The 288,358-nt window shown below is 40.1% G+C and overlaps 1 protein-coding gene across 5 annotated transcripts; it reads left to right on the top strand.

Moving 5' to 3' along the window:
* The first annotated feature begins 33,236 nt into the window (after nt 1-33,236).
* On the top strand, nt 33,237-221,888 carry PLEKHG1 (pleckstrin homology and RhoGEF domain containing G1). 5 transcript variants are annotated; one of them, XM_075203613.1, is made up of 19 exons: nt 33,237-33,476; nt 97,264-97,338; nt 168,724-169,268; nt 189,353-189,453; nt 191,012-191,081; nt 194,111-194,157; nt 195,823-195,973; nt 197,961-198,092; nt 200,453-200,635; nt 204,022-204,117; nt 206,276-206,362; nt 208,367-208,400; nt 209,565-209,660; nt 210,614-210,652; nt 210,744-210,766; nt 211,261-211,473; nt 211,637-211,744; nt 214,759-216,415; nt 217,837-221,888. In XM_075203613.1, the coding sequence occupies exons 2-19, from the start codon at nt 97,290-97,292 to the stop codon at nt 218,925-218,927; spliced, it is 4,722 nt and encodes a 1,573-aa protein (XP_075059714.1). In that variant the 5' UTR covers nt 33,237-33,476; nt 97,264-97,289; the 3' UTR covers nt 218,928-221,888. The 5 variants fall into 5 exon arrangements, with proteins under 5 accessions (XP_075059714.1, XP_075059715.1, XP_075059717.1 ...); XM_075203614.1 differs by having other exon boundaries at nt 214,759-216,400; XM_075203616.1 differs by lacking the exon at nt 97,264-97,338.
* Nucleotides 221,889-288,358: the final 66,470 nt, after the last annotated feature.

The raw sequence follows: 288,358 nt of genomic DNA on the forward strand, positions 1-288,358 counted from the left end.
CTGTGATCAGTGAAGACTGAGGCCAGTGGGGGTGCAGCTATGATTATATATACAGTACAGTGTTACAGAGTGAACAATAGAGATGACGTAGCTTGTTTCTATAGGTCCAGACGTTGGGTGGGTCCAGGGTAAACAGGTCATAGGCTGATTCAATCTAAGGAATCCAAAGGTGGGGGGTCATCTCTCCAGGGGATGTGATCATTTCATAGCCAGCATCATACAAAGGTTTATTCCCTAATATCAAAAACTAAAGTATGCAATGTGCGATCTCTTCGCCGACTGCACCGGACAGCTGCTGATGAATCGGGTTTTAATATGATACTAGACATGCCACCTTTCCTATTATCTGAACCATATATATCACTGAAGTGCACATATAATCATATTATATAAAATAATAATCAACCAAATACTGTCAGCTCATAAATCACATTGGAATGGAATCTATAAATATATATGTGAAACTAAATGTTATAGTGCGTGTGCGTGCGTGCGCATTTTACCGTGCGATCGCATCATGCCACGTGTTACGTGGCATACGGATAGCAATCGCACGGCAAAACAATATTGACCAACATACTTTCGTTCATCCAATTATACGACTTCGACATTTTCAATAAAAAAAAGATTATATAAAAAACCTAATTTTCAGAATAGCAAAATTTGTTTTTATAGAGGATCAACAAGTATTTCACATACAGTAGTTGTGAATAATTATGCTTAAGGAACACCCCAATCCACTACTTACCACCCAGAGCAAAAAAATCTCTCCTTCACAAATTATGTTGTCCTGCTGCTCAAATATGTGCAAACCCATCAAAACTAGTAAAAGCAATTGTGTGAATTCACCAATTTAGTAAAATGGATTTTGTACTGATATACTTAAAGATATAGGTCAAACAACATAGAATTTAACAGCAAAAACACCCTACATGTCCATCTAGTTTGCACCCTTATATGTGTATATTTTGTTTTTATCTATATACTTTATTTGTTTCTTTTTGTTATTTTGTTTTGAAACATTTTAGATCTCAGCCATATGTTTGTCTTGCACATTATGTAATTATTTTACTTTATAGTCAAAACTGCTAGGAGACTTTCCCATGGATCTATCACCCTTTCTGTAAAAAAAAAAAAATTTAACAAATTATGTAACCTATAGTCAAGCAATAAATTAAAGTCAAGAAAACACTATTTGGATTTATTCCAAATTTCTTGTGTTGACTCAAAGACGTCTGAGGCACATTTATCTCTCATTAAAGGGGCTTGAACCATTCAGTTGCAAAATTTATCTCAATAGGTTGGGAGGCTCAGAAGCAGTAGAGCAAACTTGAACATATACAGCATCTAAGGGTGGATGCAAGCATCAGGAGACTGGCACACCATTCTACCCTGGTATGTCGTGTTTGATATGCCCTGCTGCTGCTATATCTCTTGATTAATACTGCAATGGGTTCTACAGGTTTCCACCTGCTTTGAGCCTGCCCCACATATGTAATAATCCATTAATTCAACTTTATTATGGATTATCAGATCTGTGTCCAATTTGCCTATATGTTCTTCGGCAGTCATGTTAATGTTTTACCACTTAATTTATTTTTTCTTAACAAGTGATAAGTGTATAAAGAATACAAATCAGCAGCTCCTACTTTGCCCTACCCATGTTGCTCAAACATTTCATTAAGAAACCTTTTGTGAATGCTTCTAGGTTTCTTCACTGAGATCATTGATCAATGAGCTTCCATCTTTCCTGTAATTCCCTTTCATCAAGTGCTGAATCACTGATGGAAAACAGACAATTCCAAATTGTCATGGGTACTTAAAGTGCGACTTTATTGAACATGAAAATTAAAGGACACTGACTAATTTTCCCTAACTAATTCTACTGGCTGACTAATTAATAGATTGAACTGTAATAAGTATAAAGAAGTGGATCAAGATGAAAGCTGTAAAGGGTATTAATGGATAAGTAAATTTTTCAAATATAACTCCTATCTGTAATTATTGGTTAGATACTTTCTAGATCGATATGCATGTCTTGGGCCCGATGTTAGTTGTTTGGAATGACTAGTGCTAAAAGTTATTTAGGCTATTTGCATGAATGAGTTTAAACTTGTTTATGACAGGTATATGATGAGGATAGATATATAAAGATGACCACATATTAGAGATACAATATTAGTAATAAAACTCTTTTGGTCTATTTTGCACATTTAACCATAAGAAAATACACGTATATGGACTATTTATTTAAGAATTATAGGTTTTCTTGAACTAAACACTGAAAGATTAAGAAGATTCTTACAGATCAAGAACAAGTATTACGTTTTGCTAGACAGCAATTGAATTGGTTACATTGCTGTACTTCAAGCTTTTCAATCAAAACAGACAAATTTTAATTGTATGGTTCTTTTTGCTGATAAAACTACTGATTTATTTTACTGTAGATGAATTTGTTTTGTTGCATCTGAGCAGTTTCCCAATTACCTCTCTTGAACAATCTGCCTGAAGTGACACCCAAATAAATTGAATTGAGGCAATGTAATGTATAAACAGACATCTGTCAGATATCAAAGTAAAGAAAAATACTCTATGTCGTACTGTTATCCTAATCACTCTAGAGGCAATACAATTTGTTGGAGAGAAACAGATTTTTTTACAGAATAACTTCAATCAAAACTAAAAATGCTAATATTTGTGGAGTACAGTTAAAATAATAAAAACTGAGTGCTTACTTTTCTTCTATACTCCATTTGCTGGATCCACCAGGTTTCCCAATGGATCGTACTCACACACTCTACTCTCTTTTTCCCATTTGGCATGTTTGAAATGCTACCAATGTACTTCCTACATGACCTTCCAATTCGAGTGGCGTTCAGTATTAAATCCACGGGGCAGAATCTGTGAATGGAGCGTAGCAGGTAAGTGCTTGAAAAGAAAAAAATAATGGACACCAATTAATGCTTTTCTTCCAAACTAATTTGTGTTCAATGACAGGCTCAGAGGATTTAGCTGTTCTACTTCACCTACTCCATTGGCTCCTTTCATTCAGGCTGTGGTCCTGTCAATGGTTGCACCTTCTTCCTCTTTGGCTGCACTCTTTCGCTTCTCTTTAACTAGTGCTAAACCTCTCACAAGTGGAGGACTCTGATGTCACTTCCTGTCTCTCTGCTCCTCAGGCATACTGGAATGTGTAGTTTTCAGCTCTCAAGTGTCACACTTCAATGCTGGAAGTTGGAAATAAAAGCTATGGAATCCAGGATATGATGAAAACATATAATATTTATTAGAACAAGTTTGAAGCAGAGAATGCAGGAATTGATCCAAATGGATTATAGCAGACAATAAACAGTGATTTCTGGGTGATGCTGAGAACTGGTAACAAGAAATACAACTTGTATTTGTGGACTGGTTGAATGGAGAGAAATCAGATACAAGGATCACAGCAGCAGCTAGCAGAAGTCCCAGAGAACAGGAGAGACAAGTAAGCACAACAATGAGGAACAGCAACATAATAACAATGGCCATCACAGGTAACTGGGAGAGGCAGGTATAAATAGGAGACAATCAGGTGGGGATGATTTGCTTAGTGCAACAAGTTAACCCCTGGCAGTGAAAAAGAGCCAAGTCACAATAGCAACACCTCTGGATTAGAGGTACTGCAGGAAACAATAGTAACCTATTGTCACTGGCACCAGGAGTCTTTACCCAGGGATCACCAGGTGATAAGCTTACCAGAGCAGTATAGATGGTAATATGGTACTCTGGTAGCGGGGTGATCACGGAACAGGAGACAGCAGATGATAGAGATGCTTGGGAAAGTCTATGACTAGCAGCACTGGTAATATATATGTAGTAATAAACGAGGAACTGAATGGACAAAGGACACGTGAGGGTAGTCAGTGGTCTGCGGTAGCAAGTTGTACCACTGCTATAGTGAGGAGGAATGTCCAACAGAAGCGAGGAGGTGATGAGAGTCAGCGGTCTGCGTTTAGCAAGTTGTACCGCTGTCTAGGTGAAGGAATGGAATCCAGGTGAAGGTATCCGGGGAGTCAGTGGTCTGCGTTAGCAAGTTGTACCACTGCTATGTGAGAGGACACTGGAACAGGTGACACAGGAAACAGGAATCAGTGGTCTGCCTCTAGCAAGTTGTACCACTGAATATATATGTGAGGAGGAGCACGGGGAGAGACTGCAATACAGAGGATACACGGGCACCTTGAACTTGATCCACAATGACATGCACAATATAGTAATGACGAACAGCACTGCAATAATACAAAGTCACAGAAACTATCCGGGCAAAAGCTAACACAGTCAATGATGGCAATAGTCTCAGCGGATAGTAAGCTCCAGAGGAGAACAACTCAGTCCAGCAAGATATGCAATACACCAGCACAGTCAATGAGAAGTATGCATACCGTGGTTCAGGAGCAGGCTGTCAGACAGGAGTACAGAGATACCTGAACGGCTGGAGGCCGGCAGGATGCGAAGTCCCTGGAGGGTGAAGCGGTAATCAAGTAGGTGCAGCGCACAGGTAGGTAGACCAGCAGGGAAACAAATACTCAGGAAGCAGTAGTATGTAGAACTGGACTCCTGGAGGACCCTGAAGAGTAGCGATGGTCTAGACGAGATGAAAGCAGTGAGGCGCAGATCCGATGCAGACTGGCGAGTAGACACCAGCAGGAACACTGAGAAGCACGGAGAGCGGATCAGCTGCTGTAGATATGAGCAGAACCGAGGAGTAGCAGCCAGCAGGACTCTGCAGGCACACGGAGGCAGCGGATAGAAACCAGCAGGTGCAGCCACGATGAAACACGGGAGAGTAGAGCTGAGCTGGTACTGTTGATCACGGAGAGCAGCGGATAGGAATCAGCTGGTGCAGTCTTGAGGAAACACAGGAGAGTTGAGGTGAGCTGAAGACTGTAGCGCACGGAGGCAGCGGATAGGAATCAGCTAAACAGTCACGATGAAACACAGGAGAGTTGAAGTGGTCTGAAGACTGTAGTGCACGGAGGCAGCGGATAGGAATCAGCTAAACAGTCACGATGAAACACAGGAGGGTTGAAGTGGTCTGAAGACTGTAGTGCACGGAGGCAGCAGATATGAATCAGCTAAACAGTCATGATGAAACACAGGAGAGTTGAAGTGGTCTGGAAACCACAGGAATCAGCAGCGCTGAATACACGAGGAAACACAGGAACACCTTCAGAGGCTCATGGGGAATGAGACTCCAAGATCAGGCCACGAGGTATGGAACTCAGGTGCTTTAAATAGGGAGTGTTGCCTGATCAGCCAATTAACTAAAGGGACAGGTACTGAAGGTTTGAAAGGGCTGCGCATGCGCAGACCCTCAGGATGGTGGACGGCCACGGTTCCTAAACACACGGGAAGAAGCACTCACAGTCTGGTGAGTGACACCTATATAGTCCAAAGACAGAAGTTGCCAAAAGAATCAGCATGCCGAGCAGCTGCAGTAGGAGTGCAGGAAGATCCTGATATTCCAGTATCGAATGACACTTGTCTCTGGTAGGATTAAATAATTATTTGTTTTTTGCTCAGCATGAAAATATAATGAGTTATACTGTAAATACAAATCTGCTTACTACTAAGGAAGAATGTATTAGAATATATGTCAATAATCCCATCTAAGAGTATTCATTGGGCATTAGTGGTATTTATGGGATTTTATACCTCTGTTCATTAAATTTCAATCATTGCTTTTGTGAGCTCTAGGGGATCATTTGAATTGCTTTATTCCGACGAAGGACAATGAAAGCACATTCTTGATTATAGTTGGTAAGTTAAATAACATTCTCTTCACATTGGTAAACATATATATTCTCAATCAACACCTACATAGACTTTTATTCAGCTTAGTATTTTAGGATTAAACTGTCCATAATCAGAAAAAAAGAGAGGTCATTTCACGGGCACTATGAGTTTTACCCAGAATTCACCAGGTGTAGCTACACTTACCAGAAGTGCGGACCTCTGGGTAGTGTGGTGAATCAGTGGAACCATACAGTAGAATACAGGAAAGGAATTTCTATAGTATAAATGCTGAGTCTTGGCACTGTGGAACTGTGATGGTACAGCAGTTTAGTAAACAGGATAAAATGAGGAAAGAGTCCAAGTGCCTTAGCACGCAGGTAGCATATAGCAGGCCAGTACTTGATAACTGGATAACGTTAGGCAAAGACCAATCAACAATATAGTAGAAGAGTCAGCGACTTGCAGCTACAATACAGAGACACTTGTAGACTTTAGTCCAGCTAATAGGTACCATACAGAGTAGTAGCTATATCACAAGGAAACATGAATGGTCTACAGCTAGTAAGTTTCATCACGGATATGTAGAGAAGACTTGTCCACCGCAGGTGTGTAACAGAATAACGTGAGTGGTCTGCAATAGGCAAGTTGTACCACTGATGTATACAGGAGACTTGTCCAGGAGCAGGCAGGTAACGGAGGTAGCGAGAGTAGTCTGCAGCGGGTAAGTTCTACTACCGATGTGGAGAGGAGACTTGTCCAGAAGCAGGCAGGTAACGGAGGTAGCGAGAGTAGTCTGCAGCAGGTAAGTTTTACTACCGATGTGGATAGGAGACTTGTCCAGAAGCAGGCAGGTAACGGAGGTAGCGAGAGTAGTCTGCAGCGGGTAAGTTCTACTACTGATGTGGAGAGGAGACTTGTCCAGAGCAAATGGATAACACGAGCAGAAACAGGAAACACCTCAGAGTCTCAAGGAATGAGAACCAAGAACAGGCAAAGGTAATAGGGCAACAGGTGCCTTAAGTACTGAGAGGTGATTAATTAACCAATGAAACTAGAGGCGAGGTATTAACAGTTCAGGGTTTCTGCACATGCGCAATCATAGTCAAGATGGCAGACGGCCGCGGCTCAGGAGAGGCGCCGGCAGGAGCGAGAGAGACCCATGTCCCAGCCTAGAGGCACTAACAGTCCGGTGAGTGACAGGTCATAGATTACATTTTAACACCAATTTTATTAGATCTGCACTGTGTTCATTTTAACCGCTAAAAGCAGACATCCAAAGATGTAAGGTATTACAAGATTTTTCTTACACTTCACCAGGACTCCTGAAGGATCACAAGACTTTTAACCATGGAGTATACATCTTAGTCAGCTGTTCACTTACTCCAGTATTGCCATGATCTTGCTCAGCCACGATTCCCGCTAAAGCTACTTCAAACTCAGTTTAAATTGTATTATCAGACAATGCCCCTCTTTCAGCTGATCTCTCAAATTTAGCTTTCTGTCTGCCCATTGACACTTGAAGTATTTATGAGTTTCTCCTACACAATGTTCTCGCTTAATAATTGCTAGAACTTCTCCAAGAATATTTTGAGTTCAAAAAGCTCTCTCATACCTCCTCTATTATTCTTTGAGAGGCCCATTAAGAGGTGTTGAGGGATCTTAGAACTTACTAGACAATGTCAATTACTAGAAGAAATGCACAAACATAATCCTGGCCCTAGAGTCCTCAGAAACCTCAGAGGAGTTACAGGGGAAGTAAACTTAATTATTTGTGATCAGACAACCAATACTCTTAAATAGCAAAGGTAAGATTTTTTTATGTAAAGGGACACAAAGAAAAAAAAATTGTAGCTACCATAACTCTCATTGTAACCTTCTCACTATTAAAACTTCTTTAGGTCATCTCATGTATGGCCAGAAATCTATTCAAGAGGAATTCCAGAAATATTAAAGCAAACTATACATCAGGCTGCCCATTATAAGTGCCTGAGGGATTCGATACAGAGGTCTGACAGGGGTATGGCACCTATGACAGTACCTCCCTGGAACAGAATTTCATCTCTGGCCTAAATATGACATGTTTCCTCCATATACATGACCACGAGGTGTCAGCAAAAATTCTTGACAATCCACTCTCCACCAGAAGGTTGTGGCACATATTATGACATAGAAAAAAACAAAATGCTTTTTTATCTGTTCACTACCCTCTACTTCAAAATGCTAGTTTTCAGGAAGGCATGGCTGCCTATCCCTTCACTCTTTGGATTCATGTGGATTTTGGGATGGTGGGGCATTTTTTAAATTCTTCCACTAAGATGCCCTTGACCTTCCAACAGGCAAGGGACTGACATGAAGTGATCAGGCCGTTCAGCTTAGCTTTCTTACAGGCTCAACATTAGAGTCATGGCCAGACCATTTTCCCAACATGATTGGGACAACCCTCTAGATTTTTTTGCTTCTTTGAAGAACCTCCCTCACATGGGGCTTTTTCCATTTATTATAATTTTTTTTCAGGCCACACTCAACTATGATACCTTGAAATTGGTATTGCATCCTGAGTTGACTACTAAGTTTTTACTCTATTGACTAGCAACCTCTAGTAGACTGATCCCAGTGACAACGTATGTGGAAATGTCTCTTAATATTTACCATATAGTCTACTTTTTACCATCCCTTTGCTTCAAAATAGGTTTGACAGCTGATCATGCATGTCTGAAATGTGACTCCACAATGGTGGATGTCGCCCATTGTTTATGGCACTGCCCTTTGGTGAAAGAGTTCTGGTCACCTCTGGAGATTCGCAATTGACTACCTTGTGTAACACAGGGAAATGTTTGCCACTGTCTTCTAAAAGAGGAGATAGGTATTTGGCTGACAATCTGAAAAAAAAGCTGCAGACAGAGTATCACATTTGTACAATAGTGCACCTAGTTTAAAGATAAAGAGGTGGAGGACATATGTGTGACAAAATATTAGTATAGAGTTTGATTTAACTTACATTATTGGTGGGTAGTTCACGAATGATCAGTTCAAAATGAACTAATCTTCAAAGTCAACTAACTCATTTAGCTCTCAGCTGGCAAAGAATAGTTCATCAAGAACTAAAACAAGTGGGAGGATTTAGACACAGATAAAGCGTAGCAGCTCCAGCAGGCTCACTGTCTCACTCACACTGGCTCATTTGTTCCTAACTGTAAAAGGAAAGTAGAAAGCACAATACAGTCCATCAATAGAAATCGAATTTAAAAAAAACATCTGTGTGTGTGTATGTTCACGCTACTCATATTTTTGTGATAAAATCACTGTCCTATTAGTCTTAATTCTGGCTTTGGTACTGGGTCCTGAAGTCCCCTCTCCCTTCACTTCCTATTTCTGCTAAATATGCTACTGGGTTTGTAGGTGCTACTACAGCAGTACTGCTATTCATCTCTTTCATGTAATACTCATGAGTCAGTACTTCTAAACTACCACAGGTGGCACTGCTATGCTCATATATTGTGTGGGACTCTGTGGAACTGATCACTGAACTATATTGTCATGAGTCATTCTCATGGCTCAGTAGTTCAATAGTTCATTTGGCTCTTTTGAATCATTTGACTCTTTTGGCTCATTAAATCATTTGGCTCTTTTAGCTCATTTGAATCATTTAGATCATGAACTAACTGAACTAACATGGCCCCTTCATTATTTCTGGAAAATCTCTTCCATGTGTTCCAAATGGATTGGGTGAAAGCCTCCATAAGGAAAGAACAATTTACCAAGGCATTTTTGATAGATGGGAAAGATTCATTGATACTCTCTGTGACCCAATTAAATAACGTGTTTTAGGGACACTGTTTGGTATGAAACCAGTGTATATGCAAACAACCCACCTATTTCTCTCTAACTCCTTTAATTATCATTCTCGCCTACAGGGGTGGCTCCCACGTACTATGTGCTAATCATTGTAAGATGTGGCTATCTGTGCAATTGCTGCTTGCTCTTTACCTATGTGATCTTGACTTTGTCTTTCTCATTACTGTTGACCATGCTCTGTGAACTCTGGTTATTGTCCACCTAGGACTTTGCCCATGTTCAATGCCATTCTCCAGGGAACACCCTTCCTGAAATTGATGCTTCAAGCTCACATTGTTGTAATACATAAAGTATTGAAAGACAATCACAACTGCGCCAGCTTCAGACCCATCTCACTACTAAACAATCACATTAAGCACTATGCTATTATTTTAGCTAGAAAACTGAACCACATAGAGCTGACTACTGACCCACTATGATCATATGGGATTCATCTCAGGGCATGAAGAGGAAGGTCATTGACTTAATCCAGACCTAGGCACTAGGATAGCACCAGCTATAATCCTATCTCTTGAAGCTTAAAAATATTTCATAGGATTTCCTGGCAGTTTATGAGTCTGGCACTGAAAGCCTTCAGCCTGATCAGAAATGTTTTAGAGGTATACAAGTCCTATACTCTTCTCTGTTATCAAGAGCATTGGAAATATTTTCAATCAACAATGGCTTTAAACTTTTAATCTTTTAATGCAAGTAAAAAAATAACAACATATGGACCATAATATAAATGGTACTCTGGATAAACTCAGTACAATATATATAATCACTTACCCCAATTACATAGTAACATAGTAACATAGTTGATGAGGTTGAAAAAAGACACCAGTCCATCAAGTTCAACCTATTTTGGATCTCCTGCGATCCTGCACTTATATTTGAAATTAATACAGTAAGCAAGCGCCAATCTGTTTCAATTGTGAAAATCCCCCAGACTCAATATTGCAGTTCTATTTTTCCCTATATCCACTACTATCCTTCATTTTAATTAACGGTCGTATTCCTGGATACACCTTTCCGCTAAAAATGTGTCTAACCCTTTCTTAAACATATCTATTGAATCTGCCATCACAACCTTCCCTGGCAATGAATTCCATATCTCGACTGCCCTTACTGTAAAGAACCCCTTCCTTTAATGGTTGTGAAATTTCCTCTCCTCTAACCTTAGGGGATGACCACGTGTCCTGTGTATGGTCCTTGGGGTAAAAAGTTCCCATGAAAGCTCTCTGTATTGACCCCTAATGTATTTGTACATAGTAATCATATCTCCGCTTAGACGCCTCTTTTCTAAAGTAAACATGCCTAAACTGGCTAACCTTTCCTCATAACTTAATGACTCCATACCCTTTATCAATTTTGTAGCCCTTCTCTGAACCCTTTCTAGTTCCAAATTATCTTTTTTATAGAGTGGTGCCCAGAACTGTACTGCATATTTAAGATGAGGTCTTACCAATGATTTATACAGTGGCAAAATTACACTGTCTTCCCTTGCATCTATGCCCCTTTTTATGCATGCCAGTACTTTGTTTGCCCTTGCAGCTGCTGCTTGACATTGAGCACTATTGCTAAGTCTACTGTCTACGAGCACTCCCAAATCCTTTTCCATTATAGATTCTCCTAAATTAATTCCATTTAATTTATAGATTGCGTTCTTGTTTTTGATCCCTGAATGCATAACCTTACATTTATCTGTGTTAAACCTCATATTCCATTTAGCCGCCCAACCCTCCAGTTTATTTAAGTCCCTCTGTAAAGAAACTACATTTTGCTCTGGTTTTATTACCTTACAGAGTTTAGTGTCATCTGCAAAAATAGAAACTTTACTCTCTAAACCATCACCAAGGTTATTAATAAATATATTAAAAAGGAGAGGCCCCAGCACGGAACCTTGAGGTACTCCACTTAAGACTTTTGACCAATTACAAAATGTTCCATTTATCACAACTCTCTGTTCCCCATTCTCTAACCAGTTTTCGATCCAAGTACAAATTTTGATTCCTAGACCCAGTTCCCTTATTTTGTAAACCAACCTCTTGTGTGGCACTGTATGAAAGGCCTTTGCAAAATCTAAGTAGACCACATCTACTGTCCTGCCCTGGTCTAAAATCCCACTAACTTCCTCGTAGAAACTAATTAGATTAGTTTGACATGACCTATCCCTCACAAATCCATGTTGATTCCCACTAATAATTGTATTGAGTACCAAGTAATCCTGAATACTGTCCCTTAAAATACCTTTCAGTAGTTTCCCCACTATTGATGTCAGGCTTACAGGTCTATAATTCTCTGGTTGTGATCTCGTCCCCTTTTTAAACAACGGCACCACATCTGCTATTCGCCAATCCCTTGGTACTGAGCCTGATGAGATTGAATCTCTGAAAATTAAGAATAGCGGTCTAGCTATTTCCGAGTTTAACTCCATAAAGACCCTTGGGTGTATGCTATCTGGACCTGGAGCTTTATTTATCTTAATATTCTTCAGTCGCCTTTGGACTTCTTCCTCTGACAACCAAGTATTAATTAATGGCATGGTTTCATTTCCATTTTTATGTATTACTCCTGCTATTTGTTCCTCTCTGGTAAATACTGAAGAAAAGAAAGTGTTTAATACCTCTGCTTTTTCCTTAGTATCATTTATCAATTCACCCATCTCACTTTCTAGGGGTCCTATATTATCTTTTTTAATCCTTTTGCCATTTATATACTTAAAAAACTTTTTGGGGTTTGTCTTACTTTCTTTTGCAACGTGCCTTTCATTTTCTAATTTAGCCAATCTAATTTCCTTTTTGCATGTTTTATTACATTCCTTGTACCCACGGAAGGACTCCTCTGACCCTTCAGACTTAAACAATTTAAATGCACGCTTCTTTCTTTGCATTTCTTCCCTTACCTTTTTATTTAGCCACATTGGTTTAGACTTAATTATTTTACATTTATTTCCCATAGGAATGAACTTATACGTGTATGTTTCCAACAACATTTTAAAGACAGCCCACTTTTCTTCCGTATTTTTTCCTTCAAAGGCTTTGTCCCAGTCTATGCTCTTTATAGACTCATTTAGCATATTAAAATTTGCTTTTCTAAAGTTTAAAGTCCTAGTTGATCCCTTATACCGTTGTTTCTGGAAACTAATTTCAAATGAGACCATATTATGATCACTGTTTCCCAAGTGCTCCTTTACTTGAATATTTGATATTACATCTACATTGTTTGTTATTACTAGGTCCAGTATAGTCTGGTTCCTAGTTGGTTCCTCTACTAATTGGGACTTGTAATGGTCTTTTAGCATGCTCAGAATCCTATTTCCCCTAGCTGTATCGCAGGTCTCAGTACTCCAATCAATGTCCGGATAATTAAAATCCCCCATAATTAAAATTTGACCTAATTGTGTAGCCTTTTCAATTTGCTGTAGAAGTTGGGCTTCCTCAATCGTACTAATATCTGGCGTTTTATAGCATATCCCTATCAGAAACTTCTCTAAACTTTTTTCTCCGCTGGATATTTCCACCCACAATGCCTCTATATTATCACCAATATTCTCGTATATAACTTCCTGAATACTTGGTTTTAATTCTGGCTTAATATAAAGACATACTCCTCCTCCCCTTTTATTTACCCTATCCCTCCTGAAGAGAGAATAGCCTTCCAAGTTGACTGCCCAGCAGGGCCGGACTGGCCATCTGGCACTTCTGGCAAATGCCAGAAGGGCCGATGGCTATATGGGCCGGCCCGACTCCCCCTGTCTTCTTGGTGGCTGGCAGAGGTGGCTGGTTCAGGAACCAGCCACCTCTGCTGCGCTCTCCCTAGCTCCCTCCCCCGTTATGCTGTGCAGCCAGTTACACTGGTGAGTTTCCTGTTTTTTTTTATTTTTTTAATTTTTTTACTGAAGAGGGGGGGGGTGTGCCGCGATTTCTGGGGGGTGCCGCGATTTTCGGGGGAACGCGGAGGTGCCGCGATTTCCGGGGGGTGCCCGTGATTTTCGGGGGGGGGGGTCGCGGGGGTGCCGTGATTTCCGGGGGGTGCCCGCGATTTTCGGGGGGGGAGGTCGCGGGGGTGAGAGCCAGGGGGTGCTGGGAAAGGGGATGAGAGAGCCGAAGGGGGTGCTGGGAAAGGGGATGAGAGCCAGGGGGTGCTGGGAGAGGGGGTGAGAGAGCCGATGGGGGTGCTGGGAAAGGGGGTGAGAGAGCGAAAGGGGGTGAGAGCCAGGGGGTGCTGGGAGAGGGGGTGAGAGAGCCGAAGGGGGTGCTGGGAAAGGGGATGAGAGCCAGGGGGTGCTGGGAGAGGGGGTGAGAGAGCCGAAGGGGGTGCTGGGAAAGGAGGTGAGAGAGCCGAAGGGGGTGCTGGGAAAGGGGGTGAGAGAGCTGAAGGGGGTGCTGAGAGAGGGGGTGAGAGCCAGGGGGTGCTGGGAGAGTGGGTGAGAGAGCCGAAGGGGGTGCTGGGAAAGTAGGTGAGAGAGCCGAAGGGGGTGCTGGGAAAGGGGGTGAGAGAGCTGAAGGGGGTGCTGGGAGAGGGGGTGAGAGCCAGGGGGTGCTGGGAGAGGGGGTGAGAGAGCCGAAGGGGGTGCTGGGAGAGGGGGTGAGAGAGCCGAAGGGGGTGCTGGGAGAGGGGTGAGAGCCAAAGGTGAAGGGGGCGCTGGGAGAGGGGGTGAGAGAGCCAGGGGGAAGGGGGCACTGGGAGAGGGGATGAGAGAGCCAGGGTGGTAGGGGGTGCAGGAAGAGGAGTGAGAGAGCCGGGGGTTAGAGGGTGCAGGAAGACGTGTGAGAGAGCCAGGGGAGTAGGTGGTACAGGAAGATGTGTGAGAGCCAGCGGAGAAGGTGGTGCAGGGGGTTAAGTGAGAGGGACAAAGTAGAAGATGGTGCAGGGGCATAGGTAAAAGAAAGTGTAAAGGGAGAGACATCTTAAGAATGGGAATGTCAGGGATGCAGCCAGCATAAAACACAAGTAGTAATGAAGAATGGAAATGCACAGAGGGGACAAGTGTTAAAAAAAATAAAAAATCAAGCCTTCATACTCCATTCACTTATATTTTCTATACCCCCACTCCTAAATTTCTGCTTCGACCACTGCCCTCTATTCCTGCTCCCGACTGCCTGTGTGAGCTGACAGCTGCTGATCCCTCCTCGCCCAGCGCGCCCAGTAGAAGAACAGAACAAAGGATGCCATAATCAGGTAAGTTCATATATTTTCTCGTGTGCAATATGTTTTTAACCATCCTTTCTTGAACTGGGGACACTACAGCGTATCCAATAATGTTTAACACTATGTATTGCTCATTATTGCGCTGTAATGTTTTTTGCATATTTATCTGTACAGAGATTTTTAATTAAGAGGAAAAAACATTGCTTGTCATAAATTTTATCTGTAATTGTGTCAATATATCTATTTTTGTTTGCATTGTAAATGATGTATTAAGCTGCTCTTGGGACTCACACTCAGTATCTGATATGCTGTACCAATTTTTATTTGTGAATGAGTTTTTATCTGAGCTTTACTAATGATTTGGGGGCACTACTATGGCATAATGTTATTTGGGGTCACTATTGTGCCATAATATGATTTGGAGGCACTGTTGTGACATAATATGATTTGTGGGCACTACTGTATGGTATATATTTTGGGGGCACTACTATGCCATAATATGATTTGTGGGCACTTCTGCATGACCAAATATGAATTGAGGGTAATACTATGTGGCATAATATGACCTTGGGGCACTACGATGTGGCATAATATGAACTGGGCACACTACGGTGTGGCATCATATGAACTTCTGCCAAAGGCAAGTCTTTCATTGTTGAATATGACGGGAGCCCAAAGAAGTTGCTGTATCGGGGCCCAAAATTTCTCTTGTCAGCCCTGCCTGTGAGTCAAGGGGGTAGACGCAGGTAAATAGGCAGGTAAATAATCTAAATGTTTCCTATCTAAGCAAACTGATGGATCACATCCAATTATATTCTCACCCACCTCCTCTATCCCCCTTAATTTATATACTGTGTTATTTAAAATGAATAGAAAAGATGCATATCCAATTACTGTAGTAAAACAAAAATATTTTTCTCTGACATTTTGCTGTAGATGGAAATACTTTTAATGCGGCCGTGTGGGGTCAACTGATCATTCGATAGTTATGTTTTTTTTAGATATATGTTAGTTTTATTTCATGTGGAATGATTCATGAAAATTCTGCCATTACTATTTAATTGAGGGAAAAGGGTACCTGTTATCTATATGTGTGTGTAAGTACTCTGTTCGTTGTTGCTATTTTGTGGGAGATTTGAAAAAAGCAAAACATTGTTTCCTACAGTGGCGTCTGTATAATTGGTGGTATTGCTGTAGTATGGGGTGGCGTGCTGGTGGCAATGTTGTAGTGTGTTTGGTGCTTAGTATTGCTAATAAGTAGGAGAGGGTATTGCTATAATGTGGGGGGTCATGCTGGACGCTGTAATGTGGGGGGTCATGCTGGACGCTGTAATGTGGGGGGTGATGCCGGACGCTGTAATGTAGGGGGTGATGCTGGATGCTGTAATGTGGGGGGTGATGCCGGTTGCTGTAATGTGGGGGGTGATTGATGTAGTATGAGTGTGTGTGGGGGGTTATTTATTGCTGTAATTTGGGTACTAATAATGTAATGTCATAGTGTTTATTGATGTAATTGGGATGCTAATAATTTAATATTGAGGGTCATTAGGAGAAATAAATACCCCCCCCACACACACACTCATACTACATCATGTTGTACTGCACCAGCATCAGTGTGCAACAATATAGTGCATGGAGCCCACAACACGTGGGCCTGTGTGCTTTAAATGCCAGGGCTGATTTTTAGTCCCAGTCCGGCCCTGCTGCCCAGTCATGTGTATCATCCCACCAGGTCTCCGTAATACCTATAATATCATACTGCTCATTCATTGCTACTAGTTCTAACTCCCCCATTTTACCTGTCAGGCTTCTTGCATTTGCAAGCATACACTTAATTCTTGGAGAAATTATGGCCACTGGGGGACTTTATAACATATGGTGCACCTGCTGAAAAATATCCTTTTGGAAAAAAGTTCCACAAAATTGAATGCTAGGAGCACCCATTTTCAAAGACCCCAGGTCTTCCCTCCTCTGATATCTACCACAAGGACAGTATCTCATATTCTGGCAGCAGCAAAATGCCTTATGGTCAGGTACTAGTAGCCATCTCCCGCCATGACATTCCCGGCAATCAGTACAAACATGATCTACACTCTATACTTGATCCAGGTCCTCATAGCTCCCTTTTCAGATCGATCTATAATAAAGTACCTACTAGTACTTCTGCCACTATTATTATCACAGTTATCATTAGAAACACTGCTAACCCATACCCTGCCCCCTTCTCTTAACACCCATGTCCACCTTCTAAAATATATCATCCTATTATTCCTATTATTACAGATTTTTTTTCCTATTACTGTATTCAGAATATATTACTGTATTTTAACAACAAATTCACTAAAATAGAACTATCTGCCTAAAATGGAATTGTCACACACTAAATAAGTTGGGATATTTGTTCATCTCTAATGAGAGAAAAAAAAAGTCACGGACTAGATGTGGGACATTACATCTAACGGAAGTTCAAGAAAATGCATGTAGAACTTTAATCAAAGTATAATGCATGCAGGACACAAACTTCCAGATGCAGAATGCCTAATAAATGGTAATGTACTGTCTATATCAACTGAGGAAAAAGACCCAGGAGATCTAATTTCACATGAGAACTGTAATAAAACACAGGAAAAAGTCAGAAGAATACTTAGTTGTATAAGAAAGGTATAAGAAGCCGGCAAGGGATGGTTATATTACAGCTTATAGGTCTCTAGTGAGACCTTACCTTGAGTGCCGTGTGCAGTTTTCTACATCCTATCTCCAAAAGCACATTAACAAATTAGAAATAATTCAGGTAACAATGCTAGTATCTTGGCTACATAAGAAAACTTGCCAGTTATTTTATTGAGTACAACATGTACAGTTTTGACAAGACCAGAAATGATATATTAAAAAATGACAATATATCAAAATGAGAAATAATATTCCAAATGTAATCTCCCCTTCCAAATAAAAGCAAACAGAACCAAGAGTGAAATAAAGACTATTTCTTGCTGTGAATGTTCTTATTCACAAATGCTGTACTTAAAGACACTTAATAAGTGGTCCAAACCGTACTCTTGGGGATCCCCCACAGTCTGGTAAATGGAACAATTTACAATATTGTGCCAATAGTTCTATTTTTGGAAAATCAATTTCCTCATATTTATTTAATTCTTAAAACACAAAAGATGCTTAAAAATGTTTAAGGGTATAACAAGTTATTTATAACTTATATTTGTTGAATGTTATTTTGAAACAGAATTTGTTATTTAAAAACAGAATTTTCAAAGGCATATTTTAATTGACATTTTGATAATATTGCACAAATTTTGAAACATTTTTAAACCTGACCTCGAAATCTGATTTTACATTAAGAAAACACTGATATTTTGAGAAAATTGTTGAAATGTTTCTCTACTTACCATTGGTAACAGCAGAGAAAGCAAATTGCAGAAAGAAATGTAAACTTGTAGGCTACTCTCTTTCTTAGGTGATATTAAAATGTTTGAATGTTGTTTTGGGGAAATGTTCACAATATTGTAGGTTACGTTTGCGAGAGTTTTTCATATTTAGAAACTGAGACTTGCAAAACAAATCCTATTGCTAAACCCATCTAATATGATGGTGTATACTCCAAAAAAAATAATCCTTGCTTTGGGGAATGTAAAGGGGAAGAGGAAAATCAGAGCTGTTAATTTAGCTCTTTATTTCAAGGTTCTGGTAGGTAAAGCTTCTACTTTAAGTTTACTTCTATAGTATAGGAATCATTCCGCTGCTGCATCTGGCAAACTGCATTACTTTTAAAGGATTTGCCACCCTCTTAATATCAAATACAGTCGGCCTGGGAGATTTGAAAGAGGGCTTCTTGTCCAGAATGCAATTGGCTAGCTTTGACTTCAGTCTAATCATGTATTGCCTGTTTCCAAGATGTCATACCAACCCTTCAAATCTTTCATGGTTCAAAAGGTGACATGAACCTTTAATCAAGCATGTCAGTGCTATTCAAGTATGTACATGAACCAGGGCCGCATCAATATTATGACTATGTGCCCACAGGCAAACACTATTTAAAAAATTATGTAGTACTGCAATGTATTGACGTTCGCAAAGAAGATGGGGACCACCATAAGACCTTGACCTTGGAGTGCAGCATCCAGTGAGCAGACATCCATTTGGTATGATTTGATCAAAGCCAGCATAAAGAATGATCCGGCTGAGCTGCCACTCAGGGGCAAAGCATGCTCGGAGTGCCGTAACACCTCTACTCAGTGTAACAGAGAGGTGGCCATTTTCTTGCAGTGCACCTCTTCCTAGTAAATACCTCAGTGTAATTTAAGGAATATCATGTATACAGTATAGATCTAGAGCTGAATCTCAATCTTATATTCTGCTTGCAGTTCTCACTAGCCAGTTATCTTTATGAAATACTTGGGAGAAGTATAAGCAAAACATACCTCCCAACATTTGAGCTTTCTAAATTAGTACAAAGCACGCCCCTCTGAAAAGAGTCGTGGTCATGTTACATTAATGGGTGGTTCTAGCACTTCCGAAACACTAGGCTGTCCCCAGCAGCTCTACATTCCTCTGGAGACCCCTCTCCATTGCTGCTGGCACCCATTCACCAGTGCTCTGTCTCAATAGATGTTGGAAGGTAATGGAGTATGTACCAATAATTAATATTGGGGCTGAATATTACTTTGAAATATTCTACAGAAAATAAAAAAGAACAAATTTAAATTGGTGGAATATCGCAAAACAGGAATAATGATAAAAACATAGGCACAGCCCAACTCTTGACACTCTTAATTTGTGATTGAAAACCACATGAAAAAATTTCCAAAGTAGATTCAGCTCACATGATAAATAATGAAATAGCAAATAGTGAATGTACCTAGGCTCTAACACCCAAATGGCACAGCTATGTGTGCATTGAATCTTCAAAAGAAAAAATCAGGGTGTAAATGAGAAACAATTTCCATACAATAAAGATTGTACTTATCCGTTTCTCCAGCCTACAGAGTAAGATGTGTTAAATAACTGTCTGTCGGTACGTCCAATGACATACAACTTGGACCACCTGGAGCTGTGCACTGAGTAAAAAGCCACGAGGTTTAATGACCACCTCACACCAAAAAAGTAGCAAACAGCCTGACACGTTTCTCGGCACAAAGCAAGCCGTTTCATCAGAAGCATCATTTTAATATATATGTATCACATACTTTTATTAATATGTATTTCGCTTGAGAGAGGTTATGTAGTGTATTATTAAGAAGCTTATTTTTTAAGATCTGTTATTTTATCTTATTTTTCAAGATTGACTTAGATTGGTTTGTAGAACATTATTGATTAGAACCACTCCCTGTTTCCTCATTTGTTAGTAGCAATTTTATTGTACACCACCTGTGGCGCAGTTGCGGTTATTATAGTGTGATATAAATTTGAGACTGTTTACTATGAACGCTTACAGGTTAAGCACATATAGATTTTAGTGGTAGGCTTTAAGATTTTTAAATCCGCAGCACTATTGATTTTATTACTTAGCATGTGATTGAATCTCTATTTTAGTAACATATGTGAAGTTAAGATCAATGATCATTTATGAATGGGGGGCGGGCCCATCTTCATCACGCTCCATTACCATGTCATTAAATAGAATGCTCTTGAAAAAGTTTGGTAAGGAATGAAACCCGTTGAGCCAACTATACAACCTCTTTCGGCATTTGCTGGACTGTCTTAGCCAAGATCACTGACTTCAACTTACATGTAAGTGTCTATTATTTATTATCTCAATAAAGTTTCTACTTTTCTGACACACCTGGTTTTTAATTACACATGCTCCATGACGTGATTGAGATAAGCGTAATAGAGAGCCTATAGTCTGGGGACAAATAGCGGAGTAAAGGTTTATACATCGGGAGATCACATACGTAGAGACGCCGAGCCAGGACTCCCATGGTGGCAACCGGAGCTTGCAGGAACAATAACATTGCAAACCAACCACACAGAGAAGGACCTGACCGTTGAAACTATACAGCATCCGGCGATGAGCTTATGGACATGTTTGTGTTACGAGCCACGGCGGCTCCGGGCACCGCTGTCATCATCACGACCGGGACGTCGCTTCCGGCGTGTCCCGGCCGTTGCAGCGGTCGGGACGCTCTTGCGGTGCAGCGCTGCGTCCCGGCATTCAGGGTAGCCGGGCGCGAGCGCTAGTTAAAGTTTAGCCAGGTGGCTAATTACAGGACCTGCCCTCAGTCACTTTTTCATTGGCCAGTGCACATTTATAAGGTAGGGAGGGGCAATCCTCCCCTGCCGGTTATAGTCCCTGCTACTTGCATGCTACCCTGCTGTATTCTATTTCATTGCTTGCTAATTCCTCGTTTGATTATCGTTGCTGACCCTTGCCTGGATATTGACTTTGTGGATTGCCTGTGACCCTTGACCTTTTTGCCTGGATTCTGACTCCTCGTATTTGCCTGTGACCCTGATCCCTTAGCCTGGACCTCAACACTGCAATATTGCCTGTGACCTTTAGACCTCTGGCCTGGACCTAGATGCTGTAGTTGCCGGCTACCTATATACCTTGCCGGGACTTTCACTCCACCTCTGTGTTACACCTGCGCTACGTTCCCAGGTATCAGCTCCTACTACTAGAGTACAAGACCTGGGGCATCAGAGTACCTGTGAGCGCATCTAGCTCTACAGGAAAAGCGGTTCCTAAAGGTGAAGACCTCTGAAGCAGTTCTAGGAGTTGATGCCTGGGGGCTTGAGCCGTAACAGTTTGACAGCTGCCGCAACTAGAGATGTGAACACTGCCAGAATACTGATTTTTCTTCAGTATCCACAGCATAAGGGGATATGTGAGTACCACACTACATTGCCCCACGCCATCCCACACCAGTCTGATTAGCCCTTTCATCTTGCACATTTAATTGACAATATTAAATGACATGCATCGGAAGTTCCATTAACTTATACAGGTCTAGATTGTATACATATTATCAATTGAGAAAAAGAGATAGCGATTTTAGATACAAACTTTTAAAACAAACAGTTGGATTTATCTATTTATTGCCTTGTATGTACATCATTTATACCATTGACACTATCCTGATTGAGCGCTGAAAGCTTTTTCTTTTGCTATTCATTTTATTGTGCAGCTTTGTGTCTAGTGTATGTTTGTCAACTCTGTTCGCAACTGTACAATTTATTTTAATATAATGGCCATAATAAATCAATTGAAAACTTGTGGTGCTTTGCTTTTCACTATGGCAAGGACACTGCAAAGACAGACCCGGAGGGACGAAGAACAAAAAATCGGACTTGTTGGGCCAAGGAGTGGTTCCAGAGGAGAGACTCTTTTTCACCCATGCCCCTGCTACATTAGATACAGGACAACAACCCAGATAACGTCAGGAATTTTCTGCAGATGAATAATCCCACATTTCAGGAACTGCTCCAGCGTTTGTCACCCCACTCATCCAGGAGGACACTCATTTAAGGAGACCCTATCTGCAGAGCAGAGACTAGGTGCTACCCTACGATTTTTGGCCATAGGAAGACCACTTACAAAACAATATTTGTATATGGTTTCTATGTTTCCAGGGCCCTGCAGTGTAAATAATATCCTCTGTAGGTACTAATTTTTTCCCTATAAGGGTCTTCTTTACTATTTGTAGCATTCCATTCCATTTAATAGCACCAAAGTTTGTCCCTTTGGGAAGTTAGTTGTTTTACATAGGAAGATCTCAAATACAGCACAGCAACTACACTGTAAACTCTGGATTTGATCATGTGTGAGACCTGTGAGTTTTGTGCAAAATTTCTGCATGGACAATATAAGAAGGTTAGTGAAAGAAATAGTCTGATTTTAAACAAATGTTTTTTTTTTACTAATATAGCAAGTGAACATATTAAAAACAACACAAACAATACATTGCAACAATATTTCTCTTACAGTTTCCTGTTACAATAGAGGAATGGCAACTCATTGCGCAAGATTTTGAAATACTTTGGAATTTCCCAAATTATGGCAGTGCCATAGATTGCAAATATGAAAATTATTCCACCTTCAAACAGTGGCTCCTATTACTACAACTATAAAGGATTCTTCAGCATTATTCTGATGGCAATAGTGGATGCCAACTATGAATTCCTATTCGTGGACATTGGTAAAAATGGAAAAGTGTCAGATGACGGGGCATTGGAGCAGACGCCTTTCCATGACACTTAAAAACAATGCACTGAATTTGCCCCCAAACTGCGAGACACAATTTGGACAAAATTTTGCTTTTGTAACTGATGAAGCCTTTGCTCTGCACACCAATGTATTAAAACCTTATCCTCAAAGAAATCTCACAAAAGATAGGACGATATTGAATTATAGATTGTTAAAAGCGAGACGAGTTGTGGAAAATGCTTTTGGTATATTGAGAAACAGATTTTGAATTTTCCATTGCCGCCATAAATCTGCGCCTAGACAAAGTAAACAAGGTGGTGATGACTTCTTGTGTCCTACACAACTTTCTTAGGTGTACACAGTGCACCTAGCAATATGGAGAGCACTTTAGAAGCTGTGGAAGTGGTAGGGTTGACACCACTGGAGTCTTCCCAGGAGAGAAATGCCAGCCACATGGCAAAGTTAAATAGGAAGGCTTTTTTAGAATATTTTACTGGTGATGGTGCTGTGTCGTGGCAGACTAACATTTTGTAATGTATGCACATTCATATTGTATGTTATATTGAATAACATTCATTGTCAACGACATGGAAAAATAAATAAATTACGAATTAACAATGCTGTAAGTTTACTTACTATGCCACTTGCCAGTATGTTGTCTATATCTAGAATGTCAGGTGAGGAACTACTCTCCGTCTCTATTTTGCAGGTAGACTGTATTGCTATTGCTATTTCGTCATCACAGACGAAACGCAGGAGGTCACAATACAACTTCTTGGGAACCTAAACATCTTCAGCCCCTGATCTTTTGGAGGCCTCCAACTTATCAAGTTCCTTTTTGAAGACAGTCCTTATGTTCAGAATCTTCCCCTTGAGCCACTCTCCAGTTGCCCCTGGATAATGGGGAAGGCTCACATTCACCATTTCATTTAAAGCCAAGCTCCTCTTCTACCTGTTGCAGTACTCTTTTGATTTTGTTTTCCACAAATAGGTATGGGACCTGTAGGCCTCAATTAAATCCTTCATGAGCTCTACAGTTTTGTCAGATGTCATCTTAAATGTTTTCCTAAGAAAAACAAAAACACATTTCTTGTCATATGTACATACACACCCAAAAGACTACACAAACGTTCACCAATAATGCTGCGCTCTGCAGCGACAGCTTCCATGATAGGTCCATACCGACTGTGAACGCCAATGTCTGCATATAAAATTGTAGAGGAGCCAGTCTATTGCCAGCGGTATGTAAAAAATGGCGGATGAACCGGTGAAAGAAAGAAGTGATGGAGGAGTGGAGGGATATGGAGAAGAAGAAGTAACGCATTTGGAGGAGGTTAAAAAAGCCAAGCCAATAAATCTAAGGGTTATGGAGATGATAGTGAGAGTGCTGGACCAGCACGACTATAAATGTCAGGAGAAGACATAGTGAAAGTCAATCACCAAAAGGAACCAATTATGCAGAAGCTCCTAAATCTGCTACTCGAAAAACTTGGTAAAAAAAAAAAAACAAAGCTCCAGATTCAGAAAAGGTGGTCAGAACTAAAGAACAAGGAGCAAAGAAAGTTGAAGAGAATCCGAACAAACATATAAATAAGTGAATATTAAAAGCGGTTATTAAAACTTTGTAAAACTAGTTAGCAAACAGTGTTAGCAATCAATGGTAACAATAACAATTAGCATAATTAGTAAAAATGTTACATCTGTTTACAGAAAGAAAAATGCACAATGAAGTGCGCTGCGTAGCTACACAGAAAATTAAAATGGAAGATGCTGTAGCAACTAGAAAAACAGAAACCACTGACATAGAAATTGCAGAAATAAAAGAGGAACCAAAATAAGGTAATAAAGCTTTGTTAAAAAGGTTTGGCATGGACGAGCACAGCAGCATGCCTGCCCAGACTCAGGAGGGACATCAGCAAATAGTGATTTCAAGCAGTGTCTAAGATGAGCAAATGGTAGTAGTCTCATTGTTAGAAATAATGTTGTGTTCCGTTTTTTCAATAAATATAACTAAAATAATTTTCCTTTCTTCATTTATATGCCATTGTCATTTCTGACAAACGTTCGGAAGGAAAGAATGACAGTGATTGGACTGCAAATGCAGTACCATTTGGGAACTATGCTGGTTGCAGTAATATAGATAAATAAGGGGATAAGAAATTCTATATCCCTTGAGTATACTTTGCATGCGTTCTGTAGAGTGGATATTTAGGGAAATCCTTAATATAATTAAGAGTAACTATTGACAGTTAATTTATATTTTTTAGGGTTGGGAGATAGCTGGAATATGCAAACATACTGTGGGTGTATGTATGAAAGAGTGACACCAACATATATACACAATTGAACATTTTATTAATACAATATAATTGTCAAAAGTGAATAATATTTACAAATCTTATCAGAGTTATACATGTGTTACGATCCTGACGCAACTCTCTCATATGAATCCCGGCCGTCACTATGACGTCCGGAACGTCACTTCCGGGTGTCGTCCTGGCCATTGCCTAGGCAACGGTCGGGACGCTGTTATAGGCAGCGCCGCGTCCGTGCGCAATTAGGCCAGGTGCCATCTATCATCAGCCACCTGTGGCTGCTTTCTAGTACCTGCTCCCATTGGCCAGCATCTGTTTATAAGGTAGGGAGGGCTTAGCCTCCCTGCTGGTTATAGTTCCAGTTTTCTGTGTTTCTAGCCTGCTACTGTGCCTGAAACTTGTATATCTATTGGACTACCCGTGTAAGACCTTTTGCCTGTTAGTTTGGATTTGGATTCTTGTCTGCTGCCAGCCCTGACCTCTTGCCTGACCTTGACCACGATACGTGCTTCGGACCTCGACTTCGGCTTGTTTCCTAACCTCGCTAAATCCAGCACCCCGCTACTCTGCACTATGGTACATTCATACACCTGTACTACTGTGAGTATAAGACCTGGGGGCATCCGAGTACCTGTGAGCATAACGAGCTCTACGGAAAAGGTGGCTGCTATAGGTGAAGAACTCCCCACTTGGTTCTACAGGTTGATGATAAGACCGTTAGTCGTAACATTATAACCGGCCAGTGAAGAGTGAAAACTGTTCCATGGATGAAAGCAGGATAAATCTTTCTCCAGAGCAAGTTTTGGCGGGCCAAATCCAAACGCTATCTCAGGTGGTACAAGGCCTGTCGCATCGGTTGTCTGCCAAGAGGAAACTGCCAGAGCTTCGCAAGCCCAGCAAGCTCCCTTGGCTGTTACTGCAGAACCTAAATTGAACCTGCCAGATCGGTTCTCCGGAGATAGAACCCTATTTCGCAACTTTGTGGAAAGTTGTAAACTGTACTTCTGCCTTTGGCCTCGCTCATCTGGATCATTATATCCCTTCTGCAGGGTGATCCGCAATCCTGGGCATTCAGCCTTGGTCCCACAAGTACTCCGCTACAGTCCGCTGATGCGTTAATTGATGCACTAGGACTGCTCTATGATGATCCGGACAGAGTTGCCTCAGCTGAATCACATCTCAGGGCCCTGAAACAGGGTCGTCGCTCTGCTGAGGAATATTGTGTGGAGTTCAGGCGCTGCTCCACAGACAGCGAGTGGAATGATCCTGCACTCCGGAGCTTCGTTTTGGGCCTTTCTGAACAGATAAAGGACTCCCTCGTGCAATACCCAATTCCAGCTACACTGGAGAGTCTAATGCAATGGGTCATTAAAATTGACCGCAGATACAAGGAGAGGAAAGCTGAGAGGGATATTACTGTTTCCCCGTGCTCTTTTCTGACTCCTCCTATTGCACCTTTTGAAGCCGCTGAGACCATGCAGCTAGGTGCTTATCGTCTCACTTCGGAGGAGAAAATCCGGAGACGTACTTTAGGCATTTGTCTATATTGTTGCAACAGAGGCTACCTCCTTGGAAGCTGTCCCAACAGTCCAGACAAGTCGGGAAAAGAACAGGCCTAGAGAACGTGGAAGAGTTTTGTCTAGGCCTGCAAATTATATCTTCTAAAAATGCACTCCTGGTTCCTGTGGTGATTTCCTTTGATGCACAATCTACTCCTGTCTCTGCCTTCTTAGACAGTGGCGCCGCTGGAAATTTTCTGGATCTGGACTTTGCCCATTCCTTGGGAATTCCTACAATTAAGCTTGAATCGCCTATCACTGTCTTGGCCTGGATGAAGATCATTTACCAGGCGGGAAAGTATGTTCACAGACACCACTGTTACAACTCACCGTGGGGGCGCTACATTCTGAAGCCTTGTCCTTTTATCTTAAGTGTTCTTCCATTCCGGTGATCCTGGGACATCCTTGGCTGCAGCTCCACAATCCTGTCATTGATTGGAATAAGGGAGACATCATTCACTGGAGTCTTTCTTGTTCCTCATCCTGCTTATCTGTGCCTGTTCATCTGCTCCAGGTCTCTCTGGATCAGCTTCCGCTACCCTACCATGAGTTTCGAGATGTATTCTCTAAACAGAAGACTGACACGTTACCTCCTCATCGTGACTATGATTGTGCTATTGACCTAGTTCCTGATTCTAAACTCCCAAAAGGGAGATTGTACTCCCTCTCGATTCCTGAAACTCAGGCCATGGAGGAGTATATTCAGGAGAATCTTAAAAATGGGTTTTTTATGCCTTCTAAATCCCCGGTAGGAGCCGGGGTCTTCTTTGTGTCTAAAAAGGACGATTCTCTTCGACCCTGTATTGACTTCCGTGGGTTAAATAAAATCACCATCAGAAATACGTACCCACTTCCACTCATATCGGTCTTTGTTGATCAACTCAGAAGTGCTTCAGTGTTCACCAAGATTGATCTTTGAGGAGCATACAACCTTATACGGATCAAGGACGGGGATGAATGGAAGACCGCATTCAATACCCACTCAGGCCACTATGAGTACCTGGTCATGCCTTTTGGTTTATGCAACACACCTGCTGTCTTCCAGGATCTAATTAACGATGTTCTACGAGAGTTCCGCCTTCATGTGAAACAAGTCCTTTCTAAACTTCGGCAACATCAACTCTTTGCCAAGCTAGAGAAGTGTGAATTTGAGGTCCAAAAGGTCTCATTTCTAGGATATATCATCTCCCCGGATGGCTTCTTCATGGATCCCAGCAAGGTCCAAGCAGTCTTAAATTGGGTACGCACAACCAATCTGAAGGCCATACAAAGATTCTTGGGTTTTGCAAATTATTACCGGAGATTTATTCATTCGTTCTCTGACATGGTAGCTCCTCTTACTGCCCTAACCCATAAAGGGGCTGATGCCGCTAATTGGACCTCTGATGCTATAGCCTCTTTTGAAGTCCTGAAGTCTGTCTTTGCCTCTGCTCCAGTCTTAAGACATCCCAATCCTAAATTGCCGTTCGTCATCGAAGTGAATGCCTCTGATAGAGGTGCTGGTGCTGTCCTGTCCCAGAAGGATCCTCGGGATCATAAATTGCACCCTTGTGCTTACTTCTCACAGAAATTCTCTGCTGCTGAAAGAAATTATGATGTGGTTAATCGAGAACTTTTAGCTATTAAGTGGGCGTTTGAGGAATGGCGACACTGGCTGGAGGGTGCTGTTCATGTTATCTCTGTGCTCACAGATCACAAAAATTTGTTGTTTATTGAATGTCTAAATTCCAGACAAGCACGCTGGGCCTTGTTTTTTACCTGCTTCAAGTTTATTATTTCTTACAGACCAGGTTCCAAGAATGTTAAAGCGGACACATTCTCCCGCAGCTTTGTGTCCTCTCATGCTCCTTCCGCTGTTCTGCTCCTTATTGTTCCCTCATCCTCTATTCATTCAGGATTGTCCCAGGATTTGGGTGCTGCTCTCCACCATTTCCAAAGAATCGCTCTTCCTGAGACTCCTTCGAATAAATTGTTTGCACCTGTCCATCTCAGGAAGGTTGTACTATCTGAGGCTCATGACAACAAGATTGCCGGACATCCTAGAGTTTTAAAAACCATTGAAGTCCTCCTGTGCACAGTTTGGTGGCCCTCTTTGACCGCTGATGTTAAAGAGTTTGTGCTCTCATGTAGAGATTCTGCTAGAACCAAGACTACCAGCAGCTCTCCGTCGGGTCAACTTATGCTGTTGTCTACTCCAAGTAAACCGTGGTCACATCTGTCTATGGACTTAATTGTAGATTTACCTTGGTCATCCGGTCACAATACAATCTGGGTGGTGGTAGATCACTTTAGCAAGATGGCCCACTTCATCACTTTGGCAGGTCTACCCAATGCCCAAACTCTGGCATCATTATTCATTCACCATATTTCCGTCTCCACGGTCTGCCTGAAGATATTGTTTCTGATCGTGGGTCTCAGTTCATCGCTCAGTTTTGGAGGTCTTTCTGCAACCACCTTGGCATCAAAATCAGTCTGTCTTCTGCCTACCACCCACAGTCAAATGGACAAACAGAAAGAAACAATCAGTCATTGGAACAATTCTTCCGATTATATATTTCCAAATTTCATGACAATTGGTCTTTTTTACTTCTGTGGGCCGAATTTGCCTATAATATTTAATAATTTAATAATTTTCCACCCGCACATCTCCATTCATTTGCAACTATGTCCTTCATCCCAGGTCTAATTCTCTTGCTTCCATCAACCCTTCTGGTTCTCCTGGGCTGCGCCAAACAGCCTCCCGTCTCAGAATTATTTGGAAGAAGGTCCATTCCGCCCTGCTTCAGGCCTCTGCTCGGTCAAAAGTTTTGCAGATCGTCATCGCAGGAACTGTTCTCTTAAGGTGGGAGACAAAGTCTGGTTGTCCACCCAGAATATTAGGCTCAAACAACCCTGCAAGAAATTGGGATCTAGGTTCATTGGACCTTTTTCTATTGTAAAAAAAAGTTAATCCTGTTGCCTTCAGGCTGAAGATTCCACCTTCTTTGAGAATTCCTAATACATTCCACTGTTCCCTCCTGAAACCTGTTGTCTCGTCCTCCAAGTTTGAGACGCCGGAACAATCCAAACCTCGACCACTGTCACTCACCGGACCGTGAGTGCCTCTGCGCTGGTGTGTCGTTCTCTAGCCTTCCTGCCGGCGTCTGTCCTGAGCCGCGGCCGTCCGCCATCTTGATGGACTGCGCATGCGCAGCATCCAAGAACTTATGACCTTTTGCTTTTAATCTTATTGGTGGATCAGGCACCTCTCCCTATTTAAGGCACCTGTGCTCATTACATCGTTGCCTGATCTTGTGTCTCATTCCCTGTGAGTCTCTGAAGGTGTCTCCTGTGTCGTGCTAGTGTCTTCAGCTTCCTGCTGATTACCTGCTCTACTCATCGGGGGTTCCCATACCCGCTACTGATTCCTGTATCCTGCTCGTGTCCTCAGCTGGCTTCTGGATTACCTGCTCTGCTCATCAGCGGTTCTCATACCCGCTACAGACTCCTGTCCTCAGCTGGCTTCTGGATTACCTGCTCTGCTCACCTGCGGTTCCCATACCCGCTACAGCTGTTCAGTGCTCCTGCTGTACCTGCATATCCTCGTTGGACAAGCTTCTCTACTCATCAGCGGTATGCTTACTTGTTATTGACTATCAGTTGTTACCTTGCATATCCGCTTAGGACAAGCTTCTCTACTCAGCAGCGGTATCCATACCCGTTACAGACTATTAGTAGTTACGCTGCATATCTGTTTGAAACAAGCTTCTCTACTTAGCAGCGATATGCATACCTGTGATTGACTATCAGTTATTATCCCGCATATCCTCTTTGTACAAGCCTCTCAACTGAGCAGCGGTATACATACCGTTTTAGACTATTTAGCAGTAACGCTGCATATCTGTTTGGAACAAGTTCCTCTGTGCTCTCATTGTCTTCATACAGTTATTGACTCTTTTCATGCCTCCACTTATCCACACCTGAACAAGTCCTCACTTACTAGCAGTGGTACAACTTGCTATACGCAGACCACTGACTTCCCCACTACCTACCTGCACCTGGACAAGTCTTCTCATCACAGCAGTGGTACAACTTGCTATACGCAGACCACTGACTTCCCCGCTACCTACCTGCACCTGGACAAGTCTTCTCATCACAGCAGTGGTACAACTTGCTATACGCAGACCACTGACTTCCCCGCTACCTACCTGAACCTGGACAAGTCTTCCCTTCACAGCAGTGGTACAACTTGCTATCCGCAGACCACTGACTCTCCCGTTACCTTCCTTCACCTGCTCACATCCACTCTGGTCTCCGTGGTTGAAACCTGCCTTTCCACTATAGCTGCAAGTCACTGACTCATCTACCAGTATAGCTGCAAGTCGCTGACTCATCTACCAGAATAGCTGAAAGTCATTGACTATCATCAATTCCATTGGCATCCTCTCTCCATCTGCTGTTATATACATTCCACTATTCACCCTACTTCTAGAGGACCGCTGTGCAAACTCCGCCCCTCTAGTAAGCATAGTCAACTGGTGAAATCCTGGGCAAAACTCCTAGTGCCCGTGACAACCAGTCAACTTACATGGTTCTCATGAATTTATTGTGGAGAAGATTCTCGAATCCAGGAGGGTTCAAGGACAAACCCGTTTTCTGGTGCATTGGAAGGGCTATGGCCCAGAAGAACGCTCTTGGGTCCCTCAGAGATGCCTGCATGCTGACAAACTCCTCAAGGAATTCTTTAAACAGTTCCCTGGAAAACCTGGATGTCGGGGTTCCTTGACCCCCTCCTCAAGGGCGGGGGTACTGTTACGAGCTGTGGCGGTGCTCAGCCGCCACAACACTCTCACATGCGTCCCAGCCGTCACTATGACGACCTGGACGTCACTTCCAGGTATCGTCCCGGCCGTTGCCTAGACGATGTTATAGGTAGTGCCGCGTCCCAGCATTAGGTGCAGCCAGGCGCGTGTGCAATTAGGCCAGTTGCCATCTATCATCAGCCCCCTGTGGCTGATTTTTAGTGCCTGCTCCCATTGGCCAGCATCTGTTTATAAGGCAGGGAGGGCTTAGCCTCCCTGTCGGTTATAGTTCCAGTTTTCTGTGTTCCTAGCCTGCTGCTGTGCCTGAAACCTGTATTTCTATTGGACTTCTCGTGTATGACCTTTTGCCTGTTTGTTTGGACTTGGATTCTTGCCTGTTACCCTGACTCTTGCTTTGTTCCTGGATTATCCCTGTCTGCTGCCAGCCCTGACCTCTTGCCTGACCTTGACCCGATACCTGCTTCGGACCCCGACTTCGGCTTGTTTCCTGACCTCGCTAAACCCAGCACCCCGCTACTCTGCGCTACGGTACGTTCATACACCTGTACTACTGTGAGCATAAGACCTGGAGGCATCCGAGTACCTGTGAGCATAACGAGCTCAACGGGAAAGGCGACTGCTATAGGTGAAGAACTCCCCACCTGGTTCTACAGGTTGATGATAAGACCGTTAGCCGTAACAACATGTGGCAAATAAATGACATGAATAAATGTTAATAAATGAAACTAATTTTGTCACAGTATAAAATCTTATTGTTATTGATTTCACCTACTGGCCTCACCTAGGGGTTGATCAATTTTATACACACTAGTTTCTTTCTAATCACACATTTCTCTCTATGTTATAATATTTCCCCTTTATGGACCAAGGTTTTAATTGTGTGCTCAGGGAATAAATTATGAATTGTTTTTAAGAATACAATTAATTAAGGTGTAAAACCGTGTATTTTATCATTTCTCTAATAGGATAGGAGTGCCTTCTTGTGTCCAATTCTTTTTCTTCTTTACAATGTTTGCTAGTGGGAAGCGCACCCCCTCACCTATACTAATAACGAAATAACAATATAGGGATGAGGATAGACCTGACCCTTGCGGATTTCTTTTTGTTTTTGTTAATGGGAGCAAGCAAACCCCTGGTTAAAAGTTTGCAATATGTAGATAATAAATTACTGACATACAAATAAAACCACTGTTGTGCAAAGGGAGCAGAGTATCACCCCTGCAACTATGCTACTCTAGGACCAGCTGTATGACCCTCACTGAGATCTAGACAAATGTATGTTTGCAGCGACCAGTGCAACAAGAATGATTTAGTTAAATATCCAGAAGAAATATCAGTCACTAACTGTGTAGCATAAAGCAGCATAAAGAATTTAAATGTAAAACTGTTCATCTACACACAAAAAAAATGTGCTTGAAAACAGTGGTTGACTTCTCAAGGACTGGAGAAATAATTTGACTGCTCCGAATTGGCAGTTCTCCAGAGACATATCCTACAGCCTCAACCCTTTGGCTGGGGAGTGGAAGGGAAGGAAAAGGAGGGGTAGGCTTCTTCTGTGGATCAGCTGCTGCAGCAGCAGCAGCAGAGGGTAGGGCTAGCTTTAGGGGAGGGACAGGAGTCAGTAGCAGAGGCTGCATGGTAGTGTGTGCTTTGGTGTTTAGACTGGGAAGCGTCAGTGCTGAAATCATAAGCCTGTTGTATACTGGCTATATGTGATTATATTGTTTCATTGAGGATTTAACAGACTCATTAAAGCAGATTGCTTTTTCTAAAGTGATGGACTGATAGTGTAAAGAAGTTTGTCTGATTTTCTACTCGTTTCTAATTGGGACTTCTCTGGAAGGGTGGATTATATGGATAAAGAGTTGGACATAAAAAGGTAAATCAGTTTTCTTTTAATGCATATTACCTAGCCATACTAAAAGTCATTTATCTTATCGCTCATAGAAAAATAAGACTGATTATGTTGTGAGATGAATGTTCTTGCTGATGAAGAGATAGTGGATCTTAAAGGTGGGGGGATTATTTGGTCTCTAAACTGACAGGTTCTGTCTTGCTCCACTGCAGTCTATATACAGTGCTATTGCTGGAGCTGTAAACTAAAGTGTTTCTTGGAACTGACAGGAAACTATATATAAAGGGAAATCCTAGCGAACACAATAGATGCTTTACAATTGCATTTTCTTTTAAACGAAGACTAATCTTTAGTTCATAGATTCAGTAGCTGCATATTAAACACCCATCACACCCAGTTTCTTGGCAGTAAATTGTTAACTTTCTAAAGGACAACAATTAATACAAATGAATGTAAAAATATTTTTATGTTTGTTTTATTGAAACAAGATTACTTTACAGGCAAGTCCTGCTATAAGTTATCTTGGGACAGGGAGCCCCCTGCACACAATACATGTAACTTGAGTTGTAATTTACTCAACCAGGTATAAAAATGACAATACTGCTGATGCATTAAATGAATAGATTCAGGGAGATTTAATTGCACATTATCTTGTGCATGACATAGTGTAAAGTTATCCATATTCTTTGTAACTAGATTTTCTTAACTCTTTTATAGTTTTAGAATAAACACATTCAGAACTTGCGCTGTGTTTGTGTTCTTCCTGTATTGATAAAACAGTGTAAATTGGTCCAGTTTCAGTCTGTTATCTTGCTGGCTTACAGTAACCCTGAGTCATGTAATCCAAATCTCCTTTGAAGGCAGAGGAGAGACAGGTAATAATTGCAATTGCACTTGAAGATTACGATTACTTCATTTTTATTGTCTATGGCGCTTGTGTGTGAAAGGCAGTTTTACTATGTAAAATGTATGTAAAATATATTAGGTATATAAGCCTACATTCACATTGTATTCTATGCTGAACTTGAATGTTTATCCATTACAAATTAAATTGAAATGAATACACTAGAAGCCCTTTCTAGAAGTTAACGATATGACTCTGGCATTTATCAGCATAAATTGTCTGGTGTCATATGGAGATTGCATGGTTGCGGCTACTGGTGCTAGTGGCATTTACTTTATAATTTCCATTTTAAATATTCAGGATGGAAGATGAAAATCTTGATCAATGATGCATGTTATTCCATGCTGACCTGAGATATGTGATGGATCAAGGTCGCAACATTCATCCTACACTATTCTGTTGATTAATGAATAGGCTTTTTAAGTAATGACTGTTATCAATTTGTATTCCACGTACCATATTTATAAGCAGAATATTTTTTCTGTTTATTTTGCTTATTTGGCTAAGTTACAGGTAGTGTTATCCAATGACACAGTTTCCAATAGTAGCTAAATAATTCAGATTTTTTTTTTAACATACCTACTTTGTTAATACAATGTATACCATGCAATGTTAGAAGGGGTAGCAGTTATGACATCACAAATTTGCAGTAGTGGGCATACGTCTATTAATATGTACAGATAAACCATTGTATTTTAAATCTAAATATGTAAAATATTGAAATGTAAGAATCCTCATTATCCTATTGCTTTTGTGGATGACAGATGAGCAATAACAGGCACAAGCAAACAGAAGTTTCAGAGAAATAGGGAATGTTTCAAATTTAAGAGGGAGGTTCAAATGTCAATGTAGCAGTACTGTAAAGTGACATTCATATTTTTGCTGACAATGCACATTTCAATCACAGAACACATTTCTCAAGTATTGTGCAAAGCATCTGCACAGATGAAATGATGATGAAATTGCTGAATGGGGGGTGCTCTTAATAAAAATAGGCACAGGTGTGCTAATATAGATGTAATGTAACCCTCAAGTTTTCATCTTTATGAATATCAAAATTCTCTTTACATATATAGAAATTGATAAATATATAAAATAATGGCATCTATATTTCACTTTAGTGCACAATCTACTAGCTCCTTGCAACTGACAGAACACAATTTTATTTCAAACACCTTGTATAAGTCAATATTTCCTCCAAACATATTTAAAGGTCCCATAGGAATTATATTTGGAACTATTGTTCTACCCAACGTTTAAAATAAGCATTTCTTTCATGTATTGTTTTATAAGGTTTTTAATATATTTTCTAGTATGTTGAGTCATAATCAACACTATGAAATTCCTATATCTATCGTGTAAAATAAATAATAGTTGTTTAATATGAAAGGTTCTCAAGAAATAATAGTTGTTTAATATGAAAGGTTCTCAAGAGTAATGGGAAACTGTAATGCTGCAATGCTGATTATGTGCATGTTTTATTTCAACTGTCATAAGCATTGCATTGATAGAAGATTTGTAGTCTATTTGCAGTCAGTTGATACAATGTAAGGTCATTTGTTTTAGTATGGTGGCAAAAGTATTTATCAAAACTGGTCTATAGATAAAATTGTCACACATTTGCCTTCAAGTACTGTGCCCCATGATGTTTATTTATAAAAACAGAGAAATGTTTTAGAATTTGCCTTGAACTAAAAAATATCTTACATCTCCACACAATAGCCATTTATATCATTTCCATTTGAACACAGTAGTGTGTGATTGAGTAATTGATAAGCCGGAACTGAGCCAGGGTGTTAAAGGCTGAAGACTGTATGATTTCTCCTTATTGCGCTTACATTCAAAATTCTCCAGGCTCTTGTGCCTGGAAAATACAGCAATCAAGGATCAATAGAGCAATAATTATCTCATTACCAATGGGTGGGATACCTGCTAATCTACTAGTTGTTCAAAGGGTATATAGTTAATTATTGATACCCTTACCACAATTACTGATTTTTGTGTGCAAGTCTGTAAGGCTGGGTACACACTACAGAAAATTTTCTCCTGATGTTATCTATGATGATTTTATCAACAACTGATAAAAAAAAAAAGTCCTGTAAGCATGCCGATTCATGTGTACACGCGTTTCACAAATTTTCTTTCAGATTTTTGCTCTTCATCTGTCATAACGATCTACTGAAAAGATCATGACTCTGTAAACTGTATGGAGATCCTGATCCTGAGTGCATACACACTGCAGAATTGGAACGACATAATTCCATCATTGAACAAGATTTTTAGTTCAGTTAAAAATCAAATGAAATGATATGATGAGCTTTGGAACGATAATCGCTCATCATTATGTTACACACTAATGCAATATCAGGTCGAACAGCCATTTATCGCACAACATCTAGGCTGTATGCACATATGCACAGTTTTGGTTTTCAGCAATGCTGCACGCCAAGCCTTGAGGGGTCTACACAGTCACACAGACATAGGGTGTGCGTGCAGCCTAGTGGTATCTCAATAAGTAGAAGCACCAAGGCCCAATATTTTACCAGTATGTTTTAGGACTGTGGTGTATCTTCCTTATATACTGCATGATTTCACAAAGCTGTAACATATAGTAACAAAGGACAGCATATTATATTACTTCCCAGTATGCAGTGTTACCAAATATGAAAGATCAAAATGGCAAATGGGTTGCATCGGTAGCACTATACCACATAATTTCCCTTCTCAAGCCTATGTCCTCCACCTTAGAAACATTGCCAGGATTAGATCCTCCCTCGCATATAACGCTTCCAAAACTCGTATCCACTCTCTCTTTATCTCCCACATCAACTACTGCAACCCTCTCTTGCCTGGGCTCCCTTTCCACAACCCACTTCAATCTAAACTCAATACTGATTTTCTTCTCTCTGCCTTCTGCTTTTGCTTCCCAGCTTTGTCGAACCCTACAATGGCTACTTATTCACTGTAGCATCCACCCCACCCTCACCTTCAAAGATCTCAGCCTCACCTCTAGCTCACATCCCCAGCCTCATCACACTCCACCCGTGCCTCTCAACACATATGGAACACCCTTTTATGTCCAATTGGGCTTTCCACTAGCCTCCAAAGCTTTAAACACTCTTTAAAAACCAATCAACAAAGCCTACTAGTCTTCTTCTTACCCCCACCATCATTGTACTCACATTCTCACTCACAGACTCTTGTCTCAGCCTCACCCCTTTCAATAGATTGTAATTTTTCAGGAGCAGGGCAATCCTTCCTTATGTCTTCTTGTCTGCTCCAACTATGTCCAATTGTGTGCCCTTGTGTTTTGCCTCCTGCATCTTCTTTACACCACTTGATATTTGCCCTGCCCATTATGTCTTATGCACAGTATTATCCTTCCTGCATGTCTAGTACTCTGTTGGCCCACTATGTCTTTGTTATATGCTTTATTTTCCCAGTGTACGGCACTCCAGATTTTTTTCGTATCTTATATATAAACTATAATAATAATAATAATAATAATAATAATAATAAATGTCAATTTCTTTATTATTATAAACCTTTATTTATATAGCACAAACCTATTACACAGTGTTTTACTGAGAATGGTTAGTTATTCACATCAGTCCCTATCCCAATGAATCTTACAATGTATACTCTGTACCACTAAGAGGAGGGTAGGTACAAGGTACCTGTGCCTAACTTAGGGGCCCAGCAGTGGCACATTGTGGTGGGGGTCGGTAGTGTTCCGGCCCTATCCACAAACAAAGCTAGGCCACATTAAAGGCTGGGCAAAGTGAATACGTGGACCTATACCTTCCTATTAATCCACATGGTCACACACATCCTAGGCTGCATGCACAGTTTTGGTTTTCACCAATGCTGCACACCAAGCCTAGAAAGGTCTACACTGTCACACAGACATAGGCTGTGCGTGTAGCCTGGTGGTAGCTCAATAAGTAGAAGCACCAAGGCCCAAGATCATGCCAGTATGTTTTTGGACTGTGGTAGAAACCCAGAGCACCCAGAGGAATACACTGCAGCATGAGAAGAACATACAAACGACACACAGTTAGTGCCTTGGATGAACTGGAACCAAGGCAAAGTGAAGCAACAGTGCCAACTATTGTGCTGCCTACATGTTATGTGACATATAATTAGTTCCAAGAACCAGACTGGCATTGATCATGATTTTGTTGCATCTCTATGTGTTTTAAACCATTGCCTAATTGTTTTGTTAAATCACACTGTCTGGATTCTAAAAATAAACCTGAAATTATTTACCTGCTATTACAGGTACTGACTGTAAATATGTCTTGAATTTGCTGAGAAGATGTAGTGTGGTTTTATATTGCTCCATTACACATGAGGAAAAGTATGTAAAAAACAATAAAATATTAGTATGTGAGCCAGAAACGAAAATAACCTGTTTCACATGCTTATAATATAATGTAATTATGCACGTTATTAAATAAGAGCATGTATCCACTGCCTGAAGAACCTTTATCATATTTACACAGAGGTTTTTATGTAAACCAAAAAATTTGAAGGGATTTTACGTACAGGTCACTGGGTAGGCATCAGGAAAGTAAGGAAAAAAATAAACCGATTGTCAAAAATATTAGATGTACACATCACACAGACATTTGAACAGACATAATATAAAAATATATCAAATGTAACTGTATGTTATAGACATATAGGGGCATATTCAATTGTCGCCGTTTTCCGCGGCATTAAAACAACTACCGCTAGTACGGTAATAGTTAGCTGGATTTCAGCTCGCGGCTCAGGGAGCTGCAAGCTGAAATCCAGCGAGAAAAATACCGTAATAACGGTAATAGTGCGCGTGGCGTGAGATTATCAGCGTTTCCACCGACAATTGAATATGCCCCATAGTTTTAATATCCACATAAATGCCAATTTTACACTAGCCATCTCCTGGGCAGCTATACTTATTTAGTCATTAAGGAGAGCAAAGCATAAAAAAGGAGTAACATTACACTCTGGCAAAACCATGTTGCATTGGAGGGGGAGGTGAATTTAAAATGTGGAGGCAGATTTATTGTTGGGGTAGGGCATGTCCTAGATCACCTTTAAATTCCAGTGTAAAAATAAAGCTATCAAGTATTGGTGTGCTACATGAAAAGTAAATACAACCTGTATTTAATTTATGTCCAAAATAATACACTAGTTTGCACCCCTTGCATTGTAACATGGTTCGTCCAGGAGCAAACTTACTCCTTTTATTTGCTTTGCTCTCCTTAATGACTCAGGCCCATTGATTTTATTTATGAGTTTGAACATCTCACGCAGTGGCAGAAACATGCTCACAGTGCTCCTGCGATACCATCAAACTGTATGAAGTCAGAACAGTGGAGATAGTTTATGAACCCTAAATTGTCCAATTCATGGTGCAAATTCAGCTTTGATCCTGCTGTAAACCTCAATTTCAACCAACACACATTGGGGCACATTTATCAATCATCGGCAGAAATGAGAAATAGTTATCAATCCTTATCGCATGGATAAGGATTGAACTATTTCTCAAATTTATTAAAAACGGATCACAGAAACAGCAGTTCCGAAAAACTGCTGTTTCAGTGATAGAAAAAATCATACTTACCCCCCTCTTCGGGACGCGTTGTCTCTAAGATCTCCTTCGTTCCTCTTCTTCCTTCAATTGCGCATGCGCACAAAGATCCCCGCTCTGTCTCTGCAATTCTGCGAGCGGTGAGTGACAGGGAGGGATCATGTGATCCCTCCACACATGCGCTGTCCAGCTCTGCTCTTCGGAGCAGAGCTGACAGCATTGGATTTTTTTCATTTCTGATAATGTATGCCAGCTTCAGCTGGCGTACATTATCAAGACAAGTTTCCGAAAAAAATGTTTTTGCAGAACTTGTTAGATTGCAGCCGGGAGCAGTCACCATACTGTTGAATGGTGACTGCTCCCAAAAACAAAGAGGAGTGCAAAGCAGCAGATATCCACGATATCTGCTGCGGTGCACCTTTCATAAATTTGCGGAGGACACGGAGGCACCTTAATTACCCGATAAGAGCACTATCGTGCTTTCTTAAATATGCCCCATTGGTTGGCAGAGCAAGATGGAAGCATTTGTAGAGGAACAGAAGTTTACAGAGGCAAAGGAGAGAAAAGTGGACAGACTGAGGGCCTGAGCTAGAGTTGAATGCAACTTGGGCATAATTTACAGCCTAAAAATGCGCACGCAAAAATATTCACTCCTTCAGCTTCTGCATCTGTGGCATATTCGCCAGGTTTACAGCAGGCGTACTTACACCTACATACAGAAAACTTCTCGTGCACCCATGAAAGTGGCAAAAAATTAATTTAACACACAAAATGCTATAGTATATGTATAATCGATAACAAATAAAAGCTCCGAGCAGCCTTAGAGGTGAATTTACAATAAACCAAACAGAAGCGGTGATCTAGTGTTGGCGATCATCATCATGATTTCACCAGGTGGTGGGGTTGGAGAAATTGCTTTATGTCCTAGGTTTATTGCCACTTCTCTTACTGCATTGATTGTAAAACTATTAAACTCTATCCACTTACATTTTCCTTAACACCACTTCTAAATTTCCATACCGACCAATGTTAACCATTATATTAAAGGGAAACGAGCAGTGAAATGGTAATTGTAGAAAGTTGCTCTAATAAATTGGGTGAGCTATAACACAAGGAAATATGGATTAGAGCAAGATGACTTTGAAGACTTTGCAACTACAAGTCACGGGTTGCATATATGAAAGCAGAGCCTGATTAAGGATTCTTGTCCTTAATTTCATACCTGGTTTCCTTTAAACCATCACCACCCCTTCATCAATGTTTATATTTTCTAAACTCAGCTCCACTTGGCTTCTTAAAAGGCTCATGGCAATCCTTGTCACTTGTTTAGTTTTAAGTAAAATCAGAACTGTATAGCAGAACGAAGGTGTGAACAACACTAAGGATTTGATGGGCAGGATGCTGATCTGAAGCCACTGGTCTATTATACATGACATTTGACATTGAAGACAATACTTTAAACTGTAAATACTGCTCAATATTGCTGGATCCACTGGCAATGGATTACAATTAGGGCATGGAATATTTCTACAAGACAGCAATAAAATGATCATGAGCACACATAAGGTGACTTTCATTTTGTATTGTTCCTGCAGCAGACATCCTGTCTCCTAGGATATATCACAGTGATTTGATATTTACTTCTAACGGTGACTACTCATCCCATACACATGTAAAACTTGTATCATTGCACGTACATGTGTAATAAGCCATGAAATTCTACATTTGGAAGCTGCTCACCAGCAGAAACCAGCAAAACTCACATTCACAGATATGCAGATCTTGTTTGCTGCAGCTGGGCTGTCATTTACATGAAATAGATTCACTCCACGATGCGGCTAAAGGAAGACCATATGTTCTTGCACTCTTTGGCTTTTATAACTCTACATAAAGTCTGATCTGATTACTTCTTTTTTCCCATTTGGATCCCCGTTCCCTCATTAAATCAAACTTTTTCTGATTTCTTCCAATACACTGCTCACATAACATTAAAGCATTCATTTATCCAGAAACACTTGGTGGAAACAGATCTGCCTTTATTTGAAGTTTCATACCTGTGTAGTTTGTAATAGTAACTACATTATAATCATTTATTTGCACCCAGTCAGGTGCATCTGGTGTACTTAGGATGTCTGAAAAGCCCCCCTTTGACAATAGTTGTTAATGCCACCTCTGAGTTAGCCTTAAAAAACATTGCCCTTTGGTCACTGCAAAAGCTTCAACTTTGCCCTAATTCCACCACTTGTAGATCATTTAAATATCTTTAACACAGAAACAAAGTCTTGTTTTTGAGCTACAGTGACACACGGTGCCACTAGATCATTATACACATGGAAACCTCCAATCCACCAAATAGCTAGATTTATCATTTGCACCGCTATGAAAAATACCATCTTGCCATGCATAAAAGCAGACATGAGACCAAAAATGAAAGGGGGAAGGTTGCCCGACATGCACTGCGAGCGCCGCACGGAGGATGAGACCATGGAGGGAGCCGGACCGCCAGCTGACCGCAAGGTAAGTATTGTCTTTTTTTGTTTCCAGGTTTTTTTTCTGTTTTTTTGCTGCCTCCGACTGGGCCCCCTGGGCTGCACCAGTGGGAAAGACGGCCCTGACTGCACCATTCAGTCAAAAATTAGACCCATTGTGTTCATTCTCTTTGACATTTTAAATATTTAAAGCTCATGCATTCTTCTGTATTGACAAATAAGAGGCCTGACAACAGCTAATCAATCTTTGCACATACTGGGCCTGATTTATTAAGGAATGTAAATGCCGATACTTGTATTTTGCATAAAATCGCTCTGTGCTTGCCCAGAACCGGACTATATGCCAGTGAACAGAACATCCAATTAATTTTCACTGCAACAGACCCTTACGATATTCTACAGTTTCATGGGTGGAACGGGGAGGGGACTGGGCGTATGCACGTAGTCAATGTACAGTAAGGGTGTGCCAAACTCATCATCATCATCACCATTTATTTATATAGCGTCACTGATTCTGCAGCGCTGTACAGAGAACTCATTCACATTAGTACCTGCCCCACTGGTGTAAGTGACCATTACTAGTGATGATGGCAGGGGTAGGCTGGGCTGGGGGGCATCTGCCCCTTCCCGGGCCTGTCCCCTAGTGGGCTACCTTGGGCTGGGTCACTGGGCCACCTGCATTTTATTTAATTTAAAATGGTCCTAATAGGCAGCTGAGTGATGTCTTGCCCCCCAGGCTAAAATGTGCCATCCCTCCCCTGGATGACAGCTGTGTATACATGCTAGAACATGTGTTGTCAATCAGGAGCAACTGTAAAAATGCATTTTATGTACTTTATTTTTTAACAATTTTGTCATTAAGGACTATATTATTAACATGTATCAATGGTTGAATTCTTTTATTTTTTTCTGTGCGTTCTTTTGGGACTTTATATTCCACTTATGTATTGGACGTATCCTATAATGTATTGTCTGCTAAGCCTGAGCGTACCTAGACCTGTATTCAACAAGAGATGTATCTTCTGATCCGCTCCTAGTTGTATGCCCTATTTACGTGCATTTTTAAAATAACACAATTTTCATTCACCTTGAGGGCCTTAGCAAATCAGGCCCACTGTCACAATTTTATAATACTGTTTCTTTTTGCTAGCTATGTTAGTTTAAGACAAAAATTAGCTTGAAGTCCTGTAAAAACAAACAGGACTGAAAAGTACTCAGTGTTTTCCATCTGCCATCCATGGGACTATTTCAAGAGTCATAGAGCTGAATCTGAGACTATTCAGTGGAGTTACATTTGGTGTAACATGAGCATAGTATTGGTTGTCTTGGCTCAATTCTCCTTTTGTTTACACCAGTAGTACATTTCCATTCTGTGGATTGGCTTCAGGCTTAGCCATGTCCTTAGTAATCCCTTACCTAATCAGCAGCAAATGTTTGATAAACCTTTCCTGAGTCTAAATCTGTTAGACATGTGTGCTTAGGGCTTTGCCACAAAAATAATTCTGTCCAATCAGTTAACTTTTGCATAAGATGAAATAATGAGTTATGTTGATCTCAGAGGTGTATATTCAAATGTCAATGTAGGATGTTTGTTTCTAGCGTGTATGGCACATTATGATTGCCTCAGGTTGCAGGCAGATTTTCAGCCTGTTAGTCATGCTTGGTGTATCAACAACAGGCGACTTGTTAGAATAGAAGTTCTAGGTTTATAACATAATAAATGAAACAATATAATTTGTGTTATACATCAACAAGTGAAGGTCTTTGAAACAAGAATGTAAAAAAATGTCCTTTGTAGTTTTAAATGAATTAATTGTGTTGCATGTTACTAAATTTCATTTGGCAGTCCTTCTAATCTCTTGCCACAATTTTTGTCTGGATTTCAATACAAACTATTCAAAGAGAGCGCGATGGATGGCATACCCTAAGAACCCCCCACTGCCACGGAGTATATCTTGTACAGATTTGCTCATGGATTATTTTATACTAGCGCAGATCCAAATGTTGAAATATTATTTTTCACAATTTAATAACTACAGAATTTGAATGTGATAAAGCTTCAATTACTTATATTAATATTTATGTCTATTCTTAGACTTTTTTTATTTTTTTCTGGTTAATGCCTTTCAAGAATGGGCACACGGTGGCTTAGTGGTTAGCACTGGGATCATGAGTTTGATTCCTGACCATGGGCCTGATTCATTAAGGATCTTAACATGAGAAACTTCTTATTTCAGTCTCCTGGACAAAACCATGTTACAATGCAAGGGGTGCAAATTAGCATTATAACATGGTTTTGTCCAGGAGACTGAAATAAGAAGTTTCTCAAGTTAAGATCCTTAATGATTCAGGCCCCATGGCCTTATCTGTGTGGAGTTTGTATGTTCTCCCTGTATTTGCGTGGGTTTCCTTCTACATGCCAAAAACATACTAGTAGGCTAATTGGCTGCTATCAATTTGACCCTAGTCTATGTGTGTGTGTGTTAGGGAATTTAGTCTGTAAGCTCTAATGGGACAGGGACTGATGTGAGTGACAAATTTTCTTTGTACAGCATTGTGGAATTAATGGCGCTATATAGATGAATGATATAATTTATGTAATGTGATGCTGAAACAGTATTGCCTATGTAACTTCTCTGTAGCTACTACTGAAAATTGAGAATTCCAACACAATATTTATTCTGTTACAGCCATCTCAGGATGGCAATAACATATTAATGGAATAAAGCCACTTTTAATGCTTGAAATGTTATGTTTTGGGTTTTTTTAAAAAAAATGTTTAATATATTTTTTTATCAGTGGAACTGAGTAAGTTAACCCTTATCGCTCCGGGCCCCTGCATCATTTTATTGCGTCGATAAATAATTTTTTTTTATTGCCAAGATATAAACAAAATCATCCTTATCACTGCATTCTGATTTGTGTCCAATTGTAATAACCTTGACTGAATGAAACAGTTCATCTTAAAAACTGATTGTTACATTATATTATGTTGTTTTGAAGCATCCCACCTTTCTCACACTAGGGGGTAAATGTATCAAGCTGAGAGTTTTCCGGCGGGTTTGAAAATTGGAGATGTTGCCTGTAGCAACCAATCAGATTCTAGCTGTCATTTTGTAGAATGTATTAAATAAATGATAGCTAGAATCTGATTGGTTTTTCAAACCCGCTGGAAAACTCTCAGCTTGATACATTTACCCGTAGAACGTCAATATAGGGTTTATTCCCCAACCATTTGTTCAGTTCAGCAGGGTGTCTTTACTTACTATTACTGGGAACCTTTGCTGGGCAGCCTCTGTGATGATTTCTGATCATTTCGGAGCAACAGAAGAAGGGATCCTATGGAGGTCTATATAAGATATATATTTTTGATTGTACAGTGGGACACTGTAGCTATGTTTACTGTTGATCATTACTGTTGATCACTGCATTCCCCAGTCCAACGCTGCTCTACACCGCTCTTCACTTCAGTCAGATGTATGTGTGTTCATTTAATAGCTATTTAACACATACATGTCAATGTTAATGAATCTCAATGGACTTTTTTAATATAGGTGGCCTTTACCTTCAACACATGTCCAGTTTAGTTTACGGTTAATCCGATGTAAAATATTTTTGGATAATTGTGCTGCTTTCTTCCCCGAAAAGTCTTTCATCATTGCAGCTACTTATTCAGTCCTTTGATTAGCTTACCTGACTGTGCCAAATTCTTTTTAAAGGTGTTGTATGGTTAGTGAGGTATTAAATTATCACCCTTACACTTTATGAATGCATCTACCCTGTACAATGGCACCATTGTTTTTTCTGGAATTTTTTTTGTAGGTTCAAAAGACATATTATTTCTCTAAAGGAGACTTTTCAAAACATATTTTACTTTGATTGTGTACGGGCACTTGAAGTATTGGCGGCACCCTTGATGTAATTATGGAGACTGATCACACCGACCACACAACCAAACTAAGCTCACATCACCAGTGGAAAAAGACATGATCCCAAATTCATGGCACTTCCCTCCACCTATTTCAAGTTGACCATCACTGCCTTAAAGGCTAGTAAATAAATATAAAAATATTAATATTTTACAATGGCCATAATGGGTGGAGCGGGGGAGGGGGGTATTTAATAACAAGGTGCACTGGTAACACAGAGCAAACAAATAGCAGTTAGCTTGATTCACCTAATATGAAAAATAAACATTAAAAAGGGATACCTAATGCCCTTTATAGGAATTCATAAGGTGATTTGTTTGACACCCTTTGTCAGTAATATTTATGATCCTCTAGTGCGGTGTGATTGCAACCTGGCGGTGTGTGTGTGTGTGTGTGTGTGTGTGTGTGTGTGTGTGTGTGTGTGTGTGTGTGTGTGTGTGTATATCAATGCAGTTATATGGGAAAAAAAACAGGGGATGTAATTTTTCCATATACACTTTACTTATCACATAGTATAAAAGGTTAACAGTCTTACAGTCAAAATAACAATCTGAATTTTTCAAATTGCTGTTATATACAATATGTTTCTTTGCAGATAGTATAGGGCCCTGTGTTCAGACCAGTAAGTCCTTATCCTAAGGCTTGATTTGTAATATTTCTCAAGTGATATCTAGTATAGATCAAAGTGTAGGTAATTGTCATAACCAATGGTACACTGATATATTTGCTGGGCAGCACAGTGTCCTAGTGGTTAGCACTTCTGCCTCACAGCACTGGGGTCATGAGTTCGATTCCCGACCATGGCCTTACCTGTGTGGAGTTTGTATGTTCTTCCTGTGTTTTTTCGTGGGTTTCCTCCGGGTGCTCCGGTTTCCTCCCACACTCCAAAAACATACTGGTAGGTTAATTGGCTGCTATCAAAATTGACCCTAGTCTCTCTGTGTCTGTGTGTGAGTGTGTGTCTATATTAGGGAATTTAGACGATAAGCTCCTTTGGGGCAGGGACTGATGTGAATGAGCTCACTGTACTTATAATATACTTGTATTAGTGGCGCTATATAAATAAATGATGATGATGATGATGATAAGGGTCTGCAGTCTCCGTTGAAATCCCAGTTGCTGTTAGGATTCCTGGATAGATTGATTGTGTTTTGTCCTATCTTCCCTCCACGAATGGAGGCCCTAGGCTGAGTGTGGTCATAAATATCAAGATTATTCTTATTTGGAGGTGTAGATTTCCCCTCATATTTTTCTCCCTTCTTCCACTGTGATGATTTTGTGATCTCGTCAGCAGGTATTGGTATTTGGCGGCTCTGCAGTAGCACTCCGGTTTGGCTAGAGTTATTCTGTTATTGCCATTTTTAGAGCAAAAGTACAAGTTGCGTGATTGTGTGTGCTATAAACCAACGCGTTTTCCCCCTAACATAGAGGGCTTCTTCAAGGATAAGTCAAGAAAATGTTCGAGAAACGTATGCCAGCGAAGTAGCAGTCCAGCAATAATGGAAAATCTCCAAAACCAGCAAAACCAGAGCGCTACTGCAGAACGCCCCAATTACAGATTAATGCATTTTGTATCTTTTTTTAATATTTGTATTCTATTGGCAGAGTATCACTCAGTTGCCCCAATGTATTTCTTTTGGTAAATTGTGGTGATAAGGGATTTTCTACCGCCTATCGAAGGATAAACATGCCTGTTAATGATTCAATCGATTCTCATCAAACTGTTATAGGGCATTTTGAGGACAGATGCCTATTCATACATATGTAGTCTAACATAGTTAATACTCAGCCAAATATGTACACCTTGTTTAGAGAATGCTTATTAGGATGCTAAATTTGTTTTTCATCTGCTAACTTAAAACGTTTGACGTTTCTTTATGCATACAGAATAACAGCTCTATCAATGTAACCCAGATGTGCTTTGAAATTTCTAAATATTGCAGCTTATCTTGTATAACCATTAGTTGCAAACATCAAAGCGTCTTAGAAAAATGTTTCAACAGTGTTTCCTCTGTTGAAGTCGACATGTAGAGTCCAAAGCTTTTATGAAAAATTGTCTTGAGTTTTTTTCTTTTTTATAAATATCACTGTGTTTGTGTTCATAAGGGGACAGTTTAGCGTAAAAGGTTGAAAGTGTGAACTGGCCTTATGTACCATGTGTATTATGTTTGTGCCAGACTGAGGGGGTCGTCTTAAAAAACATAGACTATTTTACATAAATGAGTTTGCGGCTCTAAGCAAAACATTGTGGAGTTTGGATCAGTGAAGGAATTCTGTTTTTTCTGGCAGAGGAACAAGCACCAGAAGCAACCTTCTAAGTCTTCACAGTAACTTGTAGGAGTCCGTAGCCAGATGAATAGTTGCTGTATTTTACTATACAGGAAATCAGTTGCAGGTGACTGGTGGCTCTTTCCACTTGCAACATAACATATATGACCGGTTCATTTGTCATCAGTATTTATATAATAAGTGAAATCTCCAAGGGGGTGACAAAGACAGTTTAAAGTTTTCTATGGTGCAGACGTTTGCAAATAATGGCAAGCTGCTCCTCTGTCATAAATAAAGCAAAGAAATGGATGAAAACTATTATGCGTTGTTTTTGTACAATATTTTTTTCCACACACTTTATATAGAGTTAGGCTAAATCCAACTCATATGTGTAATGTTGCACCTTGGCAAAATTAAAATGTGTACACAGATTTAGAGTTGAGAGGCAGAGGGCGTTTTCTAACTCAACTCTAAATTGCACTTTAAAAATGAAGATATCCAAGATGTTTTGGTGCTACATGCAGAAGGAGGCAGTATTAGGCCTACATGAAAGAAAATTCATTCATTGCATCGCAGCATGGTTTGTCCTGATGCAAATTTGCACCCTTAATATGGATTTGCTACTAACTCTAATTAGGCCCATTATCTCTATGTGGAGACCGATGGTAGTCATTATTCCGACAGACTCCATTCCGACAACAGTGAGAGGAGAATGAACATGCCGACTGCTGTAATTAGCGACATGGAGGAATTGAGACTTCTTCATAGAACAATTCCAACTGCTGTCATTACTGACAAGGCGCAAATCTGACTTGCAGGAAAACTGACATAAAAAAATTCCGATAAAGAAACATACAGGCACTGAGATTGACGTCACTTCAAATGGCCACAGTTACATTGCTGCTATTAACAGGGCTGCCAAGAGAAATTCAGGTCCCCGGTACAACAAATTCATGGGGCCCCCCTCATAGTCGAGTAAGCTAAAAAAAACATTTTTCGGGGGTTTGGTCATACAATTGGGGGCGTGGCAATTGGCCATTGGGGCGTGGCTAGCACATCAAAATCACTAGGTTCTGAATTCACCAGAGCGTGACATATGTCCAAGCACTCCTGACCTTCAAGACATCTAGCACCACAGTGTAGATAGAAAGAATGCAGTGTGTACAGAAAGAGTTCAGTCTTGGCCTGCACCTTACATTGGGCACAACACTCACCAAAAATTGTCATTTTCCCTATTAGAAACACAACATTTCACACACTCTGCTGCTCTCTCCTACCTGTTCTTCTCACTTTCACCACCTGTGGCTGCTGGTTTATTTAGTTGCAGCTTGTCTGGATCCTGGAATGTTGGAGGACCTATTTGGAAAAAAAAATGGCTACATTTAGAAAATTACAGCCAGACGCAGCGTTAAATCAATAGCACCCATGATTCATAATTAGGCATTCCTCCAGCTCCAACATTGAAATAATAGTATTCACATTTAATAAATAAACCTATTTCCCTTCCTGCAAACAGCCTAGCAATACCTATTTCCCGCAACCATCACTGCCATTAAATAATTCATAGTCACATTTAATAAAAAGACCTCATTCTCCTCAAACACACCCCCACATTCACTAGCCCCCAAACCACCCCATCTTAAATTAATAGTCCCCACTATTAAATTGCCTCACCATCACCCTACAAACAAAATAGCACCCATTAATTAGCCACCACCTACCTCACACACACTACATTGCAACAAACTCCCTATGCCATCACACACACATTACTGTGCCCCTTCATCACAACTACACTGTGCCCCCTTATGCTCACACTGCGCCCTCCATGCTGCTCTCCCCCTTTCTTTTTCACTCTGTGCCTCTCTCCCCCTTTTTTTCACCCTGTGCCTCTCTCCCCCTTCTTTTTCTCTCTGTGCCTCTCTTCCCCCTTCTTTTTCTCTCTGTGCCTCTCTTCCCCCTTCTTTTTCACTCTGTGCCTCTCTCCCCCTTCTTTTTCTCTCTGTGCCTCTCTTCCCCCTTCTTTTTCTCTCTGTGCCTCTCTCCCCCTTCTTTTTTTAATCTGTGCCTCACTCCCCCTTCTTTTTTTAATCTGTGCCTCTCCCCCCCTTCTTTTTTTAATCTGTGCCTCTCTCCCCCTTCTTTTTTTAATCTGTGCCTCTCTCCCCCTTCCTTTTTTAATCTGTGCCTCTCTCCCCCTTCTTTTTTTAATCTGTGGCTCTCTCCCCACTTCTTTTTTTAATCTGTGCCTCTCTCCCCCTTTTTTTAATCTGTGCCTCCCTCACCCTTCTTTTTTTAATTTGTGCCTGTCTCCCCACTTATTTATAGCACTGTCCCTTTCCTCCCCTTGCCTCTCCGTTTCTTTACTTACCTTTTGTTAGCTTCTTTCTTTTCTTTTTTTTTCTTCTGTCTTCTTATCTTGCCTGGTCCTGTGACTGTCTGCGGCGCCCCTCACTGACTGACTGTCGGGCGTGACTTGATAACGTCACACCCGACAGTCAGTGTGAATGGAGCAGAGAGGAGAGGAGGGACGCGGCTCCGCGATCACGTGGTGAGTATGTATTTTCTTCCTTTTTTTCCAGCTCCCCCCACCAACAAACGAAACGCCCCCCCCTCTCGGCGGCCCTGGCTATTAAGGGGGAAAGCAAGGACCCAGCACTTGTATAAGGTACAACCCTTCATAAAAAACATTATACAGGCGCCGGGTCCTCGCATTGCCCCCTTAATAGCAGCAATGTAACTGTGGCCATTTGAAGTGGCGTCAATCTCAGTGCTTGTATGACAGTTGGAATTGTTCTATGTCACTGTTTGAAGAAGTCTCAATTCCTCCATGTCGCTAATTACAGCAGTCGGCATGTTCATGTCCATCTCACTGTTGTTGCAATTGTGCTTGTCACACAATCGTACCCCACAGATAGAGACAGTGTATTTTGGCATTTCACTTACATTTCTTTGACTACAAAATTAAATCCACCATTCTTAAAAATGGGTTTTATTTCAAAAGAAAATAAAAAAACGTTGAAACAAGTGGCAAGATGACAAAATGATTTTTGTGTCCACAAAATATATGTTGCTGCTACAACATGTATAACATGTATCAGCCCAATAAAATCAATTATGTGGCACACAGTACATGTCTAGCCTGCAGCACAATAGCAGGGATAGTGTGCTACAAACTTCAGGTCCCATTCTATCTCAATATGCGTTCTGTCACAGATATCGTGTACAGTTCTTAAAATATAATATATATTCTTTGTCACAAAAGTGATATTATAAAGAGCAGATTGCAAAAATGTGCACAATGTAAATAACAGAGAACTGTTTTAAAGTGCTTTTTTCATGATGCTCTTGTAAAACGAAAAAACACTGCTAAAGTATTTCAGGCCAAGCCGGTGCTGTTCACACAGGTAGTAATTATATACACAGCTCCAGCAGAGGAATAAGCAAATCGAAAATGCAAAATCTTCTATAATATCTGCCAGCTCTGCATTGGTAATCAATGCTCATATGAACATGTTTTGCCTTAAAGGATAACTCCACCCTAAACTACATTTTTTAGTTTTGGATAGAGTTCAGAAGATAAATACAAAGATCTACTTGCTTTCGTTGTGGTGTTACACCCACCTGCAGTGGCGCACGCAGGGGGGGTTTCTTAGTCTCTAGAAGCCCCCCCCTGCGCTAACTAAGTGGCCACTGTCCTATACAGCAACCGCGGCGCTGTCAAAGAAGCGTCCGCGGCGATGCTGTATTGTATACAGCACCGCCGCGGACGCTTCTTAGACAGCGCCGCGGCTGCTGTATAGGACAGCGCTGGAGAAACGGAGCTGCTGCGCATGCGCAGCAGCTCTGTCTCGTTTGTTTTTTTTGGGACGGCGGGGGGAAACCCCCTCGACAATCCTCCGTGCGCCCCTGACCTGATGGGTCCATTAAAGGCTCCAATGGTCCAGTATTGCTCTCCTCTCTTCCACTGGGGATGTTTCAAACACATAGCAGTGTTGTAGATGTTTCTTCTTCATGAACTTCCCATTCCAAGGAACATCAACAACACTGCTGCCTGGTTGGCTAAAGAAAGCACCCGTATGAGAGAAGAGTGTAAAGGTGGACCATATCTGTTCTCATGTGATAAGAACTCAGCATGGAAGCGCTGAAGATCTGAAATACTCAGTAGCCAAACATCTGTGTGTCAACATTTAATTTCACCTCCATGCTTCTTAAATTAACTTTTTATTTTTTAAAATGTTAGTTTTTTAATTGCAAACAATAACATTTAGCTTGCACAAAATGCAACGTTGTGCAATCACAGTAATTTGGTATCCGTGTATCTGTGTGTGATAAACTCATAGAAGGTCATTTATCCTATGAACGGACATAAATTAAACTTTTGAGCATGCATACCGATTCTTCATAATTACTTCATGTTGTTTTCAGTCCTAAATGGCTACATAGTGTTATACTAAGAACTAATCCAGTTAAGCTGCCGCATCTGTAGGGAGCAGGTGAAAAAAGGAGAATTGTGCTGTCAGCTTTTTTGCTTTGCTTTGCTACAAATCCTCTTATCTTTTAAAATGACTAGTAGTGCATATTTTTAACTGCATCTTCAAAAATCATATGTAGAAAGTGGTTTAATTCTATGGCTACAAAACAAACCCCAGACTGAGCTAACTAACACTTAGAGCCAAAGGAACTGGCAAGTTGCAGCAAGATCATTTAAAAGGTTGCGATTACATTGGATCAGTCTTATATGCTGACACTTCTATTTTCCAAAAGTTTGTTTTTTTTGCTTGACTTAACATGTTAACATAAAGATTGAAAGTAATAATATATATTTACAGAAAATAATCACACATGTATATATATATATATATATATATATATATATATATATATATAGATATAGATAGATATACAGTAGATGTACCACCACATGGTGCCAGTTTCTAGAACCCCTGAATATTGCTACAATCCATTGGGACTGTGAGACTAATCTGAGCAAGCCCCCCCATGCACCCTACTACCTCCAATTGTTCCACTTATACTAAGCAATACTACCCAAACACTACACACTGCACAGACATGTACTTAGATTATCTTCCTTGTTTCATTAAAGAGGGGAGCACAGACAGTGCTGTGCCATCCTCCCAAGGCTCTTGCAGATATCATGGGGACCAACAATGATATATGTGCTGCTGGGCTAATAACTTACAGTTTTAGTCTTGAAGCCTCTATATAACATCATCTTGTGAAGCTTCCATGGATAACTATTGATCTTGGAACTACTTTGACAATAGAAATGGTCACTGTTAGCTCCACATGCTCAGGTTTCAACAGAGCCTGAGTATGAAGAAATTGCAGCCCAAGCTCCATCTGGGGTTTGGGGTCTGGTCTAATTGTGACTGCTGCAACAACTATTGCTATCCCATTGCACCAAATCTGTATGCAGTTATGCAGATTGGACACAGTGATAGGTCAGTTGATGTTTTAGATTTTTTGAATATTAGTTGTGAGGACAGCAGGAGGAGGAGTCACACTGGTGAGTGATCTTAACGCAGTAGATCCCACCAACTTTTTTTCATGTGTTTTGAGTGTGGTCAGGCTGGGTTGCTTCAGCTGTCTGCCGTCATGAATTGTGTTATGCTATGGTGCTTTTAACCAAAGGTTCATTCCCATTGAGAAGTGTCATTGGTGTTGCCCCTCAACCCCCCCTCCATTATTTTGGGGTTCTTGATGTAATTTATGTGCTCAATATGTAAGTTTTAAGTTGAATTGCAATTTACAGCCACAAGAATTGCAGTTTTGTATGGCTCAGTTAATTGCTCTATATATAGTTGATAAGAGTAAGGAATTGTGGGTAAGACTTTAAGTTGAAATGCTTCAGTCTAAGAAGAGTTTTTAGACATGTTTTGCATTTGCTTCTGTATCTCTATGTACACAGAAAATCAAGATGACTTTACCTAGTAATCAATGTTAAAAGAAACAGCCAACGCTTCAAATAATCCAGGCCTATTGCAATTCGTATCCAAAGAATGACACAAGCAGCAACTTAACCACAGAGCACATATAGATAATTAGTTAAGTGAATGTTTCAGATGGTGGTCACAACAAGTAACAATGTAATGAGCTAACTAAGAATTAAGGAATGCATGGGTTTGATCGGAATTCTTGCATTTTTGCACCTGGGGCTGCATTTTTTTTAAACTAGATTGTTCTTTACGTCTAGATATTAGCTTAATATCATTTTTCTAAATTCTTTAGGCTCATAAATCTGCACCTGTGAAAAGCTCAAATCATTATTAAATAAAAACACACCGATCTGTATTCTAAAGAATATATTATATCAATTGGCAAGTAAGCATGGCAAGGTACCGTATCAGAAGATCCCCCTTCATAAATACATCCTTCATTTAATATGTGAATAGCTGAAAAAAAGCTAAGAAAAACCACATATAAGCATACTTATGCTACTAGTAGGATTGTTTATAAGTACAAGGGCATTAGAGACACTATTATTCTCTTTAATTACTTGCATTTCTCTCTTCTACGTATGGATAAATTAGCGCCACACGGGATACTTAGCCATTTATACACAAAGTACTATTACTGGAATATAGTTGCCTTTAAGGGTGATTGCAGATGTCTGAGTATTTTAGGATACAACGAATGTAGAGAGTAAACTTAGTAATAAATGATATTCTCAAAAATATTGACAATTATAAAAGAGATTGAAACAATGACCTTGTAATAGTGATATCCTGTAAAGGCTGCCTGCCAAATGTCAGTGAGAAACATCATCAAATCCCACTTATTCCAATCTAATGAAGAACTTTATTTTGCAATATCATTTATAACATTCATTGTTAAAAATCATTTTATTATAGGGATGTGCACCGGCCACTTTTGGTGTCTCGTGTTTTGTGTTTTGGATTCGGATTTGCTTGAGGTTTTGGGTTCGGATTTGTTTCGCAAAACACCTGACAAAAGGTTTTGGTTCGGATTTAAGGTTTTGGATTCAGCACAGCACAGCACAGCACAGCACGAGATATAGCAGGACAGAGGACCACCTAACACAACCTCCCTCTACCCTGATCAATGCCCGAGTGAAGATGGCGGTGGCTAGCGGGGAATTTATAGAATACGAGTATCGCGAGATCCGACAGCGAGATTATGACTCAGAGCCTCGGTTTCAGTTTTGCAATTGGCGGGAATACCCGGATCTGTCTCGGATCCGGCTCGAAACGGCAACGTTCGGGTGGGCTCGGATTTCAGATATCCGAGCCCGCTCATCTCTATTTTATTGATATGCTGGAAACCACATTTACAAAGTCTTTATTTAAGTCCTCAATACTTTTCTCTTTCACATTATTTTTTACTTGCCAACAGATTTCTTTATTATGACATAAAGCTGACATTTTTAACCACACCCTAAGAAAAGATGAAAGATTCTGACATTCATGTCCATCCTAAAAGGTTGCTTCTTTTTTTGTTTTGCTTTTAAAGGAAAGAACAAAGGTACACAAACTGGCCTTTTTTGTCGTTTTATATTACTCTGAACGACAATTTTTCTGTGAGTATTGGCACTTATAAGTCTGTGCTTGTATTTTTGTTGGCATAGAGATATATATATATATATATATATATATATATATATATATATATATATATATATATTATATTTATTTACTATAACAGGTCCAAAATAATGTTGAACTTTTAATCTGACATAGTGAGTTGTATTTGAGCATTGACCTGTCAAATCAGCAAAGTCACAAATGTTCACATTTCTCTTAGGTCACCCTGCTCTGCTCAAGTATCAGTAATTTTCAGTTTCCACCCTTTCGAAAAAAGCAGCTTACATCTTTACCATGTATGCAAAACACTATATGCAAATGTAGGTCATTAAACCTATGCATAACATGTACACTGTGCATGATCATAATCTAATTATATAATATTCTACACAAAGACATCACATAGAACACTACCTCCACCCAACATGAAATGGCCATAAAGCATGATCATAACACAGTTCTGTTACACTCTGTACAGACAGAGATCACTACACCCAGTAAACAAGACAAGATTGCTGGATACAATTATAATACAATTTTATTACAGCCATATAAACATAGAGCAATACACTACCCAACATGATTATGGAAATCATAAAACCATTCTATTTTACTCCACACAGACATAGAACATTTAACTACCCAACATGACTTAACCATTGAGCATGATCATAAAATAATTATATAATTGCATTACATAATTGCATTACATTCTATACATACATAGTACATAGACCACAACACCTACCAAACGTTACTTCTATATATATATATACATAATCTCGTTCTATTACACACTAATCAACAGGACATTGTTACATTTTAAATATTCTTGTTTCTTAAAGTTGATTTTAAAAAACATACATGTTAAGAATTGATGCTTAGAACTGTGTGTGTATATATATATATATATATATATATATATATATATATATATATCAGCCAGAGTAAGGGATATATTTAGGGTCAAAATTTTTAAGATTAAATATCCAAAAACTGGAACTGTCCAATCAATCTGCTGCTCACCTTTTTCCTTTTGTATGTAGCAAGTAAATTGAAATTATACATATTTTTTAATTAATCCACCTTTGCTGAAATAAAAAATCCAACCCTGCAAACTAAAAAGTGCGTATTCCTAAAGCCTCTTGCAACAAGTCTGTACAATTATTGTAGTCTTGAGGAATATCAATTTAAGATCTACTTTGTATTACTGTTGACAAATAATTTTATAGACTCAACAGGACTTGCTACACATGATTTTGCTCAATCTGAAGTATTAGGGGCACTGTTTGGGTTAAAGTATCTTTCCATTATGTCATCTGCACCTGTGTTGTGTAGGAAATGCTCCTAAGTAAACCCCCTTCTTACTATTAACTAACGGAAAAAAAGTTAGGGATTGTTTCATTTCTGCACAGGATGCCGAGTACAAAACAACAGCTGGATCATAATCAAGGTTGCCCACTCATTTCCCTTATGTTAAAAAAAGAGGTCACCCAAGCAGACTTTTTATCTTGTGGCTAAAAGAGGAAGTGTATGTTGTTCCGCGATCACTTGCTTGTTACAATAGAAATGTCAGCAGGGAAAGTGATGTTGGTATCCTTGGAAGAGTACAAAAATACTTAGAGTGGCCAGATGGTTAAGTGTAAGGTGTGTCTGCTTACCATTCAGTACCAATTCTCACTGTGACTATGATCATTTCTCTGCAGTTGTTTGCTGTTGGAAGGATATTACACAGCATTGTCATTGTTATCTCTATAGGAAATTACTATATTAAAATAGGTACCACGTGAGTATATAAATCTGAAAAAATATCCATATCTCTTTGGATTTGCCCTCCATCTTTACTTATACATCAGTGGCGGGTGTACTTTGTGCTGTGTTGATGTTTATGAATCAGCTTAAGCATAAATCCCAATACCATAGCGTCAGACCTTGTCCTGGGATGCATATACACAGAAAACGGTGGAATTCAGTCAAAAAGGTGCCCTGATCACTCCAAGTTGGGGGCATAGTTATTCTACATGGGTACATGCCTAGTGATTCTGAAGCAATAGGCAGCCCCAACCTCTCCTAAAAAGAAAGGATAGCCCATTGACTTTCTGGGGAGACCAGTCTCAGATCTCCCCTGTTTTTTAGTAAGTGTTTGTAACTCGAATAAGGGGCATAACTAGAACATTGGGGGTTCCATAGCAAAATTTTGATGAGGTCCTAAGGTTTAATTAACTCTTCTTTTTCTTACTTGTTATTCAGACAGAAAGGGAGCATCCAAGTTTGAGCAGAATTTAATTTTAGAGTGCCAGAACACAAGCTTATGACATTCAACGGATTCAAATACTTTGTGCAATGTTGACTTTAACACAGCAGAGAGCTCATTATGCTGGAAAAAAAGGCCCTGGAAAGCACAGGTGGTAGCTATGCAGGGACCGGCAGCTGAGCAGTTTAGAGGCTGCCGAAGGGAAGAGGTGGTAATGAATAGAGTGAGGGGGGTGAAGAGTAGTGGTGGAGGAACTGATGAATTAGAGGAAATGGCTATGTAGAATATGAGTTAGAATGGGTTAAAGTGATATATACCAAATGTATGCCAAGTCAAAGAGATGGAAATAAATTAAAGAAGTACACATTTGCATACCTTGGTACACTCCCCAGCATACTGGCCACACTTCTATTGGCCTCATTGGCTCAAGGTGGCATGCAAGTTTTTGTACCAACAGGGATGGGGGTGAGTGTCTGAGCAGGTGCTCTCTCCACCATGATTCTTGATACACAACTCTACAACACAGAACAATAGCCTACATTTATTATTATTATTAACTCTACTTTTATATAAGGTATCCTGTATTTTGGATTTAGTGGCCCTATAATTTAACATTAAATAGTGTGGGTTGAATAAGGTACACATATATGGCCTGATTTATTAAGCAACGCAAAAGGAACGCAATTTTCATTTTTACTTGAAATTTCCCGCACGCTTGTATTCAAGTACAATCAGATCTGAATAAATGTTTCTAATTGAATAAGGGTCTAAGTATGTTCTGCCTATATGGCACTTGCCCCATGCAGATAGACACATACTATAGGATACATATAATGCATATGTATATAAAAAGTCCCATCAGAATGCACAGATTAAAAAAAAAAAAAAAAAATGACATGAACACTTGCTAATAATATAATCATTAATAAAAAATGCATGAAATACATTTATCAGGATGTTATTAATGTCTAATGTCCTAATGTACTTAAGATGCAATTTTATAATTGCTTTTAATTGCAAACACATGTTCTGCCATGCATTTACATCTTTCATTACTGTCAATCTGCACTTACACCCGCCTATAGAAAGTGATACGGCTAAAAAACACGTACCTGTGAGATGCCCAGAGCTTGAAGTGGAGGAATGTGCGTGCGATTGACCTAGGCACGCCGTTACTGTACATTGCCACCGTGCATATGCCCCTTCCCGCATTCCGCCCTTGAAATTATAGCATACTTGCCAACATTTTTTTTTTTGTTTCCGGGAGATGCCGGCTGGGACGTGGGCGTGCAGGGGGCGGGGCTGCGAAATCGCGTCATTTTGGCCCCGCCCCCGTGACGGAATGACGCAAATCGCGTCATTTTACAGTGGGGGCGGGGCTAAACGCCGCGATTCCGGGTGAATCGCGGCGTTTAAACTAAATTTTTCCCCCTTCCTATCAGGGAGATTGCCACACTCGTCCGGGAGACTCTCGCAAAATGCGGGAGTCTCCCGGACAATGCGGGAGAGTTGGCAAGTATGAATTATAGGCTGTCAGAAGTGTATTTGTATTCAAAGGTGAATTAGATGCACTTGCATTCATTGTGGTATGGTCCGTTTCTGAGCATGTGTAGAGCAATTTTACGCAAAATATGACAAGTATTAGTTATTATGTTCATTAATAAATCAGGCCCATAATATCAACAAATATGACGCTATCAAGTATACAGTATTTAAAGAGTGGAAGTTTTTTAAAAGTGTTATTAAAAATGGTTGGTGTTCAGTTACCTGTAAATTGGGATATAAGATAGGTATTACTACATATTTTATGGTATTTGTCATTTTTTGTAGACAGTAGGACCTTACAGGATATGCCTAACCATTTCATGGCTGGAACATTCCATTTAAATGAACTACAGGCCCTCTAGCTATACAACGGACAACATATAAATAGCTGTATTGTGTTCCATCTGCTAGGGTGATATGGGCCCTGCTTACCAGGTGTGCTTCAGATTACTCATGCATTGCTGACCCTATCCTGTACTGCTAGTTATTAAGCTGTTGAGACTGTCATCACCACAGTCATTTACTTTAGGCTATTGCATTATGTTTTTTGGCTCAATTTCTTGTCATGTTAGGACCTTATTTTGTAGATGATGTTTTACCTGCTTTCAAATGGTATTTCTTAACCCTTTCACTGACACTGTGTTCGTTTGCTGTTATATTTTATTTTAATCTTTTAGTTTTCATTATTAAACTTGTTATTGTCTAACCCACCTGTGAATTAGCTGTTTTGAATCCACCACACAGCCTCAAACCACCATATACAGGGGCAAACGCAGAAATTTTTAAGGGGGGTTTCCTCACCCCCCCAAAAAAATTGAGAGAGCTACTGCGCATGCCATTCTGTACTGTACAGCAGCCGCGGCGCTGTCAAAGAAGCGTAGTACAATACAGCACCGCCGTGGACGCTTCTTTAACTACGCCGTGGCTGCTGTACAGTACAGTGCTGCTGGTAGGGGCCCGTTCGTTTGCGGAGGGGAGGGGTTTCTGGAGAACCAGCAACCCCCCCTGCGTGCACCCCTGATATAGTAAATGCAGCTTTTTGAAGCACTAAACAGCTACTAAACTCAATTTTTAGTAAATCTACCCCTAAAAGGCTGTCAAAAAGTGAACAACCTCTTTAATTGGTGTGGCTGATCACTTTTCAATCATATCACATTAATCAGATTGTCAAAAATTGAGAAATTGGTACTTTTAATTTCGATTTGACGGAGCAGATATTTACAGTGTACAAACGATGGAAGACAGTGGTGGGGTCGATAGTCTTTAATCTCACAATTACAACACATATATAACTTCAATCCAGTCCATTTGGATGGAAATGTTTCACCTAATCATCATCATCATCATCACCATTTATATAGTGCCACTGGTTCCGCAGCGCTGTACAGAGAACTCATTCACATCAGTCGTGTGTTCTGGTGGGAAAAGACAATAGATAGATGTAGGTATGAAATAAGGGCATGAATAGGGAGAGAAAGGAAGATATGCTAAAACATTATAAACAGAGAAAGCTAGCAATTCTTCAACCAGCCCTTGGTGTATGTGGGTAGCTATGCACTGGTATGTATAGAGTAACTGCTGTTTCCCATCATGCCAGCCAAAACACTCTTTGTTAAATGCACTCTAATGCCATGTTGGCTCCATCCTCTGCTCATCAAAGACAAACTTATCTACACAGAAGAAAACAACAATAATAGGCACAAAGGAATGGCAGGAGTTTCCCATAACTTTTCTATATCCTCACGATTAGTGTTTGTAAAATCACTTAAAGGGAAAGTCCACATAGTGGGTCTGATTCATTAAGGATCTTAACTTGAGAAACTTCCTATTTCAGTCTCCTGGACAAAACCATGTTACAATGCAAGGGGTGCAAATTAGTGTTCTGTTTTGCACATAAGTTAAATACTGACTGTTTTTTCATGTAGCACACAAATACTTGATAGCTTATTTGTACACTAAAATTTAAAGATGATATTTGTGTGCTACATGAAAAAAACAGTCAGTATTTAACTTATGTGCAAAACAGAATACTAATTTGCACCCCTTGCATTGTAACGTGGTTTTGTCCAGGAGACTGAAATAAGAAGTTTCTCAAGTTAAGATCCTTAATGAATCAGGCCCAGTATCTGTAAAGCCAGGTTTATTGGTTGTTAATAACAGATTAATCAAAGCTGATATATGTATTATTTTTGCCCACAATTTATCTCCAATAATATTCCTTTTAAAGTATTTTTCTAGTGTTACTTATATATATATTGTTCTATTACAACATTGATATAAGCTACATAAAAAATAACAATCACATCCAATCCATTTAGACTCTAGGGCGCCACCATATAATAATACTCATTATGTATTATTAAATATATTGAATACAGACTTGTATGTTAACAATTTTTATACTTCTTAATTACTACACCGGTTGAGATATCAATTATTTGGCCAGCGCCCTATTAATTTCCTCTTTCGGGAAGTTTTGATTTGTCTTTACTAATATAAACTACTTACAGCTGCTTGCCTTTGCTCCAATCCATTAATGTCTTCTTCTGAACAGCTGGTTCTGTGATTCTGAGTCTTCAGATCCATAAAGGTGCAAAGGTTTGTTGGCTGGACTACATATATTAATGTTAGCATAGGTAATTGTTACTTATACAAACATCATCATCATCATCACCAGTTATTTATATAGCGCGTTAATTCCGCAGCGCTGTACAGAGAACTTATTCACATCAGTTCCTGCCTCATTAGAGGACATCACTGGAAAACCTCAACAGCGCTTCTTCCACTTATACGTCAATCCTGACTCCATCACCAAAGCTCAACCTCCACCATGTGAAGTTGGCACCCATATAATTGACAAGAACTATAGCGTGTGTAAGTATGTATGTGTGTGTGTATATATACACATATATATATACATATATTTTATATATATATATATATATATATATATATATATATGTGTGTGTATGTATACATATACTGTGTATATATATATATATATATATATATATATATATATATATTAATACACCCCATCATCAGTTGCCTCATAGCATTACTACAACCCCACCACATATAACATTACTACACCCATCCCAGATAATAATCACCGCAATGCGGATCACCACCTAGGTAATTGTGATGTGATTTCCTGCAAAAGTGTACAAATGTATAGGGATGACGTCTGGTTTCTGGCACCAAAGCATTTAAGGAGAATACACCTACAAGTAAAGTAGGAAACCCTAAATGTGCCATCTCTACCATTGTCAGCTCAATTAAACAAATCTCATCCCAAAAATGAAATCTCTTCTCTCCACATCAGTGCAAAACTAATACACTGATGCGCCTAACATGCGCCTAGCAAGGAACACCCTTGTCCACTCAATTCCTCTTACCATACGATGCAAACCTTTGCATTCCCACAGTCCTTACCATCTGGCCAAAATTGCATGTGTTTAACTATACAAAAGTAGGCACATGAAGTCACAAAAGTAATTTTACACTGCATAAATACACTTTTTACAGCAAGAATTTTCTGCAACATCTTCATTAAAAACATGGTATGGACACGTGCATTTTTTAGTATTACAGCATTTGCTTTTATGTAAAACCTAGAGCAATAAATTTCTTAATACTGACAATATCTCCACATAGTCATGACGTCCATTTCTAGGCATATTTTAAGAGCTTCAGTTATTGCCCAGAGCTGTTTTTTATATTCTTCATCTCGTATAACACACACACTATGTGGGATGTACCGTATATGTTTCTTAAGTGTGTGTGTGTATTAGAGATACTCAGGCTCGGTTCCCCGAGAACCGAACACACCCGAACTTAGCAGATCCGAGTACCGGTACTTTCGTGCGCCCTCTGAATTGAAAACAAGGCAAAACGTCATTGTTACATTGTCGAATCTCGCGACTTTTGGATTCTATAAGTACCGCCCTCCACGGTGATCCAGCGCCATTTCACAGAGGGACACAGAAGGGGTAGCACAGTTCTTGGCAGTCTCTAGTGCAGTTGGGCAGCGTCAAAGGAAGGATAGAAAGAGGAGAGGGTAGCAGTGCTCTTCAAAGTCTCCAGTGACATTTAGGAGAGCTCCATTGCTCCATTGCTATTTGTCATTGCTGAAATACAAATAATAGGGTTGGCAGGCTTGGTCTTCTAAATCTGCAGTCACATTGTTCTGTGTTATATAGGTAATACACAAAGAGGAGAGCTCCATTGCTTCATTGCTAATTGTCACTGCTGAAATAGAAATAATAAGGCTGGCATGCTTGGTCTTCTAAATCTGCAGTCACATTGTACTGTGTTATATAGGTAACACACAAAAAGGAGAGCTTCATTGCTCCATTGCTAATTGTCATAGCTGAAATAGAAATAATATAGCTGGCAGGCTTGGTCTTCTAAATCTGCAGTCACATTGTACTGTGTTATATAGGTAACACACAAAAAGGAGAGCTCCATTACTCCATTGCTAATTGTCATTGCTGAAATAGAAATAATATAGCTGGCAGGCTTGGTCTTCTAAATCTGCAGTCACATTGCACTGTGTTATCAAAATGGATTCACAGCAGTACACAGAAGACCGAAGCTTTATTGAGACAGACACAAATATAGGGAAGGGTGCATAAATTAAGGCAAGACATTCAACAAAACTTCAAACAGTGATGGGGGAATGGGTTGAAGAGGGTAAGGGAGGGGGAGTCACAAGCCCAAGGTTTTATTGAATAAACAGACACATAGAAGGAGACGGAGAAGAGGGAGACAAAATTAATCATCTTCCTCTTCCTCAGGACTGTCAATGGTGTTATATTCTCTTAGCAGGCTGTGGATCAGCCTGCGACAGACCTGGATGGTCATCTTCTCCCTTTTCAAGATGAGCCGATTCCTGGCAAGCCAAATAGCATTCTTAAAGCAGTTTACAAGACACCAGGCCTCCTGGATCGGCCCAATGGTGTGGGTCCCAGGAAACAATCCATTAAATACTGAATGATATGAAAGGCAAGTTCTGGGCATACTGTCCTTAAGTTCATGTTCCAAGGTATCCAACAGTGCCTGTACAGTGGGGCAGTCGCAAAAAATATGCTGTGCTGTTTCCCTTCTGGTGATGCCGAAGTGGCAGTGGACACATCGGCACAAGTTCCAGGAGTGCATGAATATCCTGAGAGGCAAACCCCCTTGATAGCCATCCATGCAATGTCTTTGTGTCTATTAGTCAGCCTCTTAGAGGCCATATTCTCCCACACGTGTTTTGTTGTTGCAACAGGGAGCCCTGGAACAGTAATGTCTTTAGCTCTGATGAGCTTGTGGACAGTTTTTGGCTTCCACAAGTCTGGTTTAAGTCTCTCCAGATGGTGCTCTCTCGCAAATTGTCCAACATCCAGGTAAAACCAAGGTGTAGTCCAGTTGTATGGGAAGGAACTGTCCCACTTGTCCCAACCAAGGGTCCTTACAAAGAGGCAGGAGGAAAAAGCGAGACATGGACCTCCCAGCAGAGCAAATGTTGTTTTCAATAAGAGTTCTGCGAATGCAGTTGCAGAAAAAGAAGGCTCGCACATGGTGGGGATATCTGGGATCCCTTTCCCACCTTTGAGGGGCTCCTTGTACATGACCACCCGCTTCACTCTTACCATGTATTAGCTATAGAATTACCACAGTTATCCAAGGAATGGGTGAAGCGATCAAATGAACCATAACTGAATTCATGATTCATTTTCAGTTTCACTGTACCAGTCATGTGCTCAGGGTGACGACGATCTCCTCATCATCATCTTCCAAAGCTTAGTCTGCAGGGGCCAGTGACACACCCATTTGTTTTCTCAGGTCTCTTAGCTGTTCTTTAAACTTGTAAAATGTATCGTCCTGCCTCAGGACTCTATATTATTCTTCTGAAGTGCAGTGTATCTCTCGTGTACAAGCTCTCTTAAATCCGGGATCTCATCCGGTGCGTCACGTTTTAACTTAAGTACGGCCTCCTCAACTGCCTCTATATATTGGTTTAAATCTCGTTCCAATGCAGCATATTCCAACATGACAGATTCCATGCTGCCCACATGTTCGGTGTCACAGTCTGTCTGAAGCAGATCTATTGCTACTCCAGTTGTAATATCCATTCCTGTGTCTACATAAGTTTGGCAGTTCTACAGGGATGAGAGGAGGTATCCACAGAGGAGAAGGAGATTAAAGATGCAGCACGATCAGACATGGTTTAATAATGTAGAGTTCATTGACAGCACTGTTCGCCTTAAGGCAGCTAAGCTATTATTATCTTGTTTTATGGTGGTCCAAACAAACCAAGCACTTCAAACACTTGTTGCTTCAGTGCTTGATTTGTTAAAGTGTACATGTCCTTTTCAATATCTTACATAAAGGTGGGTGGGAGACAATTCCATCTTGCACCACTTTTCTTTTCTGCCACTGCTATGTGCAATGTTTCCTAGATGTGCTATGAACTGCCGTGTGTTTGTGCCATTGCTCTGTCGCTTACTATCCAGCCAGGTCACTACAGTCTTTGTCCAAAAGTATATGAAAAAAATATTTTGACCTGTGAGATGGTCAAAATTGACTACAAATGAATTGAAATTAGTGTTACTGAGGTTAATAATAATGTAGGGGAAAAAAAGTGTAAAAATATGTTATTTTAGCAAACAAAAATAGGGATTTTAGAAAAAAAAAAGGGATCCACGACCATAACCAAAACCAAAACACGAAGTTAATCCAGATCCAAAACCAAAACCAGAACACGGGGTCAGTGAACATCTCCACTATATATAGATATATATTTTTCCCACATTTGGACTGAAGAATTACAAAACCTCTTCTCCAGGTGCAGAGCGGTTGATAAGCCAAGTGCAATGTTGTACAGCAAAGCTTGAAACTTGAATACATTGCCTAAGGTAATATTAATTTTGAAACTATGCATGGAAAAGCATTTGACTATTTGATAAGGTCATGAACAAATCCTACAGTATTACACTGCTGGGATAAAAATAACTAAGATTTTCTTTTGTTTCTTCCATATGTATGATTTTTTTTTTTTTAGTATTCATTTTAGTTTTCTTAGTACACTTTATATTCCAGGACCTGTTATGAGCTTTTGATAGAGGTTTCGTAAGTCTTCTAATCAAAAGCCTTCATCATGCAAATTTATAATGCTCTGCAAAATTACTAGAGGGCAGGAGGAAATACACACTGATGATGATGACAGTCGTCAACACTAGCTAGCTACTCCTGAAGCTGAAAGGTTCTTTCTTCATTCATTGCATATATATACTAGGATTTTGTGGGCACATTTTAAAACTAATTTCTCTGTTGCTTTCATGTGTACACGAGAAGGAACTTGCATTATTACAGGGTTTTAAAGTCAATGGGGTATATTTACTAAACTGCGGGTTTGAAAAAGTGGAGATGTTGCCTATAGCAACCAATCAGATTCTAGCTGTCATTTTGTAGAGTGTGCTAAATAAATAAAAGCTAGAATCTGATTGGTTGCTATAGACAACATCTCCACTTTTGCAAACCCGCGGTTTAGTAAATCTAGCCCAATGTGTCTTTTCATTATATAAATGTTAACATTTTTGTGCCTATTGCCTGGTTGTGCATATGTGATTGTGGGTATACATATGCCTGATATAAACCATACTTGCCTACTCTCCTGGATTTGAAAGGAGGCTCCTGAATTTCGAGTAGCCCTCCCGGACTCCCGGAAGAGTAGGTATTCTCACAGACGTGATGGAGGTGGGGCTTAACAGCGGGATCTTACATATACAAATGCCTGATATAAGCCATACTTGCCAACTCTCCTGGATTTTCAAGGAGGCTCCTGAATTTCGGGTAGCCCTTTCAAGCTCCCGGAAGAGTAGGCATTCTCCCAGACGTGATGAAAGTGGGGCTTAACAGCGGGATTTTACCGCATTAAGCCCCGGCCCCTGCTATAAAATGCCGTGAATTTTTGCATTTCCTAGCAGGGGGCGAGGCCACACCCTCCTAACCCCTGTCACATGACCTCTATTCCGGGATCTCCCAGAAGAGAGTTTTGAAAAGTCGGCAAGTATGATATAAACTGAGCACATATGCTATAAGTGCAAAGCTGGAGGCACCTTGAGATGACTAGCACTCAGTATATGGGCGTAAATATGGACATTTTTATGGACGGCCTTTTTGAGCATAATTTACAGCTTGATGTTCTGAGAAACTCTAATATTATATCCATGATAAATATACTCAAATCTATCTCTCTAGACTCCAGCTCACTTCTTCTAAGCTGTCTTGTATCACTGTTGCTACCTAAACTGAATTTATCCAAAACAGAATTGATACTATTTAAACCATTCCATCATCACATCAATCCTATACTATGTCAAATGTCTGCAGGTAGTAGAGGAACAGAACTATATTCTTCAATCCTCATATCTATTCACTAACCAATTCTTGCTTTTTTACTTCATTTTTTTCATTACTGCTAGTTAACAGAATGCATATGACTTCAGAAGGCTAATCTGCTATACACCATTCTTAGCAGGTTTCACCAAATATAGCGACTGATTTATCAATCGGAGAAAAGCATTTGTGCTTGTTTTCACTTTGTCTCATAGGTGAAAGCAGAGGCAGGCTGGGCTGGGGGGCAGGGGGGCATCTGCCCTCCAGGCAAGTCCCATAATGGCCTACTTTGGAATGGGTCATTGGCCCACCTTAATTCTTTTCCTTTAAAATAGGCTGCTTAGTCGAGTCTTACCCACGGGCTGAAATTTGCCAGCCCTCCCCTGGATGAAAGGATTATCGCCAGTGGTAAGATCTATTTATAATTATATCACAACAATATTATTTGCTGAGTTACTCAGTTGCCAATTCAGTACTGGCCCATTTACGTTTACTTACTACTTCCCTGGGCTACAGTCTACATAGTTGTAGAGATTTCAGTTCCATTTGTTTAAAAAAAATGTAAAATATATTTATTAATTAGAAAAATAAGGACAAATCTCTTACTTTATTTTCCATGCCAACATAAAGAACAATGAGCTGCAAATAATAAATTAGGTATAGAATACTGAAAAGTCTCCCTTTTCTAGGCATCCAGGACTTAGCCCTTCTTTTGGTTTTCTTCAGAAAGGTATGCAGCTCATCACCAAAGAGGGTTGCTAAATGATGACAGTTGTAAATTGAACCAGCCACACGCTACCGCTATTTCAGATCCAGCCAGGAGATCATTTGCAATGGACATAGCTGATAAGTGTTCCTATTATCCTTGTTTAAAACTTGGCAACCATTACTAGAACAGCTATGCAGTTACTTGCCAGCTGGTTAGGAAGCCTTGTCAGTGGATCTGGAATATGGGCTCTTGGCCTTGTGAAGTTGGAACATAATCAATATTCCTTCTCAGTCAATGAAAGATAAATGCAAGATGCTTTCTCTCATGAGGACGTGAACTTGGATTTATGCAACAATTGATTGACCTGTAAGACTAACTTAATGGCTGTCAATCACAGACGGTACAATGTTAACAAGACAAACTGAACAGATATTGGATTCTTCTGCTGGCTTTTTATATATATTATGGCAGTGATGGGCAAACTGATATACTTCTAGGAAGGCATGTGCTGCCCTCTAACCTTCAAATGGGCTGCACATTACCATACATTTCAAGAATGAAAAGCAGCCCCAAAAAAAAGCACACCCACATGACTAATTCTATAAATGTTCCCTCATACCCCCACTTGCTCTAAAATAGCCCTGCATTCCATCAGACACCTTATTAGCACAAAATGCCCCCCCCCCCCTCCACTGGCATGCAGACAGAGCCCCACTTGCCAATAAATGCTCACACATACACTCAGACTCCCACATGCCCTCAGAACCACACAAACACACACATCCCAAATGGACTCCCCCAAATGACACTCAGACCTCCCTAATGTACCCCAGAACAACCCCATATGCCACTCAGACCTCTGCACATGCCCCCCACATGATACAGCCCTCCACACTCATTTCCCCACACCTGCCACTCAGTCCTGCACAGCCGAAGCCTGCAGAGGAAGGAAGGAGGGAGAGGCTACTCTGATTGCTTGTGCTGCATGACCTCACTGCAGTGTGCTGCAGCAGTCATGTGACATTGCAGCTGGATACTCCTGTTTAGTGTTGTTCTCTGATTTATACCAAAGCAGAGAATAAGTCAGATTGGGAGCACAGAGCTTGGGGCCACAGGTGAATGCCTACTTCTGTATTATGGCCAGGGCTGCCAAGAGGAATTCAGGGCCCGGGTACAACAAACTCATGGGGCCCCCCCATAGTTGAGTAAGCCCTAAAAATTTTTTGCGCCGCCTAAAGGCGGCGCAAAAAACACGACGCGGGTTTGGTCATACATTCAGGGGCGTGTCAATGCGCCATTGGGGCGTGGCTAGCCTAACGACGGTGCAAAAATTTTCGGGAATGTGGTCATACATTTGGGGCCGTGGCAATGCACCGTTGGGCGCATAGCTAGCACATCAAAATCACTAGGTCCTGAATTCACCACAGCGTCACATATGTCCAAGCACTCCTGACTTTTAAGACATCCAGCACCACAGTGTAGTATACAAAGAATGCAGTGTGTACACAAACAGTTCAGTCTTGGCCTGCGCCCACTGGGCTCACCAAACATTGGCATTGTCCCTACTAGAATCACAACATTTCACACACTATGCTGCTCTGTCCTACCTGTTCTTCTCACTTTTTCCACCCGAGGCTGCTGGTTTCTTTAGTTGTGGCTTGCCTGGATCTTGGAATGTAGAAGGACCTATTTGGGAAAAAAATGGCTACATTTAGAAAATTTCAGTCAGACGCAGCGTTAAATCAATAGCACCCACGATTAATAATTAGGCCTTCCTCCAGCCCCAACATTAAAATAATAGAATTCACATGTAATAAATAAACCTATTTCCCGTCATGCAAACAGCCTAGCAATACCTATTTCCCGCAACCATCACTGCCATTAAATAATTCATAGTCACATTTAATAAATAGACCTCATCCTCCCCAAACTCACCTCCACATTCAATAGGCCCCAAATCACCCCATCTTAAATTAATAATCCCCACTATTAAATTGCCTCACCATCACCCTACAAACAAAATAGCGCCCATTAATTAGCCACCACCTACCGCACACACACTACATTGCAACAAGCCCCATCACAACTACACTGCGCCCTCCATGCTGCTTTCCCCCCTTTTTATTCACTCTGTGCCTCTTTGCCCCTTTTTTTTATAACTCTGTGCCTCTCTGCCGCTGTTTTCCTCCTCTGTGCCTCTCTGCCCCTGTTTTCCTCCTCTGTGCCTCTCTGCCCCTCTTTTCCTCCTCTGTGCCTCTCTGCCCCTCTTTTCCTCCTCTGTGCCTCTCTGCCCCTCTTTTCCTCCTCTGTGCCTCTCTGCCCCTCTTTTCCTCCTCTGTGCCTCTCTTTTCCTCCTCTGTGCCCCTCTTTTCCTCCTCTGTGCCCCTCTTTTCCTCCTCTGTGCCCCTCTTTTCCTCCTCTGTGCCCCTCTTTTCCTCCTCTGTGCCCCTCTTTTCCTCCTCTGTGCCTCTCTTTTCCTCCTCTGTGCCTCTCTTTTCCTCCTCTGTGCCTCTCTTTTCCTCCTCTGTGCCTCTCTTTTCCTCCTCTGTGCCTCTCTTTTCCTCCTCTGTGCCCCCTTTTCCTCCTCTGTGCCTCTCTTTTCCTCCTCTGTGCCCCTCTTTTCCTCCTCTGTGCCCCTCTTTTCCTCCTCTGTGCCCCTCTTTTCCTCCTCTGTGCCCCTCTTTTCCTCCTCTGTGCCTCTCTTTTCCTCCTCTGTGCCTCTCTTTTCCTCCCCTGTGCCTCTCTTTTCCTCCTCTGTGCCTCTCTTTTCCTCCTCTGTGCCTCTCTTTTCCTCCTCTGTGCCTCTCTTTTCCTCCTCTGTCCCTCTCTTTTCCTCCTCTGTGCCTCTCAGTTTCTTTCCTTACCTTTTGTCAGCTTCTTTCTTTTCTTCTCTTCTCTTCTGTCTTCTCTTCTTTCTTCTTCTTTGGTCTTGTCAGGCTGCGGCGCTCCTCACTGACTGACTGCCGGGCGTGACACAGTCAGTGTGAATGGAGAAGACAGGAGAGGAGGGACGCGGCGCCGCGGTCACGTGAGTATTGATTTTTTTTTTTTATTTTTTATTTCTTATAGCTCCCCCCACCAACGCCCCCCCCCCCCCTCCCCCTACCCCGCGGGAATTTTTTTTTAAAAAAAATAAAAATACGCAAAATACAAAAAAATAAAATAAAAAAAAAAAATGACAAAAAATAGCAGCAAGGGCCCGGCCCGGGCCCCCTGGCATGGCCGGGCCCGGGTAAAATGTACCCGCTCCCCCCCCCTCTCGGCGGCCCTGATTATGGCCTCCAGTCAGAAAATGTGGTATGGCTCTCTTCTAGGCAAGAAGAATTTTAAGGTTTAATTAGCTTAACTCTTTAAGGATTAGTTTGTCATCTGCGCTGGATTTGAAGGTAAAGTTAATAATTAAAATGTTTTAAATATGTTATAGTGTTCTTCAGGACTGCAATGTATTTATTGTTGAATTTATTAAAACACTTTTACTTGTATGTATTCTATAATAAACCAGTAAAAAAAATTATTATGTAACAATAAATGATTCTTTCCGCTGCAACCACTGCCTTGAAAAAAGCCCCTGAAAAAATTGTTGGCACACAACACTGGACACTTTTGTGAACTAAACCTGACCTTTAATTGAAGACCTGTGACTGCATTTCTTTACCTTTTCTTATTACAACTTCTTTGGATTCTATGCCCCAGGCTTGTGTCTCCTTCTGTTTTCTTACTACTGAAACACAGTCAGTTGTTTTATTGGACTGAGGGCAACATAAGCCTGACAAATCAATAAATGCAGAGGGCGGACCCTCCACCCTCAAGTCAGTAAGGGGAAGGGGGAGGGTTTGGCGAGCTACAGGGACAAATGAATAGCTCTACCCCTCAACCCCCCGTTTTTTTTCCCCTGCTGTACAGTGTAAATTTTCTTTATAGAAAAGATGGGAGAGGATAGGGGGCAGGATAAAAGAGAGAGGTAGGCCGACCTGGGATTACAATAAGAATTGCTTGCTCTAGGACAGTGGGCCGGCAATAGGGTCTATTTTGTAGAAAAGGAAACTAAAAGAGCTCAATCTATTGATGGATTTCAGCAATTTTGTTGTGTTGCAGACGAGTCACAGCTGAAGTGGAAAGGCACCATGGGTGGTGCAAATGGTGGCCAATGGTTATGGCTGGAGTTAGCATCACGCTGTGCTGTTTTTTGCCACCATTTTCAAAATTCTAAAAAAAAAATAATAAAAACTGTGGTCTTTTTCGCTACAAACCAGTCTCGTATCATATCTGTTTGCTTCTGTTATTTCTGGTATAAGTGTTTATAACTAAACAGACATCGACCGTTACGTGGCTTAAGGGTGACAAAACATTCCTTAGATACATTAGTGAAAGGAAAAAAAAACAAAGGAATAGTAATGCTAAAAAGGAATAGTAAGGCTAAAAATTGAAGGAGAGAAACAAATTGCAAACTGCCTAAATGACTATTTTTGATCTGTATTTACTATTGACAATTCAAAGTGCTCACTTTCACTAGTGGTAAAGATATATCTACTGTAATGAAGACACAATTGTACTACAGAAAAGTGTCACTTGAACTTTCAAAATTAAAAGTAGATCACTGAGTCCAGATGGTATACATCTAAGGGTATTAAAAAAACTAAGAGTAATCCTTTCAGCACCATTATCTAATATTTTTAACCAATCACTGCTGACATATATAATTCCAGGTGATTGGAGAATGGTAAATGCAGTTTAACTATACACTAAGGGACTTATTTATTAAGCCATAAATCATGCTGAAATGTCTTTTTCCGTATGGTTTAGGCATTTTTAAGTTAAATAGCTAAACCACACACACTGGATTTAGAGAGAGATGGACTAAATTGTGGAATCCTACAAGTTAGTCCCATTTTTGGTTTATCTGTAACTGATATGGTTTGTTTAAATTTGGCAAGGAGTTTGGCAACTGCACTGTGATTAATGGGTGGCCTATTAGGCTGATGTTGGTTGAAATCATTTGCTATAACATGTGTGCTTTGTTCTTCAGATGTCAAGACAATCTCAACATGTTCTGTTTGTGCTAGTGGCATTATCATTAATGTCACTACCGGCTAGACCAAGTTATAAACAGGTCCGAAAAATAGTTCTTTTGGTATTGACAACCGTTGGAGTTGGCTTTTTTTCTGCCTTAGTATTACCTCTATAAGGACCTATTTATTAAGTTCAGCATTGTCTGCCCAGTGATTATAATTTGTTATCGCCGCTTATCACAGCGGTAAGAAGTGATAATTATTGGGCAGACAATGCTGAATTTAATAAATAGGTCCCTATGCAATACTAAGACAAAAAAATAAACTCCAAGGGGCATATTTATTATATTTATTATATTCATCAGTACTTTTAAGTTATTTTCTTCAAATGACAACTGTTGGGGGTGAACCCCGGATTCCCGGCCCTTACATATCATTTTTTTAAAACGTCATTTTTGCTAAAGACAAAACCCGATGGGCTTTGTCTTTAATAAAAATGACGTTTTAAAAAAATGACCTGTAAGGACCGTGAATCCGGGGTTCGCCCCCAACAGTTGTCAATACCATAAGAGCTATTAGAGGCTGAAATCCAGTTTGCGAATCTTAGAAATAGTTTTAAACAGTAAAAAAGAAGCAAAACAATTAGACCTAAAAATTAGTGTGGAGTTATGCCTTAATAGTGATAACAATATGCCCGTTTGCCTTTATTATTTTGCAGCATTACAGTCAAGAGTTTATTTTAATATTTATTGCTATGCATTACTTTAATAACTACTATGTTTATATGTACAGTGTGACTATTTGTACTTTTATAGTAGATTTTTTTATTCCTGCTGTCTTAAAACAAGTTAAATGAATGGAGTATGAATATTACCCACATTAATACATATTCTTCTGTCTTCAGAATAATTCTAAATAGTTTTGGCTGCGATCCATGAATAGCTGATTGCAATTGATATGTTAGTTAATGTTTTCTTCTTAGCCCTCCGGATGCCATGCAGTGAAAACTTTCATTCAGATTCAGGAAATCACCATTTCTGCAGCACGTAGTTACTTTCCATATGGTCTGCCAGTGAATGAGGTTTCTGTTCCAGCAAAAGACAAGTAGATTGAAGAATTTGAATTTTTTTTCATTTTAATAGTGTATCCTGCTTATTTTGCTTTCTAATTGAAGCAAGACATAAACTGTGTCTGCATTTTTCTAGAATTAGGAAGAAACAAGAAAATGTACAAGGCCACAAATGTGACATAATGTAAATAATTTGTTCTTCCGACTCAAGTATCTAACACATTATGTTAAAGTTAGGTTTTTTTTTCATATTATGCTATTATACTTTTATATCATGAATTTGTGAGTATTCATTTCACTTTCCTAAATACTTTTTAACTAAACCCATTAATTCAGCACATCAGCCAAAAATCTTTGAGCACATCTTTAAGTTCATATGTGTGTAGAAGGGTAACTTAATTGGAAGGTCATATTATAAGCTGCAGAATACTTCAGTTACTATAAAAGCTGGCTACACAAAAAATATTCACTAACCAATATACTGTGTGTAGAATCTCCATATCCAATCAAAATCCTATCTAAGTGTGTTACGAGATATTAGGAAAAACATATATAGAGAATATTTTACTTTTTACTGGATTAGGTTATATTGTATGAATGTTCCATATATTTCTAGAATTTGGCGAAGCAAGATCAGGTTTAGGGTTTGAACTTTATTCAAGGTCATGGTTAATGTAGTTTCAGATTTAGGTGTTTTGCCAATGCAGGGCACTGAGAGGAGCGAGGAGCAGGTAGAGTACCGGAGCCCAGGCCTGCCTGTATTGAGATGAGCCATTAACCTGGTGTGGTCACACCCCCTTTGGCAGCTATGGAAGGGGCCCCAAGCAGTTGCTGTACTGGGCTCCTAAATTCCTCTTAGCAGCCCTGATTCTATGCAAGGCTTATGATTAGTTAGGCTATAGATGGGTTTTTCTTTTTCTACCATTTTTCTTTTCAATTTGGCCCAGGAGATTTTGGGATCACCTTGGTCAAACAGCTCATTTGGTTGAAGTCCCTTGTCTACCCAATGGGTCAAGGGGGCTGTAGTAATTAATGAAAGTATAATTATAATATGTGCTAGAGAATAGCGAATGTCCTGTGGTTTGATTTGTGGGGAGTTTTGTGATATTGAGATAGTAATTTTATTTTTTGGTGGATATATTCACAAATCCTTTATTAATGGTTCTAACAAAAGAGTTAGTTAAAAGATATGTTAAGTCATAAAAAGACAATATTATTAGTGCCAGATTATTATTCAGGCAATAACCTCTGCCCTAGTGAAACTTACAATGTTATTTACCTACCATGGGAATACAAATATACAAACAAATCAGAGTAGGTTTTTTTGTCAGAAATATCTTAAATATCATGATACCAATCAGAGCCGTAACTTAAAATTTTAGTGCCTGGGGCAAGAAACAAAAATGCGGCCCCCCTAGGCCCCAGTTTTGAACCGAAAATATTCATAAACTACGCACCCCTTCATTGTTGCACCCTGGGCGGTCTCCCCTATCGCACAGCCCTAATTACGGCTCTGAAACCAATAAACCACACCGTCCACCGATCCAGATTCTAGGGAGCCTTCCGGCTGTACCAACAGTCAGGACTTTTGTTCAGTCTGCTGGGACCATTGGGAGTTCTGTAAGCGCAGGTATTTTTAAGAAACATTTGGCGGGGTGGCCTAGTGCTCAGAAGCAATAGGTACATGCCAGCATGATCAGGGTTATCTTAACAGCATTATAGGCCCCCAGGCAAAGCAGTGCACTGGGGCCCTACCTACACAACCACCCACAAGAATAAAAATGTAAATTATCAATGAAATTAAGCTTATATTGATTCGTACCTCTTGCTTGCTTGTCTTGCCTATGTACAAGTAGTATGTGGACGTTGCTTTCGCAACAGCAAGATCGCATTTACAGATAACAGCTGATACTGAGGTATTTAGTCCACCTAAATGTTTTAATAAAGAGGGTTTGAAGGTTCTGAATAAATCTCCCAGAATAATATACTGAAAGGTTGGCAAGCCTATGGGGCCCCTTTGCTTGTGGGGCCCCTGGACAACTGCCCAGTATGTTCATGTGTTAAGATGGCTCTGAGCGTGATACAGCTGAAATATTTGACTCATTTCTAATATGAACTTTCTTTCATGTTGGTAGTTTTACCTTATTGATCAATGTAGGGATCACTTTGCAACAACTGGCACAAGTAAACCGCCAGAAACCACTAGAATTGCTGTAAATAGACTATACTCTTAACGTTTTCACTTTTTATCAATAGATTAGGAAAAGGCATATTTTGACTTGACAAAATATTTCTGGATTATTAAATTGCCCAAGTCTTATGAAAACTATGCACAAAAATTCCTTTCTGAAACTCTAATCATTTTCAGAATTCATACCTGTAATTGTCATATCATGAACTGGTGAAACTGTCAACCAGATTTCATTTTAAAAGGATCCATTGTAAATCTATTAATTTAACATGGAATTGAACAAAACCACATGTTTTAAGTAATGAACAAGGATAGTTAATAAAAGTCAACGAAAGCAAACAGAAGAGGTCTGTATAAATTATACCCTAGTTAGAAAATGTCTTGTTTGTTTTTTCTTAGAGGGTACAAGGATCAATGAGACATTGGTTTAACAACTATCCCATTCATTTACTTTCACTGAAAAAAATGTATCCAGCAAATACCTTAACAAAACTATAATGTGTGTGTTTGTGAGGGGGTGTATGCAAAGTTGCCTACTGGGAGACTCCTGAATTTTTGGGAGTTCTCCCGGACTTCCAAGAAAGCAGGCAAAAGTCCCGAATCCAGCTATCTCCGCCGTTGGTGAAGTGGGTGGGGGCGGGGCTAAATGCGTCATCGTGGCCCCGTCCCCTGCTGCAATTGCCCGAAATTGTCAAAGATTGACAGGGGCTGGGCATAACAACGCCCCCTCTACGGACCCCATCCCGGACAGTTTCCTTGAAAAGTCGGCAAGTATGATAATAATGTCTCCTCCTGCACAATGACTCAGCAGATATTTTAATGTTTTCACTTTACTTCCTCACTCTCCTATACATTGCTTACAAATCCACAGTATGTTACATACCAGTTGCTGCTGCTGGGAGCAGTATTTCTTCAGGCACAGACCACAGGTGCACGGAAAGGATTGACAGATCGATAGCTCGACAGGGCCGTCCTTTTTTTTTCCGTTCCAGAGTTCGTCTGCCGACGCCACGCAATGGGGTCCCCCTCGAGGGACCCGACCAAGCTGACGACTCTAAGCGGTGGATCACTCGGCTCGCGCATCGATGAACAACGCAGCTAGCTGCGAGAATTAGTGTATATTAGTATATTTAATCACATGTATGTTTGTTTGTTTGTTTTTTTTTAGCAAAGTAGAGGCTCTGGTCAAAATATTTAATCTCACCCAGTAGCAGACATGCAGATGAACGATTATGTATCCTGAAGACCTCCATCCGACTCTCCAGGGGCTCACCTGCCTTGCAGTCTCCAACCTCCCTACCAGTCGCACAGCCCCCCTGGCAGCCACTTTAAATATGTTGGGTCCACCTCAGGCTCTGACAACGCCGCTCTCCCCGGTGATGTGGCTGTCTGCGCCACCTGAGCCGTGTTAGGTGAGGCACCAGCCTCATTAAACTAGACATCCTCCACCTGGTGACCTCCCCTGCCATCACTGAAGGGGGATGGGCTAACAACGTAACACTGTATGCGTTATACAGCAATGAAAAAAAATACTTTATTATTAAAATAATTTTCTTTTTTAAAATAAAGTTGTTGTTTTTTTTCTATTTATTTACTTTTTTTTTGTTTTTACATTTAATCCAGAATTAATTTATTTTTTAATGCAGTCTAAAACTGCAAGCGCTTCCAGAGCCAGTCGCGCTGCTTTGGCCTGACAAGCTTTCCGTTGCCGACCAGCGTCGCTGAGGATCTCAGCACCGCTCAGCTGCCCTGGTGACATTTTTAATGGCAGCAATAGAAAATGTTCGCATCAAAGCACTCTTCATAAATAGACCTATTAGTGACTTCAGATGAAAACCTAATATAACATACTATCTAGTCATTAAGTCCAGTTCTACCCTAAGCTTTACTTATGGATGGCCAATTGCAGTGCTGTGATTCTTAAATGTGTAGTCATTTTTGTGTACACAAAATCCCACTGAACTGATGGTTTATTAAACAGATTTACTGTCCAGTGAAAGGATTCTACTCACTAGCTTGAAGAAGTACTTAACTGAATGAATGTGCGCACTCCATGGTGGAGCTTTGCCGGCACAATAACTGGTAGATTGGAAGCTTTGTAGAAATACAACTTCGTGTGAGGTCAAAAGATCCTGGGAAATGTGGAATCTGACTAAGAACAATAGGACACTTTAAATATCCTTCAGTCCTCTTCTCCCACATTTTCTTGAAGGTGTTGCTTGGATTATAGCAGAACAAAAGTTGCCAGATGCAACTTTTACTTCCCTTCTAAGCTAAATAGATACAAATAACAGGCTTAAAAAATTTAATTAAAGTTATGTTTTCAAGAAGATAAGTTATGGAAAAATGGACTCATGCACAAATCACATCATTTTTGAAATTCTGAATATTCTGTTATGAGGTGTCAAAAAAGATAAATAATGAATAATTGCTTGTATCTGTCATAAACATTTTTTTAAACTATAATAAATGTGTTGTCCAGCTTGAGATAGGCTGTGCTATTTAGTGCCAACATACCCCAGAAACACAGGATCCCCATTCCCTGGATCCCCACAATAATACAGCTGTGCAACACTGACAGATGACAAAAGATGCATCGGTGCTTGCAGATCTAAGCCCTCCTAGCAGCGCGGTATGTAGCAAATACATCTCCTGATTGGACTAATCATGTCTACTGTCCAATCAGGAATCTTGTTCACTACAGCATAGCGAGCAAATCTCCTGCCCAGGTTTTAGTGCAAACACTGACATATCTCTTCACTCCCACCTGTCAGTGTTGGTCAGGGGGTAAATGTATCAAGCTGAGAGTTTTCCGGCGGGTTTGAAAAACCAATCAGATTCTAGCTATCATTTATTAAGTACATTCTACAAAATGACAGCTAGAATCTGATTGGCTGCTATAGGCAACATCTCCACTTTTCAAACCGGCCGGAAAACTCTCAGCTTGATACATTTACCCCCAGGTGTAGCTTCAATCTGGTAATGATGATCGTTCTGATCAGGAAGCAAAAAGGTAAATGGGTGTCTTTAATAACAAGAGCTGTCCAAATGTGGAAAACTCTCTAATGAAAATTACTTTAAAAAGTAAGACAAACAAGTCTAATTGCAACACACTCAGGAGATGCAAGTTATTGCGCACTTCTAAATATTTTATTCATGGCTTTATTAGCTATATTTAAGAAATTAATCTAGAAACAGTCCTCTAACACATTCAGCATCATCCCTTAAACAGTTATAAGTAGACACCATTTACAGTAGAGAACTCCAAAATGACAGAGAGTGCCATTATAGTATTCTGAAATTACAAACTGATGTAGCTCTTTCATGTGGACTCTGTTTCCATGCTTAATTGTTCCTCTTTTATTTAAACACCCAAACAGTCCATAGCCATTAGCTTTGTTCTCTTTATTAAAAGCCAGCAAGCATTTGAAGCCAAGGAAACCAAGCTTACTATCTGTCAGCTGCACAAGAGAGAGGGGAACCGGGCCAATATTATCAATGCACTCAAAATGGGATTGTCATTAATACCTTTTGTACAGCAACTATGGCATTCAGAAGCAGCCAACCCCATCTGTGGATAAAACCGGGCACCTGATTAAATTGCAATGACTGTTAGGTACCTTAAGGGAGTAATAAAGCTGGTACACTGGTAAATCTGGTCAAATTAAGATAACATTTAAACACAAAACAGATGTGCAATAAATAATAAACCTGAATGTATGGTAACAGAATTTTCTGCTGTAGATACTGTAACTTTCTGCATTTATACTTACATATATATATATATATATATATATATATATATATATATATATATATATCACTGTATCTATGTAATACATATCATATACTTATATCTGTTACCCATTGGCATTAAGAGAAAGCCAGCGATTGTGCAAGTAAAATGCCATGGCAGGACATTGCGATGTGGAATCAGCGCTTGCACTTGAAGTGAGGAGCTGGGGTCAATGGAGCACACTCAATTTATTACCTTGCGTTCACTTATAGTGAACTTGTGTAAACAAAGCAGGTAACATCCAAAAGACCAGTGTTTAACTGGTCTATAAGACACATTTCTCAACCACAAGATACAATTTTATTTAAAATATTTTAATACCCTATAGCAAAGACCCAGCATAGTTATATGATGCAAACTATTGGCTTCAAGTATTCTACTTCAGCATCTTCTTCTCCCTGATGAAATGGTTCACCTGGTCTGACTATTTTGCTACTTATATGGCCCTAATTCATCATCATCATCAACATTTATATAGCGCCAACAGATTCCATAGAGCTTTACAATTCCCTTTAGGACTTCTGTTTCTTCCTTTTACCCCACCAAACCCAGGGCCCTGCGTGTACTCCACTGACTCCCCTTCCAGAGCTGCTCCTGGTGATGTTTCCACCCACCCCCCTCCTTGCTGCTTCCCTGTAGGTAGTAAGTACCTTTGTCTTTTTGGTTTGATGAGTATTTGTGTTTGATACCGGATGTGTTTACCTGTCATTTGAACTGTGATTATTTGTATATATATTTTTCTCTGGAACATTTAATAAAATAAATTTTGGGTAAAAAAAAAATATTAAATACCCACGCTCAATACATGTCACACAAGAATGTAATCTCATATTGAAATGGCATACAGAAATCAGATAGAGATGTGTAATGGATGCCGATAAAGAAACATTAGAAATAGAAACGTATAGAAATAAAAGCAGGATGAAAAATAAAAGTAGGTACTGCCACTCAAAATCACTGATAATTGTGTACTTATAGTAAGCTTATATACTTTAACTTCAGAGGTAGTGATTATTATTACAGAATTTCAACTATTATATCAGTTTCGGTAATGCACAAATTCTATTTTATGAATGCCTGATCACCATATCAACCTGGGTATTTTTTTACAATATTACATTAAATGTTAATGACGGGACTCTCAAGTTTGATTGTCTTCTCAAGTCCTCCATCATAATTGATTATGTCACTTTTAGAACACGCTGTCTACAAATCCCAGTGGACGCATCCTTCGCTTTTCTAATATCAGTTTCCAATATCACATTGAATCTAATTGAAAACTGCAGTGTCTAGCATAGAAACATTGCCCAATGCCAACCCTTATTCTGTCTATACACTGTTACATTGTACTCACTGGTCTCTGTCTCTTTCTGACTCTTTCTTTGCCACAATAAAGGTCATTTACAAAAGTGCAAAGCATGCAGGAGGGTAGAGCTGTTATATTTATACAATGCACCTGTTCATCTGCTTAGTCCGCAGGTGCACCCCTACCTTTCCGTTTTGGGAACTGTCCCTACAAAATCAATTTGTGCCTACTTTTGTGGGGTTGTGGGTCCATCTAGAAGTGTGCATGCTGCAATGAGTTTAAAAATACATTCAAAGTCCTGGTGGTAGTCATTTCACCGAATACCACCAACCCGATAGTACTTACCCCGACAAGGATTACCCGACCGTCACTTTTCCTACATACTTGTGAAGCTGAATATTTATTACACTGATTTTCAAAAATTCCAATCACATAAGAGGGCAATAGTTGTGAATGACGTAAGTTTTATACCAGACAGTATTATTTATGCTGTTAAAGGGATAATATAAGGAGGCACCAGGTCCACAATGTGTTTTAGTAAAGCTTTTAAATGATAGAGTCCGCTCCTCCTTAAGGTATCCCTTTAAGAGCATATAATACTGTCGGGTTTAAAACTTACGACAATCACAGCTGCCGCCTTCTTATGTGATCGGAACTCTTGAACATCACTGTAATAAATATTCGGCATCACAAGTATGTAGGAAAAGTGACGGCCGGGTAATCCATGTCGGGGGAAGTCCTATCGGTCTTATCAGTCTCAGTATAACATACCACACCCCAAACTCCACCACCTGAGGACCACCCCCTTCATTAGTTTCAACTTTTACATTTTCTCCTAAAATACTGCTGGGTGTAGACTAATTCGTTTTTAAATAAGTAATGAGAGACAGGCGAAATCAAGACTTTTTTTCATTGGACAAAATGCACCTAGAAATGTACTCTTCTATATAAAGGTACCTAGATGGCATCCTTTTAAGAGTACAGGCTGAAGCCTTGTCATAAGACATGTAAACTTCAAGCAGCTGAACACCCTGCTTGTGACCTATAATATATTCATCATTCATGTTCACAGTTTTCATACTCTGAAAAGGGTAGGATATTATCCATCTTGTTCACTAGTTATACCTTTCTTCTCGTCTCCTTTATAATGTCTCGCAAGTGCCCACCATCAGTCATAAAATCCCACCTTTCTAATTACACAGACGTTTTCATAGAGGTTACCATCTTATGTGTGCGATGAACTCGACATCCACATCCAATGCTACAGTACACAGGTAGATACAGAGTGTGAGTGTGAAGTTTACGGAAAGCTGTTAGCCTTATAATCATACTTGCCAACTTAAATCCTGGAGCTGCAGAGGGAAGGTGGGCGTGCAGGGGGCGGGGCTCCAAAAATTGCCTCATTTTGGCCCGCCCCCTTGACGTAATGACGCAAAACGCGTCATTTTACAGAGGGGGTGGGGCCAAACACAGAGATTCCCTGTGAATCGCACCGATTTGGACCAAATTCTGCCCAAAGCGGGAGATTGCCATACTCTCCCGGGAGTCCGTGATACTTACCCAAAATGCGGAGTCTCCCGGACATCCCGGGAGAGTTGGCAAGTATGCTTATAGTAGATATCAAAGTAGATGTATTAGGTACTAATCATTTTACCACTCTATGCCCTCACCTGAGTATTTTATATGCTGTTTGAGCCTGGACACTCTGCTACTGTTTTATGAATTTTCTGCATTTACTACTGTATAATAAACTTTACACATTGATCTGTTGACATATACATACCTATTTGAAAATATATTTTATCTATGGTTCTGTAAAATCATAATAATATATAAAGTTACCAATTTAGCATTTATATATTGCTGGTTCACAGGGTATGAATAAAATTCCAAAATTCAACTAACTTTCAGTATAACATATGGACTGATATAAATCTTAAGAATGTCGGGAAATCACATGGTCATTTTCTAAAGTGGATAATGAATTTTAAATGAAAGTTATATCAGTAGTTTGATTTGTTTCTACTGTGAACCATATTAGCTGACACGGGATTGGTTCACACAATTATGTGTATAGTTAGTTCAAATCTGAGGCATTTGATCAAAATGATTTGGAAAAAAAAACTCAAGTCCATCTATAAACATAGAAACATAGAATTTGACAGCAGATAAGAACCACTTGGCTCAGTCAGTCTGCCCATTTTTTAACCTATGGTAACTTCAATCCCTATTTGATCCTTAGTTCTTTGTAAGAATATCTTTATGTCTATCGCAAGTATGTTTAAATTGCTCTACTGTATTATGCTCTACCACCTCTGATTGGAGGCTATTCCACTTATCAACTTACCCTTTCTGTCAAGTAATATCATATTCATATCTACTTTTACAATCTACTTATAAACATAGAAAAGTAGCTTTAGGGCAAATGTATTTTTTTGTGTCAGACAAAGTCAACATGGCAGCCATTGGCACCACATGTAATAGATGAAACATGTAATGTATAATCTATGTTGATATTGTTAATATTAATCTATGTTAATCTGTGTTAATCTATTAATAATGTTAATCTGTGTTATAATCTATGTATAAACCAGGGGCGGATCCAGACTTTTGCTATACCCCGGGCGATTTTAGGGGGGGTGATTTAGGCCCTGCCCCCTTTCTAATTTCTAAGGCTGCCGGCGGCTGCACAGTATGTGCAGGTCCGCTCGGCAGTGACAGTGTGCTGCCCCGCTGCTCTGATTGTGTTTAAAACACAATCAGAGCAGCCGGGCAGCACACTGTCACTGCTGAACGGACCTGCACAGTGTGCAGCCGCCGGCAGCAAGCCCCTGGATCCGCCACTGGTATAAACTATGGTAATGTATAATCTATCCATACAATACACAATGCCCTGTTTTTATTACCATCGTCATTTCTTAATACCTTAAAGTTCTCATCAATAAGTTATGAACAGTTGACTGTTTATATATTTTTTTTGGAAGAACTTCTAAAAATGCTGCTGGACAAGTTCAGTAATTGCATGATATCATAGAGTCTGGTTGATGTAAACAGGGGATGTACTGTATGTAATTTGTGGTGTTTTTTCTACTCTCTCAGTACAGTTAAGCTTTCTTATACTATAGATGAATCTGCACATACCTGTCTAAAACAACCATTTACATTGAGTAGTGTCAAATCTCCATTGTAGGGAGGGGGGCATAAATGTTTACATTGCTGAGAGATTCTGTTGTTTGTTTTTCTGAAGGAAATAAAAAAGGCAGCCGTTATTCTTACGTAGAGCTAACAACGAACAAAGGTCTTTGTAATTTAAAGCTAAAAACATAAAGGCAGACATCATGGAAGGATGCTGCACTCTCTACCAGAGTAAAATAAAACCAGCGACAGGACCATAGGGGAGCCTTACTGTTTTTCCTTTTAAAAGAGGGTAGAAAGTCTGTCACCCTCTTTCTTTGCTTTATACGTGACTATATCTTACAATACAGGCATAATTCATGATTCAAAAACAATGACAAAATAGAGTATACGCCAGATGCATCAAGACCACTCCCAATCTGTTAGACACCCTTGTGGGGTATGTATAGACCAGACTGGTGCTATCTCTGGGAACACCCCTCGGTCACAATTCTCCACCTTGAGCATTGTTGTCAGAATCACTAGGTGGAATTGATGATACCTGCCAGCAGTTGGCGCTACTGAGTACTGAGGCGCGGAGTCTAACACGCCCCTGGTTTTCACCAGGAACCTCCGCAAGGAGGTATGGACTTCGCTGCAAGGGACGTGCAGGTCGCGGCCCTCAGTATCAGTCAGCTGGCGAGGCAGCGGTGATAGCCCACCAGGATGCAGGATGTTAGAGTAGTCAGCAAGCCGGGTCAAAACCAGAGGAACGGATATAGCCAAATCAGAAGCAGGAGAATGGTCAGGAAGCCGGGTCAATACCAAATATCACTCTAAGCCAGAATCAGGAACCAAAGGAGAAGTCAGGAATAAGCCGGGGTCAGAATCCAAATAACAGCAACACAGGAACAAACGCTGGAGCAAGGCTGAGGACCAAATACTCTGGCACTAGACATGTGTCAGAGGCTGCCTTATATACCCTAAGGAGCCTCCTGATAGGGTTAGGGAGATTTTGGCGGTAAGACATACTGGCTGCAGACAGGTGAGCAGAGATAGCGTCCCGCTGCTAGGCAACAGGACGTGGTTGCTTGGAAGGTGCAGGCGTCCATCTCCTGCACCAAGTGTCAGTGCAGAGATGGCGCCTGACAATTGTGCTCCCACTGTTTCTTGCCTTTGCAGGCAGCAGGTGTGGGTGGCATCCTCTGCTCCTCAGTGGGAGTGTGGCACTTGAATGTGACATCAGAGCCAAGCGTCACTCTCCCAGCCCACTACAGACACCGAGGAGCAGCAGCTGACAGTTTCACAGGTAAGAAGCTACTGACAATTTTACCTCCATGTGACTAGTTGGCGCTCTCTGTGTAGGGGGAAAAAAATCACTAGATGATTAACATGATGTCACTCATTCAGTGTTTTAGGTGCCCACTAACCATAGGCACCCTAGGCAATCACCTAGGTCCCAGTAATAGTGTCGCCTACCCTGGTATAGACATGTACACTCAATTCACTTATTTACATGTTTCCCTTGTGTTAAGCATAACAAATGTATAAATTAGGCTTGGGGTCCACCAGTGGAGTTGTAATTTCAAAAGCAAATCTGAGCCAAGGGAAAATGTTTTGCTAAAGTAAGGAAGAAGTACTCCACTATCCTTTTTTGTTCTTTTTGTCTTTAATCTTTATCCAGTTATGCTTTTTTTACTTGTGATTGTCTTTTGGTAACAGTGAGGTGAAAACGAATGGGCTTTCATTGTGTAGGGGAGAATTAAGGAACACAGAACAAGTTATTTGTCTAAAAGGACAGGACAGCTGGTGTTTCCACTGAAAGGAAAATTATCTGTTGAGGGGAAGAATATTCAATTCAACAGTGATTTCAGTGTGCAATGACCTTGCAAAGTAGCAAAAGTGACTTTGAAAAGGTCAGTATGAAATATAAAACTTGACAAATTATTGATTGTAAAACAATAAGTAAGAAGTGCACATTGTACTGTTATGTAGCATATACTGAGTTTTTAAAACTAAACTGCACAAAAGCAACCTTAATAATTTATAATAATAAATTAGCTACTAGAATACTCCTTGGTAAAAGCCACAAAATCTTAAATTACTTTAAAACTAATAAGGCTCAATCTAAAACCCAAAATTTGATACATAAATATGTAAAAGCAAATCATCCAGCTATAATTTTTTTCTAATAAAATATTTTATATATGCAACTGATGCTTAGTTTTCTAATTAACATATTTACATATATTTTGTGAAACTTACAAGTTTAATGCAATGGTCCTCATGCTGAGTTGAATGCATACTTTGAAAAGCTGAACATTACAATAACGTATTCACGCCCATATCGTCAGAGCCGTAACGAGGCCGGTGCGGGCGGTGCCGCCGCCCCGGGCGCAGTCCCAAGGGGGCGCAATGGCCGCCCGCACCTGCCTCTGTGTGAGGAGTGAAAAAAAATAAAAATTAAACAGACCTCAGATTCAGACTGCCGGCCGCCTGGCGCATCCAAAATGGCGGCCGGCACCCGGCTCCACCCCCTTCTGAACTCTGCCCTCTGCCTCAGCGTCTGATGTCATGACGTTGCTAGGCAGCAGAGGAGCAGAGAACCAGAGAGGAGCCAGGCAGCGACGGCTGGACAGGAAGAAAGAGGAAAAAGGTAAGTTTCAAAGCAGGGGAAAGGGGATGTGTGTTGCTATTATGGAGGGAGGGAGGGGGGGGATGTGAGCTGCTATTATGGAGGGAGGGGAGGGGGGGGATGTGAGCTGCTATTATGGAGGGAGGGGAGGGGAGGGGGGGGATGTGAGCTGCTATTATGGAGGGAGGGGAGGGGGGGATGTGAGCTGCTATTATGGAGGGAGGGGAGGGGGGGATGTGAGCTGCTATTATGGAGGGAGGGGAGGGGAGGGGGATGTGAGCTGCTATTATGGAGGGAGGGGAGGGGGAGGATGTGAGCTGCTATTATGGAGGGGAGGGGAGGGGGGGATGTGAGCTGCTATTATGGAGGGAGGTGGGCATGTGAGTTGCTATTATGGAGGGAGGGGGGCATGTAAGCTGCTATTATGGAGGGAGGGGAGGGGAGAGGGGCATGTAAGCTGCTATTATGGAGGGAGGGGATGTGAGCTGCTATTAAGGAGGGGGGATGTGAGCTGCTATTAGGGAGGGGGGGTGTGCTGCTATTATGGAGGGGAGGAATGTGTGCTGCATCTTGCTATTATGGAGGGGGGATGCTGCTATGCTTTATGAGGGAAGGGGGGGTATGCTGCCATAATGTGTGAGGGAAGGGGGGGATGTATAAATGTGTGATATGAGGGTAGGGAGGTTAGGTGTCTTAGTACATGGGTGGGAGGTAGGCTATTAATTTAATGGTGACGTTTAGGTGGGGGCTAATTATTTAATGGGTACTATTTTATTTGTGGGGTGCTGGTGGGTCAATTAAATTTATTGTTGGGGCTTTTTAATTTAATGGTAGGGTCTATTAATTTCAGGTGAGGTATTTATCTGTTTTGCAGTCACAAGAATGCTCTCTGTATTGTATGGTGGTCATAGGAATGCTCTCTGTATAGTATAGCGGTCATAGGAATGCTCTCTGTATTGTATGGAGGTCATAGGAATGCTCTCTGTATAGTATAACGGTCATAGGAATGCTCTCTGTATAGTATAGCGGTCATAGGAATGCTCTCTGTATTGTATGGAGGTCACAGGAATGCTCTCTGTATAGTATAGCGGTCATAGGAATGCTCTCTGTATAGTATGGTGGTCACAAGAATGCTCTCTGTAAGGTATGGCGGACACTAGGAGGCTCTTTATATTGTATGTGTGTATGTGTGTATATATATATATATATATATATATTCATTTGGTGCGATGGTGATAAGGGGGCACGATGGGATAAAGATGGCTCCATGGCACGGTGTGATAAAGAAGAAACTGTGATGGAGGGCACAGTGTGATGAAGGGGCAGTGTGATACAAATGGTACCGTTACATTTGTTTTAATTTGTTTCAGTGAGTTTTATTTCAATAACCAATTCATTTTTTATACAGCTAGCATGTGATAGCTGCATTTAAAGTACTTTGATCTATGGAGGCTCATTACATAAAGATCCTTACAAAGCCAGACGGAGAAGAATGGGGAGCGAGGTGGTTTCAGTGCGGTCTAGAACTTGTAAAGAGCTAGCTACGCCCCCCACAGTAGGTTGACCACGCCCACTCGACAATTGACACTCCCACTTAGATGGGGGGCGCCGCTTCCCTATCTCGCCCAGGGCACTAAAATGGCTAGTTACGGCACTGCATATCGTATACACATCTCAAGATGCATCCAGCTTTGCACCAGATTTACATCTGGCGTACTTACACCCAGATTGTCATAAGCAAAACAAAATAAAATATTTATTTTCATAGCGGAATTCATTCGCTATTAGATGTTTATTTAAAAAAAACCTCTATAATACAGCAGGTATAATTTTGTTCTAGTGTATTAATAAAAGTTGCCCAAAATTTTTTTTAAAAACAAAAGGCCACAATATCATATGATATAGGCGCAAGCAATGAAGAAAGCACGTATCATCTTCAGAGGTCAATCCGCAACTAGCCAGTCAGAAGCAGCTAACAAGTGATATGCCAACTGGCGTACCTACAGCCATATACACAGGCATATATGTGTCTCCATACAGATCGGCCTCAATTCACAATTATGCAAACCACCCTTACTGTACTCAGTCCGTATTTGAACACCCCTTCCCTCCCCCGTTTCTCCTTATCAACCACCTGCCTACAGAGGTAGACATACTCTTTTTTGGTGGGAGTGCATACTACAAATTTGCATATTTTGCTCAACTCAGCATGCGCCCCAATGTGTGTAACCAATTCTAGATATATCAGTGAACTACAGTAGATCCTGACTATTGGTTCCAATAATGTGAATGTGATCCATGACCACTAGTGCTCGCTGTCGGGAGCAGAAGCAGTTTTTCTGAACTTTGCTTGTCCTATTCACTGATGTTCACTTCAAGTCAGCATACGGGGGTCAATGAAGACTTTTTATATCTAAAATGTAAATTAAATGGAAAACTAATCAAACATTAATTTCTCCATTGCTAATAACACTAAATAAAATGTCTAAGTGTACATATGTATCAATCATAAAAAAAGGTGGGAAAAATAGCCCATCTAGAAGGTGAGGATTGTAGATTCAAAGAACGGTTCCTGCATACTTACCAACTTTGAAAACCTCCCCTCAAGGAGACCCCGGTCAAGTGGTACATGCAGGAGGGAGTATGTAATGCCAAGACTTGCATCCTGGTAAGGCCATGATGATGCGATGGGTGGGAAACAGGAGGATGCCCACTCTTCTAGGAGTCTCGGAGGACTCCCTGAATTTTGTGAGTTTTCCAAACGTTCTGGGAGAGTAGGTAAGTATGGGATCCTGTCTATCCATTGTCCACTCAACCACAATTCCCAGTAGTAAGCAGCTACAAATCACACTGTACAAAGTAATGAGTAGGATAAAGGGTTAATGTTAACTAAATCAATGTAGTACACAAAATATCTATCTATTAGATAATAGACAATATGATCAAATTACTAGTCAATGTCAGGCGCCACCTCCGCATTGACATCAGGTGCGAGAGGCGGGCCGCCTGTGATGCCTCAGTCCTCGCGCACCATTGCCTAGCAATGGGATGCTTCCTGTTGTTTCCGGCACGCTGTGTGCGTATGCGCAGTTAGCCCTAGCAATGGGTCGCCATTCAGCTTCCGGTCGGCGGTCAGCGTCTCTGACCGCCGACTACCTGCCTACCTATCAGGGCTTATCTCAAAGGTTAAATAGGAGCCTCTGGCACCATTAGGGTGCCAGAGTATTGGTTTCACTCAGCTACAGCTCTTTGTTTGTATCCTGTACCTATCTCCTCTGACCTTCCTTTTGGATTTCACTTTGGTACCTTGCTGCTAGTTCTGGTTTCCTGATTCCTGGCCTGCCTCTGACTATTCTTTGGATCTGCCTTTGTACCTCGCTGCCCAGTTGGATCTGACCCTAATTGATTGACTATGCTCCGTTTACTCTGTTGCTATGCCGATGGCTAACTCGGTGTACCGCCACCTGCGCACCCTCTTGCAGCGAAAGCCAAACTCCCTTGCGGGGGTTCCTGGTGAACACCGAGGTTGCATTAGACTCCACGCCGCCTTGCTCACCAGCGCTAATACCAGTTAGTAAGTCCTTCACAGATCGTGACAGTCAACAGCAGATTTTGTCAATTTTCTTAAAGAAAGACACTGTCACAGATTTGTTGACTTGTTACAAATTGTCCAAAATTCAGCACACAACTTGAAGTAATTATTTTCAAGTATACTAAGAATTGTCAGAATTCAATAATAGGATGCAACAGATGATGAATTTGTGTTTATTTTCTCAATACATCTGTATAAACTATTTCTTATCTTTTAACAACAATATATGATAGACAGCAGCTATCAGAAAATCATTAAATTCATGAATGTGTTCCTATATATATATATATCCAGAGTACAGGGCCAGACTGGGCTGGGGTGCAAGGGGCCAGGGGGGAATTTACTGTGGCGAAAATTAGAGCTCATATTTGCTTGCACCGCTATGAGGCGCAAGCAAAAATGAGTGTTACTTTTGTAAACAAAAATCAGCACAATGTGTCTTGCAGCCACTCCAGAGGTACCTATGTTCGGATATTATGAGAGCTGAATTCCCCCCACAGAGTCAGGGAATCAACTTACTAGCAATTTATGAGGCAGGGAGATTTTTTCTGCTAAGGGATAGTATATGTTGGATGTTGGATAATATTAGTAACACCTATACAAATTAGTTCAATATATGGTGTGACAGTTAACAGGAACACTGTTCTCATTTGAAGACAACCAGATTATGAGGTCTATTTAGCAAGGTTGGGTGATATGGAAAATTTTCTTGCGATACTGGCTGCCAGCAGTAGGAAGTCTCTCATGCTTCGCCAACTAGTCAGGGGCGGATCCAGGGGGAGGGGGGCGATTGGGGCAATCACCCCCCCTAGCACACTGCCGACTCCTGTTTTGACTGTTGTCTCTACAGCACTGAAAAAAATTACCTAGAACAGAACGGATATTAACCGGAAGTGACATCAAGCCGGAAGTGACATAATCTCTAAAACTCACTATACAAGAAAATGAGGTCAGTTAGAAGTTTTTCAGTTTGATATCACTTCTGGGAAGTGACACAGGAATGCTGCACACTCTGCAAGTGAGACATGCACCAATATTTAAGAGCTTTATTTAAATGGAGAGATGGTTAAAGAATTTATGTAATTTTTCTCTGATGAAGTTAAAAGGATACAACATGTAGGATATTACATGTAGGAGTCCACAACTTGAAAGGATACATGAACTTACCCTTTGTGCTATAGAAAAGTTTTCACTGTTTTTATATTGGCATATGTGCAATTTTAATCATATATTAAATGGTTACCTAATTACTGCACTATAAGTGGATATCCCTGCTATATCAGTTCTATTATTACATGCTGTATTGCCTGAGCAACTACCTAGAAAAAGAAATCTACCTGGGAATTCGGCACAATCAGCAATCCTTTATTCTATATAGTTCGATGTTTTAAAACATGATGTGGGCAGCACGGTGGCTAGGTGGTTAGCACTTCTGCCTCACAGCACTAGGGTCGATTCCCGATCAGAGCCTTATTTGTGTGGCGTTTGTATGTTCTCCCTGTGTTTTGCGGTGGTTTCCTCCGGGTACTCTAGTTTCCTCCCACACTCCAAAAACATACTTGTAAGTTAATTGGCTGCTAACAAAAATTAATACTAGTATGTGGTGTGTGGGGGCAGGGACTGATGTGAATGATAATATTCTCTGTACAGCACTGCGGAATTGGTGGCGCTATATAAATAAATGATAATTATGATTGATGAATTCTGAATATCAAACCCCCAAAGCTTTTTTTAGCCATGTCATTTTCCAAGCAGAAAATACACCCCCATAGCTGTATTTGTATTTGATATGCATATTTTAGAACATATATTTGTTTTGTTTTTAATATTCACATAAAATTGTCCAGTTTTAAAACTAGATCTTATCTAAAGTTTCAAAGAAAAAGTTCCAGCCATTGTACTGTACTACATAAACAATGTAACAATACAATAATATGAAGGAGTGATTTAAATAATACACTTCTGCAATTAGAAACACAAAGGAGTTATTGAATAAATTTACTCTTAAATTTAAATAAAGAATTACAGACCCACCTGTTTTAAAAGATTTTAAATTATTTTCAATTAGTTATGTTTTCATTGGATCAACCTATACACACACAGCTTAGCCTGCATGAGTATTACTAGAAGCCACTATCGCCTCCAGTGCGATGGGACAGTGCCTCGCTTACACTTTATGCACCCTCCTCACTGAAGATGGCGCAGTGTGTTGAATAAGAAAGAGTGTGATGAGGGGGCAGTAGTGTGATGAAGATGGCGCTGTGTGATGAAGATGGTGCTGTGTGATGAAATGGGAACAGTGTGATGAAATGGAAGCAGTGTAATGAAGAGGGAGTAGTGTGATGAAGGGGGAGTAGTGTGATGAAGGGGGAGCAGTGTAATGAAATGGGAGCAGTGTTATGAAGATAGAGTAGTGTGATAGTGATGAGTAGTGTGATAGTAGTCGGGACTGGATAGGGGGAGAAGTTTGCAGAGGGGAGGAGCCATGACTGGAGTGAGGGAGGGGTCAGGATTTATCTATAAACTGCCCCCCTAAAAGAAAAGTCTAGATCTGCCCCTGCAGCTAGTGCAGGGTTGCAGCATTGCCAGTTGATACATGCACAATGAAACTGGAAGGGAAACTTTGCTGGATGAACCCAGTGATAGTTTTCATCAGTCGGGGGTTTTGATAAGCCCTAAATCAGTTTTCATAGCATGATTTTATTTAACTTGTTTTCTATCTTTAATCACACATATCTATATTTTATTTCACTGTTTTTAAAACATATACAGGACACATGTTAAGTTTAATATTTCTACGTTTCTGGTATATAATGTGCATTTTTACATCCGAGCATGAGCACACACAACTATTTTCAGAACTAGTGCTTTGTGCCCATGCACAGAAGTAAATAAAAGCGTATTATTGTACGCCTGAAACGCAATATGTGTTCAACTTAACATAAGCTCCATAATGCAGAAATAAAAAGATTTCATTTGAATATCTATAACAATGTTTTAAGATAATTACTTGGTCTGTCTAATGCACAACAAGACACAAACCTCTTTCTTTGTTTTTCAATGTGCATTCATATATCAGACTTTAATCTCACAAATGGTCATGCAAAGCACTTTAAAATATTAAATGCATGTGGGTGCACTTCAAATTATTAAATGTGGCTGTGCACCTCTATAACTGCATGGAGAACAACTAGACACACTTGCACACACCACCAGCATTTATCAACTTTGCAAATGAACCCTACTCTCTTTAATACCAATACTGTTTGAGGATTTAAGTGACTTCTAGGATAAGGGTGAACAATATAGTGTTGTCATGGTGACATTGAAAATAATATCCTCTGAATGTCATACCAAAGCTAATAATCTAAGAATAATATTCTCCGTACATAGCTCAAAAACTAATACTGGAAGACTGACACAAAGGTAATTATTATTTCCTTAACTGCACTCAGTGAGAAATGTTTACATAACAATAATTTTCTGGATATAAAAATGTGCTGAGAAAATCCGGAATAACAGCTGCAGAAAGTGTGGAAATGTAAATTAACTTGAAGCATGACAGTGGTTTGTTGATCAGTTTTGCAAATATGATACAAGATCCTAACTCAATGCCAGCTACAAATAAGTAGAATTTTTTTTTCCCTGTTATAAATTGTATTGCAGTTTATGTGAATAGAGCTCTGGAAAATGCTTAATATCAATCAAATCTCTAACACATTTTAGGTTTGTTCTGATTAAGACGAGAGCAAATGATTATGGTCACCAAATCCTTCTGCGAGGTCTGCAAGCACCTGACAAATAGACTCCTCCTACTTGTACAAACAACATCATTCATTTTGAAGTATTCCATACTTGCCAACTCTCCCGGAATGTCCGGGAGGCTCCCGCATTTCTCGTGAGTCTCCCGGATTCCCGGGAGAGTGTGGCAATCTCACTAGGAAGTGGGCAGAATTGGGTCCAAAACGCCGCGATTCACCAGGAATCGTGGCGTTTGGCCTCGCCCCCGCTGTAAAATGACGCGGTTTGTGTCATTACATCACGGGGCGGGGCCAAAATGACACGATTTCGGGAGCTCCGCCCCCTGCACGCCCACCTTCCCCGGCAGGCTCCTGGATCATACTTGCCATAAGTTGGCAAGTATGAAGTATTCTATAAGCAGAGTTAACAGTACAAAGCTTGTAAACTTTACAACTGCAATACAGTAATTTGTTTTATAACATTGTAAGTGTTAAAGGTAAATAAATATCCATGGCACAGACAGGAAAGTTCTGCAAGCTAATGAGTTTTGTCCTGTGAAAACTGTAAAGTCAATGGGAGTCTGTGCAGAAGAATTAAGTCTATGGTTTCCGAGTTTTCAGTGTTTTTTCTTGGGGAATCCAGTAATTATTATTTTAAGGGGATTGGGTTCCACATAGAAATAAATCTGAGTTATGCTGTGTTAATCATATAAATGTCATAACATTTCATATTTATAATGTTTGCTTATATATAAAGAGGCTAATGTATTTTCACATCACCTTTGAAGGGCAGTCGAGAGGGTCCAAGGGGTGAGAGCAAAGCCTCTTAGAAAAGAGCAAAGTGAGCCACGAGCCAAGATCCCTCAGTTGGGGGTGGTGTGTCTGGTAATAGAAGGGGGTCTCCTGGGTTTCATTTCCTATTTTACTTTGTTTAAATGACACCAACATATTCAACTGCTCTGTACAAAAGACAGGATGATTTATAGACTAAATTTGTCCATTCATATACTTTTATGATAGCGGACAGGACACTTTAGCTTTAACCCATTCATTTGAGTGACTATTTTGTATATAATTTATACTGATTCAGCCTGACCTTCCAACTAGCCATTATCTCACTTCAGGAGATAAATATATTAAGCTGTGGATTTTGCAAGTCGCCGACATTCGGCGACTTTGCAGGGGAAATCTAAGACGGCAAAGTGTTTAAAGCCTTGATTTGCCTTTAAACACATTGCGGTTTTAAATTTTCCCTGCAAAGTCGGCGATTGCAAAATCCGCAGCTTAATACATTTACCCTCAGGTCTGTATTGTGTTATACAAAAATATGAATTCACAGACAGAAAGACAATCAAAGTAGTGATGCCCATTGGCAGGACAAACTACAATTGATTAAAATGTCACAATAAAAGTGAATTCCAAGTGTACTGATAATTACGTTTTAACTGAAAAGTTGAATGCTTGACTGTGTTATATAATGGATGTGTGACCTGCTACCAATTTACTTCAATTGCTGTGCAACTATAATTTTTTTTCTTCTAATGACTGTACCTATACACATCTTAAATAACTGGGACGGCTCTTTTCAGTTTGCAAAGAGGCAAGACAAAAAAAAGGGTAAAATTAATGGAAACCTATCCTGAAACCTTACCCTTAGTCCTGTGTAAAGGTGTCCTTTAACTGGAATGTCTTGGCTGTGCATGAGAATCCTTTCCATTCTTTGTGTCCTGCAGGTATTGCCAACCAGGTCTCAGCAGAGATGCCAGATAAAACACCAGAGGGTACAGAAACCACATCGCAGAATGAAGGTGAGTATTATGTTGCTGATGGAGAGAAGAATTTCTGTTTCCCAGTTGTACTGCAATACAATATAGCGTTGCACAGTTTCTGGAAGGAATTTTAAACTCCTGTAGTACAGAGCTCCAGTTTGTTTTAATAAAATGTTTCTTCATTAAACTGTGATCTAAATGTCATTTTCTACTGGCTAATTACTTTTCATTTCAATAAGTTATATTTTTTTACAGTTTTGCGCAGTATACTACCTGAAATATCCACAGAAGTAATGTTATATAAACATAATAAAAGATAAACTCTTCTCTCTATCACCGCTTTACACAGCGATAGAAAACCTATCGCCATAATTTACTAACAATTTATCGCTATGGAAGGTCAGTGATACTCAACTGTCCGGCAATACTGGCCAGGATCGGTAAGAGTAGACTTATCACTTTGCAGGGCAAAGTCTCTAGAGAAAGGCGCAGATGTGACCCGGATTTCAGTTCCACTTGTGAAAAAAAAATATCAAAAATATTTATCAACAAAAAATTATTTTAAAATAGTTCCCATGTAAAAATGATGCTCTATTTAAATAATAAATATTTTTTTCATTGAATGTTTTCTGCTATCGCCATCCTGCAATGATGATACCAGAAGAAGGAATGAGACACTACATGCACTGCCACACTTGTTAAGTAAGGTTATCTATGGAGGAAGCTTGCAAATCTTATCACTGGTCGGGGCTACCTCCATTGATAGCAGTGCTCAGATGTGCCTAGTGGACACATGTCCACTAGGCACATTTTCTGGACCATACATGCTCAGCAGAAAAGGGAGCCAGGGAGGCAAGAACACTATGCACTCTTCCACCCCTGGGTAGGTGCATAGAAGCACATCACTTGCCATAGGCAAACCGAGGGGGGTTTCCTAATGCCTGGAAACCCCCTCCAAGCTTGGAGCACTATATAATTGAGGTGACTGGACCTTGGTCCTGCTTCACACAGCTCTGCTTGAAAAGGGAGAGCTGTGTGCACCTAACAGTAGTACACGCAGCATTGCCCATGTATATTATAGGGATAGGAAGAGTTAGAGAGCCAAGCACTGTCTAAAATTATAGCCACGCCCCCATGCATGCTGATCACTCCCACTGGTGGCGTGGTGTGGAAACCCCCTCTACAAATCCTGCATTTGCCCCTGCTTGCTCTACTGTGAAGCTGGACATTGCTACACTTTGATCCTCATCATAATGATAGACTCAATCAACTTGTTGTACTCAGTGGTCAAAGTGCAAACTTTAGAAGTGGCGGTATGGAAGATGTAAGTAAATGCAAATTGATAGTTTCACAATGAAAGCAGTAGGACAAATGGCAGTATGGCATACCACCATATACCAGCCCACTTCAATCTTCAATGATAAGGCACTCCTAAAGGCCAACAATTAGAAACAAATAGTTTGAATTTCATTTAGGATACCAAATAAAAGGGACTAAGCTGTGCAGTTATTCACAATTAAAAAAAGGGACACTTCTAAGCAAATGAGTCCGTGAACAAATATTTAAATTCTAGGATTGTAACTGGAAAATGGGGACAGTTGCCAACTATGGTCGGAGCGTAGGGAAATGGTCAGATAAATTTAGTTATTCTTAGCTCAATTAGAATAGGTTGCATTAGATTTTACTAAACTATACTTCAGCAGTTTTCCTCCTTTAAATAATTAGGGAGTTTCGCAGCTTCCTGTTTGGCGTTCTACAGACCCCTGTAGAGCTTTTCTGTAGAAATGTTTGCTTTGTTCTTCAAGTAGCTACCAAAAGTTGCAGAATGTTATTCTCAGACTCCTGCAGAGATGTGACTTTCACAAACCAGTGTTTTACTGCAATCCCCACCTTTCTGTGGTCTGCAAAATGATGATATATCTGGTTTTGGTACTAAAACTCATAAAACAAATAAAAAATATATTAATGCTCCATACCAAAATTTCTGTGGCAACATGTTCTGTCACCACAAAGAACACAAGGTCAACTTTTCCAGCTGGAAGAAAGGAGATCTTATCTCCAGTTACAAAATGGGTTCATTACTGTAAGAGGTATAACAATGTGGAATACACGACCACAAGATTTCCAGACACTGTAGAAAGCTTTAAAAAGGATTGAACTTTAATAACAAAATAGAATATACATGGTTACTGTATACCTCCCAACTGTCCCAATTTAAGCAGTACAGTCCCGATTTGAAGGCTGTTGGTATGTTTGTCCCAACTCGTAGGAAGTTGGTATTTCCTTTTTCACCAAGATAACCGTGTGCTGCGAGCACCATAGGTGGATGTTTGTAGGATTTTTTTAGGTGTGGGGGCAGCTTAACTCTTCGGAAGCGCTGGGCTGGCCTCCCAGGGTGGGGTCAAGCCCACTGTGACATAGACATGCTCCCTAACGGGACATTACCATGGTCACTTTCAGCCAAGTTCCGATTTAGAAATTTCCAATGTTGGGAGGTAAGCTACTAGCATTAATAACATTATATAGAACGGTATTCCCATCTCATGGCAAATTGATCTATGTTTTATTGTCCCATTATGAACTTGAGGTTGGACTTGATGGATGTCTTTTGTCAACCTAAACAGCTTATGTAGCTATGTACAGTACTTCCTGTTTTTGCATTCTGTTCACATGAAGTTCCAGAAGATTTAATTTGTCATTGGATAAGAGACAGTAATATATCTGTCCAGCAATAAGACACAGATCATTACAGAGTAAATTCTTCTAAAATTCTTTTTTCAAAGGAAAACTGATAAGAGAATGTTTAAAAAAAATGTGAAAAAGTGAAATAATGATTATTATGGCAGAACTAGGCAAATAGGTTGATCAATAGGAATTATATTGCAATTATAACTAAAGGACTCTCGGGTCTGTTTATTAAAAAGCTGTTTAGACTTTAGATAAGACTTCGCCCTATACGTCACGGAGTCAGATAGCTGATGGTAAGGTTCCTGTAAAGCATGAGGAAGCCTGTTTAACAAGGATCACAGCAGTACAAGAACCGCAGCAAGTGTTTTCCTATAATCACCATCTTAGGATGGTGGTACCAGATGAAAATCAATGAAAAAAGGCTTTATTTGAATAAAGTATTTTTCAATTGTGGATAAAATATTTTTGGTTTTGTTAAATATTTTCTCAGGGTTTTTTTCTATTTTTTAAAAGGTATTTTTCCAAGAAGTATAACTGAACACCCAAGTCTGGACTTTCAGTTCCAATGCGCATGCGTGAACTGGCTAGCCTGGGTCACATATGTTCATATTCCCTGAAATTTGCCCAGCGAAGTAGTAAATTAACTTGTACCGCTCCAGGCCAGTATCACTGATGCAGCTGATTATTCGTCACATCTCCGGCAAGCGCCAACGCGAGTGTCGCTACAGTTTTTAGTGAAACATTTGTTGCGTCTGCCAGAGATGTCTTCTTCATCAGTTCCCCTTATTTAATATACATATATATATGCAATTCCACTACTACTACCTATGAATGATAATATGTATAACAAGCTATAGAATCTGCCCTAGCGTGCAGGAGGGATAGATCAGTTCAATACAGTATGTTTGTATATGAGTAGGTTATATTAAAACCAGGAAACTTAAATTAGTGTCTGAACCCCACTCATTAACCTATTGATTTGTAGACTTACAAACGACTTTGACGTCCAAGGAGATATTAATATCTCCTTAATATAAGACATCTTAATTTAAAATCAAATATTTATAGTTGCTATACTGATTAGTGCCATTGACAATTATTATTGGAAATTATAATACCATTGTACTTAAGTATAAAGGGAACAATAACTGTTGTGAAGAATAATAAAGTATACTATATAGGAAATTACTGAATATAATATTAATAAAATAAGGGAGACACATAACATTGTAGTTTTCCTGCATATTTTAATTCACAAATCACATGTTTGTATTTTTGCACTAATTTTGTTTTTAATATTTTCACTGATGCTAAAGAATAGGGATCCTGATATACTGTATGCTGGATTATTTTAATGATATAATTGATAAAGAATTGAAGTTTTCATGATTGTTTTTATTTCCAAAATCCTAGAACTGCCCCATTGAAAATACACTCTTTTGTTTCTTTTTTATAAATAATTACAACTTAATATTATTCTATATTTTTACAAGTGATATAATTAGAGATGAGCGCACTCGGATTTCCTGAATCCGAGCCCACCCGAACGTTGCCGATCCGAGTCGGATCCGAGACAGATCCGGGTATTGGCACCAAAGGAAAACTTGAAAGCGAGGCTCCGAGTCCTAATCCCGTTGTCGGATCTCGCGATACTCGGATTCTATAAATTCCCCGCTGGCCGCCGCCATCTTCACTCAGGCATTGATCAGGGTAGAGGGAGGTTGTGTTAGGTGGTCCTCTGCCCTGCTATATCCTGTGCTGTGCTGTGCTCAGTCCAGTGGTGCTGTGTCCTGTGCTCTGTCCTTCTGAGGTCAGTGGTGCTGCTGGGTCCTGTGCTGTGTCCTGTTCAGCCCAGTGGTGCTGTGTCCTGTGCTCTGTCCTTCTAAGGGCATTGTTATTTCCCCATTATTCCCAAGTTATAAAAAATTTAAAAAAATTTAAAAAAATAATTATAAAAAAAGAAATATCCAAAAACAATATTGCAATATTACAAAGTTCACTGATTCTGCAGTATAAGTCCACCAGTGGTACTGCAATATTACAAAGTTCACTGATTCAGCAGTAAAAGTCCAGTGGTACTGCAATATTACAAATTTCACTGATTCTGCAGTATAAGTCCAGTGGTACTCTCCTGTGCCGCATATAATTTTTAAAGGCTTTGCCGAGTGTGTGTGGCTTAGGGGTACGCTCTCTTGTGCTACATATAATGGAAAACAAAAATTTGGAGGATAAAGCTGCGAGAAAAAAGCTCAGTTTTCCTAAAAGACCCGCTGGCGGGGATGCTGATAACATCTGGTCCGGACTGAAGGACCTGCCAATCATTGCACACATGTCTACTGTTGCTGCATTGGATGCTGTCACAATAGAGAAAATGGTGGAGGATTATTTTGCTGACACCATCCAAATAGACATGTCAGACACTCTATATTGTTACTGGCAGGAAAAAAAGGCAGTTTGGAAGCCCCTGTACAAACTGGCTCTATTTTACCTGAGTTGTCCCCCCTCCAGTGTGTAGTCGGAAAGAGTTTTTAGTGCAGCGGGGAACCTGGTCAGTGAGCGGCGAAGGAGGTTGCTTCCTCACAACGTTGAAAAAATTATGTTTATAAAAATTAATAATCAATTCCTCAATGAAGTACAGCACTGCCCTCGAGATAGTACAGAGGGACCTGTGGTTGTGGAGTCCAGCGGGGACGAATTGATAATGTGTGATGAGGAGGAAGTACACACTGTAGGGGGAGAGGAATCAGAGGTTGAGGATGAGGACGACATCTTTCCTCAGTAGAGCCTGTTTAGTTTGTACAGGGAGAGATGAATTGTTTTTTTGGTGTGGGGGCCCAAACAAACCAATCATTTCAGCCACAGTTGTTTGGTAGGCCCTGTCGCTGAAATGATTGGTTTGTTAAAGTGTGCATGTCCTATTTCAACAACATAAGGGTGGGTGGGAGGGCCCAAGGACAATTCCATCTTGCAACTCTTTTTTTGGCATTATGTGACCATTCAACAGTCGTTTGCCATGTTCAAAAAGTAAAAGAAAATGTCAACAAATTCAAAAATTTAAATCAAAAGTTAAATGCCCTGTCATTATTTAAAACAAGAGGTATTGACGTGCTAGAATTAGTGTAGTGTTAATATGTTATAAACACTACACTTGGAACTTGGAGGAGGTATTGTGGCCCCGGTACCAAATTTAGTACCGGGACCACCCCACTACGCAGTCCAGAATTTTTTTTTGGGGAATTCAGTGGAGGGTTTTTTATTAATTATATTGTGGTGACCACTCCTCTACGCAGTCCAGGTACATTTTTTGGTGCGATTCATACCAGTTGATGGTTTTCTTATTATATTGTGGTGACCACTCCTCTACGCAGTCCAGATACATTTATTGGTGCGAATCGTAAAAGTTCAGGGTTTTTAAATTATATTGTGGTGACCACTCCTCTACGCAGTCCAGGTACATTTTTTGGTGCGATTCATACCAGTTGATGGTTTTCTTATTATATTGTGGTGACCACTCCTCTACGCAGTCCAGATACATTTATTGGTGCGAATCATACAAGTTCAGGGTTTTTAAATTATATTGTGGTGACCACTCCTCTACGCAGTCCAGGTACATTTTTTGGTGCGATTCATACCAGTTGATGGTTTTCTTATTATATTGTGGTGACCACTCCTCTACGCAGTCCAGATACATTTATTGGTGCGAATCATACAAGTTCAGGGTTTTTAAATTATATTGTGATGACCACTCCTCTACGCAGTCCAGGTACATTTTTTGGTGCGATTAATACCAGTTGATGGTTTTCTTATTATATTGTGGGGACCACTCCACTACGCAGTCCAGAAAGATACCTCGTTGCAACGTTTTGGTCTAATAACAATATTGTGAGGTGTTCAGAATACACTGTAAATTAGTGGAAATGATTGTTATTGAATGTTATTGAGGTTAATAATAGCGTAGGAGTGAAAATAAGCCCAAAAACTTGATTTTTGAACTTTTTATGCTTTTTTCAAAAAAAATCCGAATCCAAAACCTTAAATCCGAACCAAAAGGGATTATGGTACCTGGTGAGATTGAAATCCTTTTCCGTTTCACTATGAATACAGCATGCTCTGCTGGCCTCTATGTGGGAAATGTCGGAGGACCTTGCTGATACTTGTAGTTCTACCACAGCAAAGCTGTAGGTTGCCTATTTCTGTCCTAGACCCAAGTCTCCCTACAGCTCTGACTGAAGATCAGAAGGGGTGCGTTTCTGCTCAAAGTCACACCTCAGGAGTTCTTAAAATATTTCAAGATGGTAAACATGAGCATGCATGTGTAAAAATTACAACACACTGACAGCTCGATTTATAACTACTGTTAATTTAATGATCTGTTAGTATTGTTTCTACATAACTCATGGCAACTGACACATACATAATTTTGACTGGGTAAAGAAGAATGTGCTAGGTAGAGGCAAAGGAGAGAACTAAGAGTACTCATCTCTGCTGTTTATCATATAACCTTAACAGGTTTACAAGGTTATTGGTATTATTTTAGACCACCCAAGGAATTAAGAAAAATATTTGAATATCGGCATAAAACAAGGCATATTGTACCAAAAAAACATGTTTTAATTCTCACTGTAGCATTTCATACACATAATCCCAGAAAAGCGTAAATTTTTCCAGAAATTGCTCCACATGTTATTGAAGATGGTACAATATGTAATTGCATGAATGCAGATTATTTGCAGGGCTGGCTTTAAAAAAAAGTTGGGCTGTTAGTGTGAAATATGCCCTCTGACTTTCTCCCAACTTTTAATTTCATCCTGGAAATTCATCTACATATTACATATAATATTCTCAATTTATTCCCCCATTAATTCATCATATTCAATCAAGCAAGCAAGAGGTTTGGCTCATGACTTAGCTCATACTTGCCTGGGAGACTCCTGAAATTCGGGTTGGTCTCACAAACTCCCAGGAGAGCTGGCAAATCTCCCGCATCCCGCAATTGCGAGGCTAAAATGATGCGATTCGCAGTGAATCACTGCATTTTGCCCCAGCCCCCGCGACAAAACGGCATATTTGCCGCGGGGGGGGGGCAAAATGAAGCGATTCACCGTGCCACGCCCCCTCCCGCCCTCTAGACACGCCCCTCTCCCGGATACAACTTGCCAAAGGTAGGCAAGTATGACTTAGCTTATTACTTTGTCTATAGGAATATGCCATGCTGGTGTCATCACAGAGCAAGGGCCTACTGGGCCCAGGGGCTGCATGTGACCCATGGTCACCTGTTAACCTACAGTGTTAGCTCTAGTACATAGTAGCCCCTCCTCTATCTGTCTGAATTTATATGTGACATGATATATGCATGTGAGTAGAACAACTGAGCAGAATACATTAGTGCAATACAAATATACACAAATAACAATACAATAAGTGGATGCTATAAAATGTGTTGGTTTTCTCAGCAGAAACTGCTAAATACAATTTTGTTTTTAGGATAACACAGCAGAGGTAATACACTGCACAGTGTTAGTTTTGTTTTGTAGTATAGTTTTGACGAACTTTCCTGTAAAACTTTCCCACCCCAGCCTGAGATTCCAGCAAGCATTTAAATATATGTATGCAAAGGTGAGGGTTTAGAAATGGTAAATAGGTTGACACTTCTTATAGAGAAAAGAAAAAGAGAACAATATACACTTTTCAGCCGAGTGGGTGAAAATCCATTTCGAAGAGACCACCACAGTGAGAAATCTTGAAAAGGTGAATAGCATTGGAAAGCCTTAATCATTTAGGATTTGGTTTGGACTTGAGGCACATTCATTGTTTGTGGGAAAATGTGACAAATAATGTCATGTTTTCAGTGGTATACAATAATACTTGTAACGTGTTAGAATTATGAATGTACTAAAGGCTACAAAATTACTGTTTGCCTCTATTGTGAAATCTTTGTTGTGAAAACTTCACTGTGAAATCAATGTAGTAAATAAAAGTATTGATGTCGTTTTTAAAGTTGCAGTGCCCTGAAAAATGAGGTGTGTTGTTTTTTTTTTAACATAAATTACCATAAGAAGAAGGTTATAAGACGAATGTTGGTATTTATCAATTTCTTGGTTCTTTTTCTTCAGGCAGCTATTAGTGACTTATACCTCAGCAGTGTCATGGACTACCATGACAACCACAGTCACATGGCACATTATTAAGTGAGCAGAGACACTTTGCCACAACTGTCTGAGCTCTTCGGCACTGTGTAATATAAATCCCCCCCCCCCTTTTCTTACGCCCTCTGCCTTCACGTGAATTGCTTTGTACCTGTGTCTGTGTAACTGGCAGCCATATTGCAATCTCTAGAGAGATTTTGAAAAGGAGATAATGGTTTGTTGAAGGACTATTAAGAAAAATGATGCATGTTTAAAAGGTACCTAACTTGCTATTTAAAGAAAAAAAATATGGTGAGATTGTTGTTTTAACTGTAGAATTTTCAAATTTATGTTCATACGATGGTTTTGCAGGATCGGGAATATATTGGTTGCAGGTGGACCAGGCATTAAGGGGGAGGGGGTGACAATGCAGATCCATTTGCACATTTGTTCTTTTTACTATGCACAGAGACATATATGCAGTGAAGCCCCACTTGAAATTAAGCCCGCTGGGCCCTGCGCACTCTCAGAACAGCAGAGTTGGAGCCTCCAAGGGAGATGGATATTTATCACCAGGCCCCTGAAAAATGACTGCTCAGGAGCCTAGTGATTGCATGTTACACCCAGGCCTGGCGCTCCCATTAGGCAAGGTTAGGCACTTGCCTAGGGCGCCGGGCTCTGGAGGGCGCCTGGAGGGCACAGAACTGGAAAATAATTTTAAAACTTTGCGGTGACCGCTGACCATACCTGTCACGGCCGCCGCACAGCATGCAGATTCACGGGAGAGGGGGGAGAGGCTACTGCTCACCACCGCCGCCTCTCTGCTCCGTCTCCTCCCCTCCACTCACTAGTGTCAGTGAGTGGAGGGGAGGAGACGGAGCAGAGAGGCGGCGGTGGTGAGACAAGGTAAGAAAAGACGGGGTGAGGGGGGAGGAGGGAGGAGGGGTTAGGGGGGAGGAGGGCACCGATTTTTGCGGGGGGGGGGGGGGAGAGGGCGCCAATGTTGCCTAGGGCGCCATGGACCCTAGCACCACCAGCCCTGGTTACACCCCTGCACTTTTGGAAGATCATAAAGCCTAGGCATACAAAGGGGTTGATCTAGAGCCATCACATCAACTAACATTTTGACACTAGTTTTAGTTTATGATTAGGGTTCCCATGTTCAATGAAAAACTCGGGACACTCATGTCACATAACTTTATTTGGTCCATTAAATCTTGCTTCCTTCCACATGCAACATATTTACAGGAACTTATTACATTGTTGCAAACAAAGTTAGACAAAAATAAATGGGCAAGTGACCTCCAACCACTATTTTATCTGGCCAAAGTGCTTGTCACAGGATTGGATGTGAATGTCACATGGTCAGCTTACACGCTACTCTGGTTTGACATCTTTGGCCACATGCGCCCCAATGCTGTTCAATCTCCAGTGTCATCTCCATATGCCCTGTGGTAATTCTGGGGGTTTCTTACACATCTAAGGAGCAACTAAATTTTCTATTTTGGGTGGAGTTTTACTTACCTGAGGCATGACATTCCCACTGTCCCATCAGCCCCCTGATGTTACAGCTTCTACAATTTTAAAATGGAAACCAAGGACAGCCATGTGACCCTAAGTTTGCACAAAACATAAAGTCCACTCCATGATTCCTTTAGATTCTATATAAGGTAAAACAGGGATAGGAAAGTATCCCTACTTACCATCTTGGTCTGGGTGCTACAGGAATCTGATATGTGAGAAAATAAACATTGTGATTTAGAAATTTCAGCCAGAAAACAAGAGGACTGTCCTGGGAAACCAAGACAAATGAGAGTCTTATCCCAAGACTACAACAATCCAATAGTTGCTCTGCACTATGTTGCTAAAGATGGGTCATGTTGTCTATTCCCTTCCCATGTGAATTTACATTCATAAAACAGGCAAGCGGTAGAAGCATAGAGGAGAACAGATCTGCATTATTGAGACATTTGTGGCATGATATCACCGTCACATCCTTCTGCACAGCCGTTTAAATGTTGTGAGCAGGAATAGCTACCATGACTATTTGGGAGTACAGCTTTAAGATAAAAGGAAAAGCATTGTAGGAGACATTTATGCAAATTGGTACAAATGAGAAAATTATGCTGGCTATGGAAACCAGTATAATGTTTTCTTTACTTTTCTGCAGTCACTACAAAATTGGCACTAACAATCTGATTGGTTGCTATTGGCAACACCACCTTTTCCTATTGCAACAGTTTTTATCACTAATTAATATCTAATTCCTCAGATGGTGCAATATTGTTATAAGACCTAAAGATCCATTTATTATTCTGAAGGTTCTGAATCTGTTTATTTAAGTCTAGGGGGTAAATGTATTAATGTCCGGATTCTTCAACTCCGGCGTGTTCAGCGTCTTCGGCGATTAAATTTAAAGCGGCGCTGCATTGTAAAGGGAAGTTTCCCTTTACAATGAAGCGCCGCTTTAAATTTAATCGCCGAAGACGCTGAACACGCCAGAGTTGAAGAATCCGGACATTAATACATTTACCCCCAGAGCTGCAAAGTTCTGTAAAATGTAAGGAAGTGAACAGATTCGGTAGATGTTTTAGTGATTTAAAAAGTCAGCCAATGGGCTTTGGGTAGAGTAATAAAACAAGTACCTTTCTGTTCTCGATCCCTGACAGTGTATGAAATATTTGCTGAATAAGTGCGTTGAGTTTATGTGTCTAGAAATGTAGATGATGCATTTAATGACTGATATATTGGCTTCTATGAGTAACAAAAATGTATAAAAGCAGTCCTAAAAATTGTGGTACTCATCTAAGAATGGTATGTTCTATTACAAAGTGTTTAATTACATTTAATTAAATATAACAGTTTATTTTAATAAACCTGTTATCTGAATATTAAAAAAATATTCTTCATAACAGTGGACAGATTTGGTGTTGCTGCCAACAAACTTTCTTTTTAAAGTTTGTAATTTCTTTGCATAAATGTATTTCATTTTTTACAGAAATGCTCAGCATAAAATGTATTCATGATTTCATGCAGATATATCCGTATTTATATTAAATAATGTGGAATGGAGATGGCATTTTGATTCAATCCTATGTAAAAAAAAACATCCATAAACCTTGATTGAACATTGCTACTGCATGGTCAAATTATCTTGAAAAATAGTAAGTTATAAAATATACTAGTACAAGTAGTATTGTAATTGTGCATTATTATAAGCAAGTTCTCTTTTAATAACACTATTCGACAAAGCTTATTTGATATTTAAGGAACACCTATCACCTTCACACAGTGGATTGGTCTATGCTAATGCAAATTATTACTTAACTAGGATCAGTTATGTATCTAAGATACTCGATGACTAATAAGCATAAAGATCTGAATAAATTTCCTCAGGCAATACGGCATAATAGATTGATAGCTTGTGTTCTCATTAATATTGGTTTAGCAAAAATGCTGCCTCAACAGTATGTAGTTAAGATGCGATTTAAAGACAGAAATGTGATTTTATGAAGTGCTGTCCACTTCATATTGATAGTTAATTTAAAGACCACTAAAAATGTCATAGATAAAGCATTACAATAAATATGTTTACTTTTTGTTTACTGTTGCCCTGATATTCTATTGCAGCTTTGTCAAAAAGTAAAGTTTTAATAAAAAAAAAAAAAAATCTATGACAGGCAGTTTACGCCATATCCTACATGTCAATAATGATGTGATACAGGTGAAAGACTTCAGTCAGTTAAGCTGCTGTGACATCACCGGACCTGCCTAGTGCATTTCTGCAGAGCAAGTCTGTAAACCGTCAATCACACTTTGGTACATATGTTAAAGCAACTTTGGTACATGGGTTAAAGCAGATCAAAAGATTTAGAAAATCATTAAAACTTAAGGTATCGAGTAAATTGTTTGCCTTCATATTTCAGAGCATTGAATATATATATATATATATATATATATATAAAAATATATATATATATATATATATATATATATATATATATATATATATATATCAGGTTTTATGCCACAGAATGCTTCATTTTTCTGTGCAGGTGCAAACTCTACTGCAGCCAAAGTTGTGACTAATAACAAAGAGTTATCTTCCCAGTGAGCTAATATGCTTCACAGAAGTCAACAAACAATTCCAAGACAGTCTGACATCATTTGTGCTGCAGGAGACTGTATAATTTGACAGGTGGTTAGAAACATTATTTATGGGTTCTACAGAGCATGTACAAACAACGACAGAAAAACATTAAAAAAAAAACTAGATCTACTTTCTGTTTGCAGCAGTTCGGCTAAGACATTTTTTCCTACTTTCTTCAGAAGTCATGAAGCTGAATCAACAAGGAAGTTAGGGCAGTTTTATTCCTTTGAGAAACTTGCATCAATATTCAGTGTGTACATTGTGTGATACAAATCTGTTGACACCTTTCAACTTCTTAGAAACAAATTGACTGTTGGATTAAATACAGTTTTTTGCTGGTTGCCAAAGTATTATGAAATTAAAGATAGGAATTGTACCCCTTTCTTCTAGCAATAGTTTGTACAGCTTGCACTAGTGGACTATGATAGATTCACTTTTATTGATACTATGTAGCTTTGGCGCAACTTGTGGATTCTCTGAGCCAAACTAACATATGGAATTCTTTGTGCGATTGTTGTCTATCGCTTTACTATATCTGTCTCTGGGGCGACCTTTCATACACCATCTATTTCTGAACTACATCGTTCAATGGCAGTCTGAATATCATTGCAGATTTAGTCAAGCAAAAGCATAGGTTGCCAATCTGTTATCTTGCATTGACAGTTCATATGCCAGCTGTAGTATTATAGCTAGGGCAGGAGAACATTTTTGTGTTATGTTTCCCCAGTTTATTTATTTGCATTGAACATTTAAATATTTATGTAAATAGTTTTATAGTTAGTAGTTGGAAAGCTTGTTGGTTGGTCACATCCACAACCTTAACCTCATCAATTTACTACTATAAAATTATTGAATCTTGTACTTCAATCATACTTGACCAGTGTCCCAGAATGTCCGGGAGACTCCCGAATTCTGAGTAGGTCTCCCAGTAGAGCAGGCAATTCTCCTGCATCCTGTCCACGTAATTTTGGCCCCCTTCCCTGCGACAAAATGACACTTTAGTTGCGGGGCCAAAATAGCACAATTTGCCACAATCTCCCGCCTCCTGCCCTCTCACCAGGATCACCCCCAGGACAAAAACTAAATATTGGCAAGTATGACTTAAATCCAGTAGCAGGATGGAGCCTTGTCAGTGTCTGATAATTGCTAACTTACCCACATGCTGCTTGCAGATCAATATACATTTGTCTTGTAAGTACCTTTTTTGCCACTAAGAACGACAGCTGTCTGCAGTATCTGTACCGCATCCTGGGGAAAATAAGACCTGTATTTATAATGGTTGTTTGCACTTTGGTTGGAAACAAGGTACCTAATATGTGAGGCATGAATAAAGTCTCTTTTAAGATTCATTTTACATTCGGGAACCCTAACCAGTGCCTTAAAAGGTTATATACACGGGACCGATTTTCAACTTATAACCAAAAGCAAACAAAAGGAAAGAGAAACACTCACTACACGAGCACAGCACAAGTACAAAATTAGACATAATTTTATAGTTATCATTTTATATAATATAGTATCTATTGAGGCAATAACAATGAAAACAAACTGACATTATAAAGCTTGATTGAAAAAAGAAACTTGTCAACTTAAGTACAAAAGTGGGTATATTGCAGCAACCAGGTCACATTGTAGGATAACCATCATCAGCAGCAGTAGCAGCAGCTACTCTCTCACAGACAGAGAGGGAGACAGACAGAGAAGAAGAGATAGGGTCAATTTTTTTGATAGCAGCCAATTAACCTACCAGTATGTTTTTGGAGTGTGGGAGGAAACCGGAGCACCCGGAGGAAACCCATGCAAACACAGGGAGAACATACAAACTCCACACAGATAAGGCCATGGTCGGGATTTGAACTCATGAACCCAGTGCTGTGCGGCAGAAGTGCTAACTACTAGGCCACTGTGCTGCCCACAACCTCACAAAATTCATGCTTGAAAGTTTTGGACAAATTAGGTGAAGCCTCGATTTACCCAAACCACTCCCTGACCTAGATTTCACTACCATTTCCCATTAGGTCATGCCCTTTTCCTTAACCACAGTGAGATTAAATGTCATCCTTATCTGCCATCCATATCTGCCAAAGGAACACTGCCCCCAGTGACCAAATCATTGTGTAATGCGGCGGTTCCCAAACTGTGCGCCGCGGCTCCCAGGGGTGCCGCGGCGCTGTCACTGGGGTGCCGCGGGCCAGACATAAAAAAAAAACATAACACAGAAACTTACCAATCCGCCGGACGCCGGGACCCAGCAGCCTCCTCTCTCCTGCAGCTGTCACTGAATATCGACGTCAGTAACAAGCTGCAGGAGAGAGGAGGTTGCTGGGTCCCGGCGCCCGACGGATTGGTAAGTTTTTGTGTTTTGGTTTTTTTTATGGCTGGCGCGGGGCAGAGTGAGAGGGATCGTGGCAGATGAGGGGGACAGAGGATGGTGACAGCGGGACAAAGGAGGAGAGCAGAGCATGGTGACAGCGGGACAGAGGAGGAGAGCAGAGGATGGTGACAGCTGGACAGAGGTTGGTGACAGCCAGACAGAGGAGGAGAGCAGAGGATGGTGACAGCGGGACAGAGGTTGGTGACAGGATGGTGACAGCGGGACAGAGGAGGAGAGCAGAGGATGGTGACAGCGGGACAGAGGTTGGTGACAGGATGGTGACAGCGGGACAGAGGAGGAGAGCAGAGGATGGTGACAGCGGGACAGAGGTTGGTGACAGCGGGACAGAGGAGTGGCACAGAGGGTGGTGACAGTGGGAGAGAGGATGGTGACAGCGGGGCAGAGGAAGGGGACAGAGAGCAGAGGATGTTGACAGCAGGGCAGAGGAGGGGAACAGAGAGCAGAGGAGGGGAGCAGAGGATGGGGACAGAGAGCAGAGGATGGGGACAGAGAGCAGAGGATGGGGACAGCAGGGCAGAGAAGGGGGACAGAGAGCAGAGGAGGGGCACAGTGGGGCAGAGGAGAGGCACAGCGGGGCAGAGGAGGGGGACACAGCGTGAGAGGGGCAGTGGAGGGGGACACAGCATGAGAGGGCAGAGGAGGGGACAGCGTGTGAGAGGGCAGAGGAGGGGACATTGTGAGAGAGGGCAGAGGAGGGAGGACAGCGTGACAGAGCAGAGGAGGGGGGACAGCGTGACAGAGGGCAGAGGGGGCAGTGTGAGAGAGGGCAGTGTGTCTGGATGCAGAGGGGGCAGTGTGTCTGGATGCAGAGTGCCTGAGGGCAGAGTGTCTGGATGCAGAGGGGGCATTTTTGCATACAACTAAATAAGTATTTCTGTCCTGACCTAAATACTAATTACAATTTTTTGACCCAACTACTTCTAAAACAGGACTGCTCAATAATTATTTTGGAGGGGTGCCTTGAAAAAATTTGGAGTCTCTAAGGGTGCCGCGAACTGCAAAAGTTTGGGAACCACTGGTGTAATGTGTTCTACACAATTACACAATTGCTCTATCAAATAATAATTTACAAATAAAGGCAATGTTTCAGCATATCCCTATATAAAGATATACAGCTTCTTATATTCTTCCTTTATTCTCTCTGACATGTTGTGTGATACTAAATGAAACAGCAGTTACTAGGTGAAACTTCAGTATTAAATAAAGATATGTCTATGGCGTATTGTATATTGAATGCGGCACAACAGAGTACAATGGTCTCTATGGCATTTCACTGGCTTACAGCCATCAAGTGTTAAATATTCCAGTCAGCTACACCTCTTCAAACATATTTAGAAACAGGAGCTGCACTAAGTACTTGTTACAGGAGATGAGAAACTTGAGTAAATGTAATAAATTTACTGGCATACCATTCTTTCCACAAAATCCAAGCTTTTTACATCTTTCAGGAATGTTATAATTAAGGTAGCAGTTTCTCTGAAACCTAGATAAGCACTGGTCATTAAATGAGTCTTAAGATGTCTGTTTTATATTCTTGTATACAGATTTTTTTTTTCTTCTAGCATTAGCAGAGTGCAAATTGTTTTGTTCTACTGTTGTGTTTAGCTCAATAATCTAAGGATGGTTTTACACCTACGTGATTATCGTGCAGGCAGGGCCGGATTAAGGGAATGGAGGCCCCTGGGCTAAGGGCGCCTCCATTCCCCCGTGAGGCCCCCATTGTGAGCCGCCCGCCGCCCCCGTGAGGGCCCCCCCCAAAGCGCTTACCTGTCAGTCCAGTCCTCCGTCCCCGGCGCGCTGTAAGCTCCTTACTGAGGAGATCTCGCGAGAGTTCACTTGCGAGATCTCCTCAGTAAGCAGAGTACTGAGCGCCGGGGACGGAGGACTGGACTGACTGTGCTCAGCAGCATTGATCGGGCTGGGGGCGCCCCCGCCCCCGGACCGATCAACAATGCTGCTGCGGACTTTGAAGGGCCCCCTGGATGCCTGAGGCCCCTGGGCTAGAGCCCAGTTAGACCTCGGGTTAATTCCGGCCCTACGTGCAGGTCACACGATTCACGACTGTTTGGTCAGATATTGCAAGAGTGTGTGCACTCCCACGATCATGTTTTATCATAACAAAACACATCGCATTTGTTGATTTGGTTTTATATACTTCCTAAAAAACATGATCAACGTCTTTTCAGCAGATGGTTATGAGAGCTGAAGATCACAAATATGAAGGTAAATTGTGTAGGTGTGCACGCATGAATCGACATGCTCACCAGGACTTTCAATTATTGGGCAGCACGGTGGCTAAGTGGTTAGCACTTCTGCTTCACAGCGCTGGGGTCATGAGTTTAATTCCCGACCATGTCCTTATCTGTGTGGAGTTTGTATGTTCTCTCTGTGTTTGTGTGGGTTTCCTCCGGGTGCTCCGGTTTCCTCCCACACTCCAAAAACTTACTGGAAGGTTAATTGGCTGCTATCAAAAATTGACCCTAGTCTCTGTCTGTGTGTGTGTGTGTTAGGCAATTTAGACTGTAAGCTCCAATGGGGCAGGGACTGATGTGAATGAGTTCTCTGTACAGCGCTGCGGAATCAGTGGCACTATATAAATAAATGATGATGATGATGATGAGGATGATTGATGAAATCGTTAGAGACATTGTATCTGAAGTTTGATTGCATAGGTGTGTATCCAGCTTAACTTGTTTAACACAAGTCAGGAAATAGCCAGACTACTATATCTAATGTCTGAAGTATAATGTACTATTCATTATTTGCAGTAATTATTAACTCACACAAATATACATTTGTAGTACAGGTGTTCAATAACTTGTATTTAATTATGGATGGACTTTGTACTGGACACCTTAACCAATAATCTTTGTCACTATTTTCAGTATTGTCTTAATGTTCAATAAAAGTATTATTTTGTTGCATGTTAAATCTATTCTTTTTAACATCCTTTGGCTTAAAAAAAACCTTATATTTAAATTCTGTTTGTATTTTATAGCACCGCCTTTAGAGTTAGGAATAAATCCACCTATAGGGTGCAAATTAACACCCGGACCAACCACGATGCAATGAAAGTGGTGCAAAGGCATTTTCTTGCATGCAGAGAAGATACTTCCTGCTTTTGCATATAGCACACACATACCGGGCAGCTTTAGATTTACAGTTGAGCTAGGATGAGCCTGGCAGTGTTTCTTGTGATGTGCTCAGATGCAACTAGCTCAGCAAACAAAGTGTCCCTGGAAATTATTTCAAAATGTTGGCAACAGTGTAATATGGCACATTGCTAAGTAGGGAATCGAACAATACATCTGTTTAAGAACCAGTTTTACTACACATGTGGTTTAAAGCAAGGTCAGGATAAAAGGAAGGCATGAAAGGGAGCTGTCTTGTAGCCAAGTGGGTCTGGTCGAGCACGCAACCCGCTTCATTTTTAGCTTGCTGCAGTAGAACATATGAACTCCAGATTTTTTGCTTTACCATGTTAATTAAAGCTTATTTTTGGCTTCCAAACATTGAAGGTAAAAGTGGTGTCCCCACAGCAAAGCACTGTACATAGGGAGGAATAGGTATCGTTTAGAATCTTCTCATTGGGTACAAAATACATTCCCCACCACAAGCTTGAGGATGGCAATAAGTTGAACTAATGTGCACAGTCAGGGGCATTTACATCAAAAAGACAAACATCAGAGTAGCATAGACTACATATAAATATAAATACATATTATCGGCTGGCTGTCTACTGGCAAAGCATGCTGGGGCTTGTAGTTTCACAACACCTGGAGAGCCCCGGGTTGCCAAGACCTGGCATATACAATATAATAATTGCATAACTGCAAGGATGCCGTAGCACCATCTGCAAACAATTTTGTATTCTGTACTGTGGCATTACTTTGTCACTTTTACTTGTTTTTTATTTATGTGGACATGCCCAAGAGCTTGATTTTGTCTGTACCTTAGATACAGTATTAATCGAATTGTCCGCAAATGACCAGTGTTACAATTCAGATAACCAGGAACCTTGAAGATTAGGCTCCATTGAAATGCCTCTTGTGATTTATGGATGAAATAGCTTTTCCACTGATTGATAAGAAAGATTCTTAAAGGTCTCACATAAATACAATTTGGTTTAATCTATTAATTTTTATGATGTTTACTTTTGGAAGTTATCTGTAGATTCCAGCATTGATTTGTTACATTGACTTCTTGTTGGTTCTCTAAGTGAACTCACAATCTATTTCCAAAACCATGTTACAAGAGTATTCCCATGACCGAGAGATCTATTGTTCAAAAGTTATTACTTGGTAAAGCCAAGCAAGCAATGTATAATATTCCACTGGGGACACCGATTCACTACCGAATATAGCTTATAGATGTTGTAACACATTGGCTTGGCAGAGCAATATATATTAAGAGAAATAACACTGCACAAAATATGTTATTATATGATTTACTGAACATTTCTAAAAATCTAAAACATTTTTCATTTAAAAGGACCACTAACAGTCACCTTATGAAAAATACTAAAAATACATTTTTAAATATATTTGTGAAACCTCCCAAACATTAATAGAATTACATTTGGTCCCCAATACCGCCTCTACGCTGGCGACATCCAAATCTACTTCTCACCTGGATATCCCAATGCAACTTAGAGCTCAACATGTCCAAAACAGAGCTTATCATCTTCCCTCCTCGCAGAGTCACCACCTGCTCTCAAACCTCCCTCACTGTCAACACCACAATTTTCTCAGTCTCCCAAACCCGTTGGTTTGATGTCACACTTGACTCTGAACTCTGTCTTTTCACACATCCAGTCTTTCTCACAGTCCTTTGGTCTTCACCTTAAAATTATTGCCCGAATAGGCCCTTTTCTTACCAAAGATGCAACCAAAACCCTTATCTACTCTCATCTCTCGTCTTGACTACTGCAACCTCCTCCCATCTGGTACTCCCCTCACCTATTTATCCCTGCTTCAATCCATCTTAAATACTGCAGCAGGACTGGTCTTCCTCTCTCCCCACTCCACATCTGCCAATCCACTTTGTAAATCCCAACACTGGCTTCTGTGTCGACTGTGGCTTATCTTAAAATACTCTCCCTATTGCCTTCTTAGACCTACCTCTGACCTGCACCTCGTCCCCGGTAACCACCTCTCACTCCTGCCGATAAGACTTCTTACATGCTGCTGCCCACTTATAGCAGAATCCTTTTCAAACTCCTCACCACCACTTGTAAGGCTCTCTCCCACTCTACTGCCTCTTATATCTCTAATCTCCTCTCCATTCGCACTCCTGCCCGCTCCCTGCACTCGGCTAATGATCACCGCCTCTCCTTCACTCTGATCACCTCTTCCCACTCCAAAATCCAAGACTTTTCCCGTGCGGCCCCCCTTCACTGGAATGACCTCCCTCGTTACATCCATCTCTCTCCTACTCTGTGCTCCTTCAAACGTGCACTCAAAACTCACCTCTTTCTCAAAGCCTACCAACCATCCACTTAACCCCCTCATCTCCTCCACTCGTTCTCCTTTCTCTCCCCCTTGCCTCAACTGGCTCCCCTTGTGCCTGTTCTGTTTACTCTCCCTTAAGATGTAAGCTCGCATGAGCAGGGCCCTCTTCCCTCCTGTCTCCTTACCTGTTTTTCTGCTCTGTCTTTATTGCATTAGCCTGCCTGGAGTTTCTGAAGTATTGGTATTTTTTGTTTATTGTCCTGTACTGTTTCACCCTGTATAGTCTACTGTTTGTACTGTGTACGGCGCTGTGTAAATCTTGTGGCGCTAAACAAATAAATGATAATAATAATAATAATAATAATAATAATAATAATAGCATTCCCAATCCACCTATATAATTTCCTACCATGCCAAATCAGACAGTCTTCAAATCATTATCCGCTCCTGAAAACCCATTTCTTTATTAGGGCTTATATTACTCCCATTTATACTACTCACACAAATGCACCCTCACAACTATTCCAATCTCCACTCCAAATTCGCTCCTTTTGTTTCAGCTGTGCCCCCTTCAAATTAGATTGTAATGTATATGAGCAAGCCCCTTCCTACATAGCCTTTGTTTTTGTGTCTGCATTTATTTGGTATATCATGTATGTCCCTGTGCAGTCACACATCTATCAGCTTTTTGCAATGACCCCCAGAAAAAATGGCTGTATGGAGCAGTGCCCTGGGCTCTGATAAAGGGATGCCTGGATAGGGTGATTACCTACAGGGGCGGGCTGGGCCAGGGGGCAGGGGGGTAATGGCCCCCCAGGCCGCTCAGTCTAACCGCTTTTTGGGCCGGCCGCTCCCCCCGTGGATGTCATATTACTTGAATATTACCGGCGGCCGCATCCCATGATGCGCGATGAGGCCGCGTCAGCGCACAGGCTGCCGCATCACATGACACACAATGCGGCCGCCTGTGCACCCCCCGGGCTGAAATTTGCCAGCTCGCGCCTGATTACCTACCTGATAATGCAGCTTTAAACGTATTTATTTCCATTGAATTAACTCTGTGTCCCATAAAGCTACTTATCTGGGTTTTTCTGAGAAAGTCAAGGAGCATTGGTTCTACCGTCTGTCAGAGGCTGTAATAGTTTCCATAAAAACCTGGTAAGGATTACCTCATGTATTGTAAATATTACCATTGTACTGTTCACATTTTACAATAGGTCATTTTCAGCCAGACTACATGGGCTGATCAACTTAAACATTGCTTTGAAAAAGCCACTCCTTGCTGTATCAGTCTCCTCGGAAATCTCATTAAAAATACAACTACTCAAAAGTACAGTGAAAATACAGCAAAAGGAACACATTGCTTTGCAAATACAAGATATGGTGAGATTTTAAATTCATTTTACCACCACAGAAAGAGTATCAGCTGTCTGGTCATTGAAAGATCCAGTATATGCACTTCAGGTATGAGTAATGCTTTTAAAGGTAAGTTTTTGTGCGCACAGGGGGAATGGTAGAAAGGTAAGAATGGTGGACATTATTGTGTGTGACATTGTGGGCATTTAGTAGTCATGCAAAGGTGTTAAGGGACTGTAAAATATAGGTGTTTATTTGATTGTGATGTAAACCAACATGATACAAAACCAGATAATTAACAGCGTGTATAAGAAAATGTGTGATTTGTTTACTAACTCTTAACTATGTATGAGACTGGAAAGCACCTTTTGACTATTATCAGTAAAGGACTGTCTGCCAATTGTGTTGCCACCCAGATGATAGTAAATAGTTATCTGACAGACTGGTAAAAATATGACCTGGTTTTTGATAGTTTATCACCCACAGGAAGTACAGTAACTATTATTGTTGAGTAATTAAAGTTGACTTCTCTATGTGACATTTGAGTAAAGTGAACATTATTTTTGTCTGGTTATGATTATTATTGTTTATATAGGGCTAATCATATTGCAAAGCACTGTACAAAGAATATGTAGTCATTCACATCAGTGCCTGCCCCATAGGAGCTTACAGTCTAAATTCCCTACCACACATATACACACTCTAGGGTCCATTTTTGTCAATAGCCAATTAACCTACCACTGCGGGTAGATATTGGAGCATCTGGAGGAAACCAACACAAACATGGGCAGGACATACATACTCCTCACAGATAGGGCCCTGCTCAGAATCGAGCCCATGATGCCAGCGCTGTGAGGCAGCAATGTAAGCCAGCTAGCCACTGTTTCACAGTGCTGATTAAAGCTATAAAAAGTACAGCTGACAGCTCCGTATACCTTCCTCTCACCCCTTAAAATTCCCTTATAGGCTTCTTTTAGCATGTAAATAGCCAAAATATAATCCCCAACCACCAAATTAAGAGCAATTTAAGAAAGTATGCAGGCCTGCACTGCTTTTTTTATTGGTGTAAATTGTCCTCTTCCTTCATATAAAGGTGCACACACACACTGCCTGTTCCTTAAAATTGCCTTTGAAAAATGGGGATGCCTCTTCTTTTACAGGTTTGCAGATGCGTTTGGTGGAATGAGTAAAAAAGTTCAGCTTACTAAAATATTTGCACCATTAATTCTAATAATAATATTGCTCTTCTATAATACTGATCAGTTTTGTTCTATTTATGTGTTCAATTAATAATTAGGGCCAGGGGACATTCCATGTGTCACTAGGTACATTTAAATGTTCGTAATGCATTGGTTGAAGTAAATCTCCCAACTGTCCCGATTTATGCAGGACAGTCCCAATTCTGGTGTATTGTCCTGCCATCTCGAGAGCCAGGACTTTTGTCCTGACTGATAGGAACGTCAAGTGGTGTCTCACGCTGACCAATGACAAGATGCAATGCAGGGTTGTTTTTATGGGAGGGTTTTGAAGGTAGCTTAATGACCCTCCAGTGATGTCTGTCCAAGTCACGGTTTGTGCTGCTCTGATCCTGCCTTATTGCCACAAAGGTCCAGTCCAGATATCACCTCATTTCTGCACACAAACAACTGTGCAAAGACATATAGACTTTCGGCCAACAAGACATAGCTTTTTATACAGTTCCTGTTACCCATGCTGAAACTCTTTGGGGATCAGGGAGAGGATGTGGTCCCCAGGCAGTGGAGGGCATAGGCGAAAGGTCTGTGGGATGAGCACTCCCAATATTTCTGTCACTATCCACTTGACAAAGAAGCATCCATTTTTACGAATATGCAAAAATTAATTTACAAATATGCAAAATTCCATGTATGTGCCACCTGTAGTCTGCAGACACAAGAATTTATTACCATGGAATTTGTTTTATTATTTGCAAATCAGATCATTAAAGCATGTCTGATGACAGGCAGACGGCAGTAAGATATGTGGAAAACTTAATAATGAAAATAACATGGAAAAGAAACCATGGATAGTTCTTACTTCTCTATAAATAATATTTAATGACTGCTTCACTTTTATTTAATATCTATCACCACACACTATACTTTGTTATAATGTTTAAAATTGAATGGCTATAAATAGTAAATGCTATGTAGCAATCAAACCTCTCTCCAACAAGAAAAACAGGTTTCAGGCTTCTAAGATAAGCAAACGTTTAAGTGCTCTTGGTTCACATCAGTATAAATTACTGTACCCAGCTTTAATAGATATAAACAAAATTAGTGTAATTAGTTGCTACAGACATGGGAAATGGCAATAGAGGTCAGTCATTTACAATGTGTACATTTCACATCTATTTTTGATGTGTAATTGTAAGCTCAACAATTACATAATAAAACCATATTTCCTATGGCACTTAGTAGATAGGGTGCTCCTGTAAATACAACAGTTTAGAGATGAAAGAACACATGTATTCCTTGAAGTCTGAAAGAAAAGCTGCTTTGGGCAGCACTGAAAAAATACAAAAGATACACTAAAATTGTTTGTTGCTCCTTATATTAAAAAGCACAGTTTTCCCCCAGCCTGACCCATGTGTGATGACCATAGCCTCTCCTGACATGCACCCCTCCCATTGCTCTTAGCTCTTTATACCCTAATTGTCCTCTGAATATTCACTCTGCTTAACATCCTGCCCCACCCCCCTCCCCCCCCCACAATCCCTCTTGTTCCTTCTGCCTCCTCTTAACATCACTCCCTAAACTGTAAAAACTGGTCACTTTTTGTCTAATGTTTCCCTCGAATACGATATACCACAATTGCTGTTTTGGTTTCACTATGTATGTAACCCAGTATTATCGTTCTGCTTTCTGTCTTTTCTTTACTGACCATAGACCGTCCCTGAGGAAAGCCTATTTACCATGGACAGCAGCGGTACTTGTAGTGGTGGCTCTGTACAAGGAAAATGCTTTATTATTTAAATAAAGCATTTTTCTTCATATATGCATTTATTGCAGTGATTGTCCATTGGACTATGAATAGGTCCTATTAAAGAAGACTCTTGCTTGGGGTTTAATTTTCAGACCCATAGAGTACCAAATGTATTAAAGCGCTACGGAATCTACTGGCGCTATATAAATAAATGTTGATGATGATGATGATTAATTTTGTTATGAAATTTGTTGTGCTGTTGAGTAGACACTCTCTCCAAGATCTGCAAAGTGACCAATTCTAAAAAATAACCTCTACTATGCCATGGTCTGACCATATAGTTACGTACATTTCATGAGAAACTAGCTGAAGTATCGGGTTCAAATCTTTAAGTTATTAAATAATCAATGAGTTAGATGTAGCTGTCAACCTTCTGAAAATAATTTGCAGCTTAGCCAATCTTTCAACACACCCATGAGATGGCTGCCCAGTGTGGTTTTTGTTTTTATATTAAATGTCAGTCAAATCCATCCAGTGGAAGGCTAAGAATAGGCTCCCTGGGTCAAAGTTTTGTCCAGCGTATACCAACAAGAGGTCTGACCGGGACACTAACCCGCCTAAAACCTTGCCAGGATCCAAATGGACCACCTCGCATTGGTTTCATTCCAATCAGTGCAGGGGTGTTCGAATGCAGGCTCTGAACATGCTCCCTGGGTCAAAGTTCTGCCCAGCGTACACCAACGGGAGGTATGACCAGGTCCCTAAGCCCCTAAAATCTGTCCAGGATCCAACTGAACCACCTCAAGTTGGTTTAATCTCAATCAGTGCAGGGGTATCCAAATGCATAACTGGACAGACAAACAAACAGACCAATGATATATAAGATACATATGAGCCATTAATAAAAAATTAAAGTAATCCATCCTTATGTACATTTTGTGTTGGTGAGAGTAGAAAGTGCAGTCCTTTACAGAAGGATAAATTAATCTCTTATCAGGCAGGCCAAAGTGGTGGACAGGGATTTTTCAATGAGTTTGATGCATGAAAGCAAACAACAGGGTCTTGAATAAGTAATTTATACAGCAAAAAGGACATGTAGGTTAGTCACTGGGACTAACAAGTTTGGAGAAAGGGAGAGTTGCTGATGTCCAAAGGTCTTTGAAAAATTCAGTGTGCTGTTAGTTGGGGGGAATACAGTATTTACTGATTGAGCAGGCCTCAGACAATCCAAAAACAACCCTCTTTGTCCTTATTAATGGACTCTAATTGGAATGAAACAGATTTGTTCAGATGTATAATGTTTACTTGATTCTTGTTCGTGGCCGATGCCTGGAAGGTCAGGATGCTAGAATTTGGGTTATTTTTGTTTGGAGAGATGAGTTTTCTTAGAAAAGACGATATCGGTGTACATGGAGCGATATTCAATGCATGATTTTCCCATTTTCTGTGGACTGTTAGGGCCTTTAAAATAATGGATAATTAATTTATTAGCACTTTTACATTGATGGGTTTGAGAAAGCATCTTAAAAGATATAGTTGAAAATATCCAAGTGAGAAAGAAAAGTAGTAAGAAAGACATTTAATGCAACATGCCTGGCTTTCAGACAGTAGCTGAAACAGAGCACAGGCAGTTTGTGTATAAAATTCTCCATACTTTGCAACATTGGGTGAACAATCCAATCCAAGTGGTAATAAGGAGAAGTGTGGTGCACCCCTATGGTAGTTAAAATATGCCATATTTTATAACTCAAAATTTAATTAAATCCACGTGGGTGACAGCAATCATGTAGAAGATAACGGAAAGAAAAATCAAACACTGTCACAATACATGTTAAGAATTGCTATGCATAGCGAAACATAGCAAAAAAATTAAAAGTTGTACTGGCTCAAGCAATATCAAAATTATTAGGAGGGTAATGGGTGTGTGTGGGGGGGGGGGGGGCGGGGAATCGTCAACCTTAGTGAACGAAGAAGAGGAGGAACCTCAGAGAGCAAAGGAAATGACTCCACGTACAGGAATGCTATGAGCAGGAGTGTGAGGTATGGAAGAGGCAATCCATGAGGGGGGAAGGGTTTGTTGGGGGCATTACTGATATAGCCAGGGAACCCAGATTTGGTGAAACTTATCTTCTTTATCTCCTAGAAAATATACCATATTATAGACTATGTATATATATGTCTGTTTTAACAAAAACATAGATTGCATTTACAAGTGCTAGTACATTTTGCCCACAACATAAAAAATATTACAGCAAAAGATAAAAAAAATTAAAAGAAAAATAAATGATTTAAATGTAGGTCATCCTGATGATAACCTAATGTTTATTGCGTCTTCTCTCTTTTTTGTACCTATTTATCTTCTGATATTATTATTGTGCCTGAAGCCCTGCTAGTTCTAACTCATCCCCAGCCATGAATGTAATCTAACCCTTAGCAATTACATACAGCCTAGTACATGTTAGACCAATGAAGCCAATTTTGTGTGCTAAGGGTTACAATATGTTTTGTGAAATTCATGTCATACTTACTTTTGAGACTATTCTTGCACCTAATTACTTTCTGAAGTACTAGTAGCGCTCTCTGCATTTTTATTAGTTACTGAATACAAATTACACAAAAGCTGAGCCATATAAAAAGTAGACGAAGCTTAAGGTAAAATGGAATTAAGAGATTTGTTGGGTTGTACCTCTTTTGATCCATTTAAACTTCATCCACACAAAAGGTTGTCCTTTCTGTATAGCATTAATCCCCCTAATTGATATGAATGGTTAATTGATATAATGGCGTAAGCTTAGGTTCTCTGTTAGATCAAATATCAAAATTTATTAATACTAATCAGTTAGCCACCCCTGTCATTAGTTCTTTGGCTGTAGTGCCAAAAATGCTGTTTTCAAATATGTGAACAATGTTTGTGAGGGTGAATAAATACAATTGATGTGTAAAAAGTAAAGTAAATTACCATCCTGCTCTGTGTTTAATTAAGCCACAAAATCTAGATAAATAAAATGTTAGAAATTGATGATGATGATAGACAGATAGATAGATAGATAGATACATAGATAGATAGATACATAGATAGATACATAGATACATAGATAGAAAGAGAAATTAGGTTAAGTCCAAACAATTAAACATTGATATATTAATACTCAATGTTATAATGTCTATAAGTATGTCTATGTGGTCTACACTGGATGTTACTTTGCCAAAACATGGCCTCACTTCATATACTTCGCCTAGTTCAGTCTTACTATGTCTTTTTATTGACCAATTAAAATAAAGAATTATAAAAAGTGATATGTTCTGGTCACAGCTCCATAACCTTATATTCCCTAATGTGTGCCTGTTAGTGTGGAGCTACCACCAGGTGGTACACAGCAGCTGGTCTAGGAGCCTTGGAACGACTATCAGCACTACTGTTAATGTGACGGAGTAGAGAATTCCTCTGTCTATTTTCATTTAAAAACATTGTAGCAGCTGCCATATTGTTTTCCTTGTAAGAGGTAAACAAAAACATTCACCATATGTAGCAAGTTAAAATCACCACTTACTCTCCATAAAAATAACTTTCCCCCATTGCAGTGGGGGGAGCAAGGGAAGGATGTCAACATTTTGTTTGGACACAACAGACATGACTAACTGGCCCAAGGAGTCATGACTCTAGCTAATCAATAAGATGGATTTTACATATGTGGTTTATCTGGTTTCCATGCATTTTGAATACATGAACACTATGTATTTACAGTAGTGCAAAATTATTGTAATTGTACTATTAACACCTCTGCACTGACACTATAGTGTATTTTCTTTTTTTCAAAACCTCAGGCTGCTTTTTCCATCAGCTGACTCTTTCCGTGGCTGTCCCACTCATAGGAGGCCATCAATCCAATGTAAGCTGATACTCTCTTCCATAGTGTTTAATGGCAGCTTAGAACTTCAGTGCCTCCTGTCATACTGGATACTAGATCTGTTCTTATTAGACACAAGTGCTAGAGGTCTTTATCCCTATGCATCACAATGGTGCTCTGGTGACATGCAGGAAACATCAGTGACATGACAACTGGTGTTTCCTGCATGATAGAGACATGTTTCATGCTCTATTGTGGACTTAAGTGTCTGTGACATCCATAAGTATACCACAGAAATACTAACATATATTAACATATAACAAATGGAAAACCAAAGTTGAAAAAAACACACACACAAGTACATATTACATATACCATAAATTTTAATATAGCCCTAAATAAATACACAACAAACATACATTAAAGTACACATATTTGTTATCCTTGTAGCTAAAGGAAATAGTTCATTTACACTACAAACAATATAAAATGTATCTGGATAGAGAAAAAAAAAATAAGTTACTCCTAGTGAAAACGACTCAGAAAGAAAAAGCAAAACATTTTGGGGCCTGCTGAGGTGCAATTTGAGACTCCTGTCAACGAAAAACTTAATACACATTGTTTTCATGCAATCAGTTGAATGCTGCATATCTAAATCAACGCATCAAAATTGATTACAAAAATACAAAACACAGAAAGCTTGCAGAATAAATATGAGTATAACACCAGATACCGAGGTTTACTTATAAATACAGAACAAAAGTAGTGCTGTGCAATTGTCCTTGTATACAGTATACGTACAGATACAAAATAATTTGTATTGCACCTCAGATACGCAAACATTGTATTGCAACTCAATGGGTTAGTGCTGTAGATAAATTTCTAGAATTCAATTCCTAAAAAATGTGACAGTTTTTTTTAAATACAGTTATATATATGAAGGTATAACTACCATGTGTTAGGGGGTGCACCTGCTACGGGGCTGAGGGAGGCCCGTTCTCCCTGTCAAAGCTCCATATGTATATGAGTTTTCATCATTAAGCAGTACATGACGGCCGTAACCAAATTTCTGCTTTGGTGCCACAAATGTATAGTTATGTCCCTGTGTATATAGCTGCTCAGCAGCAAGAACACTGCCGTGGATGCCACTATTCGAACAGGGTGCAATTTTTTACTTACATTAACAATGAATCATATGAGAATACTAGTGCGTACAGCACAACATTTCTATATGTTTGCATTTATTTGGGGCAGTTCTTGTCAACTGGAATTTTTTTTGCAAGGCATATTACATGCTACATAAACTGCATGATATAAATGTATTGCAAAACAAGTCATAAAGTATGGAAACAAATAAAGTGTTGTAAAGAGTCTAGAAATTAGTACTAATGGATGTTAATTTAGAAACGCCCAATTATTAAATGGCTGAGAATCTATAACAGCTACTGAGATAAAGTTAAAAGCACTAATTTTGCAATGATTTACAGTCCAAACAATTCAATAGATTTATTGTGCCATTAGTTTAATAGTAATAATAAACCCTTAAGAGGTTTTTCTTTTATGATCAAAGTTTAAAAGATAAAACTATTTGTGAAGACATATTTGATTCTTTTTCCTATTCCTTTTCAACACTGAAGAGATAAAGGTTATTATATTGAAGCAGTCACTAGAAGTTACTAACTTGGGAAAATACTGATGCACAGTGCGGTTACTCCTTTCTTTTAATGGTTTTTTTTAGAAGTACACATGGAATAGAGCGTCATGCTGGCATTGACCATAGAGTGCAGCAGAGAAGACTTGGATGGAGGCACTGTGCCACCAAGAGTGGAAGTGAGTAACGTGAACACAGCATACCTGCAGCACTCCACACAGTGGATCGAGGGGTGTTACAAAATATTATGTAAAGTGGAAAAGATGGTGCATGTTGGGAGATGTTTATGGTTAAGATGTGGGTAATTGGGAGTAAGCAATTACTTCCAAATGCAGGATTTCTAGAGGAGGGTTTCCATTCAACGCCACCAGAGTGGGCATGACAAACATGCAAAGGGTATGGCTATTATTTTTTAGAGACATACCTCCCAACTGTCCTTGCATTCTGGACAAAGTCAGAACTGAGCAGGAAAGTCAACCAGAATTGGGGCTGCCATAAAAGAATGAGGACAGCTGGCAGACTGCCCTGCGCTCTCCTACCTGTTCTTCCAGCTTTAACTACCTGTTGCTGGTCATGTCTTAAGTTCAGTTGCTGCTTGCCTTGATCCTGGAATGTTGGCTTCCTGTTTGTAAAAAGGATAGATACATGAAATATGGTAAGCTAGCAATAAGTGAACAATCTAGGAATCCCTGACCCCACCGAGTGACAATGTTAAATCAATAGCAACCCTGTTTAATAATTAGGCCTCTCTTCCTGCAAACAGCCCTAGTATTAAATTAATGGCAGTTATATTTTATAAATAGACCTATGTGTCCCCAACCAAATCCAACATTAAATTAATAGTATTTCCATGTAATAAATAAAGCTATCCCCCTTCTTCTCCCTAAACTTGGCCCCACATTCACCTAATATTTCCCATATCACCCCCAGCATTAAATTAACAATTCGATCACCCCATATTATATTAATAGGTACAACCATAATACCACAATAAAATAAAAAGGTATATATCTTACAGGCGCTAAAAAATATCAAAAATAACAATCAGTTGCTGCTTGAAAGAGACTCTGCAATTTTTAAATAAATGCTGTAAGCAAAACAAAAAGAAAATAGCAGCGCTATATTATTCTTAATAAATTAAACATGAAAAAATTAGAAAGAAACTGACAAAAATGGCATAGAAAAATCCAGTAAATATAGATATGTTTATTAATAATTTTCTATCATATAATAAATAAAATCAAACAATTTCATCAAAGCAATTAAAAATTAGGAGCCACCACTCTTATAATAAATACAACATTATTATATTGAATATTATATTAAATACAAAAAATAGCCTTTCCATCCCACAACCAACATATTAAGGGTTCCAACCCACCTTTAAAAGATTAACACCCCCCCCCCCATGCACACTTACCTACTCTATCCGGCACTGTGTTGTAGAGGCAGACTCTTATGTCTGACGCTCATGTTGGCTGCAAATGTGGAACACTCTCTCCCTGCAACCACCAGGAAGCATTCATAGCTCTGGTGGTGTTTCGGCGGGGGTTCCAGGCATCTGGAATTTCCCCCTAAGTGTGTGCCTTAGTGCCTTTTTTACATTTACCTTTATTGGTATGCCTATTCCTATAGCAAACCACAAACTGTTGCGTAAAGCATTGGGGCAGACCCACATCAAGGGTCGGAATAGGAGCATTAGTCATGTTTATCTGCGTGGTGGTCAAATATATGCATTTGTATATTAAAATGCACTGTTACACTGCATTTTTCCTGGTTAGTTAATGATGCACACTGTATTTATCTTTTCTATATAAAATAGTATACAGTATTTTGTAATTTAGGTGTAGTACATTTTTATCTTTTATTTATAAAACACCAACATATTACTCAGCTCTACATTGAATGGATTGTAATAAAAACACATAATGTACAATAACATGAAACAAAAGGTATTATTATTATATATTATATTTTATTTAATTTATGAAGTACAAACATATTACTAAGTGCTGTGCATTGATGGGATCATCAGACAAATTACTTACAATAACATGAAACAGAAATGCCCAAATGAGTTTAAAATCTCAAAGTTGTGGGAAACACTTGGTAGATAAAGTGGCTGAATAACAATTGTAGCTGTTAGTGGGGATACATGTTGCTGGATACCGCACTATACTTTAAGCTGACTTTCTTTCAGCTCACTCCATCTGGCCCAGTAAACAACTTGCATCCTGTCTGTCCTACAAGCCCCGTGCACACCTGTGCTGAACCCAGGTACATTGGGGTTCATCGAGTTTCCCAACCACCAGATCTATACACTGGCATTCCACTAGTGCACACTATGTACCACTCCCGGTCTTGTGAACTACCCTGGGAACAGGATCTACAGTATGTTCAGGCCTATCTGTGACCCATCAGAGCTCCTTGCCATCTAGGTGCCTTCTGCTTTCTCGTCAGATGCTCACGCTACTGCACAATCCATCAAAGATGTTTGCCTAACCAGTGTGAATGGGGAAGACTAGTAGTAGGAAAGCCCTTCTGCTCCTGAGCTCCGTTGCGCTGCTTCAGTTGCCAGCTTGGGGACCTTCTGCTGCTAGACCACCATGGAAACCATGGAGCACACAGAGCCTCATTTAGGCTGTGTAGTGGCAGAAGTGGACCTGTATCACCCACCTCCTAGGTCTTGGAATCATTTCATATCTCCCCTGGCCTGAGCCTAGGCTGCAGAGCAAGACCCTTGGCATCCTCCCCAGGCTGGGTAAAAAGTTTGACCGGCCAGTCTGTTCAATAACAGGGAGAGAGGTGATGAGTTTCACCTGCCTCATTGGTACCTAGTAACCCTGGTGTTCCAAGTCCTACTTGACTGCCGTACCATCTAGCCCTTTGCATCATCTCCTCTGCACCATCTAAGCACCCTCTCCAACTAGGCCTCGTCACTGCCTAAGTATTGGCCAAACCATCTGGTACCCTGTGCCTTCCAGGCCTCCGCCAATTAGGCCTCTACACCATGTAGGCATCCACAAAAACTTTTCCTCAGGGGCACGCTAGGCTGGGGGCAGGGGAGCATCTGTCCCCCCTTGTGGTAGATGCCCCCCTGCCCATAAAGGGCTACCTTGGGCAGGGTCACTGGGCTAATTGCATTTATTTCCTTTAAAACATTCCTAATAGGGTGCTGTGTGAATTCTTGCCCTCCCTGGGCTAAAATTTGCCAGCCCTCCCCTGCTTTAACTCCTGCTATCCAGACAAGGTTTCAAGACACATTTGCACCACTATACTGTCAAGGACTCTGCATTAATGGAACTACCTTTACCAGATCTCTTCTATATTCTCACTCCCAGCCATTCAAGATCATCATGTGTGAGACCCCACTCTAGATTGTAAGCTTGCAAAAGCAGGGTAATTTTTACCCTCTCTCTCATGTCTTTGACTCCTTAGTGCCATAAGTTATCTTTTCCTCTATGCTCTAAATGCTTAACTTGAATGCGCCCAATCTGGCTACCCACACCTATACCCAGTCTCATGTCCATCTTGTACAATTCACATACTTTTTCAGGCATAACCTGAGTGCGCCCAAGATGGCTGTTTCCTCTTGTACCTAATCGTTCTTTGCATGTTGCTGTTTCATGTATCTTTTATATGTCCAGTATAAACTGCTTTGAATCCTAATTTGGAGAAAATAAATCATGTTTATATTTAAGGCAAGAGGCCTGGAGGCTATAGTTCCCAATACATACACCCTAGAACCTATTAATACATGTGTTATGTTCCTCCAATCAGGACTCAGCATAACATTTCTTTGACATCAGGTGCTCAACCCCACATGACTCAGGGAGAGTCATTCACAGTGAACTAAGGGAAGACCAGTGGTGAGAACTTCATTTTGAAAAAAAAGCTTACCTTTTTTTTTCTTAATAAAATGTACTTTAAAAAAAACAAAAAAAAAAACATGATTTTTTTTTTTAATTAAAACTTAGGGCCGTATGTGTAGATGCCATCTATCTTAATTTGTTTGGCTTTTGATTTTTCAGAGATGTGTTTTGCCTGAGCGCTATCTTGTAACAGACAATTTTTGTTTTTCTTTTATAATGCATAAAGTGGCAATAACAGACGCCTGCAGTTATATTGTAAATCTCCTACTGTGCACATTGATTGCCTATGCTGTCTCCCTGAATGGATGAAATTGCTGGAGCTTAAGAGACAATTACTTCAGATTTTACTCAAGCCGAGTGCCATTACAGGAAATGTAATTTACTAAGTAGAGCATTTAATTATATTAGCCAATAAGGAAGACAGTGAGAGGCACAACGCTTCTGGCATTTATATATGTGTTCACCTTACTTCATTCATGGATGACTATCTCTAAGTGTATTTTTAACCATATCAGTGGCACAGATAGTATCTATAACTTATAGAAATCGTACTATGACATTTATTCTCCTATGGTTTATTTTTGTTACAGATATATTTGCATAGAGCACATGATTGGTCAGCTGCTGGAACCATCCTTTTGTACAATTATTGGCTTTCTGGCAGCTCTGTTTATACAGACCACACTGCTAATGATACTGGATTGACCTTATTACCAAAAGGTTGGGAAGTTCCTCATATATTTTAGGTAGTCCTTACACATAATAGCTACTGTAAAATACAATGCGAGTAATGTAGCATTTGATTACTTCATATGTGTCTGTCTGTATGCATGTTCTTGGTTATCGGCATTTAAATTTTTGAATTTAGGAGTGCCATTAAAATCACATGTCAATCGCAAACCCGTTAGTTATGCATTTAGGAGCTCCTCCAATGCGTTTACTTGTTGTGAACGTGAAAAATAAAATATAAAGCAGTCAAAAATACGGAATACAAACGGAGCACTGCTGCAAAGCTATCACAAACATTGCTGCGAATAGTGACATCAGAAACAATGATTTCCAGTGTCACACCCATTTATATGTGTTTTACTAGTTTTAAAAACATTAGTAAAATGCTTGTAGTAAACGCCAGTGGTTGTGAGCCCTTACTGTTTTCACTAATCTTACTCTTTGAAAGTATGACCACGGGGTATATTTACTAAACTGCAGGTTTGAAAAAGTGGAGATGTTGCCTATAGCAACCAATTAGATTCTAGCTGTCATTTTGTAGAATGTACTGAATAAATGATAACTAGAATATGAATGGTTGCTATAGGCAACATCTCCACTTTTTCAAACCCGCAGTTTAGTAAACATACCCCCATTTCTTTTTTGTGTGTACATAAATAATCTTTATAATGCACTTTAGATTGTTGTGTTATAATCAGCGAGTATTTAAAAGTGATCACCCCGCACTTGCCACTTGGACATCCCCTCTGGGACCTTCAATAGGGGAGGTCGAAAAAGACATCAAGTATGGCATTATCCTATGTAGCAGGAATAAATATTTGATCCAAGAAACCAGTTTTATTATGTTTTTGAGGATTAAAGTAAGCCATAGCAAGAATAAAGAGAAGGTGTAGCGGCTTTAAACGGGAAAAACAAGTCTTATACACCTGATATAAGGGTTTACAACAGGCCATTGTAATAATATAATGCAGTAGCAGATAAAAGATTACATCTTTGGCTAGAAGAACTGGTTAATTTGCAGATGGGCACTGGGGACAGTGAGTTTATGTGATCGATCACAGTTGTTGCTATGATATGAATATGTTTTTTTGCAATAGAAAACATTACAATTTCAGACTGATTAGAAGGGATAAGGTTACACATACACTTAGGGCTAGATTTACTAAGCGGCGGGTTTGAAAAAGTGGGGATGTTGCCTATAGCAACCAATCAGATTCTAGCTATCATTTTGTAGAAGGTACTAAATAAATGAAAGCTAGAATCTGATTGGTTGCTATAGGCAACATCCCCACTTTTTCAAACCCGCAGCTTAGTAAATCTAGTCCTTAGATTTTAACACAACATGAAATGTGGGTGTCAATGCAAGAACGGATAGTTTTCATAGATAACAAACAATTTAAGTACAAAGACAAAATTATATATACATTCCGTTTCCATATCAGCAAGGTACACGAAGGTCCAAATGTAAGAAAATTGTTGTCCATAATGACCATCCCTGGCACAGAAAAAGATATCTTGGAAAATCAGTCCATCTTGGCAGCCTGCAGGACTAAGGAGTAATTACATGATTAATTGAACGACAGCAATGATATTTGCTCTCTGAAATGTAAGGATTAGTATCATTAGTCTATATTGTAGGTTGATGTGTTTAAATTCTCTGCTAATTAAAATATATTATTGTTCCCTCTGCAACGCTCCCCTATGATTTTCAGGCATACTAGTGTTGCTCCCTGTATGCATAAAAACATTAACCCCTAGAGAGGTAATATGACATGTTCAAGGTCACAAAGACCTGACACAGCATAGAAGAAGAATTTCATGTGGAGCTCAGTGTTGCGTTTATATAGGAATCTTTGCAGTGTACACATATTGGTCTGTCTTTATTTTACTAAGAAAAAACAAAAACACAAGACATTAATAAATTGTATACAAATATTATATTAGCCAAAATTGTCTTCCTATGTACTGGCTATTTTCTTAAAAGTGGCTGGACCACACTTTGTGGGAAAAAAAAGTGAATGCTGTATCTTCTTGATCTTATCAGGAGACACTTCAGTGCCTGGTAACAGCAGGGAGTTCCTGAGCTGAGTAAATTTGATATGATGTGTGGTTGAATGCGAGTTGACCACATTACACATCTTCTGCCTCATATGAGATCATGTGCTGCACTACTTCAGACAATTCCGGCCAGATTTCTCTAAAATATGGTGCTCTGCATTTTTCTCCAGCTTTTGGCCAATCCTCATTATTATGTACTGCTGAAGTCAGTAAGCCCAAACTGCACAGTATTTAGTAATTACTATTATTATCTTTTATTTATAAAGTGTCAACATATTACTCAGCCTTGTACACTGAGGGGATCTTTTTTCAAAGAAATATTTCATACAAATACATGAAACAGAAGGTAAAGATGACCCTGTCCAAATAAGCTTACAATCTAAGAGGTCGGTGAAACACTGGATACATAAGGTAGCAGAATAACGATTGTAGCTGTTGGCGAGGATAAATGTTCTGTGCTAATTCATGGTTCCAGGGAGTTGGTGGATACAGACACTGTGTTAGTTCATGGCTCAAGACAGTTTATAATCAAAGGCAGAACATCAGGGGGTAAATGTATGAAAGTCCGTTTTTTTTCATCTCGCGGGAAATTGGCGACTTTGCAGCTAAAATTTAAAGTGGCGATGGCTTATAAAGGCAAGTTTGCCTTTACAAGCCATCGCCGCTTTAAATTTTAGCTGCAAAGTCGCCGATTTCCCGCGAGATGAAAAAAAGGACTTTCATACATTTACCCCCAGATCTTGACAGTTGTTTCTGGCTTTAGGCTGTTGGTAATAGCAGGTATAGCACTAGTTCCTGGCTGTAGTTAGTTGGTAACTACAGGCACTGTGATAGTTCCTGGCTCCAGTTTGTTGGTAATAGCAGTTATAGCACTAGTTCCTGGCTGTAGTTAGTTGGTAACTACAGGCATTGTGCTAGTTCCTGGCTCCAGTCTGTTGGTAATAGCAGTTATAGCACTAGTTCCTGGCTGTAGTTAGTTGGTAACTACAGGCATTGTGCTAGTTCCTGGCTCCAGTTGTTGGTAATAGCAGTTATAGCACTAGTTCCTGGCTGTAGTTAGTTGGTAACTACAGGCATTGTGCTAGTTCCTGGCTCCAGTCTGTTGGTAATAGCAGTTATAGCACTAGTTCCTGGCTGTGGGTAGTTGGTAACTACAGGCATTCTGCCAGTTCCTGGCTCCAGTCTGTTGGTAATAGCAGGTATAGCACTAGTTCCTGGCTGTGGGTAGTTGGTAACTACATGCATTGTGCTAGTTCCTGGCTCCAGTCTGTTGGTAATAGCAGGTTTAGCACTAGTTCCTTGCTGTGGGTAGTTGGTAACTACAGGCATTGTGCTAGTTCCTGGCTCCAGTCTGTTGGTAATAGCAGTTATAGCACTAGTTCCTGGCTGTGGTTAGTTGGTAACTACAGGCATTCTGCCAGTTCCTGGCTCCAGTCTGTTGGTAATAGCAGGTATAGCACTAGTTCCTGGCTGTGGGTAGTTGGTAACTACAGGCATTGTGCTAGTTCCTGGCTCCAGTCTGTTGGTAATAGCAGGTATAGCACTAGTTCCTGGCTGTGGGTAGTTGGTAACTACAGGCATTGTGCCAGTTCCTGGCTCCAGTCTGTTGGTAATAGCAGTTATAGCACTAGTTCCTGGCTGTGGGTAGTTGGTAACTACAGGCATTGTGCAAGTTCCTGGCTCCATTCTGTTGGTAATAGCAGGTATAGCACTAGTTCCTGGCTGTGAGTAGTTGGTAACTACAGGCATTGTGCTAGTTCCTGGCTCCAGTCTGTTGGTAATAGCAGGTATAGCACTAGTTCCTGGCTGTGGGTAGTTGGTAACTACAGGCATTGTGCTAGTTCCTGGCTCCAGTCTGTTGGTAATAGCAGGTATAGCACTAGTTCCTGGCTGTGGGTAGTTGGTAACTACAGGCATTGTGCCAGTTCCTGGCTCCAGTCTGTTGGTAATAGCAGGTATAGCACTAGTTCCTGGCTGTGGGTAGTTGGTAACTACATGCATTGTGCCAGTTCCTGGCTCCAGTCTGTAGGTAATAGCAGGTATAGCACTAGTTCCTGGCTGTGGGTAGTTGGTAACTACAGGCATTGTGCCAGTTCCTGGCTCCAGTCTGTTGGTAATAGCAGGTATAGCACTAGTTCCTGGCTGTGGGTAGTTGGTAACTACAGGCATTGTGCTAGTTCCTGGCTCCAGTCTCTTGGTAATAGCAGGTACAGCACTAGTTCCTAGCTATGGGCAGTTGGTAATTACAGGTTCTTTACTAGGCTCTGGCTCCAGGCAGTTGACATAACAGGCACAGCACCAGTTCCTGGCCAACTAGCAATCACAGACACAACCGCCCTAGGCAGTTGGCAGTAGCTTTGGGCAGTTGGCAATCACAGGCACTATGCTCATTTCTGGCTCCATTAAACTATTTCAATAGCCTCCATTTCTGTAGGAATGCACTGTTCGGATATTAATCAGGATCAGCGGTCTCTTGGCACCCATATATGCTGTGCTCTGCAGCAAGGACAACCTTAATGGCCATCAAAATCACAGTGTGCTTGTGCAACTTAACAGTACATTACTGACATATGAATAATTAACAATATGTATACATGTTCTCAATGACAACTTCTGCAGTACACACAGATTTATTTTCTATCTTCCTGTAGCAATCTTGTGAGCTAAGTGAGCAAGTTTAAAGTGCAAGCTGTGCCTAATACGTTAAAAAGTGGGTGGTCATGTTTCCTTGAATATGTGACATAGAGCATGTGCTCCAAATGCTGTCACCAAATGCAAGCTTGAGTCCACTGATCACCTCCTTGTACTCCAGTATGTTTATATAAGGCTTATTCAGCTAAATGACAGAAAGAAAAACATTCTTGCAGTGTAAAGGGAGGCACCATATGGTAGGAAGTACAAGCTCAGTGAAGCAAATATTCCTTGTGCTGTGTCTCAGTTACATTGTAACCGTATATATATGGTAGCAAAAATTATTTCCATTAATAGAAGGGAAACAAATTAATAATGTTATTATTTTAGGCAACACTGGGGTGCTCTCATGAGGCACTTTTTAGTGTGCACATCGTGAAATTGCTGTATTCTTTAAGTATTCAGTACACATACCAGATATAATGACTTCTAATCTGCAAGGCTGCACATCCAGCTCCTTAAACAAGGATTAAATCCTTTATTTATTTTTATGTTTGTGGGACAATACTGTTTTTATAAGTGAGTCTTTTTAGTACCTTTTAGACCTCCTGACCATAACTTTAGCAGTTGCTGCAGAATACATGAAAAACAATGACAACATTTTTGACACAGTTCTGCTTTTATCATTTTACAATTATTAGCTGAGTGACTTTTCTTATGTATTTTGGTATTGTGTGAGTATAACCTAGTGAGAAACATGTTTTTGTTACTTAAAAGAGGTTTTTGTGTTTTGCATTTCTTCTAAGTGTGCCCATCCTGTTTCAGTGATATCCGTTTACAGTGAATTGATAGACTGCATTACCAACAATATTAGTTCAGCACACAAGACGGCTGCTTCAACCTTGTGTAGGCCATGTACTCTTGATATAGACGAACAAAAGTTGACATTTTTACTTATAGTGTCATATGTATATATGGTTAAGACATTAAGGGGCATATTCAATTGACGGCAGGATCGCCGAAAATCCCGTGCTCCAAAAATATTACCGTTATTACGTTAATCCTGCACGGGAAAACCGTTAATACGGCAATTTACTCGCTGGATTTCAGCTCGCAGCTCAGGGAGCTGCGAGCTGAAATCCAGCGAGATATTACTGTATTAACGGTAATATTTTTGGAGTGCGGGATTTTCGGCGATCCCGCCGTCAATTGAATATGTCCCTAAGGGGCCTATTTATTAAACCTAATTTTCATGTTAATTCCCCGTAAACGGCTGTTTTCGAGGAATAGACGCCAATTGAAGTATTTGTCTAATCTATCAACAGTGCATCGCAGCAGATATCTTAGATATCTGCTGCGGTGCACTTTTTTTTCGTAATACATAACAGTCCCCATAGATGTCTATGGGGACTGCTATGTACTGCAACTTAACAATGAATGAAAATGCTTTTACATATACAGTAATGTACGCCAGCTCAGGCCGCCGTACATAACTGTTTCTGCTATTTTTCAGCACTGTTCAGCTCTGCTCCGAAGAGCAGAGCTCTACAGCGCATGTGCACTGTCACACACCGCTCTCTGCAACAGTGAAGTGCACGGATTTTTGTGCGCATGCCAGAAGTTTTCTGACGGAGCATGCGCACAAGGCTGCTGTGGATCGCAAAGCAGCTTTGGGAACGAAGAGGCAGTGAAAAGGTAAGTTTTTAACTTCACAGGGAAAGCACTTTATCGTGACTGCTGTCCCTACTGAAGTTTTTTCATAAATATGACAAATAGTTCAATCCTTATTAATGCAATAAGGATTGAAAACTATTTTTCATTTTATGTGGTTGTTGGTAAATGTGCCTCTATATAAGCTAGTAAGAGTTTTGCACAAGTGCAAACATTAACATTAAGTGGTATATTACTATTGTATCTTTTGATTAGTAACTTTTTTCCCACATTCCAGTAAACATGAATAATATTGTAATGACATATTTATGTTTCGATATATAACACAACCTAGACAATTTTGACTTTTTTTCCCCAGTCAGTTGGTTTGCATTAATTAATTCCTTATTTAAAGTGAAAGTGTACTTCCCTTATCCTGGTGTACAAATAAAAACATTCCCAAGCTCTAAGGTAAACATTTTACAGAGAGTCTGTACAGAATTGTTTTATTTTTTATTTATTTAGGTGGGGGGGGGGGGGGGCATCGTAAATGTTGTACAATAAAATATGTGCTTGTGAAAAAAAAACCCAAAAAAAAACAAAACTTAAAACTGCATAAATGGCATTGTCACTAAAAACATACACTTTTAGCCCACTTGATTTAACTGTCATTTAAATACTGTCATTTGTTGTTCAAATACAGTAGTTTTCCAGCTGAGCAGAAAACCCAACAAATTGATGAATTTTATTGTAAGTTATTCCAACCACCTATTGTCCAATCTTAGTGTGCCATAGATGTACAATTCAACTAGGTAACAAAGTATTCTCTGTACAAAACATTATTATGGTGTACATTTATGTTTATTAATAAATATCAAGGCTTCATTCAGGGGCAGGTGGGCATCTGGTTTCCTAGTGGGGTATCTTCGGCTGGGGCACTGGGCCCCCTGCATTTTTTTCCACTTTAATAGGTTGCTTTTATACTTTTGTTATAAAACTATCTTGGAATACTGCACATACTAACTTGTGAATAGGACATTGTATGTTTGGATTATTTTCTAGAAAGTAAACTTTCTCTACTTTAAGTTGTTCCTGCTATAGATTTAGCAAGAATATTTTCCTGTGCTCTATAAATAAAGAGCTTCACTTACAAAGTCAGAGGGAGCCAATCATAGCAGCACTGCAATTAACTCACCAGCAGCAGTATCCTTGATTGCTTCCACAAACATTTAAAAGCAGGAGCTAATTGCTTTTACTGATGCTTACTGTATGTTAACTGTGCAATAAACCCAAGAAATTAATTCACAATGCAATAATTGATTAGCAAATCTGCATGATGTTAATTATCCATGTCTAGCCTTGCAGGACAAAGCACATTTTAACCATTAAAATGTAGCTATATTTAACCTATTGATTGAAAAAGAAAGAGCCGGAACAATAAAGTGAACTATTCCCTTTCTAACATGTGTCGCCCTATACTGTAATAATGGTTAGAGAACTGTTTCCACGGAGATTAGAGATTGAAAAGTGAGCATGCTGCCTAATAGTTGTCGTCATAGACTAACAGATATTATACCATTGGCTAGTCCTTCAAGCATTTCCCTGCGCTATACATCTCACTGCTCAATGTGCAGCTTTGTTCATCCCTCAGAAAAAGTTCCTGGGTAGCTGTAAATATGTCTGGGCAGAGTGAGAGAAACTGATGTTAAACTGCAGCTTTCCTCAGCTGGTGGGAGGGATAGACGGGGGAGGGGTGACAAGGCTATTCAGCTCTACAATACCAAACAGGTTGGGTATCTTTTTACCACTCATATAGTTGCTGCTTGTCTTGTGAAGTGTTCCTCCAGGGGAATCTGGTCAGTCAAGGGATTTGCCTCTGAAGAAAGTTGATCTTTGCTGTGCTTTAAGTTCCCTGCGGAATGTTGAAATTCATTTTTATTTCACTATGATACTTTTACTCTGGATACATTTTTTTTGCTTTATGAATACATACAAATCCATTTTCCATTGAGTGGACTATTGTATTACTGTATCAGAAACCAAAATGCCTACAGGTGAGTAGTACTTAACTTATTGTAGTAGGTTGACCTAGTTATTTATTGTGTTGTATTATATGTTGATGCTTCTATTCTAGTGTTCTTAAATAAAGAAAATAGCCAAAGCTGGTACATATTAGATTACATTCAATATTTTGCATGACAAACATAATATTTTGCTTAACTAACATTCTATTGACACAATGCTTTATTAAGCCTGCTGTGCTTAATGGTCATCATTTAAAGATTACTTCCAATAAGGATTTGTAGCATTTAAAGTAATTATTTGAATGTGCATTCGAGGCTTGTGTGGCAAGTGCAACACCACGAACACATCGAAACCTCCTGTAGAGTTTTAATTGGGGACGATTAAAGAAATGTCTTTTTCATTTGCATATCAGTTTATCCCAGCGTGCAGTGCGCTCATTTGGATTTGTTTCTCAGTCTTGTATAGAAGAAATGATCATGCCCTGTGCAGTTCAGTGAGTTATCTAAACGTAGACTTGTCTTAGTTTATCTGTAATGCTGATACAATTTCATAAAGAGGTTTTAAGTTTGACACAGCTTTCTTATTTATTTAAGCAATCCTTGGATAGTGAGGAGTTAACTATTTTTGACTGCTACCCACATGTTTCTGTCCAGCACAATGTTGACACTTGTTCTGACTGACAGTGTTTTTATATTCATTTTATAGCTGTCTGCTAAGATGCTGCCAATTTTCTACCTCCCTTCATTCCTTTTATTGCCTGTTTTTCACCTCTGTGAGGCACTATTGGTTTGTGTGCATGGTATACCACCCTATTTATAGCTCATCCATTTTTGCTGTGGTAACTGGTGTGCTTATTTAGGTGTTTTATGCCTTCAGTGTGAAACAGTGGGCCTGCATGGTGGTCTTGTGCTTTTAGGATTTAGGACTATATCCAGCTACAAATATACATGTGGATAAACCATGTTGCAATCCACGGGAGCAAATGCAATTTGTTTTCTCTGCATGCCTGGAAAATGCTGCCTAATATTGCATATAGCACACATAGGGGGCCGCTTTATTGTTACACTACAATATAGAATTGAGCTAGGGTGCACCTCCTCCTAAGTGTAAATCTGCACATTTTAAATGTGCCTCTCTCCCTGCAGTGCAACATGCGCTTCCCAAGCCAAGGTGCAGGATTTACTCTTTACCCTAAATGATAACCTTAATGTTTTCTATGGAAATTTCTAGGCGTGTTTAAAAGATTTTGCAAGATGATTGTTTTGTTGTGTACCTTGACCTGCAGTATTCATAGTCTACTCATGGTCTGGTGTCTGCTTCACAACTATATTGCCAGATGTCTTTCTTTGCTACTTATTATATGTTTGCAACATTTAAAATTCCTGAATGAACAATATGACATCATAGACTAAACCAATGATGGCCTAAATGGTAGCCAATCATTCAAAAGTGTTTTATAGTATCTTAATAATTAGCTGTTTGCCTAGTAAACTTTCTGAGAACTTCATAGGACAAAATCTATTCACTCCCCGACCCCTTAAACCAAATGCAAGAATACTTGCGTCATTCTTCAGCCATCTTTTTGGCAATACCTCTTTAGCTGTCAATAAGTGCTAGCTGCTATTGGCAATGACAATCACTCAAACATAAGGGCAGTATACCATAATCCACTTCTATTTAGGATGCGAGATTGGTATGCTGCTGATGCTTTTCTCCCTGCTGCCTGTATTGGTATCTATCCCACTAAACAATTGTTTGCGCTGCCAAGATTGTCCATTGTTGTATATATTTATACATTGAAATTCTGCTCGGACCAGAGTTATTGGTCTTTGTTTATCACATTGATAGACCAGAAGTAAGTAACTTTTAGAAATTATCCATGAACATACATAATTATTTTTTACTACACAACAAAAAGACAAACTACACAGGGGTGTCAGTAGCCATTTGTGTCATGCAACTAGTGTCACATTTAGCAAATCGCATCTGTTTTTAATGTCTGTGACAGCCTGTGGTTTGTCTTTTTCTTTTTTCTTTTTCCTCCTCACATGTCCTGTTCCTGTGTTGCATGCAATTTGCCACAAATCACCTAGAATCAATTGTCCACTTTTTCACAAAATCAACTATCCAACAGTATTGCACCATGTTTTGATGCACTTACTGTCACAGATGATAGCGCCAGTCAATACCTCTTACAGCCAAGTCCAAAGTAATTTAAGGGCACACAGGTGCTTTGAACACTTTTACATCCCTCACCCCAGAATAAGCACCATTGTTTATAGCGCACAAAACGCTCTTTGCTGACACTATTGTGTGAATATGCTTATCCCCGCTTTCTCGTATATACGTATACTGGGAAAATGCTGCTATTTTCTTAGTTGGCGCTCATGTATAATGGGATGAGTGTTCCACATTCACTTCAATATATCAGCATGGGGGGATTTGAATACTAGTGGATTTTTCCCCCAGATGGAATAAGCAAGCATTCAAAGAGTCTCTGTGACGCCAGCCTAAATGTTAGAGGACATGGGACTTTGAATTGTTGCTGCTGACAGATCTCTAGTGCAGCTGTGCCCTGCAGCAAGTTGAATAAAAGAGGAATTTTTGGATTGTAAGAAGAAATCTGTATAGTATGTAGACCACTTTAAATGCTTAAAATGCAGCATCGAAGGGGTGATTTTAGGGAGGGGGAGGGGCTAGGGCAGGGGTGGCTAACCAATCAGAGACCAAGAGCCATAAAATATCTATAGCTACCACAAAGAGCCGACTTTACCTCATATATATATATATATATGTGTGAAAATACATATACGCAGTACTGTATAAACACTTGTAAACATACTGCACACAAATACATTGAAAACATAACAATTTGCAATTCCCTGCTAAGTGAAAAAGAAAATATCTAACATTGCGTAAATATTCCAAATAATCATAAAATCTTCACAGGTCTGCACTGCACAGCTCTTACCTTGCTGCTGTGTCCAGCCGGAGGAGGAGGGGTCAAAGATTGAGTCTCTTCACAGTAGCTCACACTGCTACTGTATCCATATGCGCTGTGGAGGGAACTGTTGAAGTGGGGATAAAAGAAAGTCATAAATGGCCAACATGGTCCTCGGACCTTTTGCCTGCACATCAGCCTCCACATACCATCAGATCTATCCACATTTCCCGTACATGCCATCATCCCCCCACATATGCCCCTTACATGCCATCATACCTCGGGCAGCATGGTGGCTTAGTGGTTTGCACTTCTGCCTCATAGCAGTGGTGTCTTGAGTTTGATTCTCGACCATGGCCTTATCTGTGAGGAGTTTGTATGTTCTCCCTGTGTTTGCGTGGGTTTCCTCCCACAATCCAAAAACATACTAGTAGGTTAATTGGCTGCTATCAAATTGACCCTAGTCTGTGTGTGTGTGTTAGAGAATTTAGGCTGTAAGCTCCAATGGAGCAGGGACTGTTGTGAGTGCGTTCTCTGTACAGTGCTGCAGAATTAGTGGCGCTATATAAATAAACGATGATGATATCTCCACATATGCCCCGTACATGCCATCATACTTCCACATATGCCCCATACTTCCACATATGCCATCATGCCTCCACACATGCCCCGTATATGCCATCTTACTTCAACATATGCCTCCTATATGCCCATCAGCCTCACCACATTCCCCATACATGCCAGTATGCCTCCCTACATGCCATGAGGTCTACCCACATTCTTCATACCTGCTAATCAAACCTCCAAACATTCCAATAGATCTCCCCAAAATGCACTCAGATTTCTTTACATGCCTTTCAGCCTCTCACATGCCCCTTACTTACCCATCACATCTCTCACACAGATGCTGGAGCAATCCAATCAGGAAAGGAGGAGGAAGAGCACACTACAGCCCTCCTCCTCCTTTACTGATTGGATTGCTGCAGTAAGGTGACCTCCTTTTGTTATTCATGACTCGTCTGCTCTTGGGCAGCTGAGCTGTCAGAAGTTCACTAAGTTGTCGTCTGTCAGAAATTCACTTATGTGGCTGTAGGCACCTGGAGCACTGTCAGCACCAGCCGGCCAGGAGCCTCAATTCCAGGTTCAAAAAACCTCATGCAGCTTGAGAGCCGTGGGTTGGCCACCGCTGAGCTAGAGGTTGCCCTACCATGCCCCCGAGGAATGTGTCGCGCCCTTCTTGCAGTGGCGTGCGCACACAGTTGCTATTGGATATATCGTAAAGTTGGAAGCTATGTAAATGTAATTTGGATTTTATATGATGGAGACCTCTTATGGGAAAAAATATTAAGCATTTCACTATTCATATAAAGCACTCATATATTCCATAAGGTCAGGGCCTTATTATTAAACTGAGAAGGCTGTAGCCTAGGGTGCAAGGCTTTTGGGGGTTGCAACATCTATGGGGTTACAACATTATGACAAGGGTAGGTATACATTGAAATTAATGTTAAAATAACATATTAGTTAAATTCTGAAAAAGAATGTAGTAGGGTTTGATGCATTCCCATGCTAAAGGCTGAAAATAATGTTTATACTCAGACAGACGCTTGAGGTTAAGCGAGGAGAAGGGCCAAGGACGGTGACAGGTGCGACATTCTCACTTTACCCTAGGTAATTCCTTCATGCCTCCCTCTCCCTACGCCGTTCTGATTTTAATGAAAATAAAATAAGTGATGAAACCAAGTGGAGCTGAGTTTCGTAAACATGTGAATGTACACATGAGGGGTGAAGGAAGCCAGGTTTCGTTTTTACCCATAGCCGTCAGGGAAGAGGAGGGGCGCTTTAAGCTTAGTAGTCTAGGGTGGTCTGAACCCTTAATCAGGCTCTGCATAGGATTGTACAAAGCAAGGAATGTATGCAAGAATTCCAGAAGAATTCCAAGTTCTTGATAAAGTAGATGTACATCAAAAACTTAAGGGCACGCTTGTGAATATTAACCCCTCTTAATGCGATAAGTTTTTTTGTTTTTTTTTATCTCTTGCATTTATGAAAAAAAATATATTACTGAGGCGGCTGAGCATTACTCACCTGCCCTCAGGATACTGCCCCAGAGTGGTAATTGTAAATTACTGTTTCACCAGGCCAATCTCGTTCTACGTATGTGCAATGGAAGTGAAAGCCAGGATTTGGACCTTCAGATCCATTCATCAAAAAAATACAGTATAAAAAAACAAACACATGCAGAAACAACATTATATATAATATACAACATATGTTATTTTTTACCTACATTAATAAACATTACTTTCCTTATTTCTATTAAATATTATTTTATTAAAGTAATTACTTTATTAAATATTAATTGCTTAATAAATAGACTCTTTTGCCAGTGGCAAGTGACCTGTTATTGTAGGGTCTGTATTTATGGTATGTGATGCACTCATAATGCACAGTTAATATGTGAATAATGTTGCTATGCTATGGAACGAGTGAATGCAGGACTGCCAACATGATTTCCATTACATAATAATGTATTTTCCAACTTGCAATAATCTGAGCTATAATGGTAAGAGTATTTTCCGTCATTAATTAATGCATTTATTTTTGCCCAGTTTATTGCACTTTAAAAAGAGATTGAAACATTATCACAAAGTTGAAATGGATCATGGGGGTAAGTCTATGTATGACTAGAGAATATGAATTTTAGGCTGGTCACCCACTGGTGATAAAAATCATGTTTGAGATGTGATGTGTAACCAACGCTTACACCTTTGGTCGGAAGGGGGTCAATCAATGAGTGTAAATGGGACATGCAGTGTCCAAAGATGGTGCTGTACCGCTGCCATTCCTGACCACAGGCGCAAGCATACCTAGATATGGGGAGTTATAGTGTTTGTTGTACCATGCTATTTTACCTTGTACTGTCCTATTGTTAGTTCCTGTATGGCACTACGGACACTTTGTTGCGCTCTATAAATACACATTAATAACAATAATAGTGGGGTCATTGGAAGCAAAAGGCTTCATTCCTATATCCATTTACATGCCTTTTATGGTGTTATGATGCTTTTTAACTATAGTTGGCAAGTGGCCTTGTTAATTGCATGCCTTTTTGTTCAATCAAACTAGACACACACACACTTTTTTTTTATTTTTTATGGGGGGGTGGGGGCGCTTTGCCAAATTAAGTGTCCTAGCACCAAAAATTCTCAGACTCTTATCAGTGCAAATGCCATGTGTATTCAGTACAGAGAGCTGAACTAGTAATGAGCAATGAACACTCCTGTGTCAGTTCAGTATAATGGCTGTATGCATAAAAAGTTGCAATAAATCTGTACTGAGTATTTGCTGTTACTCATATTAGTCACTTTTAGTAGAAAAGAAGTCTCAATACGATGCACAGCAGTAAAATTGCTGGACCTTTTATTCCATTGTCCTACACTTGACTGGCGTGATGTTGCTATTCCCTTAATCTGTTCTTTATTACCAGGCATGACGTGACATGATATGCCTAGGAAACAGCCAGTCAATGATGTATTTATTGGGATATCAACAAACCGTATACATTTTTGGAGTTTAGTTCAAAGGGAAGTTTTTTTTCTCTGTGGACATCTGTTATTCAAACTACTTTTATGGCTCTATTTTGCCCGTAAATTTGAAATTCTTCAAACAGGTGTCTTTAGTTTAAAGTGTAAAGTTTTCAAACTTTCAATTGGTCAAATAATTAAATTAAAATTTGAGGTTCACCGTTGCTTATTTTCTTTTTTTTTTTTATTCCTGTGAAGGCCAAGAAAACAGCTGTACGGTTTACAATGAAGACATTTAGTCTGTGCTAATAAAATCAGGGCAGTGAAAAATTGACTATTTTGGCTGCTTATAAAACAAGTGAAATTTGATGATACAGCTGATTTTACAATAGACAAAATGCACTGTGTAGAAATATTCTGTAAGACGGATTAAAAATTAAAATTACACACTTATCAGTGAATTCAGGCTTCAGTGAAGCCTATACATTGATTTGTTTTGTGTTTCTCAAAATTACTGATCATGTGTTCTCCTTAATACTTTTTACTTTGTATAGTATTGCTAGTGTGTATGTATATAAACGTGTGTATCTTGCATTTCTGCATGTGACAATATTTTGACCAGTTGGTTCCAGTATCTCTATGAATACTGTTTTGTCCACATTTTCTTGTTTTTATGATGCTTTGATGGTGAGGTGAGCTCATATCATATTTAAAGATAGCCTATAAGTGGCACAAATAAAATATTGGAGTTGGCTTTGGAGTCCATGTCTCAGTTTAAGTTAGCATGATATACTTTATCAGCTGTAACTGTCCAACAGAAAGTAATAAAGAGTAACAGCAGATAGGACGTCACCAAAACACAAATGGGTCTTTTCTATGTTTATTAAATAGGCCCATCTATCGAAAGTGCTGGCAATAATATGGCGGTGGCCTTTGATAGATATGGAGAAGATAGTGTGAGCTGCCTATTATTATTATTTATTTTTATTATTATCTTTAATTTATAAGGTGCCACAAAGAGTCTGCAGCACCATACATGACATATACAGAAAACAGTGACCCATGACACAACATGATACATAAAGAAAAAAATTTGAAGAACAAAATATATATATTTTGGCATGCTTGAAGCCTTTTGAGAGTAGATGCTAACCCGATACAATGTGGAAGATCGTGCAAAGACCGGGCAAAGTCCTGGAGACGGGAGTGGGAAGAGGTGATCAGTGAAGTAGTGAGGCGGCGGTCACAGGCAGAGCGGAGGGGGCGGGTAGGAGTGTAGGTAGAGATGAGATTGGAGATGTAGGGAGGGGAGGATTGATTAAGAGCTTTAAAGGTGAAGGTGAGGAGTTTAAATTGAATTCTGTAGGCCATGGAGAGCCAATGTAGAGACAGCAGCCTCGGGAGAGAAAAATGAGGCAGGCAGCAGCATTAAGGATACACTTAAAAGGGTCAAGGTGAGAATCGGGAAGGCCAGAGAGAAGGAGGTTACAGTGGTCAAAGCGAGAGATTACAAGCGAGTGAATAAGGGTTTTCGTGGCTTCCGTGGTGAAAAAGGGGCGTATCTTGAATATATTCCAAAGGTGGAAGTAGCAGGATTTTGAGAGGGACAGAATATGAGGCTTGAAGGAGAGGGAGGAATCAAGGATGACCCCAAGAAATCGGACTTGAGGAACAGAAACAAGGGTACTGTTATTAACAGAAATAGAGAGTGGGGGAAGATAAGTTCAGTCTGGAAAATATTGAGTTTAAGGAAGTGTTGGGACATCCAAGATGAGATGGCAGGAGACACAAGACAAAAGGGAAGGGGAGAGATCAGGAGTTGAAAGATAACTTTGGGTATCATCAGCATAGAGGTGGTACTGGAGGCCAAAGGAGAGGATGAGGACACCAAGGGAGCAGGTGTAGAGGGAGAAAAGCAGGAGGCCAAGAATGAAACATTGGGAAATGCCAACAGGTAAGGGAAGAGGGGGTCATATAGAGACTGAGAAAGAGCGGTTGGTGAGGTAAGAGGAAAACCAGGAGAGGACGGTGTTAGAGACTTATAGATTTGAGAGTTTGCAAAAGGAGTGCGTGGTCAACGGTATTGAAGGCAGCGGAGAGGTCAAGAAGGATAAGAAGGGAGTAGTGTGTTTTGGATTTAGCAAAGAGATGGTCATCAGTGAGGGCGGTAGATTGGAGGTGGCGCAAACTAGATTGGAGCAGGTCAAGGAGTGAGTGAGAAGAGAGAAAGGAGGTGTCTATCTTTGTCAAGCATGTGCATATGCCCCCAAACTGGTTGGGTGAAGCGGTAAATAAAGCCTTACTGCTCCCGAACAGTATTATGGCGATAAATAATAAATTGCGCTGATAGAAAATTTGTTTTATTGCCGCTTATTAAATAATAGGGGCCCAGGAATGAGAAGGAATATTTAAACTGATACTGTCATTGTCAATCATGTTCTTGTCAGAATAATGCAATCTTCAATTGCATTGTGTATGGGTTCTTGAAATAACTATATGCCCAGTCTTTTGAAGTACCTTAAAGATGCAGTTAGCCACTTAAGTGCAAAGTGTTCTTAAGCATATCTCTCACTGATGTGATGGGTCTTATTGCATGGTATGTGGCTGGACTCTAATTCACTGACTTAACTACAGTCCTTATATGAGAAACAGGGACGTTGTGACAGTTAAATGCATTGAAAGTGAAATCTGATAATCAGTTGGTGCATATTTTTAGGCCTGCCTTAAAGGATTACCTTTTATAATACCTTCTAACATGTCCAATTTTTTTTACCACCAATTTTCCAGTTTGTGTAACTTGGGTTAAATATAGCGGTAACATTAGTCTGGGTAACTGCAACTGAAAAAATAAAACTCAGAAAAGCTGAAGTAGATAGTAGACTTGCCTGATGTATAGCCATTCTGTGATAATCTTGGGGCCCTTGACTATGAACATTTTTTCATCTGCAGCTATTTTGTTTAATATAGTGTAATTTCAAAGTGTCAACAACTTTTGCTGGTAAAGTTTAACAATCTAGAAAGGAAAATAGGACAAGCAACTGTTCAGAAGACCATATAACTATGGGTGGTAAAATCGTGTCCGGATTTGTCAGCATCCTGTCTGTTAAATGATCATATTCACCTGTGCTCAAGCAGGTCGTTTTCAGGCTTACCGATGACAGAACGAACAAGGCATGGTATGTTTTATAATATGTCCAGACATATTACTTTTGTAGAGAACAATGATCATAGGTGTTCCTGAGATTTTTTTTTTCCATTCAGAACACCATCCGAGTGAATGAATGAACAGGAATGTTAGGAGCATATCTAAAGCATCTGTATCAGATATAGCCTTAGCAGTGACCAATTGTTGTATAACGCTGGAAAAGAGGAGGTAGGTGGGGCTTGGTGATGCAATTTGCATGATCATACCCCATCCACCTCAATCAGCTGAGTGGCAGGTGCATTATTATGTCCCACTAGGTATTTACTGAGGAGGACACTTCTCTTCATGACCTCTCTCCCCTTATAGAGTTAAGCACTCTCCAGGAGAGTCTTCTGGACCTTGTAGAAGATTAGGCAATTATTATTGGGTAAAGTGTACAGGTAATAACCACTGTGTAGCCTTATAATCTTGTATTACTTATAATCTTGAAGCTCTTATTGCAGAACATTCCTTTTACTAATAATTGTCCACTAATCCAGTGGTTCCCAAACTGTGCACCTAGGCTCCCTGGGGTGCCTTGGAAATCTCACAGGGGTGCCTCGGCCAGGGCCAATGGTAAGCAAGGCGGGGGACTACTTGGTAATTATTTTGGCTTAGGGGTGCCTTGAAAAAATTTTGGAGACCCTAAGGGTGCCTTGAACTGAAAAAGTTTGGAATCCACTGCACTAATCTCTTTACAAATAGACATGTACATAATCGAAAACATACATGCTGCTCACTACTATATACGTGACTCCCATCTTCCAAGAGACTGCCAGTACAAAATAACATTTTGCACCACTTTGTAGATTTAAAGATAGTTGAGGTATGTGATGTTGTCAGTGTTTTATTTTGATCATACTGTGACGTTCTAATAATAAATAATACAGGACAAGACTGCATAGTGTAAAACCTAGCCCATTAGGTTATTCTAGATAGTCTGTCATCTTTGAATGTGTCCAGCTGCAAGTGGGAAATCCAAAATACCAACATCCATTGTTAAACAGGCATTTGTCATCTTCATTTAGGTGCAGTGATTGTCATTTTTAATTTATTGCTTGGTATTTTCTGCTTTTTTAACCATCTGTTCATTTGAATCTGTATTCAGTTCATTTAGTGACTCTTGACCCTGTCACTTTAGTCCTCATTGTTAAGTACTTTCTTTTTGAGGCTCTTTAGTGTAAGTCCTGTGGTTTGTAGTTAAATATTGACCTTGTGGCCTTATTTATCCAGCTAGGGCCCTATATAGGTGTAATGCATCGGATGTCACATTTTCAGCTACCATGATGTCTTTTTTTATAAACTTGAAATCCTACACTAAAGGATGAGTTGCTCTGTTCCTTGGACTTTTGTGTAAGCTTGGGTTTTATGGGTGATGGCTCAGTTTATTTCTCTGTATAATAGCAGTTTATATGCAGGGGCACCTATAGATACAGAGCACTACAGTTGCAGAGAGAGCGCTGCTCTCTACAGTTTACAATCTAGGGTGAGAATAATGCACAGAAGGTGAAAGAAAATTAATTTAGCACAAAAAAACACACTTGACGGCTTCTATAGTATTTACATATAGGCTCAAGGGTAAATTGGACTAGATGAACGCTCCAGCGGTGAATGAGGATCGTTCCAAAGCACAGATTAGCGTTTGATTTGATTGTTCAGCAGAACTATAAATCTCATTCCGCTATGGACCGAAGTCCTTCCAATACTGCAGTGTGTATGCACTCACAACCAGGATCTCCATAGAGATTAGAGTTATGATCTTTTCAACCGAGGGTTATGACAATCTGAGTGTAAATCTTTTAAAACATGTATAGTGTGTACATATGAATCAACATGCTGATTGGGAATTTTTTTTTCCTTCAGTCCTTAGTACAATTGTTGTAGATAACACATTGTTTGGAAAATTCTGTAGTGTGTACCCAGCCTTAGAGATGAACAGCCAGGGTTAGAAGAGAGTTTCTTACAGAATTCCAGAGGTCACATAGCAGCAGATGGTTTTGGAGGGTGTAAAAAGAGGATGAGTTTTTCAGTTTTTGGTTACTCCTGAAAGAGAAGAGCAGGGACAATCTATAACTTGAACATGGTTTGGTCCTGTGATTTTAGAAACAGAGCAATAAAAGGTGCAAGCGGTTTTGTATGATTGCGCACATATCAGACAAGAGATGAGACTGGTGCTATTTATCCAGTGGCGCACGCAGGGGGGGTTTCTGAGTCTCTAGAAACCCCCCCTGCGCTAACTAAGTGGCCACTGTCCTATACAGCCGCGGCGCTGTCAAAGAAGCGTCCGCGGCAGTGCTGTAATGTATACAGCACTGCTGCGGACGCTTCTTAGACAGCGCCGCGGCTGCTGTATAGGACAAATCTGTTTTTTTTTGTGGTCGGGGGGAAACCCCCCCCGACAATCCTCCGTGCGCCCCTGTTATCATATATTAAGTTACAGGTTCACTAATTATGTAATATAAATATTACCAATACTGTTTGTTTATGCAGTCTACAGGCTTTGACTTGCTTCTGTTGATGTAGTCTTTGCCTTGCGCAGCTGCCATAGTTGTATCGCTCCCTAACACTATTGCCATGCACACATTTTTGGTGACTTTAGGGATAAGAGAAGGAAAGGAAACCCCAGACTTACATTATTCCGGCTAGAGCGTAAACACAGCTAGCTGTTCATTAGCCTGCCACAGACATACACAGACACAGAAGGGCAATTTCCATCAAAAGCTAATTAACCTACAAGTAAGTGTTTTTGACTATAAGTGAAAAGTAGGGTACCTGGAGGAAACCCATGTGAGCATGGGGAGAGCATATAAATTGAGCAACTTTTTTTTTTTTTTTTTTTTTTATTGAAACCTGGGATCAGTGGTTTTGTGTCCCAAGTGCATAAAAAAAATGAAAAAAACACACAGTGCCAAATGGTGCTGTCAAACGTCTGGCCCTCTATCTCGACCCTCTTTACCTGGATGCTAGGGAGCAGTTCCCACCTAAGGGCTTAACCCAGGACCGAAATCTTCTGCCCAACCCCCACTCCAAAGTGTCCTCAAGTGATCTTTCTGTCACCCCTGGGTTGCCACTCTAGGGACACTTGCATAGACAACTTTATGCCCAGTTTTTGTAGCCCACTAGGCATACAACATTAGCATGCTATAGTTTCACAGAAGTAGCACAATTTTGATAGCATGGCTTAATTGCTCCCTTAAACATAAGGTATATGGCCTGCAGAAGATCTTTTTCTTTATTTTTCTCTGTAGTGTAGATCAATGTTCAAATTTTAGGCTGGTTTTAAAAATATCTATGAATATTGTTTTGAATGCAGTGTTTTGTTTTTTTTTTAATTCTCTTGGATACAACCTTCTTCTGAAATGCAGTTTTCACTTGCCATATATTTATGAGTACTACTGCAGCAAGCTAGTACTGCATTGCAGGGAAACCTGCAAAGAATGCAATGGAGAGTGTATATATTTGTGTCTACAAAATAAAATGATCCCTAAGTTTATTTAACTTAAAGCTACAATTCTGAATAAGAAAATTAATAAAGTTGGGTAGTAGTTAATGGTTTACAAAAATTCTTAAATTTAATTTCTAAGTTAATAACTTCTAACTAGAGATGCTCAGGCTCAGTTCCCCAAGAACCGAACATACCCGAACTTAGCAGATCCGAGTACCGAGCTGAGCTGAGGCGGCTCGGTACTTTCGCGCCCTCGGAATTGAAAACGAGGCAAAACGTCATTGTTACGTCATCGGATCTTGTGAGTTTTGGATTCTATAGGTACCGCCCTCAATGGTGATCCAGCGCCATTTCACAGGGGGACACATAAGGGGTAGCACGGTTCTTGGTAGTCTCTAGAGCAGTTTGGCAGCGTCATAGGTAGAAAAGGCAGAGGAAGGGTAGCAGTGTTCTTCAAAGTCTCAGTGACATTCAGGAGCGCTCCATTGTTAATTGTCATTGCTGAAATACTAGTGCTGGCAGGCTTGGTCCTATGAATTTGCAGTCAAATATACAGTGTTATCAAAATGGATTTACAGCAGTACACAGAAGTACAGCTGCTGGCACTAGTCATGATGATGTTAATCCCTCTACATCATCTGGTAAAGCCTATGTTAATGTGTATAGTGTTTGTAAGTCAGGGAAACAAAAATGTAAAAAAACACCTTGGTCAAGAAAAAAAGACCTGTAATCCAGGCAAAGTTATCTGCAGAAAAAAATAAACTTTCCAACATGCCATTCTACACCTGCAGTGGCAAGGAAAGAATGAGGCCTTCGCCTTTCTGTAGGAGTGCTAGTTCTGCAACTGTCACTGAGGCATCTTCTTGTAAGGTCAGTCATCACCAAGCAAGAAGTTGTCATTCGGACTCCAAAAGTGGTGTCCAAAAACTTTTACGTGTAAGAAAACAGTAAGGCATTACAGGAAAATGTATGCTCGGATTCAGAAATGACACAAATCCCAGAGGAGAGTCTATCCCATACTTACCAACTTTTTTAAGTTGGTGTCCGGGAGACCTCTGTAGCAGGTGGGCGTGCGGGGGGCGGGGCGCCGAAATCGCGTCATTTTGGCCCCGCGACGTAATGAAGCAAATCGCGTTATTTGACAGCGGGGGCGGGGCTAAATGCCGCGATTCACCGAGAATCGCGGCGTTTGGGATCTAATTCTGCCCACTTCACTAGGAAGTGGAGCACTTCCTAGTGAAGTGGGCAGAATACGGGAGATTGCCACACTTGCCCGGGAGTCCGGGAGACTCTCGCAAAATGCGGGAGTCTCCCGGACATTCCGGGAGAGTTGGCAAGTATGGTCTATCCACGAGTGCTATGTGTAATTCTGACCATTCTGATAGTGTACCCATAAAGATGGCCCCTTTCAGCATTTCTGCAGATGTGTGCATGAACAGCCCAAGTGTAGCCGGTGATACACAAAATGAGGATGCCACTTTGGAATTGCAACAGGATGAGGGGGATATTTGTGTAGCCAACGAGGGCGCTAATGAGGATGATGTTGATGAGGATGATGATGTTTGTGTAAGTCCTGTACCGATGAAAGCAGTTCTTGCACGTGATAAGAAGAAGGCCATTGTCATGCCTGGGCATAAGACCAAAAAATCCACCTCTTATGTGTGGAATTAATTTGTACCCAAATCCTGACAACAGTTAAAAAAATAACAACAAGCAGTGCAGCATCAGCTAGGTCACTTCTGTCAGCTAAATCCCGACACCTGCAATCTACACCCACAACACCATCCTCCTCAATACCCTCAGTAGCGATCGGAGTTAGTCCTGCATCCAAGTTGCTAAGGCTAGATGACGACTCCACTATCCTGTATTCCTCAGAAGAATTCTTGAGCGTTAGTCCCACTGTTGCTGCTGTTGGGGGTGAATCTTCATCCCAGAAGCAGACCAAGAAGAAGACTGCTAATAGTTTACAACAATTTACTGTTAAACAATCCTTTGCAAGAGGAAGCAAGTATGAAAGCTGTTACCCAGTCACAAAGTGAATCACAGACGCCATGGGGACTATGCTAGTATTAAATCTGCGTCCAATATCCACTATTCATGCAGCTGGTTTTAGACAGTTACTTGAGGTCTTGTGTCCTGTTACCAAATTCCATCACAACACCATTTTACTAGAAAAAATATTTCTCGCCTCTACCAGAAGGTTCGTAAAAATGTAATTATTTCACTACAAAATGCCATTCTACCCACTGTACACTTAACCACAGATATGTGGACAAGCGGAACTGGGCAAACTAAAGATTATATGACTGTGACAGCCCACTGCATTGGTGATTCGCCTTCACCAGCAAGAACAGCAGCAGCATGTACCCAAGTACGTCGCATTTGTCAGAGACAGGCTACTCTGTGTATCACCAGCTTCATTTAGAGGCATACAGCTGACAACCTGTTACAGAAACTAAGGGATGTCATTGCAACATGGCTTATCCCGCTTGGACTCTCCTCAGGATATGTCATTTCTGATAACGCCACCAATATTGTGAAAGCATTACAGCTGGGTGAATTCCAGCACATTCCTTGTTTTGTTCACCTTATAAATGGTTGTGCAGAGATTTTTAAAAAATGACACTGACGTGCAGGAGATGCTGTCTGTGGCCAGTAAAATATCTGGACATTTCCGGCATTCGGCAACAGCGTGTAGGAGATTGCAGCAGCTACAAGAGCAATTTAATTTGTCCTGCCACCAACTGAAGCAGGAGGTGGTAACAAGGTGGAATTCTTCCCTGTATATGCTTCTGAGGATGGAGGTACAGCGAAAAGCCATCCTGGCTTACTCCACAAGCCATGACAACATTGGGAAAGGAGGGGGAATGTATTTTACTCAAGTGCTGTGGAGAATACTTTCCGTGTTGTGCAAGGTGCCGAAACCATTCGATGTAGTCTCCTGTGAAGTGCGTTTAGACACTGTTAGCTTGAGCCAAGTGATTCCCTTAATTAGACTTTTGGAAAAGCAGCTTGAGAAACTGAAGGAGGAGATGAAACAAAGTGATTACTGTAAGTATGTCGGACTTGTAGATCAAGTACTTTAATTGCTTCACCAGGATCCAAGAGTTATCAAAATCTTGAAATTGGATCACTACATTTTGGCGAACGTGCTTGATCCTCGATTCAAGAGCTTTGTCTTCTCTTTGTTTCCAACTGACCCAGATCTGAAGAGATGCAAGGAGCTCCTGGTGAGCAAGATGACAGCTCAAGTGTTACCTGACAGGACAGTGTCTCCTTCAGTTTCTCACTCAACTGCTGCTAGGAAAATATTTAGCTTTCCCAAGAGACCCAGGGATGATGCAGATGACTCAGCACAACATTTTGACATCTGGTCTTGTCTACTGTAAAAGAATTGACCAGAATTAGTGACACCTCAGCTGTAACTCCACCTGATCCTACTGTCAACATCCAAAGTACGGTGGATGATTATTTTGAACGGTATAAAGACAACAGTTTTATTAACAAAGAACAACATTGCTAGCATAAGTAGTGAAAGCATGGATGTCTAAATAGATGTGTATATGTATTACCTTCCACTTTTCTGCTGTTTAATCAGTATTGCACAAAGTGTTTGTAACCTGCACTTTACATCGAAGATACCTAACTATATTATAATTTTTGGGGAATTGGGGCTGATTAGAAGCTCCGTGATGAACTTGCTTTTTGATGTGAATTACAATGGCTCATACTTGTTGACTTTCATTTGTTAATTCCGGGGGATCCCAGGGGAGGGAGTGCGGCTGTATGATGGAAAGGGGGAGTCCTTGTTAGGAACCCCTCCAGCCAGCACAACACAACCCGGAGTCTACTCTGCCAATCAGGTGTTCACTGGAGCCCCTGATGGTGGGGACAGACTGGGCTGCAGACTTACAGAGGGTCGTGAAGTGTGTACCGGCTGGGGAGAACCCAGGCAAGCGGAGTGAGGTCCACGTAGAGGTCAAGGGCCGGCAGCAGGTAGCAAGTCAAGTTAACAGGCCGGGGTCAAGGGTCACAGGCAAACAGGAGAAACGGTAAACAGGCCAAAAGTCAGGGTCACGGGATACACAAGCAAAGTTCAAATCCAAGCCAAGGGTCATACACGAGAGGTCAGCAGAATACAATACACAGGAACAGGAACAAGCAGGTCAGCAGACTGTGAGACAGAAGCTATAACCGACAGTGAGGCTGCAGACCTCACTGCCTTAAATACTAGTGGCCACCAATCAGAGCCTAGCTCTGAATCACACACAGCCCCCTGCATGATTAATGTACCAAGCATTAATCAGCCCACTTGTTAAATCAAGCCACATGTTAGTGGCGCTGCGTTGTCGGGACGCAGCGCAGGGCACAAAGCTTCCGACCGATGCCTTGGCAACGGTCGGCCAGGATCCGGAAGTGACGCCCCGGTCGTCAAGGTGACGGCCGGGACGCCAGAGGGGGCCAGAAGCTGTGAGTACCGCCGCGGCTCGTGACAGTCCTTGCCAATTTTGACCCAGGAATGCGGCCAAATTTACACGATTTGTCGCAAATCACGCATCTTTGAGGCTCACATCCTGCCCACTTCAATGTGTATGTGTGTGTGTGTGTATATATATATATATATATATATATATATATATATATATATATATATATATATATATATATATATATATATATATATATATAAAAATATAGTTAGTTTTTATGGGCCCAGTTAGCATCTCCCCATATTGTTAACCCTCAAAAACACTTTTGTGGCCACACATTCAGTCAGTTTTGGTACAAAAGTTAAGTCTGCCTAACAACATCAAATACAGCTGGTCTTACAGTTACCTCTTGTATAGTTTAAATTAATTATACAAGTGAGAGAATAATGGGCCTGTCTTTAATAGATGTGGCACTTTGTGTGTTTTGATTGTGTTTTTATTTTATGACCCTAGAAACATTGTGTTGTGCATACATGTGTTTAAAGTATTAAAATAACAGTTAGAGCAATAAAGGCATATATTGTTTTGCTAAGTCATTGATTAACTGTTTCTCATTGTATCAACCTCATGCATTTATTAGCTGATTAATGCTGGCTTGCTGGTGCAAATGTGGTATTTTGATTGGCATTTTGGGAATACAAAGTGGCATTGTGAATGACCAATGTAAATGCCCTAGGTGAAGACATTCCAAATGTCTGAAAACTCCTTATCACTTACAGTAAAATGAAACCGTGGAACTTAAATTGCTTCACTTTTCGGAAAGCGGCCTTCTGCAGTAAGAATTTGGATGAGTCTTGTTCAGCGAAGTGTATTATTTAAGGCTACCCACAGTGATGTCTATTGTTCTGGCCTCAATTGAATGATGTCATGTTTCATTTAAGACTCTTATCCTTGCTGAAGTCTGAAGTCCCACACATTAAAGGGAGGGGTATTTGAAGTACTATTAGGGCAGGGAGAAAGCAGGTCTACGAGTCTGGTTTCATCAAAATCTTTTGCGCTGCAATTTTTTTCCCCCCAGTAAAACCTGACTCGTTTTATTTCCCTGTTCAAGAGCAGGAAGTTCTAGCTGAGCACTCTCATTTACCTGAGAGCCCAGTGAGCTAATCCTGGCACAGATGAATGCCAAAATTGATTTGTCCATGGTGCTGTACATTGCTGGGTCACAGCAGGCTGCTGTACTAAGGGAAACTGTAATATGTGGGCTGGGTTTTGTTCATTCACTGTACAAGGACATTTTTATGTGGTGAGATACAGTCGCACACTCTCTCCCCCTTCTAAGTGCAGTCTTTAAATCTTTGAAATAAAACAGAAAGCCTTTCTCTAGATGGCATGAAGACTTCCTTTGGACAGGAGGTTGTTTTATTTTTTTTCCTTCTGTGTTTTTTTTTTTTTTTGTTTTTTTTTTTGGGGGGTGGGGGGGTTTATAACTCAAATTTCATTCAAACAACCTGGGTGACAGCCAGCATACAAGGAGATAGCAGAGACATAATACAAAAAAAGGCAATCACTATCACAGTACATGTTAGTAATTGCTGTTCATAGCAACATGTGGCACAAAACTGGAAAACTGTATTGACACAGACAATATCCTTATTATTATAAAGGGCAGTGGGTGGTGTTTTGGTTTTTTTTTTATCCTCGTTCTGTTACTAATGGCATTTAGTTATTACAATTAATGGATATTTATCTGCTTAACTGTTGTGCTGCATAAGTGATCTAGTTTGCTTTGCACCGCTACTATTTTAAATATATAGGGTCTGTTTATAATCCGAACCCTGATCGTGACAATAAGATGTATTTTATCGCTGCTAAAAAGCCATTTATCATTTTTATTTCTGAAAAAAAAACACAGAGGCAGCTGAGTGATACTGATTGGTTTGCAGCTGTAAGATTTAATTTACAGTTTGTTAGGCCACTGTTTGTACTTCTGCTCATATATAGCAGCATTTTAAAACCTTAATTATTTTAAGATGCTTTATTCAAGGAATTTTTAATGGTTTTGTTCTGTTCTTGCCATCCTGAGATGGCGATAACAGAACGGCTATTGTGGCGGTATAAGTAGCACCAGGATACTTGTTAAATAGGGTTTATCATGCAAAACAAGCCGTTGCTGGCAAAACTTGCCGTCGGCAACGTTATCGGTGGCAGTAACCCGTTTCACCGATTGGGCTATGCTATAACAATAATAGGTCTCTTAGCCCATTGTAAATCTGCTCCATAGTTCACTAATGAAATGACACACTCTAAAACCTTAACATGCTTGTCAATTACAGACAGTCAAATTTCACTTTTTAAATGCCTTTCATTCGGACCTAATCACAAAAAAACACCTGGTGAGAACTGACGTCTAGTTAGTTTTTCAACTTGTGAGGGAAGTATGAGCAAGATTTGCTTAGATCACATTCTATTGTTTTCTGTATGAATTTCTGCAAAATATTTTTTTATAATTTACAATACTAAAAATGTAGCTTCTAATATGTGAAGTAATCAATAATTGGCAGTGGTTTTTGGTTTGTAATTTATGGGAATTGTTTTATATAAGTATTTTGTGTGTTTCCTAAGAAAATAGATGAAGTGATGTCCCGTCCAACCAACCAATGATATGTCCATCTGTCCTTCTCTGAGGAGGTCCACAAAGCGTGCCATGTAGCTGTTATATATCCATGCCACTTCTGCGTCCTCTGTACCCCAAGCTCGAGCTGTGTTCAGCCAGTCACTGAGTGCAACTTACACAGTAAAGCTGGGTACACACTACACTGTTTTCGTCCAATAATCGGCTCAAATTTATTTATTTTTTTATATATACGTATTCTGTTAATATTGATCAACTGCATAGTATCGCATTTATTTTGTATGCAAAATGATTGTGTTTTATTCTGTGAAACTGAAGATTAATTCAAATTGATGGTATGCAACAGTAGTGCATTATGATGATTAATATTGACAAATTGCCCAATACCAATTTCCCTGTTTTTGTTGCTGGATGTTTTAAGCATTTTTATATAGTTTCATACCAAAATGCATAGCCCAATGCCAGGATGATGCTCATGTGCACTTCATTTCCCATCATATGCAGCATACAAAGAGTCCTTCCTGGGGGCAAATAAGTAATTCTGATACCAAATATACTGCTCAGAATGTGCAGCCCACTACTTCAATCCCCCATTCTTTTGTTGGCTGTTGAGTGTTAGTGCAGGTTGCTCGATGTCCAATCACAGGCTAATAGGGGTTTGATGGATTTTCCTGCACCAAACTTAAATTGAATGCTGGAATGCACTGTTTACCTGCTGTGGTGTAGGGGAGGGCTATCTGCTCCATCATAAACCCTCCTGAAGAGGGGATGGGGAAAAAAAAAAAATGTGTGTATGTATATATATATATATATATATATATATATATATATATATATATATATATATATATATATATATATATATATATATATATATATATATTTATTTTTGTTTGCTTCTAAGGCTATAGCCTGTTAAGTTGTGCCTAACCAGATTTTTGTTTTGTTTACAACCATTACTTTTGAATATTCAGAGTTTTTATGTGGTAGCGAATACCTTAAGTTATGATTAAAAAAGTAGTATTTTGTAAATGGTGGAGGAAAATAACAAAAAGTTCCATTGCAAACTTTCAGAACAGTTCATTAGGCGAGTGTACACATTTATCAGAAACAGAGTACACAATAATAACATATACACTGATAAAACAAGCATATAATACAGAAGGTGCTTTATGTGCACATTGCTGGCCTTCACAGATTATATTTGTTTGACAGTTTACGGATTTGTCATAAAACAGATTACTGTACAAAAGATATATGCCCATTTTATTAGTGTTATGCGCTATATTATTTTATAGTTCTAATAGACAACCGTAGTTTCATTACAGTATGAGATTCATTTGAATTTTCTTAAGCAGGGAAGTCAAAAGAATGTGTTACGCTTCATCTAAAGTTCTAATCCCATTTTCCACTCTCCAGAAATAAAAGAAGGGGAATCCCATTATCGTTTTCCAAACAAAGCTGCATAATACACTATGCAGTTTAACTTGGCTCTGTCTGGCTGCATAAATATTGCCTTTTTCCCTCGTCTTGCTTGACTTGCAAGACAAGAAAAAGGGTCACCTGTTTTGTAAATGCTGCCTCTAGGTGTAGAATAATCAGCCATGCATGAATGCCCCACTATAGAATACATATGTGTAATTGTAGCGTCATTCAGAAGGCTTTCTGTTAAGTTATATAGTTTTGCAAAGGGTGTAGCCTGCTAAGTTTGGGAAGTCTAAATTCTTGGAAGAATGAAACAATAATGGGACTTACTTGAGAGACACGTGACATTTCCTTGGGAAAGCAGCTAAGCAACCCATTATTCCATTGTGTCTGTAAATATAGCAAGCTGGTTTGATTTACTTTCAGAGAGTATTTCTAAAATATTGTTGGCCTTATTCATTAAGTCACGCAAAGTGAATGTAAATTGCGTTTTTATAAAAAACGCACGTAATTTGGGCAAACGCACGTCTGAATTCAACAAGGAGCGGACCTGAAGAAACGTCTCGTTGAAACAGGTCTTGGTTTGCTCTGACAGACCATACACTGCGGTACATATGTGGACTATAAAGTCCCAACAGAACGCAGAGAAAACGAAATCAAATAATGTCATCTGTTAATAATATAGCATACTTACCTACTCTTGAGATCAGCAGTCCGGGAGGGGGTCCGTTGAGGGGGCGTGGCCATGCGGGATGCTCAGTTAGGCTCTGCCCCCTGTCAATCGTAGGAAATTCTGGCCAATAGTAGCAGGGGGTGGCCACTATGCCGCAGTTAGCTCCGCCCCCACCGTCAACAACAACAGGGAGTTGCTGGTCCCGGGATTTTTGCCTGCTCTCTCGGGAGTCCGGGAGAAACCCCAAAAATTCGGGAGTCACCCAGACATTCCGGGAGAGTAGGCAGCTATGTAATATAGTCATTAATGAAATAACATAAAATACATTTATTATGTAACACCCCCCTAGTGGTGTTCTAGTAAAACCCTGCACTTCAGTGAATACAGGAGGGGTCACCTAGAGGGTAAGTTAGAAGTTTATAAAAAATTACATAAACTGGTTACCATGGTGATAACCCAGCCCAGCCTGTGAGAGGAAGGAGGGGTGGCCATTAAGGGGGGATAGAGAGATAGAGACAGAGAGAAGACACAGGAGAGATGGTAGCTGGGGACCTGGGGTGGAAGCTCCCAGGCTCCCCCAGCATTGCCTGGCTGTCTGAGCGTGGTGACTGAGCCAGGGCAAGGAATGTGTGCCCTGGATGAGGGGGAGAACTCCATGCCACTATAGATAACCCAAGAGAGAGGGGGACACTTCCCATGTAAGAGGCCCTGGGGTGAGGGCTGCTACAAGAGGCAAGGTAGCTGTAGTGTCAGATCCTGAGGCTGAGAGTACACAGAGTGACGTGTCAGAGCACAGGAGACATCATCCCCGCAGAGGAGGGATGAGCTGCAGTTGAGAGGTACACAGAGTGTGTCAGAGCTGCATGGAGGAGAAGCTGCCTGCCTATTAGCATCCATTTGAGTGCCCTTGCAGAGGAGGGTGATCTGCAGTGAGTATGGAGTGCAAGAGACATGTAAATTATGTTATTTAACATCTGGATAACATTAAGAACTGTGCTGGAGAGAGTGAGGAGCTGTATATATTTTTCTTTATTGCTGCAACCATTATGATTATCGTGCTGGAGGAAGAGGAGTGTAAATAAAAGTTCAGTTTATCATAGAGATGGTCTGGCGCCCAAATTATTGTGACTTCTATTACACTGCATCACAAAGTGACATTACCTGTGTCCCACTAACTATAGAGAAACACCTGCATGTGCAGGGACCCCCTGATCATCTACACCCATGCCTATCAGCTAGCCAGGGTTTGAGAAGGAGGTGCACTGTGTACCCTTTGCACCCCACAATACACACGGTGACAGGGGGTTACAATTATGATGTTTTTAATGTCTTCTGTACATAAAATGCATTTTTACAGTTGCTCCTGATTGCAAACACATGTTCTAGCATGCATACATGACCATCATCTCTATCACTCAGCACTTACATCTGTCCTGTAGCTGGTTCGAGTTATACGACAGAGAAACATGTACCTGAGGTGCCCAAAGCTTGAATCGGACGTTGCTGTGTACACTCGAGCTTGGCAAGCCTTTACTGTGCATTGACTTTGTGCGTATCATCATCATTTATTTATATAGCGCCAACATATTCCGTAGCGCTTTACAATTGGGGACAAACATAGTAAACTGATAAACAAACTGGGTAAAACAGACAGAGAGGTGAGAAGGCCCTGCTCGCAAGCTTACCATCTATGGATTTGCCTAGTACCCTCCCCAAATCCGTCCCTGAAATCATAGGCTGTCATAATGTTCCTTTGCGCTCGAAGATTAATTGGATGTTGTTGTGTTCACTGACTATACTGGTTATAGTCAGTTTCTGGGCATACGCAGAGCGATTTTACACAAAATACTGCACGTCTCAGCATTTACGTTCCTTAATGAAGCAGGCCCTCTAGATGTATTTTATAATGAAGAAAATATTATGTTTCATTTTTTATACAGTTAATGTAATATATGAGTAATAATAAAATATATATGTGGTAATGTAACTAGTGTAAATTATAAATTCCGAGACCACTTCACCTATATTATTATACATTACAATAGGTCAGGGTTATGTTATTTGTATGAATGCTGAAGTGCTATCATTTTAAGCACTATATATATCATACTATTTACAAGCCTTTAAATGCACGTTCAATGTTTGATTTATGCACCCTTCCCATAAAGTATATTGTGAGGTACCGAACAGTTCCATGAGCACATAGAGGCACAAGGCTGCAGGCCAAATAATTTTATAAGGGTTAAGGAGGTTTCTACAATGCATAATAATTTATGGTAGGGGGTGTGTTATAACTTATAATACACACTTTTTAATGAACACAAAAGTAATGACATCACAACATGAGATGTGTATATATATATATATATATATATATATATATATATATATATATATATATATATATATAAATATATTTTGTTTACAGGAGTTTTTGCATATATTAACATAATTTGTGTACTATATTCATTTAATATTAATCAGAATTAAGTTCTTCTAACCAGATGCATTTTATTGCAAGCAGATGGCAAATGCATTTTATCAAGATGTTAAAAATAAATAAAACTCCGAATGCATCCACAAGATTGTACAAAACAATCCTCCGAGTTAGTGGTGCATGTTGGGGAACATTTATGTGAACTGGTGTAAAGAATCTAGGGTTGCTCATAGCCATCAATTAGATTCAGCCATTTATCTAGTGCACAGGACCATTCCTCACATAGGGCAAGATGAGAACCCCCCCCTCAGATGGCAAAATCCTAAGGAAGGGGGGGGGTAGAGACTAGGTTCTCGCCTAATGACCTGGCCCCTGATTTGCCTCTTTCCACCTCCCCCAGTGCTCCGGTCCATGGGAACCCATCAATAATTAACTGTAAAAGGAGCACAAAGTGACATAAGTATCATGCGCTCCTTTCTGGAATCGCTGTAGTGCATTGATAGCATGATAGAATTAGGGACCGAAGAAGGGAGAAAAAACAACAACTTCCTCTTCTGCTTTGCTAGCTGGAAGCTGCTGATGACCAAAGATGTGAGGGAATGGATGGGAGAGTGACAGGACAAGAACAGTTTAGAAAATGTAAACGCCTGATTTGTTACAGACAACATCACCTTTTCCTTTGGCCCCAATTTTCATAAATGCCCACGATTGTATTTTATATATTTGTTACATATATACTGACCCAGCTCTAAGTGATTCCTTCAGTGTTTTTTTAACAACCATACACTGGTCTGCAGGACAGGAAGTGAAAATTGCATGAGAATATATGTTCCTCAACATTGTTGATCTTTCTAGTCAAGATGATCTTATTGGTTTCGACTGGGTGATTTTCATTTTAACAAACAGCCCTGACGTGACCTCATCAAAACTGTTGCTAAGGGTTAGCATGTAATGAACAAATACTGTCAGCTGTAGTGTTGCTGGTATGTGACCTCCGTTAAGCCAGCTATATTTGAGTAGTAGAGCATTTCAGTGAAGTTTCCACTGCACAATCTTCTTCTGTGTTTGAAAAAGTCTAGAGGGAAGAATATAATAACCATCTTTGTATTCTTGCAATTCAATTGAGTGGAGTGGGAGTCCTAAAATACAAGAATACTGTTTACTGTCGCAATAGAAATTATGTAATGTTTTACAGTCCCCTTATTTCATCCATTACACTGGTCATCCTCCAAATATTTGTCTTCAATAAAGTATCCTATAATATATTATCTTATTGCAGGACTGTTATAGGCTGCTCTGTCTGTCTTTTTAGTTAAAATATAATGCACAATTTTTGTGCTGATAGTATGGTGTGTCTAGTATCAAGAGTTCACACAAACATATGTGGATTTGGCAAAGCTTTACTGATCAAGCTCCGTTAATTTCCAATTTAATTCTAGATTACATTGTTTTCTTTGTCGGGGAAACAGTACTTTAAAAGCATAGTCAGAAGCTGACAAATATTAACAAACCAATTTTGAGAAATATTGCAGGGTCACCAATGAGCTCTTTAATCTCGTTATCAACCTAAAGATGTTGATGGTAATTTTTATCCTTATTACTCATTATGCAGCTTTGTATATTGAGGGCATGAAGATACAAACATATTACACACAATAAAATGAAACCGAAGTTAAAGATGAACCTGCCCAAATGAGCTTACAGTCTAAGGGGGGAAATTCAATTGGCGGCGATTTGGAGAAATTACAATAGAAATCTTTGCTCATTTTCCCATGCAAGGAAAAATGAACAGAGATTTCTGTTAAATCTCCGCCTTGAAGTGTCTCATGGACGTTCTGGAGAGACTTTGTGGTTCCTTGAATTCCCCCCAAGAGTTGTGGGCAAATAATTGATGCATACGGTAGCGGAATAACAATTGTAGCTGGTGGTGAGGAAAGTGTTTGTGGCTACTGTAAAGCAAAACAACTTAGTTTGACTCCTATCAGACACACCTCTTTACACAAAAAAAAAAAAAACATCTCGCTGGAAGTCACATGTTTATATCATACATGCACACTTGTAAGATTTCTCCCCCGGGAGATCCGGGGAAGAAGGCATGTGACATGGGCTAGGAGGAGGGTGTGGTGACATCTCTTGTCACCATAGCCACGCCCTCACTATAAAAAAAGCCAAAATTCACGGCATTGAATGGAGGGGGCGGAGCTTAATGACACCATTAAGCCTCGCCCCCTCCATTCAATGCCGTGAATTTCGCCAAATTTTGGGAGTTTTTCCTACTCTTCGGGAGCCTTCCGGTAATTCCGGGAGAGTAGGCAGGTATGGTTTATATCTTGTATCTTCAGTTCTCCTGAAAAGCTCCTGAAACTATTTAGCTGACTATACATGCAGGAATCTAGATGGCGAATTAGGTAACTTAACTCAAACTGAACACAAATCAGTGTGTGTGAGCTCAAAGTGACTATAGACGGGATGGGAATAAATGAGATGAGGTGACGAAAAATCCTTTCACCTTATAAATGCAATGTAAGAATTTCTGTGATCATAATCATCATCACTTATTTATATAGCGCTACTAATTCTGCAACACTGTACAGAGAACTCGCTCACATCAGTCCCTGTGCCAATAGAGCTTGCATTCTAAATTCACTAACACAAATTACGGTCAATTTGATGGCAGCCAATTAACCTACTAGTATGTTTTTGGATTGTGGAAGGAAACCGGAGCACCCGGAAACCCACACAAACACGGGGAGAACATAAAAACTCCACACATCATAGGCGGGCTATTGTAACCGGGTAACTCTGCCTTACCCACATGGATAAATATGACACAGATCAAGCGCATGGATCTACTGGACTATGATCAGCTTTTACACATATAATTGTGACTGTTATTAGTAGCTCTTTAATGTAAGCCAGCTTGTATTTTAGGTGCTATTTTGCTACAGTGCTTCCTGAATTCGCCCCTCCCTCTTGTTTTCATGCATGCTAGTGACAAAGGAGAGAGAGGCGAAAGCTGGAAGTGTAAATATCTGTTTTATAACTAAATAACTAAGTATGCAATGCTATTGATATCTATTTGGGATAGCAGATTTCTTTACTTTATAGTAACGTTCTAAAATGCTAATAAAAATACTGTTTTGTGTTTTTGCTATATAGATGACTACCATTTGCCTCTTGATCCTCTACCATCTGTAACAGAACCTCCACGCCCCAGGACATCAGAGGTAGACCTCCACAGGACAAACAGACATTTCCGTTACTGTGGAATCAAAAACATGGAGATGTCAGACAGTGACAGACCTGTCAGCTTTGGTTCAACTTCCTCATCTGCCTCTTCCCGGGATAGTCACTGTTCATTTGGGAGTCGGATGACCTTGGCATCAAATAGTCACTTGGGTTTGTTTCACCAGGATAAGGAAGTAGGGGCCATAAAACTAGAATTGGTTCCTTCCCGGCAGCTGTCAAATGATGACATGCGGACTAACTGCACCAGAGAACAGGCTCGTGTAAGCCCCAGGGAAAAACCTTCTGATGAGCGAATGACTCTACCATGGAATGAATCCAAGGGATCGCTCAAGAACTGTTCAAAGACTGAAGTGGTGGCGCCGCCAAGTCCAAAGCTTATGTATGTTGACAGAGTGGTCCAAGAAATCCTCCAGACTGAGAGGACATATGTACAAGATTTAAAAAGTATTGTTGAGGTAAGGCTGCACCTCAGAAACCATTATTTAGGAAACCATGCATAAACTGTAGATTATAAATATATTAGCATTTTGTGAAAGTCTACTGACACCTTTATGTCATTTACAAAAAGCTTGCAGAGAAAACTTAATTGCCATGAGGTGCCAAAATTATTTGGTTAAAGCTCTGTGAAAGCCACTAATTTGGCAAAAAATCAAAAGTGTACCCATCACTACAGCGAGCGGAGGCAGCCATTTTTTATAATGAATAAATAATATTGAGCACTTTTGTTCACCATGAACTATTCTCATCCATCACTGTGCCATAAGCTTTAGAGACTGGATCCTAGTGAATTTATTAGCTTTAGTCTCATGAATTGGCCCATAAAATGGCTGCTTCCACTATATATACATGACAGGTACTCTATAAAGACATTTACTCTTGTTTTTAAGGCAAGAAAGTTGAGAATAAGTATATATAATATATAAAATCATTTTACCAATTTTAAACCCGCTTTCTGATTGTGGCTCCTTGAGCCACGAGCAAAAAGCCAGCATTGAAATTGCCATAATTATGCGCACTATTTCCGTTATGTCATTAAGAGTGCACAGGCCGCTTTACTTTTTACAGTAACACGGTCATTTGAATCCCCCCCCCCCCTATGAATTATATTCTGCCCACTAATTTCACAACAGAACCCATTTTCTTTTTCTATATTTAACTGGTCATTTTAACCCCTTCAGTGCTAAGGACTAGTGGGACTTATCTTCAGCCCTGCAAAATGGCAACAATTTTTTTTTTTTTTAGAAACTTAATGATTTTCAAGTGCAGGTTTTAATAATAAAACCATGTGTAGAATCCTGCTTTTTGATGTTTTGGAAAGGTGAATTGATGTCAAAGCGAGAACCACAAATTATTTCTGGGTATTGTTTATGTAAAAAAAACGATTTTGCTTTCAGTTCACTTTCTTGCACTCTCATTTAAAAAACACTTTCTTGGTTCCTTCGGGTAGATTTGTTTTGTTGTAATAGAAGGTATAAGCAAAATAATGGTATTTTCTGAAAATTCAAAGTTTACAGAATAAACGAGGTATATTGTGTGACCTGTCCAAAAAGTGCCAAAATAGGCTCAACGGCGAAACTTAAGTTTCAACTCTTGAACGTTTTTGGGCATCATTTTTTTATTAGGTATAATATATAGGTAGACATTTATATTGTGACTCATGTAATGAGCTATTGAATATTGGAACCCGAAAGAAATAAACTACTCTGTATTGCAACATACAGTGAAATAATGACTTCCCTTCATCAAGGAAATACAGTATGTGTTGTGTTCAGTCATTAGGGGTTTTCCATAGCTTCTTTATTTTGTATGTTGTATTTGTGACTAATAATACATATGCTGTGTGTGTGTGTGTGTATGTGTGTGTGTGTATGTATATATATGTATGTATATATATATGTGTATATATATATATAATATATATATATATATATATATATATATATATATATATATTACATGGCATACAGACATTGAACATTACATATTATTGCAAGCTGTTATTAGATTGATTTACTTTAACCACAAATAAACCAGCCCCCCCCCCCCCCCCCACCCCACCCCCCTTTGCTGACTTACAGGTCAAATTTAATATTCCTTATAAGAACTGTTTCCAGTATTTACAAATAAGGCATTTCCACAAAATATACAAAGATCTCTTATATAGCAGACCCTCAGGGTTGCTGTCAGAGGGGGGGGGGGGGTACAGGGAGTACAGCAGAATGGGGCCCAACAGCAGATTGGGGCCCCACCAGCCCTGGCCCCAGGCAAATTTCTTAGTGGCGGGGGCCTCTTCAGTGAATTAAGGAAGGTAGCGGGCGCCATTTCTAGACAGCAGCTGCTCTGGAGATGACAGGTGGTGTGGGGGAACCCTAATTAAGGATGCGGCAGAGGACCCCCTTGTAGGCAGCATATCTGCCTCCACTCCAAAGATGTCGAGGCTCCACAGCTGCCGCCATTTGCTTCAGCCCCAGCCCCCCAGACAGAGAGCCGCAACAAGGCAGGGATACTCCCTGCAGCATCGCTGACAGCATGTAATTAATAACGTCACAGCACTGTCAGTAGAAAGGAGACAGCAAGAAGACGTAGAGAGGTAAGTAAACTACTGCAGGGGTTAGATGGAACTGGGGATGAGGAGTGACTAGATAATTGGGGGGGGCTAATGTTGGGTAGAGAATAATTTAAAATCGAGGGTAGGGTGACACAAGGCAGGAGGGGGACCCTGCCTGTTACATTTGTACTGGGCCCTGCAATTTCTAATGGCAGCCCTGCAGACCCTAACCACTTTTGAGTCACTTAGCCTCGAGCAGGTGTCGGCAAAAGGCCTTGTATTCGTTCTGTATTCAGAATTGAAACAGTGGAGACAGCACCTAGAGACTCTCATTAGTTGGAGTGGGAGGTGGTCTTTGGAGAGAGCCTGGAAAACTGTAAGAATAAAAAAGAATGCTTGCAAACCATTACACCAGTGGTACTACATAGAAGTGTTCATTCTTCCACATATGGTGGCTCTGCCAGAACGGTCTACGTGACATAAAGCATTTAATATATACAGTATTCCAAATAGATATTCTCTTCTCTCCCAGGTTCCTCTTCCTCCCGTTTGCAGTAGTGTCCTCCACCCATCAGCAGAATAAGCTGATAAAACATATTATTTTGACTTACAACTGGGAGGTGATTGGAAGCAGCCCATAGCTCCCTCAAGTCAAGTCTTTGGCATACCCACAATGGAGTATATGACTAATCTACTACACAATTCCTCTACAACATTTATTAAAACCTGGTCATCTTTTATTAATACTCATGGGCGGGCTAGCAAATTTTAGCCTGGAAAGGCGCGACTGCTCAACAGCCTATTTTAAAAGAAAAAAAAAATGCAGGTAGCTCACTATGGGACCGTTCTGGCGGTCAGATGCCCCACAAACCAGTCACCCCTGTTAGTACTTGTCTCCAGTTGACATAAGGCTCATTGTTTGTTGTAAACCTGTTTGTTCACACCCCAATTGCATGCTTTTATACATCTTGAATATGTAATGCCCTTTCTCAAGTGTCCACCTGTTGATATGCTTATAAAAAGTAACCACACCTGGCTGACCAAGTAAATTCTTACTTAATGATACCTTTACCATACCTCCCAATAGTTTTGCTAAGGTTGAGGCTCTCCATATGAAAATGTTTGCACAGTATAAATTGGTTCAGCAATTTTACTTTTAGAACTGGTCTCGTAGAACCATACGAGTTTCCGATGGGAAACAAAAGTTCAGTCCATCCGGCAGTGATGAATCTGGTCACTCTATCTTTCCATGTTCTAGCGTGGGAGAAGGGGCACAGTCTGAAGGGGAACTGCACCTTTTAAGCTGGGTGAAGTCTGGTTGGGAAAATGCTTAAAGCTGAGGAAACCACAACCACAAATCTGATGTGATCTTTTCCCAGAGCTGGGACATTTCCCTGAGGGTGTGTGTTTTGTATGTGTAAGGAGGCATGGCTGATAAAGTTTTTTTCTTTTTATTAGAAGACCCAAAAGCTACATCCTGTTGTGAAAGGCCCTTGATGGTTTTGCTCTTTTATACTGGACTTGAGTACAAGATATTTCGACAACCCTCTCGCTTTGTAGGTTCAATCCTCTGGGCAATTGTAAATAAATTTAAAGATGGGCCCTAGAGGAAGTATTGTCCTGCTTATGGCTTTCAATAGGTTTAGGATCAAATGCCCAGTGAGAGCTATAAAGATTAGCGGGAGGAATTATGCCATTTGCATGTCGCTCATTTTCCCTGTTTGTGTAGGCAGAAGACCTGGTGTTGTTCTCTCATTCCTTGCCCAATGTCTGAGTAGGTGAGGTATCCTAGACCTCTAGTGATTCCCTCTCTAAGGGGCAACCAATATTTGTGCGGACTGTGGCCACCTTCATCCTGCTGGCTAGGGACATTTGCAGGGAATGCGGAAACTGCTTGTACAAGCGTCCCTGTACTTGGAGGGTAGTGTGTGATATTTTAGACTTATTCATCTCACCAAAAGGGAAAACATCTGGTGTTCTTTGAAGTGTTTTTTGACTGAAAAGAGGAGTGAGGGCATAACCTCTGTCAGATATTTTACTCCGTACTTGACTCTGAAGTGTCTAATGTAATTCTGAGGTAATTTCTCTTCCTTTTTTCTTTCTAATGGTTTTGAGGACTTTTTGTTACTAATCGCAAGCTTGCTGACAGGAGAAAAGCGCATACAGTATGTCGCAGCTACAGACATTGTGAGGGAAAATCTGAGGAGTGCACAAGCAGGTTACATTGTTATAGTCTCAGCTGTGCTCACGGTCATGCACGCGTGACGGTCCCATGCACAGGTGCGCACACCCAACTATTCTACTAGAAGGCTTTGTCCTATACCCATCAGCTGTACATAGAGACAGTTATATCTAATGTCATTATGAAAGCTCGCAACTGCATACACAGCTGGAATTATACCCAATATTGCAGATTTGCAGATCCTGAAACTTGTGTGGTAGGGGCACAGGGCAGGGCCATCTTAACAACATTACGGGCCCCCGGGCAAAGCAGTGCACCGGGGCCCCTAGATATAGATATATAGATGTATACAGATATAGATATAGATATAGATATATAGAGAGAGATAGATGTACTTGCTCAGTGACCCTTGTAGGTTTTCTTTGCAGGTTTTTTTCTGTTGCAGGATTATTTATTCTCATTAAAAGCCGTGCCTATGGGGCCCCCTTGTCCGTGGGGCCCCCGGGCAGCTGCCCATCGTGCCCAATGGAAAAGATGGCCCTGGCACAGGGGCAAGGCATGTGCCTTTATTCTTTCCAATTACCTCTAGGCTTGATATGATCCAGCAGTTACTGTACCCCCCCCCCCTTTCCCCCCACACCCTTATTTCTCACCATTTATTTATTTAATACAGTATGGAACATCTGTATAGTAAGTTGCAGCTGGAAGTATTTCAGTCTTCAGTATTCTGATATCTTGATGATGATATAGCTGCTTACATCCATGCTTACATAATAATCTATGGCTATGCAGGAATTCTGCTCAGTGTAATAACTTTTCCTGAGGCATCACACTTTGTGTTCTGCCAAATAACCCTTTATGTGAGGGCAATACACATCTCTGTGTGTGTGATATTTAAATATCCCTGTGGTCTTACAATCTGCCTTTTTTCCAGTGTCAAATACATTTCTGGTGCTCTGCCAAATATCTTGCACAGTGAATCTGTGGATGAAGTTGAAAGTGGTTTTGTTTAGTATTTTATGTCACTGTACAATCTCTTCTTGCAAGTAATATGAGGGTGGTCTGAAGCTGGATGGACTTGGCAGAATGTTTTTTCAAGTAGAGTTAATTACTATACCTTTATTGGCTCTGTTTTTGTTGTAGAACATAGCGCTGCAAAGGCAACCTGTGGTTATCCAGCTGGTTTTGAAATAAAGATGAGAGCAATGCTCTATCAGGATTTACCTTTGTACACTTTTTTTAAGTAAGAGTACATCAAAAACTACTTATTTGTAATTCTAGCCATTTGTTCTAATATTATTTGTTTTGTTCTTTTACCATGTTGGATGTAAAAATGTTTTTAAAACCAGCTGAATATTTGATACTGCAACAGTTATTGTCTAATTGTTACATAGTTACTTTTTGCGCCTACGTATTTTAACTTGGCATAACATGAAACGTAAGTTCTGCATGCATAGAGTAATCGATAGCAACCAATCTGATGAGTTGAATGGTTGCTGCTGGTTACAATATATTGGTGCTATTTGTTGACAATAATCAAAACCCAACTTTGAGGGAAGTGAAGTAGAGTTCAGCTGCTCCAGTGTAAGAATCTGCAGCAATCCCATAGCTGCTCTGCAACACTGGTAAAAGAATTCAGTAGGTAAGATTGGAGTGCTTTTAGCTAGAGGAGACCGAAGTCTTCCAATTGAACAAGTGAAACTTATAAGGATTAAAAAAGATACAAATTGCACTTACATTCAATGACTTAAGCTGGGTACACACTACACGGTTTTCGTCCAATAATCGGCTCAAACAGCCAACATACGACCGCTCGTTCAAAAGTCGGGTCAGTGTGTGCAGTTACACGATGGTCAAAAGTCTGCCCAAATGGACGATTGTCGCCTCATTTGGTTGGTCGTACCGTTTAATATTTTTGTTCCAATCTCGTTTCCGCTGTGTAGTGTGTATAAACTTCCGACCGATCCACAACAGTGAGTATGAAATTACAGTCATTGCTCACGACAACATGGCTGTAAAAAGTCGTTAAAGGGACGTCCGCTCTTCCCTTTATCGTCCTAAACAAGGCTAGTGTGTATGCAGTCCATGGACCGAGCGATCGGAACATCGATCGCATGTAAAATCGCTCGGCATAAAAAGTTGGTTGAAATTTCTGTAGTGTGTACCTAGCTTTAGGCTGACTACACACTACAAAGTTTTCAGACGATTATCGGGCCAATCACACGATAAACGAGCGTTTGGCCCAATATCACATTAGCGTTTATGCTGCAACAATGAACAATTATCGCTCCAAAGCACATCTTATCATTTCATTTTATTTTTAAACCAGACTAAAAATGTTGTTCCAGTTCTGCAGTGTGTGACCAGCAGTGTCCATAGATCTCTATGGAGTGTGTAGAGTCACATTCTTTTCAGCCGATGATTATGACCGAAGAAGAGCACAGATCTGCCGGTAAATGATATAAAACGTGTTTAGTGTGCACAGGTGAATCAGCATGCTGACTTTTTTTTTATGCTGTCATTGTAAAATCGTTAGATATCGGGAGAAATTTCCTGTAGTGTGTACCGAGCCTTAGGCAACAAGCCTTGGACAGTTATACATTGCTATATTAATGGATCTGGGATGACCCATCCAGGTGCTCCCGTGCTTCATGTTTCAGAGGACTCCACCCCCTTTGACAGGCAATTAATTAAGGAGACACTAAGAGGAGTGTTTTTATATTGATTTTGGCAGTAAAGATTGAAGGCCATCACACCTTTTGTTGCTCTTAGATGTTTGACCATAGCAGCTGGCATGCAGAAACCAAACTGGTTTATATATAAAGTTAAAAGGGAACTAGATCTGTTAATCCTCAGCTGATCTGACATCCAGATAAATGATGAAAGCCAGTCTAACCATGGAATACACAGTCACTGATTTCATCGATTTGAGCATCAGGTAATGCTTACTTCACATATGCTTTCATGTGTATTGGCTTCTTATAGAGTACTTTTCATGTGACGTCCATTAGATTAAATGAGTATCCTAGAAATTCAAGCAAAATACGTGAGGACAATTTGAAACCCTATTTAATGAGTTTAGTAAATCCTAATGTATGATTTAATTTGGTAGTTATACTTATTTTGTTAGGTTATTATTTTGCAATAAGAGATTTTAAGATTCCTCACTCGACAAATAGTTATGCAAAACTTTAGCTCCCCAGTGGTGTAACACGTGATCACTGGGCCCTATAGGAATATATGTCTATCCACCCTGGAGGCCCTCGCTCGGCCCTTATGAACACGTGTCAAGACCAGTTCATGTAACAAACCGAACCTGTTTGGGCGTTCAGTTCTAGGAGCCGCTAAAAAATTATAATATAAATATAAACAAACATTAGTTGAAGTAGATGCTGCAAATAAAGAGGCATACATAGTCAATGTAAGAGACCCAAGCGTATCAAGACATATGTCTGGAAAAGAAGACCTCAAATGGAGTAGAGTGGAATCTTGAACTAAGTTAATACCAGGAACAAAGTACTGAGATGCTTGGGGGCATGCAAAGCATTAGGTGGGTAAGGGAGGGTGAGATTTAGAGCAGTAGGTAAGTAGTTGGCTCAGGTGCAAGTTATACATCAATACAAGAAGGAGAGAGGATGAGAAAAGTAGGGGGAATATAAAGGAGGGATTTAAATAAGCTTTGTGTCATTGGAAGCAGTTGCAAACTTCTGTAATGTGCCTTGAGTATAAAGTCTTACTCCAGACACTAACAGCAGTCCTTACACTCTACCTATTTTTAGTTATATCAGCTTACTGAACCCTTTGCTTATGTATCTGTAAATGCTGTCAACATTTCCTTTTTGAATTTAGTATTTAATGATTTGCACATAAGTCTTAGATACATATACATCAAAATTGGACACCTCTTTAAGGGTCATAGTGTCTCCATGCTCTCACTGTACTGAACTTGCATGTGAACACACCTGACGCACCTCTCCGTGCGCAAGGGGCCAGAAGTGCAAGATATCGGCAACTAAACATGTGGACGTGAGTTGTGCACATGAACAGTATGACAAAATTTAGGCAAGTTGCATTTTTATTTTAGTGACTCTGTCAGGCCTAATATGTGTAATATTATTCAGTGTAAATAAAACAAAAATATAGTTACCTAAAATCTTGAAGTGGACAATAATTTATGAAAAAATTTAATGGACAAGCTAACCATAAAAAAGAAACAGCTGCTTAGGTGAGGGATCAAGCTATAGGTCAGATGTGGGCAAGATGCAGAGTGGTTCATTGCACTATGATTTTGAATTAGACTTTTTCAATGATGTGGGAAGTATGTGTGAAATGAAATAGTTTGCAAAGGTGAGAGGTCATAGAAACTTTACACGTCTATGCCCCTAAGCGGTGTGAAACAGGCAGAACATCCTATCTTCAGTCAAGGACTTGAAGGCTCAAGACATATTGCTCTATTTTATTGCTGCTAAGGAAACCTAATAAGAACTGTCAAAGCAGAAGTGCACATTAATTTAGCTCATGTAGAAGTCTGCATCTGCATTTTAAGATATTTCCACAAAAAATAAGCTTTTTAAGCTCAACTTTTTTATTTATTTTTAAGGAACTTTGTGACATTTCAGTGACCATTTGTTTTTGTTCTCTAATGATGTAAACATGGTGATAGAACAAAGGCAATCTCAGATTTTCATTAATGTTATATAGCATAATAGAGAAAATAAAATGGTTATGATTTGAAATCACACCTGCATGTTTGTGTAGTTATTCATTCTTTTATATGACACAATCCTTTTTGAATTTAACACTTTGAAGTCCCAGGTCTGCACTGTATTCCATATCTAGGTCACTGATATTCCTTGACCTCCCAGCTGACTTGTAGGGGTGCTTTTACATTGTAGTATTAAACAAATGAAATCGAATTCTATTGACTGATGTACAAACATAGTGCAAACTAGTGAACACTATATCATGTCAGCCCTGTTGTGGGGCCACTGTACAACGCAGAACTCCTAAAACACTCGTGGTGACCCAGTGCAGTCCCAAACTACTCACCTTTTCTCTGGTCTTGCACGGTCTCCCAGCATCCTCAACTGTACCAGGAAGCTGTTATACACAGTTTATTGGCTCCCAGCACTCTGGTGAATGGCCAGTGGTATTTACCAATAAGAGTGGGGCATTCTGACTGATGAAGAGAGTTGAGGAAAATGCTTTCTTGCCCCCATTGCCAGCTCACCTCTGCTCAACTGAGGCCTCTGTCATCTATAGTGTTGTCCACCATTATTCTAGAGCAGGAATGTCCAATTATGTACAAGAGTTGGACTGTATATATGTTATAACTAGATGCTCATGGACTAAATTTAATTTAAAAAAAAAAACACGTTGTATAAGAAAGTCTATAGAAATTGTTTGGAAATGTAAGGGGTACAAACCAGTCGAGGTTGAATACAGTTCCTAAGTAGCCATTTGGAGAGTCATACATTGCACCATGATGTCTGTTTGCCAGCTGTTAACTGTATGTCCACAAATATTGAAAGGAAAGCACATTTTATTTCCAGGAAAAGCTTATGAAATATACAAGGAACATAAGCTCAGGCCTTTCTTTTTTGCCTATCTATCCCTTATTGGGGCAACTCTTCCAAACTCAAGGCTTTATACATGTCTAGGCTATTTTATACACTAATATTACCTCTCTAATAAATAAGGCTGGATTTTAGCAGCTTCTAAAGATTCAAAAGTGTAAACTGGACATAAATTTCCTTTGTTTGTGGCAGAATTACCACCATTGCAGGGGTGCGGCGGCTGCTGCCTGGAGGTGAGGGGGCCACGTAGCAATCTCACACCCTGCAACTGGTGGTAGTTCCACCACTGCCTGGGACATTTTAAAATTGAAGATGGATCTAATCATAGCCTCAACAGAATTTAGACATTCACTTACAAGGTGCAAATAGCATCTAATTTGTTGTAGTTTCTTAATACTCCTGTTTCAGTGGCTGCCTTATTATATGCAACCTCCAGTTCAATGGCTCAGCATTGCTGTTCCAGTTACATAACAGGAAACGTTTGCTAAGCAGCTAGTTGAGTATTTTTTATAGGCTTATCTTTGCATTATATTTTTAACTGTAAGATTTGATTAGGATTGGAATGAGTAAAGAAAATACATCCTCCGCCTGTTCTTTGTGAATGACCTCTATAGGTTTTCAGTTTCTGTTTACTGAATTTTGACCAAAGAAAGTAAATGCAAAATTCTTGGATACCCAGCGAATGAACTTCCGAATTCAAGAGAATAACATGAATGTACTAGACAACCACAGTCATCGTATTATGTTTTTATAGGATTTCCATCACGTACTGAAAATAACCACCTAGTGTCAGCCAGCATAGTGTTATACTTGTACTGTGTGGGGCCCGTTTAGGAGCTTTAGTTACAGTGTACATCACAAGTCCTATAACACACGGCTGGCTGTCCGTCTGGATTTTTAAAATGGTCTATGTGAATTGCAGATTAAATTGAATTTAAATGTTTTCATTCTTTCTCAAAGCTACATTTGCTGAGCCAACTTTCTATTTAAACTCTTAGAATGCTTGTTAAATCCGTCTCCTTCTGATGATTTGCATAAAAAATCTCAAACTTTGACTATCCCCAAAGTAATATATTAAGAGTTGCTTGCAAAGTGTTTGCAGACTAGTGGTTCTCAAACCTGTCTTCGGACCTTGCCAACAGTGTCTGTTTGTGGATCTGCAAAACATGCATTGTTGTTGGGAATTGATGACCACTGTATTAGATGGTTTCAGTCTATTTTAAGAAAGCATGGATTCAGTTAATACAATAAAGCCATCTAGCTAAGGACTCTAAAATATTTCAATGCAGTGGTGTATACCATCCAAATATTTCATTGGATGGGCTTCACAATAAAATAGATGTGGTTGGCCAGAAAGTGTGCGTAATTAGGTGAATTGTGATTGTGCATACTGCCCAACTCTAACCTAATTAGAATTGGGACATTGGGTGCACATAGCCCCAAACACACAAGAAGGGGGCACGGCCAAGCTAAATGGGGGTGTCACGTTTGGGTGTGCCACCTTGTTCCTGGCAGTTCATCACAGTGCTTCTTGAGTCCTGGGTCACCCCCAGTCTTATTCCACCTCCCCTGAAAACACCCCTTCAATACTGCACACACCTGACGCTGGTACGCGCGGCAGTAAAGGGACATTCGTCAACAGAGCACACCTCCCAGGTGTCCTGAAATCAGGATCGGAACAGATGGGAGGTAAAGATTGTATGAACTGGGGCATTGATTGGTTTCCAGGCTTATTTTGTCCTGATTTTGCCAGGATAACTAATGTAAATTATGGACAATGTAATGTTTGGGTGTATATGCTTGGGCTTATTAGATCATTTATACTGTCTCCACCAAAATAAATAACATGTAATAGTTTTTACATAATTTTTAATTATACTGGCATATCTCAAAATAAACACGATATATTAAGCAGGTATGTGGGAGAAGCATGACAACCCACTGTCTTAATAGGAAAGTTACAAGAGGCAACCCTCTGGAGCTGATCAGTTATTTTATAGCATTATTTCTTATTCCAATGGTAAATCATTGGAGGCAGAGACTTTATTCTAGCTGCCATTTTATTTGTTTAAAAAAAAAAAAGTCTGGGCACCTTTTGTAATCCTGTACTTGCTAAAAAATCCAGACAGCAATTGTAAAAATGAAAAGAGAAATGCTGATGTGAACTGATCATTATCCTTTGTAACCTTTAATATGTTTATTCTAGTTGTTCCTTTTGCAGCTGTTTAAGCAAAGAGCATGAAGTTTACACGTCTGTTAAACCGTGATCTCCCAGTTCTTTTCCATTCCTGTTGGCCGTTTGGTAAAAATATTGTGTCCACCCTGTAACATAACCATAGAGATTCTGAGCTCTCTTGAGCACTGAGATCTTTACACAGTGTATGGTGTAATTGTATTCATTCAGGCTGCATATTATAAATTCGCTATTGATTAGTAGTAATCTGTAGGCTGGGCACACACTGCATAAATTTTTCACCAGTGTGTTACCTACACTGTTTGTACTAACGACTGGTGGGGGGGGGGGCGGAGGGGGAGTCACGATCAGCATGCTGATTCATGTGTATACATTATACACGTTTTAAAAGATTTATCCTCCAATCTGTGCTCTTCAACTGTCCTAACAGTCGGCTGATAAGATCATAACTCTGTAAATGGAGAACATGATTGTATATACACTGTAGGATTGGAAGGATATTATTCCTTAGCTGAAAAAGATTTTATGTTCTGCTGAACAATCAAATGAAATGACGTTCGGTGCTTTGGAATGACTGTCATTGATTGTGCAAGTGTACACACTAATCCAATATCGGGCCATACGGTTGTTTATCAGGTGCTTGGTCCGATAAACCTGTCGTGTGTACCCAGCCTTAGTGAGTGTGAGTAGCCAGGGTGGCATTAAAGTACCAAAATGTACATTGCATTATCTTTTTTAATAAGCCAGCAATGTAATGCCATTGTTTAACTTCTTGTACAAAACCCTCTCTTTGATATGGGAAACTTGTTAAACATGTGGAGCCCCATGTTATACTAATCACAATTTTAATGCCAAAGAATAGTTTAAACATAGACATAAAAATGTTTATTTGATGAATTCCAGATGTAGTACTCCTTCAATTTGTGAAGAAGATACACAGTATGAAGTTACAGAATAAGCTGGAGAGTATCACAAACTTTAGGCAGTGCAAATACTGGAGTTTATTACAAAATGTAATGTTACTGCTGGACGTAATTTTTGCACATCCTCCCCCAGTGTTAGTTTGTTTACTAGATTAATTCCCAGCTTCTTGCACATGTAAAAAATACAACCATGTTGTTTGCTCGTTACCTGCCATTTAACTATAAACTGTATTTGTTCTCTTACTATTACAATTAAAAAACATCTTTCCATAAATGTAATCCCATACGAGGCTTTCCAGCGCTGCAGGCCACTAGTTGCTGCCATTTGAAATGTCAGAATTTGGTGAATAGGATTACTGCGGTCTTCACCCGCATAGCACTCTATATAGACTCTTTTTACTCTGGCTCACACAATTCTGCACAGTGAAAAATTGTAACCCCAATCTCTCCGTCTCTCTCCTCTCACATTTTTTCTTGTACAATTAGTCAGCATGGTATTTTTACATCTGCATATATAAAAGAAATACTGATTTAATCTTCATTTCACCATGATGTAAAAGAAAAGTGTTTTATGTAAATGGTGATGTTTGTATTATTATGTATATACTGTGTTCTGGATTTTGTATTATTTTGCATATAGTATTCACATTAGGTCTATTGGTTTTCATTATTTAAAATGTTCTCTCCTTTTATTTAGCTTTATTTACATTTTTCTCCTTTTATTAATCTGTAATATGACCCCTCATTAGCAGCGGAAGCGTAAATACTTTTCTTAAAATTAAATAAGCCACTTTTAAGAATAAATGACATGGGAAAACATCATGACAAATATGTATGATATACTATGTTGCAGCATGTTATATTATCTGCAAAGTATCTTTATACACGTGATATATTATCACATAATTGCTTTTTTTATGTTGTAAACATTGTATCTTTTACTTCGATGCTCATATTGATAACATGCCTTTTTTTTTCCCCCATGTCCTCTTTTTTCCTATGTCGTCTTTTAAAACAATGAACTCAAGTGTTATTTATGTTCCTCAGAGATTCATGAAAACTCATGTCACTTTTTGCCTTGGGGTGAAGAAGATAAGTTTAAGTAGAAAACAGGTGGTGTTAGGAGAAAAACAGACGGTAGGACTAGGAGAGGGACTACATACCAATGCATGCTCATAGTAACCTGTGTGGTTGTTGATCACCCACAGCTCAGAATTGACATTATCTTGAATCTTAACAGCTAAAACAATATTTAGATAAAGGACCCATTGTGTAATAACAGTTAATGGAATTAATCAAGGCTAAAGCTGGGTACACACTACAGGTTTTTAATCCAATTGTCGTGCCGATCATACGATAAACGACCGTTTTTGGTAAGATATCACATTAGTGTGTACGTTCCTGTGATCATGTTTTATCATGCCAAAGCACATTGAATTGTTTGATTTGGTTTTATAAACTTCCTTAAAATCACGATCAATGATGGATCAATGTTGGACACATGTGAAAATGTGTATGTACTCATGGCCAGCAGTGTAAGCAGATCTCTATAGAGTGCAGAGGCCTTTTCAGCAGATGGTTATGACAGATGAAGATCACAGATCTGAAGCTAAATCATGTAGGTGTGTACAGATAAATCTGCATGCTCATTGGGGCTTTCAGTCATTGGTAAGATCGTTACAGAAATTGCATCTGCAGTAATTTTCTGTAGTGTATACCCAGCTTAAGGCTGTCGACAGTCTAACAGATCTACTCAACAAATTTTGCCTTTGATCAAGGTGGCCAACACTCCCCTGCATATTGGCACAACAGCTAAAGTGCAAAATCTGATGTAAGTAGACAGCCCCCACCCATTGCTAAATTTATAATGTGGGGTGAGATCTTGATCAGTGTAATCACTGAATGTGTTCACGTTTTCCATGCATGTTAGTATCCCAATTGAACAGTCATTGGGCATTGGTGGTGAATGACCTGATCCTATTGGGCCTTGTTAAGATGGTTGGCCGATGACTGGCGGCAAATCATGACCGTCATCTGTTGATCTCCCTTTCAGCAAAGACCATATATCATAATATCATTAGCATTAGACTGGCATACATGGTAATTTGGAGCTACTTTGATTTCTATTGGCCAAACTGTGCAATAAATTACTGTGTGTGTGATTATTTTTCGATCTCCCAGTTCTTTTCCATTCCTGTAGGCCTTTTGGTAAAAATATTGTGTCCACCCTGTAACATAACCTTAAAGATTTTGAGCTTTCTTTAGCACTGAGATCATTACACAGTGTATGGCAAGATTGTGTTCATTCCGGCTGAGAATTATAAATTATCTATTGATTATTGACCAGCCTTAGTGAGTGTGAGTAGCCAGGTTGGCATTAGAGTACCAAAATGTACATTTGCTTGCTTAATAAGAAAAAGATAATGCAACAATGTGATGCCATTGTTTAACTACTTGTACAAAACCCACTCTTTGATAGGGTAAACTTATTAACCATGCGGAGCCTCATGTTATACTAATCACAATTTTAATGCCAAAGTCTTTTTTAGTCCGAGGATTTAGTCATCATCTTCTAATCAGTGGAAAAGGAGGCCAATTAAAAAGAGATCACAAACTGATACTTCATCTTTAACATTTTGGATACAACTCATTCCAAGTTTTATTTCCTCATGTATGTTCTAAAACTACAGGACAGAGCATTGAATCTAATCATGTAACAACAGAAATTTTTGCTGTGCTAAAGTAGAAAATCTGCAGTCATTACAGCTAAGCCATTATTAGTAGGGATGTGCACCGGCCACTTTTGGTGTCTCGTGTTTTGGGTTCGGATTTGTTTCGCAAAACACCTGACGAAAGGTTTTGGATTCGGATTTAAGGTTTTGGATTCGGATTTATTTTGAAAAAAACATAAAAGTTTTAAATCAAGTTTTTGGGTTTATTTTCACTCCTACGCTATTATTAACCTCAATAACATTCAATAACAATCATTTACACTAATTCCCAGTCTATTCTGCAGAATCAGTGAACTTTGTAATATTGCAGTACCAATGGACTTATACTGCAGGATTGTTTTTGGATATTTTTTTTTAATTTCTTTTTTTTATAATTTTTTTTAAAATTTTTCGTGCTGTGCTGTCTCCTAAGGGCACAGCACAAGATATAGCAGGACAGAGGACCACCTAACACACCCTCCCTCTACCCTGATCAATGCCCGAGTGAAGATGGCGGCGGCTAGCGGGGAATTTATAGGATCCGAGTATCGCGAGATCCGACAGCGGGATTATGACTCAGAGCCTCGGTTTCAGTTTTGCAATTGGCGGGAATACCCGGATCTGTCTCGGATCCGACTCGGATCGGCAACGTTCGGGTGGGCTCGGATTTCAGATATCCGAGCCCGCTCATCTCTAATTATTAGGCTACAAATTGTAATGTACATCAATAGAACATGTAACATGGAAAAAGCTTAAACACTTTGCTAGTATACAATTGTACCAGTAAGAGATTGATGTACAATTGCCAATGTATACATGGTAACTGAATTAAAATGTGTTAGTTAATACAAGCAACATCAAACATAATGCAGATGTCTATGGCTTATATAAATAGTGTATTAAATAAAAGAGTTGTGTAGTCTACAGTTTGACAGTACTAAATAATAGAATTTATGAGATCTACAGACTTCGTTTATTTGTGTTACTGAAACTATATCCTAAATATCTATTTCAGTATGCTGTGTTTTTGTTATTTTGGACTGTTTATTGGAATATGTCATGTATCTTTCCTTTCACCTATTAATCTTCTGCCATAAACCGGAATCTGCTTTGGAAGAAAAAAAAAAGGAAAATGGGGCCAGATAAAAGCGAGGTCATCTTTAGGACTCCTGCCCTCAGGGATTTTCTTCTGCCTTGCTTTGCATACATAATTTAGACCCAGACTTGGGATCTGAAAAGAACTGTTGCTTGAGGCAGAGTCTCACAGGTGTAAATAAATACTATGTTTCCAAATGACTCTGAGCAAGGTGAACACACAGCAACTTGTTGGTGGAAAATGCTGCTTGTGGAGTTTCCCACACACAAGTGAAAAGTTACATTGTGCAAATAAAACAGGTGATGTGCTGACAAAACAGATGCAGCAACATATGTAATTGTAACCTAGTTATTTATTTTCATTTTTAAAGGAAAATAAAACTTCTTCATTAGGGTATTTTATTGTGTTACCACAAAAATGACCCAGTCATTTGTGTGCACTCACACTGCATACAGGCTGCCATCTTCCTATGGATTTAGTGCCTAGGAGTAGCACATAGATGAAATAGCCATAGGCAGCAAAAGCAACAACACTACTCACATTTCTAATATACCAATTCAAATACTCCCCATCACCTCTGCCCCTCCAGTGATATGCTTTTCTACAAAAATCCCTGGTCTTGCTTCTAGAAGTTCTGTACTTGCTATACTGTGTAATAAAGGAGCGAGCACACACACATAACTGTTAGCTGATGCTGGGACGGTGAAACCCTGAGTTTGTAGAGAAGGAAATCAAGTGGGAGCAACGGGCTGTGGCAGGAAATAATGATTGCTAGCCACATGCTGTAATAATGTGTCGTTGGCCCAATATTGTAGTATGTACAGCGCTGAATGGTCGGGTGGCATCAAACCCAGACTGGTTAGATCCACATTCTACAGGTGTGGCCAAATTGGGCTTTGATCCTGTTGTAGAGCATTTGAGCCAGGAGTAGCTTGTGTGTATGCCTTAATTTACTCATGTAATTTTATATAAAGTGCAATTTTCACTATCTGGTGTTATTTCCTGGACATTGTTATAACATGGTAATATGCACCCCAACCCCATTGCTTCTTACCGCAGCAGATGGTATGTGGGCATGCCAACCTCTACTCCTCAGACTGTGACATCAGCACCAAGCTCCCAGCTTAACACTGACATGGAGGAACAGCATCCAGTAGATTCACACGTAAGAAGCTACTGGCTGCTTTTCATTCATATCAGTGTCTGGTGCTCCGTGTATGAGCACCACTAGGGCATTAAAAACACTTGATGAGTAACATTATTTCACTCTGTGTTCTAGGCGCCCCCTAGCCATTGGCATCTTTGGTAAAAGCCTAGGATCACCTAATGGTAGCACTTGAAGCTTTTATATTGCCATTCTCTCTGTCTTTGTGTGTCTGAACAGTTTGTAGAAGTCTACTCCATTGTAAATACCAAATGCAAAGGTTTGGCTAAATGATAGTAGACAGTGTTGTAGTCAGTGCTGTATGTCAAGCTGAAGAGTTGGTAACAGGTAGAATAGCTCAGGGTCCTGTTTAGTGTAAGGTGTGCATTACTGATATTACCTGTGGTCTACAAAGGAAGGTATGTATTCTTGCATATAATACAAACATATGTAGAAGGGTTTTGCCCAGAAGGAGTAAACCAAATAGAGAAATGGGCTTGTGTGTGGAATCTTACATTGTATATATCAAAATGTAAAATAATGTGGTACACACAAATCGGAAAGTAAAATACAGAATTCATGGCCGTGTAATGTCAACTGTGGAAATGTGACTTTGACCTTCAGACAATGTGTAGCCAGTAGAATACTTGGTTGTTGAGGAAGAGCTATTAGTAGCAGCTTATATTGCCATTCTATAGATCACTTCTAAGACATCACCTTAGTAATGTACTGTTCTGGAGGCCATACCTCCAAAACACATAAATAAAATAGAAAAAGTTCAGAGAAGGGTTACTAAAATAGTGCATGGACTGCAAAATAAAACTTATTAGGGGAGCCTTAAAGAGCTGAACATGTATAACTTAGAGCAGTGGTTCCCAAACTGTGCGCCTAGGCTCCCTGGGGTGCCTTAGAGATCTCACAGGGATGCCTCAGCCAGGGCCAGGGGTAACCATAATGGGGGACTACTTGGTAATTATTTTGGCTTAGGGGTGCCTTGAAAATTTTTTGGAGACCCTAAGGGTGCCTTGAACTGAAAAAGTTTGGAATACACTGGCTTAGAGGATAGAAGGTACAACAGTGATTTGATAATAGTGTTTGACACAACAGACAAACAGATGTATTAAAAACCAACATATTTATTTGCTTTTGTTTTACTGTAAATGCTCTTTGAAACATGTTTTCCTTAGTGAAAAAGTTATAACAGAATGTTCTTTTTATTCTATGAAAAGGAAATGTGGTTCAGATGTAATGAACTGAAAGTATAAAAATAACGAGATATTTGCTAATTAATAATTGAGAGCAGTACTGGGCAAACTCTAATATTCGTGCAAATTTCATCAGTCAATTGACTAAATTGGCTTGAAATCCGTACATGTTGGGTTTTACTGACAACTAAGGGGGAACAAGAACAATTAAGGGAGGCAATTCAATTGTGCGCAAAGTCCCGTTGAAGCCTCGCATGATGAAGTTCTGCAGGATGTTACAGTACTAAAACATAATTGATTTTCGCACACACCTTATAGAGGTGCAAACAAAATCGGCAATGTTTTGCTTACTGTAGTGTTCGGAAATGCACGCAGGCTGGTACGGGATTTAAAACACAATTGAATTCCTTCCAAAATGTCTCCATTTAAATTGTTCCAGTTTGAACATATACTCCATTGGTGGGTGCGATAGCTATGTGTGTGCAGTCCTCAGCCAACATCATTAATTTATTTATTTTATAAATGTATGTAAGCAACATAAATTTGTAGGATATAAGAAAATCCATTTGTGTAAAGGGAGCAACTTCATTTACGGTTTTGTGTTTTTTATAAAAAAAAAATGAAAAATATTCATTGCAAGAATAATACTGTGATACTTCAGCTGTTAGCGGGATGCTAGAGTATGAATACACTTCTGTGTATGCAAATAAAGATCTTAAACCATTTCTCTGTTTAAAATGATCTGCTCTGTTTCTGTGAACAGATAAGTATTGTAACGTTTCAGAAGAGATTCTGTTTATCTACAATGGGAGCAGTGAATAGACAAACATAACCGTCTGAAACTGATATACAGATTTTATACCGCACAATTAACTGTAGTCCCTTTAAGAGACCGGCAAGAGGTTCTTTTGTCTTCAAATTTCTATAAATGTTTTCTCCTCTTTGTTTTTTTTTTTGTAGGATTATCTCAACTGTATTTCTGATCAAACTAGGCTTTCCCTAGGGATAGAAGAGCGGTCGGCACTGTTTGGTAATATACGAGATATCTACAATTTTAATAGGTACGTTGGTATCTGATTTAAAACTATATGAAAATAGAGTCTAATAAAATGTGTTTAGTGCACTGTAGAGGTTAGTACTACAGTACATTACCCTGAAAAGTGTGTGTAAATAACAAGTTTTTTTTCCTAATGGATTACAAATTAAATACAAACTATACTTACTTTAATACAATTCTTTGGGCAGGGCACTTCATAATAAATTTCCATTTTTTTGGGTGGTTGGCACAAAAAACATTATTGAACAAAACTGTCAGGACGCATGCAGGAGACAGACATACCAAGTAGAGGAAGATTCTATTCAAGATTAAACGTTTTGCCCATAATGCTAGACGCAAACCTAACTTTGCTCATCTTCCTAAGAACACTATGGACCTCATTTAGAGTCGGACGCCAAGTCCGTTTAAGAAGTGTATGAGTGGGAGTGTGCCGCAGCTTGGTAGGGTATTACGAGTGGCAAGCAACCCCAGTTGCGTCCCACTCTTACTACCCTACAGAGCTGTGAGCAGTTCCTGCAGCTAGCTAACGCTTGCGCCACCTAATTCCTGCCGCACAGATTTAGCCCTATTTTGCTGTGTGTTGCATCTGCGCCTCACTGCGACTAGGATGTATTTACATGTTCACGCCTTCACAATTCCGCGTTCCTCCCATTCTCTGGTAGTGATTCGCAAGCTGTCGCAAGTATTAATTGCATCCAAGATGCAGGCGGATTTGGTGCTCTCTGCACATGCGTGGTAGTGTTTTTTTGGTTAGATGCACCTAAAATGGACTTTGCATCTGACTCTAAATGAGGTCCTATATCTACAGTGACATATGGCGGATGGAGCATCATTCTGTGGGGAGGTTTCTCTGTTTCAGGGCTGGGTAATTTTGTCAAAATTTAGGGCAATTCTAGAGGTCGGGAAAAGATTTGTTTTGGCTGTACAGTGACCCAAAGTACAAAGCAAAAGCATCTTTGGAATTTAATAAGCAGTAAAAAATCATTGTCTGGGAGAGGCCCAGTCAAATTCCAAACCTCAACCCCATTGTGAATCTCTAGAATGATTTTAAAATCTTGTGGTTTGCAGACAGTCCCTATCCTACCTGAAGAAGTATTGTAAAGAAGGATGGGCGAATATTGCAGTGTATAGATGTGCAAAGCTTACATAGATTTACATAAATAGATTTACATCTGTAATGGCAGCTAAAGGGGCTTTGCTAAAAAGTATTAAAACCAGACTCATTATGACCTGATTATATATTTGTAATTAATTAAGAAAAACTTTTACATTATATTTTATTATTCAACTGTGCAGCGTATGTTGTGGGTAGAAATTCCTGAATGACCTCCATTTTGACCCCATGTTGTAATAAAATAAAATGTAAAAAATTCCAAAGGGGGTGAGTACTTTCTATAGTCGCTGTGCACGTGGGTATATAAGAACTTATGGTGTTTGGGTTTAACTGATCTAAAATGTGGAATAATCATACATTTAAAAGAGGCACTGGATATTAAAACATAGATCGCATTGTATACCATTATTAATGTATAAATATGTATTTTTATTTAAAAAAATTTCAGTGATCTTCTTCAAGACTTGGAAAACTGTGACAATGACCCTGTCGCAATTGCTGAATGTTTTGTTTCAAAGGTAAGGTTTGTATTTTTCTTTAAACCTTAGTTACAGGTGTCTTGTTCACTTTTGATTTTCCCACAACCGCTACATTGTGCTTATTATCTGGAGGTTCTGGAGATGGGAACTACTATAAATACACCTCTGCCATTATACACAAGAAGCTAAAGGCAGAGAAGGTCACTGGGACCTCCAGATAAATGGCACACACATGAGGGTTCTAGGTGAGATGAATGGCCACCACAACATATAGGGATGAATGGCCACCACAACATATAGGGATGAATGGCCACCACAACATATAGGGATGAATGGCCATCACAACATATAGGGATGAATGGCCATCACAACATATAGGGATGAATGGCCATCACAACATATAGGGATGAATGGCCATCACAACATATAGGGATGAATGGCCATCACAACATATAGGGATGAATGGCCATCACAACATATAGGGATGAATGGCCATCACAACATATAGGGATGAATGGCCATCACAACATATAGGGATGAATGGCCACCACAACATATAGGGATAAATGGCCACCACAACATATAGGGATGAATGGCCATCACAACATATAGGGATGAATGGCCATCACAACATATAGGGATGAATGGCCATCACAACATATAGGGATGAATGGCCATCACAACATATAGGGATGAATGGCCATCACAACATATAGGGATGAATGGCCATCACAACATATAGGGATGAATGGCCATCACAACATAAAGGGATGAATGGCCATCACAACATATAGGGATGAATGGCCATCACAACATATAGGGATGAATGGCCATCACAATATAAAGGGATGAATGGCCATCACAACATAAAGGGATGAATGGCCATCACAACATAAAGGGATAAATGGCCATCACAACATAAAGGGATGAATGGCCATCACAACATATAGGGATGAATGGCCATCACAACATATATCGGAAAGGGAGACTGAGCAATTTGGGCTTATTGCTAAATCAATCTAAGAATAATTTAGCTTGAAAATGTAATATTATGATCATTGCACTATACTAAAGGTTGTCTGATCAGCCCTTTTAATATTCAAATTGACTAACATGCATTACCCTAAATGCTGAAAAATATTGTTGTTGACCTGACCTCATTCACATTCCCCTTCTGTTCCTCTGAACTGTTGGATCTTCTCCAATGTTGCCACCCATATGAGTATCCATATTGGATAGTGATGCTGTGGCCTAGTAGGTGCAAGCAGCAGGATTGGTCACTGCTTGGCCCAAGTGTGGCCAATATAAGAATGTGCTGCAGGTACGGGAGAGGGGATACTATCAGTTGCTCTTTATTCCTCTTGTTTGCATAGTACTTGTCTTGACTGTGCAATGTAGAATGATACTTGAAAGACTGACAGGATTATCACACAAATCATTAACTAAAGATAAGCACATTGCAAAGAACCAAACCTTGTGTACTGCAATGCTTGCACACATGTTTTGCAGTTTATGGTCAACAGTTGACCATCGATTCAGTTCTGCCTGCAGCACTCGTGCATAATTTATCTAAAGGGAAAAATAATCTGTATCCCTTTTATTTACCAATCAACAGCCTACAAGACCTATCAACATTTCGAATTACTACAGATACCAGTTCTGTAACAATTTTACCAGTTATTGAAATCCCCGATAAGTATGCCGATTCATGCGTATATACCTACGCAATTTACCTTCAGATCTGGGATCTTCATCTCTCATAACCATTGGCTGAAAATATCGTGACTCTGTACACACTCTACAGATATGTCTACATTGCTAGTCGTGAGTTTATACACTCTTCAACATTGAAAACCAAATCAACAGATGTGATGTGTTTTGGTACGATAACACATGATCGGTGGAGTGTACGCACTCATGCAATATCTGAACAAACGGTCGTGAATTGTGTGATATGCGAGATAATTACTACTCCGCTTTAGTTAGAAGAGATTTACACACTTTCAGTATAGGAATCGGCACCAACAAGTTGGTCCAATTTCTACTGTGGGCAAAACAGTTTCTTATTGAATTATGTGTGCAGCCTAGACTGATAAAGGATACGATCCATAGATTCAAGCATGGGATGGGATGACCAGGAGTGAAGCCTACTGTATTCTTATCTTTGAAACTCTTTATGTGCTGAGTTCTATAGAACAGAGGATATCCTGCATAATTCCTGCAATTGCATTGACTAATGGTTATTATAGTTTTAGACATTGAATATTACTTTCAAATTAAACAATGCTTCATGGTTATGTCCTCCCAAAAGTAGAGAATGTGTTTTATAAAATATATTCAGTAATTCCATGTCTGATGTGATCAAATTGCTTTCATTATCCACTCACTGTTCTTTCAGTTTAAGCCTATTAAAGCCTTATCAATGGAGTGCACTCCACAGGAGATGTAGGACATTTGAATGCTTATTTCTGAGCACAATTCTGCATGGCATATTGTTCTTCGTTTGAGGGATCCACTAACAAAGCAACAGATGCTCATATGCATCACTCAGCTGTTTACTATAATTGTGTCTTTCTTGTGTATGTACTTGGGCAAATGGCAAGTGTCACAGATGGCTGGAGGTTTTCTTTACACCCATTTTTCTGTTAGAACAGCCTCCTATGCCCATCTTGCATCTGTCCCTTTGCAAGTGGCATGTTGTTACAAAAATAAAAACAATGAAATTTATCATATTGGTTTATATGTATGCATGTCTTGTCTGCATTTGTAAAAATCCTCATTTGTCCGTATTCTGTATTAAAAATATTGATGGTATCCACATTTGCAATTTCAATGCCTAATGTGGTTGTCTTTGGACTAAATTAGCCCTAAATCACCACTTCTGATGCGACAGGAAATAATTGATTGGGCCAGGTGACAAATCCCTTTGTCCGATGACACATAAGCTGATGTGATCATAGGACACCTGGCCATTTGACATGCCACCTAAAAAAAAAAAAAAGTAGCATTTCAAACTGCAAATGATTTGTATATATTTTTTTTTTCATTTGTTAACATTTGTTTTCCAGAGTGAAGAATTTCACATTTACACACAATACTGCACAAACTACCCAAGGTATGATTTGATTATGTTGTTTTATTATTATTATTATTATTATTATTATTATTATTATTATTATTATTATGTTATACAGTGCTTGTATTTGAAACACACTAAAATGTGCATTATAGTTAGGGTGCTGTTGTAAGGAAGGTGTAATATAACTAAATTCATATATTTTGATGCATATCTGTTAACTAGTATGTTGTAAAAAGCAGCATTGATGGTATTAAGAGGGAGGACTCTGGATATGTGATGTTTAATGTGTGGATCAGGGGGATAGCTAAAACAAAAAACCCAGATTGAAGCACTTGCCCCTTTAACCTCATGGAGGGGGAAGGGGGAATCCTTACTGACCCATATATATCATCATCTGCAGCAGTTATTTATATAGCGCTACTAATTCCGCATATATAATAATAGGATTAATTACCCATCACAACAATGGCTACTATATGCTCATATTGCTGGTTTATATTTAAGCAAGGTATCACATTCCCCTTAGTGATGTTCAACCATAACTATAAGGAGAGAAAAATGAAATTGAATATGTGAAGAATTCATTATACTTGTATGTTTACCTATTCAGTCATGCAATACAATACCAAAACACTGTTTTGAACTGAAGGGTTTCATGCAAAAGGATGGGACCTATTAAGTATGTTAATGAGCTTATCACACAGCTAACAAACTGTGTATAGCAGATGATTGCACAAATGTACTGTCAGAACATAGGGACTCATACTGAGTCAGAGTCCTCTCAAGATACATCCAGCTCTGCACCAGTGGCATATCCACAAAGTTTATGTTAGGCGTACTTACAGCCAACCAGGCCATAAGCACAACAAAAATTTGTAACACACAATGAAGAAAGCTTCAGAGATGAATCTGCAATCAATCAGCCAATCAGAAGTGGCTAGCTAGTACTGGCGACGGCAATCGTCATCAGCATTTATTTGCACCAGGACTCAGGAATCCACAAGTGATACAGCTACTGACTGTCTCCGTGCAGGTCTTCCACTGCTTGCAATTATGTGAACGCGCCCTTACTGTACTCTGACTGCATGTGCACATCCATTCCCTCCTCCATACTGCCCTTCCAAGAGCACGGAGGTGCAAGTGTCAGAATGACATAAGGACATTGGAGTGCATGTTAGTTGGCATGTGCAGTACAAATCTGCATATCTTACACTAAGCAAACGGAAGTTAAAATAAGATCGGTGGGAATAGAATAAGCTGCATCCAATCAGAGCCGAATTCACACAGTAGCACAAAGTATTTCAGTAAAGGAATATGCAGATTTTATGGCAGGCAGTGACATATCCACTCATGTGAGTGAGCAAGAGCAGAGGGCTGATTTGACAGAGGGCAGGGACATGATGTGGGCAGAAAATTAGCATACAATAGGAGAAAGATCAGGGTCTTCTGAGAGCACAGAATAGCTATGTGAGATGCCGGTCAAACTGACACGGTGACAGTATGGTGCCCGAACCAACACGGTATGATTCACAACTTGTTCTTAAATTCTAGGGGGTTAATGGCAGCTTGATTTGAACCTTTTGATTGCTAGTGCCCTTATTAAATGCAACACAAAGGTGGTTCCTCATATTGGTGCAGATTAAATGTTTTTCAGTTTTGTCAAAAATACCTGTACATTAACCATCGGCTATATATTTACAGATCTGTGGCTGTATTAACAGAATGCATGAGAAACAAAATCCTTGCCAAGTTCTTTCGGGAACGTCAGGAAGTTCTACAACATTGTCTTCCTTTGGGGTCCTACCTTTTAAAACCTGTTCAGAGGATCCTTAAGTACCACTTGCTGTTGCATGTAAGTGTTCTCAGGTGGACAGACAGTATCTGGATTTATGAGATGAATGTGTTTGCTAAAATGAAAATAAAGAATTAGAAGAAAAGACAGGTTGGCTTAAGATCAATTACTAGGTGTGGCTGGCAGTGAAAGTCATGGTCCTGAGCACACATGCTTATAGGTTTAATGACCTAAGGCAAGTCATTGTTTGCTTATTATAACTGCTGAAAAGTATAAGATTCTAAAACTAATAGTGTCTTAAAACAACTTACAATATATTTTGGCTTAAAGACTTGTCATTTATGTATAGTGTAAAGGAAGACAAATTAAACCAAGTAGTGTAGCCAGAAAGAACATTGAAATATATTTTATTTCAAGAAGTCTATTTTTAATATATTCCAGAGGTAAATTGCAATTCACATTAAATGTACCTTTCACCTACACCCATAGGAGGCAGACGGTTTGTGGGCTCATATTCATGAGGACACAGCCTATCCATTTACTAGGAACAAGTGACATCATTACAACATGAGACCAACAGTAATGTCACTAGTTCTTCAGTGATGTTGCTGGTTTCTAGTCAATTAGCTGCATGCGTTCTAGCTATTATGTGTTCAGCCTTCACCAGGTGAACATACAGTGTGAAGTTTGTCTTAATGCTTTGGATAGTCCGACTATGGCATGAATTACTGCACCTTAATGACATATATTATGCCCTAAAAACCAAGGAACAATGGGCACTATAAGGCTTGTTGCACCTGGGTGCAGGCATCTATTTATGTGCTTGAACCAATATTAATGAATAATAACTACAACCCAGTGAATACTGCCCATACCCCAGGAATAGTTTTTATAAATTAGCCAGTGATGGAATTGTTTCTAGTGTAACTACAGTCAGCATTCTCATGAATATTGCTGTGGCTCACACAATGGCTGCTCCACTGCCTGTGCAGTGGCGGATCCAGGGGGGGGCGATCGGGGCATTCGAGAAAGCTAGATCCCAGCCGCCGATCAAAATGGGTGGGGGCGGGGCTAATTGCGAGCAGGAGACGGGGCTAAACGTGGACCAGCCAGTCAGAGTAAAGGAGGGGCGTGATTATGCAAAATCGCCCCCCCCCTAAACATAAAGTCTAGGTCCGCCCCTGTGCCTATTACGGGCCCCCGGGCAAAGCAGTGCACCAGGGTGTGTGTATGTATGTATATGTATGTATGTATGTATATATATATATATATATATATATATATATGTATATATATATATATATGTATGTATATATGTGTATATATGTATGTGTGTGTATATATATATAATATATATATATATATATATATATATATATATATATATATATATATATATATATATATATATATATATATATGATAGTTATTTAGATTTGATTGTGTGTATCCACCATCTTCTGCTGCCTATTAGGTTGTATTGCTGTTTATAACCCCAATCAGTACTTTCTGTTCTCCTGTCTCCTCAGACATGTCCTCTTTCTAGTGCCAGTAAAAGAACATGGCTGTCTAAGATGTGGAAAGCTAGCAATGTGAACTTTTTATTTGAGCCACGAGGTCAACGATGGACAGTCTGCAATTGTCCTGATTTTAGGATTTTCTAGTTCAGGATTATTAGCATTTGGCTGTCAATGCACTAGTGCAATGGATTCCGAACTTTTTCTGTTCAAGGCACCCTTAGGGTCTCCATAATTTTTTGAAGGCACCCCTAAGCCAAAATAATTACCAATTAGTCCCCCGCCTTGCTTAGCAATGGCCCTGGCCGAGGCACCCCTGTGAGATCACCGAGGCACCCCAGGGAGCCTAGGCGCACAGTTTGGTAACCACTGCACTAGTGTGATCATTGTGAATACTCAGTGATACGGCACATACATTTCTCTAGCACTAGAAGAGGGTATTTATAAGAGCCTGTTAAGCTTGCATGTTATGTAAATGCTGAACAATTCCACTGTTGATACATTAACATTGTCTTCATTGTCTATCTCAGGAGATATCCAACCACCTGGATAAAGATACAGATGGATATGATGTCGTACTGGATGCCATTGACACAATGCAGAGGGTTGCTTGGCATATTAATGACATGAAAAGAAAACATGAGCATGATATCAGACTTCAGGTACCTTTTGGTTTTCATGATATTATAAGAACTTCCTAATTCAGACTTGTCAACTCATCCCATCTCTACCTGCACTTAAATATCTTTTATATTCTGAAAATAAGGGATAAATAAATTTGTTTAAAATACGTCACAATAAGACTTTGCTATTAGTAGTAGTGGTAGTAGTATTGCTATTACTACCATTATTACCATCACCAACACCATTTATTTATATAGCGCTACTGATTCCGCAGTGCTGTACAGAGAACTCACTCACATCAGTCCCTGCCCCATTGGAGCTTACAGTCTAAATTCCCAAATATACACAGACACACGGACTAGGGTCAATTTTGATAGCATCCAATTAACCTACCAGTATGTTTTTGGAGCGTGGGAGGAAACCGGAGCACCCGGAGGAAACCCACGCAAACACGGGGAGAACATACAAACTCCACACAGATAAGGCCATGGTCGGGAATTGAACTCATGACCCCGGTGCTGTGAGGCAGAAGTGCTAACCACTAAGCCACCGTTACTACTATTATTTATTCTGAAGAACTTTCCAATACAGATGCATATATATCAGTACTGGGGTGGAATTTAGGTGAAATTGATATGAAGCTGCTTGTGTAGTCAGAGGCAGAACTAGTGAGCTCTGGGCCATGGTGCTGAGAAGAGGTAACAGAGTCCCACAGCTCTCTAGTTCCCCATGCAGCGTGCCCCATTATCTCCATGGGCCCCGGTGCACCGCACCCGCTGCAGCAGTGGTAGTTCCGCCACTCTGTGTAATAGTTTATGCTAGGAAGAAACTGTATACAATACTATATCGGCTATATAAGTTCTCTGAGAAGATGACTCAGAATATGTTAGGGACTGTGTCCTGTCCATAGTCCTGTAATTAACCTGATTGTGTGGTATATACATGCAATATACCCAGCAAGGGTCATGTATGGACTACATGTGTATCATTGTATAAACAATGCTCTTTTGTGATGTTCTGTGCCTGGATTTGTACAAGTGCTCCAAGTTTTTACAGGGAAGTGCATGAACTTGTAGGCCATGATGGCAGGATCTGTTTTCACCATCTGATAGGAGGTGTTGGACAGATCATGGGCATTTTCTGCTAAGTGTGGATTAATCCCATAAGTGGACAGGATTATTTAAATAAGATAAAGCTGTGGGGAGGGTACATTCTGCAGGGGAGTTGCCTGCTTTGCCGGAGGGCACACAGCTATTTGCTCCTCATAAAAGTCCTTGAATTCTGTGCTATGTTTGAAGTTTCAGTAATCCGGTCTCGTCCCCTTATACCTATAATAGAACACATTCTGCATTTACGGGTTGTTTTTAAAGTCTTCATTTATTCTTTGCTGACATGTAGGTGTACAAAGGCATTGGAGATCCCCAGATTTTGTGGTACACCCTTAGTGTATAAAATCTGTACAATTCATAACCTTGCATATCTCTGATATGCTCTTTTAGTTTCCATGCAGAGATAGTAGATTTTAGATAATGATTCCTAATACTTTAGCTTTCTCTTATTACAAAAATGTAAATTTTCTGTCTCGTCAGCTTTCATGTTAAACTCTGCAGAGCAATCATTTCATTTCTGACGCAGCCAGCTGTTCAGTCTTAAGATAATTTCCAGTATTTGTCTATATGTCTTTATAAATTCATTGCTCACATATGTTTTGCTTCATCAAAATACCCATCACAAATCTCTGTACTGTATATATAAATGTGTATGTGTATATGATTTGCTATATAGTATACAAGTAACTTTAATAGCTATGTTAGCTCCCATAAATAATAGCTGTATAAATAGTGATTCTTTAGGTAAACATGTGTATTATAAGGAATAATCTACTCCCTACTGTGAATGATTATGGATATTGGTCTGCCTACAGTCTCATGCATTTATAAAGTCACATAACTTCTCTGTTATTTCTAATATTCATATAATTTACAGTGGGGGGTGCATTATCCAATATTATTGCACCTAGCAAATTGTGTAAGTGCAATACAAGGCTCTACTGAAACGTCATCACATCCATGGAACTGTTTTGATGCTGATTTGGTAGTAATTAGTGAGGCTTGGCCTGAGCTGACCCAGCAGATTAGCAGTTCCAAGCTTCCATTCATAATAATGGAGGTCAGCCAAATTGGAATGACTTTAATATGAAATAGAGTTGTATTTTTTTTTATTTTTTTTTTGTAATAGTTGAGTGTAGAAAAACTTTTTACTACAACTTAACATATTCTCTATTATGTTACTGGAAGTATTTAGAATATAAGTTATAGCTGTTCACCTATGTTCTGTTTTATCTCTGTGTTAAATTTTCCACTGCTAACATTTATACTGTATTTTATATCCTCTTCAGGAGATTCAGAGCTTGCTTACTAATTGGAAAGGACCAGACCTGACAAGTTACGGGGAGTTGGTTTTAGAGGGCACATTTCGTTTTCAACGAGCCAAGAACGAGCGCACTTTGTTTCTGTTTGACCGGCTGCTCCTCATCACAAAGAAGAGAGACGACTCTTACACATATAAAGCCCATATCCTGGTAGGTCACAGCTCTGGAGAGTTGGCTGCACTGCATCTCATTCATTCCAACAAGGTTTCCTTTGTGGCTGCTACACATTCGTCTAACAGGCCAGCAGTGATTCAGTAGTCACATGAAGCTTTTAGTGTATAACACTTGAAAATTATTATTTGTAAAGAAAGGGCATGACTAAGAAATGTGTCAAAGGATCACGACTGTTTAATCCTTAGCGTGCAAGAGTCACAGATATGCTAATATTTATGTTCATAAAGGACCTCTCTTTTTGTGTGTGTTTTTAAAAGATCTGCCTTCTACAACCGTGAGGACTCTCTCTCGCTCCATATAAATAAATGGATGTAATTATAACACATCTCTAACTGTACAAGATAAATATTTGCACTGATAAATGTTACAACAAATTGGTTGCTTACCAGGAAAAAGACATAGGGGTCTATTGTATTAAAGCAGTGGCAGATCCAGTGGGGGCAATCAAGGCAATCGCCCCCTAGCAGCAAACATACCTTTTAAATCGCTAAGATGCTGATCAACGGGTGTGGCCAATCATGACCAGGGGGTGGGGCCAATGGGGACCAGACAATCAGACTAAAGGGAGGAGTGACTATGCTATCACCAGTAATAGCAAAGCATGGGGAAGCCTATTTATGAGTTACAAGCACCGCCTCTGTCCTCCTATTGCTAGTGCCCATATAAAAAATGCTTTATTATTAAAATTATGCACTTTTTAAGTTTTTTATATCCTTTTTTTTTTTTTTTTTTTTTTTTTTCTTAAATATTTTTTTTCACTAAACTTACTCCTCCTACCGCTGCCTGCCAGTGCTGCCGGGGAGCTGAATATTGCTAAGTTGCTCTGGTGACATTTAAATGATAAATAGTGAGGATGATGAAGCCTCGTTAAAAACATATTAAACATCTCACCTTTATGTTGTAATCCATACTAACTGTGGAAAATAGTGGAAGCATGGGTTATTAATGTTTACTATGATGTTGTGAGGATAAAAATTTGAAGATAGCACATCAAGATATCTAATGATATGATGGTAATTAATAGATACATGATGTTTTTGCTAAGATAAAAACTAAAGTAAACAAACACTGATGTAGCAGTCAAAGGATATCCACAATAGCACATTTACACTAATGATAGGTTGATTTTAAATAGAAATCGTTAAATGTCAGACAGATAAATATCATTACTCCAATTTGACTGTACAATATTAGTATAATTATTTATGCATTTCAAGTCAAGACAAGCTTTCACAGAAATCACAAACTCCAGAAACACTTGGATCCTTTTTATATTTCATTATTTATGTTGTGTGTATCTGCGTAAATGTGTGTGTGTGTGTGTGTGTAAATGTATGTGTATATATAATTTTACCTACCCATATGGCCTGATTCATCAAAGAATGTAATGTCTTTTTTTTTGTTTTCTTTAAACGCACATACAACATGAATTCAACAGGGAACGGATCTAAAGATATGTCTGTTGATGAATACGGGTCTAGGTCCGCAGTGTCTGACTATGGCATGAAGGGCACACCGGGGGACTGCAACGCTAGGGGACCACCAGAATGGGTGTGGTCAGTCATCAGAGGCGGGACCAGACACTAGATGGGGAGTGGTCAGCCCACGAAGGACAGCTATCACCATAGTGTAGTATATAAAGAATGCAGTGTGTATATAGAGAGTACACAGTGTTGACCTGCCCCTTAGATTGGGCAGAACAGTCACCAAAAATCAGGATGGTCCCACTAGACCAGGCTTGGCTAACCTGTGGCACTCCAGGTGTTGTGAAACTACAAGCCCCAGCATGCTTTGCCAATATATAGCAGCTTATTGCTGTAAGGGTATGCTGGGACTTGTAGTTTCACAACACCTGGAGTACCACAGGTTAGCCAAGTCTGCACTAGACTCAGAACATTTGACAAACTGTCCTACCTGTTGTTGTCACTTTTACCACCTGTGACTACTGGTTTCTTTAGTTGTGGCTTGTCTGGATCCTGGAATGTTGAGGGCCCGATTTGGAAAAAATAATGGGTACATTTAGAAGCACCAACCATCCCTGCCATTAAATTAACAGCACCCACATTTAATAATTAGGACTCTCTCCAGCCTCAACATTAAAGTAATAGTGCTCACATTTGATAAATACATCTATTTCCCTCCAACCAACCCCAACATTAAATTAATAGTATTCCAATTTAATAAATAAACCTATTACCCTCCCTCCAAACAGCCCCAGCAATAAATTAATAGCATTTATGTTTAATGCATCCATTTCCCACGACCATTCCCAGCATTAAAAAATTAATATTCACATTTAATAGATAGCCCTCCTCCCCACACTCAGCCCCACATTCAATTATAGACCCAATCCACCTCAGCATTAAATTAAAGATCCCATCACCCCCTCCCTTTAGTGACCTCACTATAGTTTAGTATAGGCAGCCCCCCTATGCCACACAGTAGTGCCCCCAAAACAATGTTATGCCACACAGTAGTGCCCCCAAAACAATGTTATGCCACACATTGGCGGCAGGAACATCAGCTGACAGGGGAAGGGGCGGGTCACATGATCGCAGCTGCGATCGCATTTGAAAGATGACTGGTTGTCACTGACAGCAGCGGAGACGACTGAGAGGACTGCGAGCCCTCTGGTGAAGATAATGGGCATCCAGGTGATCTCCGCCTACTTCTAAAAGAAGGTGTTTCCGCAAGGTAGCCAGGCCCACCGGGGATTTTCCCAGTATCCCGGTGAGCCAGTCCGACGCTGCCTTTGAGATACCCAAAGTTTGACTCTGACACTGCTGCATGTGCTTGAGCTTGGCACGCCCTTACTGTTAATGGACTGTGCATATGTGCATTCTTCTCCCCGTTCTGCCACTGAAATCGTAGGCTGCAGTAAGGGTCCTTTGTAATTGTGCGCAAAATGCGCAATGCATCGCTATTTCTGTTCCTTAATGAATCAGGCCCTGTATATGCGTGTGTGTGAGTGTGTGTGTATATTTATGTGTATATATATAATTTTTCAGTATTTTGCAAATATCACTTGTGGGATCATCATGGTTAATAATTGTAAAGCAATGACTTTTTTTTTATTCAATTGTTTTATTCAATTGTTTGGTTTTTTTTATTGACTTTTATTACCATTTTATTTAAAACATAGTGTTATTTTGTACCACTTTTAGTACACAAGATTTGTGTGGTTGCCAATCCATTTAAAACTTTTCTTGGCTTAATTTATAATATTTAAAGAACATCCTGGAAGTACATATTTTACTAGATAAGATCATGGATGATGTCAACATTAAAGAATTGTCCATAGTTTGAACCGGAAATGCCATTAATAGCTGCTAAAACCCACACGTCTGTCTTGTCTCCTGTAGTGCTGCAATCTTATGTTGGTAGAGGTGATTCCTAAGGAGCCTCTCAGCTTCAGTGTGTTTCACTACAAGAACCCCAAGCTCCAGCATACAGTACAGGTAATTACATTTAAACTTTCATAGTCATAGCACTAAGAGGTCATAGCACTAAGCTCTTACAGGAAAGGCTAAGATCCTGACATGTATCATTAGTTGGAGAGGTGGGATGTTACAACAGCACATAAGCATGATCTTATAGACAAGTTATCTATTGATGAGAGCGCCTGTGTTACTCCAAAACTTTTAAAAAGACCACTTCTGGAGCATGGCTTATCAACTTTGATACTCAAGTACCCCATATCAGCTCATGTTTTCTGGATTTCCCTCTGTGAGGATTGGTAGGATTAATACCACCGCAATCAAAAGGTTCATGCACACAGTGGTTTATCGCTTTCCCTGACACAGATGTATCTCTTATATTTGTGGTCTCCTGCTTCCAAGAAGCTACAGATGTGAGAGATATGTCACATATTGATCTGCTTCCTGTGGGCAACTTGTCACTCATTATAGAGAGATCATGGCACTTGTTGTTGACTTCCAGAAGTGAGAGGATGAGAGATCTGGGATTGTGGCAGTGCATTCGTTTATTCCCCCAGTTGAGTATGATCACCCTCTAGGAGTTAAAGAATTATCTTTTGCTTTTCTGATCACTTCCTGATCCAATAGCTGGATAATTTTTGAAAAATTAGATATTTGACCAAATTTTGTAGGAGCACATAGGTACTTCTCCTCCAATCAGCAGCCAGCTTTCACAAATACACACTGGGGCTGATGTAGAGTTTGCGTAGCGTATCTTGTGTGAAATCTCTGTGCATACCAAGAATGTGGGTGTACGCCCATTATTATTATTCTGACACTTACGACCGGAGAGGCAGGGCGAGGAGGGAAGGGGCATTCTAACATGAGTCTCATGTTAGAATGCATATTTACACCTATTAGGAAGCACTCATCTCCACCTGCTATAGAGGAGGTGCAGTTACTCGTTAATGATGATGACTTGCACACGAGGCGCATATACTGTCAATGTGGAGGCGAATGCATCTGGTGATGTGCACTGCTCAGCATACGCCGGATATACGCTATTTTTCCATGATTTTTTTTTATTTATTTATTTTTTAGAGAGCAATTTCCTCCCATTCTGCGACCAACTCTGCATCAGTCTTTCTGTGTACAATCTCTTCTATGGACAGGCCCTATCAGCGACAAAGATAACAAGAATGGTGGGGGTCCAAGGGGAGCAACTCGCATAAATATATTGTTTAAGAGAGGGGGGCAATTCAAAAATATATATTTTAAAGCGGAAACCCCCTTTAATATTTACAAGTGGTGTGTTATATTCACAGGAAAGAGACTGATAAATCAGTATAGTTTTCATTGTAGTTTTAGCAGACACAGAACATATCTTGAAAACAAGCGGAGTTCTGGACCATCTAATGTATTTTTTTAAATTTGCCATGAATATGGTAACTACCTTTGTCATGGTAATCAATAAATTATTATTTTAATTGAGCTCAAGGTAACACAAGCAAGTGTGTGTCTGCCCAAATAATTCTCCTGTGCCTAATCTACAAACATGATAGATGAAAACCCCAGTTGTTAAGGAAGCAGACGGTTTTAACTGATAACAGACACCATGGAGCAAGAGACAAAGGTTTCAATAATCAAAAGCTAAACTGTATGAATATCAGAGTTTTAATATTATATGCAAAGCTTTCTTCCTTGTACTGTTTGGTAAGAGGAGCAGAAGAAAATGATTGGTGTTGGGGTTACAAACTTTTTTTTTTTTTTCCCTTCACGTCTAGACCTCTTGTGTTAGAAACCATTGCCATGAGCAGCTGGTGTCATTGCTGTGGTGTGCGCTCCCCCATGTACATGTATATGTAACGTGTAATGGCTAAAACCCACCACTGTCGTCAATGTGTGTGTCTAAATAGCACTGCAGAGCATACAGGAGACATCTTCACTTCTGTGTCTCTGATTTTACTTTCTGAAAACACAGTTGGTTTTAATCATGTATGTGAATCCATATATGTAAATATGAACTTATTTCCTCATTTAGAAAAGTAAATGGGAGGAATAAAAAGTTGCAAAAACATCTGCAGATAATGATAAACTGCTTTAGCTGTACATTGTATAATAGGATGGTACAGCCTCACACCCACCGCATTAAAATGATGCCATTGACTTACTAGTGTTTCTGTAAATGTTCTTTTTACAGGCCAAATCTCAGCAGGATAAACGTCTATGGATTCTACACCTGAAGAGATTGATACTAGAAAACCACCCGGCAAAAATACCAGCAAAGGTATATGCATAGATTTACACTGGTCGTTTTTAGACAGGCTGCATTGCACCTTTCTCGTACCTTCTACAAACTACCATAAACCTTTTAAAATTCAAATGTTGCTTTTTTAGTTACTCCGCAAGTATACAACCTGCAAGCTGTTATACCACAAAATGCCATACATTTCTTCTGATTATGCATGTAAATTCTCTGTAAATGTATCTTTGTATACAGAGATCATGGGCCTGACTTTAGAGTTTGATGCAAATGCATTTGTGCCATATTCGTCTAATTGTGTCACACTGCACGGGTGCACTACAGCCGTATTTTCAGCTGCTAACATTTGACACTTGCGGCACATTGCGCTCCAGTAGGCAGATCAGTTCACATGCAAGTGGAGAACAGCGTATGCATGAACATGCACTTTAGCTATATCCTGTGAAATGTGTCAGTATTTAGGCCAAAAGAGATGATATTTATTTTAATTAATAGACTAAAAGCTATAGTTTTATACCATGCTAACTGATTTATTGTGGTTTCCCTCGTGTATGTAAACTTGGAAGTATAAGCCCACACATTTTGTTATTTCTTGTGAAGCACACACATAATAAGGCATCATCATCAGTTGTTTATAAAGCGCCACTATTTCCGCAGTGCTGTACAGAGAACTCACTCACATCAGTCCATGTCCTATTGGAGCTTACAGTCTAAATTCCCTAACACACACATAGACACACAGACTAGGGTCAATTTGTTAGCAGCCAGTTAACCTACACGTATGTTTTTGGAGTGTGGGAGGAAACGGGAGCACCCGGAGGAAACCCACGCAAACACAGGGAGAACATACAAACTCTACACAGATAAGGCAATGGTCAGGAATCGAACTCATGACCCCAGTGCTGTGAGGCAGAAGTGCTAACCACTAGGCCACTGTGCTGCCCAGGCATCATTTGGTTGGTTTGCTCATTATTTTACAGCAACACTGCCACCTACTAGAGATGGCCTTTATGCTCCGATCCTGCTCCTCCACCATTTTAAAGTGACGAGTGGAATTAATTTGCCCAGGGTAAAACAACTGCTTGAAGCAGTCCCCAGTGTTCTGGATAGATTAGCAAGAAGCTTAGTAATATTGACCACATAAGTGAAAGTGCAGATTTAACACATTTTATTTCTTATGTATGCTTACCAGGACAGAAGCATTGGCAAATAACCTTACATCACAGAGTAATTATTGATAGAACACATTTATGTTATACATATGAGACCTGATGGAGGTATGGATTTGTCTGGGTGGGCGGAGCAAAAATCAACTAGGATCCAAAAAAAGTTAAATCCAAGCATGGACTTGTTGGATTGCAGCAACCCAGCAGCCAAAACAAAAAAATAATTGCATTCAGAGTAACATCCTATGAAAGTCATACATCTAGGGAAGAGATGATTGAAAATGGGCAGAATACACTTGGTGACAGCAGCCGGTGCCATTCTCTGAGCAAGTAGATCTTGGTTTAAGAAACCACTGCAGAAACTACAGCAGGATTATGCTTCAATCTAACTGAAAGTAACACATTCTAACAATATAATCTAAAACAATTAAAAGTATTTATTTTCTTTTAATTGTCATTCTGAAATATAACTGTGAGTCAGTGTGATATTTTGTTATCTTTAGAGACCTGAAAACAATTAATTAGGGTGAAAAATCAGTAGTTGAAGTCATCTAAAAGTACAGTATATTGGGAGATAGTCTATTACTGACACCTAGTGGTAGACATATGCAACTTTTGCTTCCTGGATAGTTTATTAAAATTGTGCATTTCCTTAACAAGACCTCTTCCATGCTTTTACAAAAAAATATAGAACATTTAAATATCAGAATGCACAATATGTTAAAATAGAATATATTTATAAGGAAACTATTTGCTTAGATATTCATATGCTTTATATGGTGTTTGTATGTCTTAACTGAGCAATCTGTTCAGTGTATATAACATTGTCTGCAATAAGTAACATTATTAATTTAAATTCTAGGCAAAACAAGCAATTTTGGAAATGGATGCTATACGTAAGTTTTCCTTTTGTAGTGGTTGTTTGGGCTTTCTCGTGGATTTTTTTTTCAATTTACTATAATGCCATTTTTGTTGTCTTTAGGCTTCACATCTTTTGTTTGCACTATGTTATTTCTCTGAGAACTAATGGCTTTATTGAGATCAATAGAACATGTTTATGGTGCTTGTTTAAGTGTTTGCTTTCAAATAGAAGATTGTACATTGATAAATGACAATATAAAAATGAAAAGTAACACACACAGGGGCCTATTTATTAAAGATCTCTCCCCTCTAATTTAGAGGTAAATCCCCGAAAACAGCAGTTTTCGGGGACTTGCCACTAAATTACTATGTATTATTGCAGCATCGCAGCAGATATCTCAGATATCTGCTGCTTTGCTTCTCTCATCGGTTTACTGAGCACTCCCCATAACAGTGTATGGGAAGTGCTCAGTAACGCTATGTATCAATGACTGATACTTAGTTTTCAATCATGGTAATGTACGCCATCTGAAGCTGGCGCCATCTGAAGCTGGCATACATTACCATAATTGAAAAGTGTCACTGAAAACGGCGCTGCTCTGACGAGCAGGGCTGCACAGCGCATGTGTGGAGGGATCATGTGATCCCTCCCCACTTGCCTCAGGTTCCGTCAGACAGGGATCTCTGTGTGCATGCCCGAGTTTACTGGTCGGCGCATGCGCACAGGGATTGAAAGAGGGGCGAGCAGTACCACAGAGTGAGGAGAAGAGAAGACTTCAGTGACAGGTAAGTGTTAATCTTCACAGGAGCAGCTGTTTTTCGGAACGGCTGTTCCTGTGTTGATTTTTTAATACATATGAGAAACTTTTCAATCCGCATCTATGCGATGAGGATTGAAAAGTTTCATTCATATTATGCGGTCATTGGTAAATAGACCCCATAGTGTAATAGTCCTCCGTTTTTACTAGATACAAGTACATATTACATTTGTGAAAAAATAAATAAATAAGCAACCAAGTAAAATGTAAGGAAATGATTATGAAATGCACTAAAAATGTTGGTCCTGAATGTCACAAAATAATGTTATAGTGTTATAACTGTGTAGTCTACATGGGTAGCATTTTTTATCATAGCATCAACCTTACTTTTGTATCTTTTTACAATTTACATTTCACTAATAGACATCTGTACATTTTTAGATCACCCAGGTTTCTCTTACACTGCAGAAAGTGAGCGAAAATCTACTTCAAATTTGAAAGAAGATCTTTCTTCATGCAGAGTCAGGAGAAAGTCAGGTAAGTGTAGAAAAAAGACACCGATCTGTCATAAACTATGTCTAACAGGACTCGTACTGGGAATCTTTTTGAATCTTCGTTGTCCAGGATTTTTTTGTTTTTGTTTTTAGAGCTGCATCAAGGTTCCAGAGAATATAATGCACAGTGCAAGCTCTTGCTTTTAACTATTTAATTTCCACTATCGGTGGAACTTGCAAATTTGCTCCTGGACCAATCATGTTGCAATGCAAGGGGTGCAAATGCATGTATTTATTATTGTTTGCTTGCAGGGAATATACTGCCTGATTTTGCATGTAACACACAAATACTGCTCAGCTTTATTTTTACATTGCAATTTAGAGTTGAGCTAGGCTACGTCCCCTCTCAACTCTAAGGGAGGGAATTCAATTGACAGCGTTATTGTAACTTACTTGTAATGCTTTCAACTGAATTTCTCCCCTAAATCTGTCCACACATTTGCATCAAACAGTGCAACATGACTGGCTTTTTATTTTTGCCTTGCTTTTAGCTCTAAATGAGGCCCATTATATGTATAATACATACTCTATATGATTGGGAGAATACTATTGGGAGAGTTACTAAACAATAAACTAACAATACAAATAACAAACAGTAAAAAACAGCTACTTTGCAATGGTTTCCTCGTCTCTTACTGGCTTGTAGGTAAATCTCCTATTGACATTCATGGCCAGTTCAGGCATGAATATTGATATACTGTTGCAACATGTCAAACATTTAAACATAATTCTTTCAAAAGTAAAGGCCAGGAAAAATACCCTCTAATTGTTTTATAAAATATTTATTTCACACAAACATATGCAAATGGTAACAATATGCTATGACTAACTTCCATTATTTGTAATGTTATTTGATCATAGTGATTTTAGGTAGCACACTAATAGCAAAGCTATCAATAAAAAAACAAACAAAAAAAAATAATATTTTTTTTTCAGAACCATCATCCAACCTACTTAAAGTCATGAAGCAAAATGGTAAATGGAGAGAGACTGTTTAAAATAATTAGTTGTCATCGTATATTTGAGTTTTCATTGTTTTGATCCCTGTTCTTGTTTTCTCTTCCAGATACTAGCCCTGAAGTTCAGAAGGTGAGTTAAGAGTAATTTTCATGCTGCATAAAGGTTCATTTATGGCAGTTCAGTAGTGTAAAGTATTTTTGTTTAGCTGATTTTCTACGTTTTCAGCCCCAGCACAGAGATTGCAATCTGTCAATTCACTAGAATTTGTTATAAAGTGCCTAAATGATGTAGCTACTTATTAGTGAATTGATATAGTGAATTCTCAATAATTTTGGTTCGGTCTACAAAATGGCCGCCCACAGGTTCAGTCATAATTTATTAATACTGTACATTCTGTTGTGTGGGGAAGATGGAACATTCTGAATGACAATAGTGCTGTTTCCAAACAATTGTTCTTATTTTGTTTCATCATTACATGAGCATGCATAAAATTTTATGTTACAAAAAAATTTATTGTTCAATTCAAATTGTGAACTCTTCTCATCTGTAGATAGAGATTAGAGATAAAACAACTAGAATTGTGAACATTTATTTTCTGTGACACACTTGCATTTATTTTACAGCGTATTAGCATACAGGGAAATATACTTCCTCAAGCCGCTAAACTGGGTTCGAGAGAGATGATGTTGAGCACAGGAATGAGAAAGGGAGCACTGACTCGCAGTACCAATATTAGTGACTCACGGGAGTTCTTCCAACAAGCCTATAACAGTGAAAATATGTGTTTAAGGCCAACAGAGCAAATTGATGCTGATGATGAAGAGGAGTCTGTAGAGGTGTGTATAGAAAAAATATATATAATATATTATGTGTACACACTGTGTTATGTTAGAATGTGTTTGCATGAGGTTTTGTTCATAAGATCTGTATAAAAATTGTGTCGGTATATAGACTGCTTAACTTCTGAATAGATAATCTTTTGAATTCCATAATTTGCAGCACGGCTCTCAGCAGAAGATTAAAGGAGGACGGAAGAGGTTAAACAGCCAGGCCTCAGAGAATGTTGAGAAACGTAGAAGTATCAACCTTAGCTTATGCGAAAGTCAGGTAAGCAGTTTTTGGGATTGGAGATAAGAGGGGATTACTTATTACACCAATCACCAAGGGAGAAAGGGATGATTTTGACAAAGGCAGAAGAATATTTGCATCCAGAAGATTAATGCCATAGAATTTGATTGCCCACAAATTCTGTTGCATGTGATAACCACCTCTAAACAAATAATTAGATCTAGGGCGCTTCAATAACCACAGCAGCCTTGAACAAACTGAATGGAATACCACTAAATCAATTCGAACATACAAAGGTTTGTATAATGGCGCTCAGTAATTTGTCATCCAAGGTGCAAACTAAATGTCAGAAAAACATATAGGAAAATATCCAATAGGTACATGTAACATATATAATGAAGTAAATCAAAGTAGTTCCATAAAATCTTTAAAGCACTCCCGTGTCATATATCCTAAAAGGATAGGTGTCTTATGGTCCTCCCTAGGTGTTATGCTTACATCAACAGGCAGACGACAATCAACTTCAATAAAGGGTCATTACGTTCTTTTTTTCTCTTGTATCCTCTTTCTTCTTATATTGATAAATCAACCTCATCTCTGTTATATTTCCAGATGGTCTTCCATCCAAGTATTGTTAGACCCAGTCCTGCTTAGCTTCCAAGATCAGTCAAGATTAGGCTTATTCAGGGTAACATGGCTAACTTCAAATAAAGGGTCTTTATGTTCTTTTTTTCTTACTCCCAAATATTCATTCATTCATGAAATAGGAGACAAAAGAGAACAAAGGCTGAATCTAGGAGGATTACCCTTTTAAAAATTTTATTGCAAAATATTTTAAAAAATTTAAAAAACACAATATATTCCATAAAAGGTACTATCGATAACAGCCAATTTTCCTACCAGAATCTCTTCTTTCAGCCGCATATAACAAAAAAATACGATATTTTTTAAATCCAATCTTGCTTGTATAGTGACTCCAGGGTATTGGTGATTAGAAGGCAGTTCAATATATACCAAACAAAACCAACGCGTTTCGATCTAAACATAGTTTTTTTTCAAGGTTAGAGATGTGTCCAATATGGACTACTATTAATAGTAGTAGTGTTCCAATCAAAGTCCTTCAATTAAATATCAAAATAATAATAAAAATAATGAACATTTGAATGCTAATAGTCATTTGAGGAATACAGATCTTTCTATAAGAATTACATAGTAAAAAAAATAAAAAATAATCTCAGAATCATACTTGCACAATCTTCGAGTGGTTGTCATAGCAACTGTTAAAGCGAACTGCTGTGTTCCTTCATTTAAAACAACTGGATATTTAACAATTTTTACATTAACAAGCTCTATCCTTGATAGCCAAAAGATCCTTTTAACATATAATAAAGAAAGTAGTTGGTTTAGATCTCCATGGCCGGAGACAGTAAATGCTTCAGTATCAGAAATAATGAAAACAACCTGGTTTTTTTTTTTCCAAACATAGGAAGGATCATTAATTTTCAGTTTCTCTTATTACAAAATCACTTTATGCATATTCCTTTCCTATATTGTTAGTCCAAAAATTAAAAATTAAATTCAATACATACACAAAATAAACCATGATTCTAAGAAATATGATAACATGGATAAAACATGGATAAAAACGGTTCAAAAATAAAAATCCATAATCAATCCAACCTTATATTAACCCATCAACCTCATCTCTATGTCATATTTACAGATGGCCTTCCATCCAAGTATTAACCGGTCCCAATCCAATGCTAAGCTTCCCAGATCAGTCAGGATAGGGCTTTAAAGACACCTATCCATTTAGGATATATGACATCGGGAGTGCTTTAAAGATTTTATGGAACTACTTTGATAACCACCTCAGCCTGCTGCATGTGTCAGCATGTTTACAATACAAATGGTTTTCAGGCATTAACATCCAGGTGAATTCAAGCTAAGGGGGAGAATCAATTAGCAGCAATGTTCTGAGGAACATCGCGGCAACGCATTTTACCGTTATTACAGTAAATTTTTTGCTGATTTTTCCTCACACCTCTGAGAGAAAAAAAGTGGAGATTTCTTGTAAAAATCCCATGGCTCGCGGCTAATTGAATCTCCCCTAAGAATGTTTGGTAAGGTATACACCTAAAAATGGCACTATTCATTACTATTTTTATAGGGGTATTCAATTGTTGCTCCGGACCGCAAAAAAACGAGCGCGTTAAAACTATTACCGTTTATACGGTAAACTTGTGCGTAAAAACCATTAATACGGTAGTTTACTCGCTGAGCTGCGAGATGAAATTCAGCGAGTAATTACCGTATAAACAGTAATAGTTTTGACGCGCTCGTTTTTTTGCTGTCCGGAGCAACAATTGAATACCCCCCTTAGTGTTTGTTTTTTGCATATGTATGCTGTAGAGGTCTGTGCTCAGAAGATCGCGCACATATACATTTAAAACCAATAGTACAGAGAAGAATGACAATATGCTCACCAAAAGTAGATTGCGGTAAAGCTTTACAGAAATAAAAAGCGGATCTTATGTTCAGTGTTCCCAAGAAGACAAAAAAAGGTACCAGAGGTGAAGTATCAGATCAACCTATTTTATCTCCGAAAAATTCACTAGAAATATCTGTTTGGTTAGTGCATTACCATAATACTTCATAATATATTCTTAGTACTACTGATTTTAACAATATATTACTGTATTTATTGTATGTGCTAAAGGCACTGACTTCTTTATTTGGAGACTAAAATGGAGATTATGTAGTTAGCTGCATGGGACCTATACACAACCTCATGTACTAAAGTACTATTAACTGGTCGACAACATTAGATGTGCTGTAGAGATCAATGATCCCTATAGCCATGTCCATTCTTGGTGTGCAACAGTTTACCCTGAGGTGAAAGTATATTTGCCTTCATTAGAACATACAATCTGGTTTGTCAGTAGGCAAAAAGTTTATACCATTACACAAGCTTTACAGAAACTGTATGATACGTTTTTTTTCAGCCGGCTTTATTGATGAACCTGAGTTTTTTATTTTTATTTTGTTCATAGAATTCCAAAGACCAATCAGATGAAGAGTCATCACAACTGAGTACAGAACAACTGTTCCCCCTTTCTGCTGCACGTACCTCAAACAGACAACAGGGTGCCACACAGACAAATTCATTAATAATGAACATCCTTGGAGGCACAGCTGCTTTGAGGAACATCTGGACAGATCACCAGATTAGACAAGCCCTGTTTCCTTCTAGAAGATCACCCCAAGACAATGAGGAGGAAGAGGATGATGATTATCAAATGTTTATGATGACCGAATGTTCCAAGTTGGAGTCACCCAGGTCTCAGGAACAAAGAGGTGCATCCAGTAGACCATGTAGTTGGCACCTAGGCCTAATGCAAGAAGACAATGTCAATAATTCATACTGCAGAGTTGTCAGACGAGCAAGTAGTGTTGGAGAAAATAAATCCCACACCACTAATTTGAGGTACAGACAAAATAACAGCAATTGTCAGCATTCTCATCGTGAAGTTATAAATAACTCTGATAAGTGTCCAAAGTTTTCATCTCTTGGTTCCTCTGAGGAGTTGACAGTCGATGATATTGAACATGTATATGATAATATCAGCTATGATGATCTTAAACAGATGGGACTCGCAAGAAGAGAAAATTCTGATTTCCTTCAGATTAATGCTGAGGCCGATGGTTTGCATCTATGCAATGACAATATTGATGTTCGAACAGTAAGAGGACATGAAAGGTTCAGGAACACTCCCATGCCAAACAGAGAGACAGCTCTTTTTAAGAAAGGAACATCTAGTTTAAGCTCTCAAGAGCTCAGAATAGTGGAGGAAAACATATATGACTCCATACGGTTACCAGAACAATCACTGGAGCATGTAAGAAGGAAATCGCGTTCTAAGACTAACAATATATTGGGCATGGATGGAGATTTTCAGTGTTATGACCCACTGCAGCGTTTTGTTTCTGATGAAAGCCTACAGTACAGTGAGGATGAATCCTTGGACCATTGTGTGCCGATAGGAGATGATTATATTAACTTGCATGAAATTTCCTCAAATTCTGATTCGGTTTCCCACAAGTCTGCTGCTGACAAGTTGTCAGAAGAAGTAGATGAGATCTGGAATGATTTGGAAAACTATATAAAAAAGAATGAAGAAAAGAAAAACGATCGCTGCTTGGCCTCTTTTCCTGTGAGTAAAGATGATGTCCATGAAAAGAAACATAAGGCAAGCAGGTCTCGCTTTAACAAAGATGTGGAGTATTCGCTGTCATCATTGTGCTTACCAGATAATTCACCATTACCTATCACAAAGGTGAGCAACAGTCCGCGTGTCAATAAAGATGACCGGAGTCCTACAACCTCTTCAAGTAGCTCTATGCTAAGCCTGAAGAGAACGTCCATTACTAATGAGATGACCTTTTTGGAATCGCCTTACTTTTCATCTCACAGCACTCTATCCTACACAGATACACTGAGTTCTGCTCAGGGATTGGACAGCATTGAAAAATCCACAAACAAGGTTGTCATGATGGCTCGACAATACAGTCAAAAAATAAAAAAAGCCAACCAGCTTTTAAAAATGAAAAGCCCAGAACAGGAGCAACCATCTTGCAAATCACAGAAGCTGAAATCAAAAGACCTTGCAGCTATAATGGAAGAGAAGAAACAAGGTGGGACAGCGATAGGTAAGATAAAACTAAAGGGACATCATATAGAAATTAAAACTTTTTGACATATTTAGCACAGAAACGACCATTTCTTTTTTTTTTTTCTCTTAAATATCTCTATTGAGCATGAATATAATGGGTGAGGACACAGTAGTTTTATTCTCTGCCACATCTGGGACCAGAGCCGTAACTTCGAATTCTAGCGCCTGGGACGAGAAAGACAAATGCCGCCCCCCTAGCCCTCAATTTTAACCAAATGAATCTAAAATATTCCTAAATTGTGACCCCCTTCAGCGTTGCGACCTGGGTGGTCGCCCCCTGTCGCACAGCCCTAGTTACGGCCCTGTCTGGGACACATAGTCTAAGGGGGGGTGGGAAGATGATACAATACAGGAATGGGGCTCTTTCTGCATGCCATTTCTAACAAGTAAGTAGCACTTGCTTCCGAATTTTTTTTATAATCTATCAGTCCATATAAAAGTATATACCGTACAACTAGTACAAGGAGCATTTATGGAGAATTGTAGAAAAACTGTACTAGACATTATAAATGTAAATTATAATTTTATATTTTGTGGTTGCTCTTTTTTGAAACTAATTTATATTTCTATGAATGTATCTCAATGTGCTTTGTGTATCTTCCCGTACGACAATGCCTTGTTTAAAAGTTATTGTTTGACAAAATCAATTGGGAATTATACTATTTTAATTAATAGTTAAACCACTGGCGCAACTTTTCTGTTTGAGTCTTGTTAGAATTTCATCTTAATTACTCGCACAGTAAGTTAGCTCCTACTCATAATAAATGTGCAGAGAGAAGGTTATTTGCAAGGAATAAACCAGTCCTTCCTTCACATGCATATACTGCATGTATAGGAGTGTTAGTAAGACTACAGATTATAAAATGTGGTGCTGCATGTTCATGATATTTTATGATTGGACTACTTGGTAATAGAGGAGGAAATGGGATGGCATCAGGCAGACAACGAGGGGGTGGGTTGAGGGGTAGGATGGAAGGGTGGGCCTTGATCAGATCATACATCAGTCAGGACCACCATTGGCACACATGTTACCATCACTCAGAGGCTGTTCTTTGTTTACCTTGAAATATTTCAAATAGCCGAATCTGCAATTGTTGTTTCCATTGCCCTTCTCTAAACCTTATCATTTTAAGAAAAACTTTTGACCAGTTGGTGCAGTATTTGAGGTTCTCTGTCTGACTTGGTCACTTAACAAGGGATATCATTACACAGCACTGCAAATGTGCTTTCATATGGTGTAGCTTAAATCAAGGCTCATCAATAAGTAAAATATAATTCTAAAAGCAAGCATAATTTAGAAATACAAGAACACTTTGATGGCATACTGAAACTGAATATTTAATTCAATAAATTTTTGGGGTCCATGCATTTTAAATCCAACATTTGTATTGTTGACAGGTGCAAGAATTGCAGAATATTCTCAGCTGTATGACCAGATTATTTTCCGTGACTCTCCTGCAAGAACACAAAAAGAAGCTAAAAACAGTCCAAAAGAATCTCCTGCAATGAAGTCAGGATTTCAGCAACAAACATCCCCTCATATTCCTCAACAGCACAGAAAATCCTTGCAACAAAATAACACGAGTTTGCATTCTGCTCACATCAATGGAGAAGTAGGAGATTTTTTCACCTGGCCTGACTTTAAAGACTTGAAGGCAAAATCTGATACATCAGCAAATGGGACAAAGGGTCACCAAAGAAACATATCCGCTGCATGCTCTGTTCCATCCTTGGTCAAGTCAAATCCATCAAGCCTGCATTCCCAGAGATGGAGTACAATTGGTCAACAGCATGATGAAAATACAAGTCCGGGCCATGCCTATAATTCACTAGGAAGGAGAGTAGTCTGTGAAAAAACCCAGCCCTATATTCGTTCACAGTCCTCCTCCTCCTCAATGTTCATCGACAGGACCAAAGAGCCTATTAGACAATCAAAAACTCCTACAACACCACAACATTCAAAACCCGAGAGGTTGTCTAATATTTATGACTTTGGTGGCAGCTCTACTGAGGAAAATAGACCATTGGCTTCGGAGGAGAGTGCTGATATAACTCTGCAAGACTCCCAGAAGATTTTGGTGTTGAACAGGCTATCTTCTCTAAATGCTCAAATTGCTACTCTAAACTATTTTGCAAACTTTAAAGACACAGAAGATGATGATGATGATGACTATGTGGAGATCAAGTCGGAAGATGATGAAGATGGTCTGGAGGCTGCTTCCAACCAGCCAACGAAACAAAGTGCATGTGACCATTCTGAACTTGCTCAGACTCCATGTAGCACCAGTACCCCATGTTCCTTGAGCATGCCCACTACCCCGCTAAAGTCTTTAAATGACAAAGAAAACCCTGACACTCACATAGCAGGTTTTGGTGATGTTGATAAGCTAAAGGATTATCTCTGGAGGGCTCCACCTTCCAACCAGCAGAATATTGTTCAATCTCTTAGAGAAAAATTTCAATGTCTTAGCTCAAGTAGTTTTGCTTGAACACATTTTGTTACTTTACAATAGTGAAATGTACTGTAGCTGCTCTATAGACGTATATATGTATATTATACATAGAGTAATGCACTCACTACTGTATATTATATGGATATTACAAATCGCCAAGAACTTGTGTGATCATATAAAATTACAAGGCTGAGGGACAATTGATTTTATACTGATCGCAGAAGTGATTTCTAATATCCATAGAATTTACTGTAAGGGGTGCATTATTCTTTATAATACACAAGTTTCCCTGATGACATCAGAATTCACATATTGTAAAAGATGACATTAGTACTCACTGTTCTTTATACAGACATTATTTACATCTATTAACATGACTTGTGTATTATAGCTTAGTAACTTCATGCACTGTATTCCCGCAGCACTGTAAAATGTGTTTGCATTATATTGTTTACATACAGGGTGACAGCATGGGCCTGTGTTGTGTTATGTTCAGCCTGGTTCCTTAGAAAGTCTATATAACTGTTATAACTTCTGAAGGAAACCATTTCACAGCCTAGTAGAAAAAGAAGTAGTGTTATTTCTGCAATTTGCGTTCATATGTGAGTGTACCAATGCATTACAGAGTGCTTTAAAGTACAATGTAAGCTAAAATTGATTACTGACCTTAAGATTTGTATCAAATACATTACAACTGATTACTGATAGCCATACAATAAAACAAAATCATGTAATGTATCCTATTACCAGAGATTAAGTTGATCCATTTATACAATCATTTTTTAATAATATGTGTTACACTTACCATTCAATTAGATTGGATCATAACAAACCAATCTGACTGGATAAGTGCAATCCAATGAGACGTGATCAATGTAGCTGCACATTTGCACAGATCTCTTTGAATTTCCTATGAGCAACAGATTCCATAAGTTCCGAGACTCTTTTGAGATTTTTTGCTTTTTGCCAAATTGAATGGACCACACGTGAGGTCCCTAAAAATGTAACATTTCCATTAGCTTAACAATACAACTAGTTGTACAAAAAGTGCTTTAAATAAGTTGGTGAAATAATTATCCACCCCCATCATATTGTAAATATGTTCATCCCATTCTTACAATGATAGGATTTATAGTAGAGACCTCTGTATTCAACACTGCATAATATGGTCAGAGTTGATGTCTAATAGTCTTAGTTACAGTATGGGAAGATGCTTTCTTCTATAATCATCATATGGACCTAAACAAAGAAATTATATAGTTGGCTTGTCAAGCCTGTTTAAACTCTGGGCACAACACACATCTAAAGACCTGACTGAAGCTTCACCATAGTTACTAGGCTGAATATCTCCTAAAATATATATATATATAATTCTGCACCTATTATTTTGTGCTGTAAACTCTAATTTTGATACTATAGTGATCCTTTCATTGTAAGTATCTGAACTATGTAGCTATATTGCTGAAAAGAATATGTATAAGAATACATCGCGTGAATATTTATATAGCAACACATTTGGGCAATAGGGTGGCATGATAACAATATATTAATATCTTGTCATAATGTACCGTAGTCTTCAGGATAGTGGGGATATTTAATTTGGTTCTGCATGTTTGTGCACTGTGGTATAAGACGCATACACATTCCATACATATTGCCCAAACAATGGTGGATTACATAGGTTTTTACTACTGTTTGGTGTACTCTTCTTTTTGTTTTGTTTTATAGACTAACATGTAAATATCTGAACACTGGTTATATAATATGTACTGTAATTGACATATTGTAATCTAATGTCAATTTTGAGTTCACTATTTTCTACTATTTGAAAACAAAGTACAGTGATAAGTGTGATGTTACCAATGCTTTTTGAACCTGTATAGTGGGAGATAGAAAAGACGTTGCCATTTATATGTATATATTTGTTCTTATTAAGCCTTAAGTTATTGTGTGGTGGTGTTGTTTTGTATTGGAACTAAAGTGCTCTGACCCAAACTTAAGCATCCTTACACCAACTAATAAAATAAACAATTGATAAAACGAGTACTACAGTGCAAAAAAAGAAAAACATTATTCTTTCAGTTTAACATTGCAAGAATCTTAAGCATAGACTCGGCCATGTAAAGATGTTTACAGTGCAAAAATGACTGGGTCTCCTTGTACGGACTGAAATTAATGACTGAAAATAATTTCAATTTGAACGATCTTTCAGTTTTAATGTGCTCTATTTTCTTGAATGACAACAATTCCAGAGAATATTTTCTTTGCATTTAATCACAGTCTCCTTTTTGATGTTCTACAGGTAAAATTAATTTCATGGTAACAAAATGGCTGCCAACAAATCATAGTAATGTCCTATCGCGTAAACTGCATACACCTTGTTTGCATTAGTTTGTCTCAACAAATATATAGGTTAAAATCCATTGAACAACTACATTCATTGGTAGTTGGTTCACTGAGTGCGAGAAAAGTCATTTAAAGTGTTTTGGTTTTTTTTAGAATGTACTGTTTAGCGTGACTATATACAATATACATAATTTTAAAAACTGCTTGTAATATAGCTGTAAGATTTGTCACTATTCAAATTTGTGAATTAACTTTGTGTTCTTGTTCATGTTAAAAAGGCAGATTTATTGATTTGGAATGGTGGGACTCTAATCTAAATATATAGCGCCTGCACTATGTTGTATAGAAACTTTGGTCAAGATTTGTATATAAAATTGCTTGTTTGGGCTCTATGTCTGAATTTGACCTTAAATAGCATCTTGTCCTATGGATGAGATCTTTTTTCATTTTCTCCGTTGCACTTTTTTCATGTTTTTGTATATGTTATAAAAAAAAAGTCTGTACATCTAGAACCCTTCAGATCCTTTCATTTCTTATGTTAACATTGATAAAAAAAATTGTTTTGAAAGCATGCTGTACCTGATGAAATATGTGTAATTTTATGATGCTTAGTAAAAATAAAAGCTGTTTTTCAAATTAATCCTCAGATAATTGTCTTGCTGCCTGGTGTGAAGAATATATCAATATAACTATAGGTAGGTATATTTGGAAAATGATTGTGGCGACACTGATTAAGGCTGTAAGTGTACTTGATCAGTGTACTTGTTCATTAAGGTCTGAGTCCTTGGCAGGCTGAAGAGCATTATTAGGGATACTAGATAAGAGTTGTGTGAAGAACTAGCCAGAGCTGCCAAGAGGATTCCAGGGCCCCAGGGCTTGGGCTTCTTATGTGCTGTCCTTGGCATATGGTGGTGACCGTGCATACCAGTAGGAAGATATTGGCTTTCGTAGTCACTCTCCCCTACCCATAATCCGTTTCTCCTCTGTCACCCACCTAATCGCCACCTTCTCTGGTCGAACTACATTGAAAACCAACTAGTTACCTAGTTATACCTAATTTGATCATTGTGTTTGTAGTTTACATTAAACAAAAATCACAGTTTATTTTCAAATCTTTGTTTATTTGATTAACAATATGCAGAGGAGCAATTTGAAACTACTTTTACTTATTAAATAACATAGAGCCCATGGAACCCCAAATAGATGCAGTCATTTTGACAAATTCACTGGTATTTCTGGAATAGACATTGTTCTGGTCATGTTTGGAGCTCCCTGTGATCTTGTTTCAGAGTTATCTGATCTAGTGATCTAGAGGACAGCAAAGAAAACCCCTGTAGACATCTCATCATTTTTTATCAGAGGGGGAAAATACTCCTTCCTGACTATCTATTTCCATCCTGGATCACATGTACCTCATACTTACCAACTCCCGGAAACTTGTTTCCAGGAGAGGGGGCGTGACTGGAGGGCAGGAGGGGGCGGGACGAGGCCAATCGCGTCATGGGGGGCGGGGCCGAAATGACGCGATTGGCCTCGTCCCGCCCCCTCCCGCCCTCCAAAATGGTGTGATTCACCGAGAATCGCGCGATTCTCGGTGTGAGATTGGGATGCGGGAGAAATGCCAGCTTGCCCGGGAGCCCAGGAGACTGACCCGAATTTCGGGAGTCTCCCGGACTTTCCGGGAGAGTTGGCATGTATGATGTACCTAACTGCTTATTGCTGCATATCTCTGTAGAAACATAAGAGGGGAATAGAGCCCTACTTATAGGATCTTGCAATTTAATGAGATGAATCCTACCCATTACGGCTTACAATATGATTCATCTATACAGATACACTCACGTGTCATGCTAATGTACACTTCAATACCAATACAAGGCACAATACTGAGAGGATAAGTGTGTCCATTTCACGTGGAACCCTGCTAAAAAGAACTTTGAATCAAATGAGTTACAGTCTGTTCATCAGTGTTTATTGGGTATATAATTTAAGGATCTAACCTAATGTGCATGTTTTATTCTTTAGCTTCAAATGCATAATGTAATGTTTATAAGCACTTCAATCAATTATAATAACCTAAATAGATACACTTGTTTGCTTCTTATCTACTGGCACTTTACCAGGGTTGGATTGGGCATAAGGCTTATTGTTGGCCTCAAAGGGCAGCCTGGAGGCCACCTGAGGTTTGTTTGCGGTCTGCGTCCGCTCGGTTATTAAAGAAAAAGAAGAAAAACAAAAAAAGGTTACAGACGTGCAGCCTATTGTTACAGCACACGGCCCCTAACTCTTTCCTCGTGGCCTCTCCTCTCATGATGTGGCCGGATTGCCTTCCACTTGCCTGCTGTGGGTCAGCAGCATCATGGAGAAGATAACTCTGATCAGCAACAGATAAGTGGGGGTGAAGTGAAGTGAAGAATACATCAGCAAGAGGTCAGGTAGAGGGGGAAATAAGAGGAATGAGTATAATTAAGGGAAGTAACTATTGTGAATAAGGGTGATGATTGGGTTTGATGAGGGTGAAGGGTTTAATGGACCTCTAATGGAGTTAATTATGATGAGGGAGGTAATGACTGGTTTAATGAGTGTGAGTGAAAATTGATGTAGGGGTTAATAATGGGGATGAGGGAGTTTATTATAATCGGGCTACAGATGTTAAATGGGGTTGCAGAAATAGTTAATGATTGATGATAATAGGGATGATATTGTGTGGTGGTCACTAGCATGCTCTCTGTATGGTATGGCAGTTACTAGCATGCTCTCTGTGTTGTATGTAACTAATACTGATCCAATTATCATTCAAAGCAATAATACCTGCTTTGTCTTGCAATACAGTTTGCATGGCGTATTTTTGTTTGTCAAACAGAAAAAGCATTTGTTGAATTACTAATTGTCACGAACATGCTCCTGCTGCCATGACTTTGGAGTGTTTTCTACAAGAGGTCACAGGCGATTCCAGCCTGCAGTCTCCACCGATCACACAGGTTATAGACCTACTGAATCGCCCCCACACCGTGTTCTCATACCCCAACACACTTCAGGTTTGCCACCACGTATTGAATACAGGCAATAGGACCCCAATATACTGTCCCACACTGGCACACAAGGCTTCTGGCTACCCACAGGCTAGCAAAGCCCACACCAGTAAATAAAGGGTTAACTCTTCACACCTCCAGACTGTTACACAAATGTAAATGCAAGCACACACTAGGCTTGTCAGTCAGATGTATCAACATATCACACACCGGCATTCAAATGATTAACTTGGTCGAACTATATTCTTTTTAATAGGCTAATGGAATTGTTGGAGTATCAGCCACTTATTAAATTTATAGATTTTATTAAAGTAATTCTATCGTTTTCAAATAAGCATTGCCCAAGCAATTGTATTGTTTCCGAAGCACAAGCAATTTATTTAGCAAAAGCAATTTGTTTAGCAGTTCAATAAATAAGTACAATACAGGACAATATAGCGGATACATTTTATACTTTCCTGCTTTGTGCTCGCTTCTCTTCGCTTGGCAACACTTAGGTCCGCTGTGCACGAGCTTTTCGCCACGCCTACTTCCGCTGTGCACTCGCTGCTCTGCCACGTGTTGCCTTCCATTTGCCACAATTTCAAACAATCATTATGTTTATTTCTCACTTTCGTTGACTTAATCAACCACACTTTATCTTTTACATTATTTACTACCTCTGAATTAAAACTCCTTATTGTTGGGAAAGGCCTAACACAATCCTTGGTCATCTTGACCCACGTGTCGCAATACGCCATTGCGTATTTACCATATTTCTTGCACATAAGAAACCTTGCTGAACCAATAGGCCCTTCCTTAGGCAGTACCTTGGCCATCTCTAGCGTAGGCTTAGCACCCATGTTGAACAGTACCAATCTATGTGGACCACAAATAATACCGCAGTACTCTGTCTCTTCCACAAACACTTTCAACCCTTTGCTACAAACAATCTACCACTAGAGATCTCTAATGGCTGTGGACGTATTTCCTCAAGCCGCGTCCACTCACTTCCTCTCGCACCAGACGAGGACCCCTAACACAGAAATATCACAATGGGCCACAGGGCTATCAGCTCCTCGATACCCTGGCTCTACCACCAAATCTCTTGAGTTTATTATCACTGGTAGCGCAAAGTCGATACAATCAACCTGCCTTTCCAATATAATTCCTCCAAGCTGCTCTCCCAATTCACAATCACGGTTGTCCTTACCGTGCGGTCAGATCGCACCGCTAACTAACACTCCGTAAACCATGCGATCTATTGGGCACGCTTGGTGAAAACCTGCTTTGTTTTCGCCTTCGGTATATCTGCCTAATATACTGTTCAATAGTTGGGCACCTGCATCTTTGAGCAATGTAGTGCCTTTTCAAGCACCCAAATTATTAAAGTAATTCTATCATTTTCAAATAAGCATTGCCCAAGCGATTGTATTGTGTTTCTGAAGCACAAGCAATTTATTTAGCAAAAGCAATTTGTTTAGCAGTTCAATAAAAAAGTACAATACAGGACAATATAGCCGATACATGATACCTATTAAAAATGTTAAATTAAAGCAGGAAAGTATAAAAACACACTTAATACATTACATCTTCCTTATAGGTTTCACTCAGGTTCAATGAATGCAGCCATGCGGTCACATTTCCAGCTTCAAAGAGGGGGAGAACAAAACCCACCATACTTGTATATACTTGTCCAGCTAATACTTAGTAAGGTCTTCATTGGTCCAGGCTTAATGGCATTCCAGTTCCTTGCAAGTTATAGGTCAGTTCATTTGATCCTTACAAAGGGGGAGGGGAACATCCCCCACCCTATTGTTCCCATGATTTGACTCTAAATGACCAGTTCAAACTGACCCACACCAAAGGAATTTTTTTAGCATTAATCTCATATTGCTTGTATCTTGCGATCGCTATTCCGTCCACACCGTGTTAATGCTGGTGAAATAAGCTTTAATAAGAGACCAAACTCTTTATCTTTTAAAACACCTGAACCATAAAAACTTTTACTACAGTATTATATATGAATAAATATACAATCTAATACATTTTACTAATAAATGAATGTGGATTGGAACCTTAATAAATATGAAATATATAAATAACTAAATGTTGTAGTGCGAGTGTGTGCGTGCGTATTTTACTGTGTGAAAGTGCCATGCCCCGTGTAGCGTGGCATACTTAGTGCAATTGCACGATAAAACAAGATTAACCAATATACTTTTGTTCATCCAATTATAGGACTTCGACAATTTAATATACAAAGGTACAGGGCATTCAAACATAAGAAAAGCAATTAATAAATAATTGACATAACATACACAAGCAAATACAGTTTAAAATAAAAAGGGTAAGAGTATAACTTACATGAGTTGTATAATCTGTGCCATGGGAAATTGGCTAGGAAGATTGACAGCTTATCAATGTGGATTGATTTTCCCAAAAAGACTGACAATATGCCCCTTGCCAACACAGGTTTTTTTAAGCAAAATGAAATGGGGCAGTCTTCACAGGGGCAGTGTTAATGCTAATAGGGGGCCAGGTGTCACTATAGTTTGCTCACAAGTTTTGACCTTTGGGTAATTCTTCACAGATATATCCCAGAGACATAGCTATAGCAATAAACTGGTCATAATCATAACCTCTTGCACATTTAAATACCAAACATGATGGAATTATGATAATGTGACATACCTTTCATTATCAGCTATTTATATAGCGCTACTAATTCCACAGCGCTGTACAGAGAACTCATTCACATCAGTCCCTGCCCCATTGGAGCTTACAATCTAAATCCCAACACACACACACACATTGATGGCAGCCAATTAACCTACCAGTAGATTTTTGGAGTGTGGGAGGGAACCCATGCAAACACAGGGAGAACATACAAATTCCACACAGATAAGGCCATTGTCGGGAATCAAACTCATGACCCCAGTGCTGTGAGGCAAAAGTGCTAACCACTCGGCCACTGTGCTGCCCAGAGATATGTGATTATAGCTGTTCCCGGATAACGCCAGTACCTTTCATTCACAGCCCTGGTGTGATATCTGATTCTCAGTAAGAAGTGGCACCCAGATTTCCCAAAATATGAACTATGAAGACATTTTCCTTTTTTGAAGCTCTTATTTCTATATACCGATATATGCCTTCTAATGTTGTCTTTGGCTGCAAGGATGTCAAGCTGTGACAAGCCCCACACAGACTATTCACAGTATTTTTAGGTGTTCAAAAACTAACTTGTCAGGATATAGCTCACAGCAGGGGCCCTTTGAAGCTCCTACAGGTGACATTGTTATCTCCTAACACTGGGATGTGCAGAGTCATCAAATACACACACACACACACACACACAACAGACTTTATGACTTCACATGTTATACTTTATCAATTTATTCAATTGATATACCCAATTTACACTGCAGTTATGATTTAGGCCTTATTCCAAACAATTATGTGATGGGTTAACCCTTATAAATAACTAAGTTCTCTATGTTCACGACACTGATGCTAATGTTTACAAGTAATCATAGTTAACCACCATGGTTTGGACATCCAAAAGTTTTGCATACAGGTAGACAGAGACCTAGGGGTAAATGTATCATGCTGAGAGTTTTAGATTCTAGCTATCATTTATTTAGTACATTCTACAAAATGACAGCTAGAATCTGATTGGTTGCTATAGGCAACATGTCCACTTTTCAAACCCGCCGGAAAACTCTCAGCTTGATACATTTACCCCCATGTGTTTTTTTTGTTGTTTTTGTGGGGGATGGAGGGTCACCGCTAAGTAGAGTGTAGAATCAGTAGTAAAATTGCAGGGATGAGACCCCAGTTACAATGATCCATATAATAGTGGGCAGGCTTCATGGAAGGAAGGAGTTCCCAGACCCAACTACGGTCACATTAATGCTAACTCTGGGAACCTCCTGCTGCTGGATTAAGCTGCACCGTTAACTGTAACCGAAGCATGTACTCCACCCATTGGTGTGCTAAGTCTACCCACTACAAGTTACATTGTCCTCACCTACCACCGATGTGGCAAGGGCCAACAATGAGCTACTCATGCCTACTTTTGTGTTGGCCCCACCTACAATTGACTCTTCCCGTCTGCATGAGGCCTCTGTAAAAAAAAAAAAATTTCAGGCCCACTTTAAGTTAATCCACCCATACACATATGTGTACACTAGTGAAGACAGAAGATCATCGATTCATTATTGTAAATACAATCATGAAATAGAAATTATATACTGATAAGAATTTACATACTTTTCAAACCAATTCGAGAAGAGAGCAGCAGGTCCCACTGACGTAACCGTTGCGTGAGCATTTCACATTGTTTCATAGATGTAGGCCAATGAATATCTGTGATCCCAACTGACTGGAGCAGTTTCTGGCCCTTAAATCTGTCTCTTAATTATTTCATCATAATGGCTTGGGGTCTGTGGAATCTGTCACCTGCTGTGATGTCATATTTGGCTCTGACCTCATGTTATAAATAAGCGATTAAAATATAAACCAGAGATGATGGCGGTTGTAAGCCTATAAAATCTAAAAATAAAATTACATTCATGTAATAACTACATCAGGTCTGTGACTGGAAGGAAGGCTTGTGCCCCCTGTGGCTTTTTATTGCTGTGTTGGCTCTTATCCCCAGACTGGTCTCAGAGATCCATGGCCCAAAGATAGACCACATTCCATGTGTATAAAAGACTATAAATAAATAATCTATTATGCCAGTAGTAACAATGCACCTGTTCCTCTACTCTATTAGCATTATAGCCTGCAATATACTTGGAATAACTGTACAATTTACCCTGAATTTACAGAAGTATAACTAATATAAGACAACATATACTATTCAATGAAACTATGTAATGTGCATGACCTCAAACATACTACAAAAGTATATATTTCTGAAAAATATAGTACTACAATTTACAAACACTGTACATAAAAACAAAACTTTAAGAATTGCAAGTATTAAAATGGAGAATCATGTTCTATATAATCAGATTAATAATTTTTTTACATTTATTTTTTAAATAAATTAACTGCCCAGAACTGAATATAAAATATCATTAGTAACAAGAAACTCTACAGTCCCAGGAAGTTATACATAAACATGGTCACTGATCTTTCTGTGTTGTGCAGAGTTGTTAGAAGTTGTGCACACGTTATGTAGAGTTTGATGTAAGCAACTTTTTTAAGTGCATAAAATACTAATTTTTATACTGTGCATGCTAACTAAAATGCATAAGTGTAAGTACCTATGTAAAGCCTTGCACTTACAACTTCTTAGGGGGGGAATTCAATTAGCCACGAGGTACTGCCATAAATAGTCTGCAGAGACACATTGCCTCAATGTTTTTTTCTCCTTTAATTTTCTATTGTGTTCTATAGAAATGCACCCACATACTGGTGACCACTGATTCCTACACATACATTGTGTAGTCAAAACATGAGGGATGGGTTTTCTAATCTGACAGTGGTTTCATACAATCAATTAAATCAAATATGATGCAGCCCCACATGACCAATTTTTAATGGAACTCTTATGCTATTGACTAATGTACAAAAAGCATTATAGTGGGTGACATACAATACAGACAGCAATCAAAGTACCAATATAAAATACAAAGAGCATTATAGTCACCCTTATTATTATTGGATCGTTTAAAGACCTAATATAATCTGTTTTTGTTTTTTCTGTCTCACTGTTTAAACAATGGAAACCAATGTACTGTGGATCCACTTTTAATTGTTTTTATTATAATAAATTGTATGAGTTGGCAAGAGGACATTCAAGATGTAAAGGAAAAAAGACAGTCAGTAACGCAGGACAACACAGATGGTGAGAGATCAGGCGAGGATATTTGGGTATCCTCCGCATAGAGATGATACTGAAATCCAAAGGAGCTTGTTAGTTTTCCAAGAGAAGAGGTATAGTTGGAGAACAGCAGAGGACCTAGTACTGAGCCTTGTAGTACTCCAAATGATGAGAAAAGTGGAGCAAAGGTGGATCCAGATAAATTAACACTGAAATAGCGATTAAAAAGGTAGGATGAGAACCAGGATAGGACAATGTCTTGAAGACTAAGGATTGTAGAGTTTGTATAAGAAGGCAATTGTCAACAGTGTCAATTGCAGCTGAGATATCCAGGAGAATTTGCAGAGAGTAATGGCCTTTGGTTTTAGCAGTGATCAAGTCATTGACAACCTTAGTCAATGCAGTCTTTGCGGAGTGTTGTGAACGAAAACCTGACTGAAGAGGATCCAACAAGTTGTTTGCGAAAAGAAAGCGCATGAGGTCAGCGTAGGCAAGTTTCTCTAGAAGTTTGGAGGGGCGTGGAAGCGGAGAGATGGGATGGTAATTTGAGAGAGAGTTTGGGTCATAATTTTGTTTTTCAGAATAGGAGTAATCACTGCATGCTTGTATAATAATGGGAAGATACCAGTAGTGAGAGAGCAAGAGATTACAGATTTTAGTTAGAGGTGGAATGAGCATAGGGGACAGGGATCTAATGATTTGTGTGGGATAAATAGGACAGGAATAGAGTAGGAAGATAAGAAGAGTGTAGATATTTCTTCTTCATTTGTGAAATCAAATGAAGAGTGGGTATCAGAGGGTGCTGGGAAGGTATTTAGCCGATTACTTGTCGAGGAAGATGATACATTTTCTAGCCTGGAACTTATCAATATTGTCCTTCAAGTAGGAAGCAAGATCCTGGGCACCTAGAGTAGTCGGAGGGTTTGGGGTGGGATGATTGAGAAGAGATTTAAATGTGTTAAGCAGGCGTTTGGTGTTAGAAGCCTAAGCATAGATGAGAGATTGTTTATTTTACAGTGTCCAGAGCATTTCGATAGAAGTGGTAGATAGAGGTATGAGATTTACGCCAGTGACATTCTGCTTTACGGGAAAGTAAAGGGCAGTTGCTAGAGTGTGGTGAAAATGAGGTACTGTCATATCAGGGGAGGAGAATGCAGAGAATGGGGAGAGAACAATTAATTCAATCCACTGGGAGAGGCCGAGGGAGGAGGTTAGAGAGAGCAGTTTGGAAGCAGCATTGGAACATGGATTACCAATGAGGATGTTGAAATCACACATGGTGATGCTGGGGATGCCAGAATATAAAAAGTGATGGAGTCATGCAGAGAAATCCTCAAGAAATTGTTGGTACACTCCAAGGGCGGCGATAGATCAGAGCAACAAGCATACAGAATTGATAAAAAAATCCGAAATAGCATGTACTTTAAAAGATGTAAACGCAAGCAATGGGGCATTTGGTAGAACTGTGAATGTGCACTTTGGGGAGAGAAGTAGTCCAACCCAACCTCCTTGTCTGCCTCCAGGTCTCGGGGTGTGGGTGAAACGGAGGCCACCATGTGAAAGGGTTTTAGGTGAGGCAGTGTCTGATTGTGTAAGCCAGGTTTCAGTTATTGCCAGAAGGTTGAGGTTGTTTGAGAGGAAAAAGTCATGTATGGAGGGAAGTTTGTCATAAACAGAACTTACATTCCAAAGAGTACATTTAAGTTAAGGGAGACGGGTGATGCATTTGTGGTTTGCTGGATTTTGGTAGTCTTCTTATATATGTGTATGGGAGGAGTGTGAGGGACCTGGAATAGGAGATATATCACCAGCTAATAGAAACATTGGGAGAGAAAGATAGGTAAGAGGATTGTAAAATGTGTGACCCTTTTATTTTCTGGCAAGAGGAGAAGGCTGTTCCAGTTAGAGAAAGTAAATAGGACAAAAGTTCATAAGTGTTAACGAGAGGTGAGTGGAGTAATTAAGCGCCAATGTGGACAAATGATTATGTTACAGGAAGGATGATACAGTCCTAAGGATGAAAGGAGAGTAACAAAAGCATTTTGTTAAATATTGTGATTTAAAAGTAAAGGGTCACAAAGTTAAGGGAGTTTACATAAACACCTAGTTGTAATGTCCAGTGTAGTTAGAGAAGTAGTGCAGAGGTAAACTGCAGCAGATGTAGCTTATTCCTGGAAGTTTTTACATGTTGTCCAAGTATTTATGAATGAAGGGATTATGCCTGTCTAGTCTGGCTTTGATTTTTATTTTATTTTTTAAAACAGTTTTATTCGTAGTTTTTCAAATACATGTACAGTGATCCAAAAAAGCTTATATGATAAAATTGAATTACCAACAGGTGTTCTGTATAGTTCATTCCATAAAACAGTAGAAAATGTTTATTTAATGGAAATCAGATGGATGTGTTGCAATGGTAATAGATTGTAGTAATATATATTGTAAAAGATATGTTCTAGAATTAACAGTAAATAATAAACATTCCAAGCAACTAACAAATAAACAACCAACAGACTGTAATTATTAAAATTACATTACAGAACCCGAGAAAAACTAGGGGGTTTTCAATTCTATGTAATGTGATGATCCTACCCGAGGGAGGCGCAGGGGGGGGTGCGTATTTGTAAAAAGGCCAGATTTTATGGAATTGCTTCATCCAGCTTGCCACCCTATCTCTTCCCAGGGAGCGGTAAAGAGACCAAGTTGTGTTTTCGAACATTTTTAAAATTTCTTCCTGTATCCTGGATTGAAGAGATTCAATAAATGGACCCTATTTCTTGTAGAATTTTTCAACCCCTTTTTCAATATCCGGCAAAGTGGCTCTTCTATCAAAATATAATGTATTAAGGAGTTCATGTTTTACTTCTAAGAGAGAAGGAGGGGATGGAACAGTCCAATGACGGAAAATTGCTAACTTAGCAATTGTGACAATGACTGCAATAAATGGTTTGACATCCTGAGATTCTCTAGGGGAATAAGGGAAATCCAGTTATCAAAGTGACAGAGATAAATTGCATGTTTATCAATTGGTAAATGCCCAAAACTACGGATAAGAAGCTTAAGATTTTGTTCCAGAAGCCATTTCAATGTTATCATTATATTTAACCAAATCTGTTACAGAGTTGAGTAGAAGAGAATCTTTGGTCCAAGCATTGTATGAGGAAGCACATATTTTAGACATTTCTGATGGAAGTAAAGCTAGATATAAAAATCTAATTTGGAATTTCCAGTTTTTGGAAAAATGTAACAGATCATCTAAAGTGCTAGATGCAGGGAGAGAAATGTTATTGTCTGTATGTGACATGATGTAGTGGCGTAACTGCAAATACATAAAGAAATGAGCATTATGTAGATTGCATTTTTCTTTGAGCTGTTGAAAGGTAAGTAGGGTGCCTCCAGTATCAAAAACATATCGATGCAATGCCTTTAGATTTCCAGGAGGAGAAATAATTATTATCTAGGCCTGGGGGAAACGCAGGGTTACCCCATATAGTAACATAGTGTGTAGTGGGTCGAGGATGATTAAGTGCTTTACAATAACATTCCAGCCTTTAGAAGTGTCTGCAAACAGAATACGTATGACTGCCTCCAGAATGTGTTTTCTCAGTAGGCGGAGAAGTGCTGCCAAGGAATATCGGTAAACCAATTCAAACACCAAGGAAAGGTTAACAAAACATTCCTGATTTAGCAACCAACCCAAAGCATAGCGAAAAAGAGCAGAAAACATAAATGCAAAGATTTCCGGGAAATCAATACCAACCTTTAATCTATTTTGTCTACGTTTAGCGTTATGAATCCGTGGACGTTTGCCTCTCCATAAGAAGGTGGTAAAAAGCTCAGTGTATCTATATAGATCTGATCTGGAAAGGCATAGAGGGAGCATCTGCAACGGTTATGTTAATTTGGGAAATATAACGGATTTAATTACTGCATTTCTACCAAGCAGTGACAATGGTAGATTCTTCCAGTTATCTAAAGTGGATTCTAATTTTCAGATATTAGGGGGATAATTAATTTTGTTCAAATTACCCAAAGAGGAGTGGATGTATATACCCAAATATTTAAGATTTGAGTGACGAAGCGAAAATTGTATATAGCTTGAGTTTGCTCAGGGGTCATTGTTACCTTCGATATGGGGAGAATCTCAGATTTATGAAAATTAATCCTATATCCTGCAAAAGTACCATAAGCTTTGATTATATTAACAATAGCGTGAACAGATCTCTCCGGGTGTGGAACCATCATATCATCGGCAAATAACGCCAATTTACATTCTTCTGAGCGACTAAATATACCTGAGTAGTCAGTTTGCCCTAAGAGCTATGGCTAAAGCTTCTAAAGCTACCCCAAAAAGCAGCGGAGACAGGGGACAATCTTGTCGAGTGCCCCATTGGATCTTGAATCGTGACAAAATATGGCCATTTGGATTTATTTTATGTCCGGGGGTTGTGATATAGGGTTTGGAGGATTAAGATGAAAGCCTTCGGAAAACCAAATCTCTGCTAGGATTCAAGCTAGTTACCCCATGTTATTAAATCAAAAGCTTTCTCTGCATCTAGTGAAAGAAGGAGACTGGTATCTGGGCTTTATGAGGATTGTACATGAGATAACTGTCAATATTTTACATATATTGGTGACAGAGCATAAGCCGCCAAATAAAACCAGATTTGTTTTTATGAATAATTGAGGGTAAAATAAGTTTTAACCTTTCAGCCAAGATTTTAGTAAGAATTTTGTAGTCAGTGTTAAGTAAAGAGATTGACCTATAAGAGTGTCACGAACACACACTCAGCTTCCGTGTCTTTGGGGGTGTTTGCTGTATAAAGTCACACGATTCCAGCCCACAGTCTCTCTCTACCTATCACACAGGTTATAGACCTACTGAATCGCCCCCAAACACAGCGCTCTCACACCCCCAGACACTTCAGGTTTGCCACCACCTATTAAATACGGGCAATAGGATCCCAATATACTATACCACACTGGCACACAGGCTTCTAGCTATCCACAGACTAGCAAGACCCACACCAGCAAGCAAAGGGTACCGCTTCACACCTCCAGACTGTTACTCAAATGTAAATACAAGCACACACAACTTGTTAATCAAATGTATCAACAAATCACACACTGGCATTCCAAGGGTTAACTTGGTCGAGCTCTCTTCTTAACAGGCTAATGGATTCGTTAGAGTATCAAGGACGCAACATATTAAATTATAAATTTAATATACAAAAGTACAGGGCATACAGATATAAAAAATAATGCATAACTGTCACTCACCAGACTGTGAGTGCTTCTTCCCGTGTGTTTAGGAACCGTGGCCGTCCACCATCCTGAGGGTCTGCGCATGCGCAGCCCTTTCAAAACCTTCAGTACCTGTTCCTTTAACTTAATTGGCTGATCAGGCAACACTCCCTATTTAAAGCACCTGCTGTCCTCTCCTCGTTGCCTGATCTTGGAGTCTCATTCCCCATGAGCCTCTGAAGGTGTTCCTGTGTTTCCTCATGTATTCAGCGCTGCTGATTCCTGTGGTTTCCAGACCACTTCTACTCCTGTAGTTTCCAGACCACTTCAACTCTCCTGTGTTTCATCGTGACTGTTAGCTGATTCCTATCCGCTGCCTCCGTGCACTACAGTCTTCAAACCACTTCAACCCTGCTGTGTTTCATCGTGACTGTTAGCTGATTCCTATCCGCTGCCTCCGTGCACTACAGTCTTCAAACCACTTCAACCCTGCTGTGTTTCATTGTGATTGTTAGCTGATTCCTATCCGCTGCCTCCGTGCACTACAGTCTTCAGTCCACTTCAACTCTGCTGTGTGTCATTGTGACTGTTAGCTGATTCCTATCCACTGCCTCCGTGCACTACAGTCCTCAGACCACTTCAACTCTCCTGTGTTTCATCGTGACTGTTTGGCTGATTCCTATCTGCTGCCTCCGTGCGCTACAGTCTTCAGCTCATCTCAACTCTCCCGTGCTTCCTCGAGACTGCTACATCTGATTCCTATCCGCTGCTCTCCGTGCTCAACAGTTCCAGCTCAGCTCTACTCTCCCGTGTTTCATCGTGGCTGCACCTGCTGGTTGCTATCCGCTACCTCCGTGTACCTGCAGAGTCCTGCTGGCTGCTACTCCTCAGTTCTACTCGTGTCTGCAGCAGCTGATCCGCTCTCCGTGCTTCTCAGTGTTCCTGCTGGTCTCTACTCGCCAGTCTGCATCGGATCTGCGCCTCACTGCCTTCATCTCGTCTAGACCATCGCTACTCTTCAGGGTCCTCCAGGAGTCCAGTTCTACATACTACTGCTTCCTGAGTATTTGTTCCCCTGCTGGTCTACCTACCTGTGCGCTGCACCTTCTTGATTACCGCTTTACCCTCCAGGGACTTCGCATCCTGCCGGCCTCCAGCCGTTCAGGTATCTCTGCACTCCTGTCTGACAGCCTGCTCCTGAACCACGGTATGCATACTTCTCATTGACTGTGCTGGTGTATTGCATATCTTGCTGGACTGAGTTGTTCTCCTCTGGAGCTTACTATCCGCTGAGACTTTTGCCATCATTGACTGACTGTGTTATCTTTTGCCGGATAGTTTCTATGACTTTGTATTATTGCAGTGCTGTTCAGTCATTACTATATTGTGCATGTCATTGTGGATCAAGTTCAAGGTGCCCGTGTATCCTCTGTATTGCAGTCTCTCCCCATGCTCCTCTTCACATATATATTCAGTGGTACAACTTGCTAGAGGCAGACCACTGATTCCTGTTTCCAGTGTCACCTGTTCCAGTGTCCTCTCACATAGCAGTGGTACAACTTGCTAACGCAGACCACTGACTTCCCGGATACCCTCACCTGGATTCCATTCCTTCACTCAGACAGCGGTACAACTTGCTAAACGCAGACCGCTGACTCTCATCACCTCCTCGTTTCTGTTGGACATTCCTCCTCACTATAGCAGTGGTACAACTTGCTATCGCAGACCACTGACTACCCTCACGTGTCCTTTGTCCATTCAGTTCCTCGTGTATTACTACATATATATTACCAGTGCTGCTAGTCATAGACTTTCCCGAGCATCTCTATCATCAGCTGTCTCCTGTTCCGTGATCACCCCGCTACCAGAGTACCATATTACCACCTATACTGCTCTGGTAAGCTTATCACCTGGTGATCCCTGGGTAAAGACTCCTAGTGCCCGTGACAATAACAATTAATAGATTGACATAACAAGCAAAACAGTTTAAAATAAAAGGGGTTACATTCAGAATAGCACTTACTTGAGTTGCATAATCTGTGCCATGGGGAATTGGCTAGGAAGATGGACAGCTTATCAATGTGCATTGATATACCCAAAAAAGTCTGACCATTTTCTGTGTCTCATCTCAATTGCATGTTGCCTGATTTACTAACCAATTCTACTATGTGATCTAACTTTTCTGTAGAGGGGTCACTCATATCTGGATTAGGAATAGTATCATCCTTTCTAGATGTCTTTGATATGGTTGTGCTAGAATCCGTCTTTTTTCTCATTCTTCACTCTCTTAGGTTTAGAAGTGACAAGATTTGCCATTTCTGGATTTGTTGGCATATAGAAAGTTTTGAAAGACGACGAGCCTCTTATGAATTGGTAAAATATACGTTCAGAAAATATGAGACCCAGAGAAAAGTACTGGTGTCCACAAGTCAAGGTCACAAAGTCAAAGAGAGAAGGTGGATACAATAGTTAATTTATTACACTGTATTTACACTTTGAATGAAAAACAAAAGTGTTCACTGCAGCCCAAATCACACCCAGTGACTAACAAAAGAATGACGATAAACAGTCATTTGAATTCAGAGACAGAGTTTTTATGGTTCCATGGTCCAGCAGTGGTTTAAATATCTCTGCTTAAATTTCTAAAATCTTACCCACGCTGTGAGTTTTATATCCCTGTGGAAAGTGCTATGCTCCGGCCAGGGGATAACTAAGTGGAGTGGTCCCTTAGGCAGTTCCCTTTTGTGGAAACCTTCGGATCCATCCAAACAATTAACTCCTGACCAATGCTGTCCTTGCGATAGTGTTGCTGCAAAGACAAAAACTTGTGCCCAAGCAGTAACTTTGCAGCGGTAACAACAAAACTCCTATCCAAGCTGTACTTAAATATCTCATGGTGTAGGGGTAGACTCAGGTTGGCTTGGATCAGTATTGACCAGGATAGAAAGATGGGTTGGTGATGGGCAGGCATTAGGATACTCCCCACATGAAGTTCTAACTGCTGTGCTGGTACCTTCAGGTCTACTCGTGTCCAGGGGAGAACAATGGTGGATAGAACTGAATAATGAGATTCCTAATCCCTGCTGATGAAAAGTAACTCCTCATTTTCATACCTTGCAAGCATTTGTGACGTTGCAGGGGCTTTAGGAGTTGTTGACTTCCTATGGATGTAATGAGATAGGGATGGAGACCAGGAAATAGGAAATCTACCATTTTGTAATCACACTGACAGCTATATAATCCACCTAGCTTCCTTTAAGAACTAAAGTGGTATCAGTCCATATGAAGTCCATTTGGATAAAGTTTTTGAAGTATATGTACAAATATCCACGTGATCCGAGTCGAGGGAAGACAGCAGAATATGATATTCACTGTAGTCAGCGCTGCAACACTCCTCCAGGAAATAAAGTCATCCCTCATGTCCTCCTTAATCTCTTTCTCAAGTCTCAAAATTTTACTGTCTACTCACCACATTTGCTGCATCTATGAGCCTCATGAAAAAACTTGCCCCATAGGCATTATTCCCCAGCGCATACCAAATGCCCTAAGAATGACTGTAACGGTTTCAGTATACATTTTATTTTTTATTTTTACACTAAATAGCGAATGCATGACTCACTAGAAATGTGAATTTCAGCAAATATTTCTGCTTGGCATATTGCATTACAATTATATTTGGCTAGGCTTATGCGGTTGTGTACTGCTATTGACACTTTTAAAATTAGTACTGTACTGTAAACAAACTACTCTACTGATGTGGAAGCCAACCTGATTGACACAATATTTTCTGTTTATGATTAATATTGTATGAATTAAGCAATACACTTATTGCTTAGTAATATAATATAATTATATTTTAGTAAGGTAAATAAGTGTGTCTAATTCTGTTCTCTTCAGAATTCAGCAGCAAGGGGTGAAAAGTTGACATGGTATGAACAGATGTATTCTTAGTGACAGCTGGACAAACTTATTTGGCTTTAGGTTTAAAAAAGGTCAATAAGAATGGTCAAGCAAAATGAGGTGAAATGAGATTTTCATTGCAAACACATATACTTTAAACACTGTTGATGTATGTTGTTTTTTACCTCAAGGTAACCAATGTGAATTTGAAACTTGTTTACCATATTAGGAAACTCTAAATAAGAGTATAAATTATTATACTATGTAACATATGTTGTTAAGAGGTATAAAAGCGTGTACTTGCCTGCACATGGACACAATTCTTTCTGCTTGAGAACTATCCATATCATAGTTGCCTACTCTCCCGGAATGTCTGGGAAACTATCGAATTCCGACCAAAACAGAGAGACATTCAGCTTTGTGAATTTAAAGCGGCAAGCTTAAACCTAACCCTTAAAAACACTGTCAAGCTGTGGGGTCCTGCCTTTGCAGCTTTAAATTCACAAAGCTGAATGTATCTCTGTTTTGTGTTGTAAAACTTCTCAGGGACAGCAGTGCCGATAGACTGCTGTCCCTGAGAAGTGACTCACCTGATCATCGCAGTCTTTTCTCAAGTTTAAAGGCTGCGGTGATCTTCTCTTTTTTTTTCTTCTTTTTTTTTTTCTTTTTTGTTAGTGCGCATGCACCGACTGAAAAGTTGGTGCATGCGCACTAGCATCCTGGACGGCAAACTGTAGGATGAATGACAGAGAGGGATCACATGATCCCTCCACACATGCGCTGTCCAGCTCTGCTCTTCAGAACAGAGCTGGACAGCGCGAAAGTTTTCAGATATGTTAATGTACGCCAGCTTCAGAAAAAGAGAAAATTTTCTCTAGTTAGACTTTAATACATAGCGGTTCTGAGCACTTCCCATAGACTGTTATGGGGAGTGCTCAGAAAAACGATAGCAAACGCAAAGCAGCAGATATCTGAGATATCTGCTGCGATGCTTCAATAATACATAGCAATTTCACGGTAAACACCCGGAAACTGTTGTTTTCGGGTGTTTAACACAGGAAAAATCCTTGTCCGAGATTTCAATAATCTACATTTCACATGAACCCCATTCCCTCTGGTGCCCATTGGAGAAAATTCTACTGGCCAGAAGGTAAGCTTTCTACCTATTTTCTTTAACGGGCCCAGAGGAAAAAGGAATCAGATGATTGTAGGGACAAAATCTTGAGCATGAAGTTAAGAACTCAAATTATTGTTTATAACCTGGTTATTAGATAAGTTGTGTAACTTGCAGGTTTTTTTTAGTTTTTTTGCTGTTGTTCTTATCCTGTTTCTGTTAATAGGTGGGTTTAGTATATTTCGTTGTCTAAAAGTGAAAGAAAAGGACCTTGCGTGATGTATGTGTGCTTAAATGTGGAAGTCAAATATCAGAGTAAAGTCTACCAACCAAGCGCCAATCCAAACAAAATCTAGGTAAATCTATGGATGACCAGAACAGTCCAACAAGAGTTACTGACTGGCAAAAGATGTCCCATACAAAAAATAAAAAATAATAAAAATAAACAAAAAATTAAGATAAAAAAATAATAACTATATCTCAAACAAACATGTATAAATACACAATTAAAATATAAGTGTTTACAATAAAAGAATTTAGGGATAATTCCAATATAAAATGTTACAAGAGGCGATCTCCGTGTATAAGTTCCGCCACTGAACTATTCTAGGATCCCTCTTAATCAGTCACACATGGTCACTTTATAGTAGGATGTAAACAGTCTCATATAGAATCCTTAGTCCAATGATAGATACGAAACTCTTTTCATAGATACATCTCCTACCGTATCTACAGCATAAGGACAATCCCGGCAGATGCAAAATCAAAGATCGGATAGCAGATGTATAATTCAGGGCCGTCTTTCCCATTGGGCACAATGGGCAGGTGCCCGGGGGCCCTGCAGCCCAGGGGAACCCATCTGAGGCAGCAAAAAAAAAACCCTAAAAAAAAGAAGAAAATACTTACCTTGCGGTCAGCTGGCGATCCGGCTCCCTCCCTGGTCTCCTCCTCCGTGCGGCGCTCGCAGTGCATGTCGGGTGTGACGTCATCATGCCCGCCCGACATCCATTGCAGAGCGCGACGGAGGAGGAGACCAGGGAGGGAGCTGGATCGCCAGCTGACCGCAAGGTAAGTATTTTCTTCTTTTTTTTCAGTTTTTTTTTTTTGCTGCCTCAGACGGACCCCCCTGGGCTGCAGCGCCCATATATATAATAAAAAAATATTTTTTTTGTATATATAGGGGCCCCGGTGCACTTCTGTGCCCGGGGGCCCAAGATGTTCTTAAGAGGGCCCTGGTATAAGTGCCTTCTGACTCAAGGTGATTCACCTTGAGAAAGGCTCCAGGTTAGCCGAAACGCGTAGGTGCAGGAGAGTGGAATTTGATGATCATTGTTGGAGTAGACCTGCTTGCTGAAGCCATTAGTCGCGATCTGCAGTACTCCGGAATACGAGCAGTGAGTGTGTATCAGAACAGTATTTACGGGTGTGCACCACAGCTATTTTCTTCGGAGACAAATTATCGGTGAAGCATGGCTATTACGGGCTTGTAAGTACTCCTTAATACAGCTTGCTTGCATCGCTTTGGGTGAGTTTCAATATCGAGCATTTGACGGACATTATTCAAGGGCAATACAGGTTCAGAGGGAGTTCATGAACTGCATCTTAACTCATTCCTGAGTCTTTAGCTAATTGGTCTGGAAAATATACATTAAAATACATCTTGACTTTTGGATGTTTATATAAGCACCCTAATTGATTGCGTTATAAGGAGGAGCATATGAACACTACAAATCAGCATATTCCAATTTCAAAGGAGCTAAGACATTTTGCAGAATAAGCAATTGTTTATCCACTAAGGGCTAGATTTACTAAGCTGCGGGTTTGAAACAGTGGAGATGTTGCCTATAGCAACCAATCAGATTCTAGCTGTCAATTTGTAGAAGGTACTAAATAAATGAAAGCTAGAATCTGATTGGTTGCTATAGGCAACATCCCCACTTTTTCAAACCCGCAGCTTAGTAAATCTAGCCCTAAGAGTCACTTGTGGGCTTTCAAATCTTATATCCGCAGTGGACGCACTGTGGTTTTATCTTCTAGGTTCTAAGAAACAACTGCTGTTCTGAAATTGATATTTCTTATTGGGGGAGTTATATGAATGTGGGTATACTTTTGTTTGTTTTTAGATAATATTGCTTTTCATGGTTAATAAATGTTATATATCTTTTATTATTTTTTGGCAATGGATTTTTGACATATATTTTTATTCTTGATTGGTTATACATGATACCATCTGCGCAGTTCATTGGTTTCTTTCCCTTTTTTTGTATATAATAGAGGGGTGACACTCTGTCATTTGAACAGCTGCACCTGGTATTTTTTTAAGAGATTTACCTAACAACCAATTAGATAATATATTTGATTTAGTGCCCCAGACTTAGTTTGCTTGTTTTTGTCTGTTTATGACAAATAAAAAAAACATGAAAATTTTATAAGGGGTGTCACTTATGTTGGGTCGTGTGGCAAAAGTCTTATTTAAATGTTCCATACAGTCATGCATCTGGAGGCACACTTTGTACACCTTGCTAAGGAGACATATGTAGTTTAGGCAGAACTTGGGAGGATAGATACCGCATGAAATCTATAAAACTGGAATCATATTGCGACAACAAAACTCCTGCTTAGAAATCAGCAGCTTCTATAAGCATGAAAACACAACCTTTAGTTACCTTCGTGACTATGTCAGTGTAGTGTGTGTACCCCTGATTCTGTCCATAGTAAAAAATGTCCTAGCCCGTAGGTGAGAAAATATCTGAATTATTGGACCTTTGTCTGGCATGGCTGCAACCTCATATCCTGTTACCGAGTAATGAATGAACAAGTATTTTTTTTCAAACACTGATGATATAAATCAGGCCTGTCCAACCTGCGGCCCTCCAGATGTTTGTGAAACTACAAGTCCCAGCATGCCCTTCCAGCTAGTAGTTTCACAACATCTGGAGGGCCGCAGGTTGGACAGGCCTGATATAAACTAATCAGGACACACCAATACTCTTTTTCATACTGCATCCCTTATGTGGTTGGAAAGTTTGAAAATAGTCATGCCATGCTTGTGTTCTGATATTGAGGTTGCCTATAAATCTTTGGGACAGTGTATACGTATTTTGAACCTCTTTATAACAAATGAATGAGATACTGACAGTCATAAGTGTAAGAACGGGAAATAAGACAGCAAAAAATAATAATAATGAACTGACTGGCAGATAAACAGGAAAGCATGAAAGCAGAAAAGGAGATTTACAGCAAGACGACAGCTGGATTGGGCACTACGGGGAATTGGCTCTCAACTATTTCATTAATCCCCTTAAATCTTAACTAATCTATGACCTCTCCCCCATTCTTTTTAACAGGGAGTTACATTACCTATCCAATCCAGTGTCGTCCATCATTAGTTCATAAGGAGCCTGGTATCTTTGATCACAATAACTATACACCCTGTGATAGACTTGTGGCTATAATCGTGACATGCAAAATTAACCCTTGTAACGCATACTCTGTATCTACCATGTGTGTCTTCCTAGAATACATAAAAAACACCATTAGAAGCAGAGTATATACACACTTCATTTTAAATAATAAATCTCAGCCAAATAACTTATCATGAGCCACCGCAACTAGAAGAAAGAGTGTTACAATGACTCATTTTTAATTATCTTTTAAGGGAACATTTTGCATTTCTCCTGCAATCACCATAGTTAATAAACATATTACTCTCTAGCTGTCCTTGTCTAAAGAAGAGAAAAATACAAAGTTTAGCTAGTATCAGTAAACAAATAACACCTTTTTTATTTCTTTACATTCAATCCTTATTATCAACCAACAACAAGAAACATAAAAACAAAAGAGAAAAAACAAAAACTCAGACTGTATCCATTCCTTGACAGCAAATGTTTCTTATGTAAATCATTCCCTAGCAACTGTTATCTCCAGTATTTTGTATTGTTCTAACTCTATAGCCTCATTGCAACCAGGATCAGTTAGCTAAAACCATTGTCTCTACACAATGGATATCTCTCACCTACTAATAATACATACATGTGAAACCTTATTTTTTCCTTTAGGATTGCTTAAACTATTAGGCTATTACAGGGACACCAGGGGTGCACGCAGGATTGTCAGGGGGAGGTTCCCCCCCCCTGACCCCCACCCCCCCCCCAAAAAAAAACCCCACGAGAGAGAGCTGCTGCGCATGCTCCGTTTCGGCAGCGCTGTCCTATACAGCAACTGCGGCGCTGTCAAAGAAGCGTCCACGGTGGTGCTGTATACAATACAGCACTGCCGCGGACGATTCTTTGACAGCGCCGCGGCTGCTGTATAGGACAGTGCCGCTATGGTGGGCACTAAGTTAGCGCAGGGGGGGTTTCTGGAGACTCAGAACCCCCCCCCCCTGCGTGCGCCACTGAACACAACAAACTTATTTTACTAATATTAATACATGGCACACTAATTTTTCCTGGCTGCGCTTTAGTTAATATCCACATAAGGTGGGGAATATCACTTTTGTTATTAACTTTAGATATTGGGCTTTCCAATGAATAGAATAGATGCCTCTCTCCAGACTGTATGAAAAACTGGCCTCACTAGATTCAATTACTGCCCTTTTGTCTTGCCTATGTGGCACTTACTGTACTTCTATTGCAGGGCTTTTTCTAGATTCAATCCCTGCCCCTTCTATTGCTGGGCTGTGACACAAACATAGAAAAGAAAAATACATATAAATTACTCATCTTCCTCTGAAAAGTTACATACTCAATACAGAATATCAGGTACATTTATTATTTTTATATATTTTTTTAATTTGGTTTATACTTTCCCTCCCCTGCCTGCATGGTGGCAAAGGCACACACTTTTCACTGCTTCTCTTTCCTTCGCAACGCTACTTTCCTGTGAACACGCGCTATCCTGACACATGCTCCCTTTCTGTTGCCACAGTTATAAACAGTTTGATTCTCAGTTTTCACAAATATTTTAATCTCTAACCGTACTCAATACCTCTGGCTCTAAACTACCGCACATTCATCTGTCATGTTGACCCACTGATCACAGTATGCCACTGCATACTTACCTTTACAATATGCCATTGCATACCTACCTTACACTTCTCTACTCACAATCACAGACCCAAACGATCCTTCTTTGACCTGTATGTCATTCACATCGGCCATCTCACACGTTTGTTTAGTGCCCGTGTAGAAATGGGATCCTCAACACTTCGCAGCATAAAACTCCTGTTAGAGATTTGTGGTGGCCATGGATGAATTCTGTAAGCTGCGTCCACTCACTTCTTCTCAACTGGGTACAACTTAACAATTCATAAGATGATAAGCGTACACAGCGAGGACCCCTAACACAGTCACTTAACTGGGACAATGGTAATGTGCAGATCAAAATGACACTAAACATGATACATTTCCTATATCTCGAGCCTTAGATACCTTTAATATAATATAATTTATGTATAAATAATCTCTAATATATTTTACTAATATATAAATGTGGATTGGAACCTTAATGAATGTGTACTATTTACAAGTGTAAGTGTGAATGTAAATGTGTGTGTTATTAATATGTGTCATTGCGTCACTATATGTGGCGTACTAATCACAATCACACATAAAACAAATATTAATCAATTTAGTTTACTTCATCCAATTATTTGACTTCCACAATATATATATATATATATATATATATATATATTTATTGATTTCTAATATGATATACATTTAAACAAATAAATACAGAGGTACAGGAAAATTTGTGTTATAAATGTTAATATAATAATTAGAGATGTTCACTGACCCTCGTGTTCTGGTTTTGATTTTGGATCTGGATTAACTTTGTGTTTTGGTTTTAGTTTTGGCAAAACCGCCCTCGTGTGTTTTGGTTTTGGATCTGTATTTTTTAGAAAAATAGCTAAAATATCCATCACCCTGGATTTGCCCCCACTTTCGGCACTGGTTATCGCCGATACTACTGAAGGAACCAACCCTAGTATTTTTCTATACTCCACCAGATCAGTACTTATTGACTTCATCTTCTCGTATATATTGGATACATCTTATTGGACTGGTTCCTCCCCTTTCCAAAAGTAGTGGACTGTTTTCTTCCAAGATCTGCAATATCTGTATTATTTACATACTGTATTTATGTGTTTTATAGGAGTACAGTGGTTCTTTCCATGTAGAATTTGTGTACATACTTATGCCTGTTACCCATGGGTACATATTTTTTATTTTATTAAATACGGTTTTATCCAGTCACATCCTCATGTTTAACTCCAAGTTTGATTTGAACGCTGAATACTTTGCAATAGCTGTTTAGCGAAATTGGACTCTCCCCCTTTTTCTAGCTGCTGAATCATTGAACACATCATTAGCCAGCTGTGTGCACTGAATACATATATATTTAACATCATTAATATTGCTGAAAATGCATAAAACATCTTGTCAGCTTTATGACTGACAATATAGGTGAAACACCTCCCATGATATATTATCAATCATTTGTAGCAGAATATAATCATTTCTAATTCCAAATGTTCATTTGAGCAAAACCAGTTTATCTCAATCATGAGATGCTGTTTTCAAATAGACCACTCATTCACTGTTTATATAGTATGGTCAGTTTTCTGGATAGTGTCAATAATACTGAAAGTTTTGCACTTGCTCTTTGAGGTTAATATCTATTTCATTATACTGGAAACATTGTGTCTATTCTTCACTATTTCTTCCACCTAAATGTAATATGTTTTAATTGATCATTATCCTCTAACTCGCTGAATACAAATGTGGGTCACATAGATTATAACCTTATATCAGCGTTGTATAGTCTCCTAGAGGGATAGCTGCACCCGTGTGTACAGCGCTTCCCCCTGTTTCTAGAGACAGTAATTTAGCGAGTTTCAACAGCATCTTATTAGTAGCCTTTCTGTGTCTTGACTGCTACTACCATTCTTATAATTGAATACTGTCCTATGGCTCACTGTATGCAAATATTGATCACATAGATGGAAATCTTACATCAGTGTTGTATAGTCTTAAGCTGGGTACACACTACACGGCTTTCGTCCAATAATCGGCTCAATCAGCCGACATACGACCGCTCGTTCAAAAGTCGGGTCAGTGTGTGCAGTGACACGATGGTCGAAAGTCTGCCCAAATGGACGATTGTCGCCTCATTTGGTTCGTCGTACCGTTTAATATTTTCGTTCCAATCTCGTTTCTGCTGTGTAGTGTGTATAAACTTCCGACCGATCCACAACAATCCTCCGATACTTCCTCGACCTGGGGGTCGTGTGTATGTAAATTTTTTGATGTCTGTCCCAGTCCCACGTGGTGCGGAATCCGCACATCACTGACTAGTGTTTTGTATCGATGTATATTGCACCTGTCTGGCTGCAGACCATTACACTTGTATAAAGCACGTGTGTTATTACCCTTTGCGTCTATGTCGGCAATGTATTCATATTTACTCTTTATACACTTATACCTTTATAACCTATTAAAATTATATTAACCTTTATTAACTTATAATTGTGAAGTATCCAGAATAAACCACACAGTGTTCAAGCAACATTTTTATTGCAGGAAAAGGGTACAAAAATTTTAACACACAGAGCCGTCTGAAAGATCCGCATGAGAAGTGAGCGCGCCCAAACCAATCAGAGTGCAGAGTCCTGCAGAGTATTATTTTTAGTATTTTTAAAGATCCTACTGGTTTGTGGCAGAACAGGTCTTGATGTCGCTTGGGTTTCTTATCCCTTTGATTTCTTTATCTGCGATAAAAGGAAATAAAAAAATGTTTACCATTTAACTTCTATATCTGTATTTTATATTTAACGACATAAATACTCTCATTTTCTCACCTTTCACACTGCTCGAGATCAGTTTATATTTTGGTCCCTGTGGCGAAATCGCAATAATAGCGGGCTTAACCTCCATACATTCTGGCAAACAGGCGCCATTTTGGTTATTATAACGGTACAGGTATGTGCCCAAAGCATTTAGTTGTCTACACATGTTCACTGAAGTACCTTTGTGTATATTTTTCTTTTTCAATTTTTTCTTGTTTGCTAACAGGTGTTACATTAGTGGTATCAGTGGTATCTAAACAGGCCTTCTCATCGTTAATTCTTCGTTCTGACATAAAAAAAATTAGGTTACAAATTAGTTTACATTGCTTTATGTGACAGTAGAATGAAATTAAGTCCTTCTAACAGGTACACTACACGTGCTACTGACCTTTTTTTAATGTCGTTGTCGTCCTGGTCCAGTACTTTGACCATCATCTCCACCTCTCTTGGGCTCATCGGTTTTGCTCTTTGCTCTTCTTGAATATCTCCATCCCCCACCTTAACTTTTCCAACATTTTTTGGCCCTTCCAACACCATCTCTGACTCTATCTCAGTCTCCGTCTCTGTCTCCATAGCTGCAACCCCCACTGACACCTTCTCCTCACCCGCAACCCCCACTGACACTTGCTCACTCGCCATCTTCTGACGCTCCTCGGCGCCAAACAGGTTCCTCTGTCATTTTATACACTCAGACATGGGCGTTTGTTTCTGCTGTGGACCAATCAGCGATGATGCACGCCGAGAATGGAGCATTCCATTACATATGAAGGGATTTTATTATTAGGGAATATTCATTGCATTGCACTTTAGCAGTTAAATGTTTTTCTAAATTTAATGTATATTACTAAACTTCTATTTTATAGAAATGAATGAAGAGACAGTGTTGCCTTCTCTTTTTATGCAGCTTTGGGTGTTAACTATAGCGAAAACTCTGCCCCTTTATGCTAATGTCTTTGGTATCTCGTTACATTTCCCACAAATGTTGCTGCAGTGTGTATGTAATTAAAATCATTGCTCACGTCAAACATGGCTGTAAAAAGTCGCTAAAGGGACGTCCGCTCTTCCCTTTATCGTCCTAAACAAGGGTAGTGTGTATGCAGTCCATGGACCGAGCGATCGGACCATCGATCGCATGTAAAATCGCTCTGCATAAAAAGTTGGTCGAAATTTCTGTAGTGTGTACCCAGCTTTACAGAGGGGTAGCTGTACATGTGTGCACAGCGTTTCTCCCTGTTTCTAAAGACAGTGATTCAGGAAGTTTTATCAGCATCTAATTAGCGGTATTTCTATGTCCTGACTTCTACTACCATTCTTATAGAGATTCTTATATCCTAATCGGAATTACATATCTACAAGAGCTCCATTATTAGCAGTATGAAAAAAACACACGCTGCTGTCTAGCACTGCCATGCATTTCGCCCCTGGATTTGTCAAAATGCCAACCAGATGTCGGCCTCAGGAAACTATTTACGGGGGAGTGAGCCAATCAGTATTGACATATATGTTGATTGACAGAAATCGGTGGGTTGTCTAGATTCAGAAGGACCAATAAGTGATTCATAAGTTTAAATAACATTAGGTATCTCTTCAAATCGTTCTCTCACCCTGATATAATGTCACCATGTTTAATTTCTAATATTATATTAGATCAAATGAAATCTTCTCTTATTCATTACTCATTCTCTACTTACCAATTCATTATAATCATATATACAATTTAATTTAATTTAAAACCTTGTTCATATTATATATGTATTATATTTATTTGTAATTTTATTTCTTAATTAATTAAATAAATAAAAAAATATCATCTAAAGGTTAATGAAAAAGTGAATCAAGTGATATAAAGCCGGGACACAAAGGTGAGTGATAAAATTAATATAAGTGAATTAATAAACTGTGAATCATAATGAGAAAAATCCACCCTAGATGTGGATACATAAGTTTGTGTATCATCAAATTGTATAAAATATCAAGTTCTAATAGTTGTGTTAGTGAATAATGGGATGAACATTTTATAGGAGAAGACAGATATAATATTACAAGAGCTCTCTTATGATGTGTTAATTCACACATCTTTTAACCATTATATTCTTTCTGTTTATCCCTGTCTACTCTTTATTTTAACATTTCGCCGATCAATGGTTAATGTGTTAAAATATGTTTTCTTTTGTTTGTTTTTTCAAAATGTATTAATAAAAGAATATTATTTTATTTCTAATTAATTGATTATAACATTATAATGAATGAGTGAGTATCATTCCCCTTAAAACAGATAATCTTTCCTTTCCTTTCTATATTGTACTATGCTATTCTCTAGTGTAGCACCCTCTGCTCCATGAATAATTCAGAGATTGCGAAGATAAAGATATTTGATAGAGAGCAGTTCCATTCACAACAAGAATATTACCCCTATCAGTAATTGGTTTTCTGTGTGAAGTCTCACTGCCTTCTTTCCCTTTAACAATGCATGTTGTATACAGTTGTATAAAGGAACACATAAAAGATATATGGAGCATGTAAAAAAGGTTTATTATTGCTTCTCCATTGAAATAACCCTATTCCCATTACCTTTTATGTTTTGATACCGCACCACAATAACATCATAAATTTAAATATACATGGCCAGAAAGGCGTCTGCCGAGAAGAACTCGGCAGAATGTCGGACAATTGGTCATGAGTTTATACACACTGCAGGATTGGAACAACCTTGTTCCATGGCTGAACGTGATTTTTAGTTCAGTGTTAAAATCAAATGAAACAATATGATGAGCTTTGGAACTGCAATCTTTCATTGTTGCAGTGTACACATTAATGCGATATTGGCCCAAATGGTCGTTTATCATCTGATTCACCCAGTGACCTAGGGGTTCTGCATAACTTTATAAGAAAACTGCGGGATTTTTATACTTGCCATATTAGATAAAGGTAGGATACATTTTAATGGGGCAGAACATCACTACAGTGGGAGAATTTCCTGCAGGGCCAGCTACCTTGATAATGCTTCATAAATATGGTCACAGAGGATGTAAACATCTGTATGAACGGAACTCATTGATGTCCAAAACAAAAAAAATACCCATTCCTATAGAAGAGATATTTGACGTGTATGTGTTAGGACAAAACAGAATGTAACAAATATGCTAGACAATAAACTATTTAAGTAACCCCCCCCACCCACGATGGAAATAAGCAACACCCTAAGCTATATAAAAAGTGTACAAAAAAAGGCAATAATAAAAATGGGGATACATTGTGGAAATGCATATGGTAAGAGGTTTGAGACGAAAAAATAATAATAAGTCACTGTAAATTCATGCTTGGTAAAGTCTGGGGTTTAAACAACAACTTGCAAGTATGTTTTAAATCATTTATTTACTGTTTTTCGAAACTTAAAATTAATTAAAATGTCTCCATGGAACAGTAAAACAAATGCTTTGAAGTGGAAAGTCTGGTCAGTATTTAAATAGATTTTTAATATTTTATTTTATCTTGTAAATATTATTGCATCTTGAGGATTGTATCTTGTTTATATCTTTCATTGTGAAGATTTCTTGTATTGTATAGCTTACATCCTAAGTGTCTTAGCGAGGAATTGTACAGCACCTGTTCAACCCAAGCTCCCCTTCTAAATACCCACAAAAACACAGAACAGTCACAGAGACAAGATTGAGGGGCAGAAACAGAGTCGGACTGGGAAATGAAGGGCCCACCAGTGAAAACAATGACTGGGGCCCACCTAATACCATGTAGCACTGCAAAGGGAGTGTTGGGGGGCCTGATGCACTTAAGATAGGGTGTTATCATTTTAGACAAATTTTAGAAATATACACAGGCAAAGCTGTGTGTACTACTGTTAGGTGCACGCAGCTCTGCTTATACGAGCAGTACAGTGTGAAAGGGGCATACCTCACAACTGTCGGGTCAAATCCTGGCTAAGCAAAACAGTCACCACAATTCGGGACTGCCTCACCAGATTCATGACAGTTGGCAGACTGTCCTGCTCTCTCTCTCTCCTGTTCTTGTCACTTTCACCACCTGTGGCTGTAGGTTTCTTTAGATCAGTTGCTGCTTGCCTGGATCCTGCATTGTAGGGAGCCCTATTAGGGTTAAAAAATGGGTGCATGAAATTTAGAAAACTTTAACCATCCCTGGCATTAAATTAATAGCACATTTAATAATTAGGCCTCTCTATCCCCAACGGTAAAATAATAGTATTCACATTTGATAAATAGATGTATTTCCCTCCATCCAGCCCTGTCATCACATTAATAGTATATACATTTAATAACTAAACCTATTACCTATTACCCTCCCTCCAAACAGGCCCAGCAATAAATTATTATCATTTACGTTTAATATAACCATTTCCTACGTCCATCCCCGGCATTTAATAATATTCACATTTAATAAATAGCCCTCCTCCCCAAACTCAGCCCCACATTCAATTATAGACCCAAACCACCTCAGAATAAAATTAAAGGTCCTTTCACCCATCTTAATTTAAAAAGCCCCACCAAAAAATTAAATTGCCTCACCAATAAATTAAATTGCCCCACTAACACCCCACAAATAAAGTTGCATCCATTAAATAATTAGCCCCCACTTAAATTCCACCATTAAATTAATAGCCCACCTTTCGCCCATGTACTATTAAGACAGCTCCCCATTCCCTTACACACTATAGTAGCCCCCCTCCCTATAGTTTCATATAGGCAGCCCACCTATTGTTTAGTATAGACAGAGGCCTCCCCATAGTTCAGTATAGGCAGCCCCCTATAGTTTAGTATAGGCAGCCCTCCACTCACTTACCTTTAGGTGCTCTGGCCGGCGTTGTCCACATATCAGGCAGACAAGAAGTGAAGTGAGGCTACCTGTCTGCCACACAGCACTGAGGGACCCCATACAAGAACAGGCAGCCTAGCAATTAGCTGTCTATTGCTGTCCACTGACCACCAATGCTTTTGAATGCTTCCTTCACTCCCTTCCCACCCCCCCACTTCCACGCACCCCCCTTCGCGCCCGTGCCCCACGCAACTCGCGCGTCAAAAAAGAAAAACGCACACACAAAAAAAAATGAGCTGCTCACTGCTCCACCCCACCAACGAAGGGGGCGAGGCTAAAAAGCATTGGGGCCCGTCGGGGAATACCTCGGCACCCAGATGGGCCAGTCCAACACTGGGCAGATAGGAGCTTTGGGGACTGCTAGGTTATTTAGTGACAGTGAGAAAGTTTTGCGACATCACCCACATCCGTTCTCACAGACAGTACATTTCTCTGAGAGGTCTGAAAGGAAGTAATACTGTGCCATAATATTGCATTTTGCAAGGAAGTTAAAAAAGTATTCTTTTATAGTTATAGTGCTTTTGAAGAAATTGCTGAAAAATGTAAAATAAAGACTGCCCTCACAGCACATACATACAATCATCCTCTCCTCAGCAGCAGCACGACACAGTCAGAGAAATAAAAGGGAGAGCCACACAGAGCCCAGCAATGAATTTAAAGAACCAAGAGTTCTACCTTGATCAAGTTGTAATACAGCAATAGAAGAAGGAATCTCACCCAGTATGAAGTTATGCAGACAGTAAAAGAATATACTGAGTGTTTTAAACACCATCCTTTCTAAAGAGATATTTTCATAGTCTGGATTAGAAAATGATAAGTAATGAAAGTATTTATTTTAACGTAGAATATGCTTTAGAATTGCAGGGAATCATGGGAAAAGTGAGATATATGAGCTATGCTCAAGTGACATGTGCAACCAATCAATAGGTCCCAGTGAGAGTGATTAGATCTTTCTCTGATTCCACTGTAACAGTTTAGGACACATGTGAAATGTAGTGTTCTCCGTGTTGACAAATTAGTAAAGTACTAAACACAAAACCTTTATTTCCAAATATGAATTTGGTGACCCTAATTATAAAACAACAAAATCAACAATGGGTATTTAAAGATGTGCCACAATTGATTCTAGTGGGGCGGGCAGTGTGTCTAAAATCACTAAGCTAGTAGCAATTGCTGCTCATGGTGTTTCTTACAGTGGTAAGGAAGGATAATTAGTATAGTGAGGAAATATTGGTTTTCTCTTGGGTTTCCTTCCATTGTCCAAACCATTTACAGTTTATGCCACATGTGCTTGCAAAACAACCCAGGCAAATCTGCTGCAGTGTAAGCATCTGATACTCTGCCAAGAACTCAATATCCCTTAAATTTATTGCAGGTTGAGTTAATACAGCTTCCTAAAGTAAGACATTTTTAATATGCACTGGTATGTCTTGATTCATTTTTGAAAAGGTTGAAGAATGGCTATGTGTAAAGACCACTGTGCAGATTACTGCAGAGAAACGATTAACTGGATTTGTTTGCAGATATGGATTTCCTTTGATACTTTCCACTGACAACTTTTACTGCTCAGGTCACATAAATGATGTCTTAAGCTTTAGGTATAAAACAACAACTGCATCTACCCCCATCTACAAAGCAGTGGTAAGGTGGAGAGATACACTTGAACTACAAAACACAAACTTGCAAGGGTCCAGAAGCAAACAGGCTTGCCTTGGCCTGATGCTTTACTCTTGATGCTTTTCTCTATCAGAACAACACCTAGAGGTGCAACTAAGTTATCACCCTATGAAATCCTGCTTTGAAGACCAGGTAATATTGGACTGAATCCCATAGTCCCAGAACAAATGTCTCTTCAAATTGGAAAAGACTTATTTGTAAAGTATATAAAGGAGTTAGAAACTACACTCGTCTTCAATCATAAACAGGTTGCTGACTCCCTTCCCAATGAGCCAGATGTGTAGTGTCATACCTTGTAGCCCGGAGATTTGGTCCTTTTCAAAAAGTTCCTGAGGAAAGGAGTCCTTAACCTGTCGTGATGACGCCTACAGTCGCAAAAAAACTTGAATCCTCACTTTGCATTGCAAAAGGATAATAAAGGAACAAAAGGGAGGTGCTGACAAGACAGATCAAACCCCAATCCCTAGTGACCACACTACCCTTTAGCAAGCAGGCCATAATAACACCCCAGTGTATAGGTCAACACCTATGATGGAAAAAAGTTCTCTCTACTCGTGAAGATGAAGTTTGTTATTCTGATTGCAACAATGGTGGTTGCTTCTGTCGCATGGCTTGAAGTGTTCATTTGGCAACTGCAAATTGGATTAATAAAAATGATTGTTGGGTCTGTACTCATATACCTATGTCTGCAGAAAGGGATATTGTATGGTATTCCCATAGTGCTAGCTGAAATTAATCAATTTCAGGAATACTAATGGATCTTATGTCCAGTATATGAACAAAACAATATAAGATGAAAATTATTCCAGAATATATAAGTATATGCAAGGGAATTTGAGAAAACAGGAATGATAGTGATTCCTTGTAGATATGTATTAAAATTACAGGGCCTTGGCACAATCCTCTATGTATTTTCCTTGTACCTTTGTGTACTGTATACATCATGCTGTGGGGCTAATCCAATTGGGCTGCATTATTCTAGGAATAACGTGGCCTGCGCACTATTACCGTTAGTACGGAAAAAGTGCGCAGGATTACCGTTAGTACAGTCATTTTAACGTAGATTTTTTCTTGCACCTCTCGGGCTGCGAGTAAAAATCTGAGTTAAAATGACCATATTAAAGATAATAGCACTAATGCTGCATTAATCTTAACTAATGTGGCCGAATTTAATATACCCCTAAGTGTTCTTTAGTTTTTTATTGGGGTCAAGATTGATCAAAGGGAGGAATGATGTGGAAGCCAACCTGACTAACACAATATTGACTTTGTATGGTTAATATTGTATCGATTAAGGACTACAATATACCTATATTTTAGTTAAGGTAAATTTAGGTAAGTGTGTCCAATTCTGCTTTCTTCAGAATTCAGCTGGAAGGGGTCAAAAGTTGACATGGTATGAACAAATGCATTCTTAGTGACAGCTGGTTAAACTTATAACTAAGGTGAAGTGGGATTTATGAAGCCACCACATACGCTTTAATCAATGTTGATGTATGGGTTTTTTTATCTCAAGGTAGCCAAACTGCATTTGAAATTTGTTACCATATTAGGAAACTGTAAATAAGCGTAAAGACCATTACACTGTTTCAGAATTCCTAATATGATGACCACGGAAAGTAGTGTAAATTAAATTAAGTCATTTTATTTTAAACACAGGTCACACAGGTAAAAATGAGATGCAGTAAATGGAAAGGTAGCTAGCACTATTCACAACATAGAAATAAGAAACAGGGTCCCAGGATTACCAGGTTAGATGAGAAACTGGAGATGCTGGATATCAGGCATGATAGCTGTTACAGGGGGGGGGGAGGAGCACGACTGATGTTGAAATAGTCAACATCGTTGTACACAAATGGCCACAGGTCTCGCATAACACAGACCTTGAAACTATTGTTTACAAATACCCAGAGCTATGGGCCCAAGGAAAGAATGATTGTGGAAAGTTGATTGATGATTAACATCCAGGTGGACATACAAGTGGCAGATCCACCACCTCAATTTCAATATTGTTTCTTTCCTGAAGCCATGAAACCAGTAGCTGTGACTGATTTAGAAGCAAGCGGGGTGGTCATAAATGGAAATTCCAAGTGCAACAATCCCTTATTGCCTGTCAAGAAGGAGACAAGCACCTGAAGACTCACAATTGATCTCAGGGTTTTGAATAAATACACCCCAGTGTCAGCACATGTAGGAGCAGAGACATCTGATATATTAGAAAGAATAAATAGCAAAAGTAAGGTATGCTCTACCATTAATGTAGCCAATGGTTTCTTTTCGATACCATTTACAGAAAGCTACCATTTCAAATTTGCGCTTATCGTGCAAGATATGTAATACATGTTTTGCGTCTTACCCCAAGGATTTCACAGTAGTCCCCAATATTTCCATCAGGCATTAGTAGAAGTGCTGAGTGTGTTTTCACGCTCAGAATGCCTGTTGCAATATGTGGATGATCTACTACTCTATATAGAGACTATGGAGGAACCTTTGACACTCCTACAGGAATTGTAAGGCCTTCTTGAACGTCTTTTACTGCCATATGTATTCCTGGCCAGTAAAAGCATAGTAGTACTCTTTCCCGAGTCTTATCCTCTCCCAAATGACCCCCACAAAGATGTGTGTGTATTAAAGGAACATGTACCTGTGGTATTAAGTTGTTCAATTTTTTTCCCCTGAATAACCCCCATCTTATACAACAAATCTCCTTTAACAAAGAAATGAGATACACCTTCTGCCAGCCTGGCAGCTTTCACCACATCATTAACTTTCACAACAGATTTAAATGCATATTCTAGGGTAGCATCATTACGTTGGTCCCTAGCAAATTCCTGGAATGAAATAAGCCTTGGAATTGGGGACCAGTCCTCGGCAAACTCTGGTGACCCCAAAGTCTCCATGACAGTGTCAAAAGCAAATGAATGCCTCAATTTCTCCTTTTGTATCCTTGGGCGAGACTTGGGTCGAGTAGCGGTCGTGGGTCTGTATACAGAATCCTTCAACAGTTCTGTTATCACTTTTCCTGGGCCAAGTGAAAGTTGGGCAGGTTCTTTTAAGATTGAACTTTCGGTCGGTGTATCAGTTGCCAACATGTTCAGCCAGATCCAGTCACTAAGAACCTCCTGGAACAGGGGTAAGTCTCGTCCCAGGATAATGGGGTATGCTAGTTTTGGGGCTATCTATAGCCACTACCTCAACCGGTTGGACTTTTAGGGAAATTGGAAGGAGAGTCTGCTCGTATTCCTTAGTAGTTCCATGGATGCACAGCACCTTCACCTTAGGTACTCTTGCAGACACCTCTTTTGGATACACACAACTGAATCATCTCTGTAAGTGCCGATCCAGCCCACGGACACTGGTCAATTGCCATATGGCCAGGTGAATTGACAATTGGCTACAACCAACTCTTTATTACTTTTGAGAGTTCTGCCAGCTGTGAGAGAACCACTTTTCCTGGTAGCTAACACCAGTCATGATAGTGCTAAGCTCTCCCCAGTCCTGTTACATCTATCTGGGCCAAATCTCACCCTTTACTTGCTGATAGAAGGCAGCCTGCTCATTAGACAAATCAACATAAGTGTCACTCACCGGACGGTTAGTGCCTCTGGTTTGGGACATGGGTCTCTCTCTCTCTTGCCGGCGCCTGTTCTGCGCCACGGCCGTCCGCCATCTTGACCAAGGATTGCGCATGTGCAGAAACCATGGACTGTTAAAACCTTGCTCATAGTCTCATTGGTCAATCAATTACCTCTCACTACTTAAGGCACCTGTTACTCTATTACCGTTGCCTGTTCTTGGTTCTCATTCCCTTGTGACTCCGAGGCGTTTCCGGTTTCTACTCGTGCTCTCTGTTTGCTGTGGAACATACCTGCGCCTGGACAAGCCTTCTCTCCATATCTTGATATAACTCGCCAGCCGCAGACCAATCCACGCTACCTTGTTACATACCTGCACCTGGACAAGCCTTCTCTCCATATCGTGGTACAACTTGCTAGTCGCAGACCACTCTACGCTAACTGGCAACATACCTGCACCTGGACAAGTCGTTTCTCTATATTAGTGGTACAACTTGCTAGTCGCAGACCACTCTACGCTACCTGGTAACATACCTGCACCTGGACAAGTCTTCTCTCCACATCAGTGGTGAGACTTACCGGTCACAGACCGCTCCACGCTATCTAGTATTATACCAGCATCTGCACAAGTCTTTACATTTACCAGCGGGAACATATGTCAGGAGCAGCTTACCCTACTATTTTGCATGGTACCTGTTATTAGGACTAAAGCCTATAGTGCCTCTGAAGTATAGCTGCGAGTCGCTGACTCTCCTGCTGCATTATTGATTGGTCTTTCCATAGACTTTATCTAGTTGTCGTATATTGGTCTGCTGTATGCTACCTGTGTGCTAATGCACTTTGGAACTTTCTCCTCCTTTTATTACTGCTCATCAGTCTACCGTGTTACCATTGTTCAGAGACTCTGCATTTATATCATTGACATTCTCTTTCCTATTCAGTTGTACAGTTCTGTATATTCACCACAATTCCCAGAGGGCTGCGACCTGCACAGTGGCAGCCGCTAAAACCATACTCCCTTGCGGGAGTTTCTGGAGAAGACCAGCCACTGTGTTAGACTCCGCGCCTCTGGTAAAGTGAAATTCCACCTGGTGAATTCTGGGTAAAACTCCTAGTGCCCGTGACAATAAACCCACTGAGCTTCACTGCTCAAATATGGCGCCAGGTTTTCCGCCCATATTCCTGGTGCCCATTTAAGTCTTGTCTCAAAGGCTAAGAGATACACCTCCAGGGGGTAAATGTATCAAGAGTTTTCCGACAGGTTTGAAAAGTGGAGATGTTGCCTATAACAATTAATCAGATTCTAGCTACCATTTTGTAGAATGTATTAAATAAATGATAGCTAGAATCTGATTGTTTTTTCAAACCCAACTGAATACTCTCAGCTTCATACATTTACCCCCAGATCATCTGAGGTGGTAATTTTCTGCAAGACAGACACTTCAGACACATCTTGTACCAGCCTCACTTGAGCTAGCACTTCACGCAAAAGCTTGTATTTTCTATCTGAGCTTTTCTGACCTGCAGCATTTGGGCCTGCTGCACTTGTTGTGTAGTTGCCACATTCATCAAAGCCCTCAAGAGTTCATCCATATTATTGTTTTGGCGTGAAGGAAAGCAAAATTTTGCTTCCATAAGCATAAATTAAACAGTTTTGTTTATGGAAAAGGCTGTATGTCACATTTAGTTTACACTCAAAACCATCAAACAATTTTATACATCTGCTTTGTGATTTAAGGTTTGAATCACCTATAAAATCCTTACATTTGCAGCAAAGATTTTTGTAGTAAACAGTCTTACACATTTGCTTTGTGATTAAAGTTTGAATCACCTATAAATTTCCTTTTCACATTTGAAAATCTTTATAGTAAACAACTTTTGCACTTCTGCTAATGCAGAAAAAGCAACTTTATACATTTGCTTTTGTACTTTTGCAATGATTGCAACACCTATGCATTTTCACAGATATGCAGCAAACATACATTTGAAATATTTGTACACTACTTCCAACCAACAAAAAAAACGTTATACATTTGCTTTTGTGTTTAAAGTTTACAACACCATTGCATGCAGCAAATATATTTATAGTAAGGAGGTTTTACATAACTCACCACCCTTAATTTGTTGGTTTGGGGACAACAAGATCTAGCTGTCCTTTTGCATGTCCCTGTCACAAAATTGGGATCAGAGAACCCTTTAGACCAAACTGTTGAGGGTATTGTAACAGGAATTGTGGGGTACCCTGGACTGCGACAGACTGTATACTTAGGTCCAGGGATGCTGGTGAGCACTGGTACTGCATCAGGATAGTATAATGGTATGTGGCAGAAATTCAGAAATTGTTGGGAGTACTGGAGCCAGGAGAAACACATCCACACAGGAGGGAAGACTCAAAGAACTGGCAGTGTGTTACGAGCCGAGGCGGTGCCCAGCCGCAGCGACTACCCTGTCTCCGTCCCGGCCGTCGCTATGGCAACCGGGACGTCATTTCCGGGGGCTCGTCAGACGTTGCCATGGCAACGGTAAGAAGCTCTCTTATCCAGCGCCGCGTCCCAGCATTACAGAGCAGCCGGGCGCGTGCGCAACAGCGGGGCAAGCCTGAAGGCTAATTGGAACAGCTTGTGGGCAATTAGAGAGCTAGGCTCTCATTGGTCTGCTTCAGTATTTAGGGCAATGAGGCCTGCTGCCTCATTGCCGGTTATAGCGTTCTGTCCTTAGTCCTGCTGCCTGCTTGTGCTATCCATTTTGGTTCCTGCTACCTTGGATTTGACTACCCGTGTTTTGACCCCTGCTTGTGATTGGACCTGTGACCCTTCTCTTCTGACCTTGACCCTTTGCCTGGAATTCGGATTTTGCTTCTCTGCCTGTGAGTTTGACCCTTCGCTTGCCCTTGGATATTGCATCTGTGCCTGTGACCTTTTGACCTAGGATTCTTCTTATACTACAGTCCACCAATCACTCCACTTCTGGGAACTCCTTTAAGTCAGTATACGTTACTCGACCCTCGGTCGGCCCGCAGCCCAGTCTGTCCCCACCACTAGGGGCTGCAGCGAACACCTGGCCTTCAGAGTAGTTCCCGAGTTTCACTGTACTGACTTGGGAGTTCCTAACATTATAACCGGCCAAGGAAGATTGGTATCATACGGCCATGGACGGAGAGGAGTCGAATCTGTCCCCAGCCCAGATTCTGGCCAACCAGATACAGGCGGTTTCCCAAGTGGTGCAGAGTTTATCCCAGCGCCTGGCAGTCCAAGAAGGGGCTTCCAGAGACTGGCAGCTCCAGCAAGTTCCCGCTGGTGACACACCGGAGCCTAAGATGAATTTGCCTGACCGATTCTCTGGAAGCAGGCCAGCCTTCCGTAATTTCAAAGAGAGCTGCAAGTTGTACTTTCGTCTGAAACCACGTTCCTCTGGTTCCGAACAACAGAGGGTAGGAATCATCATCTCATTACTCCAGGGCGACCCTCAGTCTTGGGCCTTCTCCTTGCCTTCCACAAGTCCAGCCTTACAGTCTGTGGATGCCTTTTTTCAAGCTCTGGGGTTATTGTACGATGACCCGGACAGGGTAGCCTCAGCTGAGGCTCATCTCCGTACGCTAAGGCAAGGACGTCGCTCAGCGGAAGAGTATTGTGCGGAATTTCGGCGATGGTCCACTGATAGCGCCTGGAACGACCCAGCATTGCGAAGTCAATTTCGCTTAGGACTTACCGAGCAGATTAAGGATTCCTTAGTCCAGTATCCGATATCCGACACGCTGGAGAACTTGATGCAACTTGTCATAAAAATTGATCGTCGGATCAGAGAGAGGAAGGCTGAACGGGAGTCCTCTGCTCCGATGGACGTTTTCACTAGCTCTGATAACACTTTGCCCGATTCCTCTGAACCCATGCAATTGGGCGCTTACCGCTTGCCTCCGGAGGAACGCTCCAGAAGACGCTCACTAGGCTTGTGTATGTATTGTGGTCAACCAGGCCACTAAGTCCGTTCATGTCCCAGCAAGCTGGGAAACTCCAAAGCCTAAGTGCAGGTGAAGAGGTGCGCTTGGGTCTTCAGATTACCTCTTCAGACAATTCTTTATTAGTCCCTGGACGTCTAACTTTCCGTGAGAGATCCATGGACTTGAAAGCTTTTCTTGACAGTGGTGCGGTTGGTAATTTTCTGGATATACATTTGGTTCAGACACTTGATATTCCACATATCAGGTTAGGATCAAGCATCACCACCTGTGGTTTGGATGGTAACCCCTTGCCAGGACTCCAATGGTTCGGTTGTCTGTAGGAGTCCTCCATACGGAGGAGCTCTCTTTCTATCTTATCTCTTGTCCCTCTGCTCCTTTGATATTGGGGTATCCATGGCTTTACAGTCATAACCCCCTTATAGATTGGAAAACAGGGGAGATTGTCCGTTGGAGTCCCGGGTGCTCTACGTCCTGCTTGACCTTGCCTCTTAGAATTATACAGCCTAGTCCAGAATTGTTGCCGGTACCCTACCAGGACTTCAGTGATGTCTTTTGCAAGAAGAAAGCTGATTCACTTCCACCACACCGGGAATACGACTGCGCAAATTGAATTGGTACCCGGTTCTAAGTTGCCCAAAGGGCGTTTATATTCACTATCCCTTCCTGAAACACAGGCCATGGAATTATACGTAAAAGAAAACCTGGAGAAAGGGTTCATCCTTCCTTCTAAGTCTCCAGTTGGTGCAGGTTGTTTTTTCGTTTCTAAAAAAGATGGCAGCCTGAGGCCTTGCATCGATTTCCGTGGACTAAATAGCATCACGATTAAGAACATGTATCCATTACCCTTGATCTCTGTTCTGTTCGATCAATTAAAAACAGCTACTGTATTCTCTAAGATTGACCTCCGAGGGGCCTATAATCTTATCCGAATCAAGAAAGGGGATGAGTGGAAGACTGCCTTTAATACCCACTCGGGACATTACGAATATCTCGTAATGCCATTCGGTTTGTGCAACGCTCCGGCAGTCTTTCAGGACCTGATTAACGATGTATTACGTGAGTTCTTGGGAAAAACAGTTGTTGTTTATTTGGATGACATCTTAATTTATTCCGAATCCTTATCTCAGCATCGTCAGCACGTCCGCCAGGTTTTATTGAGATTACGAGAGCATCATCTGTACGCAAAACGGGAGAAATGCGAATTTGAGGTGTCCACAGTGGCATTCCTGGGTTATATCATCTCCCCATCAGGATTCGCTATGGATCCCGCCAAGGTGCAGGCAATTCAAGATTGGGTCCTACCTACTAACTTGAAGGCGATCCAAAGATTCCTTGGCTTCGCCAATTATTACCGAAGGTTTATTGGCTCATTCTCCTCGTTAGTGGCTCCTATCACTGCCCTCACTCGAAAAGGAGCTAACTCAGCGGAGTGGTCCGCAGAAGCACTGGCAAGTTTCTCAGCTCTCAAAGCTGGCTTCATTTCCGTTCCAGTCCTTAGACACCCTGATCCAGGACTTCGGTTTATTGTGGAGGTGGACGCTTCGGATGTCGGTGCTGGTGCCATTCTCTCTCCGAAAGACCCACAGAGTAAAAAGTTACATCCTTGTGCATTTTTCTCGAGAAAGTTTTTGCCTGCGGAATGTAATTATGACGTTGGAAACCGTGAATTATTAGCCATTAAGTTGGCATTGGAGGAATGGCGACATTGGTTGGAGGGAGCTGCACATACCATTACCATCTTCACAGACCATAAAAACCTCCAATATATTCAGACCGCAAAAACCCTGAATCCCAGGCAGGCTCGCTGGGCCCTATTCTTCACCAGATTTAGGTTCCTAGTCACATTTCTTCCAGGTTCCAAAAATTCTAAAGCCAATTCGTTGTCCCGAAGTTTTTTAGCCCATCATCCTCAGTCACCTGACCCGTTGCCTATTGTTCCTTCAACCACGATTCATCTCGGACTCACCCAGGATTTAGGAGCCACTATCCGTCACTTCCAGAAAATCGCTCCGGTGCAGACATCTGCCAACAAATTATTTGTTCCGGTGCACCTTAGGAAATCGGTTCTCATAGAAGGTCACAATAACCGCTCTGCTGGTCATCTAGGAATTCGTAGGACTATCGAAATTCTTTCTCGCTGGCTTTGGTGGCCTACCTTATCGGATGACGTGGAGACTTATGTCCATGCCTGTCCTGAATGTGCCAGAAATAAATCTGCTAGAAATCGTCCTTCTGGTCTACTGATACCCTTACCTGCTCCAACCAGGCCTTGGACTCATCTTTCGATGGATTTTATTGTTGACCTGTCAGTATCTACAGGTCATAACACCATTTGGGTAGTGGTGGACCGATTCAGTAAGATGGCACATTTTATTTCCTTACCCAAATTACCGGATGCCAGGACCCTGGCCACCTTGTTTCTCACACATATCTTTCATCTCCATGGGCTGCCCGAAGACATTGTATCGGACCGGGGATCCCAGTTTATTGCACACTTTTGGAGATCTTTTTGTAAATCCGTTGGGATCACTATCAGTCTGTCCTCAGCATATCACCCTCATTCGAATGGGCAGACAGAGAGAACCAATCAGGCCTTGGAACAGTTCTTACGCATGTATGTGTCTAAATTCCATGATAACTGGTCCTTTCTCTTACCCTGGGCGGAATTTGCGAATAATAATTCTTGCCATTCCACTATACACACATCCCCGTTCTTCTGCAACTTCGGGTTCCATCCGAAATCCAACTCGTTCTCTACTGCTGTTTCCTGTGGGGATTCCGGAACACCTGCTTTTACTGCCAGGATGAGGGGTGTCTGGAAAAAGGTGCACGCTGCATTAGGTCTAGCCTCCCAAAAATCCAAGGTTTTCGCGGACCGCCATCGTGCGCCATGTTCATTGAGAGTGGGGGATCGGGTTTGGTTGTCCACACGCAACATCAGGTTACGGCAACCTTGCAGGAAGCTGGGGCCCCGATACATTGGACCATTTTCAATCGAGAAAAAGATAAATCCAGTGGCTTCAGGCTGAGACTACCACCTTCCTTAAAAATACCCTCAACATTCCATTGTTCTCTTCTAAAGTAAGCTGCGGCTCCCAGCAAATTCAGTCAGCCTTCCTCTAACAGGCCCAGGCCTTTAATTGTGAACGGAGATCAGGAATACATCGTCAAAAGGATCCTCGACTCTAGGATGGTTCAAGGCCAAGTTCAATTCCTAGTCCACTGGAAGGGGTACGGCCCAGAAGAGAGATGTTGGATACCACAGAGGCGTCTCCATGCTGAAAGGCTCATTAAAGAGTTTTTTAATAAGTTTCCCACGAAACCTGGATGTCGGGGTTCCTTGACCCCTCCTCAAGGGGAGGTACTGTTACGAGCCGCGGCGGTGCCCAGCCGCCGCGACTCCCCTGTCTCCGTCCCGGCCGTCGCTATGGCAACCGGGACGTCACTTCCGGGGGCTCGTCAGACGTTGCCATGGCAACGGTAAGAAGCTCTCTTATCCAGCGCAGCGTCCCAGCATTACAGAGCAGCCGGGCGCGTGCGCAACAGCGGGGCAAGCCTGGAGGCTAATTGGAACAGCTTGTGGGCAATTAGAGAGCTAGGCTCTCATTGGTCTGCTTCAGTATTTAGGGCAATGAGGCCTGCTGCCTCATTGCCGGTTATAGCGTTCTGTCCTCAGTCCTGCTGCCTGCTTGTGCTATCCATTTTGGTTCCTGCTACCTTGGATTTGACTACCCATGTTTTGACCCCTGCTTGTGATTGGACCTGTGACCCTTCTCTTCTGACCTTGACCCTTTGCCTGGAATTCGGATTTTGCTTCTCTGCCTGTGAGTTTGACCTTTCGCTTGCCCTTGGATATTGCATCTGTGCCTGTGACCTTTTGACCTAGGATACTTCTTATACTACAGTCCACCAATCACTCCACTTCTGGGAACTCCTTTAAGTCAGTATACATTACTCGACCCTCGGTCGGCCCACAGCCCAGTCTGTCCCCACCACTAGGGGCTCCAGCGAACACCTGGCCTTCAGAGTAGTTCCCGAGTTTCACTGTACTGACTTGGGAGTTCCTAACACAGTGAATGAAACAGGTGTCCTTAAATAATGCAATCATTAGAGGGCGCCAAGCAATAGGAAAGGACAGAAGCTGTTAAATGACCGATCTGCGCATGCAAGATAGCGCCGGATAGAGGAGCCCACTGTGTTTTCCCAACGGGGAACTGGACCAGGAGACCCCTTAGGTAAGTAGGCAGGGACCCGACCGAGTGATCGGCGGGCCCAGTATGTGATAACCCCACTTCTAACACCACTTGTGAAAAGCACGCCAAACAAAATGCACCTCACACAGCTTTGCTGAAACACTTTGCTGTTTATTCTCTTGCCAGGATGGAACATACAGTCTCTTCAGTAATTTCAGCGAGCACACCAAACAATATTTACAAGTCCATTCATTCCTTGCGCTTGCTAGACAGTTAGTCCCCTAAGTGGGCACTGGACACTTGTTGGCACCAGTCTTCCCACCCACACCACAAGTCAGCTACTTAAGCTTCCTCCCAAGCACTGCACTAGCTGTTCCACTAATCAATTACACCCAGGTGCTTCACCTGTGCTGTGTGTGAGTGAAAGAGTGTGCAAGCTTAACCCTGTCTGTATCCTCAGTCAGCAGATTCTCGGGGTAATCCCAGGGTAATCACTAGTCTTCCTTTATTTTTATATATATTTATATATATATATATATATATATATATATATATATATATATATATATATATATATATATATATATATATATATATAATATATATGATCTCCCTGCACTACAGGAGATCCAATATACTACACAGTGTGGGATTTTTAGTATCCTATATGTATTTACATATGATGTGTATCTATTGTCTCAACTATTTATACTAATTTAACTATTTATCTGATCTCTAACTATTGCTTAATATATATTTTCTGGAATAGTTCAATCAATGTCAAGAATACTAATTCTAATTAAAGATACACATGGAAAGAAAATAGTGCAAGGATAGTGGGATAGTGTAAGATTAAATAGTGTGGGGAATAAAGGTGGTGAACCTAGGGTTAATTTTTATATTGATATACTATGCTACTTGAACTGTAAATGCAAGGTTTTCTGTGTTAACAGTAAAAGACTTTAATATGAATATATATATATATATATATATATATATATATATGTCAATGCTGAGATACAGTAGCTATTGGATAAGTAATTGTCACTCACCGGACCGTGAGTGCCTCTGCTCTTGTGTGTGGTTCTCTCTCCTTCCTGCCGGCACCTGTCCTGAGCCGCGGCCGTCCGCCATCTTGATAGGACTGCGCATGTGCAGGATCCCTGAACTCTTATGACCTTGCTTTTAACTTAATTGGTGGATCAATCACCTCTCCCTATTTAAGGCACCTGTGGCCTTTGTATCGTTGCCTGATCTTGATTCTCACTCCCTGTGAGTCTCTGAAGGTGTTCCCTGTGTCCTGCTCGTGTCTTCAGTTTCCTGCTGGATTACCTGCTCTGCTCATCGGTGGTTTCCATACCCGTTACAGACTCCTAGCTCTCCTGCTCGTGTCTTCTGTTTCCTGCTGGTTTACCTGCTCTGCTCATCGGCGGTTCCCATACCCGCTACAGACTCCTAGCTCTACTGCTCGTGTCTTCTGTTTCCTGCTGGATTACCTACTCTGCTCATCGGCGGTTCCCATACCCGCTACAGCCTCCCAGCTCTCCTGCTGTGTCTGCACCAGGACAAGCCTCTCTACTCAGCGGCGGTATGCATACTTGTTATTGACTATTAACTGTTATCCTGCATATCTGCCTTGGACAAGTTTCTCTACTCAGCAGCGGTATACATATCCGCTATAGACTATTAGCTGTTACTCTGCATATCTGTTTGGACAAGTTTCTCTGCTCTTCAGCTGTATACATACAGCCATAGACTATTACTATTACTCTACTTACCCGCACCTGGACAAGTCCTCACCTCCTCGCAGTGGTACAACTTGCTATCCGCAGACCACTGACTTCCCCGCTACCTACCTGCACTTGGACAAGTCTTCCCATCACAGCAGTGGTACAACTTGCTATCCGCAGACCACTGACTTCCCCGCTACCTACCTGCACCTGGACAAGTCTTCCCATCACAACAGTGGTACAACTTGCTATCCGCAGACCACTGACTCTCCCGCTACCTACCAGCACCTGGACAAGTCTTCTCATCACAGCAGTGGTACAACTTGCTATCCGCAGACCACTGACTCTCACGTTACCTTCCTTCACCTATTCACGTCCGCCCGGCTCTTCTTGGTTGATACCTGCCTCTGCACTATAGTTGCAAGTCGCTGACTTTCCTACCATTATAGCTGCGAGTCGCTGACTCCTATCTACTCCATTGACACTCTCTCTCCACCTACTATTCACACTACTGCCCAGAGGATCGCTGTGTAAACCCCGCCCCTCTGGTAAGCATTATCATCTGGTGAATCCTGGGTAGAACTCCTAGTGCCCGTGACAGTAATTCTGTAAGGCTTTGGTGTTGTTTAGTGTGGTGAAAGCACTGAACAAGGCACCATAATTTAATGAAAAGTATATAAAAGTGTGAGTGTATATCGAGTGAGAATACAATAAAAAGATAGCGTGCGTAGTAATTAAGACTTAACCGCAGGGGGGTTTCTCCCTAGGTTTTGGAGAATGTAGTCGACAACCACAGTTCATCCCTGACATCTTATTGGTCATCCTGGATTGCTTCTCGATTATATGTGCTCTAAATGTGTTGATAAACCAGGAGCTGACATATTTGGGAGGTGGTAAAGTTTACATATCCTACTCAGATAGAGATATGCTACATGATAGCTGAATGTTATATAACTAGACTGTATTATGTAGTCCAGAACTCATATTGTTGTTCGAATTAGTAGGACTGATCGAGAGATTTAACTCAAATATCTTTCACTCCAGTGTTATTGTTATATTGTTTTTCACATGTTCGGTCATGTATAATCTTGTATGCGGGTGGTGGCGCATCGTGGCGCTTGCCATGCGCCCCAAGTTAAGTTTTTTGCCATTTCCCTGTGTGATGATTATGCAGTATATCTAATACTCATGGTTATTTTCTGTTGAATTCATTTATGACAATGTATATTGTATGTAATCTTGTAATGTAATCTCTACATGTGCTTTGCTAGATTACATGAGTTTGTAATTATGCAAGTGTCATTAATCTGTTGAAAAATTTCCAGACCAGGGAGAGATAGGATCTTAGAAGAGTTTGAAGCCCCAAAGTTGTAAACCATCTAGCCAAGCAGAAAGAGCAAAAGTGGGAAATCAGGTCCTGTGAACATTCCGATCTCAGGGCAACCCTCACTCCCTTCGAAAGCCCTGTGTCATTTAGGAGATCAATTTGTGCTTATCGACAGCTAAAGTCCAAAGGTGGGGGAGTGATAGCTATGTGGCAAAAAGGTTTAAAATCTTCTGACTTAGACAATACGTGTGCATGTTTATGAGGGGTCTATCAAGACTGAAATATCCCATACTTCTCAATTATGTTCCCTCACACACCAGGTCTTAACTAGTAAGTAGTAATTCTGATTTTTTTTCCTTTTTATTTTCTGAAACTTACTTGTGCAATATATTGTATGTCTTATTATTCATTTTTGTAATTAAGCCTTGGAAATATTTTTCAGATTAAATAAATTTAATCTAGCGTGTTCTCCGTGATTCTTTGTGAATTTACGAAGCCCAGGGAGGCTCATTCTACATGTGTATATGATTTAAGTGTGAAACATTAATAAGTGTTTTTTGTGAATGTAAGAACACCATAATAAATCCTTTGTGGTGACACAAAAGGTGTATTCATTGCTAAGTGACTATGGTGATGCCAGTCACAGCCAGCTGTTCAGATTGCTCTATCTGGGACAGGCTGGGCGTTTGTGACACTCTGTCCTTCCGGAAAATGCCTTGACCCTATTAATATGGTTATTTTTGTTTCCCCATCCTATAGGGGGGTCATTACCCCCTTCTTCCTTTTTCTTTTTTCTCCTTACCCCTTCCTTCCCACTGGAACACAACAACTTCAGCAACGCTTCCCTTTTATATTATCTGAAAACAAAGCTCTCTGGAAGATATAAGTATATATTACATCACCTCTACCATTTTTTGTATATCAACTCAAAATATGGTTAAGTTTCTATCTCTAAATGCTAGGGGGCTAAACTCCCTAACAAGCACAGAATGGCACTAACCTCTTTCCATAAAAACAAAGCAGACATCGTAGCCCTTCAGGAAACACATTTTGCAGCTAGGGCCTCTCCAGTACTTAGAAACCAACACAACCCTACGTGCTTCCCAGCTAATGGTCCCCATAAAAGATGCGGAGTAGTTCTTTTAGTTAGCTTCAAATGTACCTTTAGATTATCCTCAAAAGTAGAAGACAAGAATGGAAGATTTTTTATAGTAATTTGGTCAGTTAGAGGGTAAATGGGTCACCTTTGTGTCCTTATATGTCCCCATTCCTGAAATCGATGCTAGCATTAATAGATAGGATTAAACTTGGAAGTGTGATAATATTGGGAGACTACAACCTTGTCATAGACCCTAGATTTGACAGGTCGCTTCCCCCTAGTCTCTCGGTTCCCCCAACCCTGGGTAACCCATCATTAGCATTTGGGAGGCTCCTAGCGGAACACGGCCTATACAATTTTTGGAGAGTAGCTAATCCAAATGTAAAAGATTACACATATTTCTCTTAAGTGCACAATACATACTCCCGAATAGATCTTATTCTTTCAGACAAATGATCACTGCAGAACACCAGTAGGGTACAGATCCTCCCTATCTCTTGGTCAGACCATACACTGGTGGTCTGGTCCTGGAAACTCACGGGACAGCCTCCTACTTTACGACCATGGCATCTGTCAGCCCATCTACTCTCTTCCCTGGAAGCCAAGTTAGCAATCAAAGAGATTCTTTTATCTTATATACAAGCTAATGACCACATGGAGACCTCGATCTTTACTTACTGGTGTGCTCTCAAAGCAGTAATTAGAGGTACAGATATCCAGGTAGCATCTAGGATGCGGAAAGCAAACCTACATAGCCAGGTAGAGCTAGAATCTAAACTTAAACACTTAGAATCGCAACATAAACAGCACCCCACTAGATCCATTGGCTCTGAGATCTCTTTGATCAAGGCTGAATTGCAAACGTTACTCATGGCCTGCACTTCATTAGAACTGTCTAGATTGCATCAAAATTTCTATGTAGCAGGTAATAAGGGTTATTGGTAAGGAAACTGAGGGGACTTCAGGCCCGCAACCTGATTAAGTACATAGTAAACCCAAAAGGCACCAAATGCTCTAACCCCCAGGACATAGCAAAAACTTTCGCATCTTTCTACTCAAGCCTATATAACCTTCAACTAGGTCCCTCTACTCACAACCCGACTGAGAATGATATATCCTCCTTTTTGGCGGGACTCCCCTTCCCTTCCATAGACCCCACAGTAGGGAAATTAAACAAGCTATTAAACATCTCCCCAAAGACAAGGTGCCTGGCTAAGTCAATAACTTTTTCACCACCTTCAATGAGGAATTAATTACCCATATTGGAGCAACTATACAATGCAAGCAAAACAGCAGGGAAATTCCCAGCTGAAATGTTGGAATCCCAAAATATAGTAATCCCTAAACCAGGAAAAGGCCCCACAGGACATAAAATTTTTTGCGAAACTCATCGCTAGCAGGCTCTCCCCTGTTATCCCCATGCTGATTCACCCGGACCAAGTGGGGTTTGTCACGGGCAGACAAGCTCCTGACAATTTTATGGTGTATCTTCCACCTCATAGAAGAGATCCACAAAAAGGAAGCCGCATTGCTTCTGCTCTCATTGGACACTGAAAAAGCGTTTGACAGACTCCACTGGTCATATATGACAATGGTTCTTGAGCATATGGGGCTGGCAGGGGAGATTATAAGAGCTAATCTGGCGCTATATACTAAACCCTCTGCGCGGGTATTTAGCGATGGGTTTCTGTCCAACAATTTTCCATTTTCCAATAGTACCCAGCAGGGATGCCCTCTCTCTCCTCTCATATATCTCTTAGCAATTGAACTGTTGGCTGCTAGGGTGAAACTGAGCCAGTAGTGTGAAGGAGTGGTTGTGGGAAGTGTAGCCCATAAACTTTGTTTGTTCGCTGATGATGTCTTACTATTTGTCACCAGCCCGGAGATCTAGCTGCCAGCAATTCATAGAATTATAGTCCAGTTTAGTGAAGCCTCTCTGTACAAACTTAATATATCTATAACAGAGGCTCTTCCCATTAACTTTTCCCTGGAGAGACCTCAGAAGTTGAAAGACAAATATACCTATACTTGGAAATCCACAGAAATTTCTTATTTGGGTATTCAGATAACTTCCCTTCTGCTGGACCAACTCCAGTCCTTAATTGCCTCATGGATGTGTTACGAGGTCTCCTAGCTGGGCAGAATCTTGGCATTCAAAATGATGCTCCTCCCAAAGATGATGTATTTGTTCAGCATGTTCCCACTCTGACTCCCAGCTCGCCTGATAAGTAAACTAGTTAAGGTTATGAGGTCATATGTGTGGAAATCTAGGCCTCCACGGATGGCCTGTCAAAGTCATATAATTGGATGAACGAAAGTATATTGGTTAATATTGTTTTGCCGTGCGATTGCGATGCGTACGCCATGTAACACAGATCCGTACGTCACCTAACACAGCGCGTGGCGCGATCGCACGGTAAAATACGCACGCACACACTCGCATTACAACATTTAGTTATTTATATAATTCATATTCATATTGGTTCCGTTACACTGTAATTTTTGAGCAGATAGCATTTGGTTTATTATTAGTTTATATAATAAGATTATATGTGCACTTCAGTGATATATATGGTTCAGGTTGTGGGAAAGGTGGCATGTCTGGTATCATACTGAAACCCTATTCATCAGCAGCTGTCCAGTGCAGTCGGCGAAGAGATCGCACATTGCATACTTTAGTTATTGATATTAGGGAATAAACCTTTGTATGATGCTGGCCATGAAAGGAGCAGACCCCCTAGAGGGACGACCCCCCATCTTTGGATTCCTTAGATTGAATCAGCCTATGACCTGTTTGCCCTGGAGACACCCTTTGTCTGGACCTATAGAAGCAAGCTACGTCATTTGCATTGTTCTCTGTAACACTGAATGAATATATATGATCACAGCTGCAGCTGCCAGCCAGTCTACTCTGACCACAGTTATCTAACAGATATACTGTTCCATTGGGACCCATGGAAGCGCAGCGATGGCAGCGGTATGTAGGTATTTATCTTTTGGTATTGGCTGTACTGTACTGTAACATAATATAATAATGTATTGAATTGTTGACTATTTACATCTGCTAAAATAAATCACGTTGTGCTTTGGAAACACATACAATTGATTGGGCAATGCTTATTTGAAAACGATAGAATTACTTTAATAATTTGGGGGCTCGAAGGTGAGTTACGTTACCGGCAGGTATGCAACGCTTACGGTATTCGGTTCCTCAACAAAGGGTGGATTGACGGACGCGTCGCATTACAGGAAAGAACCCAATGTGTTTAAGACCTGTGGTTCACTTTGTGTTGTGAAACCGAATGTCCGTTGTTGCATAGACTGAAGAAACGCTAATTTGAATCTAGGGACAAGAAAGAAAAATGTTTCTTTTTATTGTCTTTTGCGTTTTAAAGGGTAAAGCATTGCATAAGGTATGTGTACTTCCTGCATAAAGTATGTGTACTTCCGGTATTGTTGCCACGTGTGTAAACAGTCATGATCATAGTCTGTTATCTATGCATAGTGTAATCACTTGGTAAAATCTCTGAAAGGATAGTGCCATTGTTTGGGAAATTTATTTTCTGTACAGAAAACAAAGGATATGTGTGTGTATGTGAATGTTATTTATACATAAAGGCAAAAGTATACTGGTAACTATAGGCAACTATAGATTTTTACACGTGTGCCTAATACTAATCACGATGTTCACAGATAACTAGTATATCTGAGCAGTGCGGTTGGTCCGCATGGCAGGGCCTTGATTAAGTATTGGGAGGGCAGTGTGGAACTATTTAAAATTGATAGCGCTTTGGTTCAGGTGTGTCTGACGGGGCATGGTAAAAAAGGTGAACTGACAACAAAGGTTCTGTTCTAGGGCTGAGCAGGATATAAAGAAACCTTTGTGTGAGTGGTGTTCTGTTCTAATAAGAGCAGGTGATAAAGAGACACCACAGAGTATGCATGGCATACTCGAAGCGAAAATAACAGGTTTTCGCGGCATTCCCAAATATTAATCGCAAAGCATACTGATAGTATCCGTAAGCATGGTTGATTTAGTACAGCTGTGATTGCGACTTGGGAGATGTGGGAGGAAATACGCTGCAACCACTGATATTCTTGATTGATATTGGTTGCTAACAGTGGTAAAGTACTCAAACTAGGAAAGGCATTGATATTTTTAAGGGGACGTACCTGTTGAAACCGTCCACGGATAAAAATCTCTAGTAGGTTCTGTTTTGCGTAGCGTTGAGAAATAGGTTGTTTTTTACAATGGATACGAAGCAAACGCTAGAGATAGTTCATGTTGTGCTGCCTAATGTTCGGCGAAGTATGTTATGTATAATAAATACGGTGCGCATGCAACGGCATACTGCGACAAATGGGTCAAGATGACCCGGGAGTGTGTGAAACCTTTCCCAAACATAGGTAGTCTTGACTCAGAGGTGTTAAATAATGTTAGAGATAAAGTAAGGTTGATCAAATCAACAAAAACGAGAATTGAACATGATGACTGTTTAAAATTGTAGCAACAAGAAGGGTACACGTGGCAAGGAAGCGCGTGCTCAGCGGAAGTAAGCGTACAGGAAACAAGCATTCCGTAAGTGTGCGTTGCAAAGCGTGGCGAACTGAGAGCAAACACGCCCCCGACAAATTTGGTCGGGGCGGATAGTACAGCCAATACCAAAAATGTAAAAACTGTAACTAGTAACTTGTATGTTGTTTTAAGTAATGTTAAAAGTAATGTTTCAGGACAAAGAAAAGGAACGATCCCACCAGCAGGGGCAGCAGGGGGAGACATCCATTGTACTGCAGCAGCAATTTCAGCAACTAGTTCAGAACATAGTAATTTGGTAGACTTACATCCTGTCTGCACAACAGCAGTTCCCAATGGGAAAGCGGACAGAGATGGTGACGTTCCCTTAAAACATGTAGCAAAGCATGATCCATAGACTAGGTCTGAAATGTTTTCAATTTTGTCTGATTTCCCTGATCCTAGGAAAGGATTTGACCAAATGTCAGAAGTTTATTAGATATTATGGTAATGTGTACGAGCCAACTAATAACGATTGGCGAGTAATGTTGAAGGCCTGTCTTCCTCTCAATACTGATATACAAAAGTTCATTAAGGATTGTATGTTGGAGGAGGATAAATCCTTAACCGAGGATGATAATCAGGACAATATTAGACGTATAATCACACAATTGGCTATATATTTTCCAGTGATAGTGGACTGGAGTAAAATTTTTACTATCAAACAAAAGGACAGTGAAAATGCAACAGACTATTTTTGCAGTGCTCTGATAGCGATGGCCAAATATACTGGGGTATCAGACATAAAGGATAATGTACACTACAGGGAGGTTGCTGTTTCAGTTCTAATGGATGGCCTCAGGCAAAACTTGAAAAGAAGGGTGCAAGCTTCATTACCAAACTGGAAAGGAATCACTGTAAGTGCTCTCAGGGAGTCAGTTATAGGACATGATAAAAGTATAAATAAACAGAAAGAGACAATGAATAATAGGGTAATAACGGTAAGTATCCCAGCACTAGAGGGACTGCACACACGGCCACCAGCATACGACCCACATAACAGGAAACCTAGAATATTGAGATGTTACAATTGCAGAGAAGAAGGACATATTAGGAAGGATTGTAGGAAAGAAAAACACAATCCTAGAGGAGGGTCACATAGACACCCACAGAGGTTTTCAAACAGACATCTGCACACCTCACAACAGTAAATGTTTGAGGGAGAACCATAGTCAACTAAAAAGAGGTTAGGTCAGACCTGTAGTCCTACAACCAGGTGGGGTAAATAATAACCTGTGGTAAGTATTAATGTGTACTTTTAGAAGAAAGAAACTGAGTTTAAAAGGTAATCTTTATTGATTTTGTTTGTTTGTTTTATGTTGTCAAATGCTTGTTTTCCTAAACGCTGGCCGATGGTAAAGAATGGACATGTTTGTTTTGTTTGCTGTTTTAAGGTAACTATCTTGTTTTTCTTCTCACAGATAAAGGGGACATAAGAGGAGTATAGACTTAGTGATCAGAGGGGTGGGATAGAGAAATAGAAAAAAACCACTCTTGAAAGACAAATTAACAATAGACAATTGGAACACTCTTTGTTTTAGGCTGCAGTGACTCATGATAATTTGTTTGGCTGAGAATCATTATCCAAAAAATTAAGTATGTACATACTTTGCTCCAAAATATCGTTTTATGTATTTCAGAGAAAATATGAGTCACAAAGAGTAAATTTTTCATTTCTCTATCATAAGTTAGGAAAGTCCGTTGAAAAGGTACGTAGTTGATGTTATACCGAGTTCTTAATGAACAAATGATGGACGACACTGGATTGCACGGTTAAGACCCCCTAGTCAAGTAGGGGGAGGGATCATAGTTAAAGGAATACAGCCATTTTCCCATAGAGTCCAATCCAGCTGTCATTCTTTGCTATAAAGATCTCCCTTTCTGCATGTATGTTTGTTTTCAAACCTTTGTATTCAAATCTTGGTATTCCTATTATTCATTGCTTTCTTATTCCTCATTATTTACATCCATGCTAGTCTCTCTCTCTCTCCTTCTCTCTCTCTCTCTCTCTTTCTCTGCTCTGGTAGAGATAAAAAAAACAAAACAGACACAGTCTCATCAACGGGGCTAAGACATATTTTTATTTTTATTTTTTACATAAGACAAGTTCAGGGATACACACACTAGATTGACATGAGTCACAGAAACAGTCAGGGGTTTTGTTTTCATGCGTATTGAAACTGCTGATTTTAAGCAGAAAGGTTCTGTCGTGGAAATACAATTCATGTTTTATAGATTGCATTTCTGTTTTGTTTTTTTGTTTTTGTGGTTCGTGCCTCCTGTACAAAAAGGTGCCTTTATATGGATGCACAAAGGGTGGATAGGAGATTGCTGGAGGTTAGGCATACAGATATGCATCTCTGTATAGAACATTGGAGTAGGATTTTTACCACAAAATATGACATAATGTGAAACCCTAGAAAATGTAGAATTTTCGTGTTTTATATTTTTCACTGTTAAACAGACATGTACTGGGTACTGTTATATTTGAAGAAAGTGTTATAGAAATAGACCCCTTTTGTCTTTCTCACATAGTCAAGTAGCTGAATGTGAGGTACTGAGAATGGCATGTGAGTTGGCAGAGGAAAAATCGATTGATATACATTGGTCTTCAGCATTTTTTTTAGTCTAGGGGGCGATGTTTAGTTGACTGAAAAATCGTTTTATAGCAAAACCAGCACATGAGTAGGACACTACATAGAGGACTTTATACAGTGACACAGTTACCAACTGAAGTATCTGCTAGAAAAGTCCACACTTACACACACGACTAGACATAGCTGTCACACCAGGGCGAACACAGTTGTCAAATAGACAGCAGGGTTTTATGTGACAGCTAACAAATCTATGTTTTGTTTTGTTTTTCGTTGTATTGTTTTAGTTTTAAAATGTGAACACAGACACAAACATGCACACATACACATATTGTTTAATATAGGAAGATTTGTGTTACCTGAGGGATAAACTGTCTGGAAGGTGAAGAGATGTTGTGAGGAGTCTGGCGGACCCTGGAGAGATGGACAAGGTAAACCAGTAGCTCCCAGAGTGTATCTCCCAGACCCTGAGGAGGCAGAAAATGGTCTGCTCAGCTGGGTACAGAAGGTATGTGCAAGCTGGTAAGAGTATATTTGGGTGCACCAGACATTTAGTCTCAAGCTAGTAGGACGGCAACGTCCTATCTTGATTAAGAGAAGGTCAGGAAAATGATACCTATAGAGCCATCCCATATCCCTCCTGCAGATGGGTTTTCCTCCAGGTAAAACAAATCCACGTCATCCAATTACCACCATGCAGGATCCTCAAGCATACAGTGGTGTACCAATGAAATATGTCTGGGTAAAGGTGTATTGTAATGTGTCTAATGTATTACTGTGTCATACTCAAAGCTTTTGTTATTCAATGTGATAGTCCTAGAGTTATAATAGATGATAGGGGTATAATGTATGAGTAGTGGTAACAAATCACATACTTTCAATTAGCCATAAACCAGTGTGAACATAAAGTAGTGGTACTAGGTAGAACGAATTGAATAGAATAAGAGTTGGAACTTGATTGAAGTGACTGATAGCTTCGGCCATTAGTCCTTCCCCGCCACCAAAAGATCACTCCTGGGTAGCCTCTTAACCTGACAATTTTGAAATGTTCTTGACCCCTCGTGAGATGAGATTGTAACTGGGTTAGACCTTCAGAGAAGGTAAATAGTGAGACAGCAACCGAGAACGTCCAAAACACTGTTTCCTGAAAAGTCACACTAACTGTCAGAATGTTGGATCGGGAGAGTAAGTTGTGGAGCAGTAATTTCTTAGGCTCAGGTTATTTGACAGACAGGTACCAGGTGTAGGCTACCAGCATCACGGCTTCAAGGGTAGCAGAGATACACTGGTGCCCATTCCACCCACTGCAGAGGGGCCAACACTCAGAGAAGGGTCCAAGGGCACTCATGAGTCTGTTCTGGAAGGCCTCGAATGCAGTTAGTAGCACCTGAGCCAAAGGCTAAGACAGTTGTCCAGCATGAAGTTGTAGTTTTTCCTGTTTTGTGTTCTTTCATTTCATTCTCTTCTCAGGACGGTCAATTCTTTTGATTATTAGCAGGTGACAGAGGCTGGTTCAGGTAATGATAATGAGGTATTGGGGATGAAGGAGAAATTAGTAGCATAATCGGTCCAGCCAAGTACTCTATTCAATTCAGGGGTAAAGGAAAATTTGGAAACCTTGGAGCTTTGAGAAAGTGCGAGGGGCTATTGTCTGAGTAGCATTACATCCGTAAGTACGGTGACCCCATAGTTAAAAAAGAGATACACCCAGCGATGCCAGTCCAGTAATATTTGGACTTGAGCAGGCATCCTTGAGAATGATTATTATTCTTGGGAGGGTAAGGTTTTAGACCAAACAAAGTGCTGGGCATGCTCTCACATACCTCAGTGATTATATCAAGTAGGACTAGTTCTCTTCCCACTAAATATTCTTGAGGTACCCGAACTATGGGTGGGAGGTCACTAGGGGAAAAAGTACGACACCTAGGTCCCTTAGTCTGAAGTCTCCCAATGCTTTGCAAGCCGATCACTGTTAAATCTGAGTATCGGGAGACTGGGAAGAATGAACAGACAATAGCCCGCCCACAAGTGTTGATGAAAAGAACTGATGACATTATTAGAAGTGTGTATATTAACGCAAGCTGAAGGAGATTGTATATGACATTATTGCTAGACATAGGATGATGCTATTGATGAACATGAAGTGTTTAAATGTATTCTGAGCTTAAAGACATGTGTTGGACAGATGAACCTGTTAGACATGAAGAACTGTAGTAGAGTATTCTGTATAACTGATACATGTTCAATTGTACTCTGTACCTTTCCGAATAATGTATTACGTGTTTTACTGCACCCTTGAAGGGCATACAAAATGTTAACTCCAAGCTCCAGAAGTGTACGGTCTATAGAAAAAGAAATCGTTTGAGGATTGAGACTCTCTCCTATGATAAATTGTTTAGAGCTACAAACAGCGTGGTCATACACCTAGGGGGACTTGTATTATATAACAATGAAACGTGGTACTGAGATCCTGCATATAACATCTTTAAGGTGGTAGTTTATTATACTATTAAAGGGTGGAACTGTCGAAGTCGTATAATTGGATGAACGAAAGTATATTGGTTAATATTGTTTTGCTGTGCGATTGCGATGCGTATGCCACGTAACACAGATCCGTACGTCACCTAACACAGCGCGTGGTGCGATCGCACGGTAAAATACGCACGCACACACTCACATTACAACATTTAGTTATTTATATAATTCATATTCATCTTGGTTCCGTTACACTGTAATTTATGAGCAGATAGCATTTGGTTTATTATTAGTTTATATAATAAGATTATATGTGCACTTCAGTGATATATATGATTCAGGTTGTGGGAAAGGTGGCATGTCTGGTATCATACTGAAACCCTATTCATCATCAGCAGCTGTCCGGTGCAGTCGGCGAAGAGATCGCACATTGCATACTTTAGTTATTGATATTAGGGAATAAACCTTTGTATGATGCTGGCCATGAAAGGAGCAGACCCCCTAGAGGGACGACCCCCACCTTTGGATTCCTTAGATTGAATCAGCCTATGACCTGTTTGCCCTGGAGACACCCTTTTTCTGGACCTATAGAAGCAAGCTACGTCATTTGCATTGTTCTCTGTAACACTGAATGAATATATATGATCACAGCTGCAGCTGCCAGCCAGTCTACTCTGACCACAGTTATCTAACAGATGTACTGTTCCATTGGGACCCATAGAAGCGCAGCGATTGCAGCGGTATGTAGGTTAATATCTTTTGGTATTGGCTGTACTGTACTGTATCATAATATAATAATGTATTGAATTGTTGACTATTTACATCTGCTAAAATAAATCACGTTGTGTTTTGGAAACACATACAATTGATTGGGCAATGCTTATTTGAAAATGATAGAATTACTTTAATAGGCCCTACAACATATGACTAGAAGGAAAACACAGGGTGGCCCTCCCTGACCTGTGGAGGTACCATGAAGCATGCTTGCTCTCACACATGTGCGATTGGTTTCTTTCAGGGGGAAGGAGGCATTGGGTCGAACTAGAAAAGGCTTGTAATCTATTGGTTGATCTAGTGTGGGCTCCTCGTGATTGGAGATCTCCGGCTCATAACCTGCCTGCTCTTACTAGGAACACCTTGACAGTGTGGGACCGACTGTGTGAAGGTCCTGAGGGATTTATCCAACCCACAGCAGAAGTCTCAATACAAGCTGTTGCCAGACAGATTCCTGATTTAAACCTTTCAGGGTGGGCATCTAGAGGGATTTTGATGTTAGGCCACTTATTTCGATCAGGTACACTCTCCTCCTTTATCCATTTGAATGAGCAACACCTCTTGCCTAGAAGTGACTTCTACAAATTCCTTCGCTTAGGCACTGGCTGGCAGAGCCCTCACTCAAAGACATTGCCTCCGGCTATATATCACCTGACAAAGAGCAGTAACAGAGCTAGTATAACCCCCTGGTACACTATTATAACTACACAAGTAGACTTTCCCAAATCCAAAATACAACTTCAATGGGAGACAGATCTTCAGGTAGAGTTTTCGGGGGAGGAATGGGCATGTATAATCCGGAATTACTTCAAAATGTCTAAATGCCTCAGTCACACTGAAATACTGATTAAACTTTTGAATAGGCTGTACGTTACCCCAGAAAAGTAGCACAAAATTTGGCCTTCGGTATCCCCTATATGCTGGCATAATTGCTCTGAGAGAGGAGATATATTCAATATTTTTTGGTCATGTCTAGTCCTGCAACCCCTGTGGTTAGAAGTTTTTCATTTATAGGAAACGGTCCTTTGATATCCAGTATACCCCTCCCCAGAGCTTGCCTTACTACACCACTATCCACCCTCAGTTCCTTCATGGGACAGATACGTGATAGTTCAAGTTTTTAATGCAACGAGAGCTGCCATAGCACAGGCCTGGAAGCAACCAACTCTGCCAACTTTGCTTTCGATTATAGCAAAACTGAACTTTAGTTTTGAGATGGAAACCCTATGGAGGTATTCCACGGCTGCCACTTCTCCACTAGTGAAATGGCGCAGTTGGCATATTTATGTTACGGAGGAAGTGGGAGCCCCGTCTCGATCCCCTCACCAGATAGACATGGCCGATTCCTCTGGTCTTTAACGGTTTTTATTTAAGAGGTCCACAGTGTTTATGTTTAAGTATAAGTGTCAGGATTTCCCAGGTATGACCACGGAGAGGAGATAAGTGGTTATAATGAGTTTATTAACAAACAGAGATGACGAGGTAACTCATGAGACAGTTAAAAGTGCAGATGAGAAACAGGTAACTGCAATAGTAGATTTCAACAGGCAGCGTAGAACTACAAGTACCAGGTATAATGGTTAAAGATGCAGGAGTCCAGGACACAGGTAACAACAAATAGTAGATTTCAACAGGCAGCGTAGAACTACAAGTACCAGGTATAATGGTTAAAGATGCAGGAGTCCAGGACACAGGTAACAACAAATAGCAGATTTCAACAGGCAGCGTAGAACTACAAGTACCAGGTATAATGGTTGAAGATGCAGGAGTCCAGGACACAGGTAACAGCAAATAGTAGATTTCAACGAAGAAATATGCAGGAGTCCAGATAGCAGATAGAAGCTGAGCACAGGGAATGCTCCTAGGAATGACCTGTTGAGCTGGCCCAGTCTGTTTGAAGCAGGCAGGTATAAATAGGCCTCATGCAGCTGAAACCACTCCCAGTGATCAAGGAGAATAATCAAGTAGCACAGTGGCCCCTTTGGTGGGCAGTGGTACTACAAGTGGAAAGCATACCAAATCCAATAGAGTCACTGCAGACAGCAGCTGCAGAGTGCAAATCGTGACAATAAGGTTACAATGGTCTGGTCATCATACTGTAAATGCAGACGTGATTTATGTTTTTGTTTTTTTAATTCTAATTTCAATAGCCAACTGGTTATACCTGTAATAGACTACTTCAGAGATGCAACTATATATTCTGCCTATGTTTTATGATATATGGTTGTGTCACGAAATCAATGAGGGAAAGCTAGATCCTGGTAGTTCAGCTGGGATTGGCGTGACTTTAGCTAGAGGCGCTGAGTCTTACAAGTGAAAGGTCTCCGCCAGGGATTCCCGCAAGGTAATATGGACTTCGCGGCTTCCACTTGCAGGTCGCGACCCCCTAGAGAAGTTCCCAACGAACCACAAGAGAATGAGCGAAGGATTTGACAGGTAGTAAACCACGTGAGATGTAGAAGATGTAGAGCAACTGGAGATCTGTAGCCGTTACTACTAACAACTGGAGTTTGGAGAAGATCTGTGAGATTACCTCTAGGGAGTGGTTAGCATCGATGATCGGCAGAGTTACCACTAGGGAGAGTGGTCTGTAGTGATGATCTACAACCAGGGCCGGATTAAGGGGGGGGCACAGGGGGCATGTGCCCCAGGCCCCCCTCTCTCAGGGGGCCCCCTGGACCAGCTGTGGCTCTTTTTGCTGCCCCCAAATGTCAGTCTACAGGGGGCAGCACAGGGTTCCGTTTTTAAGTGCTCTGTCGGCACTATAAGCACAGGTAAGCTTTTGCTTTTTTTTTTTTGAGTGTTCTGGGCTTCCTTAGCTGCGTGTAGATGACAGTGTGAGGAGGAGCAGAGAAGAGCTGCCCTGCCTGTCTGTGGGGGATGATTTATGGACAAGGAGAGGGGGTGATTTATGGACAAGGAAAGGGGGTGATTTATGGACAAGGAGGGGATGATTTATGGACAAGGAGAGGGGGTGATTTATGGACAAGGAGAGGGGGTGATTTATGGACAAGGAGAGGGGGTGATTTATGGACAAGGAGAGGGGGTGATTTATGGACAAGGAGAGGGGGTGATTTATGGACAAGGAAAGGGGGTGATTTATGGACAAGGAGGGGATGATTTATGGACAAGGAGAGGGGGTGATTTATGGACAAGGAGAGGGGGTGATTTATGGACAAGGAGAGGGGGTGATTTATGGACAAGGAGAGGGGGTGATTTATGGACAAGGAGAGGGGGTGATTTATGGACAAGGAGGATGTGATTATACAAATAGAGGGGGTTGCAGAGTGACAACCCAGGAAGGGAAACCAACGCTGATGAGAAGGGGGTTGAAGATGCTAAGTAGGTGGGGAATGAGGAGTGAGAGGGAAGATAGAGGATTAAGATGAAGAAGAGGATTGAGGAGTGGGATGTTGGGGATATAAATGGAGAACAGAGAAGTACGATGTGCTCAGACCTAGATTGTCTATTTATTGTGGACCCTCTCTCCATGCCCCAGGGAAGTAGCATTTCTAAAAGTGGGCATTATGGGAAAAATGACAAAATTATGGCCACTCATTCTGTTAGCTCTCTTAAAGTGGACATACACTTACTTTATATGGAAATGTATAATGTACAAAATGTAATATGCCTCCATGCTAGCTCTGTTGCCTTGCAACAAATCAGGCCTGCTAGTGCTTAGCTGGACTAGGCTGTTAGGGATAACCAATATATACTTACATATAGTAAGGTTATTTTGTTAATTATTTGTGGCAGTGCTTTTTTTGTAAAAAAAAAAAGGTGCCGGAACTCACGTCTTATTAATCTTTTATGAAAAAAAATAAAAAATTATATATATATATATATATATATATATATATATACACACACACATAAATTTACTCCCTTCCTTGCCCCTCACACACTTGACAATTGTAAAATAAAAATAATAACTCCTACCTCCTCCTGGTTGGCTGGCAAGGCTGCAGTCCAGATGACTGATGGAGTAAACGCAGCATATCTAGAGGGGAGGCCCCATATGTTAATTTAATAAAACAAACATAACAACTGGACATCACTCACCTGTTACACACTGACATGTCCCCTGCTGCGGCTGCCTACCAACTTTTCTCACATATGGCCGCTAGCTATTCTCACCCCTATTCTGCAACCTGGATTTTTTGTGGCCCTCTCTTTCCACCTCCCTCCTTTTTCTGTAGCCCTCTTTCTGCTCCCTTTCTTTATTCTGTAGCCCTCTTTCTGCTCCCCCTTTATTCTGTAGCCTTCTTTCTGCTCCCCCTCCATTCTGTAGCCTTCTTTCTGCTCCCCCTCTATTCTGTAGCCTTCTTTCTGCTCCCCTTCTATTCTGTAGCCTTCTTTCTGCTCTCCCTTTATTCTGTAGCCTTCTTTCTGCTCCCCTTTTATTCTGTAGCCTTCTTTCTGCTCCCCCTCTATTCTGTAGCCTTCTTTCTGCTCCCCCTCTATTCTGTAGCCTTCTTTCTGCTCCCCCTTTATTCTGTAGCCTTCTTTCTGCTCCCCCTTTATTCTGTAGCCTTCTTTCTGCTCCCCCTCTACTCTGTAGCCTTCTTTCTGCTCCCCCTCTATTCTGTAGCCTTCTTTCTGCTCCCCCTTTATTCTGTAGCCTTCTTTCTGCTCCCCCTCTATTCTGTAGCCCTCTTTCTGCTCCCCCTCTATTCTGTAGCCTTCTTTCTGCTCCCCCTCTATTCTGTAGCCTTCTTTCTGCTCCCCTTCTATTCTGTATCCTTCTTTCTGCTCTCCCTTTATTCTGTAGCCTTCTTTCTGCTCCCCTTTTATTCTGTAGCCTTCTTTCTGCTCCCCCTCTATTCTGTAGCCTTCTTTCTGCTCCCCCTCTATTCTGTAGCCTTCTTTCTGCTCCCCCTCTATTCTGTAGCCTTCTTTCTGCTCCCCCTTTGTTTTTCTGTAGCCCTCTTCTACTTTCGCCCCTTCCCCCTTTCTGTAGTCAGTATTACTTACCTTCTTTTCACTCTCCTTAGTTCGATCGCTGCTCCTCCCGCTGCCCTGCTTCCGGCCGACGGAAGCAGGACACACACACACACACACACACACACAGATGCGGTGCTGCACTGTAGCAGCACCGCAGAGAAAAAAAAAGTAAAAAAAAAAGTTTCAAAAAAAAGGTGCCGGAACGCCGTTCCCAGCGTTCAATGGGAAAAAAAGCACTGATTTGTGGAGTGATTGTGAGGTATTTAATGTGTGCTTGAGTTTGGGGAGAAGGAGTGCTATTTATTTAATGTGAATATGAATTATAAAATGTTGGCAATGGTTTTGAAAAATAGGTTTATTTATTACATGTAAATGCTATTCATTTATACCAGGCTGTTTGGTGGGGAGGGAAATAAGTTTATTAAATGTGTACGCTATTAATTTAATGTCGGGGCTGCTTGGGGAAAATAGTTCTATTATTAAAAGTGAATAGTATTAATTTAATTTAATTCCAAATTTGGGGCTGGTTGCAGGGAGGGAGGCCTAATTATTAAAGGGGGTGCTATTGATTTATTAACAGGACTGTTTGGGGACTCCTAAACTTTATGTACCTGTTTTTGTTTCAAAATAGGGCCCCGACATCCCAGAATCTACACAAGCAGCAACTGAGCTTAAGACACCAGCAGCCACAGGTGGTGAAAGTGACAACAGCAGGTAGGAGAGACCAGGACCATCTTCCAACTGTTCTCAATATAGTGGGACTGTCCAGAATTTGGGTGACTGTCTCACTTAGTTAGGATTTGGTCTGACTACAAGGACAGTTGGGAGGTATGTCCTGCTTCACACTGTTATGCTTGTGAAGGCAGAGTTGTGTGCATCTAACAGTAGTGCACATAGCATTGCCTGTTTATTTGTTTAAAATGAATATCATATTCGACAATATGGGGCCCCCCAGTCTTAAGTGCCCCGGGCCCCCCAGAACCTTAATCCAGCTCTGTCTACAACGTGCAACTAGGGAGTGGTTAGTAGAGATGATCTGCAGCGTTGCCACTTAGAAAGTGGTTAGTAGTGATGATCTGCAGCGTGGAAGCCCGGAGGAGCAGGAACACAAAGATACAGAATAGGGAACCCACAGGAACCAGGAATGTAATAGAACAGCAGCTGCTTCCAGCACAAAAGGTAGGAACTGACTGAAAGAACCAGCCCAGACTCAAGGGTAGAAAGGCTAGATATAGGGCTGGTTCATTAGGGCAGCCAATAGAAGGCAGAACAAGGGGAGAAAAGATTGGTGGTTCTACGCATGCGCAGGAACGCTGAGAACGGAAGCACCAGCCGACAGAGACAACGCTGGAGCGAGGTGTCAGGGCAGTCGCAGCGGTTACACAGGTAAGACAGGCAGGCAGGGATGGAGCTGGAGAGCAATGGGTCCTCATGTCTCCAGGGGAGACGATGCGAGAGACCTGTGTGTGACAGGTTGTGTTCCATACCCACTATGTACCCCTCCCCCCCCCCCATATAATGTTTCTCCCTCTACCCCTTGTTTTTTTTTCTGTAACCCCAGCAAATATTTTACAAAACTCAATAAAGTTATTTATCAGTTAAAAAAAAAAAGTTAACCGCTTTCCATAGCGAGAAGACAGGAGCAAAGTCAACGAAGCCGGGGTGTCACGTATAACTGGAATTGTGATGGTGAGCACCTACCAGCAGATGGCACTACTGGGCAAGGAGGCGCAGAGTCTAACACGCTCCTGGTTTTCACCAGGGACACCCATAAAAAAGTATGTACTCAGCTGCAAAAAGCATGCAGGTTGCGGCAATCCAAGTCAGTTGTTGTTGAGGTGGGCGGTGAAGAGAGTAGTGCAGTAAGCCGGTTATGTAACGGGTCTGGGTCCAAATCAGAATCCAAGAATAGTTTACAAGCTGGGTCGGTAACAGATATCAGTCAGGGCCCAAATCAGGATCCAAAGAGTAGTGAGGCAAGTCTGGGTAGGTAACAGGTAGTCCAAATCAGAATCCAAAGAGTAGTGCAACAAGCTGGGTCGGTATTAACGCAGGAACCAAAAGAATAGTCAAGCTAAAACTGAGTCAAACACCAAAAGAACAAACTACTGTAACAAGGAGAGTGCTGGAGCAGGATATACTGCAAGATGCGGTTGTAAGGAACAGAAGAAGGCGCCCATCACTGCAGTATTAAAGTAATTTCATTGTTTTCCAATAAGCATTGTCTAAGCGATTTGTGTCATTCCAAAGCACAAGCGATACTTATTATTTAAGTTTAGCAGATCAATAAATAAGTAAAGTAAAGTACAGCCGATATATTATACATACATACATACGCCTGCGCTACGCTGGTACCATCTACAGTTCTTCAGTCCAGAAGACTGTGGTCAGAGAGGACTGTTTTAG

Source organism: Mixophyes fleayi, chromosome 3 (genome assembly GCF_038048845.1).
Source record: "Mixophyes fleayi isolate aMixFle1 chromosome 3, aMixFle1.hap1, whole genome shotgun sequence".
In the NCBI taxonomy this organism is placed as follows: Eukaryota; Metazoa; Chordata; class Amphibia; order Anura; family Limnodynastidae; genus Mixophyes; species Mixophyes fleayi.

What these genes read in the sequence shown, in the direction of transcription:
- PLEKHG1 (XM_075203613.1), top strand. Translation starts at nt 97,290, where the DNA reads ATGCCAGATAAAACACCAGAGGGTACAGAAACCACATCGCAGAATGAA. An exon ending in AGCATGATATCAGACTTCAG is followed by an intron (nt 198,093 to 200,452) that starts GTACCTTTTGGT and finishes TATCCTCTTCAG; the next exon opens with GAGATTCAGAGCTTGCTTAC. An exon ending in TAAAGTCATGAAGCAAAATG is followed by an intron (nt 210,653 to 210,743) that starts GTAAATGGAGAG and finishes TTTCTCTTCCAG; the next exon opens with ATACTAGCCCTGAAGTTCAG.